General features: G+C 44.1%; 3 protein-coding genes and 1 long non-coding RNA gene across 10 annotated transcripts; 1 reads left to right on the top strand and 3 right to left on the bottom strand.

The window, feature by feature from the left end:
- Positions 1–46,739: 46,739 nt before the first annotated feature.
- LHX2 (LIM homeobox 2) lies at positions 46,740–77,384 on the bottom strand. Of its 3 annotated transcripts, XM_031506307.2 has the most exons (6): positions 66,627–66,982; positions 65,995–66,100; positions 63,042–63,244; positions 62,029–62,411; positions 53,420–53,625; positions 46,740–47,091 (listed from the first exon to the last, which is right to left on the bottom strand). In XM_031506307.2, the coding sequence occupies exons 2-6, from the start codon at positions 66,082–66,084 to the stop codon at positions 46,804–46,806; spliced, it is 1,170 nt and encodes a 389-aa protein (XP_031362167.1). In that variant the 5' UTR covers positions 66,085–66,100; positions 66,627–66,982; the 3' UTR covers positions 46,740–46,803. The 3 variants fall into 3 exon arrangements, with proteins under 3 accessions (XP_031362167.1, XP_021399368.1, XP_021399367.1); XM_021543693.3 differs by lacking the exons at positions 65,995–66,100; positions 66,627–66,982 and adding an exon at positions 77,279–77,384 and having other exon boundaries at positions 63,042–63,247; XM_021543692.3 differs by lacking the exon at positions 66,627–66,982 and having other exon boundaries at positions 65,995–66,582.
- LOC144247414 (uncharacterized) lies at positions 59,899–61,197 on the bottom strand. Its single transcript, XR_013341122.1, has 2 exons — positions 61,063–61,197; positions 59,899–60,313 (listed from the first exon to the last, which is right to left on the bottom strand). It is a non-coding gene; the product is annotated as an uncharacterized LOC144247414 (long non-coding RNA).
- Positions 77,385–93,857: 16,473 nt separating the features above from the next.
- Positions 93,858–245,774, top strand: DENND1A (DENN domain containing 1A). Of its 4 annotated transcripts, XM_077787931.1 has the most exons (24): positions 93,858–93,990; positions 99,725–99,795; positions 123,401–123,444; positions 138,085–138,134; positions 140,959–141,078; positions 158,938–159,007; positions 159,500–159,580; positions 161,702–161,755; positions 165,344–165,454; positions 169,220–169,320; positions 175,040–175,085; positions 183,628–183,729; positions 190,077–190,202; positions 212,193–212,294; positions 212,829–212,916; positions 213,428–213,468; positions 214,375–214,446; positions 215,503–215,559; positions 220,454–220,585; positions 231,409–231,468; positions 235,749–235,837; positions 239,414–239,542; positions 241,827–242,076; positions 242,926–245,774. In XM_077787931.1, the coding sequence occupies exons 1-24, from the start codon at positions 93,974–93,976 to the stop codon at positions 244,228–244,230; spliced, it is 3,318 nt and encodes a 1,105-aa protein (XP_077644057.1). In that variant the 5' UTR covers positions 93,858–93,973; the 3' UTR covers positions 244,231–245,774. The 4 variants fall into 4 exon arrangements, with proteins under 4 accessions (XP_077644057.1, XP_021399365.2, XP_077644058.1 ...); XM_021543690.2 differs by lacking the exon at positions 231,409–231,468; XM_077787932.1 differs by lacking the exon at positions 239,414–239,542.
- A 1,955-nt stretch (positions 245,775–247,729) lies between these two features.
- Positions 247,730–279,578, bottom strand: CRB2 (crumbs cell polarity complex component 2). 2 transcript variants are annotated; one of them, XM_021543780.3, is made up of 13 exons: positions 279,434–279,578; positions 269,752–270,447; positions 267,873–268,068; positions 267,322–267,461; positions 266,706–266,888; positions 265,721–265,834; positions 256,444–257,382; positions 255,114–255,670; positions 254,147–254,312; positions 252,867–253,734; positions 251,978–252,094; positions 251,435–251,561; positions 249,271–249,597 (listed from the first exon to the last, which is right to left on the bottom strand). In XM_021543780.3, exons 1-13 carry the CDS (start codon positions 279,504–279,506, stop codon positions 249,370–249,372), a joined length of 4,404 nt encoding a protein of 1,467 aa, XP_021399455.2. In that variant the 5' UTR covers positions 279,507–279,578; the 3' UTR covers positions 249,271–249,369. The 2 variants fall into 2 exon arrangements, with proteins under 2 accessions (XP_077644056.1, XP_021399455.2); XM_077787930.1 differs by lacking the exons at positions 249,271–249,597; positions 269,752–270,447; positions 279,434–279,578 and adding an exon at positions 247,730–248,505 and having other exon boundaries at positions 267,873–268,322.
- Between the last annotated feature and the right edge of the window lie 8,780 nt (positions 279,579–288,358).

Below are 288,358 nucleotides of genomic sequence, written 5' to 3'. Positions count from 1 at the left end.
CCCAATATGTGGCTGTAAAATGTCTTGCTCTGTCTAGGTCTGTGTTTGTCATCATATCAAAGCCTAGAAGTGGTCTCCACTTTGCCTGTATTGGAATTCTTCATTATTCACTACTCCTCCCAAATCTGGTGTGATCTGCAAACTAGGAAATCTTGCTTTCTATGTCCTCAGCCAAGTCTTTCATACACTGTAACTATCAGAAAGACCAGGATCTGCCAGTGCAGTCTCCTACAGTACACGCTCCTTTATTAACTTGTCTTTCATCTTGAAAGGCTTCTATTTATGCCTCCTTTCCCCACTCTGCTCCTGTCCTCTGGCCAATTTTCAATCAGTGAGCCAATTCTTCCCCTTTCCAACTCCCCACCTTTAGACATTAACCTCCGACGCGGGACCCTGTCAAACACCGTCTGAAGATCCAAGCCTCGCCTGACTCCTGCTTAGCCTCTTGTCTATGCCGACAGGAGTGTATGTTCTAAAAAAAGAAATTTCCAAAAGTTAGCGAGGCAGAAAAGGTCCTTTCCGGAAACCATACTGGCTATCTTTGGTCAAGCTGTGCGTTTCTCAACAGGCCACCTTTCATCTATTAAAACATTTTCTAAGACTTGTCTTCACCTGAAGGGAAACGAACTTCCCTGCAAGACCCTGGTGCACATCTGGGTCGTTCCTTAAATAATGGTGGGAGGCTGTCCGCCTTCCACCTTTGAGGAATCTCCTGCAAAACACTTCAGCTCTGTGAAGTGCCTGTGAAAACCTTTCCAATTTAGACCCACAGTTCCTTTAACCTCTTTAATAAGAGAGCCATGGAGTAGGGGGTTTGGTACCAACCATCCACTTCACACCCTCCAGCTCCCTGAAAGCTCCATTTTCTGTGCTCTCTTAGCCTTTGAGGAATAAAGTCTGGTTTCCACCTTTCTACTTACAACTTTGGTCCAGGCAGCTTCTCTCTGACTCAGGTGTATTCTCTCTGCCAGTAGCCAAGCCTGATATTTCTACTTGCCTTTTCTCTACTCTACAACCAATAGATGAGAGCAAAATTAGTTTCTGTCTTTGCAGCCAGCCCTTTTCCTCCTGCTGATGAGCAGACTCTGGCAGCTTGTTCTCACCTGCTCAGCTCCAATGCCAAAATGTCCCCAATTACCAAAGAATCCCATATATCCTGCTCTATGTGTGATCATTCCTACACCATTACCTGCCACTGAATTCATAGCCTCTCCCAGAAGCAGCAGTAAACCTGTCTCAGTGTGCCACTTTACACCCACATTGAGTCTCCCTGGCCTCCAAGGAGTGTCTCAACTCACAGCCACCTTTCCACCATGCCGCTTACTGAGATACCTGTGTGCACAAGCAACTTCCTCACATGCCACACGAGGAGATGAAGATCCTATGTTGCTTACAGAGCTACATAAAAAGACTTTTTCCCAGGCCAGTAGGTTGTTCTGCATGATTAGAAAGAGCTGATTTAAACACATTCCCACAGTTTCATGGGCTTGTTACAGTCCATCATTGGGAGTGGCTGCAGTTTGTTTTCTCTGCATGTTCTCATTGCCCTGGACAAAGACGCTACATTGGTAAAATGGAAAGGAGCAGCATCAACACTTAATGTGGGCAGTTGCTTTTGAGTCATTGTTGGTGCTTAGTGTGACACAATAGAAGGACCAGCTGTAAATCATTTCTAAGTCCAGCAAGGACCAAACTCTTCCCAGTTCATCCACAATGTACTGGTGTAGGGAGAAGTAAAAATGGTTCTGCTCTATCTGCCTGACTTCCATATTCTTCCCAGCAAGGCAAGGCAAGGCAACTCTTCCCTTCAGCTTCTCTTTCACTGCGTTTAGGTCATCCAAGGCAGAGATGGTTTCTTACCAGAAACCCTTCCAATCTCCAGGCAAAACAAAGCAGCAATTCTTCTGGCAGCTGGTGAAGCAGAGGACTGAGAACCAAGCTTGTCACTCTTCATGGAATTGTTCCAGGCAGACAACCTGGCTTACAAAGCTTTACAATGTGGGCTACTCTGAGCAGCAGCCATGTGAAGAGGAAAAACAGCTGCTCCTCTGGATTTTCCTGAATTCTTCTGCATCCAAGGGGTCCCAAGCCCCAGCTGCACCCACCTGGCCAGGCATGGCCTAGGGATGGTTCATTCTGTAGGGGAGAAGGTAAGTCAGGTCTCTCACAGGTGCTTTCCAGGCCACCTCTTAGGGCCACTACGAGATCTTAAACCATCAGTTCAGCAGAGGTAGCAGGAAAGGCTGGAAAGGGGAACTGGCCCTCCCCAGCACAGCCAGGGCTGCAGCAAGGCCAGGACAAGGCATCTCCCCTGCTCTGGTGTCCTGGCTGTGAGGTCATCTGCCACTTCAGCTCCAAGTCATGACTGCAGCAGACTCTCCCTGTCCTCTGGACTGAGCCTCCCTCCCCTTGGCCCAAAAGATAGCCAAGGTCACATTTGCTGAGCTCCAGGCTCCACAGAATCTTTGTTTGTTTCAGACAAGCCAGGGGGAGCAGACGAGAGAGAGTCAGTTAGTGTTATCACAACTAATGCAGCTCATTAGAATTGTTTTAAGCTCTGAGAGCAAATGAATATCTAATGAGATTTCCCCCCAGGTGTAATTAGCAATAAGCTTTACATTGCTCTAAAAATACCCTCCAATTTTTTGAAAAACTAAATGCAGATAACTGGAAGCTCTAGTTACACTTAATGAACTGAACAAAGCACATTGAAAACTAAGAATATTTTAATTGTGTTTATTTAGCCTTCAGCAAAGGATCCAAGACATTTTCATAATCATCAAATTAATTTCAAAATGCTCCTTTGTAAGTTGTCCAGCCAGCAGTGTCGATGTTGATCATATTCAGAGGACTATTTCCTGATCGGACAGTCCATTTACTAAACAATGCATTATTCAAGAAACTGGAGCCATCTCTTCACCAATTCTTCCTCCCACAGGCAGTTTAGAATATGAAAAGAATTTATTGATGCAAGAAGAAACACTGCAGTTCTGGTTAGTGAAAATAATTATGATTACATATCTTCTTTCTCCATATCTGTCCCAAAAAGAACGGTGAGGAAAATATTCACTTTCTTTAAAATTCCCAAGTATTACTAAAGTAGGTATTACCTTTCACATTCACTTCAGAAAGAAGTTGACTTCACATCACTGAGTATCCCAAATGACCAATTAATTTTGACAACTATCAACCAGAGCTGTCTAAAACTCTGACCTTTGAAAGAAAAGAAGCTACAACTTAATACATGCATCATCTTTCCCTAGAAGTGTTTAGGACTCAATCCTGGCTTTGATTAAACCAGGAAAATACCAGTAAGAGTTTGTGTCATGGTTTCTCTACCTCTAGTGGCTGCTGCCAGGCTTATAACATGGAGTGTGAAGTGGCCGCTTGCCATCAGATACCTCCAACCTCAACCTGCAAGCAGAGCTGGAGCCAAAGAAGCAAATTCACAGAATGGGAGCAGGGATGAGACCTTTTCTAGGAACTGTCAGTACCATTCTACTAGAAAATTCAAAATCCCACTCAGTCCCTCAGACTCCCCTGCACTTCCAGCACAAATGACAGGATGGCTGCTTCACAGCTTCATCCACACATCCCTGAGCAAGCACAGAAGAGCAGGACACAGCAAGGGACCATGGCAACTCTCCGCCTGCTTCTGCTGATTGTGCTCCACGAGCGGCCGCTGGAGCCCGGCTGGGGCCAGCCCGGCTGGGGCCAGCTCGTCGCGCTGCCGCAGCCGGCCCAGGTAGTCACATCCCATCCATGTCCTCTGTCTCCATGCTCACTGGCCTCCTCTGAAGCATCGCAAAGGAGAGTTAATTAATTCTGATCACTCCTAATAGTCTTCTAGGTCACAAATTGGTGATTCAGCTTCATTAATTTGATTTCTAACATTTCATTCTTTGCACTCTCTGCCCGATTAGCTTCTTGAAATTTAGTTTCAGTAAATGGGATGAGCAAGGCAGAAACTTCCAAAGAGATTTTCCTCACTGGCATTTGGAGGGCACGCCACAGCACAGAACCCCCGGATCTGCAGCCAGGGTGTGGTCACTTCCATTTTGCAAACTTCCTGATGACGGGGTGCTGTGGCCAGGCTGCAGCCCGAGTCACTTTGCAAAGGAAGCACTGATTATCCTTTCACTCAGACAGGCCTAAACCAGGAAAAGCACCAGTGCAAATTGCACTACAGCAAGACTAGCACAGGAGAAAACCTCCAAATGTCTGAAAAGAAGAAAGAACAATTTTTCTGATAGTGTTCTTAAATAAAAGCTGACATTGATTTGTAGGAATATGCAAGCAGAGATTCTATATACTGAAAAATTCTCCAGTCCCTCAGGCATCTACATAGGCAATGTTGGGAAACAAAGCCCCTCATGTCAGCCATACTTTGGAGGAGTAAGGACACTGTGAGTCACCAAACGCTGTTCCTAGTCTTAAGGCATTCTTAGACAGGTCATTGCTATATGACCCCTAAAAAGAAATACTGCAGGTAGAGTAAGTGAATATACTCTACTATATTTGGGATCTTGGTGGGGTTTTAAAACTCAAAGACATTTCTTAATGACCCAAAGATGATTATGACTATATTTCTGATTTTCAGATAAGAAATCCGCATTGTAACATGATATGTTTATATTTGTCTCCCTGTGATAAGTTTTTATTGTATTCCATTATACAGCATAACTCTTCCAAGGGAAGACCAAACCAATTTCTTCCTTGGGTAAGACCTAGTCCTCCTTCCCAATAAATAAAAGCTTCAGAATACTAAAGCATTCTTGCAAATCAATGCTGCATACACAAAAATCATTATTTCAGCTGCAGCAGGGGGAAAGAGGGCAGGAGTAACATCAGTTGTGTAGAAAAGCAGCGTGTAATTCCGTGACACTGAAAGTTTCATGAGAAGGTCAGAGGCAAACTGGAAAAAGTTCCATGGTCCAGGCAGAAAATTGTACCTTCGTCTCCATACAGATTCCTGAGAAGCAATGTCTTCTGGCCCTGAAGTTCATTGTGAAGCCCAAGCCACAGCTTTTCAGCCAGGTTTGAATCAGAGAGGTAACTGTGGTTTTGCCGCAAAACCACAAGGCAATACAAATTTGGGGATATTCTACCAAACCTAAGCTAAAGTTTCTCAGAGCAGAGCCATGTGAACTCAGCTCCCACCTGCCTGGTGGATCTCACTACAAACTCATCCCAGAGCTCCAGCTGCAAAAGGAAACAGATTTCTGAGGCCAGTGTAAATCTTGGGGAGAAAATATTTTCTAGGAAATTAGTTGAAACGCGCAGATGTACACCCAGAGCAGCACAACCTGAAGAGAAAACAAACCACAGCTGTGGCTGGAAAACCCCCTGCCCTGTCAGCAGCACAGCTTTTCACATCACAGGAGCCAATGAACAAGTGCTGGAGTGTTCTCACTGCTCAGACATGTGCAACCTGGACCCTTCGCTGGGCTTATTGTTCCCTTGCAAAAGGCCCATTTAGAGCAAGCCCAGCAAGCCTGAGAGGGGAAGGAGGACAATGGCAATCTCTCCCATTCAGCAGCACAGGCCTAGGAAATATTTGCTACTCCAGGAGAGCAGCAGAGGCGCCTTTTCAAAGCTCCCTTTGCTGGGAGGTGAGTGACAGCTGAATCACAGTGCTGCTTTCCAAGAGCCAGACCTCAGTAGCACTGCCAAGAGTGGCCCGCTGTATTCAGAGCCCCGACACAGCTGCAGTTACTGGGAGGTCCTGCCATTGTCCTCCCCCAGCAGAAAGATGTTTCTGTCCCCCCTTCACAGACCTCCATCGCTGCCCAGTACAGGCAGGCTGAATGAAAATGTCAGCAGCAAGCAGGGAGCAGATGTGAAGGGACCATGCTCTCTGACCTGGATTCACCCATCACGTGGGCTAACGCTGTTCGATTGAGAACCGCTTTGTGAGACAAGTTCAGGGGGATGGGACGGTGCCACCCCCAGCAGCCCGAGCACAGGGCACAGACCTGACCAGCTCAGGAATGGGCCTTCAGGGAGACTGAGAGAAATTCTGCCAGGGAGTCATCCAGGGAGACATCAGCACCATAAGAGCTTTGCAGGATTTGTGCACTCAGAGTATACTGAAACCCCCCCTCTTCTAATCCTACCCTTAAATTCTGCACAGTACACATGGGTCACAGCTAATACCCCTCATCTGAACAGTGACTGTAGCTTCAAGTCCAAGTTTTAGTAGAAATAAAACCAATAAAACCCAAAAGTTTTAGAAAGCATTAATAATATAATGTCTCTGGAAGTATGGCAAACAGTTTGTGATACCATTCTGCCTCCAGAATAGTAAAAGAAAGTTTATTCAAAACAAACAAAAAATAAAACTTAAAATAACTAGTGTAGCTTCACAGTCCAAAGTAAATAAGATGCAGAAAAAGCAGAGCTGAATAAACTAAGAGAAAAATGCCACAGATGTTCAAAACAAATTTTAATCAAATTTTGTCCCCGTTATGTTTGTGACACTTCTCCAGTAAATGCTAGAACTGCAATTCATTAGCCCAGTGCTCACGGTGAGATCTTAAATATTCATCAGGAGCACATCCAAGTGCCTGCCTACACAAAGACTCGTACCTGGCCTGTCCTCATGCCCCAGCAGAGCACTCACCGCCTGGGACCTGCCACGGCTGCAGCCAAACATATGGGCACAGAGCTACAGCCACTGAGGAGAGCACCAAACAGCACGACCGGGGCTGCGTAACAGAAGGAAAGGGAAGGGAAGGGAAAAGACTTGGGAGGTCTGTCAACAGGGCAAGCAGTGTGGTCCAAGGGGGATTTCACTTCATTTGGGAAACAACAGGACACTTACGGAAAGGCCTGTGTTCCTGGGGATAGCACAGGAGAGCAGCTGCTTTGCACTGTCAGCCAGATCAGAGAGAAGTCTGCATCCAAGGGCTGGATGTGAGCCAGGTGTACTAAATGACTACAGAGATACCTAAGATACAGGGATGGTAATCTCTCACCAGGTTTGAAATGCAGATGAGGGTCTGCAGAAAGGGCAGCAACACAAATATCTTGGAGCTGAGAAACGCCAACTTTGAAGGGAAATGAGACAAAGCTGACGGAAATTGGCTGGGATTCAATACAGCCTGAGAAATGCACAATGGAAAGAGTTTAATGCAGTCAGAAATTACATTAGAACAATTCTGCTTTACAGCATTTTTTGCCTCATCAGAATTATTTTGTTGTCTCTCGATCAGTGGCAGAAGCTAAAATTTCACAAGCAAAAAGTCTCATTGCCAAAGCACTAAATCATGGGATCCATGGGATCCCTGACTCCTGTCAGTCGAAGGACCAGAGCAGGGCAAACCCTGCGCCGAGCGCGGGCACGGGTGTCGGCGGGGCTGCAGGAAAGCCTCGGCAGCTCTACCTGCCCTGAAGGGCTCTCAGGTGTGCAGCAGGAATGGCCGCTCTGGCTAACAGCTCCCGGCAGGAAGGTCAGTGCCGCGAGTGACAGAATAAAACTGGAGGGAAGGAGCAACTTCTTACCCACACTTCAAAGCGAGCAAAGTGCCAGTACAGACAGCACAATGGGGCCATTGAAACCGGAGAGTGATAATGGGAGAGGAGGCAGCACCATACAGCTTAAAACCAAAGCAGATTCTTCCCAGAACTCACTCCCAGAGGCATTACAAACTGAAGGGAAAAACAAGAGAGTAAAAATAGATTAAACTCTGATCCACAGTAATTGCACAGCAGGGATAATAGGGATCTCAGAGGTGGAGATCATGAAGTGGCAAGATTTAGAAATTAAAACTGGTAGCACCAAGAATTAAAGCAGAACTTGATGAATCTGGAAACTACAACCAAAAATGCTGCTTCAGCTCTGGGCTGGCTGTGACCTTTCTCTAAGTTCAAGAAAAGGGCCTTCAAGGATTCCTTCTGCCTTGACAAGCAGCCCCTTACCAGAAAAGCGGGGCATGTGCAGTTTATACAGCCACTAAATCCCAGGAGAGGGAAAAGCATTCCACCCCCGCCGCTGGCTGGAAACAGAGCAGACACGAAGCCTCCACCTCTATCTTCTCCCCAGCTCCGTAGTTATTCTGATGAACTACTGTTTTCCAGCCCAGCAGGATTCTTCCAGCTCTCAGTTCCAGGGGGAGCTCACACTGAACAAACTACATGTGCTCTAACTTTAAAAGCTTGCTCTTTCCATGTATCTTTGTCCTGATTTTATCCGCCTCAAAAGGCAAGATAATTTTGACTAACAGAAAGCAATTAAAATGAGAGCCTACACAACATTTGAATTTCTTCCAATTTACTGACTGCTAAGTAGGTTAGACACGGTGAGCAGGAGGCCCGGGCCAGCTCGGGCACAGGAGGGGCGCAGAGTGTCAGCGCTGCTGCACACCTGGGGAGTGGCTGTCAGACCCCAGCCCAGGACAGCACCACAGCCAGCAGCTCCTGAGCACGTTCTCTTCGTCTCAGGCCAAGGAATTGCCAGTGTCCCCACCTCCCAGGGGAGGGCAGAGCAGTTCCACAGAGCCTGGACAAGTGCTGAGTGCAGCTTCTTTTTTCTGTGTATAACAGCAGGTTTGGAACGGGGTAATCACAGTGCTGCTTTTATTTGCTAAAAAATAGTGACTCATTCTTCCTCCCCAAACCAACCACGTGATGGAGAGATGAGATATACTTTGTTTTCTCTTTCTTTGCCTTCTGGTTTGTGGTCCATTCGTTGAATTCATTTCATGTTTTAAAACATTCTCACAAAACCACAAAGATTAGAAATATCTTTCATAATGTAAGAGCTCAAATTGCACAAAAAGCCATTTCTTTCAGCAACTGGAAGAAAAAAAATCCCATGAAATATTGCAGAACTTAGTCACACTATCAACAGGATGCAGTGAGCCCTCTTCTAGCAATCCCAGCATGATCTGAGCACCTTGTTCCCAATAACAGTTCTGCCTCAGGAATAGCTAGGCAAAGTCAGAGAGAAAATCTGCTCTCACTGCTGCCTCTACCCAAGACCCTGAGGAACAGAAGCATGGCTTTTCTTGATTGACAGTTCTCTCACACCTGTAAGAAAATATTTCCAATATTACATGTACTGCTATTTAAAGAGAATCTCCAATCTTCCTGCATTTACAGCAGGAGCACAAACCTGAAGAAGAATGGAGCACTGGGTCTCTCTCAATGTCACACTAAATTTATACAGACCTCAGAGTAGAGGCATATGTCATTTTCCTCTGATTAACACATTTCAAATGGGATCCAGACAAGTCTGATGGAGAGACAGGGTTTGGAGGTAAATGAGGTGGTTTTGATTCAAACCCTGGCTTCCATCAAAATGCTGTGGTCTGCTTAGAATGTCTGTGGACATCATTTTACAAGGCACATTTACACAAAATCCCTGGGGGTTTTAAACACTAACTTGCAGCAGGACCCAAACTAGAAACTTGTGCATCCAGATTGCCTGGAGCAGTCTGCCTGCATCCCCAGAAGATGCCGAGGTGCAGTGGCTGCACCACACCATGCAGGTTGCTGGCACTGGCTCTGTCCTCTCACCATAGAACCTGTGCTGCCTCACTCAGACATAGGGATTCATTCTTTCAGGCTATTCTACAAGTGCCTTAGGACTAGATTTCTGAAAGCAAACCCTTGGCATTGTTGCTGGCTTTAGGCTCCACTGCAGCTACCCTGGAGGAAATGTTTCCTTCATCCTGGCTCCTGGAGCAATGCCCAATGCACGAGGCAGCATCTCCTGTATTTTAACTGTCTACTAAATCCTTCAAATGCTTCTGGCTCACAGTTCAAGCGTTCAAACTAGCCTTGTCCCAGGGTAACAAGTTACCCTAGTGTATAAAGAGCAATGGTTTTTGCCTTTCTATCTGAGCACACAAGAGAACAGTAGCAGAATGTCACTATTCTTAGCTAATTTGGCACTTCAAGCAAGAACGGCCTTTTATCTCTTAGTTTTCATTACAACATGGTGAGACAAACATTTGATATCAGTAAGTAACTAAGCTGGCTGCAGAGGACAAACAAATAGCTGCAGATGGTTATTTGGTAAGTGATGAGCCTTTTTGGGTTCGATCACCACCTGTAGGCAAGCTTTGATTCAGACATGAGATCATGGAGGAGAAAGTCAGGCATAAAGCAGACATGCATGAGAGGAGCACCTTATCTCTTCTGGTACCTGGGACAGCAAACAAGTGCAATTTCTGTAAATGCCAGTGGGGGAAGGGGCAGAGGACGTTTCTCCAATGCAGCTCTTTTTTCTACCCAAATTAATGTGTATTCTTTGTATAGGTGCTCCTCCCTGTTCCCACCCAAGCACACAGACTGCACTGTGTGAAGATACCAGCGGTGCAAAGGCTGCTCCAAATAAACAATTTCATGTCACTAGAGAGAGTGTCTTTCTCACCTGTGTATGCACATAAGCACACACCAGATCACCAGCCTGAAAAGCCTTTCCTTGGCGCAGGAGACTTAGTGGCAGCAACACAACAGCTTTGCTCTCATTCACAAAGCCAGGAGGAAAATTACTTGAACCATAAGCTGTTGAATCTGTACAGTGGGGAGAATTTGGTTCTGCTTTAGGGAAGTGAAGCCAGGCTGAGATGCTGCTGAGGCCAGGAAGGAACCTCAGCGCGTCAGCCTGGCACAGCAGGACTGTGTATGGAGCTGGCTCCTGGCCCTGGAGGGCTGAACCTGACACAAATGTTTCCAAATTCCGGCTCCAGTCCGGGACTTCTTTGGCCTGACAGCATGTTTCACCTTTAAGCGAAGCTCAGATGTCACACAGCCGCTAAGGCCAAGGGGAGCGGAGCCGTGAAGAGCGCCAGCACGGCAGCGGGTGAAGGGCGGAGCGGCTGGCGGCTCTCGCTGCGCTGCCGCCAGTGCAGCGGGAGCGGCAGCAGCGCCTGAACCAGGCGGGTTTAACCGGGCTGCTTGGACTCCACCAGCAAACCCCGTAGCCACTAGATGGCAAACTCACAGCCCGAACTGCGCACACTGACCGCCAGACTCCTGCAGGGCTCTGAAATCAAGGGTGCCAAAGGCAGCGGGAGGGCGGGGACGCGCGGCTGACACACCAGACACGACTGGCTCCTTCACCAGGTTCAGTGGCTCCGCGGGTTTCTGTCCTACCCCCAAACTGCACAAAGATGAGCCATAAACGTGCTGCCAACTGTGCAAACCAGCTCCCGGTGTTAATGTGGAGGTCCAAACATCCCAGGCACAGCTATGGCAGAAGGGGCAAAACAAGATTCCAACACATCCACTAAAAACATATTGCTTAAGCCAGAAAAAAAACCCCTGCAGCCTGCAAATAACATGGCTAAAGAAGCCCAGATTGCAGATGATGTATTATTCATTGCTAACATCTCTGTAAGCCTCCAGCCAATCTCGTTTTCTCAGTGCTGGCTGCAGGAGACGTGGGGGCACTATGTAAATCAGCAATACCTTGCAAATGACTGTTACATATTAGCTGCATGGCTCTGAAAAGAAATTAATTGCATGGTAGCCAAAGCTCTACACAAGCAATTGTCTTTGTCTAGCAAAGTGGCCATTTGTATTTTATCTCAGCCTGTTATTATCCTAGCAAAGATCTAAACCAGACTGGGTAAAGCACTCCTCACTCATTACATGCCAATAATTTTTCTAAGTAGAAGTCCTTTCCAGGAGCTGGAGTCACAGCAATGGGCACTGCAATGTGCAGGGGGTCTGCAAAACGTCTGGGTCACACTGAGCCAAAATTCCACCCAAGATGCTGAAGGCAGCTGCCCACCCCACACCTAAAGAGCTGGATGGTCAAAATTGCTGCACATCTGCAGGAATATAAAGGCAGCAATGCGATTGTAATTTTACAGAAAGCTCTGGACTTGTCCTTTTGCTGCAAGGGGAAATGTCCCTTGCTTCAAGAATAATAGAAAACAGATACATTTTTATTTCGTGTCCAAAAACCTGTTATTTTACCACGCTGCTGTACAGGGCACAACAAACTGAGGCAGTTCATTTCCCTTGTATGCTGTAGCACAGTAGTTACAGACTATAACACAGAGCTGATCACAACAAATTTCATTTTCATGCCAATTCAAGTTAATGCTCCTCAATGGTAGGGTTGTTTGTGTATTTAAAGTAGCAGCAATGCTGTGTACCCAGACCCAAAAACTCTTTTCATCCATAATTACTTTTGGAATGTCAGGAAAGAATAAATCCTGCAAACATTACTGAAAATATTTTTCTCACCTGATGATACTATTTCATGCCCCTTTGCAAATTCAGCCGAAATATAGTGGATCCTACTGACCCCTGGTTTTGAGAGAGCAAAGTCTGTCACCAGAAGAATTCATTTCCAAGATTACACTTTCATAGAACTTATCAATACATTTTGCACCATCAGTGCTCAATTACAGAAACTCCAGTAGATTGGGGGATCACCACAGGCAAGGTGTGCTTTGGTTATGACACTGACAATAACCTTCTGTTCCTTGTGACTGTGAATTGCAGCTCCAGAAAAAGATATTTTCATTGATCCACTTTCCAAGAATCCAAACTGAGGTACTCTGAGGTCCATTCATATGGTTCATCCATATATACCCTCTATGCTTTGCCTTTTTCAATTACATTATTTACATTGGAAATTTTCTCCTGAAAGTGTGCTAACCAACAACACATTGCTCCCTTTTGCTGTCCTGATTCTGCTGTTTCACTCATTTCCATTTGCTCCTTTAAACTGTTGACCCATGTCATGACATGTCTGTTATGACCAACATATTTGATCAGTATGTTGCAAACCTGAGCACTGCACTTGCCCATTTAATGAGCAATATTTTAGACTTTTCCCAAACTTCCTGTCACCAGCATTAGCTAACACACGAGCGATCCAGACAGACTCTTTTGTTCTGAGCAGCTGTGCTGTAAAACAAGCTGAGTATCTCTGTGGCCACAAACTGCTCTCCAAGGTCTCCCCATCCCCAGTCTGCCATATGTTGCCCCTATAGCTTGCACAAACTCTTTCATTTCCTCTCTATCCTGTTGCATTTCATCATATTTCCCTAAAGCACACCCCAGCATCCAAAAGCCTGGCTGTACATGGTGCTCTGTGCTCTGCTCTGTTTTGCAAATGGCACACAGCTTTTTGCATGATCCTTACATGCCCTCTCTCTCAGCTTCTCTGGTTTTTAGGGGTTTCAGACCCTTCTGGGAGCCTTGCAGCCCACTCCACTGAAGCACTGTGAGCACTGCAGGTGCCACATCCAAAGCTTCCAAGAGTGCTGGGTGGTTGCACTGCAGTGGGGCTATCCCAGGTCAAAACCAGGAAATCAAAGATACTTAGGTAAGGAAAACCACACCGTTTAGCTACCAAACAAACACAATATCCAGCTCATCCATAACTGTGCAGAGAAAGGCTTGTGCCAAGAGCAGATTTTGAGAAAAGCAGGGAGAACCTAAGGCTGAAAGCAGCCATTTGGAAAGGCAGAGGCTGTGCTGTATAGACATCATTTGCCCTTCTCAAGGGTTCCTGGAGTGGTTGCACTAACACGACATAGCAGCAACACTGAGATGGAAGAAACGTTTACAATCTCTTGAGCTCTGAACACAAAAAGGAGCTGCTTTAGCTCTTGGTTTCCACTTTGGAGGCCAGTGAGACAAGAAGATGTGTCAAGCGTCACGTTGGAAGGATGCTAGTGTGTATGTATAACCAGCCTGACGGGCAGCCCCGACCCCCGCAGGCTTGCCCAGCTCCGAAGGGGCTCCTCCCCCGGCAGCCCGGCCCCAGCAGCTGCCGGAGTTCGCTCACTGCGCAGGGCCAGCATCTGAGTGGCTGCACTCCTGCACCTGCAGCCCATGCACGTGTATTTCTGTCTGGAGGGGGCCGTGTGAGGGCCGATCCCCGGCCGTGACCCCGCGGGCTGCACTCTGCACTCGGCAGAACTTAGGAAGCATCGTCCCTGCTCCAGGAGACACTCCCGAAGTCAGCAGAGCTTAGCCAAAATGTCGCTTCCCCTGCTTCCCCTGCATCCCGCTGGGGAACAGCCCATTCTCCATTTGCCTGAACAATCTTACTGAGCTGCAAGCATCAGCAGCACTAAATTCTGCTCTATTTTGGGAAGGAGCCAAGACTGCCAATGTAAAGCACAGGATGTGATTTCCTGCCCCTCCTGGAAAAGGAAGCTACAGTCCAAAAGGTAGAGAAAGAACTATTAATCCAAGAACAACCATTTTAATGTGGATGATCACATGATGCAGCTGCAGAAATACCAGTTCAATTCAAACAGAACTTGCAATGTACTAAACATGCAGGACTCGTGATATAGAAAAGGCGATACCAGATCCGGGTGCCAAGAAGAGGAACTACTGTTCACAGTCTCTTGAGGAAAGATGCCCCCAGGACCACTGCTCTTCTGACAGAACTCTTTAATCAAGAAAATACTAAAAAAACACACTAAAAACTAGTGGAGATTCTCTACAGAACCTCCTACAGTTCTACTTTATACTGTGCATATGAGCCGATTAGCAGCAAGGTGCTAGGCTCCTTGGGAAAGGAAAAGCTTATGGAGTGAAAAGAAAACCAATGAACAGCCCCAGCAGGTTTACTTTTGCACAGGCTTTAAAAGAGATGGAGAAATAAGCAGTGCTATTGAGTTGGTGCAGAGATGGCCTGTACAATTCCAGTAGCTACTGCCTACTTAAGCACAATGAAATAGGATGAATAGAAGCCCTAATGTGGCTGACTCACCCTCATTACCCAACAGCCTAAAATGGGGGGGGTGGTCTTCTGAGGAGATCAGAAAGTGTATTTTCAGATATCTGAAAGTGTGAGTGCATATGGATTATGCAGCCCAAACCACGAGTGCCCATTATTTTCCATCTGTATGGCGTACGAACTCTCCTCTGAACAACTACTTTTGTTTTCAGTGTCTGCAACCATTTGCAAAAGACTGACAGACATGTGTATGCAGACACACGCCCTGTGCTGTCATGGGGACTTGCCTTCTGTTCTTTCTCACTACAGTTTTCCTCAGCCTAAAATAAAAGCATGTTATGTGCAAAAAAACATAACACAAGAGTGTTTCTTTGCCTATGAACACTATATTCATAGATCGATATTAAAACCCTTCACCCTTATTTTCACTGCCTACTTCAATTGAACTTAGCAGTTCCAGTGTATCTTGCAAGAGTGCTGAACAGCTGCAAACTAACCAATGGATCACATTCCCACAGATGGTGTTAGAGGCCAAAGCTCTTCACGTTTGACTGCGGGATATGAACAGGTCAAATAAGAAGTTTCTCTGTCTGGGATCAAGGTTTCACAATCCTTGCAGACTGTTACTTGTTTTTACACTTCTTTGATTTTATGCTGTTCACTTGCAAACTGTGACATTACAGGGGTTTCTGTAGAAGTAGCTCAAGGCCAATCAGCTTCACCAGAGCCCATTGTCTGTGCAAGTTCAGGTATGTCCCAACTTTGTAGCCTCTCTGCTGATTGCTTAAAGGTAAGGTCTGAAGTGATGTTTCCAGTGCTAATCTGACAGGTGTCCAGAGAAATGCATCAGGCTACACTGTGATCAAAGGACAGGATTAGGAGCTCGGGCCCATGAACTCCAGATCTGCTCAGTACTGCTCACTGTGCTTCGCCAGACTCCCTACCCTCTTTACAATGTCAGAGACACACGGTGCATTTCCTGGGTTGGGAAGGAGGAGGATGTACCTGCCTGGCTCTGGCAGGCATTGTCTGCTGTGGCCATGCTCAGTGTCATGTGGAAGGTAAGGCTGTCAGCCCTACAACCAGCACCCCTGCAGCTGCCTCCAGCTCGTAGTGTGAGTGGCCAGTCCAAGGACAGCCAGTGACAAAGAGATCACTCAGGAGAAGGCAAAGGGATGATGACAAACACAACAACTCACTCTTGCTTGTGATTAGTAGCACCAGAAAGGATTTTACTATGGCCAGGAAGACCAAAAAGCAGGGCATCATTTTGGAGACGAAATGACTGCCTGCATGTATGTATGAGAGTAAGAGAGAAAATGTGAAGCAAAGGGAGAAGAACTGGTGGAAGCACCAGGCGATTTTTCCAAAACCCTGCCTCCCACAGAGGAGTGGGTGACCCCCTCCACAAACTGCTCAAGCAGTTGTGGCCTTCAATTAAAAGTTTCACCTTCCAAACTGAAGGAAAGAGGTAAGCACAGATGCAGAACAAGATCTGGTGCTGGCTGAGTCCTACCCCAATGCCTGCAACTCACCCATCCCATCTTGAGTTGGTCTGCTCTGGACACCTACAGCCCAGAGCTCACATAAGTGGATTCAGGGCTCTCCCCAAGATACAGAAAGACAAGGATTATCAAATCACATCTGTATAGAATATATCTGCATTGCAGCAGAATGGGCAATCTCAGTGCTTTCCAATGGTATTCAGAGAGTCTTTCTTCATGTGAGCTCCCAGAATTAATCACCAGTGTATGAATTTGGCTTCCCATCCCTTTCCGCAGCTGACAGGAATTGATGGCACCAACTGCCGTCACCATGAGAAATAAGTGATTCCTTCACTAGCATGGCAGACATATGCCAGCTAGGAAGAGAAGATCTGATCATCAGACTTGCTTGTTTTGGCTTTTCAATGCACAAAAGGCTGTTTTTCTCAGAATTAGGGTGACTGCGACAATCTGTTTTTAGACAGAGTAAGAACCACAAGATAAAAGAGGCAGAAATCTTCTCATCTGCATATTTATCATCAAAATGCAGCAACTGCATAATTTAAGCTTAGTGTTAAAAATATTGTATGTATATTTTAAGGTTTTCCTACTCAGGTGAAAAGGAGACATGCTTTCACTAAGGAGGTTAATTATTTTCTAATGGTGTGAAAACAACAGAAAAAAAAGGAATCAAAAGGAATTTTTTTACCCTTCCCCCTACCCTGAGGCATGATAGAGAGGTATCTCTGTCCATATCCTTCACAAACACACACAGTGAACTGACTCAGAACAATAGAGCAGAGAATGAGCTGGTAACCAGGGTGCCACTGAGCCCCACGAGGGTCTGGCCACTGGCACAAAGGTCACAAAGGTGACAGGACACTTGTAGAAAGAGCAGGAACATCCTCTCAGCTCATTAGACCTTTCAGATCAGAACAGACACACTCCCACAGCAGGGAATGGGCACAAAGTACCTGGAGGGCTCTGCCAGAGGACATGAGGGTCCAAAGGTGCCACCCAGCTGGGTGAGCAGTGCATCCACTGCCTCCTGTGCAGAGGCAGAGCACAGCTGAGCTCAGGCTGCCCTGGATCACCCTCTCCATCCCATGCCATGCACCCTCAGGGAGAGGGCAGGGGTGTTCTTTACTAGGCCAAACCCTGCAGGAATGAATGAACCAAACACAAACTGCCTGTGTGGTACTCAGTAGTATGGTGGCAGTTTCCTTGTGGCTCCTCCCTATCTCTGTGTACACATGGAGTCTGTATTCCCTGTGGACCTGAGGTGACTGCCCTAGCTGTGCATTAGAGCCCTCTTCTTAGCAGGAGGACTTCTTGATCCAGAGGTGCCATGGTTTATTAGCTTTCCCACTGTCTGCCTCCTTAATAGATACAGTTCTTACGTGACCTCTGCTGCTGTCCATGCAGACATGTGACACTCCAGACAGGACCTCACTTTCCCACTAGGAAGCATCCTGTCCTCTCCAGCACTGCCCAGGAACCCCACAGCACAATCAGTCACTGCTCTGAAATGTCTCTGGGAGCTTGGCAGCCCCTCCAGCGCGGCGGAGCGGGCTGGCCAGCCGGCCATCTGCTGCTCCCACAGCTGACACAGCTTTCCCATGCTCTCTGCTGGCTGCCTTTGCGTCCTCACCATCCCCTCTGCTCTGACAGGCCCATCCCTCAGATCCCCATCCCTGTAAGTACCTGATATGCACATGTGCTTCTGTTTAAAGAGACACGTTGGAAGGGCAGTGCATGACAACACACCGCAATCTGAAGACAGCCTATCAAACCAATAAATCCCCCCTCGCTCCCCAACAGCTGTAGCCCAATTAAACTCAACAGTTCACAGGTGTTCATGTAATGACTTTAACACAAAAAAAGCACCGCTCCCTTTAGGGGCCTTTAAAAAAATTTAGAGCTCTTTAAATTTTATATACCAACAACATCAAACCAAAGTAGGAAATAATAAAGAAGGAAAGGAGATAGAGCAAAGAAAATACACAGTGTCAGCATAAGCAACAGCCTAATTAAACAATAGCCATCAGGAAAATGCACGTTCTGCTCACCCAGGCATGGTCCTTCTGGAGTTGTGCTGGATGCAAAAGCAGTTTCCCTATATTCCTTTCAGCATGGCTGCACCAGGCCTCTCCATTCATGCAGTCCCTCAGCCTCCCCAGAACAGAGCTGTGAATGAGCTCTCACTAGCAGAGCCAGGGCCTGCAGCTATCACTTCTCTCCAACACTTTGCCTCCCTCCCTACCACGAGGTCGAGCCTGGGTTGGTCTCCTGGAATGCAGGGGAGGCAGAGCTGTTCACCTCTGGAAGTGACTAATGACCTCACCATGTCCCATGGCCTTGCAGCACACGTTGGCTGACCCAGGGAGCCCAGGGGAAGCTGACACCATGGCTGGTCATGTTGTCAGCACCATCTGTTTGCTGTGTGCCAGCAGCAGGCTCTTGCTAGGTGCCTCCTTGTTCCTGGGTTTCCTTGCACCTGGCTGCCAGTTCTGGCCACAGCATCGTTACTTGCTTTTGTAGTTTTCCCACTGCTAGCAGGTGTTCTCTCTCCTCCCTCACCTTCATCCCCCTCATTCCCACAGACCTGCAGGCATGAGCCCCCAGCAACGTCAGGGTCACAGCTAGGAGCTGCCACCTCTGCTCACTGCAGGAGGGACAAGGAAACAGGAAACACAATTCCCATAAACCCAGGGAAGGCTGGAAAAGAACCAATTCTTGTGGGACCCTGCAAGGGTCTGAAGAGGCAAAGAGTTTGCAATGCCTCAGCTTTGGGGGAAACCCAGTTCAGGCTTGTTGTTGCCCCCGTTTTGATTATGTGTTTGTTTCCTGTAGTGAAATACTGAAGCCAAAGTGAATCTGATGCTTCTGCTTTGAAGCGATCCTGGTTTCAGCTCTTTCATTCTTATACAAAAACATTAAGTCCTCTTATAAAGGAACGTTGGTGTCCAAAAGATATTTTTAAGAGGGGCAGTGAAAAGATACTGTTCTATTATAAGCCAGAAGGTTCTGGGAGGGGAAATCAGTTTCTTTCCATCTTAGGGAAACCCGAGACCCTAAGAAAGTGAAATATTTTGAGGCTTCAAAAATCAAGTTACAATGCCAGAAGAGTGCAGAAGAAACCTTTTCCAGTCTCTAAACAGGGAAAAGGCTATAGTGGCAGGCCTGTGAAGCCAGGAATTTGGACAGGAGCAAAGGGGAAGCCATCATCCATCCTCTCTGCTTAGTGGGACTGCAAAATGTGATCTCCCTACACAAAGGAGATTCATAGAACAGTATGGAAGTCTGTGCTGCCCACATATCTCATTCATGCACTTACAGCACCTAGCACATAGGGCCCAACCTGGGAGATTCCTTTGGGAATTACTGTAATATAAATAGTAAATAAGTATGAATAATTATGTGAGGCTGATAACCAGTGATTTAACTATGAAAAGGCCCCAGGATGTAAGTGCTAATCTCCTGAGATACTTAGCCATCCTTTCAAGATGCATGAAGACATATAAGTAGGCTAATTACAAAGGAAAATGTCTCTTGTATATAAAACTCATCTAAATTCAGAAGCGATGCAAAAAACAAACTGAGAAGATACCCAAGAAAAGTTCAATAATGTTGCTGGGAAAGGTTAATTTTTAGAGATTTTTTTTAAGACAACCCAGAAGATCCTTAAATACAAAAATAGTTAAACCTTATATAGCAACTGTAAGTATCACACCAGAAAGGCACTCTAAAATGAATAGAACTATTGAACCATGGAAGCATCATGGCAAAAAAACACCATTTCATTTTCTTAGTTTAGTTTCAATTTATAATTCACACAAGTAGCTTAAACACGTCGATTTGAGATCAAAACAGAACTTCAGGTTACATAGCATCTGTTCTATAGGAGGGTGCTGTGTGCACTGAGATAATTTTAGATGAATGTGTTATAAACAAGATCTGTGGAACACTGCAGAGTAGCAAGTTTTGAGAGAGAAAAACATACAGTTTAAATGCATAAATTGTTTAGAATGTTTAGCATGTGGTTGTAAAGCGATCAACCAAGTGATCTGTTTTCCAGAGTAGGACAGCTTGCACAGATGAAACAGCCGCTTCCTCGGTACTTAATGTAAGACTCCCTGAACACTCAGAGGAGCAGCTTCTTGCTCTGCAAACATGGTGATCCTAAAGCCAGAGGTTTTAGCCACTGCTTTTGCTCTTTCCCAACATCTCCCCAAGCTGTGTATCTAGAAATGTAAATTAGATTAACATCGTATATTTCTTTATAGTTCTTTTTTCTGCTATGGGAAAAAGAACCCATGTATGTGCAACACAGGAATTTCTGACATACTGTGCATCATTTCATGGATACAAAAGTACTCTACATTCCAGCTCCTCCTTTAGTCAAAACTAGAAGCAAGTTCATCATAATGGTGTAGTTTTGGTCAGAAAAAGCATTTCATATCATTTCATATGTTAATGCAAATAATGATGTATGAAAATATTTCTTATTTTAGAAAAAAAATACCTGAGATTTTTAAAAATGGTGTGAAACAACCTACAAAGCAGAAGACAAAATCCATTCAGTTGGTAATGATAATCCTCTACAGGCTGCAGTGGAACATTTCCCTGAAACGTCTCCTCCTGTACTCAGTTATTTATGGTTTGCTTTCCAGCCTGGCTGCAGCAACTGGCACTCTGCACAGAATCGGCATCAGAAGGAAAGCAGCTCCTCCAGAGACAGCCACACCTTCAGGCATCCCTTGCCAAGGCATCTCCAGGCACTACAGGAGCCCCATCCCGCTCTGGTGCTCCTGATGAGCACAGGTCACACGGGACTCAGGGGCTGTGGGGAGCAGCTCACAGGGTGGCCTTGCTCAGCTCAACACCTGGATCAGGTGGCTCTGGAGATCTGCTCAGGTGTGAGACACTGGACAAGTTCTCACTTGAGTGAGACCTGTGCTGAACTGTCACATCACCTTGAGCAGGTGTTTGCAGGTATCGCTGGCTCAGAGATCAGGCTGTGGTGAGGGTAAGTTGCCCATCTGCTGTTTGCACTGGCTGCTCACATGCATGCTGTGACCTCCTCCCACTCTTCTCCAGACACCAGCCGCTTCCATACATCCATCTTCTTGCATATTGAGCCAGTGCGCTGTCACTCCCAAAGTTTATATTTAAATATGCCCTTCTGTTGAACTCGAATTAAATATAGCCCTGTTGAATCTGATACCATGAGAGAACCAAGGTTGGAGGCGAGAGAGAGAATGAGAAGGAGATCACAACTAAATAAATACATTTAAAGCTGCAAAGTTAACACCCGGCTGCACATCTGACTCCGATGCACACTTGGGGCTGTTTCTTTTCAGTTTAGCTATAGCATTAGTTGCAGTGAGGTCACCCTCACATGTCCTTCTGCTTTATGTCTCTTACTAGGCAGACACACACAAATCTTCAAATTTTACAAATAGAATGAAAATTCAGACCAACATTTGTCTCCCTGACCTGTCAGCACTTACAGTGGTGTCTGACTGACTGAGGTACAAGAAGGCAAGTCAGAACCTCTGAAAAGGCAGGTGTCTCAGGACTAATTTTGGAGCCTACTGACAACAATAACAATCAGCTCTCAGTTAATGTCAGAAAGCAACAACAAAGCCTGTGGCAGCCCTTGCTGCAATTCCAGCCAAGGGCTCATTCTGGGCTCTCTCCTGGTGTGGATGGCCCTGCCAGCCAGTTTTCAAACAATGATTAAAATGTGGTCTGGGGAGAGTGGCCTGGGTGGCTGGACCTGAGAAAGGATCAGAACTCAGTGTGTGCATATTAGCAAAAATGTAATTAAGGAGCCTAGGCATAAAAAAAATGACTAGTAAATGTGCTCATAGGAGTAAAGGAGGCAACTTGTACCATTGTGGTAAGAAAGTTCACAAGAAAGTAATACAAGAAAGATAAAAACTAGATCTCCAGGCCTGTGAGACTCAGCTGTTCAAATCCAGTAGGTTGTGTCCTTAATGCCTAAAACTTTTCATTAGGCTTCAGCATGAACAGCTTCTAGCAGCAGAAGAGATTTCATCCAGGTCAGTCAGTCACAAAAAGACTCATCAGTCATCATATGATAACCCTGACTGAACCATCTATATATATTTAAGATACCAGTCCCATTAGTTGCACTGTAAGGAACCAAGCCAAGTTGTTCCTATTTCTGTCCCAGTATCTTAAAAGCTAATCCTAAAAACTAGTCCAGGTCTCCTTTGCTGTGGCTGACTGACTTCCCTTACAGCTACTCGTTGTCTTTGACAGCGATGAAATCCACTACGCCCAGTTCCGAACTGGGCTGGGGTGAGGAGCAGTGGAGGGAAAAGCATGTGGAGTGAACCAGCTGGGCTAGCAAGAGTTAAAGCTGCTGTGAGTCCTGGTGCCTATGGACTGTCTGCAGCATGGATAAAACACTGTGTGGAAACATAGGATAGGCAAGCCCTGCTTTGTCTGCATGCAATCTCTTCAATTATTTTTTGTGTTGTGTATTTTACAAAGGATAAATCAGGGAACATTTCAAGAAATGTTTTCTCATTCTAAAACTTATCAAAATATTGCTGACACTGATCCATGGCTGGGAATGTCATTCCTGAATAAACATGATGTCATTCTCATTCCATTCATATTTCTCCCGGACAGCTGCTGTCAGCCTCAGTGAAGAAAAATGCCACCTCACCGGTGACAGCTGCCACTTGAGGTACTTTGTATATCAGCCTCCATAGGAGTAAAAAAAAAAAAAGAGTCAGTCATGCACATGCTATTTAAAGTCTGTTGCATCTTGATGAGAAATGCAAAAGTTAATATGGGGCAGGTTGCTCTGTGTCAAAAGTCTGGACAATGAAGAATAAGAAACTTTTCTGGTCTCACTTTTCTAAGAAGCAAAGCTCATGCAAGGCCCTCGCACCTGTGCTGTATTTGCTTTAAAATAATTTTATATTCTTATAAATTGTATCACAACAAAACTAATGAAACAATCATAGCAATCCCAGAATGGTTTGGGTTGGAAAACACCTGAAAAATCATCTTATTCACTGTCCAAGCCATGGTCAGGGACCAGGTCACTCCAAGGCCCATCCAGCCTGGACTTGAGCACCTGCAGGGATGGGGAATCAACAATTTCAGCTCCAGCACTGGAACTTCCCCAATCACATTTGCAATTTGTTGGCACCCAGCTCTCCTGCAATTGCTGTAGGAATTGTTCTGGGCTGGGGTAGCTCTCCGGTTGCTTTCCAAGTATGGAGACAGACAATCCCTGCCCCAAAGAACAGCCCAGACTAAATCTGTTTTCTGTTCCTTCTGGCCTCCAACTTGCACTGCTGCTTCAGTGTCAAAGGGGCAGATGTATAATCTGGGAAGCTTTCCAGATGCATCTTGAGCAAAGCAAAGCATTGTGAATCACTGGTACTAAGCAGGATTTTTCCATCTGTCACAGTACCCCTGGCAGCACTCACCATGCACTCACAGTACACATAGGATGACAAACACCTCATGGAGGGGACACCAGCATCTACCAGCGCCAGATTCCCAGAGAACAAATAAATAAGTGCTCTTGTCTTGCTTGCTGTGGTTTTCATCACACAGACTGTGCCCCAGCAGCACTACTCTGCTCCTCAAAAGAATGGCAGCAAACCCAATGCAGGGCAGGAGTACCTTTGTAGCCATAAATGTTGCATTAATCAGTTTCTTTCTAGTACCGGGCCATCACTTTAACTTTTATTACTTCTCCTGTCCCATAAATGCTCTCAGGTGCTCTTCCAAGGAATCTGAGCAGATTGCCAAACAGAGAAGAATGACAATGACATGGCCTCTGGCTCTCCCCTGAAACAGCAGCTTTTCTGTCATCCCCTGGAAATGCTCCAGTTTCTTTACAGCTCTGGAAACGTGGCTCAAGCAAGGTTGCCAACACATGTTCCTCTGTGTCAGACATGACTCTGATTCTGGAGCTGTGAGGAGCCTGTCAGCTATCATTCTGCCAGAATACCACAGCCCTGGCTCCTCTGCTTTCAAATTCAGTCTGCGTTAGGTTGAGTAAGAAGAGCTGACAGGTATCTGAAAAAACAATAGCAGCTCTTGCTTTAATTTGCATGCCCAGCCTTGAAATCCTTTGTCACTAACTCAAGTGGGCAGTGGATAAAAACTAAGTGAAATATAATGATGCAATTCACATAACTTCACAAAGAGAACATCTCTGCGCCTAACCTCACACTTTGCAATGCGCTGGTGCAGATTTGTTGTGTGAAAGCATCAGGAAGTAAGTGGATATCCAGCATGCTGGAGTCACCTGGTCAAAATGAGGCTTTTACTGAGTCTCCTGACAGGCTGTCCTGCTCTCTGGATTTCAGAGTGACTTGTCACCAGTCCTTTCTTTAACCTGATCAACCCCAACTCCTAAGCACCCCTGACCCAGCTGGGCCTGGCTCCAGAACGGTCCCACACCAGGCTGCTCAGCATCGAAAAGACAGAAAGAAAACCTCTGTGCAGGCTTTTTTTGCGTGCTGTCTCTTACCTGGACATAGAGGTCCTCTGCTTCTTGCCCAGCTCTTCCTGACAGTTGGTATGCAGGTACCTGCCCTGCTCCTGTTCTGCTCCTGGCCTGTGCCCTGGCACGGCCGGGCAGCACCCGCACACCTCGGGCAGCACCCACACAACTCACACAGCACCCACACACCTCGGGCAGCACCCACACACCTCGGGCAGCACCCGCACACCTCACACAGCACCCACACACCTCACACAGCACCCACACACCTCACACAGCACCCGCACACCTCGGGCAGCACCCACACACCTCACACAGCACCCACACACCTCGGGCAGCACCCACACACCTCACACAGCACCCACACACCTCACACAGCACCCACACACCTCACACAGCACCCACACACCTCACACAGCACCCACACACCTCGGGCAGCACCCACACACCTCACACAGCACCCACACACCTCACACAGCACCCGCACACCTCACACAGCATCCACACACCTCGGGCAGCACCCACACACCTCGGGCAGCACCCACACACCTCACACAGCACCCACACACCTCGGGCAGCACCCACACACCTCACACAGCACCCACACACCTCACACAGCACCCACACACCTCACACAGCACCCACACACCTCGGGCAGCACCCACACACCTCACACAGCACCCACACACCTCACACAGCACCCGCACACCTCGGGCAGCACCCACACACCTCACACAGCACCCACACACCTCGGGCAGCACCCACACACCTCACACAGCACCCACACACCTCGGGCAGCACCCACACACCTCACACAGCACCCACACACCTCACACAGCACCCACACACCTCGGGCAGCACCCACACACCTCGGGCAGCACCCACACACCTCACACAGCACCCACACACCTCACACAGCACCCACACACCTCGGGCAGCACCCACACACCTCGGGCAGCACCCACACATCTCGGGCAGCACCCACACACCTCACATAGCACCCACACACCTCACACAGCACCCACACACCTCGGGCAGCACCCACACACCTCGGGCAGCACCCGCACACCTCACACAGCACCCACACACCTCGGGCAGCACCCACACACCTCACACAGCACCCACACACCTCGGGCAGCACCCACACACCTCACATAGCACCCACACACCTCACACAGCACCCACACACCTCGGGCAGCACCCACACACCTCACACAGCACCCACACACCTCGGGCAGCACCCACACACCTCACACAGCACCCACACACCTCGGGCAGCCGAACCCGGCCCCTGCCAGCACTGCCGGCCCCTCACACCTTGAGGCGGGAGGGAAACGAGGAGCGCCAGCACCTCCGCATGAAACACAGCCAAAGTGCAGAGCCGGTACAGGACTTACACAAACGCTTGTTTTAAATCAGCCCTGAAGTACAGCTGAACTCTGCTCCACAGCAAACCCCTCCATGCCCACAGCTCTGCTCCCACTGTCCTCTCCCGACCTGGCAGCCGCCAATCCCCACGGGGCTCAGGTGTGCCACACACCGAACCCCACATCCCTCGTAATAAAGGTCCGTGAGCCTGCCAGCCCAAGGTCCAGGCGCCTGGGCATCCCCAGCCAGGCCTCCATGGCCTCCGCCTGCCCCGCGCAGGGCCGAGCCCGCCTTGGGGAGCCACTGCGCATCCACCCACATACACCTCCAGCCGCTTTTCCCTCCAGCCTTACCTGGGGTCGGCTTCTGGGCGCTGTTTCCCCACACGGTGCCCAGCGTAGGCCGCCTGCTGCTCCTGGGTGCCCGCGGCGGCACGGCCGCGCGCCCAGGGCGCGGCGCCTCACGGAGCTGCCGCCGCCGCGCCGGCGGCCCCTGCGCTCAGGCGCGATCGGGGATTTCCCCCCCGTGACGATAAATTACTCCCTTCGCAGAGGCCACAGCCTCACCCTAAGGCCCTTGCACCCGAGGAACGCCGCGGATCCTCTCGGCAGCCCCTCAGCCCCCGAACTCTGTGGGCCGCCTCTTGCCGGAGCTCACCAGCCCGGCGTCCCCTCAGGAACGGCACCCACGGGCCCTCTGCAGCCGCCGTGGGCACCCTGCGCTGGGCAGGGCAGCCGGCCACCCTCACACCGTCACACCGTCACACCGTCACACCGTCACACCGTCACACCCGCACAGCCTCACACCCTCACACCGTCACACCCTCACAGCCTCACAGCCTCACACCCTCACGCTCCTCACACTCCTCACACTCCTCACACCCTCACACTCCTCACACTCCTCACACCCTCACACTCCTCACACTCCTCACACCCTCACGCTCCTCACACTCCTCACATCCCGCGGTGCCGCAGCCCTCCGGCACCTTCCGCGGGGCAGCGCTGGAGCCCTGCGGGGCGGCGGGACGCTGCCCTCCCGGGCCCGGCAGTCGGGCAGCCCGGCAGTCGGGCAGCCCGGCAGTCGGGCAGCCCGGCAGTCGGGCAGTCGGGCAGTCCGGCAGTCCGGCAGTCCGGCAGCCCGGCAGTCCGGCAGTCCGGCAGTCCGGCAGCCCGGCAGTCCGGCAGCCCGGCAGCCCGGCAGTCCGGCAGTCGGGCAGTTGGGCAGTCAGGCAGTCGGGCAGCCCGGCAGCCCGGCAGTCGGGCAGCCCGGCAGTCCGGCAGTCGGGCAGTTGGGCAGTCCGGCAGCCCGGCAGTCAGGCAGCCCGGCAGCCCGGCAGCCCGGCGGCCCGGCAGTCGGGCAGCCCGGCAGTCGGGCAGTTGGGCAGCCCGGCAGTCGGGCGGTCCGGCAGCCCGGCGGCCGCCGGGGCTGTGGGAGCGGAGCGGAGCGGGCCCGCCGCCCCGGCCCGCACCGGCTCTGCCCCCGCCGCCCGGCGCCGAGCCCTGAGGGACGGGCAGGGCTCCCTCCATCCGCGAGCAACACAGGCCTGCGAACCTCCACAAAGGAAAGCTCCAGAAAGGAGTTAATTAAAGAGTTCCAGTTCCCTTCGACGCAGCCCCGGGTCCTTTGTGAGCACAAAACGAAGCCCGGGCATTCCCACTGCTAATTATGAATAAGTTGAAGAGTTCTTTGATATTACTGCTGTGGTTCAGGCTGGTGCCATATAGTGCAAATAACACCCACATAAAACCTCCGGTGTGTTGGCTGCAGCCTCTTCCCCGTTCTGGTCATTTATATTGTGTTTTGTTTATTTATATAGTGTTATGTTCATTGACTTCGTTTTCTGTTCAGTTACACATGTTCTGTTCATATCAGTTGCTTGCGAGTTTCAGCATCAGTCTGTGTATTTCTGGAACTAAAGCTGTAACTAAAGCTGTTTTCTCCAGAAAATTCTTAAAATTGCTCCAGGTGAAGTTAGCCCTGTACTGGCAACAGGGAAATTACAAAGATTTCTTCTTGTAAAAGGTTCCTGTATTTTTCCCTTAACCAAGTGATTCTGCAGGTGGCATGCGTGCAAACCCATGTAAGGCCATGGCAGCAGCACGTGTTCTGTCTCTGCCAAGGCTCACCAGAGGCTCTCACAGCTCTGGCTGTTCCAGCACGGAGCCAAGTGCTGTGAGCGGCTTCCCGGGGATGTGTGACCATGGGGAAAGTGGCTGCAGAGCTCAGGAACACGGACTGCTCTTCCAGAGCTGCCTCTGCTCCAGGGCTTACTGAGACACGCTCTGAGTGCTGAAATATGCGGCCACCTGCCAGAAAGGGTGGGCAGGTGTTGGCAGGTCACACTAACGCTGCCCCTCGCCACTCGGTGCCAGGGCATCCAGCACTGCTGGCTAATGTCCCGTGTGCGATGTGCAATTACACACAGTGCCAGTGGCCTGAGCTGGAGGGCAGCTCAGTACATGGCCAGTGTCACAAAAAAAAAAAAAACCAGCATTCTGGGCTTTAGTTGCACTAAATGTTGCAAACACATGATAACTGTCAGCTCTCTGCAGGCTGTGTGGAATAGCAGTGAGAAAACCATGTCACAAAGAGGAGAACCTGGAGCTGTTTTCTCAGTGCCATCACCCTCAGGACTCGTCCCTTGCAGCCAGACTTGTCAGTTTGCTACCGACCTACCCTCACCCCTTCTGGTGAGGCTGACCAAGGGCATGGCTCGTGCTGGACATTGATTTCCCCCAAAATTCCTCATGAGAACACCAGGAGCAGCTGTAAGATGTTCCTCAGGTCTGCTCCAGAGAGGTAACACTGTCCAGCTGTCCACAGGCCACTCTGGGCCTGACCTTCCCAGCTCTGCTAATCAGGGCCAGCTGCCACCAGCCCCCAGCATGAGGATCCCACTGGAGCAGTAAGGGAAGCACAGAGCGCTATCTGTGCAGGGGAACGACTGCTTCAAACGGGGACAGAATCAGAAAGCAGAAAATTAGAGCTTCAACCATAAAGTTCAAAGAACACAGGGAAAAAAGCATGAAAAATAATTTTGACACTTTGAAGTAGAACTCAATTGTTCCATTAAACTGTATTTTTAATAAAAAATAACAATAACAGCATTCCAAATATCTATTTTATAAGCTTTACTAATGTATATTTTTTTAATACGTGTCAGAAATTCTTACTTGAGGCAAATGCAATATTTATAGAAAGCAAGAGACTTCAAAACAGCTCCAGAGACTTTAAGCTCTCGATTTATTCACAGATTTAGAATAACTCAGGAATACAAAATGACAAAATGTACATTTTTTATATTGTTTACTAATGTATTGTCTCTTGTCCCTGATCCGTCATTTTCCTGACTGGAGGAAATACATTCAGCTTCTTCACTCCCTTTAATGCTACACATTTCTGGAGGGAAATATTCCCATTTGGTGAAAATCTATCACAATTCTGTCTTGCAGAACATCACTCCCAGAGAATTATGTGAAGATCATTAATAAATACATTTTTGCAATGACAATCATTTCTTCTTTGGTCATGATTTGTATCTATTATTCTCTTCAGCCTCTCCAGTTCCCAGAGAAAGTGCTGGTGAGATGAGGAATGGCAGAGGCAGCAGAGCCTCTGTATCCTTGTATCTGTACACCTCCTCCTGTATCCTTGAGACATTCTCCATCCTGGAGGCACCTCTGAAGTGCAGAATTTCTGCTGGTTCCTTCTGCCCTTGCAGTCAGAGGTGACAGTGTTAGGAAAATAACAACAGGGGACAGTTTCACTCTGCTGCCAGTGCTGTACCCAGGAGTGGCACTGTCCCTTCTCATCTGTTTTTTCATGATGTGACACTGCACCTACATTTTTCCAGCCAAACCTGAACACTGCTGGAATGGAGCAGAGAGAAATTTCGGAGCAGCCAGTCTCACACCCCACCTGTGCACAGCACAATGTCACTCCAAGGAGGATGAAGGGAAAAGCCTCCAGGAGCCTTGCAGCACAAGCTGAACTCTGCTGTCCTGAGCTCCAGTGGAACAAAGTTGTGATGTTCAGTAGCAAATACCTCATCAGTGAAATTTCCTAGCCAACACTATCTTTTGCTCAAAACACATAAATTCTTTCTACTCACTTATTTTTATTTCCACACCATGTAAGTTTCAGAATGAAAATTGTCTGATGTTCTTCAAAAAAGTAACCTGGCTTCTGATTTTGGGGTGTAAATTTATTCTGCATTCTTTACTGTGTGCCTACCAGAGAACACTGGGAAGCAAAGGAATTTGACCCACATACAAAAATAACTATATATGCAGCACAATACAGATCTGGGCAGACACAAGGTTATTTTTCTTTTCCAGGAAAATCCTGGATCAGAATTAGTCACAAAGACACACTACCCTGGCAAAAGATGAGTCCAGAGCTCTCCCAAGTGTGTTGCTGCTGAATCAACAGTGAGAGCACTCGGGCAGCTCTGGGCTGTGCTGGACACACCGCAATAAACGCTGCATGTTTGCTCCACACGCCACGGCAGCACGATGTGCTGTGAAAGGTGCAACTGCTGCAAGATGAGCAGCACACACTGCAGAGGGTTTCTAGTCCCATTAGGCTTTCCCTAATGTTTCTAACTTCTACCTATATGTAAGATTTTTTTACTGTTAGAAATAAGTGCTTTTAAAACTGATGCATTTGCATTCACATGCCCACAAAAGACTAACTCAAAGCACTAAATAGCAACAACAACTATTGCTGGGATTTTTTTTCTCTGCTGTCTCAACTGCGATTCCTCCAACAGTGCCTTGAGTCCAGCAGCTGGGCTTTAAGGAAAACCAGAAATTGTCCAACGGCATGTGACAAAATCATGAGAGTTTTTAGAAGCAGAGCCAGAAGGGTGGAAGAGACTGGTGAGTCAGCTTGTCAGAGAAACATGTCTAGAGTTTAACTGGCTGTAAAACCCAACAAGGGCTGTGTGTTCTGGGGCACCAGGAAAACATGCCCAAGAGCCTCCTGCTCTGGATGACAGAAGCTCTATCACACAAATAAACTGGGGCAGTTTCACTACTAGCACCTTTCACTCTTTGACCTGAGTTATTTGATTTTATTTGTGCCAATGTATACAAACCCTCTGTTTTTCAGGAGACCCAAGGACAAAGCCTTGCTGACACCAAAAACGCCCCCCATGTTCCAGCTGCTGCAGGAGCAGTGCTGTCGTCAGGTCTCAGTGCAGGAACTGGATGGGGGAGTGGGGGAAGGCTGCTTGTGTTTGGATGTGCTGGATGAGCAGGACCCACCAGCTCCTGGGCCACAGGAACTCCTTTCCCCCCTGCAAGTTTGTCTGAGCAGGATCTCCCATTCTCGCATCTTGCTCCAGCGCTCATTCACAAGGCTGACACGTATGGCTGTACCCTGTGTGGCCCCTGCTAATTCATGACAACACTAGTGACTGACAAGAGCTGGCACCTTCCCCATCAACACACGCTCTGGGCCAGCATGAGCAGCAAATCTGGTGGAGGAGTCTCTTAAAGAAAACGCTGGAGTGAGTGCTTGTGGCTGCATCGTGCAAGCACTGTTCAAGAGCCTTGGCTCCTGGGGTTGGAGTATGTGGTCTGATGTTAATACTAAAGTACAAATATTAATGCTGCAGCTAACACAGCCAGCTGCTGCACGAGGCCAAGGGGAGAGTTTAGAGCAGAGAAGTCCCGGCAGCCTGTTAGTTCTGTGGGAGGCAGCAGCCTGGTCCTTGCAGATGTGTGTCCTGGCTCAGCTCCACACATGTGAGCACCAGGGGCTGGCAGCTCCTCACACGCCAGATGTGCTGGGAACATCTGTGCTGCCCACCCTGCCCTGCCCCGTGCTGGCATGGCAGATCAGCCAGGTGCCACAGAGGCACAGCCAGCAATGCCCTGGAACTGCTCGTGGGGAAAAGAGGTCAAGCAAGTGATATTTTTACATTTTTGTGTGTACAGATTATCAATAATTAGACCTCTTGGTGTGTTACATTTTATCCTCTCTGGTGTCACTGTCTGCCCCTAAAAGACCAATGTTTCCTGCTCTTCCTCTCTTTCCACAGAAGGCTGTGACATCTACGCAGGTGGGGAACAAATTTTGTTCCACCAACTTCTGACACATCAAACCTGACAAATATACAAGAGATGCAAGAGTAGCTAATGCTGTGTGCTCATTGCCTTTGTGCTACATCACCACTAAGGAGCGTATAGAGGGGGCCAGTCCGGAGCAAAACTATTGTTTGCAATTGCCTTTTCCTTTTGACATTTTCATTGTATGTTCTTTCAGGATTGTAAATCTCCTGCGATGTCTTTACAACACAGCTGTGAGGAGGCAATATCTAAAAAGCTGAGGAAGAAAATGTCCTGCCACCTGGGAGCAGCACTCTTCATCTCCCCAGTAACATTCAGGAGTCTTGGGCCGCTCTGGCTCTCTTCTCTTCCACTCTGATATTTTTCAGTCAATGCATGCCTGATTCTTTTTTTGTTCTTTCCTGAATTGCAGGTAGCTTTGAAAAAACACGCATGAACCAGCCCTGCCAGGTGAAAAATAAAGGCTCCTGATTGCTATCATTATTATTATACCACTAGACATTTTATTAACACTAAAGTGTGACATTTCCCTCCAAAGAAAGGCTTTCTCCTGCCCTTCTGCATGGCTACTTTATTGAATCCAAACTCCGTTTCCGAGGATCCTCACCTGTTTAAACGCTGCTGTATTTCTAAAAGCAATTTAACCTTTCATCTTTTATGGATGGATCCTTTTTTAACAAAAATCCTATAGGGCCATTTTTCTCCTCATCTCCTTGTGATCTCAGCGATATTACGTGATGTAGCTTTTGAAGAAGAAATGCCGAAACAGCAGCTTCACCACCTGCAGCTAATGCAGCAGGAAGACCGAAAAGGCAACCTGGAAAAATCCCTTTTCAACATTTCTCTCACAAGCTCCTGGTAAGAATCCCCCAAACCGAGAATGTCTCTTGCATAGAAATGAAGGGCAAGAGCTCAGGAAGGCGAGAACAGCCTGGAGATTTGCCACTTTGTAAAACCCATCGGTTTGTTTTCCAGCCTTGCATTCTCTCAATACATGGATGACTCAGACACCACCCAGATTTAATTATTTATTTTTGGCAATGGTTGTGTGTTGTCCAAGGTAACAGGAACTCCTGGGATGAAGAACACAACCAGTGCCCAAGAGGTGCAGTGTTCAGAGACAGAACAGTTTTCAAGGCATTGTTGGATGATTTTATTGCTTGCTTACTGCATGGCTCACATGGGACCCGTGGTTCAATAAAACACCAGACAAACTACAGACACCAGTACGTATCCTCCTCTGCTAAATCCTCTAATCCCGGTTCAGTCCAGAGCACTCGGAGAGATTCAGTCTCTCTCCAAGCCAGTACATGTTTCTCCTTCTCCCTGCTCAGGTCTGTGCTCCCTGCCAGCCCAGCCGTCCCTGAGCCCATCCCCGGGCAGGAATACACCCCGGGGCCATGGAGCCACGGGCAGGTCCCTTTGTCCTGCCCTCACCCGCCTCAGCACCGGCACTGAGCGTGGCCAGAGCCCACGGGGCTTTGGAAAGATCCCCAGCAGATGCCAAGCCCTCCCTGGGCTGCTGCCTCGCCGCCCTCCTGGGGCTGCCAGCACAGCCTGGCAGGTTGTCCTGCCCCTTCCCTGTCCCTCTGCACAGCAGGTGCCAGTTTGTAGTTTTGGAGCTTTTGCTTCAGTGAAGCTTCTCTCAGTCACACCTGGGAACATCCTCTCGCTATGGAAGGCGTTACTGTGCCTTTCACCCCCAAATGAAAGCCTGTGCAGCCTCACAGATGTGCCACCTCTAAGCCGCAGTTAAAATCTACCTTTATCTGTAATTTACTTTATAAAACACATTAATAAAAGTAATTAAAGCCACATAGCCAGAGCATCCACCAGCCAAAGAGACATCATTAAGATTCCCCACACCTGAATAACAAGCAAGGAAAAACAACACGGGGATTTAGAGTTCAACTTGCAAAAGATAACACCATGCATTAGAAGCGAATGAGCCTCCCAATGGGAGCAGCACTAGAGAATGGAAAGAAAATAAAGTAGGGCAGTGTGCCAAATTCAGGAGGTTTTAAAAAAATAAGCAGCACAGCCATGACAAAAGAATCCCCATTTCAGCCCAGCATGGGAGGAAGTATGAACTGAAACCCAACGAGGATTTCCATGTTACTGTCTTAATTTGTAAAGGCTTTGAAAAATAACACAATGCTGAGCTGGTCTTTCTTTTTTGGGAAGAGGGGAGAGGGTCAAAGGGAACTGTATTGGTTATCAAATAATGACAGAAAAAGCTATTCTCTCTGGCTCTCCTGAACTCCCAAGTGACTCGAAGGGACACAAAACACATCCAAAGAAACCCTGGCGTGGGAAGGCAAAGCAAAGGCTGCCCCTTTCCCCAGCGCCGCCGTGCCGGGCTCCGCGCTGCGCCGGCACACAGCGGCTGCCCCGGAGCGGAGCCGCCCGCCCGTCCTGCGCACAGCGCGGCTCCGGCCGCTGCGGACAGCGGGCCACGGACCGCACGAGCGGCCTTGTGCCTTCAGAGCCGCTTCTGGCCGCTCCCCGCCACCGAGGGCTCCCACTGAGCATTGCTGCTGCGAGCCGGAGGCAGCTTTTGCTCCTCGCACCCACAGGGACTGCGCATGGAATCTTTTTGTCCATATTGTTGGGGGATGCCACATTCATCTCTAACTTTTTCTTTGCCTCCTGTTTTCAAACCCGTTCAGGATCTTTGCTTTTCCCCATTCTTACTCTGACAATTTTAATTGTACAAACCTAGCTTTTCACCTTTTGTTGCTCCGCAGATATAGGAGAAGGCGAAATGCAGGTAGAGCACCACAAAAGCAAAAGGCAGGTGAGCTTTGAAGGAAAAGGGATCTAGGAAAGGGACAAAAAGGAGCATAGAAATGGAGGGTTGATCTCTGTTGTACTCACAGCATGGAGTAAGCCAAGCAACAGCTACTGTACCTTAACTAGGCAACCGGTATAAAATCAAACCTTCCCTGTGATCAATAGGATAATGGTGAGAGTTTGATTAGCCTTGGAAAAATTACAATAAGGATAGAATTTTTTCTCTCCATGGGTTGGGTGATTTCCCTGTGAAAGTTTTTACAAGAATGAGGCTGCATATAATGCGTCTTGTTAACCCAAATTACATGCACTCGAATTCCCTCTCTTTCCCCAAAGAAATCAGAGAAGAAATCAGGCGTGAAATGGCATGTGGGTGGGGCTGTGCCGAGCCAGCGCCACTCTCATAATTAAATGAGACTCGCTGAGCCCCCACTTCTCAGAGCCTTTCAGTTCTTCTGCTGGGCGCTGCCCAGTGCCCACAAACACGGGGCTGTACTACTCGTGTACAGGTTTTACACACTCCATGCAGGCTCAAGCAGGCTGTGAGAAAGGGGGAGCCTCTGGCCTTTCTCCAGGTCAGGGAACCCTCAGAGCAGCCCTTCGGGGGGTTAAAGTCTGCAGGAGTTTTGCAGAGCCCTGGCCAGCCCTGGCCAAGCACACAGAGGTGTCACCCTGGGTGGGTGTGACACGGGAGCCTCCCGGAGCCTCCCTCTTGCAGTGCCACGCTCAGAACTTCCCTTCCTGATTTTCCTTGTGCAGTGAGGCTGCAAAAGCCGCTGTTTGGAGGGAGGCAACCCCAGCCTCACTTTCCAGAGGGACGGGGGCATTTTCACCCACAGGAGGTTCTTGCAGAGCAGACAGGGGCTGCATCCCATAGTCAAAACTCCCTGGGGAGAAGGAATGGCGATCAGCAGTGAGGCTGTGCTATTCCTGTACCCCACAGCTCCCTGGGGGCTGTGCACTGAGCACTCATGTGGGCTCGGTGTCAGGTGTGGTTTTAGCTGCAGAGGCTCCATGCTGGCCCAGCACACCCGTGTGACCCCTGCTGCAATTCACTGGTGAGGTGTCTGTGAGAACTTGGAGGTCCCTTCCAACCCAAACCATTCTGTGATTCTGTGATTATAGTTTGAACTGCAGTTGGATGTGTTTGGGAACTGTAATTCCCAATCCCTGGTATAAAACCCTAGGAATGGAATCCCTGTTTCCCAGACAGCACAGAAAACAGTGCATCAGGTTGCTACTTTTACTAACAACAGTAATGGAACCCCTTGTGATGTAAATATGACTGACCTGCACGGTGGTGGTGCCAGCAGGAACGGGTGTCTCACGGTGGGGGACACCCGGGCCAGGGGCCCGAGCACACACAGCACAGAAACCTTCACAGGCCAAGGACACTCCCAAATGCAGGTGGAAGGAGCACTTCAGCCCCACTCCTGCAGCTGACAACCGAGCTGCCAGTAGAATTTAATGGCAAGATGGATGTTTGGTTATGAAATAAGGATGTTGTGACTCTTTGGCTTTGCCATATGTTTCCACGTGTAGGTGCAGAGAGCTGCCATGCCTTCAGGCCTGCGCCGCTGCGACTCCCTGGCCCTGCTGGTCCCTGGAGCCCGGTGAGTCCTGAGGGCTCGTGTGGCTGTTTGGCACTGCTGTGCTGGCACCCTGCCTGCTGGGGCTCCTGCCTCCCCCGCTGCCTCCGCTCCGGCTTTGTCTGTGCCGCGGTGCCCTGGTGATGCAAGGCGAGGCTGCGCTTGCAGTAAGGAGCGAGTAAGAAAAGCCCTGGGGGAGCAACGTGGGACAATGCAGCCCCGGTGTGCCTTCCTCGGGAGCAGGGAGCAGGGACCGAACAAAGGAGCCGAAGGCAGAGAGGCAAGCAGGTGGCACTGGGGAGGAGGCAGGTGGAAGCGACACAGCGGCACACAAAAGATGAAAAGAGGAAAGTAAGGAGAATATGAAGCTCGAAGAGATGCTCTATCTGGGCCAAGGGAATGCTGGAGAAGGAGCCACGTTTTAGGCCTTTGCAACAATAGGTTGTGAGGAGGTCTGCTTGAGAGAGGATCAGCTCGCCTCCTTGACTGGCAGCTGCTAAATGTGTCAGTAGCTCAAAAGGAGATGTTTTCAGCACATGCACCTCAGGCTGCCCCTGCTGATCCGCTGCCTCAGGTCAGGTATATTTTATACACTATAAAACAGCAGAATTTCCAACAGTTCCTGAGAATCTCCCCTCCTCAGCACTCATCAAAATGCACTCCTCATTCACAGTCTTCTTCTGACACTGGGAATATCTCAACCCTTAGCAACAGGTGATGACAGGGCATGACATGTTGTATCGGTGTTTCACGCTCTAGAAGATTAAGATTGGATTTTTCCCACTTTTGCATTAATGTCCTGTGAGATGCACAAAGCTCAGCTTGCAAGCAAAGTATCGTGTTCCCTACACATGGATCCGTGGCTGAGCTCTGCAACAACACAAACTGATCTGCTGGTATTCCTTTTATGCCATAATTCAGACCTTTACTTGGGGTCGACAACGCAATGCTTTGACAATCCAGATGCCGTGCCACGAACACATAAACTCATTTCACATTCATGCCCCCTTAAAACAGCAGAAATGGTCTGGAGGAAAGCACAGGCACGGCTGCTTTTTTAAAGAGATGTTTAGTACAATGCAGTAGTCACGAGGTGACACAGGGGTTCCCCAGCCAGCTCCACCTGCCTGGCTGGGGGTCCCACCGAGCCTGGGGCTGGGGCTGCTGGGGCAGCCAGCACCTGGCAACGTGGCCCGATAAACCCCCACAATTATGTGCTGCAGACTGCTGCTTTTAGTCTTGAGCTGTGTCCAAAAGCAGTAAGGGGAATAAAGGAGTTGTTATTTTGATATTTACTTCTTGTTCTTCATTCATCCTAAATGTTCCCAGAAACTGTCAGGAAGCCTGAACACCAGCTTGGTTCCTGGTGCTGTGCCTCTGTGTAGAGAACTGTAAACCCAAAGCAGGAGCTCTGGGAAGGACTATGTTCAGTAGCAGGAGAATCTGGACATTTAGTGTTAATCCAAAGAAATTGCTGCAGCTGGGCCCCATCAGCCCACTTTTGGAAATTAATGGAGCGGTGGGGACGGACAGGTTTGGCACACGGGACCCAGACAGGAGGGGTTTGTGTGTGTCCCAGCACAGGAACTTTCCCAGAGAGGTGACAGCTCTGCACACCCTCTGCACTCCCCAGCCCATCCTGCAGCCTCCCTAAGGAATCCGTTAGCTGGATCATTAGCAGTGATCAGCCATGCAAATGGCAAAAGAGTAACCAGTTATTAACAGAGGGCTCTTTTATTGTTTCTAAAAATAGGCCTGTGAAGTGAGGTGTGTTCTTGTTCTCTGTGCACACATAAAGAGAAACTGAAGAGCAATAAACGTTAGTATTTAAAAACACCCAACTTAAGAAGGGCACTTTCACTATAACTTTCCTCTTTATGGAGGAATAACAAAGGATCCCTAAGCTGCTATGGTTCTACAGAGACTATAAAACGATTGTGAGTTTAACTGAATCTTTCCTGGGTTTGAAGGTATAAGATTAGTGTCTGTTAAGGGAATTGGCTTTGTTAATACTTGAGGTTCAGTCCAGCTGCATTTTCCCTGCATTTTATGACATCTGGTTTTGTCACTTTCAACAGTTTGGTAACGCACCAAGATAAGAAACATACCCAAAATTAAACTCTGTAAAAGGTGAAATTGGGTTTAGAGCTTCCTGTTCCAGGCTTTGTAGTGTTGGAAACTCAGCAGCCAGAATCGTGCAGCACCTGTGCAGTAAGTGACATTTTCCTAGTCAATTATTCATCTGTAACAACAGATCTGCTGCTAAGTAAATACATTTAATGAAGAGAGCCAGCTTACAGCAGCAAGGAGCAGTTTGGGATACAAAGGCAGCATGTGCAGTCACTTTGTGAAGGGTTGTCTCCTTCACATTTCTGACAGAGCCCTTGGCAGTGTGAAAGAGAGCACGAGGCTCTCTGACACTCCCACACCTCTTCCCTTCCCAGAGCCCAGGGAAGGGTGGGATGGTCAGGCATGGTCACACACACCAGAGCCAGCTTCCTCCCTGACCTGTGCAGCAGGAGTCCAAAATTGTTCTTCAGACCAAAAGCCTTCCTGGAGCCAAGGTGGCATCACCTCCAACACAGTGACTTCTCCTTATCCTGGGAATGCTGCACTCCTGACCTCCAGGTCTACTCTTCTCCCCAAATCTTGCTCTGTGGCTTTTTACAGAAATGAGTATTTGCCTTCTTTCAGTTGTAAAGCTCCTTGGACTCTACCTGTCTCTCAGGGAAGGGAGAGGACAGACTGCTCATTCTCTCTCATACCTGTGCTGGCTGTGTTCAGTTTCCCACAGCCCTGCATCACAGGTCCCTGCTTTCTCATCTAGTGCCTCGTTCCCAGAAAACAGAGATCCCCTTCAGTACCTTCCAATCCGATTCTTCTGAGTCTGTTGTGTGGGATTGATTTGTGCCTTCTCACACATTTTGCAAATCCCAAAAGGGAGGTGCAACAGTTTCTGGTTTCTGTTCTCCAGAGTAACCCAGGCCCCCCTGTCGTCAGCAGGGCCGGGGCAGCAGCAATCAGGACTCAGAGGTGAGACTGGAGGTGCACTCGTGTGGTCACACTCATCTGCTGCAGTGCCACTTTCTCATGGCCTCCCTTGGGAAGTGTAATGACTTCCACTTTGCCTTTCGCTCCAGTTTGGCACTCTTCACTCAAGGACTTCAAAGCACTTTCTCAAAGTACCAGTAAGTAACCTCTGGCCAGCCTCCCTGTGCTGGCCACAGAGCGTCTGCTGTGGAAGCAGGAGGCAGGAGTGCTGCCCTGGCCTCTGCTCCAGCCAACAGGCAGAAAAAGAAAGAACAGAAATACCTGGAGTCCTGCCAGAAACACATTCTTCCCTCTAATGCCTGGCATCAGCTCTAGCATAATTCTAGAATTAAAATGGATTATATTTTTATGCAGATCTTTGAAAAGCAGCCCAGCTTTTGGTCTGCTCCAAGGCAGCTGATAATGAAGGTACCTGCATGTAAGTGGCTGCAACACACCGTGTGCTCCCAACATAGATCCCCAGGAGCTGGAGCTGTTTTGTGAGGAGAAAGTAGTTCTACAAATAGCTGCCAATGTCTTTTCTGAGACTCCTCTTTTGTGCTGGAATAGCCAGAAGGGACTCTGGAGAATCCTGTCAGTGCCATTGAGTGTTGATGTGCACAATCTATAATCCCTGGGATAAAATGGGAGTGATAGAAAAAAGTATGGACACAAAACATGAGTAGGAACTGTCTGCACTCAGGGAGCTGAAGAGTAGAGAATAACAGAAAATAGCATTGTACAGCTTTTAGATTAATCTGACAAGGATTCCATACTCAGAATAGAGGCAGAACTGGAAAAGACATACAGAGAAATGAAGCCACAAATGGCCCTTGTTACGTTAAAATCCTCTCGGAGTGTGGGTGGTTGGGCTTATTTCTGTAGCACGAGTGGCACTGGCTGTGTGTAACTCCTGCTGTCATTCAGCCTGTTGGGAGGAGTCAGCACCAACGGGCATGAAATGGAGAAAGTCTGGGTCTACATTAACTAGAGGTGACTGAACGAGGTGGTAGGAACAGCCATGACTGATTTTTTAAAGCACAACATGAGCTCCAAAATGCATCAGCAGCTGGCAATGCCCATGCCAAGGACTCTCCTATAAGCCTGGCCAGATAAAGGTGAGCACTGCAGCCAGTGCTGGGGGGAAGAGCCTCCTTTAAAGAGAAGCACAAGCTCCTGGCTATGAAACCTCTGCCCTCCCCAGTCCATGGCAGCTCACACTTGTCTGCCAGCCTCTCAGAAATGGTCAGATCATACAAGAACAAAAGTGGATTCAAAAGCTTTTGAGCTACTTCTAAGGGATCCGTGCATGTGAACTAACAAAGGCAAGTCTGTGGTCAGCAAGGTTAAATCCACCAGACACAGGCTGTGCTCCAGCAGAAAGTGGGAATGAGCTGAAACTGCCTGTCTGGGATAATCATACAAGCAATGGTAAATAAAGTGTTCTTCTGTCTCAAAATTTTTCAAAGGACCATTAACAAATTCTCAGAAGGTCTGGGTTTAAGAGATATCTTGGAAGATTTGGTCCAAGCAGTGATGTCTCTTTACCCTCGTATGTGTCTGTGGATGACAGAATGGCCTCTCAGAAATTGCTCTTCCCCACATTCCCAGAATCTCTGCCCAGCCTTGGGCAAGACTTGGCATCAGCTTCTTGCTCAATCACAGCCTGCAAAGCCATATTACAGAGTATCTCTTTTGTTAGTCTGCATTTCCAGAGGAAGGACAGCAAAAATGACAGATGAAATACAAGGAAATTGTGTGGGAAGGCAAAAGAAGTAGTTGGTGAAAATGCAGTTTCTGTGGGCTGGAGGTTGAACTCAGAAAAGGATACTTGGAACCTGTGCACTCTGATAAGAACATGAATATGTCTCTTGGACCCATTCCTTCCTTCAGTCACTGAGGAGAGCTGGTATGATCTGTGCCTGGAGAGCCACTGGAGAATTTGGGGGTTAGCTCTGTCTAGAGAAGGATTCATCTCTGGCTCTCTGCTACAGGCTTCAGCCAACAGAAATAGTCCATGGATTAGAGCTCCTTATCACTGATGCTCCGTGTTGGACCAATATGCCCACGGAAAATCAATCCCCTTTTCTAGGAACACTAAATTACCAAAGCCCGAGGACCTTCTCACTGGTTTTGAGTACAACTAAGGAATGTCCTGCTGACAGTGATTACTGTGCCATGGACAGGTAACAGCCTCGGCAGGTTTCCTGCAGGAAGGCCTGTGTGTGTCAGGGTTTGCAGTGCTGCAGATCCAGGGTGGCTTTCCAGCCCCAAGCACCCAGGACGTGGGTGCACTGAGAGAGGCACCACTCAGAGTTACCAATTAAAACAGGTCAGCACAGAGGGAAGTCACGCTTCCCAAATATTGGTGTCCCTCTTGTTTTGGTTGCTTTTTTCCCCACCATAGCTGCTGGGAGGGGAAAGAACAGATTTCTTTCTTTAACAAAAAGCTTAATTATTTCCTTTTTTCTAGATGTTGTCGCAAAAGTGTAAGTTCCTGTTAAGTGCTGAATTTTACAATGTAATAAATTGATATAGTGGCATGTAAACAAGCTGTGTAAATATATGTGCAGAGCCATGCCTTTTACAGGGCAAAGAAGAACTTGCACAGAAGTGGTTTTCTGCAGAAATAATAATTTGCACAGTGTTACCCATTAGTACAATAAATGATATTGCAAGGTCTGAATTTACTGACAGCAGGTTTTGTATTTTGAGTACTATGTTTTGCTCAAATTAAAATCCCAAAAATATTTACTGGCCTTAGTAGTTACAAAAATCCAGTTATTAGGCAGAAAGAGCTGCTAACATCATACTAATCTGAGAAGAAATCCCAGTGTATCTTTTTACCCAGTCCTTGAGAAAGGAAATTGTTGAATTGATAATTGCCACTCACAGCCCTGGTCCAGCTCAGGTCTGGTTTTTCCAGGTGGAATGGTGGTGTGGAGCACTTGTTTAAGGAGTCAGAAAGGTTGGGGGGAAAGTACAATTGCAGCAGAAATGGCACTAATATAAATTTCTATCTATTAGACCTGTCAGTATTTGCTGCTTCAGTGGAAGTAATTTTTGGGCTGGGCTCTGTCTCCCTGACATGGACAGGTCTGATGCTGACAGGAATTTGTTTGGGGTGTGCTCCCCACTGTGTGCAGCAGTGTTTCACCTGCAGCCTGTGCAAAAGCAGGTGAGAGGGAGCTCAGAGAGGCAGAGACCCCCTCCATTTACAGACTGATTTCAGCTAGGCATGGATTAGTTGCTGTCAGGGATGCTGTAAATCCTCCTTACTCAGAAGGGGGAAATCCCTGTGGGAGCAGGAGAAACTCCACCTGATGTGGAGGTGACTGAGGGGTGGCAGTGCTGGAGCTGTGGCAGTGCCACCCGTGTCAGGGTGGCAGCTGGGGCAGGAGCAGGGCACAGACCCATCAGGAACACCAGCTCAGCTACTGCCAGCAGCTCGTCATGCAGCCTGCAGAAGAACCAGGGTAAAAGACGTGGCAAGTAGAGAAAAGAGAAAGAAGTCTTCCTTCCAAACTCTGGGCTTACCTCTTCCCACTGATGTTATGACCCTTCTCAACGGTAATTTATGTCCAATTGCATTTTAAAACCAGTGACAGATTGATGTAATTAGCTCTGGCTTGCTGAGGTTAGAAACAAAAAAAAAAAAAAATCATAAATCACCTACTTTCAATTAAAATCCCTCCTTGCAAGCATTATTAAGTCCCTGAAGACCATAAGCATACACACACACAAGTTCTTTCAGTCACCTGGGCGTCTTTGCCATCATCACACCTAAGTAGGAAGCCTGGTTCTTGGTTTGATTTGTGTCTTTTTCTCCTTTTCCTTCAGATGAATATTGTCCTTACAGGTGCCTAAGCTTCCTTCCAACAGACAAAAAAGAGCAAACACTTATAGGAAAGCAGCCTAATTATGTGGAGATTTTAAACAGCCAGGAGGAAAAGGTAGCTTGAAAACCAAAATATCTTGGAGGCCCCTTCTGCATCCATAGTATATTTGATAAATTGACTTTTGCTTCCAGGGCACACATTCAACTTCTTCATTAGTATAATGATCCTTGGTCTTCTCTTCCCAAACTTAGATAATTTGAATAAAAAAATATGTTTTATGAAATGTAACCATTAATAGAGTCAATACATTTAAAGCTGTGATTACATATGACTTGCAGCCATACCATCCCTCTCTGCTGTAGATCAGAATATATTCAGCATTCTTAAAATACATTGTCCAATTTCTGTGCTGGTGAGTACCAAGGTGACCTGAAAGTTTTCCTAGTACATAATCCTCTCTTATATTCTGTATTATGTATGAACTCAGAGACAGAATATCTGCATTATCTTAAATAAACTAGGTAAAATGTATTTCAAAAAGCTTCTTGAGTCAAAAAGTAGCAAATCATTGTATGTATTTCCATATTTGTATAGTTTCATTATATTCTTCTTCTAAGTTACTTTTAAGTCTCTTTCATATTTAAAAAATGAACTACACACCTATCATGCAAAATGTAAAGAAGTATGTTCAACTAGTTCAAATTAGATATACAGTAAAAATACACTTCCAAAGAAATATCATTTCCATTTTTGTTCATGTTTTTAACAGAATTTCAGACTAATACATCAAATGTGGAACTGTACAAGAATGTGAAGAAACATTAGGATTGCAGTAGTAAAAAAATGTACAGCATTCAAAACCAACAAGCTCTAAACAACCAAACAATACCACAGGATTGAAACAGTCATGGGAACAACATAGGTCATTGGAGCCAGAGTGAATCCTAATGCACCTACATAAAGACACTACATAGAATATTGTCTCTTATTTATATGCAAAATCCCTGATTTGATTAAACCAGACAATTTCTCTAATTGTCTCGTATAGGTTTCAGATAAGATTAACATGAGAGTATTCCCCTTCATGAAGGTCAGGTGTTTGAAAAGGCAATATTGGGAATTGATTTGAAAGGTATTTCCATCCACATGGATTCAGGTAGTTAAGATACAAGATCACAAATAATAGCAGTACAATTTTAAAGAACCATTGGAATTGTTCTCTGCTACATTTGCTGTAACGCTTCAGATTTCAGGATTCAGAATCTTTAAACTGTTCACAGGTAAATACACAGGGTTTTAATTATGGGCTGTAACCATTTAACAGTGGACCAAAATTGCCTTTTAAATCAAGAAAAGATCCAGCTTACCATGTTAAAAAAAAAGAAATTTCCAAGGTGATTGACAATGAACAAAATGTTACAAACAGCAGATTCTCTGTGTCAGAACAGCTTTGAAAGGCAGATATGTACCTGTTACAGTCCACCAACCAGCACAACATCCTTATCAGACATTTGGATTACGAGGAAAAATGTCCTGGATAAACCTGTAACATTTATAAATTCAACACAAATCATCTTTTTAATGTCTCATCACTGTGCATAAACTCAACAGACCCTGCCACCCGTGGGTTTGGTGACCAGACCCCAATCCCTGTCACAGATCTCAGCTCGTTCCCATCTTTGAGGACTGTCTTGCTTTGCCCATAGCTCACCTCTGGGGATTTTTAAGATGAAGTGGTAAAAAGGTTAATAAATGACCCAATTATGCCAGCTTTTCTATCCCACAGTCCTCATGCTCTGAAATCTCTCCCTGGTCTTGATAGGAATTTGGCTTGCACAAGCAAATTTGCAGCTCAGAAAGGTGAATAAATGTAGCACTTTTAAAACCTCAACACTGTTAGAAAAAAGTCCAGCCTACAAAATCATCTTCAATGCCTTGAGAAGGGCAAAGAACACAAATCTTGGCCTCTATCTTGCTGTTTATTTGGAATAATCTTTTAGTAATTCTGATCCAATGGGAATGAGGGATTCGTTTCAGAGAGCTGGCCAGTACAACCCAACATCTGACTGAAAGAACTGATTGGAACAGGTTTGAAAAGGAACAACCATCTGTATCTTGTGTACCACTTCAAACCTCTAAACCTACTGGGCAAACAGCATAGTGTAGACTCACTCTTATACATATTTAAACTTTGCTGAGGTATTTCTTTCATTACAGAAAAGCAATTTTAAGAACAATAGGAAAAAACCTCAAAATATGAGTTATATTTGAGATATAATATGAGATATTTGGGGAGAAGGAATTCCATTGTGTTGAAAGGTCCATAATCATTAAAGGAATAACCACTTTTAGTGTCAATAATATAGTCTTCCTTGGCTTTTTATTCCTTCAAAACATTACAAAAAACGTAAGGCTGTAACTTTATAAAACATAATTTTGCCTCAACTTCGCCCACCGGTGTTGTAAAATAACCTGAAATACTTCTGCCTTTTTCCTAGGGCAAACCTTTCCCAGTGTCTACCTCTGTGATGGACCAGCTGTGGCCACACAGCTGTGGGACCCCGCTGGCCTCCTCCAGGACATGGGACAAGCCACACCTTGCACAAAAGCAAGATCCATGCATGATCAGGTTTCCTTCACATGGCAAAATGAAACATAGTTCTTCTAGTTGAGTTTTAACAATATCTGATAACTTCTACCTGCAACTAACATTATTTCTCTACAATGAAGATACCTAAACTGTCGTACAAGCTGGATTTCTCACCCATAAATACTTTGGGATGGAACCAGGGGGATGTGTACATCAGAGGGACGTGTACATCATATTTAGGGTTTTTCCTAGGCAGACACTGTGTTTGAAGTGTGTTTTTCTAACCCTTTTAGATCCAGTCAGCCTACCTCAATTGTGACACTAACGTTAAATGTAACTGCAGCCATTACCAAGTAGTTTCCATAAGTGGTTTTATTACTGGTTAGATTTTACAAATTCTGGTATTCGAACAGACTTCGACCTTAAAACTCTAAAACAACAAAGCAACCAATGAAAGGCTTAGGACTATTCAAAGTAACAAACTCTTTAACATTTTTGCCCTGGTCATAAATATACAGAGAGAAAAAGAGAGTAGTGGACATGGAATCCAAAGAATGTAGATAAAACAGTATATAAGGCACATGGCAGTCTTTGAAAATACAGAAGCTTTAGCCAACTTAAATTAATTGCTGTTTCCCTTGCTCAGTCCACAAAACTGTACAGTTACACAAATGTTGTGTTGCAATAGATCTTCCAAGTTATTCTTCAGTCCATACTCCATAATACCAGAACACTACATTTCCTTCTGTTTTTTAGGAGAGATCCTAATTGTGGTTAGTCAGTTGCTCAAAGCCTCTATTAAAATACACTTGGAATTTCAGCTAAGAATAATTTCTTTTTTAAAGAAATTATTAAGAAAGAGTCATCAGAAAAGATTTGTAAGAGTTGTCTGTGAAGGACTTCGAGATTCATGAACCTCAAGACTTCCGGGCACTGATGTCAGGACGGACGTCACAGTTGGCATAGTGGGATTAGTCAAGTCTGTTAAAGTAGTGGGAGTGCTGGACGGACTCATGGAGGCATTGGATATTTCTGAGGCAGGACCTGATGGGGTCCCTGCTTGGAGTGTTGAGTCTGAAGTCTTATCCACCCCTGTGTTTTCTTGACGTAAGAGGTTCCGTCTGAATTTGGCTCGAGCATTTTGAAACCAAACCTGAAACAGTTTAATATAACAGGGTAGCGTTTAAAGACCTGCAGTGTTTAAAAACACAAAAGTATATTCACAAATTCATCAATGCTGGAATTGGAAAGACATTTTTACTGGTAACAGATCAGAAAAGTAGTTCTAGCCATGAGAAAGGGCCTCTGCCTGCAGAATATTCCTTCGATCCCTGCAAAGTCTGCCTGGGTCAGAGTGGGCTAAGGACAGAGGCTGGCAGGCTGAGTGCACAGGTGTGAGGAAGGATGCTCAGAAATCTGGCAGCGTGCAGAATCCTTGAGAGCCCTCGGTCCCAGCAGCATTGGTCTGGGTGAGGCAAACACCACGCACCTGATGAACACAAAATCAGGAGTTTCCCCCCTTGTGTCTCACGTCCATCTCCCAGCAAAGCGCTGCCGGCACAGCCCAGGGCACCCTGCCTTCCCACGGGCTCCTGCTGCCCCGGAGCTCCCTCAATCCCTGCAGCACTCCCCTCTTTGGAAAGGGCTGTCCTTTCTTGCTCTTCTCTTACTCTTTCTCAAATGCTCCAGCTTCCTTCGCCTATGCTTGTTTCCTCTATCAGATGTTTTCAGCACTGTTATAACGTTGGGAAAAGGGGCTGGAAAGGTATTAAAGACCTACATTACACCAAAAACTGTGATTTCAGTAGGAATGGCAGCCGCACAGAATTTTTTCCCCCAAAGTTTCTACTTCTTGCATTCTCTGCTTATCCGAGTGAAGGCCAGGGAAAGTGAGTGTGTGGGACTGCTGAGGACGCAGCAGAGATTCTGCTCCTGGCCCTGGGGCTGCCTGGCCCTGCGGCGGGCCAGGCTCCGAGCCGAGCGCCGGGACGGAGGGAGCGAGCCCCGCGGGAAGGCGGGCGGCGCTGGCGGCGCTCCCGCGGCAGTCCCGCTGACGGACCCGCCCGGCCGCTTCACCTCCCTCCGCCTTTCTTCACGTCTAGAGATGCTCCAGCTCCCAGTTCCCCCTGTCGAGCGCTCTTCCTTCCTTGGAAAGCTTCCTCCCGCGGCCAAAGGTCTTTAATGTGCATACCCTGTCTCTCACACTCTCTCTAGGGAATGCCACAAGGAAATAATCCTCAGGCACAAATTCAATGGCCACGCATAAATCACATCCCTACAGGTCCTTCTTTCTGAAAGCTCAGTATTTTAGACCAGTTTATGTTGGAATTTGCTTTGTTAAAATACCTAAAGGCTGTTTATCAGTTTCATAAGCAAAAGTTCTCTTAAACCAGCACAAGTAAAAATATTCCCATTATTTTATTACGGTCCAGTATAGCAGTGACCCTGCGACAGACCAGCAATGTGGCTGAAAAGGGGCAAAGCCCAAAGTGATGGTTCTGCCTGACACATTCCCAAGCAGACCTCTCGTGGGACCGCTCAGAGCCCTGGCATGCAGGGGCTGTGGGTGAAGCCAATCACTTTGTTCTGGTCACTTAAACCACAAAGGCTCAAGCACCAACTGCTCAGGAATGGCAAAAACAGCAATTGAAACTTTCATAGGACTTTCTACCTTTCAGGTAGAGATCATTTCTATTTGTTCCACAAAGTAATTGAGTGGTTGGTTTCTTTCTTCTGGCAGCTGCATAAAGAATAACAGCTGTGAAATGGAGTTTGGAGCTGGCCGCTGTCGCTATGTGTGTCCATGTAGCCATGGCATAATTAAAATAGAAGAGACAAACCAGTTGGCCAGCTGTAGATACACCTACTTCTGCATCATTTCACATTTATGTTCATTTAAATACCCATGTTTTTATATTCAGTAATCCTAAATATGAGAAATATGACACTCTTCTAAATGTCCAACTGCTCCTTAACCTTACCAGGGCAAGAGGCTCTATGGTACTCTTTGGAAACTTGTAGTATGTAAAGTGAGAAAGATTCCTGGTGTTTATGGATTTCCACGCATCTTCCACTAATATAAAAACCTGAGCTCAGCTGCCCTTACTAATGACCACCCACACTGCTTTCAGAAGCTGCACATATAACATGGTTCATTGTCTCTTTATTAGTGGCAATTCATGTTAGACATTGAAAATATCATATAATACTGTAAGTATTATCTGAAAATAGAGATTGTATGACTGCTTTTACTTCTTTCCCCACTGGAATATTATCAAGGTTAATCAGTTAATGGTTACAAGGCTCTTTAAAATTGCATAATAATAAATATTTGTATTAATACTGAAAATACATCTAATTATTTGAATTCTGAAAACACTTTGCCTTATGATAGAAGGGATAACATTATTTCCACCATAGTGACATCCTGGCATGTCCTTTAAATCTGACAGCTTCAGCAAAGCCTTCGTGTTAGAGAGTGGTGAAAGAGGAGCAGGGTTGTTCCTGGGACTGTTCCCTGCCCGTGGGGCTGTTCCCTGCCCGTGGGGCTGTTCCTGGGGCTGTTCCCCTGCCCGTGGGGCTGTTCCCTGCCCGTGGGGCTGTTCCTGGGGCTGTTCCCCTGCCCGTGGGGCTGTTCCCAGGACTGTTCCCTGCCCGTGGAGCTGTTTCCCTGCCCGTGGGGCTGTTCCTGGGGCTGTTCCCCTGCCCGTGGGGCTGTTCCCCTACCCGTGGGACTGTTCCCAGGACTGTTCCCTGCCCGTGGGGCTGTTCCCCTGCCCGTGGGGCTGTTCCCTGCCCGTGGGGCTGTTCCCAGGACTGTTCCCTGCCCGTGGAGCTGTTCCCTGCCCGTGGGGCTGTTCCCTGCCCGTGGAGCTGTTCCTGGAGCTGTTCCCCTGCCCGTGGGGCTGTTCCCAGGACTGTTCCCTGCCCGTGGAGCTGTTCCCCTGCCCGTGGGGCTGTTCCCAGGACTGTTCCCTGCCCGTGGAGCTGTTCCCAGGACTGTTCCCCTGCCCGTGGGGCTGTTCCCAGGACTGTTCCCTGCCCGTGGAGCTGTTCCCTGCCCGTGGGGCTGTTCCTGGGGCTGTTCCCTGCCCGTGGGGCTGTTCCTGGGGCTGTTCCCTGCCCGTGGGGCTGTTCCCTGCCCGAGGCCCTGGCCCTTAGCCCCGCAGGGACAGCAGCGTGCAGGGCTGGAGCCGGGGCTGCCCTGCCACTCCCGTGGGCAGCTCAGGCCGTGCACCTGGAAGGGCATAGCAGAAATAACCACCCAGACACACAGAACTGGAAGAATCCTTCCAGAAGGATTTATCTCACATCAATTACACAATTCCTTCAGGACTGAGGAATAAACAAAATCATTGGGAAGTATTTAGTGGGTTTCTGTCCAACTGTATCAGTACAAGGCTGAGCTATTTCAAATCAAGGGGGAAAATACAGACCAAAACTGCCAGTGAAAAATGAAAAGCAGCTGCAAGACCCACCACTGCTGCTCCCACACTCCGGCGAGCGGGGCTGGGTGCGTGGAGCTGGGCACTCAGCAGTTAGGCAGAATAATATTTACTGAGATGAAAAGATTGCACTCCCTCTTCAGTGATCTGTGGAACAAATTCTTTGTCTCCACCAAGTCAAACAGAAATTAAATAACATCTCCATACAATAAGGGAGTGTTGAAAATAAACACACTACGTGAGGGATTTGGATACTGAAGTTAATGGGATCATCACCTTAGATAACTTTATTCTCTGGTTTTTAACACCTCCATTGCTGCATCTGTTACATATTAGCTGTGTGAACATCTTCTGCTAAAAACAAATTTTCCACCACTTTTGCTCATTCACACAGCTACCTGGAGACTTTTGGGTTCTCTGAATTTCACTAAGTAGTAAGTGGAGAAACAAAACATAGAGGATGCAACACCACAAAGCAGACTATGTTCACTCACTGCACCACATTGTGATGACTCTGCTGTAATTAATAACTGTTCAGTCACAGAGATGTTTAATGAATGGGGGCTCAGGAAGAGCCTGCAGCCTAAAGCAAACCTTCACTAAAGGGCAGCATAGGCACATGGGATGGAAATATTTTAGGCTTATTTACTAATGGAAACTGGACCAGCAGAGTCCAAATGCATGCAGTGATTTCTGTAGAGTTCTGGGGACTCTGTCTCTACAGCAAGGGAACCAGTGCTGTTCCCCAAATCACCAGGAGCTCAGCTCGGTGTGTTTAGGAAGTACACCTTTCTCCTGATGTGCTCCCTGCATTTCCTCTTAAAGTACAGTCCATGAAAAGTGTTCACAGAGCCAGGATCCCTCACCAGCTGAATGGAGATCTGAGCACCCAGAAAATCCCACAGCTCACAAACACCTATCAGGGAGTGTGGCAGAGTTCTGGCTCCTGGCAAGTGTGCCTGTACACCTGCAAACACCTCTGGGGTGTGGGACAGGCTGGTGCTAATGATGATTTCACTAATGATTTCCATCAGTAGTGTCAGTGAATCACTTTGTGTTCAATAAGTGACACAGATGGAATGCCAGCCTTTCTGGCTCCAGAGAATTAACAAGTGACACTGTCTCAGTAACCAACATCATGATGAGTCTTCCCAGCAAAGAACAACCCTAAAACTCATATATGTGAACTTGATTGTCACTCACAGCTAGAGATAAACCAACTGGGCAGAAAGGTTCTATAACATACAAAATACGAGTTTGTGTTCTCATGGCCCAAATTAATTTTCAAACAAAACATCCATGACTAGAGAGTGTTCATAAGAGGCGAGAAAACTCAAGTGGTATCACAGGAAGTATCACTCCCTTTTCTAGAATTGCCTCCAACAGCATCATCCTCAGGGAACAATCTTCACCACCAACTATGTATCTTCTACCACTGCAGCTAAAGGAGTCTGGACATAAAGGAGTATTTAACTCTGACAGTAAAAGAAGTGAAACACCAAATACCAAAATGATAACAAAACTTTGATGGAATTGTAAATTTATGCAACAAACAAAAGAACACTAAGCACCTTAAAACTGCAAATTGTGACGTGTAAGGTGAAATTAAGAAGCTGTGAAGCAAGGAAGAAACTGAAAGAGGAACAGAAGAGTAATGGGGTGAAGTCCAGTTTTGGAGACAAGGAAATATGTTCCGAGTAGTAAGAAACAGAGACAATAACTTGGAAAAAAAAGACTCAAGGAAAGACCCATTCAGTGAAAAGAGAAGAGAGAGATGGAAATCCAAGTTAGTGTGGAGTGACAAGAGAGAACAGAAAGATGACACAAAGACACTTCCTAGACACTGATGTGCCATTTCTCAGGTAATTCAGGTGTGAATGGGCACACCTAAATTCTGAGGGTAAAATAGAGGAGGAGGGTCAGTCTATGGATAGACCAATGCAGTAAATTACTTCAGCCATGTGTGTGGTTTAAGGGCAGTTGCTGTGAGACACCACCTCAGGTGCTGGGATGTTCCCTCTGCCAGAGGAGTCTGAATCAGCCTCAGAAGAACAAACCCAATCCAGCTATGACGAGAAGTCATTACATAGAGTTTGTCATTTTACTGGGAAGCCTACAAAACCTTTGTTCCTTCTTCTGGTAGGTGTCAGCTCTGAAAGCTGCAGGGTCCCTCCAGTGAATTCAGTTTTCCTCAGCAGTTGTCTCCTGCCCTCCACTTGCCTGTGACTTGTGAGCTGTCCACGATGTTTCCCCGGATGGGGCTCGCAGCCCTACCTGTCTCTAGGAAGGTCACAAATCCTTTTTCTACAATTAAGACCCATTTAAAACTTTCAGCAATAAATCCTGGAATGCCATGGCTCCTATGTGCCCAAATTTATCTCTAGGTATAGGCGTTTGGGTAAGTGCTCATTAAAATTGACTTCTTGAGTCAGAACTATAAATTAAAATGCAGCTGAATCAACTAATACTGTTCCCTTTCCTTCCCACAATAGCACAAATGGAGCGTGCTCCCATGCACAAGTAAAAGTAATTTTAAAATGTAGTTTTGTTTCATTCTAAGTTACTAAACTATGACTAAAAGTTTTTGAAAAATTTAATTTATGTCCACTTCAGTTATGAACAAAAAGCCCTCCTCCTTGTCCTGATAAAATGAATTCAAACTGTTGATTAATTTCTTACAAAGCTAAGCATTGACATGTTTTCTGAATTTCTAAACTAAAAGCTCTCTATTTACAATGCATACACTAACTAAGTCACTTTTTTGGTACAGCAGTCTGGAAGCTAAAACATGCACCAGAATTAAAGAACTCCAGGAAAACGAGCAGGGCCCCAAACCTTCACAATTCTCATAAAATTTAGAACCCAAGTGATCTGCTTGAGAGAAACTGAAAAGAAGTAACTCTTCTCATACTTTCTGAAATTAACTTAGAGAAGGTACAGATTATTAAGAATATCTTGAAAACCAGCAAAAGCCATGGCTTTTTAAATAGAAAATCAATATTTTGATTACTTTTCAAGGCAAAAGACAGCTCTTACCTGAAGAACTCTTTTGGTGAGGCCAGTTTTCTGAGCTAGCTGTTTCAAGTCCTTGGCATCAGGATTGTGGTTAATAGCAAAGTATGACTTCATTGTCCGCAGCTGGTGGTGTTTGAAGGACGTCCTCATGCGCTTCGTTTTCTGGTTGCTGGGGTATTGCTGGTCTCTGTCCAGGTGGTCACCATCGTTTTCATTGCAACTTAAAGCTTAAGGCAACAAGAGGAAAAGGCCTGTAAATCTCCTGCTCCACAACCAATATTGTTTGCAATTTCCCTGAGTGCAGCAATTAAAATGACACACCACAGCATGCGCTGGCACAAGCCCTACCTGCCTTTGCTCCGTTTCATGGATTTGTAGAGCAGTTTCGTTTGGAAAAGCCCTCTGAGGTCATTGTGTCCTACCATTAACACGGCGCTGCCACAGCCACCACTAACCCGTGTCCCCAAGTGCCACAGTGCTTTGAAATCTCTCCAAGGAGAGGGGCTTCACCTCTGCTTTTGGGGAAGTTTCCTACTATCCAACATGACCCTCCCCTTGCACAACTGGAGGCCGTTTCCCCTTGTCCTGTTCCCTGGAGCAGAGCCCGACCCCCTGGTTGTCCCCTCCTGGCAGGAGCTGTGCAGAGCCACAGGGTCCCCCCTGAGCCTCCTTTGCTCCAGGCTGAGCCCCTTCCCAGCTCCCTGAGAGGGGCTCCATTCCCTCCCCAGCTCCATTCCCTGCCCTGGACACTCTCCAGCCCCTCAGGGTCTCTCCTGCCATGAGTGGCCCAGAGCTGCCCCAGTGCTGGAGGTGCCCCAGCAGTGCCAGTGCTGGGGCGAGCACAGCCCGGGGCCATTGGCCTCCTGCCCACCTGGGCACAGCTGGATCATATTTCTGCACCTTCCAGGCAATCCCTCACAATAACCAGCCTGCAAGGACCCTGGCCTTCCCCTCTGTGGCTTTTAAAATGTCAGTTCTGTTTCCTTTCCCCTCTGCTCCACCTCCACAGAACTTTTCCTCAGCTTTCTGTGGGAGGACAGTAGCTGTCCTCAACTCTGTAAAGGGTTTTACTGTACTTGGTATCACCATAAATTGCACTGTAACACACAAAGAGAGCTGCACAATACACTCCAGTTAAATCTCAATGGAACAGACTAGTTAAAATCATAATTATTTCCTCCATCAAACTAAACCCTGTAGAGTACAAGGGAGACCATTAAATGAAACACTATAAAAGAAATAAAGTTTGTGGCTACCAGACAGCAAATTATAACTATAATCTGACTAGCTAAAGAAATAAAGCTGTTAATACAACATATTCACTAGCATGCCAAATGAGAAATCATTTTAATTATTTATGTTTATATTTCAATTTTTTAAAAAAAGGTGTTTGCAAATACTAGTTTGAATGATCACTTCTGCCATATCCTTTTGAAATCACGGAATGATACTATTTGAAACACTTGCAGAAATCAAGCACAAGAAGAAGGTCTTCAGGAAAAGAACACAGTACAAATTATCAAGTAGTATTAAATATTGAATGCCAAGCAAAATAATCTTGTAGACCAAAAGTAGTTTTTCATTTATTTGTGTATATAGTAAACCATAGAAACCCTCTTTAAATAACATTAAGGACCGAGCTTAAATCCAATAAAAAATTAGAAATACAGCTGAAAATTAGCCCTGACAAACTGTTGTTCATTAGCTTTTTGTGTCCAAACACCTACAAGTCCCTCTTAATTTCCTACAAGTTTTATGCTAAAAGTAATGAAAAATTGCTATCATCTCTGTTCTACATGGCATGCAAAAAATGACCAAAATATTTTTTTGAATGGGAATTGTTGTTAAGTTTCTTAAAAACATGAACAGGCTTGTTTTCAATTGTCCACTATTGCTGTTTAATTAAAACTGAGTACATCTCATGCACCTAGCTGTATAGTGTTACTTGAATTCATTGTCCATCAATGGGTCTCAGCCCTAGTGAAAACACACATTCTGACAGGCATGTGTTAAAATCAGATTTTAAAAATGCACAGATAGATTCCTAAATGAAGATGCATGCAGGTTCCCTAAGCAGGTTTGCAGCAGCTACGGTAGCTGCTTTACAAACCTCAGCCTTTCAAAACCTGCTAAAAAGCTGTGGCACAATACAGAGCAAGGCCTGCAGAAATTCAGCTCTAAGCCCAAAAGCTTGTTTGTTTAACAGATGATGCCCAAAGTGTCCAAAGCCTCGAAGTTTTCTGTGTTTTTCTGCACTCCTATAATTTAAAAAGCAGCTAAAAAATGGTACTGTATATAGAAATGTGTCTGTGTGCGTGTGTGCGTGTATGTGCATACATTTGTATAAATCCTTTCCAGACCTCTGGATCTTGTGCCAAATTTTGGCCATAAGAAGCATTTCTGCTTCTTTTCCTGCAGCATGGAAAACTGCAAGCACCTGAATTGAAAAGGTGTAAGATACTTAGAGGCAGAGGGTAACAATGGAGTAGTAATGGAGCTCTTTGGGAGGTAGCCAGATCTTTTTGGGTTTAAGATCTGAGACCTAGTTGCCCATCTGGAATCATGGCATGTGCTCCAGTCTCCTTCATAGCCACAATTTCTGATATAAAGAGCACAGGGATAAATAACATAATAATGTTTATAGAAAATTATGTTATGGAAATGTAAAACCACATCATGCTTGTTTTTAAAATGTACCCAAAGAATTTTAGATATTAGTAATGGAAAAGAGCATTGTGCATCATCTTAGAGACTTTTGAACCCTCCAAGAAACAAGAAGACAGACATAGGAGGAAATGCATCAAAATATCTGTCTGCAGGACTGAGGTCTGGTTCCTGTTAATATGCAACAAAACAAAGCCTAGGGCTGCAAGGAGCTGGATTTTAATGTGTCCCATAGAGAAGGAAATACATTCAGAATCCAAGGATATAAAACTGATTCTAAACCCTCCCAGAATGGAATGAGGGTGTCAGCTTTTCATCAAGCCCTGATAGGAAAAGGAGCAACTTACTCCTGGAATTTCTCGTAATTTTGCCTCAATATCTACAAAGTAAAAATAATATTAAAATGACAGTAAACATGTACCATTTGAGAGTGGCAAAATGTCCTTGTCTACAATGGAAATTGCAGAACAGATTTTGGAAGTGCATGAGGGCGTGTGCTGTTCATTGGCTTGTGCAAGTGGTTTGGCTACTCCCAGGCATCACCCAATATGACATAAATAGTCCTGGCTGGTGCCAATTCCCCTCTTGTATTTGGTTGTGGTGCCTGGCACCATCCCCAACAGGCTATTTTATTCAGTCTAATATTATCTGCATCTCTCACAGAATCTGCAATGTCCATGGGTGTTGCAGGCACAGACACACAGAACGGGCCAAGGGTGTAAGTGGAGATTTTAAGAGCTGAGGAGCTTCTGCAAAAGGCATCAGGGTGTAAAACTAACACTGTACATGCTCCTCACGCAACCCTCTGTTTTTCAGGCACTGTCTTCCCTGTTCTTTTGTGGTGTCCTGTGTATCTCCCAAAGGAATTGCTGAACTATCCATATGTAACATTTCCATTCCATTGCAGTATCTCAGGCTCCTGCTGGGATTTCAGAAATACAATTGGTAGAATTCCAGTCAAATAGAGGAGCCTTAAATTAATGAGTGTTTCGCTTCTATTTTTTGATAAAACAAATTCTGAATCAGTGCCAAGTCTCTTTTTGACCCTAGAACATTTCTAAGGCCCTGTGCCTTTCCCCAGACCCACACCCAAGCCACTGTCCTCCCGACTCCGCTGGTGCAACAGTGGCAGCACACACACCCTCAGCCCCACCCTGGCCACAGGATCGTGATGGCCACAGGCAGCATCACTGCATCCCTACAGATAAAGAGGGAAACAGCCTTGATATTGGTACCCAAAATACCCTTTGCAGATTAATGCAAAACATCTCCCTAAACCCAGCAACAGGAGCATAAAGTAGGCTGTGCTGGTGCTTTTGAAACAAAGTCTGCTAGAGGAGAACTTGGGAACATTGCTTCACCCTCAGATCACCAGAGCCCCCCATGGCTTGGGACTCGGGGCAAAGTGTGTGCTTAGCAGCTAGTAGGTTGCTAAGGATATGGCACATGAAGATGAGAAAGAGAAATTTCCTTTGAGGGAAATTTTGTTCTTAGTAGCTTGTGCTTGACATGTTAGATTATGCCAAAAGAAAGAAAACTAATCCTGATTCTGAAAGAGTGATGAAACAAGAGACATGTGATGTGTGCATTATCTCTCAATAGTGGCTCAGGAACGTACACCCCTCTCCTTCTGTAAGCAGAGTCAAGGGGGTGTTTTAACCTCCTGCTGCCTGGAGAGGGAACTTGTGATTAACTAGACCAGGCAGGGGTGCAGCCGCATTTGCTGTTTGGTCGGAGCGTGGAGAGGACTTTGCAGTACCCTTATCCTCAAAGGGGACAGAAGTGAGACAGAGCCCAAGAGTGGTACTTGGGACAGGAACAGACATAGTCTTCCTCTTTGGAGGAAGGAGAAGACATAGAGAAGGCAGATTCTTGAAATTCTCACCACAGGCATTAAAAGGGGTGAAGCTGTGGCACTGGGCTCAAGCAAGGCACCCCTGGCTGCTTCTGAGGTGCCTGGCAGCACTAAAAGGAGCATGTCTCTGCCAAGCCATGGAGCAGCAGACACAACAGCGCTGCCTCAACCTTGACATTTCAAGAAGTGTTTCTGAGGAGATAAAGCCAGTGAGTCTTAAGGAGCCCAGGCCGAGCATCCCAAGGCCGGGACGGAGGAGAGCAGGATTAGGAGCCCTTTTCCTCCGGCCTTCCCCGGGCGCCTCGGACAAAGGGGCTGCGCGTCCCGCTGCCCCCCGGGGCTGCCTAAGGCCCGGGGCCCCGCGGCCGCGGTGGCCCCCGGGGGGAGCGCGGCCGGGCCGGGGCTGCGGGGCGGGAGAACAAAGGGGCCGGGAGGGGCGGCCGGGCCCGGGCCCCGCGGGAGGAACCGCCGCCAGGGTTTTTCCCCTCAATTAAGCCAGTTGAATGGCGCTGAATGGCCGGTGCGAGTGCGCGGTCAGTCCCTGGGCGCCGCGATTAACCCGGGCAGCCCCGGCCGAGCCGGGCTCCTCGCTGCCCGCCCCGCCGGGGGAAGCGGCGGCAGCGGGCTCCGCTCCCCGGCCCTGCCCGAGGGACCCCGGCCCCGCAGCCGCTCCCGGGGCCCCGCTCGCCCTCCGGGGCGGGAGCGATGCCGGAGCCCTGCCCCGGCCCCGACCCCAGCCCCAGCCCCCCGGGGAGGGGCCAGATGCGCCCGGGGACCCGAAAGGTGGCCACAGCCCGGGAGGAGGGAGAGAAGGGGGAGAAGCAAGAAGAGGGTGGTAAAGGGGTAAACCCTAATTTTTCCTAGGAAATCTCTGCAAGACATCCGATTTTAAGCCGCGATTCCCGTCTGCTCGCTCTGTCGCAGTAGTCACAGGGAAGCTTCTTGTGAGCTTTTAGTCCCAAGGGAAACGAGGAGGAAAGAGGGATTCGCTCTTCCAAACTTTCCAGGCTTTTCGCATTTTTGTCAGAAAAAACCCCAAAGCCCTTTTGACACAGCCGCTTGAGAGGGTCAGCTCCAGGCGTCCCGGCGCTGCCCCGAGCCCTGCCGGGAGCTGGGTCGGCGCCTCCGCAGCCTCCCCCCCGGCAAAAAGCCGCCCCCGGCCCAGTCCCCACCGCCGAGGACGTGCACCCAGCCTGGATATTCCGTCACCCTCTCAGCGAAGCACGAGGCATCTTCCTGCTAGCAAAGGAAGGAAATGTTTCTTACTATCTTGGCTGTTTGTACAGATTATGGGTATTTTATCAGCTCGTCGTGCCCCAAGTTTGCTCAATACATCTGTCATTTTCCAGGATATTTTAGTGTCTTAAAGCCAGACTAGATACAAATGAATAAAACATAGCAGACTGTGGGAGGTTTGGGGTCTAATTCACAAAGGGAGTATTCAGAATTCTTTACAGGTGCTTCTGTGTTCAGCAAGCTTTCAGCCATTGATTTACTGACCTAAAAAACCCATCAAACTCCATTCCAACAAGTGAAGGAGGAAATTATGATCACAGGAACACACTTAAAAAAAAAAAAAAAAGAAAGAAAAAGAAAAAAAAAAGAAAGAGAAAAGAAAGAAAAAGAAATCTTTTTGAAGTTTCAGCATCCTTCTAAGCTATTTTCCACTTGTCAGGCTCTATCCACATCTAAACCCATCACCCCCCTGAAAACGGAGTCTCGTTTAAGTAGGAAAAAAAAAAAGCAATCTAATTCGTGTTGCAGATGAATATTTGCTCCAATTTACAAAATTATTTCAGTCTCGACTCTGCCAAGTTTATGGGTCCCTCTTTTCCCACCACCTCTGGGTGTAGATTTATTTACACAAAGTATTCTACACAAATCACCAGGAACAGATCCCCTCAGTGGACAACACTGTGCATTTCTAGTGCATTTCTGAGAAGGAAACGACAAGTTCCACTAAAAATAAAAAGAGAAACTATTACATTTTTAGATAGTTTATCTTTTAAAGGCACAGTATCCAAGGCTTTGCAATAATTTACCCGCTTGTGGAATTTTACATCAACGAGCAACCCAGTCTGATTTCCAAGATCAATGGCACTTATTACCGCATAAATTAGTCGATTATAGGTCTAGTAAATAGTTAAGTAGATAAATAGCTTAAGCGAAGAAGCCAAAGGTTACTCAAAGAAGATCTCTATAAAGTTTCAGTTGCACGGGCTAACCAACGATTAAAAGTCGGACGGCAATTATTTTGTAAACGAATTTTTTAAATTGCAGTTAAAGGCGGTTTATTTAGGAAGTCAGGGAGCAGTGAGACTTTCTCAGGCTGTGCTCCCATCCAGGACAGATGCCGTTGATTCGGTTTACAGGTCCTTTGAATCTGAACATCTGCCCTGCACAGGAAGACAGCGGAAGGACAATTAAAAGCTAATCCCTCCGAAAAGGAGACGTTTTTTAACGGGAAGAAATGCAGATTTGATGCATGTTTTGAAGCTGAACTGTTACTCGCGAGAACACTACATCCACCTTTCAACAACCTACACCACTGGGACCACTACTGCTTTTTGCACTACTTCCAAATTATTCAGCAATTAGTTCAACCAATAATAGCTGGCAAATTTGTTCCCGAGGTGCGTTTGCCGGTTAGGGTTGCGCCTTTGCTCCCTGCCGTTTTCAGTGCAAACCACCCCATTTCGTCGCTATTGTTACTCCCTTCAGGCGCAAATCTCCCGTTAGCCTCCCGTTCCCTGCTGCCTCCCCTGGCCCGAAGCCCGAGCTCCCCGCCGCCCCTGCACTTGTGGGTGTCCCTCCCGCGCCTTCCTCCCCCCGTTCCTCCTCCTCCTCCCCGCGCAGGCGGAGCGGCAGCCGCCCGGCGCAGCCCGCAGCTGGCGGGGCGCGCAGAGACGAGGCTCGAAACAAACCGCAGCAAACTTGGCCTTTACCGAAAGAAGAACATGTTAAAGGCAAATCTATGCCCTACGGGACACGTCCGAAGCAGGTAGGTTAAAAGAGAAAGCAGGCTGGGACAAGCACAGAGGGCACCGAGGCACAGAACGACGCAGGGAAACGAGTTCGGTGCCCAGAGTCTGGCGGGACGGCCCGAGCGCCCGGCTCGGGAAACGCTGGACTGGGGGAAGCCCACCTCCGCCTCCATGTCCTCGAATAAAACCAACATCTAAGAATTTTGTTTTGTCCGAGAGTTTCTTTTTCCCGTTGCATGCGAGCAGCAGCGCAGGAAGCTGCCGGGATGGCAGCCGTTCTGGTGGCAGCTCCACGGAGAAGTGGAGCGAGGGGCAGAGGGGAGCGGGGATGGGGGGGCGGGGAGGGGGGCAGGAGCTTGCGCGAATTCCTTTGCCTGTAAAATTACAGTGACGGTGGGGAGGTTAAACGAGGGAACACGTCGGAAAGCTTGCTGCTGAATCCGGAGAGCCCCGGCTGCTGCCAGGTTCGCTGCCGCTCCTCCTGCTGCTGGGCTCGGCTCAGGGGCAGGGGCTGTGCGGCGGGGCAGCGATGGGCTGCAGAGGGGATGCTGCTTTCCCAACTCTTCTCCGAGTCACCTCTCATGAACAAAACTCCAGCAGAACTTGCCCCCGTGTGAGCAGGCTCTGTGCTGCCCGCAAACACCTGCTGCCCACGGCCCCTGGCCGGGCACAGCCAGCCCTGCACCCCTGTCCGCCCCCCACTCCAGCCCTTGGGAAACGGCCACTTCCTCTCTCTCTTTCCTCCCAAAGCTTTGGGGTGCAAGAGCTCAGGACAGGGCTGGACAAATTCACCCGCCAGCAGCTTTAGAGTGTAGCTACTAAAGAAAATTCACGGGCCTCTGAAGTGCTAACTAAAAATCTCTGGTTTCCAGATTTTATTTCAGGCTGCACTCCCCCTTCTTCCCCCCCTTAACCAGATGACCTTGCTTCAAAACATTTTATTTCCAGCTGAAGTGAAAAATGCTAACATATTAGCTTCTGTAATTGCAGTTTGACAGCACTTGATCTCAATAATTATGCTGCAGCTAAACTATTATTAACAGTTTAAGCTAAAATAAACGGAAATCCCCCTTTGGAAGTGAACAGAAACAGACCATTTGAGCTGTTCTGGGGGAAGGGTCTCTTACCTGCATTGTAGGCTGCTAGATCTGCTCCAGGCCCCGGGCTTTTTCTTTTCCTGGGTCTCCCCTTCTGGACAGTCCCCACGCCATTGTAATAAGGCAGTCCCAAAGTGTTGGCAGAGCCCGCTCCCAAAGCCGGGCCCTTCCCAGCGGCTACATCCGAGTGATTGAAATGCACCTGGTACTCCCCCTGGATGAGAGTCTCGAAATGGAGGCGGCAGTACACCAGATTGTCCTTCATGCCAAAGTGATCGCCAGTGGTCAGCATCTTGTTGCAAGTGGTGCAAGTGAAGCAATTTAAGTGATATACCAAATCCCTGGCCCTCATGACCATCTCGGAGGCAGAAATCCCCAGGTGACATCTCGCGCATCTCTGCACCGAAAACCTCCTGCAAGACAGAAAGGCCAGAGGAGACGGTGAGAGGCGCATTCCCCCCCACCCCGTCCTTCGTGGGTTCTGCCCGGAGGGCGGCAAAGGGCTGCGAGCCCCGGGGCGGCCACCACGGCCGGGGCAGCGGCACAAAGTCGGGACTTTTGCGGAGGCCAGCCGGGCGGGCATCCCGGGACGGGAGCGCGGGGAGTCTCCGTCCCGTTTCCCAGCTCGCAGCGCAGCTCCCGCCCCGACAGACCCCACCAGAAAAGGACACCGACCCCCGGGCCGCGAATGTCCCCGCGCCCCCGGGCCGCACGAGGCAGCGCCGGCGGGCGGGGAGCGGCCCCGCTGCGGGCCCCGGCCCCGCACCCAGCACAGGAGGCCGAGCAGGGCACGCCTGGTGAAGGCCCCAGTAGCCAAAGCAGGCTGGGGGGAAGCTGTGCCCGGGCCGTGCCCCGCTCTCGGCAACACGGGACCCATCCTCACCACGAGTCTCAGTCCCCAGGGGGAGGTTTTGGGAGCTCACAGCCTGCCCCACGCGTGCCCACGGATCCCCTCGGCAGTCTCATCAGGACGGGGTCTGCTCAGCGCGGGGAGCGGCGGGCAGTGTCCCCGTCCCCGGCTGGCGGCCGAGGGCAGGCTGTACCTGTAATAGTCCTCCTTGCAGTAGATGCTGCCGTCCTTGCTGAAGCAGGTGAGCTCGGACTCCAGGTTGAGTTTACATTCACAGCACTTCAGGCAGCGCATGTGCCACTGTTTGTCCACAGCCAGGAGGTAATAACGGTCGGAGATTTTACCCCCGCAGCCGGCGCACAGGGCAGCCCTGTCACTGCTGATGGAAGGCATGGTCTGCTGGGGGAAAACAATTACAGACCGTTAGCGAGAGGGAGAAACTCTTGAGCACGGCTGGGCTCTCCCCTCCCCCTGCCCGGCCGGGGCCGAGCTGCTGCTCCCCTGGCAGAGGAGCGGGGGCCGCGAGCCGGCCACCCCGACCGGCCCCCGCGCCCGGTCCCCAGGGTCCCGCCGCATCCCACCTTCCCGGGAGGAGGCGGGGAAGCGGGCGAGACGAACAGAAAACCACCCTGGCTTTTAGAGGAGGCGTCCAGACCAGACCCAGAACTTTTTTTTTTTTTTTCTGGTGGATTTTCCAGTCTCAAACCAAGAAAAGACGCTGTTCAATAAACAGGCGCAATAATAACAGGGTAGGGCAAATCACAGATAGTTCATTTTAAAATTTAGAATTATGGATATACTGAGAGTGTCTGCATAGTTAATGCCCTGTGAGTGCGTGTATGTGGAGCGTGTCTGTGTGTGTATTTTCTTAGCTATAAAATTCCGAATGAATTACGATCAAACCCCCAGTAGTCACAGTGCTGCAGACACAGCTCTCTGCAAGCTGGTTCCAAACAACACGGATCGCGATCTGCTGTGACCCAAAGCGCTAAAGGGATCAGTAAATAAAGCTGCGGAGGAGAGGAGCGTTACTAAATCCGAGGTGCAGAATGTTTCATCAGGAAAACGAAATAGTGGGAAACGTGTGGGAATGAGAGCGGGTTAAAACTAACAGAGCACATTAGATTATGCTGGGATAAACTTGGAAGCAATAAAACTAAATATAAGCCCTATATAATTTAATAGTTTAGTGTCAAATCGCAATCCAATCGAAACCCTCAAAAAACCCCAAATTCATACATATCCTGTCGACTTCTACCGAACGAGAAAGAGGGAGAAATATCGGAACCGTTTAAGCATGCTTATTTATTTCAGCAGGCACCTTAAAACAGCATTCTGAGAGGAGGCTCGGGTGGAGCAGCGGCTGGGGCAGACCTTGCAATATGCTGCTTTCCACTTCGGTCCCAACTCACTCTTACCCGCTTTGCACAAAGCCCACGGCAGATCTGTTCTTGTGCACGGGAACCCGAAACATTTCCTTACAGCTGTGCCCAACACGCAGTTTGTTTTGGTTCGGGGCGGGGGAGAAGTTGTTTGTTTGCTTTTACCTCCTCTAGAGCCTTAAATCCTCGCGCAAAGCAAAAGCAAAGACAGCTAATCGGAGGAAATCGAAAGGAACCGAGGCTGATTTTCCAGCACATGCCAAACCCATTGCTTTCATCCTGTGCTTGCGGGGATCGCAAAATCCCATCTCTGTGAGCACTCCCGTTTGCACCGCATCATTCCCACTAGGAGAACTCCACACAAATAAAACCCTGGCACTCCACTGGTGTTAGTCACAGGAACCCACCGGTAGCTTGTTTCTTTAAGGCATTAACTGAACTCCGAGTAGGGATCGTTTTATAACCAAAGTAGTTTCTTGTAAATCCACTTTAAATGAAATAACGATTTTTTCTACTTTGCTCTTCCAGTAACAAAAATATTCTGCCGTCTAGAAATGGTATTCAAGGATCCAGTATTCCAACCCACTATTTTGTTACATACACACGTGTATCCATATAGATTATACACAGTTATATGAAACTATCATGGCACAATATTTATTCCAGCAAAGACCATTGGATGTTGTTTAATTGTACGGAGAAATAGTAACTTTTAAAAAGAAAACCAAAACCGTTTAGACTAGAAATCGCATCCCACCCTTCTATTACAAAGGCCGTTTTCCAGGCGGTGTTTCAAGATTAAATAGTCTCACTGTCACCTTTAAGCAAATTTCACATAACATTACAAGAAAGAACACATACTGATGAAGTTTGAAAACCTGAGAACGGATCTTCCTTGCATATGCCTGTATCAGTTTACAAGACATCATTTAACCAACGTGCGAGATAATTTCACTTCAGAATTGCAATTTCTTAACAAAAAAAAAAAAAAAAAAAAAAAAGTGTACATAAATTGTTAATTCACTTAAGTCACTTGGAAAATTTCTTCCAATTTGCCAGCTTAAGACTAGTTAGATGCATCTTTTTATTATCTAAATGTATTAATATACAAGGTCTACGCATCAGCAGACAAGATGAAATGTGGTAAAGTTATAAAAATTCCCATCCATCCTCCCTAAGACATATCTTCTAGTTCTGTTTGCCATGTTTACAAACCCACATATTAAAATTATTTTTTAAAACCCATAACGTAAAGATACTCGTGTTTGGTTTTTTCTTCTTAAATAAATGCTATAAAGATTATCTCCATGAAGGCATCCTACCTGAAAAATAACACAGAATTGGATTCTTTGGTGTTTGTGTTCCCATTCTGCAGACAAAAAATTTGCTGTGCCAAAATGTTATTGGTATAAAACCACACTTTGCCTCTTCCTAAAAACTTTGGAAGGCCGGACAGGCTGGGGGAAGGGAAGGAGTTCTTGGACGCTACCAAAAGGCTGGTCTATCTGTTTTCTCACAAGAGCAGTACCGTTCATTTCACCCAAGCGTTACTATTACTATGCATATTATTAATAATTAACAATTTCATGCCTATCCCCGTGGTTTCATTTAATCTTTTGGGGTGCCTTTATGCTTATTTTTCTTCTGATTTCGTATTTTGCTTACGCTTCCCCCCGATCTGTTCTTTTAGGGGAAAAGCTCTATCTGTGAGGGGTTTGGTATATTTAGGGGGGTGTATGACTCTCCCATTCCTTCGGCTCCTACCGTTTCCGTCTCTCCCCTGTCTATAGCCGAGCTGATGGCCGGTGCTTCGCTTTTGGTTCTCCGATCCATCTCGTCGATGACCCCGTGCATCTCCGAGCCGGAAAGACTGTGGAAAAGCATCGCTGAGGAAGCAGAGGAGGAGGGCCCGAGTTGCTGTTGCTGCTGACAGTTGTCGGGGTCCCTGCAGGAGCCCAGAACTTGCATTAACCGGAGCCCTCCCCCATGCATCTAGCACGGCCGCCCCGTCTCTCCTTGGGCACCGGGTTTTTCCCCCGGCAGAGCTGTCCGGAGCGCGGCGCAGGCACTGATCCGAGCTTTCAAGGGATGGGGTGCAGAAAAGGCGGGCGAAGGGGATGAGGGAGAGGGGATAACTGGTGGTGTAAGCTTCGGGGCTTGGATCTAGTCTGTTGCGCGGCCCCGGCACATCTCTCTAGGAGGCTTCTTCAGTGCAGGGCTCATTGCCCCAGGTGCAGTCCCAGGCTTTATGCTCTGGCCCAGCTGGCAGAAGGCTGGGCACGCTTACGGTTGGGAGGGATTAATAAATAGTAGAAATTAAAAAAAAAAAATTAAACCATCTTCTGTGAGAAATAAATAAGTATTAGGAAAAAAAAAAATTACGACAAGCCCCTTACATCGTACTGTGCGAAATTTGGAGCAGGAAAGCAAGGGAGAGGGAGGCTGCAGCAGGCGGAGAGCAGGCTGGTGCTGCAGGGAGGCTGGGGCGGATGCCCACCGTACGCACTCACAGTCCAGAGGGCTGGCAGCGGCGGCAGCTCGGGGGCAAAGTTTGCTCCTTCCCCCGCTCCTCCCCCAGCCCGCTGGAGCTCATTGGGAAAAGAAAAAGCCAAGGGGAAGGAGGAAGAGTTGGACGGGCACCAGATGGGACGGGCACTCGCGGCCCCCCTGTGTCCTTCAAGCGGCGCGGCCCGCGGGGCCCGGGGCGGGAGCGCAGCCGGAGCCGGAGCCGGCGCGGAGCTGCGAGCGGCGCGTCTGCAGCGCGGGGACCGCGCGGGGCTCCGCGCCTTTTCTACAGCCCCTCTGACATCATGTCCTGCCCCGCCGCCATTGGCTGCGCCGCGCCCGGGCCGCCGGCATGTGCTCGGGGCCGGGCGCTGGCCCCGCGCGGGCCCGGCCGCCCGGGCATCGCCGGCGCTGCCGTCCCCTCGCTCCGCGGCCTCGGCAGCGGCCCGGCCCCGCGCGGAGCTCGGCGTCTGTCGCCCGGTGACCGTCGGCAGAAGAGGCTGTGGGGCACAACTCCTCCTGCGCGCGAGAAGGAGGCGTTCAAGAGTTTCTTTCACGATACCTCAAACATTCGTGACCAGTTGAACGCACCCAATAAGTCTCGTTATGAAAAATATTCACTGTTGGAATATAATAACTTGAGCCACTCCGGTTTGTGGAGCCTTCCACAAACCAAGGCCTCTTGCATCTCTCGTCTCCAAGTAGACTGTAAGAAAACCAGGCCAGGAAGGTCTCTGAACTTGAGAAAAAGCTTCAGAAACTCTCCAGGAAAAACAAAGAGTGCACAGAGAGACTGTTCATGATACCTAAATATTTATCCAGGAGGTGGGTAGTAAGGAAGGACTAATTAGTATTAAAGATGTCAAATATCGCACTTCTAATTATGTTAGCAAAGGTAGCACAACGGAAGGCAAATCTGAATGCACATCTGAGATCATGAGACTCGCTGCCTCATCCGTGACTATGAATTATTACATCATTCTGCTCATTCCCATCAGGTGTTGTTTTCTGACAGGGTGATTTGCCTCTTACAGGTGTAGTGCAGTTAAGATTATCCTTGCTAAAACTGGAATTCTTCTGTTTATAGCCCAACTTTGCTGGGTTTATACATTCCATTCTTACAATAATTGACACCTCTTATCATCTTTCTGTTGGGATTGCTCTGAGTAGTTAAAGCCATTTGCATGTCACAGAGGAGAACAAAGTGTCTCTTGTAGAAATGCATATGAAATAGCCACAAGACCCCTCAAGAAACCATACAGAATGCAAGCTAATTTGGCATCTGAGGGAACTATCCAAAGTCTGTCCTAAAATCAAACCTTGGAAACAATGGAAATTCATATTTGAATTCAGATTAGAATCCTGCAGCACCATTAGTGGCTCTGTATGGTATTTATCTTGACAAAATCATCTTTCCCTTCCTCCGTACAGTTGCGAGAGGTTTTCAAGCCCCGTCTGTGCCGGGAGCTTTGGCTCCAGGAGCAGCTGTGGATCACTGCTCACCGGACACCACGGACCCTGTGGTGGGACAGCACTGGCCCACCTTTGCTCGAGCAATGCTGCGGATATCCTTCTCACAGCTGTGTACCGTGCTATCCTCAGCCGTTCTAATACCAGATTAATTCCCTATCACCGAATTGATGATGTACGTTTTGCAGTCAAGAAAGGTCATGGATTTGTACACTCTGACATTGCTAATTATCAAAAAGATTTTAGGAATTTAACAGAATTAAAGTACAGTATTTTATGTTACAGAATTGCCTCAGTGAATGGAACCAATAACACCAAGAGCGTGCTGAAAAAGTATGGCACGGCCTCCAGTTCACAGGGTATCTCTGATTATCTTTTAATGGATATACAAACACAAGAAGACATCCAACCCTTGCTACCAAAACACAAGGAGAGAAACAGAATGTAAACATAAAGCTGCTAATGTACACACTGACACATGAATGGCATTTACATTGTTCAGAATAAAATCAAGGATACTTTCAAATAATGAGCCACAGAAAAATTGCTGGAGCAAAATTGTCTTCAGAATGAAATGCAGGCTCATTTGGAATGAGAGTTTTTTCATTAAAAAATGGTGCAGCTAATAATAAAGTCTTTTAACCTGTATTTTGTTATAGGTGACAGGTGAACAAATCACAGGTCTTGAGTTTCTCTACCCTGCCTCTCTTGGTAACGTCATCTCCAGTACCATCTGCTACCTACCAGACAAACAGACCAACCACATAATGAGGTACCAGCTTCCACCCAGCTACCGTGACTAAATCAGAACAAAAGATTCAACGCCTCCTTCAACAAAGGAACACAAGTCTAAGCTGTCTTTGCTAATTGCTGGGTTTCAGGTTGTCTGTTACAGATTTTAAGTGAGCCACAAACTTCTATCAAATACTTATAGCTGTTGGATAAAGATACTAAGAATAAAAGATAAATGGAAGCAAAAGGTAAGAGAGAAGAGAAGAAAGCTTAGAAAATAAGCAACTACTTATGGTAATTTAAAGACTGCGCACTAATATAAACATGAAAGACCAGGGGGCAGAGTGATTGATATCTCATATGTTTTTGATGCCCCTACGGTTATTAGACTGCAATATATGGGAACATACAATAAACTATGAATTAAAATGTAATTGTAGCTTCGGGCATCTTCTTCATTGTCTGCTGTGGTGTTATGTCTTCATGCACCGTGATTGACAAGGTGTAATTAATCATCTTACTCAGTTGTAAATATGGGCACCCTTCACAGTAGGCATCAGGAAGTGTGTACCAGCAAAGGAAGCAATAGTTGACGCTGAGATACCATTAAATCAAAATCAGAATGCGTATATGTTCAGAAACGTGTGTTTGGTGTGATGCTGCTATCGTTTATTTCTCAAATACTGTACCAACAGATTTACTTGATTTGCAAGTTAACTACAACATTAACCCGTTTTATATATTTTGTCTCTTCTTCATTTTTATAGCAATGATGTTGTTCTCCTAAAATGTGAGCCAGTTTGCTTCCTGTCAGCAAGTGGAGCGCAGCTCTTCCTCTCCCCAAGTTGCTGCAGACAGACCAGCAGCTCCATGGTCTCACTTGAAATGGTTTGGGCAAATTATTACTCCATTCATGGATCACCTTCTGCACTTATATACTGAGTCAGATACTTTGGGTCATTTTAAAGTGAAAGAGAGTAATGAAATTATCCTAACAAGGAACACCGTTCCATTTAAAAATAGCACATTTCTTGCCACCAATACTGTCCCCAGATTGTAAATTAATGTCTTTTAAAAGATTTTTTTTTTTTTCAGTATTCCAGGGTAGGAAACATGTTATATCTGTTTATTTTTGTAAACAATTGCTATCCTTATCTAGTTAGTACAGAAATGGTGTCTGAGTCATGGGAAATTAAGTGGTTTGTCTCAGGAAAATTTGGTGGTATGCATGTTTTTGATGCACGTAGAGCTGCTGAATGAATAATTGGCCCCTATTTAATGTCCTCTGCTTTAAAGCTGTCTAGTACATTTGCTGTTTAAAAAAATGTCTTTCAAAGCTGTTAAATATGTAACAAAAAGAGGTTGCTCTCCCCGTTCTGACATGAACAAAGCCATACAGTGAGCTGCCCGAGGTACTTCCAGCATGGGATTAATTACAAACACAATCATAAATGGAAATTTTCAAAGTTTTCAGATTCTTTTTCTTTGCAATACCAGCTGATGAGTTTTTGATAAAAACAAGCAGTGAAAATATCAGTTCAGGAATTAGCTACTAAATATTAAGCCAAGCATCTTTCAGAGAGTATGGGATCTGTTGGATCTATAATGCCACCATTTACCCCTGATGGAGTGAGATCTCTGTCTGTCTTCAGAAGCAAACCGAGCTTAAAACAGGAGTGCACTCTCAGGAAGATGATCGACTAAGAATGTGTTTTATTTTGATTTGAAAAACTGTCAATCACAGATAAAAAAGACCAAATACTATTATTATATATACTATCTAACTGTATTTGTCTGGTAAACCAGGCATATGCAGGAAAGAGAAACAATACAGTTTAAAAGGAAAATATTCCGAAGGTTTTGCCCAGATGTTGTGATGAAATTGTTGTTCCCTGGTACAAGCAATTGGTTTCAGAGGAAGATACAAGCACGTATCTATAGAAGTGAGAGAGAAATAAGATGTCCAATGTCTCACATATTTCAGTTTATATAGCCACAGCTATTTAAACAATTCCAAAACTGCCTCTACGGGTGTCAAAGAGGGAGGGAAATCTTCAACCACATGATCTTCTCTCCAGAGTCCTGTTAAATCCACTGAACTTAAAACAGAACAAGAAGTGTGAAATATGGGTTTGAACATGTTATGTCAGAAATGTAAAGGTTGGAAGCCTTTTTAGTAACCGATATTAATATTGTATTAAATGTTATGAAAAGGTAGGTGTTGGAGAGAAGGGCTGGGCTCATGTGCAATTTTGTCAAGGTTTTTATCTGTGATTATGATTCCAGATGTATCTATTCCCTGAGGACAAAAATGAAGTAAAGTTGGCATGTGACATGTGTTTTAAGGTGTTTGGCACAGTTTCCCAAAGTGATGACAAAATGTTCATTTTTATTACAGTGAATTGGTAAAGAAAACACGATTTTGAAGGTCAGTAGCTGTATATTTACCATAGCTTTGGAGATTTATTTTGGGGACTGTACGTTTTTGGTGATGTGCTTAGATCTGATTGCCTGACAAGCATCTACCATAACAAATAATGTAAATAGAATAACTTTTACAAAATATGAAGTTGTAATTACTAGAAATTGAGTAAATTCATGCGCAGAACATGGCAAAGATCGCAAAAATGTCTCTTTTTTGCATCTAGTAGCGTAGCTGCTTCTTATTAGTTTTTTTAATCTGTTTACTGCACACTAATCTTATTGCTCTACAGTCAGAGCTCAAATTATTGTAGCAAGGTCCTTTTTTAATGTAAACGGCCAGATTTTTATAATTTTAACGAACTGGGGAAGGCTTTTCTTCGGGTGAAGTCTGGGTGGGAGGTGCGGTAGGGTTCCCGCGGCTGCCCCGCGGCTCCCGCTGGCCGCGGGGCAGCCGCAGCGGAGCAGGCAGACACTCCCTAGAAACCTCGCCCAAGTTCAGCAGCCAACCCGCGGGGCTGGGAGCCTGCCCCCATCGGGTGTACCGGCCATCCGGGAAACACGGCTGCACAACAAAAACAAGGTCGGGAGAGAAAACACTCCAGTAGTATTGCCTCCTTTGAATATTCAGAGCCTAAGCATATGATTAATTCCATACTTCGTAAGTAAACTTCCCCAGCTCTGGATCCATCTGCAAATATTCAGAGTGATGTGCTCAATACATTCCTTTCTGTTCTACAACCACATTTCTTTGTGAATTTAACCACATCAGAAAGCACTTCAGATTTCTAACACAAATATTCAATGCATGTAATGTAAGGAAGCTTCCTTTATTGGAGGTGATTTGGAACATTTTGTATTTTATAGGTATATTTAAGAGGTTAGCAGTAGGGGGGAATCGTCTGTGGAAAATCTGTCTACAGCTGAAATTCTTAGATGCAGAAGTGTTGCTGAAATGCCTAATACATTTACATTCTTTTGTTAAGTAGCTTACAGGACTATCCTCTTAGCTACCAGATACCCAGTTCCCTTTTTTTTTTTTTTAAGTCAAATAACATTTCTCCTCTTTCTTCTTATTTGTTATTTTTAGGAGTATATACTTGGTTTGGGGGTTTGTGTGTTATTAGAAGACTTTCATTTTTGCTGGCTTTTTTACTTTTTTAATCTACAATTTTGTTGTTCTTTTAAAAAAAACTTCTGTAACTTTATTTCATCTTTAGTGCATGCAAAGAAGCCCCTCATTGGCTAGTACATTACTGATAATGATTTACAAGTTTTCCCAGATTAATATTCCATGGGGTAATTTTTTCCCCAACATAACCTAGCTCCAATTAAAAAAAAAAAAAAAGTCACAGGTTAAGGCATTTTATAATACAATTTGGAAATTAATTTTTGAAGTTGTCGTGTTTGTATTTTGAATTTAGAATCTATTTCTACTTCAGCATCAGAAAAACAATGTGGAGAGTTTAAAAATCAGCAGTCTGGTATCTCCAGATATTGAAATGTGCCTGCCTAATGAAGGCAGAATACTTGCTCACCAGATTCATTTTAAAGCAGTGCTTTTAGATAGTCATAAATTAAAATGGCAGTTTTCAACTGAATACTTATTACTATTTTATTTGATATTTGCAAGATACCTGACCATTTAATATTTATCCTTTATTTCTCTGAGCTGATCTAATTGCACCTCTCTATTTTGCATTTATTTCTCTTTGCAAACACTACATTATTCACTCTCTCCTGTGCTTATTAAACAGTGCCACCTGCACCAAATGAAACAAAGCTTCTCCATCAATCTATCCCAGCTAAAGAACCCTGACTATATATTATAATTAATTGAAGCTCAATTGAACACTTGAGTCTGAACTAGATACAGTAACCTGAAAAAACATTAAAAAATTAGGATGTACTTTAAAGAAATCTTTTAAATGAAAATGTTCACTCAAAACCGAGAACCTAACCTTGCACCAAGCACTCTTCATCAGCTCTGCACAGTACCTCAAGTAGCAATTAGCAGGTCCTTTAATTAATTAACTATTCCCTGTACATCACAGGGATTTTTGTGGCACTAACGTCATCCTTCCTAAGTGAATACCAAATCCAGTCAATATTTTGTCACTCCAAAGCCTTCTCTGGACTACCTGAATGCCACCGCCTGGCTCTGCAGACCCATTCCCAGCCCAGGAGCAGGTACGGACAGAGCGAACTTTGTGCTGCAGCCGGGGCGCGGGGACAGACGCAGCTGGCACGGCCGGGGACTCACGGGGCACCTCGTGTGCGAATAGTGGCAGCAAGGAGAAGCTAGAAAGGTGCAAATTGAAACAGTGGCAGTGAGATCTTATACATGGACTCGAGCAAGATGATTTCTTGAAAAGCTGAATGCACTGGGAACTTGGCGAGTGCTGGAGCTCTGCTGCTGTGCTGCCCCTCGCTCCCACTCCCGCTCCCAGACAAGAGCACATTCATTAAGTGGCAGGTCAGACACGAGAAGGTGAGAGGGCATTTCCCACCAATCCGGGACATTTTGCCCATTTTATACTTTGCAAACTTTTTATAAAAGCGTGCCTGATTCTTTTCAATGCAATTCTCATTTGGGAAATATTAAGTAATTTTAAGGGAATTTCCACCTGAAAATGAGGCATAAAATACGTATTGCTGGTTTTAAGATTTCCAAAGATGCAGTATGTAAATTTGTTTATATAAATATGTATAAGATATATCACAGTATGAGGCTGTGTGTGTGTGAATGAACATATGTGTGTGTAACCATCTATCTATTTGCAGATTCAGACACAGACATATGTTATAATTACTTAGAGGCAAATATCTGCAGAAATACTTCTTTGTGTTCAGTAGTTTTCTTTAGTGTGCAGTAAGTTTTTTTTCAGAGATTTCTGTGTTCAGGAAAGATGTTATGAATTTATGTAATGTATAGTATTATGAAATCAAATAAAGTATGCCTTGTATGATTTTGCAAGAATTATACATTAGCATTCTCTTTCAACATGTGTAATATTTTGAATTATGTAACCAACTTAATAGATATTTTAAAAATAAACAATACATATGATGAACTTGTAGAAATATATACTGTAGAAATCTCAAGGAAGATGAATTATTATTCAAATATTTTGAGATGTTCGCCAAATGGCATTATAATTTAAAAACCCACCACATTTAATTTGAACTCTTCATGAGGAGTAATATGTATTAAATTACTAAAAGATAGTAAAGGTAGTAACTTACTGATCCCAGTAAGATTTGCTATTTTCTAAGAGTAACAGAAATTTCCATTTTCACTTTATGGATTCTCCTACATCACTGTTATTGCAACTTCAGTTAAAAAAAAATTGGCATGAGCAAAATATAAAGTAAAATGTAAAGGTCAACTGATAAGCTATGATTGTATCTCTGTTTTTGCTGTGTAAATCTGCTCTTATCAATAATTCACTATTCATGTTCTACAAAGGCTCTGTCCTTACATTTTTAATTAGCAGTTAAAATTATACAAAAATAATTTTAAAAAGGGAAATACTCTGTGCTTGGAGTCTTTATGTCATAATTTAGTACACATTTTTTCCAATAGATTTGGCAAATGAATACTCTGTTTTGATACATCAATCTCAAACAAAGGTGGACTCTGATGCAATTTTTCACTGTTCATTTCCCCGAACCTTTTGGGATATAAAGAATCATGAACAAATACTTAACAGCCTGATCAATAGCCATTGACCATTTGGAGCCCCTCGCACCCTAACAAGCACAGCTTGATCATGTATATTTGATCATGTAAAATTTCAAAGCACCTTGATACAGCAGAGCAAGGATTTCTATGGCATCTCTGTGTTATTTCCTAAAGCACTATTTCCCATGATTTAGCTTTATCATTAATGGAAACTTATTGCACATCTATTTGATGAAGCTCAAGAACATGAATTTCAGTGTTATATATCCACAGTATCTCATATGAATGGCAAATATAAAACACTATCCTAACATTTTAGGATAGGGAACTCTGGATGTGCCTATGGATTCAATGGACCCCAGAGTGCAAATCTAAAAAGCCCCATCGTTATAAATCTTGCATTCCTGTTAAGTGCTGGCATGCACATTACACTGAGGTGTGTTAAGTTTATTTTAGTGGAAAAATTGCAGCAAAAATATTTCCCTTGATATCCTTTTAAATATACGTTCACATATGTATAAAATAAAAAATATTCACATTCACAGCTGTGTTAGCCCTCAGCCTTATTAATATCATGGAAAGAGATAAAGGTCTACGCAAAAAATATTTACAGTAAAAAATTTCTTTGCAGAACTTTATTATTGTTCATAATTCCACATCCAGTGTTTTTCACACAGGAATTTTTAGTTTATCATTAAAATATAACACTGATGCTACATTTGTATAGCTGCCTTTTCTGCTTATAATCATAATGTTTATTCTAACTTTCTGGGCTTATTATTTTAGACAGATATCAGTTTAATTAGCTTAAGCTGTCATACTCTAATAAATACAGACGGGTTGCCTGGTTCGGGAGGAGGAAGGTGGCTGCAGATTTCAGAAGCAAAGACAGTTAATGCCTTGTACATTATCATGTAAACAGCAAAAGGACAAAAATAATTACCTGATAAACTTTCCATTTCTGACTCTCCCCTATATGCTTTCTGACCAATTTTTCTATAGAAAATCCATTCAAATTAGGCAAGTCCTCTAAATATCTGCAGCATCTGCTGGTTCAGACACCTTCCTTTATGCAGAGTACCATTTTCATATGATAATACATGTAATATGATATAGAATGACAGAATGCATGACAGTTGCCCATAATACATAGAAAGTCACTCAAAGGACAGAAGCGACATTTGGATAATTAGCATCCATTGGGCAGTCAATCATGCGAATAGAAAAAACTGAACAAAACCCACAATGGAGTTAGAAAACAAAAGGGACCCTAGCCAGTCTCAGGATTAACTGCTCTAAAGCGATCTAAATGCTTTTGTATCTAAAGAACTGAGGCTCCCAGGGCTGCCCTGTTCCCCTCTAGATACCCAGGGAACTAATTGTGGCGATCAAAGTTAAAGCATTCTCTCTTCTTTATAGACTGCTAAATACACAGAAAAATTATTTCTCCATTCGTGTTCATTAAACTATTTTAAAGTTAAAAAACTGATGCCACGTTCTTTTGCCAAGTGAAATGAGCTAGAGTATTGAGATTGTTCTGCTTTTATGAGCACACAACAGACCTTTTAATTTAAACTCTGCCTTTGTTTGATTAATATTATTTTGCTGTTGTCCAGTCTCCTATCTCTTTCTTTTTGGATAATGAAGGCAATTGTCATTAGAAACTCCTGTGTGAGAAAAACCTGAACACAGGAATAGGACTAATAATAATAATACAAAGCCCATTAACAAAATTAAGCAGGAAAGGTTCCACAATTTCTTAGTAGCTTCCACTTCATAAAATAAATAAAATATTTTGTCACTCAATATATGCAGCTCAAAATATTTCCTTTCCCCAGATTAGGTGGAAGATAAGGGCAGCCTCCTTTAAAGCTCCATCTAACAGAAGAGAAAGAGAAAGAGAAGAGATACAGAGAGAGCCCCAGGATGTGGAAAGTCATGAAAATACCTACCCTGGAGACAGTATTCCCATAGGATCCTTTTCATACAAATTCCAACTTGCCTAATGCCCTTAATGAATGAAATAAAAAGAGAATTCAGAAAGGCCCATGCTGATGGCTCCTGCTGGAAAGTGTGTGGTTTAAGGCATAGCTGCAGCAGTTCTGGGAGGGAATCAGCTCCGGTCCCCATCAGCCAAGCAGACAGGAATCACTGGGGCGAAATCTTCCCCCTCACACATTTGCAATTGACTTGAAATAACATCACGACACCTTTGGATAATTGACGCCTTCTTACCTTTCGTTGTCCTTTGTAATTAATATTTGTAGATCTAGAGGTTTCTGCCAGCCACAGATAACAGGAAGGTGGAAGGGGTGGGGAGACAGAGTGTGTGTGTGCGCGTGAGTGTGTGAGTGTGTGCGAGAGAGACAGAGGCAGAGGGAAGGAGAGAGGCAGAGAGAGGCTTTGGTTGTGTCTCTGCTTGGGGAATGGAGTGCTGGTGTATTTGTGTGGATGTGGACTGCGGGCTTTGCAAACCTCTGGAGTTCTAAAGGCAAGACAGAAAGTGAGAAGTAGGATGAGCTGGATGTCCCCTGTCAATCCTTACAGAGTTTCAGCAGCTGTACCTTAACCCTTTTGCTGTGTGCAGCCCCAGCTGCAGCCCCCTTGCCCAGCTGCTGTGCCAGCCTCCCAACGAGGAGAAGGGAGAGGGGACAGCAGAGGTAAGGAGGCAGAGAGAGATTGAGATCAGAAGGGCTTTTCGCCCAGTCAAATGGGCCTCTGGTGACAAATCAATCACGGCCCTTTCAAACCAATGGTGCTGCCAGTCTCCAGCTCACCAAGCCCTCCCAGCCTCCCCCGGCTCCTCGGGCTCTCCTACATGACACTCAGCTGATGACGGGGGCTCCAGTCAGAGCAGGGCTGCTTTTTAGGTTGATTTGGTCATTAGCATCATTTCTTCTCTATCTCCCCCTCTTGTTCTGTCTTTACCTACCATCTATTTATTTATTAAATATTGAAAACTAATATTAGAAGAGGGATTGAGATAACCAGAAACATTTGCAAATAAGTTTGTATACTGCCTTGCTAAAGGTATCCAGATGTAGCTTTTTATTTGATTTTGTACTCTTAGGAAGAGTACAAAAAAGAGTACAAAAAGAGTATTACATTATTTTAATGTAATGAGTTGATCTGATCAGTACAATCAGGGACAAAGAAAGGAGGACTTACAAGATGCTCATTTCACCTCCTCCTCCCCTTTATTTATTTTACACCAATAAAAACTGGCTCTGCTGATTTTTCCTGCTACACCCTTAGGAGAGGAATTATTTTTCAATTTTCTTTTTTTGCAGCCATTTGTTAAAATATGATATTAGGTCCCTTTTAAAGCTATGAGGAAGTTCCTTATCTGAAAAAAAAAAACTGCATTGCCACTGAAATTCTTGTATTTCAAGGAGTGTACACTAATAAAGCTCTAAATGAGATAGGAAAAATCCCTCAAAAATTGCTACTAAATCCTAGCAAGTTCTTTCAATGCTGGCTTTCTTCTGAATATCTGGAAAAGTGTTTTAAAGTGTTTTAAAATAATAGAAGAAGAGGGTTTAAAAGTTTAGGAAGAACAAAGTAGTCTTTTACAGATTGTGTGATCGTAGGAATTGCATTCTCTGTTTCCTCCTCTCTTCTCTCCTTGCCACTCTCCTCCCCCCAATTCCTAATACATAGGGGAAAAAAAAAATCAAAACAAGGTCTTAACAGAGTATATCTTGCTCTGTTTAAGTCTTCTTTAACTTTAATCCCTGGAATAAAATCCTCCTACACCCCCCAAAAAAAGAATATTGCATGTTAAGGAAAAGGGAGCAATCCCTTCTCATCCTCAAGTCCAGTGCCAGCCTCTTGGGCTGCAGCCAGGCATGGCAGTGCATGTCTCAGCTCACAAATGTACATGCTGGCTATCTGAGAGCAACTGGCCAGCGTGGAGTGGGGTGGGAAAGAGGGATGATGGAAATGTGCAGAATGGAGCCCAGCTTGTCCAGGCTCTGCAAAGTAAGCCTGGGCCAGACACAGTGGCATCAAGAAATAGCACAATATACTCAAAAATGTCTCCCTTGTCTCCTTTCTACCATGAGTGAACTGTGCGAAACTGAAGTGCATTGCAGACAGCAGTGTGGGGTGCTGAACAGCCTCTAGCTGGAGAGTGCTTCAGTCTTTATCTTCAAAGCTGTCCTGTCAAATACAAGGTCTTTTAAACATCAGAGGGATAAAGTTTCTGATTCTGAAGAGTTCGTTTTCCTCTTGCTTTTCCTCAATCAGAAGTTAAGCCCATGCGACCCCCACAGTAAGCTGGCTCTGCGATTGCTGCCCTGCTACTTGCCCCATGATTTGGGGATGCTTGGATAGAGCAATCTTGGTTTGTTCACTGTTTGTTGAGTTCAGTTTTCTTCATGTTAGTTCTTTCTTCCATCTTACGTGTCTTGAGGCTGTTGCTGTGTGGCAGTGATTTGAATCTTATGAACTTTAAAGAAAATTGTGGCTGGGACCTGGAGAATATTAATCTGTTGCAGAAAATGCTGAAGTCTGAACATGTGAGAATTGAACTAATGAGTTTACCCCTCATTTCAATCCATCAGTCTCTTTTTTTACCATACCTTAATTGCAGTGTTTTCTGACAAAATAATCCTAGCTCCTCAAAAAATTTAAACATGCATCTTCATCTCATTGCTTGTACATCCTTCTACCAATATAATAAAAGAAATCAAGATGATTTACAAAATAATGTGCCTTCCTGTCATCTTACTGTCAATACATTAGTACTACACCGAAATCTAGTTGATTTCCAAAATGAAAATTCATTACATTTCTGGAAACTTGAACAATCAGCTCTGTGCATTTTAATTAGATTGCCTGTTTTTTCATTTATTACTAATACAGTCCTCTTAACTATGATTTATTTGTTAAACAAAGTGCCATAATCCGTCACTTATTCATCTTAATTTCAGCAAAATTAAAGTAGTCGCTGTTATATTACACCTAATTGCACTTGCAATGAAAAGAACGGAGATGTTAATCAAAATAAATTGAAGATAAACAATAAAATCATTAAATCTTTGCTGCAGTAAGTGTAACTAATCAGTTTTGACTTGAAGCGACCGAACACAAATAATGAATCTGTCAGTGGAGACGCGCTCATTAAACCCAGCCTGGTCCGCCCGGGTCCTGCGGGCAGCCGGCACCCCCGGCCCCGCAGCCTGCGCCGCTCCGAGGGGAGCGCCAGGCCCGGGGACAGCGAGCCCCCGCGGGCCAGGCTGCCCGCAGACCGCCCTGGGATCAGGCCAGCATGCCAACGCCACAGGTACGCAGGAACTCCTGCAAGCACCGCGCCAGCAACAGGGAAACCTTCTTTGTTTCATTCGCCACCAGCAGGGCAGAGATTAGAAAAAGGGGGGAAAGGAAATGAAACCCAGAAACTCAGAGGTAGGAAGCACTTGGTTTTAAAAGTTATTAGAAGTATTAGTTTCATAGCAGATCAATGTAGTTGGCATTGTGTTAAACAATATATGTTAAATAACATGTTTTGCAGTAGTACGAAATACTGATTATAGCCCTCTGCTATCCCCATGGAGTAGGGACAATGCCTGGATTAGCAACAGAAGCTGTTCATGTCCTCATTGTCTTTCCACCAGTTACCACTTCTGGCCTCAGCACCTCATTACAAGGGGGCAAAATGGGCATTCCAGTTATTTCCAAATACGTTGTTACACTAGCAAGGAGTCCTGTATCTGAGCAGCCTGGTGAGCTGAGCCAGAGCAATCAGCACTTTCTACTTCAGCTTTTAAATGGTTTACTTAATGATTTCAGTTTCCCCAATGGAGTATTTGTGAGTAATCACTGGTTAGAAGGAATTTACGTGGCAAGGAGCAATTTCTCTTAAAATAGTTTTGCGTGATATGCCTTTGTCTGATCTGAGCCAGCAACTCAGTGCAGATATAAAATACAGGCAGTGGTCCTTGCCTTTACTCACACTAGGAAAACAGTTATCATTTCCTAAACAGAACATACTCTTTTGTATTTTATGTTTTCCCTCCTTGTATTTTATCAAGCATTTTACTTATTTACAAATCTTACTGTGCTTTTTTCTTATAATTTACTTAGGCAATATAATTCAGCTTTAAGTGTTGATCAGCACAAAGGATGTCTGCCTGGCTCCTGGGATCAACATAACCAATTAACATTTTACAATGCTAATGCTTTCTCCTGTATTTTAAACAGAGGTCAGTACAAATAAGTGATAGTTTAACAGTTAATATGCTCTAGCTCAAGTATATTTGAGAATTACACATATTTTTAAGCTTATTTTTTACTGTCCCTGGATAAGAAATGGACAAGTTAACCTACTGCCCTCTGAGGAGGATGCTAATTTCAGCCAGTTTTTCTTTTCTTTTCTTTTCTTTTCTTTTCTTTTCTTTTCTTTTCTTTTCTTTTCTTTTCTTTTCTTTTCTTTTCTTTTCTTTTCTTTTCTTTTCTTTTCTTTTCTTTTCTTTTCTTTTCTTTTCTTTTCTTTTCTTTTCTTTTCTTTTCTTTTCTTTTCTTTTCTTTTCTTTTCTCTTTCTCTTTCTCTTTCTCTTTCTCTTTCTCTTTCTCTTTCTCTTTCTCTTTCTCTTTCTCTTTCTCTTTCTCTTTCTCTTTCTCTTTCTCTTTCTCTTTCTCTTTCTCTTTCTCTTTCTCTTTCTTTCTCTTTCTCTTTCTCTCTCTATCTCTATCTCTATCTCTATCTCTATCTCTATCTCTATCTCTATCTCTATCTCTATCTCTATCTCTAGTTCATATTTGAGTCATATCAAAAGACAATAATCATGGGACAACAATCCCCCACATTCAGAGTTGGATGACTACAAAGCAAATTTTCCCCTCTGTTTTTCTCATACTAGTGTGATTTGATATCTGTGAATAATTACCCTTTATTTTTTTAATAAAAAGTCTAGCTGATGGACCTTTTAGTTTCTGTTCTGCATTTTTCCAACATTTATAATGTTTAACTTGGGACTTGACATCTCTCAAGGTGCTCATTTGGAATGATTTATATGGGATTTGTTAGTTCAGTGGCAGGTGGGTAATTCTAGAAATTAAATATTACCTGTTCTTTATTGATATAACTATAAGCACTTAACTGAAGTAGTAAACATTACTAGTCCTAATTTCTAGGAAAGGTAATAAAAATATAAACTGAAAAGTGGCTAGCAGGATAGGAACCAGGTAAGGATAAAATTACCGAAAGGATGGACCTGATCCTTCATTAACCAAAAACTCCTAGTGACTGCAGTCAAAATCTGCCTTGAATGAAAATGATCAAGGGCTTTGGAGCTGTGGCCTGTGTAAAGTTAATCTGAGAATCTTATTCCAGTTGCTTTCAGCAGGTCTGTAAAAAATATTCCCCAATACAAGTGGCACTAATTGGACCCCATGTTGGGAGGCTTTGCAGAGGAGCTGACGATTGAATGGGCCCTGGCAAGTGAACTCCCTCTCCTGTCTGGATGTGGCTCCTCCAGGTCACACTCGCAGCCCCTGTGGCGATGCACAAGGTCGCTTTTCCTTCACTGGGGCTCTACTTTTACTGCCATATTCAGGCTTCTCAATGTATTACCTTCTGCTGGCTCGGTAGTTCAACTACCCTTTGTAGGCTTTTTTCTTTTGTTTTTGTTACTGTACAGTGTTTTGGACTTTCTTCAAGTTAAATACATTTTCAAACCAGAAACATTGACCATACCTGGTGAGAAGCTGAATGACATGCAGTACGGATATGGTGATTAAGGAAAGAGTGGGGGAAGACTGTGGAGCAGGAAAGAGGGCAGGAATTCTGTTTAGTCCCATTCTGAGCAGCAGATGATGGTGAGGTATCTACGAAGACATTTGAAGAAGACAAAGTGAGATTTCACTTTCACAAACAGGAGAAGACAGGTTCAGAATAAATAAGTGGATCTGACAATTGAGAACATAGGGATGATAGCTGAATCTGTCTGACCATGAGATTACACTGAAATAAGACTGGATTGGAAGGGAGACAAGGCAGCAAAAAATATAATTCCACTGAATATCTTCAGAGAGTTTGAGATGTGATGTCAGGATGAAGGATAAGTGTAGAAATTATTACAGAGGCAACTGAAGAACCATGAAAAGACAAGGTCAGGGAAATCAAGAAAGACAAGATGTCAAAATCTAGAATTCTTTGAAAAATTCTGACTGACGAAATGTAAAGGCGGACAAAATTGGAATAGTATTGCTCAGCTTGAACAGAGAAGTCTGTGCTGTACACAGACCAGCCTATCTTGGGTATTCACCTCTTAGAGAGAAGGTTTGTGTGCATGTAACACAATTCTTATTCTAGATCTCTAACCCCTGTCCCACAGCCAGACATGCGTGCCTTCTCATTCTACTACTGGCTTCCCATGAGACCATTTTTAGTTGGAAATGAGTACATTTTAAAATACTGAAACAGCTTTGTACGTTTGGAGGTCACTACATTGGAGGGCTCGCAAAGCATGTTCTTTCAGAACAGGACTCTGAATTCTGATCACATCATTCTAACTTAGGGGATGGGCAATTTTGTTTTAATGAGTTTATATTTCTTATGTATATGGATCTCGGTGTTGACATTTCCAGATTACCCTTCACACCTTTTACAGGATAAATGCTTTCTACTTTACTATGTGTACTGATTTTAATCAGATTGTCTATTCTTGTTGGTAGTTCAGAAATTTCTGTTTGAAATCCCCTTAGAATTTATTTTTTTACTTTCCAGTCTTAGGAGCCTGTTTTTAATTAATTTATGAATTTGCTCCAGCACATCTTTTAATTCCTGTGTTTGACAAAACCTCTTCTATATTACATAACAGGAGAAAATTAGTATGTCTATTTTACCCCTAAATTCTGTGTGGAAATGCTAATGCAAACAAGTCATTTACCTTCATGTCAGTGTCACTGTATTCTCATTAGTTTTCTCACTTTTCTACCAAATAGCCCACTGGACTTATAAAATGTCGTGCAGGCTTGCTGGTTCTTAATACTTGAAAAAATCTTATTTTCATGTCAGGCTATCTGCTCCTCAAATCCTCTGTCATCCTTCTAATCTCCACTGGGTATCTTAGCCACTGTATTTTATCCCTATTGACTTCACAAGTTATAATTTTACCTTCAGAAAAATACATGTTTGACTATAGAGTCTTGGTGAACCTTCCTGCAGCCCTATGGCTTGTTTTTGCTTGTCAGCGTCCGTGTTTGTTTGGGATTATGCGTGCCTTCTGCTACCCTGTTATGGTTGCTCAAGTAGCCTCCATGCTGAGTCGAAGGATTTTAATTTCCTCACTTCTGACTTTAGGGTCTTTTTAACTAGCTTCCTCATTTTTTGTACAATCTCTCCCCTGAGGATGTTGAAGTTAATTATATTGTGGTCACTATTACTTAGTGGTTCAGCTTTACTTACTTTATAAACTAACTCCTGTGTATTACTTGAGAGGCTTTTCTTGACTTAGTTCTTTATAGCTCTACGATTAAAACAACGAACATATGTATCAAAACATTTTTTAACATCCTACAGGACTAGCTGGAAAGTCTAGAAAAAGGTGAGTACTTACAGGGGAATTAATAACAAGGACCAAGAGCATTAACCCTGGTGAAATACCACCCAGTCTTCATTACCTGTAAGAACAGGACAAATCAAACCACATTTAATGATGGCTCCATTTAGAGGCAGCAGGACAGGAGCATACTGGTATCCCCACCTTATAATTTTAAATTATACCACAGAAGTGTCAGAACTAGACTCAAAAGAGCATTTCCAGCAGGATGTTATCCCCATTTTAGAGAAAGAAAGCATATTTGCTGGCTTGCAGTACTGCCTATTTAAAGTTCCTCTGTTGAGTTCAGAGGAGGTTGGTATTTGCTAGCTCATGGTATCACCTCGTTATATCTTGATCATGTATAGTTGCAGTAATTACACAAATAAAATTTACTTTTTGTGAAGTATAAAGTAAGTGCCAGTGTCTAGGTAAGTGCACTTTGGGTTGTGTTTGGTTTTTATCCCCCAAAATGTAATGGGATCATTAGCATCAAAGAACTAATTAAAGTAACATTTAGAAATAAAGCACCACTCTTTTTTTCTTAAACAATGCCTACAGGTTCAGAAGAAAGCAATCCTGTACTGTGATACAGAAGAATAATGCTACACTTTTAAAAAAATTAAGTAAACTACAGACACCAACAATGACAATATAAGGACAATCTCTAAGTTAGTCAAGAATCCCTGAATTCTTAATATGACCAGGCATCTTTCCCTACCAGGTACAGGACATTAGACACATCTTATTTGAACTTCTTGGACAAAATGGAAGTACAAACAAGAATGGACAGATCTGGAACTTACTTACCCAGTATTAATCAGGGGTAGCATTACTGATGTCTTCTGAACATCAAAGCAGGAAAATCAGTAAAATAAATTTGTAGGCCATCAACTCAATTTTATATATTGAAGTTCAGAAGTTACTTCCTGCCTAGCACTAGCTGTTGCCAGAAAGGTAAGTTGGAATGTCATGCTTAAGCAATCACATGGAATTACACTTGTATAAAATGAGTATAAATTACATGAGACTCAGACCCTTACTATTCAATTACTGTCATGCTTTTGAAGATTGCAGAAATTTAAATATTTGATCAATTTTCTACATACCAACATGAACTAAATCTTGATTTTTAACATTACACAGTTGAATTTTGATACCAACACATACCTTCCCATTGTTCAAACAACAAGCTTACATTACAGAAGTGCCACTTGATGTTTTCTTAATAACAGTTTAAAAATAATAGCTTATGACAACATGTTGTCTGATGACAACTTAATAAGTAGTGAGCCATCAATAGTTATCATGTTCCCCCCATCCTGTGGCAGAAAGGATAAGTGATTCCTCCTTAGAAGGGCAATGAAGCTGACACCGCTAATGGTCTTTTGATTTATGGTGATTGTAGAGATTACATTTGAAGCCTGGCTCAAAATTTGCTTTAATTTTATATTAAAAAGTTCTTTTAGTTGCTACTAGAAACTCTGAAATTAGGATCCCATCAATTTTGTGAGATGGGGAAAACACAAAGAAAATAACACTGCCTACACCAATGCTTCATACCAAGATTTTATTATTCTTATTTCTAGAATGAGTGCCAAAAATATAGTATCATGCTTCAAATAATAAACATCATCAGGTTAGAAACACTGCATTTTATAAATTCCTTGTTCTTTTGTTCATTCATTCATTTGTTCACACATTCCTTTCTTACTTCTTCTTTTATCTCTTTCTTTTTCCTTCCCTCCCTTTCATGCTCCTACCAGCTTAAGCCGGGCACTACTGTACAAGAGTTTAGTATCATCTGAAGTAAGTACTTCCCTCTGCTCCAACAACTTACGTCTTGCTGTTCTGGATTTCTCCTAAGAATCCTTGTTCTCCCAGGCTCATTAGTAACTTAGAGTGACTTGAATGTAGCAGTCTGATTTACATCAGTGATCTTATTCCTTTCAGCTCAGGAGGGTTATCTTTTCTGTGACAAAGGCTATCACAGGTATGAATAACTATTTTCATACTGGGCTTTTTTTCGTCTAGCTGGAATCACACCATCATAGATTTTGCCTCATAAATCTGACTTCACTTTATAGAGCAATAACAGTACAGTCAGCACTCTGCCATCACAGCAAGGTGAACAGAGAAGAGTAACTTAGGTCAGTTGCTTCTTTATTATTGGCAGATGAAATAGTGTCTTCAACAGCTTCAGAGCAAGAACCAGGCAGGCAGTGTTTGTGCTGGGGAGGCAGAGCTGTTCCAAGAAGCCAGAGCCAGAGCCAGAGGATTTTTGCAACATGCAAGGATGGGTCTATAAGCCCCGGAGTAAAGCAAACCACTGAGTAGGCAACACACTGTTACTACCTACCTAGTGTTAATTTAAAGCTGCTTGGGTGAAAATTTGGAGAATTAATTATGTGTGAGAGAGTACCAGGTAGCAGAAACACAGGAGTTCTGCTAACTCTGGTAGACTGCAGGAAGAGGAGGACAAACACTGTAAAACCTAGTCCATCTAGTTAGAACTGCATTAAAAAAAAATTTGGGACCAATGCTGAAGAGCTTTGTCTGTCCATTCGAAAGATGGGCATTTCCTGCTTTTCAAATGATTTGAGTATTTCATCATACTTTTCTTTACCTTTCCTATGTTTTTTCTTTAGTTCACCTCCTGGTGTCTTTGGTAACACACACAGGTATGTTCATGGTGAGCTGGATATTTTGGGTGCAAAACTGCTGTTATTGGCTGGAGAGTGCTCTGAGGTGAAGGCAAAGGAAAAGCTTAACACATTTATAACAGGAAGAATTTCTAAAATTAGAGAAGAGCTATATTAGATGATACAGGCAAACAGATCCATCAGGTGAGAATGAAAGTGATTATGGGGAAGATGCTAGCAGGAGACAGTGTAAAAATGGTCTCTGCACACACCAAATGTGAAACAACCAACAAAAAATGGACATTATTTTACCATAATACTTTTCTAAGCATTGACTTCCTGATGCCAAATGGGCTACTACTCTCTTATGCAAACAATGGAATCATTAAAGGGAAAAAAAAATTTTGTCAGAAAAATCACTGCACAGTTAAAGACAAAACCCAGATAGTTCTTACAGACTTTTTGCTAGTTTCCCCCTAAAATTAAATAACCAATTCTGTTAATCGTAAGAGATTCTGATGAGGAAGATGTCTGTTAAGAGACAGTAGCACAGGGAAATGTTTGCCATATTTAGATCTCCTTTCATTAAAAATGAAGAGGCCATTTCAGGTCAATCATCTTGAGCTCTTTTCTTTAGGGGAATGACTCTCCAGCATGGCTCATTACATTAAAGGATTTCACGGGCCTGAGTTATAGCTATTGGTATAATCACAGGTATCAGAAATAAGAATAGTTATTTCTTATTTCTTTGTGAATGGAAAATGAAAAGGTCATTCAGTGTATGGTACTTCAAACACTTGAAAGGGAAAGTATTTTACTGCTTGCTTAGCTTTTAAGAGGAAGCCTACAGAGGGTAGAAGCAACGACAGGTATACTGAGAGGAATTCTGAGAAATTGTCTTAACAGCCAGCTATCAGGTTAGGAAAGCTAAACCCTGATAGAATTAGCTCTGGCCAGGGATGTCAGGGGCATCAAGAAAAGCATCTCCAGGTACAATGATAATAAGAAGAACAGGGAAAAGTGGGTCCTTTCAGGAAGGGAATGGGAGACCTGGTTACTCAAGACATGGAGAAAGCTGAGGTACTCAGTGATGGTTTTGCCTTGATCTTCACTTGCACATGTTCTGGCCACACTGCCCACACTGCAGAGGCAGAGGCAGGGACTGGCAGGATGAAGAACCACCAGCTGTGGGATGAGATCAGTTTTGAGACCATCTAAAGAACCTATGCACAAGCTCATGGGAACTGAGATACATCCATAGGTCCCTGAGAGAACTGGTGGATGATGTCGCTGAGCCACTACCCATCGTATTTCAGGAGTTAGGGCAATCCAGTGATGTTCTCACTGATGGGAAGGCAGGATGATCAGTCTCACCTCTGTTCTGGGCAGTATCATGGAGCAGACCTCTTGGAAACTATGCTGGGGCACGTGGAAAAGAAAAGCAACAATTGGTGACAGTCAACACGGAGCTGTGGTCAATGGCTCAGCTCGATATCCAAGTGCAGCCCAGTGCCTGATCCCACAAAAGCTATTAGTTTGAAGCAGCATTTGTGGCTGAGAAAACGCACTAATTTATTGGAGGCTGTGAGAGACCTCTACATATTTTCACGTTCTTACACTCTTCCTTAAACATCTCCTAGTGTCCAGTTTTGGAGACAGAATGCTTTTGATTTAACTTGTTAGTTATGTTCTTGTAACTGAATTTTGGTGGGGATTTTCCCTTTTTGTTTGGTTCTTATGTTTTCTTCTGCATTTTCCAAAGATCCATTTTACTCTGTGCAGTTACAGATTATTGTTTCTGAACTTGTAATGGAAAACTAGTCAATGTAATCTATTTCCATCCATACAAATAGGTCCATAGGCTGATTCAAACATCTCTCGTTTCAGGTATAAGTGAATGTCTCTGAGGGTAACCAGCTATCCTAACAATGCCTGATGAATCGCAGTCTGGGAGCATTAAGAACAGGCTTTTTTTCTCAAGTAACATATGTGAATGCTTCTGGAGGCTGTTTGCACTGACCTGATCCATAACTCATGAGGCTCATTGTTTGATAACAAGAAGAATTACCAAATTTAAGGTTGATGAAATAACTTCTGCCTCACATCTAAAAAATATCTTTAATAAGGTATCATTGGTTTCTAAATATGGGTAGAGATTTTCCTAATATTCACCCACTGAGAAATTAGGGAAAACATACATGAACATTATAATCAATATTAGTCAGATAGCAGGATATTCTCTTCCAAGGCATAACCTTTCAGATGAAGCTTTACTATTGATCTCTAAAGTCAGCATTTTCCCCCTTGCCATTCTCATTGGCTGAAATGTAGCAGGGAGAATGTCCCCAGTAGATTTGGGTTACACTGTGCTTCAGCAGGGTTGTCACGGCGGAGCAGGAACAGTGTGTTCTCATGCACATTTGTTGTTGTGGGTGTGTTATATATTAAAATACAGGCTCAGCCACATCCACCAAATCCATCCTAGAGTATCAGACCTCTATTTCTATGGCATTGAACTTAGATGCTCAGGTCAATCTGGAAGCATCCTAAGGCTTTCACCAAGCTTTTAATTCCTGGATTATTTTCTTCTGCCTGAAGTTTCCCTTCTGCTTCCCTTTTGTTTGCTACTAATGCTTCATCTCTTCTGGGAGGGTGATTCGCAGTTAATCAGCTCATCTATTCTGAGCCCCTCACACCCAGGGCTTGGTGGCCAGGCCAGCAGGCACTGCTGGAACCCCTCGCTCTCCTCGGGGGCTTTGCCGTCCCTGCTGGCCTGTTACTGGGACACAATTACATCAACCATTGGGCCAGCTGCAAACGGGGAGGCCATCGACAATTGCAGAAAATGGGATTTGGGGTATCTAATGAGCAGCTCATTTACATGAATACACCAGGTAAAGCAGGGGAAAAAAAGTTTTACAGCTTGGAACATAAATTATTATGAGGCAGATAGAAAAATTTCCTGCACTTGAACAGGAACATTTGCATATGTTTAACATTTTTTTCCTACTTTCTTCTCTACAGAAAATATGGTTTTCACAATTTGAACAAATATTTAAATATTCAGTGTTTATTCAATTGAGATTTTGAATGAATTCTCCTATTTTATTATCAACATTTGGGGAGCACAAGCATGTTCTGTATTGTGAATTCTGGAATATACTTGATTTTGCTTGCTTCATATATACAAAATACAGTTAGAAAGCAGAGTACAAATTCCATATTAGCATCTGTTTTATCTTTTAAGTAGAAGAAATTCTGCACATTCATCCTGTCCTCACCTTTCTGGTTTCCTCTGACTTAGCATTACCAGATTTACAAGCTCACACCTGTTTTATTAGGCAGTCTTTTAAACAGAGTTTCCATAGACTGAATTTGCATGCTGCCAGACCCATTAAGTGTGGTTTTTTTTAGCAAGGACAGAACCTCACAATTTTCCATACACAAGCCTATTTATTTTTATTAACTAAACTCATCTTTATTGACTGTGAATTTGATGTAGGTAATCCTCTTGTTGAAATACACTATAATATTGTTTTTCAAATCTATTATCTCATGCTTATCACATGATCCTTATCTCCTGCCCAAAAGTTCAGGCATACACCTGCACGAGATCCTGGTTGAGAAATTGTTGATGAACAGATATCAACATGAGGTTGCCGTTATAATTCTTCCCTGGGGTAGGAAAATATGCTAATTACAAATCAGTCACCTACAAAACAGATATTTCACCAAGACGTATCTAAATGAAGTTGCCAAACTATTTTTCTTGACATTTGATAGTTACCAGCCACTATCAGTTCATTCACCACCTCAGTTATCCAGTCCAGTTCACGGAATCCACCTTTTATATCTTGTTTTCCCCAAACTGGGCTGATTGCATACTTCCCAACCAGACACTTTCTCTGAGAGAGGGTTTAAATTGCTCATTTGAATCACCCAGTCTTTTATTCCTTAGTATATCCAGTTTAAAAACTCTGAAATATAAACAAGTCTACTACTCTTGAATACACGTCCTCATTAAATATTTACTACATCTGTTCATATTAATAAGTTTACCTTTAAATCTTTAAAAAGCTCACTACACAAAACAGACCAAAACTAAAATTGTGAGTCTGTAGATCTACCTCTTAAATTTAATGGCAATCCATGTTCCAAAAAAGGAGCTTGTGATGAAATGCAACAGTGATGAAATGTAAGAAATTTTGTTAGTCACTCCCAAAATGCTGGGGGTTTTCCACATTGTTATTTTACACTGCATCAGCATTGTATTTACCAGCTTCCTTATTCTTTAACTCATTACTGACCATAGGGTTTTTTTGCTTTTGCAACCAATTTTAACAATATTTTTTTTAACTCACCAGCATTTGGTGGTTATATGTGCAACCCTTAGTGCATGGATTAGGTTAGAATATCCCTGTCCGAGCACAGTAATTTTGGTTACAAAGCTACTTTACATGGATATGGGAATGACTGAATGAGACAGGGAACAGCACTATAAATTAAGCAATGACTGGGGGCTGGGGACAGGTATATCCACAGCACAGACCAAGCCAGGGCTCAGCACTGAGGTCTGAGCTTACACGTGGCTGCTGTGGCAGAGGCTGTGGGTGGAACCTGTGGTGGAAGCACCTCATCTCAAGTACTCAAATTAGTACTAGAAACACTCCTCCTCATCTCCCCAAACATGTCTTTGACTTACTATAACTGTGAATAAATCTTCCAGGACTTTTTGCATAGTGTTTAACACGTTTTAAATTTATTACTTGAATGAGGGTGGTATGATTTTTCCTACCCAGGCTCTCTGGGGAGCAAATGGGATATTAAAGGATCTTGGATGGAATATACTCTCTCCCATTTTTCTAGCTGACTATATTCTTCAGCGAAGCACTTGGTGTCCACAATGATTTGCACTTTGGAGGCCTTTTAAAGACAAATTTTCAATTCTTTACTTCCTACTTTACTGTAGATCATCCTCAACTCTAAATAAAGTTTAAAATTGCTACATTATACTAGAAATGCTCCAAACCTTCCTGAAAATCCTGTAAATCGTGTTTAATGAAATAGTTGGGTACCTGTTTGTTCCTGGTTGCCAACTCCAATGCGGCGTGTTTCAAAAGCTATCTGTGATTTTTGAGTCAATGTAAGACATGTTTTCAGCAGACTGCATTCAATTTCTGAGAAATCTCCAGGCCCCTTTATGACCTTGCTTGGCCTTGAGATACCCTCTAGACATGTTTTACTAGTTTTTCAGCCACTTTGGTCTCTGTGCCCACAGCGCACAATGTTCTGTCACAGCTCTGCCAGGCCCTCCCTCAGCCTCTTTCCTTTGACTCCTGCAGTCCCTGGACATCGAATACCTGTTCCTGCCTGAGACTCCGGCCTGTGCCCATGGGGACGGCTCCCCTCTGCACGCGGTTTTCCGAGATGGGCAGTCCTGCTCCTCATCTGGCCTGGATATCAGTGGGTGGGTATTCAGGGCTCGGGATGAAGCTGGTGAAGCGGTTTGGCCCAGTCAGTCCCAGCCTGGCCCTGCTGTTCGGTGTCACTCCAGGCCGCCTTTCAGCTGCTAAACGCGGCGGGCAGCTGAGGAGGCCTGAAAGGAGCGCGGCTGGTCCTGTCTGAATCTCCCTGAGGGGAGCAGGGCCCCCGCTGGAATCTCCCTGAGGGGAGCGGGCCCGTCCCGCCGCGGGGCTCCCGCTGGAATCTCCCTGAGGGGAGCGGGCTCGTCCCGCCGCGGGGCTCCCGCCTCAATCTCCCTGAGGGGAGCAGGGCCTCCGCTGGAATCTCCCTGAGGGGAGCGGGCCCGTCCCGCCGTGGGGCTCCCGCCTCAATCTCCCTGAGGGGAGCAGGGCCTCCGCTGGAATCTCCCTGAGGGGAGCGGGCCCGTCCCGCCGCGGGGCTCCCGCTCGAATCTCCCTGAGGGGAGCCGGGCTCGTCCCGCCGTGGGGCTCCCGCCTCAATCTCCCTGAGGGGAGCGGGCCCGTCCCGCCGCGGGGCTCCCGCCTCAATCTCCCTGAGGGGAGCAGGGCCCCCGCTGGAATCTCCCTGAGGGGAGCGGGCCCGTCCCGCCGCGGGGCTCCCGCTCGAATCTCCCTGAGGGGAGCGGGCCCGTCCCGCCGCGGGATTCCCGCTCGAATCTCCCTGAGGGGAGCGGGCTCGTCCCGCCGCGGGGCTCCCGCTCGAATCTCCCTGAGGGGAGCCGGGCCACTCCGCATTGCCACTGCCAACCCCCGGCGCTCCCGGCCGCAGTCAGAGACACAGGATAGGTCGAGTTGGAAGGGACTTTTTGGGCCATCTGGTCCAACCTCCCTGTCCAGACAGTCATGAGAACACATGGTACAGGATTGAGTCCTGATGGCTCTGGAATATTCCCCGTGAGGGAGACTCCACATCCTCTCGGGACAATCTGTTTAGTGCTCGGGCACTCGCGCAGTGACGAAATTCTGGCTCATGTTCGGGTGGAAGTTGCTGTGCGCCAGTTTCTGCCCGCTGCCCGTACTGCTGTGGCTCGGCACGACGAGCAGTGCCCGCTCCTTTCCCTGCCGGCTGCCCCAGACGGGGACGCGCCGCCCGCCCGGCCCCGCCGCACTACAGCTCCCGGCAGGCCCCGCGCAGTGACTCGGCCGGGGCGCGCGGCGCGGGCCGGGATGGAGTGAGGGGCGAGCGGCGGACAGAGCGCGGCCCTGCGGCCCCCGCCCGTGTCTCGCTCCGTCCCGGGTCTATGCGGCCCCCCGGAGACCATGGGATCCAGGATCAAGTGAGTGTCCTCCGCAGCTCTCCAGCCCCGCTTCAGCCCTCGGGAGAGCGAGAAGGGGACTGACTTCCCCGCCCTCCCTCCGCTCCGTGTGAGGCCGCGCGGGCGGGACCCCGGCCGAGCCCGCGGGCCTCGGGTTGGGCGAGAAGGAGACGGAGAAGGAAGGGGAGAGAGCGCTCCCTGCCCCGCCGGCCGGAGGGACGGGCGGGACGGGCCGTCCGAGCCGCGTCCGGGCGAGACCCCGGCGGGACCCTCCGGCCCTGCCCCAGGAGAGGGGCGAGAGCCGAGCCCGCCTCACACCCAGCCCGCTGCCCCTCAGGGCCAGCCGGGGAGGGCAGCGCAATGCTACCGGTGCAGGCCTGAGGGAGGGCGTGCTGTGTTGGGAACGTCTTCATTGCCTGTTCGGGGGTGTGGAGGGGTCGAGGGAGTGCAGATTTCTTTGCCCAGGTTAGAATGTGCTGACGGAAGGATTACAGTCTGCCTAGGAGACAACCAAAGGGCATTAGCAGAGGGGTTTGGGGGAAGGAGAGAAGTGATGCAAGTGATTGATATGCTGGGCCTGCAGATCCATGCCCTCAATTTTTTTTTTTATTTAATTTTCATAAAATTTGTCGTTGATCTATCGGTAAGTCTTGTTGGTATGTTTGGTATAGTCACTTTAAAAGTCTCAGTTTCTTCATATACCATTCCAGGAAAATTCAGTTCCTTGGACACAGGTAGAGGTGTAATAAAGATATTACAAAGCGGGGTGTGCTGACATCTCTGTGTGTGAAAGTGTTATAGAGTGGAGAAACCCAGGTAAATCCTCTTTTATTAAGCAGGTGCTGTTGAGCACTTGCTTTTCCTTCTTGAACCCTGTTCTTCAGGATTACATTGGCCTTTAACTTTTCACTTGTTTTGTTTAACTTGAATAAAAGACTGGAGGGGACATAGTTTGTGTGCTGACACATCTTCATGTTCCCAAGCCCACAGGCTGGATAGATGAAAATGTGTCTTTTCAGCCAGGTGTCTTAGGAAAGTGTAAGCAGATGATGATCGTGTAATGATAGCACTGTGGCAATTGGTTGGTTCCAGAAAAGAAATGAACTTTCTTCCTTCCTTAAGCATACTGTGGGCATGAGTTTTGCACTTTTTGGAGTATGTGTTCTCAACTGTTGCAGCAGAGAAATGAAAGCCTGGGAAACTGGTTAAACTCTTACAGTCAAATTCAGGTAGAATTGACTACCGTACCAACCGTATGTATTTTGGCAGCAGAGCAGACTGTGTCTCTTAACTTGCACCTTCAGAGCCTGCAGCAGTTACCCTTGGTTGGATCACTTCAAGATTATGATCCAAAATGACTTATTACGATGACTTTACCTTAAATCTATTAAGAGGTTGATGCTTACTTTAAATGCAGTTTGTTTTGCGGTGCACACTGAATCCACAGGCTGTGTTTGCCAAGTTTGGATTTGCGGGTGCTGATTGGACTTCAGTTGCTTTGAATAGACTTTGCTAAATGAGAATGTCATCAGGCAGGTGAGATGCTCCAACTAGAAAATGCTGTCAGGGAGATGTTGCTGTTAGAAATAGTGGAGCCAGTGGAGTTAAGGCCTTTTTATGTGCTAAGTCTTTCAGTGTGAACTTGTCTTTTAAGACTGCAGATAAAACCCTCCTCTTTCCCAATCACCAGAGTGGCAGAGGTAATAAACTCAGGTAAACATTGCTTTTCATTCTTCTTGGACTTTGTGAGAAAGCATTTTGTCCACTGGGTTATTAAGCAACTTTGCCTTGAGCAACACTTAATAAACTGCTTTTTTCCACTTTGGACAGAACACTGTGCCTGAGTAGTGTAAGGACAAAATTTCAAAACAGTCTTAAAATATATAGAGTGAGAGAGCCTGTCTGAGTAAGAGGCTTTTCTGGTCTGCCTTTCTGAGCTGGATGTTTAATCCAGCAAGGACTTTAATGTTGGTAACTTCCTTATTGGGACAAGCTGGAACTGTGAATGGGAGAACTGTTACCTGGGTAGGGTGAGGCACATGTCCTTTAGGGGTGTCACCAGTATGTGCTGGAGCCCCAGTAAACATCCAGCACTCAGAACCCTTGCTTCTTGTGGTAGCTTGATAACTGTGAGGGATATTCAACTGCTTGGCACAGGATCCCTTGCATGTACTGTGATAGACTCTGCATGAAACCTGGGCATATCTGTCAGCTAGATTTCTGATGGGTGTATAATCATGAGTCATTTGAGTGAAAGATTGCTTAGAGAAAAGTATCAGTAGCTGCATCAGACTGAAGTGAAAGAAATCAGGGAATTGCCAGCAATTCTGTAAGCTTTTGGCTTCTGTATAGCTGCGAGCAAAAAAAAAGCTAAATGGAGTGTTGGTTACAGTGCTGGGTTAATCCTCTGTCGGGCATGTCTCAGGGAACGTGCCAGGCACTCTGTGCCAGCCAGGTGAGGTAGCACAGGAGCCTTGTTACCTGCTGCTGTCACTGCTCCCGAGCCTTTGCACTCCATGTTACAAGACAGAAAGGGTTTCTTATTTATTTAAGTAATGTATCAATATCAATCTGTCCAGCAGAATGGTATTGCACTGTAAAAGCAGTTGGCATGTCCCTTTCCAGAGGTGGTTGTATTTCACTGGTGACACAATAGATGCCAAGTGTACATCTGGGAAAGGTTTCAGAGATTAAACAGAATGTTTTTATATGCTAAGATGAAATATTATCTACCTAGGGAATACCAGGCAAAAAAGTTAAATATGTAGAAATTAATCAAGCCTTCAGTTATAGTTTCTGAATTGAATTAGTGATTACAGTTTTCTGCTAATAATTTACTTTCTGCAAGAATTGAGCAACTAAGACTTGTTACAGGACAACTAATTATCAGTCAATGTCAGACTCCTCTCTTATGCCTCAGTTTTTAAGCAGAATGATACTTTCTGTCATAAGTGTATTTTCCCATGTGTACAAAAAATGCTCCTGGCAGAATTGAAATAGGCTGTAGATATGTAAAGCATGTACTTCCAGCCATCCAGCTTTGCAGAAGGGCTTGATTTAATTTTATTCTGAATAAATCTCTTACAGTTTGGTAAAAACTACATTTTTTGATCATAAAAGGTGCATAAATATCTTATTTGAAGTATCTTATTTCAGTGTAAAATTGAATTTCATATTGATTGCTTTGAAATGGATGTTATTTCTAGATCAGAAATTTGAAATAATTCACACAAATAGCGTTTATCACAAAAGTATTATTTTTGCATACAGCCCCTTCCTAAGTTAGTATTTACAAAGAAGTATTGCATTTCCTTCTGAAATGACTTAATTCTCAAATAAGTGACGTACTATGTCTTTTTGTACCTCTGTCCTATGTATTTTTAAAATTGCATCTTATTGTTCACTTGGTAAGTGACCATGGGTCTGTAAGTGATTTTTGGGAGGAGGGAAAACTTGGTGTGTCTGTTCAAGGTTCTTGTGCTGTGGAGGGTTGCTGGGGCTGGGGTTTCTGTGCAGTTCTCAGGTGACACTGGGCTACAGAATGCACATTTCTGATCATGTTCATGCTGTATTTGCAAATTGTATGAAGTCTCATAGTGACTTGTTTCCTTAATGCCTCTGAAAAGTTATAAAATATCCACAATCCAACAATGACCTCATTCTCATACTGAGGTGTTGGTTGTTGAATGCAGCCTTTAATACTAAGTTTCTTGCTTGGGAAGGCTACTTTAATTTCACTGTTCATAGAAATTAATGGACATTTGTCATGGAAAATGAAAATACAAAATGTGATGTCTTTTTGTCTGAAAGTTTTGGAATATAGTCTGTGCTCCTGCCAGCTGTGTTACCTGGTGCTTTCACTTAAGAATTTGAACATGGGTTCTAACACAATACTAAAAAGGTGTTTGTTGTTTTAACCATTAGCTGTAAAAATATAAAGTTCATAAACTTTTAATTAAGGAAACAGAGTGCTAAAAGTAAAGACACAGACAAGAAGGGTATGGTAAGGCTGCCCAGCAATGTGTATAAAAGGAAAAATACATTTCTGGGGCTCTGTGGGAATCTTTCCATCCTCACCCCGTAGTGAGGCTGTCGGATGGAGCTAAACCCTGGTATTTGCAGGTTATTGCTGCAACTTCAGGAGCACAGCGATAATTATGCAAGATTGCTCTTACATTGCACAATAACAGCTGACTTTGGATTTCTCATAACTTATGAGTGTAGTTTTCTGAAAAAAACAGCTACTTAAGACAAATCAGTTGGGAACTGGTGGCAAATTAAATTACCATTAATTGAGTTGTGAACCATTGTTGCTCCTGAGAGGTGCTCTGTAAAACTGAGGAGTCTGATCCTGTGCTACTGAAAGCAGTGGTAGCTTTTCTGTCAGTTTAAATAGGTGTGGGGTTTGGCTTAGAGCCACTTGAGTTAGGCTAAGTGGGCCTGTGGCATGGTTAGAAATGTTTTCCTTAATCCTTTTGGTGTTAAAGGAGGATTAAAAATAATAGAAATTCTCTGAAGAGTTAAGATGAACTCCTTGACATGCTTATATGTTTGGTTTGAAATGTTGGGTAAGATGAGTTTAATTTTTTAAATTATCATTCAGTTAGGAATTCTAGCATATATATTTATGGGTTTTGTCATTATTTTTGTCCTTAGCTGTAAGGAAGTTACAAAATTCACAAGTAAATTATAGCACAGCAGTGTTCTAAAGTTAGTTTGCATTAGCACATAGGAGACAATATTATCACTATACGAGCAGCTGTAAATTTGGAACAGTAATTAAGCAATTTTGATTCTTGATTTTAACCAGCAAGTCTAAGAATAAAGTGTCATACTTTCAGACCTGCAAAATCTGTATTTCAGGACTACAGTCTCTTTAATCTCATAAAAAAAGTCTGGTAGCTAAAATTGTTAGTCAGGAATTAAGTCAGAATATTCTTTCTTATATAATCACCTGCTGCCTTTGCATGCTCATTATGAGATGTAATTCCAGAGCATCACTTAGGAGTTAAATGAGTAAGAGCTGAAAATATACACTAAATTGTTTGTTTGTTTTGAAGTAATATCATTAACTTTTTACTTTTACTACTGGTATATTTATAACTCTTGAGCAAAGTAAATTTCTTTCCTCAAGCATAATTTGCATCTTCTAGCTCAATTTGGTATGGTTTTTGACTGTCACACTTATTTCCATGCATCTGGCAATTTTCTGGATTTAAGACTCTGGAGTCTCATGAGACCAAACCTCGTGCATTTGTAATATTCTCCAGCATGGCCTTTTTTTGGCAAAGAGGTAGAAATATTTTGACAGGTATTAAAAAGGGGCTCTGTCTTCATCCTAAATACAGCCTCTTAAGTTTTTCAGTAGTGTGTGCAGAAAGTGATTTTGCCTCCTCTTGACTGCATCTCCTTTTTTATTTTTTCCGCTTTTCCTGGGCAAATAGATGTCATGAAGTTGAACTCAAGGGCCACAGTAATGAAAATATGAATCTGGGTGTGTTTGTTCAGTGTTGGACAATGTGACTTTTCAGTTTGGTGAAAAGTTCCCAATACTTTTTTTTTTCCCTGGAAAAATCCCTGTATTCAGCACCTTACAAAGGTCTGATGAGAAATCATTCAAGGCTGTAAATGAAGAAATTAGGATTCTCTGGTTGTTATTGTACTGTGTGCATGCTGAGAACCCTTTCTGACTGCCTCAGTGCAAGTGCACTTAAACCAAATTCTCAGTGTGCTAAATACCTTCCTTTTGTTTCAGACAAAATCCAGAAACTACCTTTGAGGTGTATGCAGAGGTGACCCACTCAGGAATCAGTTGCATCGGGAAAGGTACTGTTTTGCACTGTTTCTACCTATTTATTGGCTAAAACTATTCTTAAGAATCATATATTGTGAGATAATCAAGTATATTTAACATCATACTGTTCTAACTTTTAAAAATATCTTAATTACTGGTTCTGTGGAATCTTTTACAGTTAGGACTAAGAAATTTATATTTCTGTATCTGATTGTGGACAGACCTTGTTTGACTGTTTTGGAACGGTACTGTTATGAGGGTGCAGTCTCTAGAATGGTACAAAAAGGAAGTTTGTCAAAATTAAATAATTACGATTAGTCAGCATGTACTGAAGTACTATTTATTTTGTCTTTTATTAAACAATCACGTGTGTGTGTGGTAGATACGGTGTAATGAATAAATAGAAAGTATTTTTCTATTTTACTGACTGGAAAGCCACTTGCCTCCTTTTATATCTCTATTTGTTACAGTCTGCAAAAGTCAAATAGCTGCAGCTCCTTCCTTGCCTGCCAAAGCCTCCATAGGAGTTGTAGCTGGAATACAGTTTTGGCTTGTCCTACTGCTCTGTGCCATCACAACTATTTGATGTAACTGCAGGAGCCCTTTTAATAACTGGTCTTTGTTTCTGCACATCTGACCTGGATTCTAGTGCCAGAAAATCTGAACAAATTTGACCATAAACATTACATTGTACAGTACTAGTGTCTGGGTATAATCTTCTCTTTGAAGTTTGTTTGCATCCCCCTGGAGGGATTAATTCCCTGCTGTGGGAAGGTGGGTTAAAAAGCACGGAAACTACTTTACAGGTTTTTAATTGGAGAATTTAGTATACATTTTGTTCTATAAACCAACTGATTCTGTGGGAGTTTCACTTAGTTGTGTTTTTAGGTTTGTTGTATGCACTTGTAGGTGCAAAATCTTCAGAAATTCTTCTTAGGGAGTAAAAAAAGAGTTTTAATAATTGTTTTTACTAGCCATATATTTTGAAGTTACTCTTTCTGAAGAATCTTTTAAAAGATTTTTTTCAACCAATTGTTTTATGCTTAAGAGGTATACTTTATTCTCAGAAGCCTCAGATTTGTGTATACCCAAATATTTTGTCCTTCTGTTCTGAATGAAAATTGTCTTGTTGTCTGTAGTGTCAGCGGTATTTAACAGTTGTACTGTATCACAGGCAAATCAGCATTCCAGAAATACACACCTAGAAACTTCCGTGTAGTCTGTGTCCACTTTCTGGTTGTCTCTTCTATGCCAAAACCCTAAGAATATAGATCAACTTTTGTTTTTTTGCAGCTGGGGAATGTATTTTGCATGTCAAGGAGCAGCTACTGTTGAGAAAACTAAAATGCATAAAAGTTGTGTGAGAAGCAAGTTATCAGGCAGGTTTGAAGCTATTTGTCCCCATTTAATTGGTCCCAAAATTAATGAAGGCAGCTGTTTTTGAAGTTTGTGTCTAGTATAATAGTGCTGTTGATACTTAAAATGTTCTCAATTCTGGTATCAATCTTCTGACTTGGTCTTGAGGAGAAAGAATTGCTCCAAAGCTGTAACTGTCCTAGTGTGGGGGTTTGTCTGGCTTGTGGGATGGTAAAACTTGGCTCCATTTTGTTATTCAAAAATTTGTGTAGCTGTCATGGATTAACCCCAGCTGGCAGCTCGGCCCCATGCAGCCACCCGCTCCCCCAGCCATGGTGGGATGGGAGAGCAAACTGGAAGAGGAAAAGTGATAAAGTAGCAAAGGAAGCTTCCATGTGACTGTCAAGTATCAACTGAAATTTTAAGCTTTAATGTATTTCAAAGTTCACAGTCAACTGCAGAAGGGAAAAATCTGTTCTGGATTCCACGAAAGACACCAATAAACCAGACCAAGTTCAATGGAGGGCTGCAAAGGTGGTGAGTGAGCTGAAGCACTGCAGTGTGAGGAGCCAAGAGTGCTGGGCTGGTGCAGCCTGGAGGAGGCTGCAGGGAGCTGGAGCAGCAGCCTTCCTCACCTGGGGGCTCATCGGGATGGGGATCTGGGCTCGCCAAGTGATGCGTGGCAGCAGGACAAGGAGCAGTGACAGCTGGATCAAGAGACATTCTGAGTGACTGTGGGGAACCTGTCCACCATGAGGACTCAAGTATTAGACCAGGTCACTCAAGAGATGTTGTGCATCTCCATCCATGGAGGTTTTCAAGACCGAACTGCTTCAAAACCATGAGGAGCCTGGTCTGACCTCACACCTGGCCTGTGCTGGAGCGGGAGGTTGGACTAGAGACCACCCAGGGTTCCTTCCTGCCTCAATTATCCTGTGATCCTAAGATTTGATTTGTAGAAGTGTAAGCTTCAGGATCAGCTGGGGAATATTTTGTATGCTTAATAAGGTGCAAAGAGAAAAATGTCGTTGAAACCAAAGAAGTTGGAAAAGAAAACATTGTTTTATTCCAGTCCAGGTAGAACTTTGCTCAACCACAATGAAATATGTGAACTGAGAATGGAAATGATCACTGGATCAGCTTCCTGTGCTTTCACTGTCCTTTCCCCTCATGATTGCTTAGAAGTAATTATCATCTGTGCTCAGCATTGTATACTTTTGGCACATGAAATCTTTGGTAGATTATACAATTCCAGCATTCAGTTGTATTTAAAGGTGTTTTTTGTGCTTTTCTTTGTTGAATTCACAGGTCTTGCTTTGAAACTTACAGATTTTTCTTACTTAAGTAAATGTGATGTCTTTTTTTTGAGAACTATGAAGCAGGATAGCTTCAACTCTGGCTACATGAAGATGAGTGTTTTTTATGAAAGATACATTTCCTTAGGAGAAGACAGCATCAAGCCATTTTTTGCCTAATTATTGGTATTTCAATGGAAGCTGGTAATTCCCCTTTCTGAGAGGACATGTATTTGTCCTGTTCTTTCTTTTATTACCAATATACCTATAAAAGCTTTTCCTGTTGTCCTTGGTGACCAGATCTACTTTTGGCAGGGCTTTAGCTGTCCTAACCTGATGCCTGGCTGTTCAGGCAGTTCCTCTACATTCCTTCCAGGCCATGTTTCCCTGCTTCCACCCTCTGGAAGTTGCCTGTTTGTGTATAGTTCGTCCAGGTGCTCCTTGTTCATCCTTAGAGGCCTCCTCTCCCCTGATTTCCTCTTTGTAGGGATGCATTGCTCCAGAGCCTGGAGCCTCCTCACCAAAAGTGAGAAGCTGCAAAATAGAACAGAGCTTGTGTTTTTACAGTGACAGTACATGGAATTTACCTAGTGAGAAATCTGTGTTGTCTGTGTCAGGTATAAGTATGTCAAGCATAGGAACTTTGCAATTCTAATGCTTCTCACCAGCTCCCACACATTTACTTTCAGAAAAAGAGGGGAAAATAGCCATGGTTTTATTGTAAAAATTAAATATTTTAGGGAAAAATTGGCTCAAAGTAGAACTAATACGTTTTGTGTCTCTTGTGCATGATCTTTTCTCATGCATTGGAATTGTTACATGATGTGGATAATTAAAAGCTTTTTATGAAATACTGTTGTTTTACTGGATTTTTTTTTCCTATTTTTAATCTTTGTGTAAAGGAAGGAAAAAAGCATTTTATAAGTTTGTGATTTTTTTATTTGTCGTGGCATTTCATGATACTGAAACTTCACAGAAGGTGAGGCAGTAAATTACAAAGGACTTTTATTGTTTCTTTTACAGGAGATAACTGCTTAAGCTTACTTAAGCACTCCTATATATGCTATTGACACATTGTAGAGAAGTGCATTGCAACTGTTTCCTATGTGTTTAATCTCAGCAAGAAGATTGTTTTGTGCAAGTTTTTTGAGACGCAGAAGTAAAAAGGATCTCCTAGCAAATTTAGTTTAAATACCTTTATAAAGAAAGTGAAAGCTTACTACTTGTGAAATTTTTCTTTCAACTTTCAAAGCACTTTATGATCTTAAAACTGCTGCAGATCATTCATCAAAAATAGGATGTGACAAATTTAAGGCTGTTGCTGGACTTCAGCCAAAGATTCTCTCTTGTTAGAAAGGCCTGTGAGGAGAATTGTAGTCTGACTGTCAAACTGTTCCTATAGCAAAAGAGAATTTGTTAGTCTAAAGTAACTGATCAAAATAGTCTCTGAAGTAAGAGCATTTGAAAGTAAATGCTCACAAGAGTAAAACACCCCCTACACCCCTGTCTGGGAGGACGTACCATGCTTTTGTGTGGGGTTTTTTGTGTTCTTGCCAAAGCAGACATTATAAAAGTATGTCAAATCTGTAGCTTTACCATGTAGTGTGCCAAAAGGCCTTTCTCTCCAAGGACCTCATTTTTCATCTTTTTGTGAGTGTAGCATAAATTCTTGCTGTGTGTTCAAGGAAAAAGCTGAAATGGTTTAGTACAGCTAAAGGATTTCTTTCTGAGTGTTTTTTAAAAAAACCATGGTAAGTTAGAAGCCTAAATGCGACCGCATGGACAAAGTGTAAGTATGTTAGAGTTTAACAAATGTTCACTGGATTAGGAAAGGAAATGTAGTTTATGCTACTTCTTTTATGATAGAATTTAAAAGATCTTGCTGTAAGACTCTCCATGTGCTTTTTTCTTTTCTGGAAAACATACTGCTAAGTTGAAAAGGGAGATGAATCTTAGAAGGAAACTATTAACTCTGAGGTAGTTTATCATTGTTTGAGTGAAAGGATGGAATTTGCATTTGAATTGGCTCCTAGAGTAGCATGTACTACTAATCTTGTTCCTACTAGAAGCTTGTGAGTAGTTTAAGTACTTCCTTCTTTACTTTTCATGTTCTAGCCTTGGGTTGTAATAGCTCTTTCCCTCCCTTCCCCCTTCCCAGTAGATCACAAATGTATAACTTAAACTAATCGAAGTCCTTAACTCTACTGGGAGAAGTCACGATGTACTTGGGCCTTAAAATTATTCTACAGTTGTCACAGTGGTTTCTGTGGTTGGACTTTCACAGGTAGAGAGAACTTGCAGCTTTCTGTCTCTTGTCAGACACACTGCTGCTCCCTACCATTATCTTTTGTCATAGATTATAATGTTACATAGCAGAACAGTGCCTCCTATACTGATGAAGGATTTTCTTGAACATAAGCAATGTTACTGGACTAGGATTAAGTTAAGAGTTGGTCATTCAAAGGTTGTAAACCTTACCTGTGCACCTCTCAGAGCAGCCTTTATTTTTTTCAGATTAAAGCATTTTATTGGTTCCAATATGCCCATTCTGTATTGAGAAATAGATAAAATGTTGAAGGTTTAGAAATATCAAAGGAAGTACAGAATGCAGGTCTTTTTCCATTAAATAACGGCTTTCTTTTGAAGAGGCTGGAATTCCCATATCAGAAGTTTTCCTATCCCATCTTTACAGTGTTGTGTTGCTACATCGAACTTCCTAAAGCAGGATTGGAAAAGTAACCAAAGCTAAGTAGGTAGGTGGTATTTGGGAATTCTAATTCTCCTAAGCTGCTGCTTTGTTTTTCTGTTTCCATTTGATTGCTTTGCTTCTAAGTACAAACAAGGTGGAAGATTTTAACAAAGAGCTTGCTGGGACTGCAGTGTCAGGGTAAGTCAATAGCACAGTTTGAGCTGTTTTCTGTGAAGACAGTTTACAGTTTGTTTTTTACAGTATAAATGATATATAGAACTCAATTTGAAAGAAACTCACCTTAGGAAAAAAATACTAGAATCTGTCATTTTGCAAGTCATCATATATTTTATCTAACACATTTTTAGGCGTATTCTTATCTGATAGTACTAGATTTAATAAATCCCCAAACCAGTAATATCAAATCTATCTGAGTGTTTCTCTGAGCTACTTTGTGGGAAGAGAGCTCTTTGGCCTTTTTTGCTTCATGCTTTAACTACTTCTGTCTACAATCTTTCCTATTTCACAGGTGTTTACTAATCTGCAGTATATTGCTATGCTGGCACTGTTTAACTAGACAGAAAAATTCAGCACAGAAAGTCTCACTCACAAGACTTTAAACTCTTTTGTTGATTTATATTTTTTTAAGGGAGCTTGACATCTTCATCAAGTTCACAGTGGGCCTGCTTTGTTTGCTTTCTGTTGAATGCTTGATAAGATTTTTCTTCTATTGTTTTGTGCAGCAAGGACAGAACTTGCCATGGCTGAGGTGGTTTTTTTGTAAATCCACAATATGGTCATTGTCTGCTGCTGAATAATTGTGACTGCTTTTTGTACAACCAGAACTAAGGCTTTGGCTGTGAACAGATTCCTTCTTAGCGTGAAAAGAGACTAATCCATGTAAATACAGCCCCAAAATAAAGCTTTACAGAAAAAGGGAAAGGCTGCTAAGCAGGAGGGCAGAGGTCAGCAATTTAACCTTTAACCTAACAAATAAGAAGCATGAAAGTTCCCGAATTGGTTTACAAAGGCAAGCTCCTGTGATCTGTCAGTTTTTCTTTTCATGATAGAGTTGGGTGAGAAAACTGACTGACAGCTAGTGCCTTTTTAACTGCAGGTTGGAATTAACTGCTAAACTGAAACTTTCTTAGGGAGGGTTTTTCTAGTGATTCTAACAAATTATTTTCTTTCACTAGCAATACTTTTTCTTGAATTTATAGATTAATTGGAGTGATTGTTCCTTTTAAAACATTCTTGAGGGACTTGATTTAGATACCAAATATTACTGAAACATTAAAGATTTCAGCATTTGAAGCATTTAAGAATTTGGTGAAGCACTTGTTGCAATTAACTCTCTCTTACTGTGCTGTTTTAAGAATAGGGCTGCCATGCCAGTAACTGCACAGAGATTGTACTTTGAGCAGAGTCCAGACGTTGATGTTAAAAGGGTGTGTGTGTGTGAAACTTTATTTAAGGGAGTAGTTTAAACTTTAGTTCATTCTCAGTCATAAGCATTCCCAAGGGGGTTTGTTTTTTGGTTGTTCTCAATCACAACAGGTAATCTTGTTAATGAGTGTTAACTTCTGCTCAAAGCTTAGTGCATCTGTAGTTAACCTGGATACAGACATTGCTGTAAAGGACTTTCAGTTCGAGTGTCATTCAGGTGAAAAAGAAACAAAGTAGTAATGACTTTAAAGGAGACTCCCTGTGGATTTAAGAACAGGAACTTTGGGTGGTTCCTTTCCCTGAAGTTAACACGGTCCCCTAAGTGTCTCTGACTGGTCCGTCCATAGTGGGATGATGCTTCCTATGAATGTTTTCAATAGAAATACTGGAATTTAGAATTTGTCTGTCTTTAGTCTGCTGTTGTGTAGGTTGGTAGCTGTAGCAGAGCACTGCTTCAAGGGCAGCACTCAGGCAAAGCAAGCGTGAGGAAGTCAAAGATGAACTAGATCCATTTGTTTTGCTGGTTCTTTTTGTTATGGGGAGTTCCTTGCAAGAAGAGAATGTAAACTGGAATTCAAAAAGAGGCCTGTTAGAGTGCCCAAGGCATGGGCTGCCTGCCATTGGTGTGGTATTTTTTGTCATGAACAAAAAGTGACATTGTTAGGTTTTCCTGTGGTTTTTTGTTGGTTTTGTTTTGTGTTGATGTTTTCTGTTTGCGGTTTGGGTGTTAGATTTTTTTATGAATTGAAATGGAGTTTAAAAGAGATATTTTGAGGTTAGATTATTATCAAATAAGTGTAAAATTAATGCAAGACTATTGTTTTACTTCAGCAGTTGTCAAAACCCAAGATCAAATCTAAACAAATCCTAAACTCCACTTTCTGTGCTACCAGAGGCAATTTGCTTTTTGGTCCTTCTTGGACTAGCAAGTTTTGGTAAACAATTTGTCAAAATTCCGGATGCTGACAGATTTTTGGCTTCTGGGAAGATGATTTTTATGTCATTTTTTAAGATGGAAACAACTTTTTATATACTCTTTAATATTACTTACTGCATGGAAGTGTTAAATAGAAACCAAGGAAATTGGGCTTCCATATTGAGAATGACAACCTTGGGTAGAAGGATAGGAAGAGACAACTGATACTGGTAATCTGTTGTCTGGAATGGATTATAGTCTAGAATGTTTTTTCTGAACGCTTTCCTGACTGGAATATCTACCATTAGAATTTGTGCTGGGATTTTAAGTGGTGGTGAAGGGAATTAGACTCACAACTCCCATTGCATTCTACAGGTGTTAACTCAATCCCATATTTGGTTCCTTTGAAGAATCATTTACTTTGTAACTATGTAGTTCAGAATATAAATAGTGGTTAACATGACGTCTTCATGAACGAATTCTTACATTGTTGCACACCTTCAGAAAATTACTTTATTTCTGTGTGTAAAATACTTTGGAGATCCTTGAGATCTTTCCAGAGGTTCTAAAACCAGGTTATCACTCTGTGGAGAAACACCTATCAAACATACTTAATGCAGACTCAAGCCAAGTGTGAAGGTGTGAAGACAGAATGGCTGGTTGAGCACCACGGTGGGGCGGAGGCAGAGTCAGGTGTTTGCTGTTGGTAAGCTGTGTGTTTGACTCGGTGATATTTCAGTGCTGTGCTTGGTGTTTGTGTGAGTCTGGCACTGGGAGAGTGCAGACGAGCAGGGAAAGGGTCCCAGAGGGGAGGAGCAGCTCCAGTGGAGCAGAGGCTGGCGCATGCTGTAGGACGGGTCTGTAGGACAGAGCTGCTCCATGGGCAAGGGCGGAGCAAATGCTAATAAAACACGGCAGAGGAGAGGTAAAATGCAAAAACCCCAACCCCAAAATCAAACCCCAAGCCCCAAAACTTTCCTTGAAATAAAGATGAAATTTTCTTCTTGAGATGTGCTTCAGTTGCACCTAAAGTAGTTTCTGGTTTTATCTGATACTTGTCTCTTGGTCACTGACTCAGCTTAATTTGAAGAGTTTATCAAACATGTAGAAAAGATTCATTAGGGTAAATAACACTCTCTTAAAGCTATAACTTCTGTCCACAAATGTATTAACATTCATATATTTTTTTTATGTTTGCCACAAAATAATTTATTGATCTCATCTTACTCCATTTTATCTAGAGGCGATCCTGGCATGCAGAAAAGTGTTATAAATATGATTATTTTGCTTCATTGTGATTAAATTCTTTCTACACTAAATATCAGATTATATTTGCCCTGTGTATTTGTTAAGACCTGTTTGTGATGATCCATCATCTTCTTTTGTGCTCAGTAGTGGTAAAAATTGTTTTTAGTTTGTGTTTGGGAAAATTTACTTGTAAAATATTTGCTAGAAAGATCTACCACTACAGTATATCACAGTGCATCAATATTGTGTAATTAAAGAGACCTCTTTAAGGTATGTTCTGCTGGAAAGAATTAGCATGTTAAAACAGAAGTGTGCAGCTCTCTGTGTACGTGGCAGTGTTCATAAACAAGAATAGATTTAGTGAGTAAATAGAATTATTTAACTTATTCAGTATTTTATTCCTTAATGAACCGTGGAGGTATAGAGTAGTGAAATCTCACAATTTGCCATCTCTCTTGCACGGATGGCAAAAGCGTGTTTTGTTGCACTTAGAAATACTAAATGTGGCATCCAGCAATACAGTAATTACAGCTTATCATTTTGATGTATTTCTTGATTGCTTTGCTCTACCCCGGCCATGGGATTCTGTCCTTCACTAAATCATCTTGAAACAATTCTGTATCTGCACTAAATCCTTAGAATACAGTGGGTATCAATCACATGGACAATTAAAATTAAGTATTGACATGTTTTTAAAATAGTCATACATCTCAATTTTGTTTATCTCAAAGTTTTAAAAACCTAATGACCTCGTTGCATCTCGACTATAATTACCATGTTTAAACTTCTATGCATTTTTTACTTTAAACAGCCTTTGTGTTTTTTTTAAACCAAAAGAAAATTAATGAGAAGAGACAAAGAGACATCAAAGAGGTTTTCCCTCTGATTGCAGTGTTAGAAGTTTTGCCTGAAAATAGGTTACATTTCTTCTGTTTTCAACTGAATCCTCATTAACTTTACATTTTAATGATGTCCAGAGCAAATTATACGATTATGGGAGATGCCTTAAAGGGAAGCTTAAAGGACACCTTTTTAATGTTTGTTTCTTTACTGGTAGCAGTATTTGCACCAGTATTATAAACAGCATTAGACTGCTGAAAGTAATTCCAAAACATATCAAAAATATATTCCATTTTTGCCATATGTGTAGTATGAGTGTCTTAATTTAATATTTAACACAAATAGAGCATGTTATGGGGAGATCTTCGTCTTTGTAGAACAAAAATGTAAATCAGATCCTTTGAAAGACTTTACAAATTACTTGTGCATCTTCTATTCAGTTTTGTTTATAATGATCAAGTAAAATGGAGACAGACGATTTAAAAAAGTCTTGGAATTGTTTTGTTTTCTTGAACCTTCCATGAGACAATGGTTGAAGTGTTAATAAAGTGCTAGTTTGTATTTTTACCATGACAAAAAGCATTACTGGGGGAGCGTGGTAGAATTTCAATTTATACTGTTTAGAGGAGCTCTAATAAAAGCAGTTCTGTGTTCTAATGTAGTTCTACTAAAAATTAAGATTGCATAATTAACTTTCTAGATGAAGAATTGTGCTATATCAACAAAACCTTGTATTCAGTGCACCTTAAACAAGGCTACCTGGAATTGGCAATAGCTGGAATGGAATTTGGACAGTTTGGAATGAAATACATAATTTCTGACTGTAGCTCAATGTAAAGTTAGAAAAACACATCCAGCTTGGTGGACTTTATGTGATATTGTGTTAGAAAATGGATTTGAGTCTTTCAAAGGTTTGGCTCTCTGCAAGTGTGAAAGCAGCTGTTGAAAGCCATGGTTTAAGTTCCTAGTTAGTCTTAAGTCTTTTAGCTTTGATGCCTGCTAATGTAACTTTAGCTTGAAGATGGTGTTGCTAAAGGAAATAAAGGTTCAGTGCAATTTTCTGCTTTTTCTCATCTTTATTTTATAATTATCAGAGAATTGACAATCTTTAGTTGAGATGCAGAGTAAAAATACTGATGAATAAACTCAGGAAGATACAGATTACTAACTTCTAGCTGACGGAAAGATGTGCATGTTATTTTTATTTCCTTGGCAAGAAGAATTTTGTATAGAATCATATTAGCACTGAAAACATGGAATGTTCTTCCTGGTAGCTTGTTCTCCAAGTATTTGCAGTGTGGCTGTTTCCAGCCAGTTATGTGTTAATGATACTGCAAGGCTGAAGCATTCCAATCATTCATATGCCTGTCCTCCCTTTCTCATAAGGGTTTCTTTGCTCAGGGATTTTGCCTTATTTCTTTAGCTTTGTTGTGGTCAATTCAGTTAGTATAATAGCAGAGATACTGGCTTTTTTCCCCTCTTTTTTTTCTTTAATAGAGAGTTATGTTAGAGATATACTATAACAGAGATAAGAGCTATTTATGTCCTAAGCTATTGATTTTTAATTAATGTTGCCTGGGCTCATACATGTTGGCAGAATTGCTAACAGCTTGTGGCATTTTTTAATTCACATCTTCTTTTTTGGTATTTTGACAGTGTCATTCATATCTCATGAAAAAGTACCTCGTCAGGTTAAATGTGTTAAAACACCGAGCAAAAAAAAAAGGAGAGAATGGAACATAGGGCTGCCTAGAAACCTTGATCCATTGCCAAAGTATTTAAACAATTTAGTGTTTTGGTTTTCTAGCTCCAAGCTGCTTCTCAAATCCCTTGCTAATTAATCCAGTTAATTCTTTGTAGACTAACTGTATGCAGGGCTTTTTCTTGGGCCTCTATCGCTGAGAACCCTGTTTTGTTTGAAGCAAACCTAAGCTTGGTTATAAAGGTTGTAGTAACAACGTGAGTACTTGCAGATGTAAATACAGTGCCTTTTAAAAAGGAGTTGTGTTTGTGTGGGTGACTTCTAATTTAATCTTTCATGTTTAAAAATTAAACATACATACTTGTATAAAAAGATGGAGAGAATTTCATCATTAGTTTGTTACTTAAGAAAAGGCTGTGGAGACTGTGGAGCAATTACGGCATCGAGCACTGACGATGTGGTACTAGAGTTAGTGATATATGTTTATTTTTCAATGAGTAAACTGTGGTAAATAGCATTAATTTCTGTTCTCAAAACGCACATTTGGGTGTAGCCCTAGCAAGAGTTTAGCAAAAAGGTGAGTTTTTAGAAATGACTTGTTGGTGCTTGAAATTCTTCTGGTGAGAGTACAACAGCAGTATGAATTCAGACCTGGAAAAAGCAGCTGGGGAGCAGAGAACTTAGAAACCCAATTAGACATGGAATGAAATAATGAGAACAGAATAGGTACTGCTCAAGGTGTGCTGGTGTGTGATAAGAGCTGCCCAGCTCTTGAGCTTCCTTCTCGTTTGTCTGATTTGTGAGAACTGTTTCCTGCAGCATCCCACTCCCAGAGTCGACGGCCAGCTGCACTTCAGCACAGCCTGGATCATCAGCCTGTGGAGAGAGTTTGTACAGGTGGATTCAAGTTACAGTTTTAGATTACCTGTGGAGTAGGTAGTGAAGGAAAAAGATTGTTTTCAACAAATCTGCTGCTAAGGGTGACCAGATTGAAACAAATCTGCAGAGCTTTGAAAAGGGCTGAAAGTTTAGTTGGGAGTTTGTGGTTTCTTAAAGCTGGGCAAGGGAAAGAGATAGTAAATTAGTGAAATTGCTGGGTTTATATTTACCTGACTTCCGGGCTCTGACGTGATCATGAAACGTTCCTGCTCAGAACTGGACTACTCCACTCTCCCAGGAGCATTTTGGTAGCTGGATGTATGCTCTCATACATCTTGGAAGTATCAAGTGTTTGAAAACATTTTTTGTGCTTAAAAATCCTTTTGATACCCTTGCCTTTTTTACAGTAGCAGAAATGTTTTAAATTTTTTTAGCAAGATGATAGATTTCCTGTCTAGCTGCACTAAATATCAGCGAACTCCTCTTTATCTAAACCAAATTTCTCTTCAAGCTGACAGCACTGCTTTAAATGTGCTAAACTTGTTTTCACAGAGACCTTCCTTTTGTTTCAGCACTGCACACAGCATAGTGAGCTTTGCTAATGGTAACTGAAAGCATTGCAGCCATGAACTAGGTCAGTCCTGCAAGTGTCGATATATCCATGGCTCTGTTGTGCTGCCTGATGCTGTCCTGTTAATGAACTTTCCTCCAAAAGAGAGAAGTCATTCTGAGCAGCTGAACATGAAGTGATTTTGGTTTTCTTTCAGCTCACAGTCATTAGCTCCATGAGATGTATTTTTCCATGTTAGGACCTCCTTCCCCTCACTCCCACTAAGTTTTGAATGATATTCAAGAAGTTCAGCTTCTGTCATCAACATTTCTGACTCCACAGAAATGTTTTGCTGGGGTGCATGTTGGACGCTTTTTGTGTTCTTACAAACTTTCCTCCCATTTAATACTTTGGTTGAAAGCTTTCATGGGACCTCAGTGATGCTGTAGCCTTAGGTGAGCCTCACTGTGACCAATCTCTGATTTTTGTTTTTTTTTTTAAATTGGATTCCAGCTTACCTGTTCTTACAGATTTTTACTGTTTTACCATTTTGAAAGAATGGGCAGCACCAATAGGAGTGGTGAATTGAGATGGCGTATTGCATGGCTCAAGCTGAAACAGAAAGGTGAGACTGAATACTGAAGAGTACAAGGCCAAGTTCTGAAGTGTCCCAATAAAATAATTAGTGCTCTCTCTTATGTATGATCTTTTAATATATGAACTTGCACACCTCAAGGCTCAGGAATATGTTGGTGACTGTAGAAACCCTTGGTCAGTTCTGTTTCTTAGGCCAGGTTTCTGGGGTTATCAGTGCAGTGAGTGTGAAGCTCCAAGTGTGGCTAAACTAGAAAAGCTACAAGCAGAGCACCACTGTGAAATCAGCTCCCCAGAAATGCTCGTGAGGTTTGGCTGTCCTTTGTTGGCAAGGACATGGATGAATCAGATTGATGGTATGACAGATAAGCTGTATCCTACTGCATGTGCCCAAAAGCATTTGTGGTGGTATCTCCACTGCAGGGACCAATGGAATGGAGAAGGAGGTTTTCAGCGTTTCATCTTTGATGAGTTGTTGGTTTTGTTTCAGTGCCATAGGGATCACTAAAGCATCTTTAACTAAGCACAGGCGCATGAAGAGAAGCCATCAAGCCCCAGCTGCTGGTGCAGCTCTGCTCTCTCTGAACTGTGCAGTTGCTGTGCTGGAGGGCCTTCTCAGAGGGAATTTGTGCAGTTGGTGACAGAGCAGTGTCTGGGAGTAGTGCTGCTCCACTGCAGTAGCACACGGGCACTTGGAGCCTGGGAACAGTTGGAGACCATCAATATTGAGAGTATGAACGTGGGGTCAGAGTTTGAATTAGAAAGTTACATAGCTTGAGGCTTAGAAATCAGTATTCACTGTTGCATGTGTAACAAAGAAGGTTTCTCTCTGTAGGTCAGGCAATTATCCAGTTGCTCAAGAGAAGGGTTGTTGTTTTTCCTTTCTTAGTACAACACTTCAAGAACTTATGGTTGGCTACAACTCTTCTGTTCCACGTCCTTTTTCAGTCAGTTCAGATTAAACCTGATGTGTGGTAATCCATATTGCCATGGATGTATTTCTGCAGAGCTTTATGTATTTCTCTGACAATATGTCTATCTGAAGTTATTGTGGTTGGTGAAGTTTGGAAAGAAATTTAAAAAAAGTCAAACAATTGTAAAATGTTCTCTAAGATACAGAAAATATGAATTATTACCAAATTTAAATTGTCAGACTATCACTAAAGCTAAACATAAAAATGACAAAAGAAACCACCTTGGAAAGTGTTTATAAAACTTAAAGTATTTTCTAGTAGTGAAAAGCCTGGCAGTGTGTTGGAAAATACTGTTTGCTTTCGTTAGCAATTCCTTTAGGTTTTGTAATGCAGTTGATTGATTTCCATGGCCACATTATGGTTTTACACTATTGCTAAAAAGCAATATGAAATTAAAATATTAATTCTGGTTTTCTTCAGAGCAGCAACTAAGTTAAGAGTTATTTGGTTGACACAGGAAAGTATAAAATGTATCATGACATAAAAATTTCTTGTAAAATGAATTGAATAAGGATTTTTAAAATGAAGGTGGTTAGTATGCTAATTAATACAGTTGGGTATTAATTCAGTTGGCTATAAGCTCTGTCAAACATAACTTTTATTTCTGCCGCTGTACAAAGTGAGCTTAGAGAAGTTGTTTTGGGTGCATGTGCTTGGCCCTTCAGCAGAAGAAGTGATCTTGGGCCAGCAGACAGGCATTCAGAAGCCATCTGAAATACATGTCCTGTAAATATTAAAGAGGTGACTGTTTATGGTAAAGCTGTCAAAGCTCTGGTTGCTTTGGTCTTAGCCTGAGAATTTGCATTCTGAGAATCTAAATTAACAGATTTAGACAATTACTGCTTGTGTCTGGTATTGTTAAACTCTAGATGATGCACTAATTTGGATTAATTAATTAATCAGGATTAATTTTTGCTGCATGTTAGCTAGATGTGATAAAAGTCTTCTTAGTTTTCTTTCTTTATTGCTTCTGAGACTTCTGGAGAAATCTTAGCTTGTAAATCCTGCTCTGCATGGTATTGGCACTTCCAGACTGTCACATTTAAATCAGAGTCTGAAATATTAGTTAACTGATTCTTTCATATCCCCAGGACAAGCAGGGCTTGCCAGCTGCTGTGGAAGTGGGGAGACTGTCACCAGGCAACTCTGCTGTCTCGGAATAGAAATACAAAGAGGCAGGAGAGAAACAAATTCAGTATTCATGGCCTGAGCACTTAAAACACATCTCTATTAAATTTATAGAGTGTCAAAAAGGTTATGAGAAAAAATACTTTGATCAAACACAATTAAATAAAAAAATTATTAAACCCCAAAAAAAGCCTGCTTAAAGTAGGTGTTCCCATTCAACTTTGCATTTAAACTCTTTTGTATAATTATTACAGGCAGCCTGTAAAAAGTTTCAAAACACTTCGTATTTAATTTTGTAAGCCAGGCTTTGTGGATTCCTTGACCATTGGAGTACGATTTTACCTAATTATATTTTTTGCAAGTTTTAGCTGCTGTATAATTTGCTGACTAAAATTACAGGGGGAAAAAAAGAATTTAATATATAATCCATTCAAAATTTGCAGTTTGCAGGACTCCTGGAGTTTGGCTTCGATTTGCAGGAATACTACATTTCTGAACAGATGGTTATCAAGAGAAATATCCCCTTAAGTGCACAGTAAAGCAAACTCAAAAGATTCATCAACCGTGCTTTAATGTGGGCTCGAGGTATCACCAACGTCATTAACCAGGGCAGAGAAAAGATCTGAAGACCTCAAATGAAGATGGGAGATGTAACAAACAGGCCTGGAAATAAGTACTTATTTTGTCTTCTGGTTCTGATCACTGTTTTTTTAGTTTTAACTCTATCCTGTGCATCCTCTTCTTACAGTTCTAGCTTTAGTTCTGTCAGTATCAGCAGTTTAAAAATTAATCTGGACTGAAAGCTTCCTGCTCTTCTTTGTAAACAAATAATTCTGAGTTTACTGATCACTTAAGACATCTTATGCTTTCCAATGTCTCCCTACTCTTAGCAGTTCAGAATGGTAGCAATAGACATTCATCTGTACCATTATACAGCTGGGTTTTGTGAAACCTATAGTGTGGTATGATGAAACAAAAGAACTTAAGGATTTAATAGAGAGATATTTCCCCAGTTGTATTTAATATTTTGAGAACACTGCTTGCACCACAACTGTTTCCAAACTTCCATTAAAAGAATTAGTAAAGTTTTGATTAAACCTGGCCCCGTTCCCTGTAAGAGTCTGAGGGAGTAAATAACAGCAGTTAAGATGGAACATGTTGCCTTATAAGAGGGTCTGACTAAACGCTCTGCACGTGGCAAGCTGGGCAGTTCAGCAGCTTGACATGACACCGAATAATTGATGAGGAAACCAATGGAGCCTCTTCTGTTTGTAAAAGGCAGTGAGTGTTTTTCCTGTCTTCTTATCCAAGAAGTGAGTGTTGCTTTTGTTTATGTAACAGGACTGTAAGGTGAACCAAGACCCCTTTAGATGGAAAGTTGGTTTGTCTGCTGGAAACAGTGAAAGTCTCATATATTATCATTTACTCTGAATGACTTATAAAGCTGCTGCTGTTCTCATGTCTGCACTGGAAACCTGGTGTAAGGGGATCAGAAACCTGGTGTGAGGGGATCAGAAACCTGGTGTGAGGGGATCAGAAACCTGGTGTGCACCCCACATGTATGGACATAACTCTGACAGCCTGTGCCGGTTCTTGAGTTGTTAGAGCTGTTACCTCTCTCCATCTCTTCATTCTGGAGAGCTGTATATTACCTCAAGTAAAAATCTGCAAGGTAATCTGTAACTTAACCTGCTTTTCTTTGGAAGGATATTTTAAAAAACACATACAAGATGTGGCTGAACACTGCTGAGGAAAGTTTTGTTCCTCACTGCCCCTCTGGCTCCTGATGTGTTAATAATATAAAAACAATTATGGAAATCATAGTGATTTGCTTAATCTGTTCTAGTTTTCTCCCTTCCCTCCTGTTTTCTATGATGTATATTTTATACTGCCTTTGCTCTCAGTCTTTGCTGCTTTTGCATCACTTTACTGAAGTCTGAACAGCATTTTGTGTCTGAGTTACAAACCTTATATTATGTTTCCAGATTAACTGTTTTCATGTTACCAATGATGTTTTTGGCACTTGCAGGGCAGACTTCCAAATGTTCTGCTGAAGAGAGAGAGAGGCAAGCTTAGGAGTCTGTTTTTTGTGGCATGACTGTCCGTGGCCTCGTGCACAGCAGCTGATGCACCAGTCCTGGCTGGTTCTCTCACTGCAGGGCCGTGTCCACCAACCCAGGCCCAGCCTGGCACAGGGACACAGCCTGGATCCTGGGGCTGGGATGGTTCTTTGCTCTGTGGTCTGCTAGGTGAACAGGTTGATTACAAACTCACGTGGGTTGTGTGTTTGAGTGTGGAACCTGCTGTGGGTGCTTGCTGTGCTCAGTGGCACCTTGGGGTGACATAGTCTCCCACACTGTGGTGCTAGCAGTGGACTTGTGTGATGGGATGTGAGACTTGCAGAATTTTCTTCTGCATCTTGGTTGTTTTCTGACTTGCACACTTCTAGAATAAAGTGCACTTCAAAGAGAAAGGAATGAATGCTTAAAGCTGCATATTAAATAAAAATGGAAATTTTTATTCCATATGTATTTTATGTCAGAATTCGTTCTGAGGTTTCATGTCTGTCTTGTGTGTGTGTAGGTTTTTTCTTTCCCACATTTTCTCCTCCCATCCCCGCCTTTTTCCCTCCTCCCCTGCTTCCTGCTCTCCGAGATGGTATCTGCAGGCTCAGCTGCAGCAGGTTAGGGGCAAGCAGGAGTGTTCGGCTGTGCTGAGTGCAGGACACCAAGGAGTTTGCAGAGGTTTGGAAAGAAGTTTGCATTGCTTTTTAGTTGTGCTGCATAAGGATGAGAATGTGTAGTGGATATTGAAATGAAAAGTTACTCTGAATGGAATTCCTGTTCATTTTAGAGGGATTGCACCTATAAGGACCTTAAAGGAGTGAATGAGGTAAACAATTAGTTAGGAGAAAAAAATGAAGGAATTTTCACTATATTTTTTAATTTGGGATTGAAATTATTTATTTGTAGCCAATATGGATTAAATTGCCTGGCTTTTATCAGTAAAAGCAAGTTTGTTATTGAGTTTGCATGGTTTACTCCGGGAAATATTTTCTGATAATTTTCTGAAAACTTCTCTGGTCTTGTAATTTCCATACAATTCAAATACAGAGCAGTTTGAGCTGTGCTATTTGTAGAAGTAATTAAGCATGTGTCTTTTAAAGCAAAACTCCTCACTTTATGACGTAAGAAAAGTTGTGAGTAAAAGAGCAGCATAGTTACACTAATATGCCATTGTAGCACGTTCCCATCCTGTCATCTGGAAAATTAAATCAGGTTCCAGCATGGATTAACATCCAGACTTGTGTGGAGGGGAAGGTACTGTCTTAAATGCCATGAAATTGAACAATGGGATTATACAGTTCACAGCTAATTTCAATATTCTGCTGTATTTGGCTTTTTGTTAAACAAGATCCTGTATGGAGAGGCAGGGATAGCTTTTAGAACTTGGAAACATTCACGTATGTAATGAAATAATAACAATAATAGCAGGGATATGTTTGAGTAATGAATGCAGTGCTCTGCGTAGTGTGCACAGATATGAAATGGAATCTCCACTTCCAGAGGGAAAATCCGGATGTGTTAGCCATGAGAACTGCACTCACCCAGTGTGGAGTCTGTGCTGTGTGTTACCCTTCTGGTGAGTCTGGAAATGCTGCAGAAAAGCCTTGCTCTCTGTCCCCAAGAACGAGTGCTGGCTTTGCTCACCTCTTTCCAAAATAACCCCCACATTGTTCCAGTGGGAAGTGATTCCATCAGTTCCCTCAGAAGCACCTCTTAAAATAGTTGTAAGGGACACTGCTGCAGAAGTAGCCACACAGCCTATTTCATACGAGGTTTTCCAGCCCGTTCCTCCCTGGGACACACTGTCCCTGGTGAGTAACAAGGGCTGCTGGAGCTCCAGGACTTTGGCCAGCTGAGATTTTGTGGCAGCAGCTGCTTTGTATGGAGCTGTATCCTCTGGGCAGAGAGCTTCCCATGGTGCATGTCAGGTTGGTGAGTGAGCCCACACTGGCTTCACTGAAGTCACTCATGGATCTTAGGAAATTGCTACAACGTGCCATTGGTTAACAAGCTTTTTAAACCTGAGTATAAGCATTAGGAATAAAATAGACTTTTTCTTGGTACCAGCAGTTTAAGTTCGTGACATATGTGTATTTCGTTGCATTTGTGCCCCTACAAGAAGGGGAGATTGCAGATGGGATGGTGTATTTTAGCTTTATTTTTGAATGTTGTTGCTTGTATTCTTTCTGTTTTACACTTGCAACTTACAGTTTCCAGTGCTGTATTTCAGCATGTATTTATATTCATGGATGGCTGTTTTCCAGGGAAGTTTGTGAGCACTTGCTTTAGGCATAAACTGTGTGGCTCTTGTCATCTTTGTGAACTGAAACTACAAAACCAGTTCTAATGGAAGATAAAGAGGAGATACTAGGTTACCAACAACAGAAAAGTTCAGCGTGTAGCACAACCTGAATTCTTGTTTTGGGATTTGGACAAGTTTAGTTTGAGAAGCATCTCCATAATTCCTGTGACTTTTTCCTTTTGGGGACTAACCTGCACTGCATTTGTTCCTGGTTTGCAAGGTCTCCTCCTGCTCTCAGCTGAGCTTTCAGAGCTCGGGTGAGTTATAGGTGACTGCAAGGCTTCAGCTCAGTGCTTTGCTGTAGCTGGGCAAGAGCTTGGTTGGGATTTCAGTCTGGCTCTTCCCTTGTTCTGATGTCAGCAAGTAGATTCCACTCTCCTGAACTTGAAAAAAGTATTTTACATGTGTTTACTTTGCATCATTTCACTCGAAAGCCTGTTAAGTACCTGGAATAACAGCGTTCCCTATGCTTTGAGTTGCAAAGGGCTTTCTTACTGTCTATAACTACAATGGAGCTACATCTAACTGTTTGCATGCGCTGTGCAAAACAAATTACTGCGAGTAAAAGTGTTTGAAGTTCCCAAGTTACTTTAGTTTTACAGGCAGAGTTGACAGTCAGTTCTGTTCATGTGTTTGCCAAATATTTCACACGAGTGCTGAAACAGTTTTCATTGATACTCCGGGTGCTGATTAAAGCTGAATCCTGGGTGCTGGCTTGGCCTGTATCTGTTTGTTTGACTGTTTTCTCTTGTTCAGAATAATTTGGATATCATGTCTGTTGTGATTTTTGGGTGACTTGTGCTTATTCCTTCAGGGGAGAGCCTGCCCTACTGAATAATATAATAGCAATGTTTGATTTTGAGATATTTATATTTCATGCAGTTAGGTATCTTGGGGGCCACTATTGTATGTATTTATGTCAGTCCTCTTGGTGTAGTGAGGGTAGTCTGGCTTCCTGAAATTCATGGCATGACCATGTAGAATTTAAATATACTTCTATTGTGTATAGGTTGGTGAGTATAGTTGAAAACACCTTTCAAATTCACACTGGGTTAACAGTGAAGAATGGATGCAGTGATGAAAGCTGTAAGATGTGAAGTAGTTTCTTTTTCACTGTGACCAGATAGTGCAAGTTTAGTAAATATTCCCAGACCATTTAAAAGGTGAGGTGATGGAGCTGACCCAATCTTAAATAGAAAGGACTTGTGAAAACATGAGGACCCGTGGCTGCCAGGCAAAGCATTACCTGTAGTGTTCCAGTTTCTCTGGATTAGCCATCCTGATGCTGTTGTGAGTTGTGTCATCCCAAGTGGCCTGTGGACAAGCTGTGTCCCTGTGTCACACGGGCATGTGACACACAGGGCAGTTCCTTCAGGTGGGACCATAGAGGCAGGAGCAGGGATGTGTTTGCTCAGGGTGAGTTCAGCTGCTGTGAATGCTGGAATCTCACCAAGCCCCCCACAGACCTCTGCCTCTGGGCCAGGAGCTGAGATGGGGCTCAGGCTTCATTTAAATAACTCCGTAGGCTTGTCTGGGCTGTCCTTCATGGCAGGGAGTTCCAGGAACACAGAAGGGCTTTCAAGATGCTAAGAAAACAGGAAAAATACATGTTTACACACACACACACACACACAATTACTTTGTATGCCTAATCTGTTTTGTTAGATTTTTCAAGAATGGTTTGCCATCTATGGACGAATGTGTTTAGAGCAAACACACTTTGGATTTATGTCAAACTGAGTTCCTCATTTCCCTAAGAAAATGGTAAATGATACAATGTTTTGTGTGGCAGTATGTGTATATATATTTATATTAAGTTAGAGAGCAATGCATCTTCTGGGGGCAGGGGGGTGCAATGTAAGTTTCATGTTCAGACACCATTGCAGATGTCTGCAGTAATACAAATTTGTTTCTTCCATTCATTTGGGTTTTTTCCCTCCTGTGGAATTCTGAAATCTTGCGCTCCTTTAATTAAGTTTAAAATTATTTAAAAATCTGCATCTTACTAGGTGTGGCATAGTTTCCTTTTAGCACTGATGCTGTACTTGCTGTGCTGAAGTGTGAAGCTGTACTGTCCTGTTAATTGCTAACTATGTGCATGTGCAGAGGGGGCCCATGCCAGCACACTTGGTCACATCTTTTGTGTGTTTGGACACTTTGCTCACTTACCTGCGTGTAGGCTGAAGACTTTTCAAAGGAAGGCTTTCAAAGGAAATCCCTTGCTCTCTGTTTCTGATTTGCTGCGGTAATGTAGATGGGTTTGCTGATATGTGCATGTACAGTCTGATATGTTGTATGTGTATCACATGAAATGTTAAGACTAAGCATCTGATTGTCTGGAAAATGTAAAGCTGGAAAGTTTGGAAAGGCCCAGGCTGTTGGACTTCTCACGTGCACAGAGTACACCATGGACAGGAGCTTGCACCACCATGGCCCAGCTCCTGACTCTGCAAACGCTGCTCTGGGGACTCTGGGCTGGCACCCACGGCAGCGGAGGTGCCCGTGCCACCCCTGGCTCCTGAGCTGGCATGGCCCAGCCTGGGGCCGTGTCTGCAGCACCAAACCTGGCCTGGCACTGAAGGGCAGTGCTGCCACTGTACTGTTTGTTTGTTCATGCATTGAACTTGATTATGAACTCTTCCTGATAGTTACATGGTTTGGTGTTTGCAATTAAAAAATTATCTTTGTAGAATGGAATGTGGCCTTCTCCAATGTATTCCTTTGAAAAATGGATGGCTTTGAAGAGATCTCTTTTAAATAGGTTGTCGTATAAATAATTTCCATCATGATATTCTGTTGTTTTATGAACACCTCTAATTAAATTTAAGATAACTTCTCAGGGAATACTACCATATTATTTATTCTGACAGCCAAAGAGTACGGACGTTGCATCAGTCTTGAATGCTTGGTACTCTGAAATGTTTCACACTTGTTTTCCTGATGAGAGAGGTTCCAGAACTGCATTAATTGCCTCTTTACAATTCTGAATAAATATTTTTGGGTTTTTAGGGACCGTACCTTAACATAATTATAACGTAATTTTGAGGGATTTGTAAACTGGTATCACTGAAAACTGTCAATGGAGGTAAATTAACACAGTGCCTGGAGGTGGCAAAACTGATTGTCTGATTTTAACCAAAATGAGGTGCATTGGGTAACCATTTCCTGGTGACAAGCCCAGGTGGCAAATTACAGCCAGAAAGATGTAGCCCAAGTACCAGCCTGAAGTTCAGTCTAGCACCAGGGCTTCTCTTTAAAATTAATTAATATATTTATATTTATATTTATATTTATATTTATATTTATATTTATATTTATATTTATATTTATATTTATATTTATATTTATATTTATATTTATATTTATATTTATATTTTTGTATATTTGTATATGTCTGTGTATGTGTACACACAGACATTTTTTGTTTCATTTGTTTTGTGTGTGTTTTATGTACAGTTTTTTTCTGTCTGGAGGAGGGTAAAGGGAGAGCCTTGAAAAGTCCTTCCCTGCTCTTATCAGCACAGCAGCCTCAGCTGCCCTCCTTGGATCCCCTGCCAGGGTTGCTATCATCTTCTGATCAAATATTAATGTGTGATTCTCTGCTTGCTCACTAATCCAAAGCCAATTAATATTATCTGTCAATTATTTACAGATCCTGAGGTGCGGAGGCAATTCCCAGAGGGCTACAGTGACCAGGTTTGGAATGCGTAATTAATTTTTTACATGACAAAATTTATTTCAGGGTTGTTCAACATATTATTGCTGCTCTTTTTACTGAAAGAGATAAATGCATTCTTAGAAAGAAAAGGAAGCTGTAATTAGAAGCAGAAGGATAAAAACATTTTTACACATAAAGCAGAAAACGGAAGAATTTGGATCTCATAAGATTGGTTTACAATCTCGTTTTTACAAGCGAACATGAGAGCGAGAAGGAAAATTGATTAATAAATTTCACTTTTTGCCTTTAGGTGCCAGAGCTGCAGTTCATTTGGCAGAGCTCTCTGCATTGTCTGAGGTTTATAGCTGTGTTTAACTGGGCACCTGGCACTACAGCACATTTTTAAAATTCTTGCCTGATCATGCAGTCTCTAGTCTGCTTCAAAAAGATGGCATAAGAGCCCAAATGTGTGGGTAGAGCACACAGGCATTTATCATTTGGTTTAAACACAGATTGAATGAGGAATTCTTCACAGGATCTCTGGCTGACTTGGGAACGAACACCTCCAAACTGCCTTGTCCTTGCCCGCGGCATCGGGAGTGGCCCGGGCTGGAGCTCGGGCGGGCACCGTTGGGTGTCAGGGGGAGCTCTGCGTGTCCAGTGCTGCTGCCAGGCTCAGCCCTGGGCTGCTGCTGCCCTGAGCTCCTGCACCTCCAGGCCTGGGTAGTGCTGAAGCTGTGGCATGGTGAGGCTGTTTAATAGAACAAGAAATTTGGTCCCAGTGAATCTCTGATATTGGGTGATATCAGGTTAGGTCAGCACAGCTATATTAGCTCAGATACTTTCCCTCTAATTGTGTTTTCACACAACATGAAATTTTGTGGCATTTAGACTAAAGCATTTAACAAATTGTTAGCTGTGACAGCTCACCACAGCCAAGAAGAATGGTTTCATATTTGGCTGTAATCACTGTGTGCAGTGGGACCTTGACCAGGCCTTCTGGGTGGTTTTGTAGTAATAGTATTTTTTTCAAAACACCTATTGAACTACCTGACTGCTTTTCACTGTAGTTCATTGTTAGGATTTGCTGTTCACATGGAGTGTAGCATGGAGCGAAACCTTTTGGAGGACTGCATCCTTATTGCCACTGTAGGTCTGTAAGTTGTTAATAAACAGCTCTCTGAGTTTGGATTTCCATGAGGACTAGCTGCTTTTCAGCAGTGCTGTGTCTCAGTTTAATCATGAGTGAACGGATGGTCCTTCAGAGCTGGGATAGACAATTGTGTCCAGGATCAGAGTGTTACAGGAGAGTCTTGTAATATAATTGACTTTATAAAATTCCTAATGATCCCCTTTCTTCTGCTGGAAATGGTTAGACTTGTATTATATTGCTATGAATATGCAAGACTGAATGAAACTCAGAGGAGCCAGAAGCTCATAAAAATTCGTAAGATGTTCACCCAGTTCTAGTCAGAATTTCCAATCGCTGATGTCAGACCCCCTAAAAACACAGAGCTGTGTTTGTGTGGTTTTGGGGTGGGGTTTTACTTTGTCAGATATTTTGCACATGTGAACTTACAGGGAAAGCAAAAGAAACGAGGCTGAACTTCTCAGATTTGAGTTGATTTCAAAGATGTTTTTCCTGTTGATGCACAGAAGGAATATTTTCTGATCCTGGTAGTTCGATGTTCTTAAAGAGGAGAACATGTCCAGACCTGACAGATTTAGATTTGAAAAATCTAAACATTTAAGTAAGCCAGAGAGGAAAAGCTACATCCATGTTTGTCCTTATTGATTTAGAGCTCTGAAAATACAGAAGTTGCAAATCAGTCAAGTTAGCTTTATTTCTTAAAACTTCTGGTTTATTATTCTTTGGAAGAATAAAAAAATGTAGAAGTGCCAAGTCACTGCAGAGGAAGATCCATGGTAAAAACCCCTTGATTTTTCTGTGTGTATTCTGAATGCAAAGGAGAGAGATGATCTGCATGTTAGTGCAGGCAAAAATTGTTTCTAGCAATCAAACATTTATGATTTAATCCAGAAGGAATATTTGAGTTAAATCAACACAAGGTAAAGCACTTATTAGTAAGGAAAAAAAAAAAGGAAAAACACCTCAAGTTTTTTTTATTCATCTAAACTCTCAGTGCTTGTTTTTACATACACTGTATTTCCCATGTACCAGCACATCTGATCAGAGACCCTCGCTGCTGCTAGATGTTTTATTCTGTGTGTTCTTTGTACCTTACAGTAAAAGAATCTGTCACAAATTATTGTGCCTCACTGCTTTAGAAACTGAGAAAAAAGGGAGGTTAGATTGACATCTGTGACTGAATAATGATGACCAGCCTTTTGGCTCCCCTTGAGCCACAAAGCCAGCATTGCCTTTAGAGAGGAAAAAGGAGTAAGAAGAAAGGGGAGGGATAAAAGAGAGTTACAAATCTGTGGTCCCGGAGATGTATTACTGTTGGGCCAGTTGTCTGCGTGGTATGATAATCCATTTTGATCTTCTGTCTTAATTGTCTGCTAAAGACAAATGGGCAGTAAAAGTTCATCAGTTTCATCTTTTGCTTCTCATTTAGAGACAGAATAAATGATCCATGGCTACAGAAGAAACCTTTCTTTCTGACACGGAAGTAATGCAGACCCAACACGTTTTATTAAAATATTTCTCCCTCATTATTTCAGTCCTCTCAGCTCTGATAGATCTTACTGTTTCATGAAGAATGTAATCTGAAATGTAAATAAGGGATTTGATACAAAGTCAGGAAGTAATGAGCAGGCTAGCCACATTGCAGGAATTTTGATTGTAATTACTGACAAAGTGAATTCTGCGTGTCCTGATTTTTTCCCTCAAGTTGTCTTTGACATGTTCAGACCACAATGACATCTACGGTTTAAATCTGTTAAATAACTGTATAAGGGAATATTTTATAGAAAATGTCATAGACAAGGTAACTGAGGAGCCTTACCAAGGGGAGAAAATGCTAATGATTGCTCCAGGCCTCTTGAAATGGGTAAAATGAGACTTTTTTGAATGGCAGGAGAGACACTGGAGTAGTCTTGAGATACATTTTCAAATATGAGACTGCTTTAACTTGTTGGGTTGTTTTATAATAGTTTTTAAGAACAAAATGTATATGTATGTGTTTGTGGTTTTACCTAGAATGAAATCAGTAATTGTTGGTATTATAAGCAACAGTTTCCCAGTGCTGGATTTTCAGAATGACCTCAGAATTTAAACCAGATGAGAACTCTTAGTTTTTCTTTAGAAAATGCAGTCACTGTAGATAGAAGTACCCTTTCAAAAACTGGAAAAGTCCTTCTGTATCACTGTATTTTCTGATTTGGGTTCCTAATAAAAAGTTAGTAATTAAGTTAATGTCTTTTAGGTGGAATCCTGTGCTGTTGGGATATTGTAAATACCATCCATGGCAGGTCACCACGTGAATTTTGGCTGTCCATTGTTTTGAAGATTAATCGCAAGATTAACAGCTCTTCTGGGTTAAAGACAAGGAAGTTTGCAGCAAAGATACAAACTTCTATCAGAAACAATACAGCAAACAGTTGTATAAATATATAGAAACAGGAAGTAGTAAAACAATCAATGGAAGGTATAGGAGGAATTACACAACCTTGGAAAATGCAGTAAATTTAAAAATACTTCTTTATTTCAAGTAGTGCATCATTTGGTTCCTGACTGTTTTAATCTTTATAGCTCATCTGAAAAGGGAAGGAGAAGTGCTGTTTGTGAGCTGCTCTCAGTGGTATGATGGCTTGTCTGTAATTTGATGAACTATTGTATGTTCAGTTAATTACTCCAGGAATGACTGAGGTATGCGTGCTTGCAAGCTGGTACTTATGCAGATTGCTACTTCTATTCTGCTGGTAATTTTTCTTTCCACTGGCATTGAAACAGAGTTTATAACGAAACCAACAATCTTTATACATTTATAGATAAACTATAAAACTTTATGGCAGTCTTTATATAGAAACTAATGGCCTTTCTTGTACAGAGTCTGTGAGCATTGTGCAAACATTGCACACAGGGAAAAATGAAAAGCACTTTCTTTGTGTCATTGAGAGTTGTGTGATTGGAGAGTTGTTACACAGTGCTGGCCACTAATGGAGCATAAACTCCCTGTCTTGGAAAGTCTGTGTGCACTAAGGGACTGAGCTGCTTGAACAGGGATGATTGGGATGATTATGATCCAGTTAAATATTTCTGAATTGCACATAATCTGAGGATAAACTTTTTACCTTACAGGTTGCGTACACATTATGATAAAACCTATCTTAAGAGTAATTTAAATTAAGAGCTGTCCTTTTGGGAGCAGATGAAGTTGGGTGGGGAAGGCTGAGGAGTTAGTAATTTAGAAAATGTAGAAAAATGGTTCTGATGTTTTTTGTCTTTGAGCTTCTGGTTGAAGTAGCTGCGGCACATGATCCTATCTGGGAAAGAGCTGAGGTGGAAATGTTTGTTTTCCTGTTTGTGCATCATTGATAGCATTAATTGACTATCTTTTCACTTACGATATCTGTGTCTCATGGTGCAGGGCAGGGTGGTAAAAGTGCAGAAAACAAATAGTAATTAACTGGCAATTAATGTTTTGAAGGAGCTCAGGAGGTTACTTATTTTGGCATGAGAGTACCTGAGGTAGTATTGGACTCTGGAGTCTGTCTGTGAAAACCACACCAAAAGCCAGTGTCCAGAAGTCAGAAGAATTTTAAATAGAAATAGAGGAATAGTTGGGTTCAACTATGAGGAAGTATGTCCAAGCCACTTTCTAAACCATCTCAGTTCTCTTTCATGAAAAATTTGAATAGATATTGGAAGTTTGCTAAACACAATTTGATTTTACTACAGACGATTCAGCGAGTGCAAACATTACTGGCTACAATCGTATGGCCTTTGTTATACAAGAGGTCAGACTAGATGATCATAATGGTCCCTTCTGGTCTTAAAAATCTGTGAATATATGAATAATTTAAAATCTGTCCTGCAAACAGGAGGTGGTGATATTAAAATCCTGTGGGACTGCTTGTGTGAGTAGAGGTTGTGGGATCAAGCCTAGAGTGAGTAATCATTATCACTTTTGTTTAAATTTATTGATAAAGGTATAAAATATTCACTGCAGGTAAAGTTTGGTTTCTTTAAAATGGGAGATGCTTTTGGAAGTTGTCTTGTACCAGACTCCTGGACCATTCAGTTTTATACTGGTGCTATTGATTGATTCATAAACTATTTCAAAATTATTGTTTAGAGACTTGTGACATGTAGAAAGCATCTTTGTTTTGTTTAAGAAGAATATGAAATAACATTCAAGGTCCTGCCAGTGGGGGTTTGGGCATATTAAAGTACAGCCAGCTCATCTCCCTGCATGTAAAGCTCTTCCTTTCTCCTTCTGGTGGTGGTGTTTGCATGGGCAGGAGCTGGGAAGTGCTGTCCCTTGCAAAGAAGAGTTTTTGGTGATGATGGATGACACTCGTTGGTATTCACACACTCAGTCCTTCACGTGTGTCTGGACAGCAGCATGGAACTGGTGGCATGTCACAGGGACAAGCTGGACATGACCTTTGTTAAACCAAGGAAGTCCAAAGTTCTTTGCTTTGCACTTGGAAAATTTCAGATTCTGAGTTTGGTCATCTTTGATCATATCAGCTCTCCTTTCTTCAACAACCGCTTTCCAGGACTAATGAATGTTTTTATAGCTCTCAGGTTTTGACCACAATTCTCCCTAACATATTCTCGTATTTGAAAATCTGAAAGTTGTAGAAATGCTGATCTATTTAAAAAGCTTTATCCTCTTACAACCTTCAGTTTTCTGAAGTGATCACTCACTCCTTCTCATCTCTGCAAAATATGTTGGAGAAGTTCTTCTTGCCCTGTGGGCAAGAGTGTCCTTATCATACTCACCATTTAAATCTTTGTTCTTTAGGGAATTCTCAAACCGGTGTGACGGGAACACGAGCCTGAGAAACAGGGCCTTGGGAAGTTTCAAAGTTGGTCAGCTGTTGCCCCCTTTGGGATGATTGTTCAGTTGTGTTACACTTCTCCCTGCAGCAGGCAGATACTGCCTGGGTGAGGGAGGTGTTAAACAACTTTGTTAGTGGCAACTTCAACACGTTCCTCAGCAGAGAGGAGCATCTTGGGCACAGCTATTGGACACCTGTGAGAAGGCAAATCCAGGGGCTCTACCAGCTGCTGGTACTTGATAGTGCTGTGACAGCTGCATCCTTAGCAGTGAGATTTCCTTTTCAGGTAACAACTTTTGAAGTGTTACTCTGTTTTCTTCTAAGTCCACCGGCACTGATGGGACAGGTTTCCTCAGTACTCGTCAGCAATTAGCTGTTTGCTCGGTTGTTGGTTTGGATTCCCAGTCCGTAGCTTATTTCTGCTGAGGCTGTCACTGATGGGGATTTTTGGTATGAAATGACAAAGGGGATTCAGGATTCCCTTTGGTAACCATGCAGGAAGAAATTGAAGTCCAGTGTTCATCTCTCACAGTTTTTAATGCTTGACCATATAAGACCTTTTCAATGAAATTACTAAGTTTTGCAGTGGGAGATGGTAGAATTTCTCTAATACGGAAATGGCAGAAATGTGATTTCAGAGACCTCCTGTGCACAGAGGCAGAGGTTGGTGGCCAATCTTCACCTTGTCCTCTTAGACACAAAATTCTGCTCTTGGCTTTAAAGTGTTTGAACATTGCAAGTTTCTGCACATCCTTTTTCTTGAGCAAGAGATGGGAGTTGATTTTTAATGATATTTACTATTTGTTGAACTAAATGGTTTGCTTGTTTTTCTCTCTTTTTTTTCCTTTTTTTTCTGGCTGTTTGTTGATAACATCTTAGGGATTAATTTTTCCTTTAATTCTGTTTACCATATGTTGTGCCTGGATGTGGCAGAAGTGTATATGAAAATTTGCACCCAGCTAGAATAGATTATAATCTTTAAAAAAGTCGTAACTGTGGGTTTTTTCCTACCTTATGAAAAATGAATCTCCTGTTGGGACTGAACTAAGTGCAGATTTCTAAAGGTGTAACATAGTTACATGGGTGGGTTTTGATTGTAGGTTTTAATTTCTGTTTGGAGCTCTGGCTCTTCTCTTTTAACATATTATATTTGTGAGAATGAATTCCTGTGGCTTGCTTTATCTGAGTATAGCAAAGACCAAATCTGGTTGTGTATATGACTGAAAATCTAATTGGAACAGTGCTGCCACAGTAGTCTCCTGTGATGATAAAGTTTGTATTTGACAAACAGAGCTCTTTTTCGGGTGCTGTAGCAGACAGTGCTTCCAAGTATTTCCTTGCCTTGTATTTTGGGGAGGCTGCACAGTGGATGGGGCAGTGGTGATTAGCAAAGCCTGATCCTGCCCAGTTATGTAAACAGAGCATTTCTTTCACACACATCTTGTTAACTCTCTGCTGCAGACCTTTATTGGTGCTTCTTCAATAATTTGTTTAAACTATGCAGTACAGATTCCTTATTTTAGCACTAAGACGTACAAAGGCTTCTTTTAGCAGCCTTTAATTTTGTACTTATGTATGTGACATAGCCTGTGGCTGTGATCTCTGCTGTGAATCTGCAGTTGTTTTGGGATGAAAGCAGAAGGCAGCTGGAAACTCAGTAGCTACATCTAGCTGTCTACCTAGAGAAGGCCTTGATTTCAAGTTTATCTAAACAAGCTCGACTAATCCCAACTATCTGGGGGGATCCACTGTCAAAACAAGCAGCATGGCCCTAAGGCAAACACAACCATACAGAAATGAAGGCTGGGACTTCCAATACTCCAATGACTGCATACTGGAGGCTTTTTTTCCTGAAAAGAGAGTAAGAGAGGTACAATTTGCATAATGCCTTTTCATCAGGAACTTTTGGAAAGCTGACAGAGGTCCAGCTTATAGCGCTGTAGCCACAATACAGAGTCTATAGGAGAATCCTTGAATGACCTGACCATATTGAAAGAAAAAATGAAAGCATCGAAGTATAGCCAAGTGAGTGTGGAAAAGAGGGCTGGTGCATTGTCTAACATCTGCTCTACTTCTCGTTAGTTTTGTTCTTCGGTATTCTATGTGGACTTTGGAGAAACCTAAGACAGCCTAACATGAATCCTATAATCTTCCTTCTGAATATTTATGTAGTGTGCCAGCCTCTAAGCTGTCCTTTGCATCTTCCTACTTCCCCCTCATTTTCATGCTCTCAAATGAGGCCAACATTTCAAAAGCTAAATAAATGTTTGTGAATGTTTATAAAAGATTTGCATAAATTTGTCCTTGTTTGACAAAGATCACTTTTTTCTTATGCCAGTTCTGAAATATTTTAAAGGTTTCAGTGCTTGTCTTGACAACAAAGTCCTGCCTCAGAGAACAATGATTGCTGATTAAGTGGGTATGTGCTCGGAGCTGAATAGACCAATGGAGACCACGGCTGAAAAGGCCACTCATCTTAAGCCAGAATTATAATATTTAACAAATGCTAACCCAAGGATAGATTTAAAGCTTTGGTTTCAGTGCAGTGTACCTGGGCAACTTTCTTAGGGGGCTGAGCAGGATGTGATTATCTTTTCACAGCTAATAGTTCTCACCTCATTTCTGCTAAATCTGCAAGTGAAAATACTCCTCGGTTTTAGTAATTAAATGTTTAAAATACATTTAATTGACTCAGTGTTCCAGCTCTCTGCTATTGGCACTTCTTACCTTTACCAATTGATCACTGTTTATGCACATAATTGGACCTGATTTTTTTTATGCCTGTTAGTATAATTTTTCAGTTATTTTTGATTTAAGGCTGGAACAATTATTCAACAGTACAACAATACCTGTAGATTTTTTTGTAGCTAAAAATCTATTTCTCTTAAAATGAAACTAAATCTCTGCTTTTACTGAAGGAGTTTTAAAGAAATTTGTTGAGGAGATCTCTTTGAAAAACCGCTTAAATATTTAGCTCAGTTTTACTTTCAGATTTTTTTTCTACTGGAGAAAAGTAATAGTCGTTCCTGTTCTTTTGTTCCATGAGTTGAGAGGTTGAAGTTGTCATTAAGGCAAAAACTAGAGCTACTTCTCTGACACAGTTTTTATCACATCTGCTAGGCCTGTGTCCCAGGAGGAGCTGAGCAGAGCCCGGAATTCAGCATAGGCCCATTATCTGCTGGTTTTGCGTGTGTTGTAAAAGGAGTGAGACCTCAGGGAGGCTTGGAGCCTCCTCCCGTGTAATGTCCAAATCAGATTTGAAGGACTGGTGGCAGGAAAGCTTTGGCCTTGGGGTGTGAATTCTAAGAAACAGAGTCACAATTAGGTTTAAAAAATTCAGGGATTTTGAGCTTTATCTTGAAATATGTTTTTAGTAATGCAAGGAGAAAAGTTGCCCATCTGTGCACATATTTTGTACGTTTAAAATATTTAAATGCTAGCAGGCCTCAATATGCTTAGGAAATGTTATTTATCTCCTGCTCTTCCTATTTCCAGGATTGTGGATATGCATGCTGGGGTTTTTTGTTTGTTTGTTTGTTTAAAACAGTGTTTTCCTGAGAGCAATCAGTTACCTTCAATGAAATGCTGTTATTTTGTATGGCCCTTCAATGAAATGCTGTTATTTTGTATGGCCCTGTTCCCCTGCTGTCTCTCAGATAGGGACGGGCGGCTTTGGGAGAAAAACCCTCACCTAATTCAAGCTTTAGAATTGCTCAGAAAGAGCTGGTGGGTTTCTGGAACATAGAACAAATGGATAATCTCATGCTATACTGGTGTTGGAATACCAGTAGAATTAGAAAAGTAGGCATAAAACTAAATTCAGGCAATTTAAAGTAATTTTATTAAGCACATTATGTCCAGATTTTTTGGGTGTAGAACAGTCTTTAAAAGAACTGATGAAAATAATTGCATAAAACATTTAGTACTTTACAAAATTCAGTAATGTTCAGTAAGGATATAAGGCATAAAAAGATTTTATTGCAAAATCAATGCAATATGAAATTGACATAAATATTTTAAACAAGCAATGATTTTTCAAAAAGAATCTGTGTTGTACCAGTTTTCTCAAAACTAGAAAAACCTTTAGAACTTAGAGAAATTTTGGGTTTAAGGTAATTGTTTGCTTTTTTGAATTCTTAAACCTGTTACTCCCTTGCAGTGGATCATTTAATTAATCGTTAGCTTAAAATTATCCAAATAGATGAATTAAATATAAGAGCAGTTTACAATTCTGTGGGTATAGGAGAGATTAACGGACAACCCAAGTTTAATTGGATAATATTTTGCTTCAGTTAAGCTCTTAGCACTTTTTAATGCTAAGTTAACATTTCTGTAATGTTTAAATTCGATGCCTATTACTTCTGAGGAGTAATAAAGTCACCAGTAGTTGCCCACTGGCCTATGGAGATGCTGTTCCCTGTGCTCACACACCCTGAGCCCATCAGGCTGGATGCATTTCTCTTCTGGGCCCTCCCTGTTCTCCAGTTCCTCCTCCATCCTTCCTCAGTCTGTTGTTCTTGGAAGTCTCTTGGTGGCCCTCCATGGCAGAGGGAGCATTTCATGCTGCTTTGCTGGGTTCAGGTGGCCTTTCAGGCTGGGTAAGGTGAAAAGGGTTTTCCACCCTCTCTGTGTGGAGTTTCATTTGCAGCAGCCTCAGCTGTACTTTGCCTCAGGTGTAAGGGCAAGGAAATGAAACAGCAATCCACCTTTTTCATCATCTCTTCTCCATGGAAAACTCCTCTCACTGGCCATGCTCTGTTCTCTTGTAACATGTACTTGTGGGGTTTTGGGTTCCCTCCTTTCCACCTCCCCTCCAGGATCCTCAGCTGAAGGTCCAGTCTCTACTCTGGGTGGTCCTTCCAATTTCATCTAGATTTTCCTCAGTTTATCCATTACAGGTTCCCAGCCTGTTGGTTTGTGTGGTGTGTTGTTACCCTGCTCTGACTCCCATTCCTATCTGAGTATCATACCTTAACCATTCAGCATTTTCCACAGATCTCCTGGTATTTTAATTTCTTTTCTGTCCCACTTCTCCCTACATTTCTTGTTCCCCTTTGCATCTCTGGTGTCTCGTGCATCTTTCTAGGAGCAGCTACTTTGCAGCAGACCCTTCTCTAGCCCAGCCATTTGCACATCATTTATCAGTGCAGTTTTATTTAATTGCAGCCGCACGTGGGATATTTGTTAGTGATGTTCATTTGAGCAGAAGTGAAGCAACCCACTGTATTTAAGAGAATCTGAAGTTGTTCTGTTGATTTGGAAGTGGGAGCATACGGTGAAGGGTTTAAAAATAAAAAAGACTTCAGCTACAGCTTGCATATTAAATTCACAAGTGAATGTGCACATTTTTTCAGCATTGTTGAGCTTTCTTTACTGTTTGGTTGCAATAGAGAGATGGTTTGGGACACGAGCCCGGTGTGTATTGTGTGCATTTCCCAGCCTGCTTTCCGAGTCTGTCCTGCCTGTGTAGGAAAGCCTTGCAGAGCCTGCCTCACCTTCAGAGTGGCTGTGACACAAAAGGGCCGAGCGCGGTGTTCCTGCCTCATTTATTTTGAAAACTTTGCTACTGAAACCAAACTTAATCAATGAGCTCTGTGTTGTCTCCGATAAGTTATGTACTGGCTTTATTGATTGGGAAGGATTTTAGAAAACCCATGTGGGGTTTATAATGTCAGCAGTGTTTTGATTATGAAAAGAGTTGGAACCTTGGGACGGGGAGCCAGGTGGTGCCTGTGCCGCAGCCCCCGGTGCCGCGGCTGCGCCGCATCCCCCGGGACACGGTTCATGCCCTGCACTTCAGCTCTGCTGCCTGGCTGCTGGGGATGCACTTTTTGCTCATTAAAATGTTAAAAATCAAACTGCATGTAAAAAGATTTGTGAAAATATAAACTTGGGGATTGATCCAGAAAACTGGCGTGTGGTCCCCTGGAGACCCCGGCAGCAGCTCCTGGGTAATTTCCGTTGATCAGCTGCCTGTCCTGGATTGCTGGGGGGTTCTGCTCCTCTTTTTAGGGGCTTTTGCTTTACAGGCGTTTATGCAGGTTTTTCTTTAGGAAAATAGCCGTAAGGGAATAAAACAAGAAAACAGACTATTGAAACTTCCTCTGTGCTTCATGTTGGGTTTAAAAAATAAAAAGCTTATAAGATATTGACATGGAACAATTGTAGGTTTTGTTTTGTTTGAAATCATAAAAAAATGAAGAATTTTCTAGGTCATAAGCAATAACCTATAGAGGTTGGATAGAATGTTGCATATGAATGATGTAGGTATTGCTTATCTTTCAAACTGAAGAGTATTTAAAGACTTTTAAAAAAAGCAGCATTATATTTAGAGTAATGAGCTTGCAACTTGAGCAAAAAATGGGATAGCTCTCCAGCAACTGTTTTTCTTACATGCAAAGGATCAGCAGTTTTCCTAATTAAAAACTAATTCTACATATGGTATTTATATTATTTTATTAGTTACCATTGAAAAATAAGTCTGCAGTTAACCTGTGCTAGTCTCAGCTTTTTTGGTTGTGAATTGAGGCAGATAAGAATTGGTGCATAATGAATGGCAAATTATGTGCAATGACACTGCAAAATATCACTGTAAAATCCTTCTTTAAAAGAGAAGGCAGTTTAGAGCAGTACAGTACCAATGTATGCCCTGTTTACATGAACATTTCCTTTGCTGTGTTTAGGAAGCTGTAAATATCAAGGAACAAGTGCAGACTAAGTTCTTAGTAATGCACTTCTCCAGTGACACAAAGCTGATGAGATGCTGAATGTTTTATTATGGGAATGGTTTTACTTGCAGTTACAGGAATTATTCAAGTCATCAAAATAATGGAGAGAATATATTCTGCCATTTTGAAGAGACTGATGGCTTTGTCTTCTAATATGATTTTGTTTCTGAAAAAATAGCTAAAGTCACTGTTTTGAGGACAGTGTGTATTGATAAAGCAAATAAAGATACAGGCACTTTGTTTTGCTGATATAATAATTTCACAGTTTTAGAATTCTTTTGTGGGTTTTGTTTGTTTGTTTGTTTGCTGACATTTTGCACTGTAAGATTTCAGTTGTGGCAAAGGACCACTGTGTAGTAGTTAAAATTTGTCCAGATGCAGTTTGTGTGCCTGAGCAATTGGAGTTGTTCAGCTTGTGAAAGTCAGTGAGATTTTGCTCAGGGGCAACCCGATCATATTAATGAGACCTTTACTATCAAGGCATTATTTTGTATCAAGATAGAGATTTCTGCAGAGTTTACTCTGCAATCTACATAGCTCCTTTCCAAGTTTCCTGCTGCAATTCAAAGGAGGAGACGTCTTTGCTCTACATGGCATTCTTCAGTAGATCCTTTCTTGTTCTCTAAAAACAGGAGGATGTTAAATAATCTATCAGTAAACTGTCAAGAAGTCAAAGTTTCCATATCTGTTTTTGCCTGAAATCCTCAGAACTTGCCACATTTTAGTTGTCAAGAAACCTCCAAAGAAGAGTGTGAGCAGTTGAGCCTGAAACCACGGCTCAGGATGGGCTGTGCTTGTTTGAATTATGCAGGAGGAGCATGTTCCTGCAAGGGAGTCAATATGTTTTGTGCTTCACTGGAGAGGTTATTAGATTGATGGAGTTTATTTGGGAATGATGGCATTTGGCTTAGAAATAAATGAAGCAAGAAGCATCTCTTTAGTTATTGATGATAATTTATTGCTATTGGTCAGAAAAGTGTTGATTTTATCAGAGGGTTTGTTGTTTGTTCAGGGTTCTGAAAACAGAAATAGAATTTGCACTTCAGGACCTGAAATATTGAAGTGTGAAGGAGAATGAGCAATGAATTGGCTGTAGGAAAGATCTGTAAACTGAGAGAACTTTCTGGTGTCTTGTGGGTTACAGAATTCAAATTTTGAAGGTCTAATGGTTTGCTTTTGTCTGTGAACACAACTGTTTTGGGACTAACATGTTTCTGGTTTTGCCTCTTTAGTGACTGTACTTGTTTAATGTTGAAAATTATTAATTTATCTGCTGATCATGTTTTCACTTTTCATATTCATCCTTTTCTTTGCTCCCATGCTTAAACGCTTTTGTGTTTGTGGTGCTGTTTTGCAACTTCTAGAAAATGGTTGGTAGGTTAAACAATCCATATCAGTTTTAATACACATTATTTTAATCAGTCTTTTAACTCTGAGATTTCCTTTCTCATAGCAGTAGGCAACATTAAACATTCCTGCTATGAGACCTATTGGCTTCATCTTTTGTTGTTTATCTTGCTGATGTTAGGAAGTATTCTCTAATCCCCCAGACCTCTGTTCCTAGGTAACAGTCAAAAGCTGTGCCAGCAGAATGGTCCTGCCAGGCCAGGCCCATGTGGTTTGGTGTTATTCACTCCGATCCATATGGTCAGGGAAGGGACTGTCCCCAGAGAGGTGTTAACACTCAACAACCCAACCTCCTCCTCCTCTTTGGAGAATTGCTGGATGGCTCCTGCTGCCTGCCCATGTGTGAATCTTGATTAATTTTTCATTTTTAATGAAGTTTGATCATGTTTATTATTTCACATGATTGACTGCCTGGTACTACTTCCATGTAATTGATAAAACCCATATTTCTTCATCTGTCTTTTATTTCTTCAGGGCAAACTTGTGAAATTGTGTGATGTGGTTAATATTAGATTTATTGGTCCCCATAGATGTATAAATTATCTTTTTTTTCTCTCTCTCTCTCTACAGGAAGTTCTACAGACTCTGACCAAGTTTTGTTTCCCCTTCTATGTGGACAGGTATTGTTAGCTTTTCAAACTTTACAAGAAAATAAGCTTGTCAATAAAACCCCTGTAGAAAATAAAAGCCATACCATTCATAGTGTTCTGTCTGTGTGACTGGGACTTACAGCACCTGAGTGCAAATTATAGTCTCAGAATCACTTTTTCCTGGGGTTTTTACAGGCACCATGAAACAAAAAGAAGTTTTAAAAGTTGGAGTTGTTCGGTGGGAGTACTCTGAGGGTGTTTTGTTTTACTTCTGCACAATGCTTGGATGGAAAATGCTTGGGTAGGAATTGTCAAATATGCATATTAATATCAAAGCTTTGTCTGCTTGTGCATTTTATTTCTTAAGTGCCAAAATTTGGGTGGAACAATTAATGAAATGCTCTCCATTTGAAGGCCTCTTGATGTTGCTGGAATGCTGCTGCTTTACTTGACAGCTACTTAAGGTTTACATCTGATTTTGGGGGAGAAATTGTGAAGTGAATGTGAGAAGATGTGAGAACATATACTTCCTGTAATTTAGGAAGCTGTAGAACTTCTTTAGTTTTGCATTTACTGTGAGTTGTTCTTTATGGTTTTGTGAAAAGAACAACCATTGAAATTTTGAAAGGCTGCACCAGTGCTCATCTCATCTCTGAGCATCACTTAACTGATCAGAATGACTTGTCTTCATCAGCTGAGACACAGAATGGTTTGGGTTGAGGGAATTGACCTTTACTGTGATTTAACTGCTGCAAGTCTTTTTCTCATTTTAGAATTTGGAATCCCTGTTTTACTGCTCATCCTTTTAATTTGCTAAGGGGTGGAAGCAGGGAAATAGTCATACATTTTTTTCATGTATTTGTTTCTACTAGAAATAGTTATGCTTTCTCTGTGTGGATTTATTGTACCTAGGGGTTTTGTTTGTTTTGTTGTTTTTGGTTTTCCTCAGCAATATAACATTTTGAAAGCTAGAACACTGAAAACCCATATGGGGTGCAAATGAGAACATAATGAAAAGTGATTCCCATTTCTGGATCCACTTGTTTGTCTGACTATCACAGACTGTCACTGAAAGACTGCAAGCCAGCCAGTTTGAGTGAAAAGGAGACATTGTCACCCAGAACACACCTAATAGTTCAGATGGAGAGTGGACTTCCCACACTGCAGGAGGCAGAGCACAGCCCAGGCTCTGTGGCAGCTGAAGGAGATGCTTGTGCTCCTTCTCTTCTGGGTGTAAAAAGAGGCAGTGGTGGCTCTGAAGGTCCTGGCTCTCAGTGGCACAGGCACTCCATTCCTTTTACACTGATTCTCCTGATGTGCTGTGGCCCTGGTCAGAACCCCAGGGATGGTTGGCCATTCCTTCAGGCAGTGGCCCAGGAGTTGGCTGCTGTAGTGGGGGTGGAATGAGGCAGAGGCTCTTCTCCAGCTGCAGGGGTGCAGAGCTGCTCCTTGGTCCTGCTCCCTGCCAGGACTCTGCTAGGCAGGTGTAGGTGCTGGGGGGGATTTTATGGAAGTCATTCCTCTTCTCTCCCCTTCCTCCAGCCATAACTTGTGTCTGCCCCGTTAGAGATGAGGTTTATGCTGCTTCCATCCTGTGAGCCTCTAAATAGACCTTCTACCCATTTGAAAGCAGAGCAGTGAATCTGAAGGGTTAATACTAAAATTTTAGGAAGAACACTTTTTATGTGAGGAAGTTTATCCTTCCTTGTGAAAAATTGGCACTGAACTTGAGCAGGACCTGTCAGCAAGGTTTGGTTTCTCTAGGTCACAAGACCCTCTAGGTTTCCTCTGGAGGAACTCACCAGCTTGTCCGAGTTGTTTAATAAACAAGCTTCTCCCTGCTGCTCATGAAACGTGTTTTTTCCCCCTGTTCCATAATTTTAATTGTCAGTTCTAATGCTATTTCTCACACACGCTCTGCTCTCAACCTTGTTAAAATTAAGCATATAATCCCCTTTTAAAACACCATACTAAAATCACCATAGTAACATTACATCCAAGCTTTACAGATAAAACACACCACCAGTGAGGGACTTTTGGGTATCCCCAGCAGCTCAGTGTGGTTTGTGGAAGTAGTTGCTCTGCTGACATTTAGATTTCAGGAGGATGATAGTACTCACACTGGCTAATTCTCAGACTATTGGAATGCTTTAAATATCTGTCTTTTTGTTCATCTTCATCGCAGCATGTTTTCCCTTCCCTGTTTAGAATCCACTGAAGGATTCTTCTTTCTAAGCTGGACAGTGCCATCTTCCCCATTTGGATTCAGCTTTTACTTCTGCAAGTCTGTTTTTCCTTTGTTTCCTCTAGGCACTAAGTGTGTACTGTCCCACAAAAATTTCTTTTTTGCATGTGGCATCATAGAAGAGAATATTTTAAAGCCTGTGACCGTTAGTTAAATGGCTTTGAATTTACCAGGGTATTTGTTGCAATAGGTAGGAGTGATTTGTAAAGCTACATGTCAGTGCAAGTCAGATTTCTCAGTTTTCAGAAAACCTAAAAAAACCCTTGAACGTGACCTGAAATAAGTCTTAATTTCCTATAATTAGAAATATTTGGGTTATATGAGAGAACATGGGGTTGGTTGCTGGTTGATAATCAGAACCATTTTCTTTTAGAGATAAACTCATTATTAATATCCTCCCACACTTAAAAAAATGAGAAAAATAAACCACGAACCCCCCACTCCTCCCTCATCAAGCGTATTTATGGTTCTGGAGGGTGCATACTTTTTAGTTAATTTCTCAAAAAACTCTGCTGAAAGAGGAAATGTTATAGGTTCAATGACTTGGATGTGATACTTGACACAGAGTTAGCTCAGCAGTAATTTTTCTCTCTTGCTCTCTGTTTCCAGCCATGCCATTAACCAAGTTGGGCAGAACTTCACGTTTGTGCTCACAGACATTGACAGCAAGCAGAGGTTTGGCTTCTGCCGCTTATCTTCGGGGGCCAAGAGCTGCTTCTGCATCTTAAGGTAGGTCTGTGGTTTGGCAGTGTTTGACTTCGCAGCTACACTGCAGTTACCATTTCCAGCTGGTCAGGATGATTTCCCTATCTGGTCCTCAAAGTCACTGTTCTTCTGCACAAGTGGTGCAAAATCCCCTGCACTTGGAGTTCCTCTGTAGATAACTGTATTTGTTTGTAGTCAACGTTCTGGAGTTAACAACATGGAAAAAAAGTCTCTTTGCAGTAATTTGATATGACATAGCATGATGGCAGCTGTTATCTTTAGCTGTCACAACTGATCTTGTTAAGACATTTTGTGGACGTTTGTACATGCAAGTTTTATTAACAAAACATCTGTTGGTAACTGAGAGGATGTCACTGATGCTCTCCACAGCCCCAAAGTTTATATGTGTGAGCTTTCCTCTGTCCTGTTGAGGATTTTGTGAAGTTTGGCATAATAAAGACTGTCAGTGGAAGCTGGAACTATGCATTTCACAGAAAATGGGCCGAGAGGCTCTATCAGAGTAGTTTTTGATAACCTCCACACCCATGTTGGAATACAGTTCAGAATTTTTATTTATATTTGCTGCAGGAAATGGTGCCAGTAAAATAAATTTTGATGTGTTCAAATGTTTTAGTTCCATTAAGAACTTCCATGAATTGAAGATTTTCGTATGGTAAATGGTCTGTCTTGTTTAAACACATTTAAGAATTGCCTGTCTTCTACTTTCTGCTTTTTGTGTGTCTATGAGGAATTGGAAGTTCAGGAACAGTAGCCCAGGTAAAGCCAGCACAGAGGTGACTGAGGACAGCCAGGGAGGTGACAGCACAGCTGGGGCTGAAGCCTCCCAAATGAGGACACTACTCTGTGAGCAGCTGGACACATCTGTCAGGGCCATCCCTGGCTGGCTTTGCACAGGACACAACCAGGGTGTGGACAGAGGAACTTCTCTTTGTCTCATGTGGGGCACCTGAGTGGGACCCTGGGTGTGTCTGCATGTGCCCCTCTGAAGCATTCTGGGGGGACATTGAAAATACAAGGTCATCTCTCCTTGCAGGGGGCTGCACACAGCAATGCTTAATGGGAGCTTAATATTCAGAGAAATTGTGAAATCCACCCAAATTCCTAATTAATTGAGTGGGAGGCAGAGTGACAGGTGTTTGCTCAGTATCTTTTTCCATTCTGTCTGTGCTGTAGCAGACACTTCAGCTATTATTAGCTCTGGCAGTCCAGCAGCAGGGACTGTATCCTGCAGGCAGGAAGGTGTTTCCCAGCTCTTCCCCCAGTGCTGCTCCCCTGTGCAGCTGGGTGCTGATTCCCTCAGTCTCATGTGGGCAGTGCCTGCTTACAGAGGGTAACTTTGCCTGATCAGTGTCAAATTAAAGGAGAAACACAGTTCTGAAAAGAAAATCTGAATGAGGAATAGTCTGGGTCCCTTCTTGATCCCTCCTGGATAACAGTTCTTTGCTGTCAGCCCCCTTATGTTGAGTGAATGCCAAGAAGAAATGGAGGAGTTCTGTTGTAGTTAAATGCCTTTTGCTTCAACTCATAACCAAAAAAAACAAACAAACAAACAAAAAAAAAAAAAAAAAAAAAAAAAAAACCAAAAAACCAACAAACAACCACAATGGATGAACTGGGACTCTTCACTTCCTTCCTGTTGCTTCTTCTGTGCACTGATGAGAAAAAGAAAGTTCATTATTAATACAAGTTCATGCAAGTTTTAGAGGATAAAGAGTGTAAAACAACAATACATGAAATCACTTCCTCTCTTCCCAGGACTGCAGCTTCCATTATTGTTGTGAATCTTCTCAGTGTCCTTTATGTACTAAAGGATGGTGCATGGTAAATGGGTGGGGGAAAACATGCTGAAAAATGTGAGAACAATAAGTAAAAGCAAATGGGGATGAAAAGAATGTTTGTTTAAATGTTTTTAAATTACAGATTGGATGGCAGCAAGCTTCAAGTATTCCTTGCTATGTTCAGCAACAGTGTAAGAACTAAGTGATGGTGTTTATTACTAGAGATGATATTCACAGGCTTAGCAGGGATTTTATGGGTCTGGCTGTGGTAAAATGGTTTGGAGGTGGAAAATCATCATATGTTTAGATTAAAGAGAAACAGCAGAAATAGGATTTCTTTTCACTCAGAGAGTGCTTGAAAAAATTTCTGCAATGTTCTGGAAGCAAAGTACTCCAGGGCCAGAAGTCAGGGTCTGGACTTGAGCTTTGAAGTGACCCAGAGGCTTTTCCCTGTGGATGCAGAGCACAGCGAGGCGCCTCTTGGAGTTCAGTAGCAGTGGGGTTATCCTGTGGCCAGCAGAGAGGCAATTCCATCTGGCAGGGAACTGCTTTGACTGTTTTAACCAATACTGCTTAGAAACCTGCTTTTGAGGTAGTTACCACAGCGTTTTTCCTAGTGTAGTAGCTCCCACAGATCGATGAACTCTCTGATAACTGTGAAAGCTGCTTTTCCGGGTGTTCTTTGGTGTTTCCAGTGTGCAGCCACTCGGTTCAGTGCCGAGCCTGCCTCTCTTCGGTTCCTCTTCCCTGCCCCGGCTTTGTCGCTCAGGGGAAGCCGCGGGGCCCGGCGGGTGACCCGGGCGGCTGCGCTGCGGGGCGGCGCCAGCAGAGGGCGCGCGGGGGCGCAGGTACGGCCCAGGTGAGGGACAGACCCTGTCCCGGAGGGTTTGGGGTGACCCAGGTGAGGGACAGACCCTGTCCCGGAGGGTTTGGGGTGACCCAGGTGAGGGACAGACCCTGTCCCGGAGGGTTTGGGGTGACCCAGGTGAGGGACAGACCCTGTCCCGGAGGGTTTGGGGTGACCCAGGTGAGGGACAGACCCCGCCGGGGTTGGGGTGACCCAGGTGAGGCACAGACCCTGTCCCGGAGGGTTTGGGGTGACCCAGGTGAGGGACAGACCCCGCCGGGGTTGGGGTGACCCAGGTGAGGCACAGACCCTGTCCCGGAGGGTTTGGGGTGACCCAGGTGAGGGACAGACCCCGCCGGGGTTGGGGTGACCCAGGTGAGGGACAGACCCTCTCCCGCCGGGCTTGGGGTGACCCAGGTGAGGCACAGACCCTGTCCCGGAGGGTTTGGGGTGAGGGACAGACCCCGCCGGGCTTGGGGTGACCCAGGTGAGGCACAGACCCTGTCCCGGAGGGTTTGGGGTGAGGGACAGACCCCGCCGGGCTTGGGGTGACCCAGGTGAGGGACAGACCCTGTCCCGGAGGGTTTGGGGTGACCCAGGTGAGGCACAGACCCTGTCCCGGAGGGTTTGGGGTGAGGGACAGACCCCGCCGGGCTTGGGGTGACCCAGGTGAGGCACAGACCCGCCGGGCTTGGGGTGACCCAGGTGAGGGACAGACCCTGTCCCGGAGGGTTTGGGGTGACCCAGGTGAGGCACAGACCCTGTCCCGCCGGGCTTGGGGTGACCCAGGTGAGGCACAGACCCCGCCGGGGTTGGGGTGACCCAGGTGAGGCACAGACCCCGCCAGGGTTGGGGTGACCCAGGTGAGGCACAGACCCCGCCGGGGTTGGGGTGACCCAGGTGAGGCACAGACCCCGCCGGGGTTGGGGTGACCCAGGTGAGGGACAGACCCTGTCCCGGAGGGTTTGGGGTGACCCAGGTGAGGGACAGACCCCGCCGGGGTTGGGGTGACCCAGGTGAGGCACAGACCCTGTCCCGGAGGGTTTGGGGTCTGAGCCCAGGTGAGTTGTTGTGGTACAAACCCACATATCCCAGGGAAATTGGAATTCCGACTACCTTTTTCAATAAAACATGTGCTTTTGAATTATGTTCTATACAGTAGAGTAAAAGCTGATATCCAGTCATCAAATTCTGTGTTCTAATTTGGGAATTTCACACCAGAATATCTTTTCTTTTTAAGACTTTATTTAAGGATTTAAGTATTTCATCTGCAATAGGATGTCCTAATAGCTATACACTAAGAGGCTGAATTTTTATTGTTTCACTCTAATTTCGCATCAGATTTCACATGGGCTTTTGAGGGAGAACAGTATATACCTGGATTTAGTGAAGAGATCTGGTCTTTTATTCAAAAAGAAAACAAAAGCAAATCCAAGTTTGTCTAATTTTGCTTTGGTTCACAAACTTTCTGGGCAAAGTTACTGGTTTGCAAAGGTCCTACGCTAACTGTGATTTCAGTTTTACTGAATTTGAAGTTTTTGTTGGGTTATTCAGGTTTTGTACGCAAACTGAAATCATTCTTTTGAAGTGAAATGCAGAAACATTTGTGTGGAAATCCCTCTCGGCCAAAATAGCTGAGCTCTGCACCACTCTTTTTCTAAGATAAAAAGAAATGAATCCATAATAGTTTGTGACAGATGGCAGAAAATGTAACTAACTGAATGTGATTCTGTATGGAGTTATTTGAGGTTTTTGGTGTGATTTGTTGTGAGTTCCTCTCCTCCCCCCTTTCCTTCCCTTTGATTGCAGTCTTTGTCCATTTATTCTTAGGACAGAATAAGATTTCTGAGCAGGGGCCTCTCTTGTGGTGCAAAGTGAGAATTGTTTTTAATTGAGCAGAAACATGTGGAAGGATCAGGAATATCTCAAGGGATTACAGAAAAATTCCAAATTTGTACTACTTACAGCTTGTGTTTAGAGCGAGGTCTGCTGGGAATAAATGTTAGTTAGTGTGACCTGTGACCTTAAAAACTGTTGACATGGATTTCAGCCAGAAACTGGCCACAGAACTCCTTTGTTAGGCTCATTCATAGCTCCTTGAAAACTCCAGTCAGTGAAAGTTGCCAGCTCAAATCTAAGGAAAGCAGAGCCTTTTTTTTCCCTTTTTTTCTTTCTTTCTTTCTTTCTTTCTCTCTTTCTTTCTTTCTTTTTTTTTTTATTTTTTTTTTTCTTCCCATGCTTTGGAAACAGTGGCCGCCCCTTAACCAGCAAGACTTCTTTAATAGGGCTGCAGGGCCGGGCCCTGATTGGAACTGACAGCTTCCTGGCCCGGGTGTGCCAACTGGCAGGGCCCTGAGCCATGGGACAGACAGACAGACGGACGGACAGACAGCGCCGGGGGCTGCCCTGCCCTGCCCAGAGTCCCGGGCAGTGCCCACAGCCCCCGGACCTGCTGGGACAGTGCAGCCCCTGGACCTGCTGGGACAGTGCAGCCCCTGGGCCCTGCTGGGACAGTGCAGCCCCTGGACCTGCTGGGACAGTGCAGCCCCACAGCCCTGCTGGGACAGTGCAGCCCCTGGACCTGCTGGGACAGTGCAGCCCCTGGGCCCTGCTGGGACAGTGCAGCCCCTGGGCCCTGCTGGGACAGTGCAGCCCCACAGCCCTGCTGGGACAGTGCAGCCCCTGGGCCCTGCTGGGACAGTGCAGCCCCTGGGCCCTGCTGGGACAGTGCAGCCCCACAGCCCTGCTGGGACAGTGCAGCCCCACAGCCCCGCTGGGACAGTGCAGCCCCTGGACCTGCTGGGACAGTGCAGCCCCACAGCCCTGCTGGGACAGTGCAGCCCCAGGACCTGCTGGGACAGTGCAGCCCCACAGCCCTGCTGGGACAGTGCAGCCCCACAGCCCCGCTGGGACAGTGCAGCCCCTGGACCTGCTGGGACAGTGCAGCCCCTGGACCTGCTGGGACAGTGCAGCCCCACAGCCCTGCTGGGACAGTGCAGCCCCACAGCCCTGCTGGGACAGTGCAGCCCCTGGACCTGCTGGGACAGTGCAGCCCCTGGACCTGCTGGGACAGTGCAGCCCCTGGACCTGCTGGGACAGTGCAGCCCCACAGCCCTGCTGGGACAGTGCAGCCCCACAGCCCTGCTGGGACAGTGCAGCCCCACAGCCCTGCTGGGGTAGAGTGCTCAGCCCACAGTCCTGCTGGGGAGGGAAAAAACCCAGCCCCACAGCCCTGCTACTCTGGGGGAGGAGATTCGAGTGTTTGTGGTGAGCTTGTTTTGTAGTAATTGTCCTGTTGTGTTCTAGAATTTTCCCTTTTCATTGATTTGGCCAAAATCAATGTGTTGCTTCCATATCTATATGATTCTTTGAAGCCCTGCAGAAGATGTTTGGTAATGGCTGGAAATGCTTGGAACACTTTTTGGACAGTCTGTTTGGTCCTTGAGGTGTATCGACCCTGGAATCCCTGTTCTACTTAAAATGCTTGGGAGATGAAAGCAAATAGCAAACTGCTTCTGTTAGACATGGCAAAGGCCACAAAATACATGTATAAATCATGGGCAGTTGGATCTCTGATTCAAAACTGCAACAGAATTGTACCTAATGAAAACATTGCCGTTGAGCCTCTGATGCCTTCATAGATTTTTTTTCATTATTATTTTTTATCAGTGGCTTCAGCGCTTGCACTGACTGTCAGTGAGAGCTGGAGAGCAGAGATTCCTCAGTTCCTTTGCATGGGCCTTACAGAGAGAAGGGAAGAGGGCAGGCAGGACTCGGAGCTGCGGCCTGACCTTCTGTCTCAGAAACTGGAGTTTCTTACAAGCTGTAACCGTAGCAAACCGGGGCAACTTTGTGTGCTGGGTGACAGGAAATTGAGCTGAAGTGGCTCAGAAAATGTGCGAACGCCCCGAGGGCGTGTGCAGGGCCGGAGGGGCTCCGGGTGCTGCAGGCATTCTGCCTTAACTTGACATGTTTATAAAACAGTTTACATCTCAAAAGTTTAGGGGTTTTACCCCTGTTGATTTGCTTAAATAGACACTGGCTCTTATTTTCAGTTGCTTGTCAGAATATATATGGAAAAGTGATGAACCTAGTGAAGAGGGAGCTTGACATCAATTAAATTTAGCTATCTGCTTTGTGTTTCTTCTTCCTGATACGTGCTGTCTTCAGTATAGCTTTTCCAAACTTCCTGTGGTTTTTCCATTATTGTCCTTACAAGTTTTACAAGATAGAGATGAGCTGTTTGAAACTAATGTTCCAGGAAAAGAAGAATAGAATTTTGTATTACATCTAATCATTTGTTGTCCTCCATTTTCATCTCTGCCATTAACCATTTTGTAGATGCTAGAAACTTCTTCCAGAAAGCCTGTAAGGCCTAGTATCTTCTCTTGCTTAGGTACCTTTAAATAAGATCATGGTAATTTAAATAAGCTAATAACGCCTTATAGCTGGAGTAGGGGATTTGTAGTCTTTGCTGCAGAAGCTTTGCTCTGTGTGATCAGCTGGTGATGAAGTTTGAACCAGAAGCTCCCCTCTGTTTCTATAATTTTTTTCTCTTACTGTCCACTAGAAACAGAAATTATTTATGTCCATCTAGTTTTGCAGTTTTATCTGAAGGCATGGCTGGCTGCACTCAGATGCTGAGTTTGTAAGAGGTTATTTGGGTGATATAAGGAAGATGGTTTTTCCTGCCGAACATCTAGATAAACAAGACTGCTCATTGGTAAGTGCAGCCATGAGCTGTACAAAAAAATGGTATGTCCTGGCAAGTACTGATATTGGAAATATATATTAAAAGTCAAATTTTCAATAGTCAAACTTTAGTCTCTCCCTGCTTGTAAATCATGGGTTGCAAAGAAAGCCCATACAGTGCTTGTCATTGGACTAAAGATGCTGATTTTGTGTTTCATTATGTATGTGCATATACACATCATTATTCTTAGTTGAAAATTGAAGTGTTGTCCTTTAACACTGGTGCATATTTATTTCCATGTTGATTCTGGTACCAAGGCTGAGCTGCATTGATGTTGTAGTGGGATGAAGTTATCCCACTTGTGAGTTAGTAGCAGCCAGAAGTACAGGGAGTTGTTTACAGGGAGCCCATGGATTCTGCCTTTCTGTGGAAGCATTCAAGCAGCAAGGCCTGCACAGTCTGTTTGGCACAGTAGCTGCTCTCAGCTGGCCCCGTGCCCTCCTGCTGTTAGGCAGGGCAGAGGATGTGCCAGATCCCGCCTTGTGCCGGAGCAGAGCCTGCCTGCAAATCTGCTTGTAGTTAGCCTGGGGCCTTTTGGCAGCACTCTACAGCCCATTGATTTAGTTGCAATGCTTTTTCCTTAATATTTTCCATCTGGCCAACAATGACCTATAACGACAGACACAAAACAGAGTTTGAATTATGAGCAGCGTAATTGTGCAAGCGCTTCCAAATCTCACTCTAGAACCTGCACCGATGGGCGCCGCCGCCGCGTGGCCGCAGGGGCTCGTTCCACAAGACTGGTGCAGAGGAGAAGCCTTGGAGATCTGGAGTTCCAGCTCTGTCCCAGAGAAATGTGCAATCAGATAAACTGGGAGTGTGCTCCATTCTTGCTTTTCCTTGCTGTCTGTTGGTCCTGAGCCGGCGGTGCAGCTCCCACAGCCTCAGCTTCCTCACGCTCCCCTGCACACACTGCCAGGGCCAAACCCTGCTGTGGGGCCTTGAGCCAGCAGGAGAGAGGGACCCTGAAGCAGGGCAAGAACATGAGCATGCAAACGCTCCAGGACATGCAGCAACAGGTTTGGGCCTTGCACTGTCAGGGATGTTCTGAGCTCTCACCTGCAGCCATGCTTTCCAGAGGGAGCTGCTTCCAGAGCTGGGCTGTTTGTCAGCTCTCCCAGTTCTGGACAAGCAGAATTATTGCTTCTGTTACAGTGATCGTGAGCACTTCTAGTCTGCTGTGTCTTTAAAGTCTGTATCCTTGAAGATCTGTGAACTTACTTACGCAGTTCCACACATTCCAGCAGTCCTGCAAGCTTCTCCTCTTCCCTCTACATTGCCAATCCAGGGAATACTAACTTAACTGACTTTCAGTAAATGTGAAGGACGGTGAAGCTGTCATAGAAAGTTTTTTGCAGATTTTACTGAAGCTTTAATCTTGACTGCAAGTCAAAACACTTTTATAAAATATCAGTGAGAAAGATCACAACAAAAATGCCAAGTGTTAGTAATGCATCACTAGTGGTGGAATTGGATAAAGCTGATAGTACTGCATTCAGTCCAGCTACTTCACTGGTCTTGCCTTCTGACCAGAAACCAATTTTATGTAATTAATTAGGCCTTCATGTCACGCCTTCTTTCGTTGCTGAACAACTGTAACAGAAGTAATTAAATCATGTCACTTTTTATTACCTTTGGCCCTGGCTGACTGGCTTGGAAACTTCATCTTAGAGCTAATACAAACTGAATTAGTGCATCACCTTGGGGAAAACCCCCTCCCTGGTATCAAAAAGGCAGGGAGGAAGCAGTTAAAGTACAAGATGGATAGAGCCTCTCTTCCACAAATGGATCACTTTTGGGTTGCTATCTGAAGGCTTACAAATGCATCTGTCAGGAGTGAGAGCATCCTGTCCCTGCTGACAGATGTGTACAACATTCCCAAAGAGATTACATGGCAACTTCCTCCTTCAAAACTGGAGCTGTGGCAGAGTCCTCGGGTTATGCAGAGGTAATTGGAGACGCTGGGGCTGATCAAGAGGTGGAACTGCCAGAAAAGCTGCTTGAGTAACTTGTGCATGTTGTTCCAGTAGGAGCCCTGATCCAGGCACTGCAATCATGGGAGAGAGGCTTTGTGTGGCTTCCTAGAGGCAGAGTTCCCTGGGCTGTGCAGGGAGCCCAAAAAAAACCCCTCATTTGTAACCCTGGCTGTTTATGAACATGCTTGATAAGGGACAGACCTTCCTCCACACTGAGCATTACCTGCACTAACGGTCCTCAGTGTGTTTTAGAATTTATTAGTGTTTGAATATTCAGAGAATAAAATTATTGTGGGCAGTTTCCTGGTTTAATCATTTGCGTAAGCTGATGGTTAGATTAGAAGTCTCATAAATAAAAATTGGGCTTGCTGGCCAGGAAACAGGCCAGAAAGACTTTTCTGTTAATTAATGTGTCATACATTTTCAGGAATTTTGTGGATAGGTACATCAGTGGTATTTTTGCAGGTGAAGATCAAGTATTATCATTTTATGTGCTTATTTTTAGATCTGAATGTTTGCTTTGAATCTAAACCACCATACAGGGTGGTCATAAGCAATCTGCACTCAAATATCAGACTCTGACTTGAACTTTGTAGCCTTCCTATTGACATCTTGCTCTGCAAGTGCGTGTTTGCTGTAAGTAAGGTGATTTTTACATGTCTAGCCCAGTTCCTTGCATTCTCAAATTATCAGTTGCAAGTACCACAGCTCTGACATAATCATGAATTTTTCACTTTGCTCTTTCAGCTCTGCTTGTGGTTTAACTTTTATGACTTCCTACCAACTTTGCTTATTATTAGGAGCTGAGTGTACTCCCTTTGAGCATGTGAATGTTTCTTCCCTATGATGAAGCTCCCTCCTTGTGAAGGGAACTGAAAAACCTCTTGCTTCACTTAACTTTGTTGCTTGCCAGTAGGGGAACACAAGTGGTTTGGGGAATGCAGAAGAGAGGTACATGTAATTGATTTCTCCTCAGTTACTGAAATGCCCTCATTCCCTACCCCAATGTCCTCTGTAGCTAATCTCAGAACTCACACCCAGGTATCTGTAGCTAATCTCAGAACTCACACACAGGTATCACGAGTACACGCCTGATGCTCAGCTTTGACTTTCAATATGTGGCAAATCCCTTTAGCAGCTGAGCACAGCTGGCTGCTGTGCAGTGGGGCTCTTGAACACAGAGGTGTGTGAAATTTTTCTGTATGAGGCAAAGTGATGCAGAGTCCCCAGTTAGGTGCAAAACCCAGGCCTTTTTAAGCAGTTAAGCCTTTATCAATTGCATAGCTTTAAATCATAACAAACCACCATACACCACTATATGAACACATAATGGTTATAGAACTTGTTTTTCTGCCTCTAATTCAGCTGAGTCACTTTTCTATAGTCCTCTTCTACCTAGCTGAAGTGGCCTGAGCCATGGTTTTAGAAGGGTAACAAGGCCCTTATTTTATAAGGCGCTACCTATATGCAACATTTTTCTTCCCTTCAGGAATTTATCTGGGTTACAGATGGTGCCACGAACTCTGTCCCAGAGTGGCTTTGGAGCTCACTGCAGCACGTGCCAGAGCACAGGGCTTGGTGACTGGGAGGGAGCACTTTTGATTTATAATAAAAAGTTCATAATGCTACTGAAATTTCAGCTGAAACTTAGTACTAGAGGGCATAGCTTGACAAGCACATATGATTGGAGTCAGTAATGAAAAGGAGCTGTTTCTCTGGTCAAGGAAAAAGGGTTAATTTGCATTGGGATGAAAAGGCTGTTCAGGATCTACTATTTCAACCTGTGATAGACTTAACAGCAGGCTTTGATCCCCAAATGAAATGTGATGGATTTCAACTGATGCCAGATGTCTCAAACCTAGTGGGATCTCTGATTGTCTGCCACATCTAGAATTCTCTCTTCCAGCACTTTCATGTGTGCTTTTAAACGTGGTTTGAGAAGAGAGATTCCTTGACAAGCTAAGCCTTTGGAATCCTCTCTCTGTATTGTCACTTTGGTGGGGATCTTGAGGCTCTCATGCTGTCTAGTGCATCTTGCTTTTTAAAATCAAGCTTCATGTACCAAACTGCTCTAACTCCTTCATAATCAATGTTTTTAAGTCCAAATGATTTAGAGCCAGTATAATCTGTAACTCTTCTTAGTTTAAGGCTGTTCTCTACCCTCTTCATATTTTTTACTTAGAGCATTTTTTCCTGGCTGAGTAAAAGCCACTGGTCAATATGTTTCTGTGGGTGTTGAAGGGAACAAGGGAAGGTAAGTGTTGACTTTTTTTCTCCAAGGATATCATGTTGCATTTCATATCTCTCATTATAAAGTGCCAAGGCCTTCAGCATGCCCATCTTCTCACCCAGTGGGCTTTCTGGGGTATCCTTTGCCCTTGGGTTTAAGAAAAGCATACAAACATAATTGTCAGTGTGTAAATACAAACAAATGTTTTTCTTGTTTTTCTTATGTAACTTTATTTCCTCTCGCTCTTTCAGTCCTTTGCTCTCAAACATGCTTGAAGTTTCTGTGTTGGTCTTAAACTAAAAAACTCCAAGGGTCTACAGGTTTCTTTTCTGAAAAGAAATGAGGCACCTTATGATTGTGAGTGAGCTACCTGAGGGAAAACAGACCTGACACCAAACCAGGCCTCAAAGATACTTCTGAAATAACTTGAACACAAAATAGTCTATCATATAATTCAGTAAGATTTCTAAAATTTTAGAGTGATTAGTAATTCACAAGCAGAAAGCTTGACTATTGAGAATGTACTTCAAATTTTGCACATTCTAAGCCGTGTTGTGTTTGTGAACATCCAGTCTCTTTATGGAGTGGAGGGTGGTGATCCTGGCCCTGGGAGCCAGAAGGTGTGGGATTCACTGTAGTGCTCCAGGCTCCTAAAACCCATTGGTTTCAGGTGAAACATTCTGCAAGGAAAGCTGAAGGCATGTTTTTAATGAAAAAACTGTGTATTTTTCATACTGTAAAATGAAGTTGTTTTGTCCCTTGCTCTGTGAGAGGCCAGGAGGTGGCTGTGGATGCTGCACAGTGCCACACACTCATGCTAAACTCCTCTGAATTCCTTCTGTTTGCAGCAGTTCCACAGTGCAGCTGCACTGGACTCTGTTTCTCTCCAAGGTTTCAGAGTGGCCACAAAGAGCCCAGGGAATGGTGGCAGCTTTGTCCCACTCAGCCTGCAGTTCCCAATTACCATGGCCCAGTTAGATGGCAGTGCATGAACAGGAGCCTCTCCAAATGGGCATCTCGAGCTGCCCTGGCCCTTCTGAGCCCGACTAAAATGTAAAATTGTTACATCATAAATCTCTTTGTTGCAGTTTTCTGGTTCGTGTTGTTCTGGGGGCATTCAGCTGCCTTGAGCTCCGTTGTGAGCTGCAGCTCCAGGGCCACGGGAGCTCCTTGGGAAGGGCTGGGCTCAGCGCTGGCATTTAGGGAACTCGGAGTCTTTGTGCCAGGGAGGCTTGCTGGAACTGCTCACACATGGTCACACTGTGCAGAAAAACACGAAAAGGAATGTTTTGATTGACTTTTATTGTTAATACACAATGGCAAGTCAGCAAAGTAAGCACTTGCTGTTGACAATTATTTATTAAGATGCTCCATGAGATCCAGTTCTGTGGGGTTTAGTGCTTCTAAAATATGTACATGAGTCATGCTTAAGCTGCATAATTTTAAACTGAATCATGGAATGATCGCTCATGGACAATAATCAAAGGGAAGTTTGTTACAAAACTCGGGGAAATGCAGGAAGAAAAGACATCCTGTGGAAGCAAGGAGAGGCAAGGATGTAGGTGGCTTTATGCACTGGCAGGGGCATTTACCGTGGGGCAGGTCTGAGGCACGGCAAACCTGAAATAAATAAAGAAATTAAAAGCTGATGTTCAAAGGAGGCTGTTGGCTGCTCCCGTGGAAGGCAAGGCTGCATCTCATCCACATGCACAGGGGTTGCTATGGAGATTTGGGGTGTCTGTGCTTAAGCTCCTGAGTGTGAGAAGGTGTCAATAGACTGAGTCTAGATTAGAGAATAACGAGGCACTGAGGTCCACGAGGTGTTGGGAAGACACTGGAACACAGAAACAGCTGAACTGAGAATTTAGCCTACAGAAATTCCCAAATGAGCTGAGAGATGCCTTGGTTCTTTCAAGTGCATTTTGTAAAGATGCTGGAAACACTGGGTGATGGAAGGAAAAGAAGCTGGGGAAAAGAATTTAATAGTGTATTCCTGCAAGGAAAATAATAGCATGTGGAGAACCATCCCTCTCTTGAGCAGAGAAATGGGATTAGTTTTAAAAATCTGTAGTTTAATGTCATTTTTCTTCATCTTAAATGTAAAAAAGTAAGGTGAAATTTAGAAAGAATTAAAAAGGGAGATTAATACTTTCAGTGAAGGGAAGGAAAAGGTGTTTTGATAATGTGTTTTTGCTATTTAAAATAGAAGCTCTGAAGAGCATTGTGTCTTAGCAAACATAACTTAGTTCATCGTTAGAACCTTTACTAACCTAAAATAGAATGTGATTCCATGATTAGGAATAATGTGGGCTGGGGGGAGAATCATTAGTTGCCAGGTACAGGAGGATGGAAAGAAGCAATATTGGGTTTAAGTTTAAATTGCATAGTTCTATCTTTCAATGCAATAAGTCCTAAGATAACAAGTCACCAGGAGACTGGAGTACTTTTTGATATGTTTTCCATCCTTGCATTTTTTCAAACACAGTGTTGGGATTATCCACAAAGATCCTTCTCAGTTCCTGCTGAGGATCTGTCGTTTATCCTGCAGGAATTGATGGACACTGAATCAGAAAATGTGTTCTGCTTCACCAGGAACCTTCACTGGGTTAATGTATTGAAATGAAAAATGGTAATAACAACAACAATAATAATAATTCCATCTCTTTTTTCAAGCTGCTGAATCTTCCTTGGGATTTTCAGCTCCCTCCTTACTGTGCTGGACTTTTGCAGTTGGTTGCAGTGATGGTGTGGAGGGGACACAGGGAGGGGAGCAGCTGCCCATGTGGCACAGGTCACTCCTGTTGCAGTGTCACCCTGCTGGGCTCCGTGGTGGCATCACTGCCACAGCACAAGGCAGGGAGTTATTATTTGTTGTAATCTGTTCTTCAGAGTCCATGAACTGAGGCACTGGATGTTTCAGTGGCACATGCAGGAGTAGTGCTGGCAGAAGATGCATTTGGCCTGAGTTTACTCTTCCTTACACTTTTGTCAGTGAAGTTAGTGATGATGTGTCTGTAGTTCATGCAATAACTGAGATCATGATTGTATGCTGGGTTCTAGGTAACTGTAGATTATTGTGCTGAGCAAAAAGGTCAAGATTTGGGAACTCCGTGAAACCAATCCTGGCTAATACAGACAGATTTTGTAAGCCTGTCACCACAGAGAAGTGTGCCCATCTGCAAAATGGAAATGACTGTTCTGTTTTGCAAGGGAGATGGCAGTTGGTTATGCTGTTATCAAAATATATATAGTATGTGTTATAAATAAATACGTGTTAAAAATTCCACTTCTGATCTGTGTGAATGGAAGGAGTAAAAGTTATGTGTGCTTGCAACTCAGTCTAGGAGAGGATGCTGCAGATATGTGTTGATGTCAGACTAGTTACTGAGTCACAGTAATTACAAATGAGAGTTGTGCCTGAGTGCAGCTCAGCCTGCACACGGCCCAGGAGCTGCTCTGCTGCTCCAGGAGTTGTGAACCAAGGTAGGACTTCACAAGTCCAGAGGAAGCCAGAGGTGCCACAGGTACCCATCCACAAGTGCTGGCTTTGCTTTTTCATGGGCAGCACACCAGTAAATGGAATGTTGGAGCTGGCAATGTTAAACATTAGTTTTATAAACAGTTGCTATGGTAATTGGCAAATCTTCATAAATCATTTGAAAAGACCCCCCTTGCCACTAGAGTTTGCTGCTGCTGCACTGGAACAAATGGAGTGTTTTTGCTGACAAGGTTCCCAAACCCTGGAATGCTCCCGGGAAGTTGGGTGTGACGAGTTCAGCATTCACAGGTTGGGTGTCCTGCTATTGCATCCTCCTTCCTGGCTGCCTGCTACAAATAACACTGCAAAGGCTCTCCTTTTTTAAGCTGCCCTCACTGGAGATTTACCTTTCTGAGAGTAAGCAAAAAGCTAAGAAAGAGCTGAAATCTGGGCTTGCCCCTTGCTGCTGTTGACTCTTCAGCCCGTGTGCTGTCTGCTCTGCAGTGCAGCCCTGCTGGGCTGAGCCAGGTTGGTGCTGTGGGAGGCAGGGGCTGCTGCTGGCCTGGCCAGTCTCACTGCAGAGCACTTCCCTGCTTTGCTTAACCTCTGACCTGGGAAAACGAGGCTGCACCAAAACTTCTGAGGTAGCTAAGAGGAAGGGGAAGTGTTTGGTTACAAATTAAATATGAGCAAGTCATAAGCCATAAATCTTCAGGAGTGCTACCAGTTCTGTATTTCTTGGGGAATTTTTTAAGTTTTTTTCAACTTTAACTAGTCACAGTTTGGTCTAATAAAAGCAGAATTTTTTTCTTGAGTAGTTAACACTTAAGATTAAGTGATGAAGTAAGAGTGTTGAAGATGGCAGGGTAAGTTTCTAATGTATCTGGAAATTTTGGGATGAGGGAGATCCTGAATTGTGCTGTGACAATGCAGGGGGTGAAAACTGAAGTGAGATTGTCTGCATAATTTGCACAATTTTGTGGCAGGTTTGTCTTTGTTTATCTTGCCCCTCTCCTGAGCAAGAGCCACACAGATCCCCATGTGTTGTGGAGGGATGAGTTCTGCTTCAAATACCAGCTCATTCCCTCAGATTCCAAACTGTGACACTGTCCTGAAAATGGAACCTTACTCTCAAAATAGAAAAAAGAAGCAGTTATGATGAGATGCTAACCCATCATTTGGAAAACAAAGAGGAGTGAATGTTAAAAAATGGTTCATCAGAGGATACTGGGGAAGAGCAGGGAAAGCCAGGGATTCCCAAGGGTAACAGAAATGGGGCTGTGTCTGCTTCTGTGTGGGGGGTTTGACATTGTGTGAACATGAGGTATCTGGGCTGTTTTTATTGGAATCATAGAGGCTCTTTCCTAGGTGCCCAGAAAAGAATTGAAAGTTGCTTTGGGCTGGAGTGTCGTGTTGGGTGTGTGCTGGTAATGCAGAACCCCCGGGAGCTGCAGCGAGGCTCAGCCCTGGCAGGGCAGGTGAGAGAAGCTCTGAGGGCACCCAGCACCTGCCCCTGCTCTGGGGGCTCAGCGTTGCCCCCTCGGGTCCCTGCTCCAGCTTCCCTGGGCCCTGAGGAGCTGGAGGCCTGGGGGAACCTGCTTTTCTTTTCCTCTTTTACCAGACGCAATACATAGAGATCAGAAGCACAGTAATGGTTTTAAGGACTCTCATTTCAACTCAATAAATGTATTTTTCTGGCCCAGGCCCTTAGTGATTAGGTAGAACTGCTAATGGTGCCTCTGTGGAAGCAGCTTTGGTTTCCCACTGCCAGGGAGCTTTCTGCCTTCCTGCTTTTCTGTCTTCTCAAACTCCTTTGATAGATGCCTTGCACGGATTTGTTTACTAGGTTCTTAATCTCTACTTAGCAGATATGTTTGGAGAGGATTTCTTGTTACTCTTGTAATGGCTTTTAACTCTGCAGAAGTTTATTTAACTAAACAGAAAGAAAGAAACTTATCTTCTACCTAATCCTTCTGGATTGTTTACAATATAATGTCAAACTTAAATGCTGTTTAAAGTGGTAATTGTCCGTCTTTCTGCTCTATTCGAATACACACTTTGTAAAGATGTTTAGAGCGTATTAATTTAAACGATAATACTGTCACATAACATGAAAAGTTAAGTTGCTTATCAGTATATTTTGATAAGCTACTTACATTTTACAGTAGCGTTTGCAGGCTTCAAACAAACGCTAATGATGGAGTGCCAGTCACTTTGTCTGTCTCATAGAGAGCTTCTCACCTCATTTATCACCAGAGCTGCACAGGCAGGGACCGCAGGGCACTCCATTCCTTACAGCTGTCAGGATGTAGCCATATTTTATAAAAACTTTAAATCCTGTCTAACTATATCAAAATAGAATCCATTTGCTTCAGAAAGCAGCTGTGATTAAAGAGAGCCAGGGAGTGCATCTCTGGCTGGCTTTGCATTACTGGTGTTGGGAAAGGCATTGAAATACAGAACTGTGCCATGAAAACAGGGCACAGAATCCCACCAAAGCTGCAGGGGAAAGGAACATACGGAATGGAGATGTAAAGTAAATGAAAAAGATGTGATTTTTCTGCATGTTTCCCTTTAAATTTTGTTTCTTCCTCTCTTTTGCAAGTTGTGTGCATGTACCTAAGGTGAAGTTTCTGTTTGACTGAAGCAAGGGCCTGGCTAGATACAGTGATGGAATGAGATTTTAGAACAGTTAAAACTGAGATACTGATTATTCCATTTTAAAAGTCCACTTGTATTAGGATTCAAACCAAAATAACTGTATTTTCTTTTCTTTCTTTTTTTCTTTTTTTTTTTCCAGTTACCTCCCATGGTTTGAAGTCTTTTATAAACTGCTCAATGTCTTGGCAGATTATTCAGCAAAAGGACAGGTATTATTCTAAAATACTGACCCTCCTTTTCCTATCCCAATATCAAATGAATGAGGGTGAGAGGATGAAAGAAGCTGTTTGAAGAAGTGCTTCTATCAGAGATGACCGTGTGAATTATTAATCTGTATGATGCAGTGATACAGAAGATCATATTTGGCTTGGCAAGTGCCCCTGAAAAATAAATACACATTTAATTTTCTTTTTGAAAAAGATAAAGAGCAAGACTGTGGCTGTGGATCCAGCCCAAGTCCCTGCAGGCAGCCATGCTGGCTCTCCTGACTCTCTGAGCTGTGTTCAGCACAGTTCCTGTAATTCTGCAGTTCCCATCTTGCAGAGCCCCATCAGTCTCTGCCAGGTGTCTGATCCAAGTTTGTCATGGGCAGTAAAAGTAGAACTGATCTTACAAATGCAAAATGTTTACCCACCCCTCTGGCCTGCCCTGCCCTTCTGCCTCAGAGTTTGCTCAGTATTCCTGGTTTATTCTCATTTCAGGATAGTCAGAGGAGTGAGCTCCTAGAAACATTTCATAAACTCACCATCCCTGAGCCTGGAACCTCTGTTCATCTTGGAGTGGTAAGTGTGGGGGGTGGGAGATGTAAACTAAAGTGTTTAATATTCATTCCATGTCCCAGTAGAGCAATGTCAAAAGCAATCCTCTCTCCTGGAGCCTGTACACAGGTGTTGTTTTCCTGTGAGGAGCTGTGAAATTCCCTTTTCACAACTGGGGCCCTCTGCTTCCCTCTCCCTAACCTCGGATGTCTTTGAAATGCAGTTGATTGGAGGAAGGCTGTGTGTATTCCCCTGGGAATGTCTCACCATATCCTCGGTGACCTGCAGGAGGTCAGGAGCACCAACAGGACATTCATTGCCCACACTTCTGCACAGCTCCTGGCCCTGGGAGTCTGGGGGGGAGCAGACTGGGAAGCAAACAGGCACTTACCTGTCACAGCAGCCTTGGGAATATTAACTGCTCATCACATTTTCTGGTTCCTTCTCCTTTTCCTTCCCCCTGCCTCAAAAAACCTCACACAAAAAATAGTTTATTTAATTTTTATATTTTGTGAGAAAATTAAGCAAAGCACACTGACAGTATAGATGTGGGGTTTTATTGATAGGATTGTATTTTTAATTTAATCTTTTGGGGATTTTGTCTTCATTTTAGCAGCACAGCCTTGTGCTCCAGGCTGTGGTGAGCGCTGCAGATGCTCCTTGCTGCTGCTGCCAGCTGAGAGTTCATGAGGACCCTCATGGGAAGTCTCCCTTGCATTTCTTTTACTCCTCTTAAAGCACTTTTTGGCAGGAAGCAGCTGATGGCCCTTGCTCCCCCAAAGGCTGGCAGTGCCAGGGAGCAGCTGTGTGGCCTGCTGGTCCCAGTGGCCCTGGACACGTCCCCAGCCCCTGGAAGATCCCTCCTGAGGAGCAGCATTTCTGTGTGGGGATGAGCTGTCTGCCAAGGCCAGGGGCGTGGGGATATTCCAGTTTGTTCATACCAGTGGTTCCAAGGAATGCTGCCTGTCTCCCCTCGTCTCAGACATTTCATGGGCAATGGAGCAAGAAAGGATAGAAAAAAGCAGCCCAGGGACCGTGTCTTACTGATTTTATTTTGGCTGTTTCTGAGCCCATTGCGGGGTCAGAGTGAGGTTCCTCTGTGTGGTACAGCTCTGAGAGCTGCTCCTCTGCCTTGGCATTGCATCTTTGCAACTAAACCAAGCCAACCCAGTGAAGCATCAGAAAGCCAAACTTGTGTTTCTCACGGAGTGTCTCCATTCAGTGGAGCTGTGGTCCCCGCCTGCTATTTCAGGTTACAGCCTGATCAGGAAGCACTGAGATGGCTGAGATTTGTTTGCAAGAGAATTGTGCCAACTGTGGAGCTGTGCCAAGGATGGAACAGCCTTTAAGGCTTCAGCCAGTAATTAATAAGTAACCCTAAGACAAAATGTGAAAATCTTAAAAATTATATGAATTGTATACAAGTCCCATTCTCTCCTTTCCCAGCCCTGACCAAGGATCATGCAAGTTATCCATGGTGAGACTGGGAGCTGCAGTGAGTCTGGGCTCCTGGAATGCAGACAATTTAAAATATTTGAACAATATAATAGATTATGAAAATATGAGAGCAATATGGTCTTTCAAAATGTGCTTTTAGGGTGTATAAAAGTGACCTATAGCATTTCAGTATTTCTCAGATAAGCAGGCATTGACCCTTAGGAAGCATTTCCCAGTACATTTCCATAACTTCCTCCTTGGCTGCAATGAACCTCTCTGGTGCTGTGAGTCAGAGAAGACCCTGCCTGCTGCTGCTTCCTGAAGTCCATCCTGCCGTGGGCTGGGGAAAGAGAGCTTGAATTACAGCCTGAATTATTGCATTTTAAATTGAATTACAGCCTGCCTTGGAGTTTCCTTGGCATCTGTCACAGCCACTGTGAGTCTGTCTGTGGCAGCAGCTCTGAGGAACAAAAGCATGGAATAGAACTTTCCAGGAGATCTGATACTTTCTATCTTGCTGCATTTCCTATGGCCCCTGTGATCTGGGAGCCCAGCCTGGACAGAGAACTCAGGCTGGTAGCTGGTCACTAATGTCCTGCCATTTCTACTTAGCTGAGCAACTGCTGTTACTGCTGATACCAATACCAAGCAATGAATTTCGATTGCTTTTGACATTATTGAAATAATCAATATTTGCTCTTTTTGTAGCACTCTTACTTTACTGTGCCTGACACCAGAGAGCTTCCCAGTATACCTGAAAATGTGAGTATCTGGAAGGACCCTACACTTCGTTGTTTCCATTAAATGTCAGCATAGATGACAAATATTGCTCTGTTTGGGATAGGTTTTATTCTGTAAAATACTGAGCTGACAATCTGCATGTGTGATTAAAAGCTGAACTGTGTGAAGGACAAGGTACTGAAGGGCAGATGGAGTGGGTAAAACTGCAGCTCTGCTAACCCTTCCCTTCCACCCCTCTGGAAGAATGACCTGGCAGAGCAGGGGAAGTGCTTTGCTTGCTAGATGGCTCCTGAGAATGCCAAGCACACCTGGGCTCTTCGGAGCCACTTTTTGGGAGACTTTTTAAGCCTCACACAGTCGTGTGTGTTCCAGCCTGGCTCAGCTTTCCAGCCAGATGATAAGTCTTTGGGGAGACAATGCTGGCATTTGCTTCTCTTAAATACTCTTTAATGTGCTCCTGCTCTGTCTCAGCCAAACTCCTGTGCCTGACATCTCAGTTTTCTTCCCTGAGCATTTTGCAGTCGGTCTCACCATCATATTCTTCAGCTGATGGCATGAAAGGAAAAAGGGAATCATCAAGACTTTCCATCTCATTTGTGGGTGATTTGTATAGCAGATAGCATTCGGGGCTTTTTGTTTGCCTTTCAAAACACTGTTGCTGATTTTTCTGTGTTGCAGACTCTTCATACTGACACATATTCTGACAGGAAATTTAATAGATATGCTCTTTCTTCTGAGGTGCTTTATTTTTGTGCAAATATGATAAGCTGGGTGTAATTCAGGAATCGATTCCCGAGTCTAAACCAGCCATCAAATCTTGTCCTAATTCATAGAATCATAAAATCCCAGAATGGTTTGGTTGGAAGGGATCTTAAAGCCCATCCAGTGCCACCCCCTGCCATGGGCAGCGACACCTTCCACTATCCCAGGGTTCTGTAATTTCTTAGGAAGTTTTTATCTACCTGTTAAAGCCACTTTCCTGTGGAAGTGGAGCATATTAGGGAATAATACAAGGAGATTAAATGGGTGTACGTCTGCTGTATTTTAATCAATTGATCTGATTTATTAAAAATTCCACATAACTTACCAGGAATTGCATGTAAAACCCACATTAGCAAAAGTTTTAGTGGTGCCAACCTTTGGAGTTGGATGTGATGATGAGTGGAGAGCTGCAGAGAACTCTGTTTGGAATGTTAACAAACTTGTTGGAATTACCTGATTTTGTGTCAGATCAATGTGTTTAATGAGTCACAGAGCCATTTAGCTTGGGCACTTTTCTGTAACAGCAACTCGTTCCCTGCTTCAGGAAGTGTGAGTTGTGTGATGGATGTGAAAATGCAGAGTGACTTCAGAAATAAATGGGGTTGGTTGCAGGAAATACAGTGCAAGACTGAAATTCCTGGTGCTAGCTGTTGTGTTTCAGAAGTAGCAGGTAAGTTAACAGGCTGATGATGGCATTTTCTTGGGGATGATGTCCTGTGTATTTTTGTATCACTCAGTCCATCTTCCTCTTCAGATGGTGATAGAAGAGAAATGATTTTTCATCTCAAAATCAGTGTGTGCTTATTGATATTAGATAGCAAATGATCAGATGGGTGATTGATCTGGGAATGAACTTTCAAAGGAGCATGAGGGAGTTTTGTAGCGCTCTTGGTGAATTTTGAGAGCAGTGGGGATACCTGTTCTGAAAAGCCCCCTTTTTACTGCCCCAAGAAAGGTTTAAATCCTAGGAAGCAAAATACATAACAATTACCCTGCAAACTGGAACGCTTTCATTTGTATTTATTTAACTCATTCATGGTTTTGTCACTTACGAGACATGTCTTTCAAAATACATGTGTAAGTCCCAATTTCAGCTTCAGAGCTGACAGCTTTCTTATAAATACAACTCCGAGGGAACACGTGAATCTCCTCAGTACCAATACATTTCCATGCAGCCCACATGGTTCCCAGGTGTCCTTGGCAAATCTCAGAGAGCAGACAAGACTGAAACCTTATAAATCTTTCCATCTGAAGGTACATTTGTGTGTCATGTCATCACAATAAACTTGATGAAAGAACAATTGCAAATCATGTCCCCACGTCTATTTTCTTCTTGCAGTGGAGGCTGTTGCCTCACAAACAGATCCGTGTGGAGGAGGGCTGCATCCTCAGGCTGGATGCAGGGATTGTGTGCTGCTTTTGCTGTGCCCCTGAGTTGGGTGGCATCAAAGGCAGTTCAGGGCTCCTTAAAAATTCTTTTAATCCCCACTATTAGCAGGAATTGTGTCGTCATGTGCTGTGTTTTGGTGTGGTGGAAGGGTGGGTGAGAGGGGGAAGAAGAGCCGTAGAGAAGACAGCTTATGTTTAGACAAAAATATCATGTTAATCAGCACAGATGGGATGAGAAATACAGAAAAAGTACATGATAGTTTAATAGGTTTTTGGCAAAATGTGTTGGTTTTTTTTTCCTCCTTTGACTGTACCTGTCTGTGGTTCCAGCTCTGCTGTAACAAAGACCTGAATGATTGTTTTATTTTACATGTTTGAAGCCAACCATAATGAGCTCAGTTTTTATCCCTCTACATACTGGTACCAAAGTCTCCCAAATACAATGCTTAATTTTCCTTCAGCTCTTTGTGTTTGGATGGCAAGCTGGGGAACATATTTTTGCACAGTATGAAGCATCTTGGCAGACTTCTCAGGCCAAGTATCTTGGATCTGTCAAAAGTGCTAATAGGCTTTGTTGAGCTTCTTTAAGTTTCTAAATCATATTTGCTTTTTGCTTTTCTGCACTTTTTTATTTAAGGATGATTAAGATTGCACTTGAATTCATGACTAATCTAATTTTTCTCTCACATGTGCTTTTTGTATAAGGCTGTCTTTATCCTATAGCAACCCTTTCATGTCTGTAAGAAGCTATTTGGAAACAAATCCCCTAATTCAGCATTTTTGGGTGTTACCTTTTCCTCCACCTCTCCCCTTTTCTTTAATTTCTCTGTTTGAAGAAGTGAAGTGCTCAGAGAGACAATTCCCTTTCTCCTTCCTCAGCCTCCCCAGAGAAGCGCTCCTGTCTCCCGCCCAGCAATGTCCGAGTGCGAAGCGAGGGGTTCAGTTCAGACAGCTGGGTTTGTGTGTGTGAAATGACCTGATGTGTTCTTCCCAATACTCAGAATTGTTTTAGCACAGGCTGAGCTCACAACTAAATTTACCGTATTGGAGTTGTCCTCTGAGAGCTGCTTTTAGTTTTGGGGTGTGGGTTATTGGCACTTTATCAGGTAGCTTTGAAGTCTCCAGAAAAGTGACAGAACATTTTTTTTTCTCAGAGAAGTATCTTGTATTCAAAAAGCTGTGTGTGAAACATCATCACTTTTATTACTCCAAGGCCCAGCTTCCCAAAACTTAGGGGAGAGATACTGCAATTAGAAAGGCTTCTGCCACAAGATGCTTTCTTTTGTTAAAGCCATGTACTGGATGTAGCACAATAGAAGGATGAAATGTCTTTGTTGTTTTTTTCTTTTTTTCTTTCTTTCTTTTTTTTTTTTTTTTTGGTTTGGTTATTGGGTTTTTTGTTAAGGACACTTGGTTTTGTAATATCATGCATCAAAAATGATTTTTCTCTCTCCCCAGAGAAATCTGACAGAGTATTTTGTAGCAGTTGATGTCAACAACATGCTGCATCTCTATGCCAGTATGCTGTATGAGCGCCGCATCCTCATTTGCTGTAGTAAGCTGAGCACTGTAAGTAAAATGCACAAGAATTTCCTCTATTCACAGTATTTAATTTTTTTTTTTAATTACAGTCATATGTAGGAAATTACCTGATTATCTCCAGGTCTATCTTTCAACTTCAGTTATGCAGCCCCAGCTTAGTTCTGTGCCTTATTGTAAGGAGTTTGTGGAACTTCTGTTGGCCCCCGATGTTCAAAAGGATTTTTTGGATACAGGCATTTTTGTGGCTGTTTGGTGCACGAATGTTCAAAGACTTTTGCTGTAGTGAAATCCTTTATTCAGAATTTACTTGACAGGGGGAAAAAAAAAGATAAATGACACTGTCAAATGGATGTTCCAGTGACCTCTTCTGGATGGACCAGAGGAGTGGGCTAAAGTACACTGACAATGCACAGTTTTGCAGTTGTGTTTGATAAGGTTTAGTCTTAATGCTCCTTAGGCTCCGTCAAGTGTCTGAGAGATGAAAGCTGCTGAATATTCTAGAGTACTCTCTTCTAAAAATGGCTGGAGATCAAAACAAGCACAGGGCTTGATTCAGTTCAAAGTTTTGTGTTATGCATTTCAAGGTTTAGCAGTCAATAAGATTGTGATTTTCCTTATGAAAGCAAATGCGCCGTGGTCGTGTTTGCTCTGTAAATGGCTATTGATTGCTTTCCTTTGTGAGCGCTGAAGATGATTTAACTAATTTTGGTTTCTAGTGCTGTGGGCTGAGCACTCAAGCAGTCCTGGCTGAAGTACAGCTGCCATTTCCATTTCCCAGGGCTGTAACTGGTGTCTGCCTGTGTGATCAGACCCACTTGGTGCTTGAGATTCCAACTGCTCCATGGCATTGGAGTGCTCTGCAAGGCTGGGGTGATGTCCAGCACAGGGCAGACAAGGGAGAGGAGTGAGACCTAGACTTAATCCCAGAATAACTATTACAGTATCATTTTGAAAGTAAGCAAAAGGAGAATTATAATAGCCTCTGGCACCTAATAACAATTATTAATAATGTTTACAATCAATCCCACATTTAACTGAAAGCATTTAAGTAGTATAAAGTTTAATACCATAGAAAACTTGTAAAATCTTAACTTCTCTATCTGCCACATGTTCTGTGTCCTCACTACTAAAATAAGGAAAATTCCATCCAGGTCTAGTAATGGAATAAAATGAAGGAGAGGTGTTTATTTCAGCAACCTACAGAATGAAAAGAACAGTAAATGATCAGAGAGGAGGGAAGAAGAGAAGGGCTGCCCAAAGCATTTCAGAGGTTGTGTGGTTGGTTGGTTTAATCTCTCCCTTTGTGACAGAGCCTGGGAAGAGGAATTACTTACCTGTCACTGTGCCTTCCTTAATGAGCCAGTTCACAAGTGGGGCTGGGTTTTTTTCCTCTCTTTCTGCTATTTCTCTTCCTTTTGCCTCTGTCCAAGATAAAAGCACGTCTGGTTCTTGGGAGGGAGGGGTATTCATAGTGTGTGTTCTTAGCCTACAAGTTTCTCTATAAACTGCAGGCAGATTGGAGTGACAGTGTAAGGCAGGTTTGAGGAGCTGGGCCGGAGCCAGCAGTTGCCGCTCGCCGTTCCAGCCCAGGAACATTCCCTGCTCCCAGCCTGTGCTTGGCAGTGCCAAGACCTTGTCCCTGGAAAGGAACCAGCCCCCCCTGTCCCCGAGTGCAGCCAGCCTGGGGGGCTGCTCAGGCTGCTGCCTTTGTTTGCAGCTTTTAGCTTTTTAACGCAAAAGTGGAAGGGACCTGTTTGCAGTTCATTTCTGTTAGCCTTGGGAGACACACTTCAGACTTAGGGCTTGAGTTTAATACCAGGTAAGAGAGAGGAAATGAAACCACCCTGGGTAGAAAGGCTTTTATGGTGAAATGAATTCTGTGCTACAATACATGATCTCAAATTCACATTTTGATTTTAAATATCCTTATATCCTTAAGCTGAATAAGATTTAGAGGTAACTGAAGAAAGGTGTGTTTGTTAGCTATTTTATAAACCATGTGTACTGAACCTGTGGAGAAATTATAGCTGTTTGATTGGATTTTGTTCTTCTCTGCCAATAGAAATGCAGATAATTTCTCAAAATGTTAAAACAGTTATTTCTGTTAAATTTCATTACATATTCTGTGATCTAACTCCTGAAGGAAAGCCAGATACGAACCAAAATGATAAGTCCCCTGTGCCTGGCAGAAGCTCACCTGCTGGTAGGAGCATGCTGCTGCAGCAGTGAAACCAGAGTTCTCCTTGCATCCAGAGTTCTCCTTCAGGACCTGCAGTGTGGCCACCCCAAGGTGTTTCCTGGCTGGAGCAGGGCAGCAGCATGCTGGCTCTCATTAGAAGGTGTCATTCATGAAGCTCTGAAATGACTTAAACTTGGGGATTTTGGTGATGTTTCTGTCTGGCTCCATCATACTGAGATGTATTGCTTTCCTTGGTTTTACTGTGGTTTTTGGAGTTCTAGCACAAAGGGAAAAATCCCATTGTGACACGGATACTGCTTTGATCCTGGAGCAGAGCTTCCTGTGCCACTTCTGCTGTGGCACAGGGAGCTCTGACACAGCCTCTTACTCCTTGGCTGGGGTCTGACTGGCCTCAGGGCTCTGAGGGTGAGGAGTTAGAGCAACACATGAGCACTTGGATACCCCACCTGTGCTAGAATTAACGTCATGATTTGTCTTTGCTTGGTTTGATCTTGGACGCCTTCAGGGCACACAGGGACCTCAGTCACACAGAGTTTGTCTCCTCAGGACTTGTGAGCAGTGCTCTCCCTCCTTCCCCCTGCCCTGCCCAATTTCCTCCTGCCTTCCCAGAGCTGGGAGGGTTTGCTGAGAGTTGTGTTCAGAGCATCTCTCACAAGTGCAGCTTGGTGTAGTGCTCAAGCTGAGTGTCCCTGGAGATTAAAGGGCACTGACCTGGGAATGTGGGCAGGGTGGATGTGACTCTTCCCTGTCACCTCCGAGTCTGCCTTGGATGTGTCTGTGTGTGAGTGCTTGGATTTATTTGTTTCCCTGAGTGTGTGTGCTCATATTCTTTTTTCAGTATTTTTCAGTATTTTGCCTATAGCTTTTGCTGAGATTGGCTTATTGAGCATTACCACCTGCTCCATATTAATATCCGTAGTGAATGTGACAAATATCTTGCTCATCTTCTTCTCCAAATAAATAATTATTGTTTGAAATAGGATTTAGAGCAGTAATTTCCTCTGTGAGGATTCTCCCCATGATTTCACTGGCACTTGCCTTTGCTATTTCAGTACCTGTCACACCAAAACTCTTCTGCACGAGTTTTTAACAATATAACTGAGCAATTCAATGGATCAAATGATGAGGTGAAAGGCAATTAGATAAAATTCCCTTTTAATGCATCAAGATTTAATCACTTAATTTAGTGTACTGTGGTTTTAAGAAATGCATGCCATGTTTTTTTTCAGTTGGTGTTATAATTTCAGAGCAATTTAATGATATTTAATGGATGGTAATTTCCAGGTTTGGGACATTTGCCATTACTATTTCTCTTTCCCTTTGTGTTTTCATTTCCATGTTTCTGTTGCTTTATACAATGCTGGGTGTTCTTTGCAGGTTGGGTTTGTTGAGTGAATCATGTTCTCAGCTGTTCTCAAAGGCAGATGGCAGTCACTCCTGCTCCCCCTGAGACCCTTGTTTTTGTCAGCAGTATTTTATAATAAAGCATTGATAGGAAAGCAGAATTGATTCTTTACTTTCTTGCCTCCAAGTTTACCATTTGAAGCTTGGGGTTTGTCTCACATACACTGCGGTTTCTCTGTGTTTTTCAGTTAACTGCCTGCATCCATGGGTCTGCAGCCATGCTCTACCCCATGTTCTGGCAGCACGTTTACATCCCTGTCCTGCCCCCACATCTCCTGGACTACTGCTGGTAAGGCCATGTCTGTGTGTGCAGCCCTGTGTGTGTTCTGGGGGGGAGAATCTGTCCTCACTCCACAGCACTGGGCACGTGTTTTAGCGTGGGGCTGAGCCCTCTCCTGGTGCAGCTGCTCCTGGGCATCCAGCTGTGCAACCAGCACTGAGTGAGGCCTGGAAACCAGACTGTGCAGCTTTAGAGGAAGTTTGCTCCTGTGCAGCTGATTTAAGTCTCGTGTGTGCCTGTGTCAGGAACGGGGGGCGGAATCCAAGGAGTTATCTCCTGTGGAAATGAGCTTTCCCTGGCTCCCTGCGCAGGAAGGGCAGGTCCCAGTCATTTGCAGGGCCAGCAGGTGCCTTTCCCTGGATAATGGGCTTCTCACGTGTAATTAACACTTGGAGAGGCTGCCCCAGCTCCCCTCAGGTACCTGCTGCTCAGCACAGGCTTTGCCTTCAGAGATCACTTATTCATGGACTTCCTGACAAAGGCAGGGCCAGGAGCCCGCCCAGAGGGTGAAAAAGCAAACCCTGGGGCAGGAGAGAAAGCCAGGAGTCACTGAGCATCACTGAGGGGATTCTTTGGTGGCCAACACCCAGCCATGGCAGGAGGGAGCCAGGCTGTGTGCAAAGAATGATTTCAAGATGTAAGACTGCTAGGCAGCTCACAAAGGCAACAACCAATTTCCTTACCCAGCCAGGAACTTTAATTGCAGAGGTAGCTGCACACTCGTCCACTGTTTGAGTAAGTCAATTTTGCAACAATTTATGAGCCATAAAATATTTCCCAAAATAGAGTCCACTGTCTATTTTGTAACCGTGTGAACTTGGAGATGTCATTTTTGCCTGGGAGGACAAAGCAATCAGCTCCCTGCTTCCTGCTTTAAGGCAGTATTTCTGCTTCCTGGTGTCTGCCTCTAAAGGAAAATGACCTGAGATTATTTAAAATAGAAGAGTTCCATTTAATTTTAATTATTGCCTGGTTATTTCTTTTGCAAATATGACATAAGAATTTTAGAGAACTGAAATGGGAACAGAACTTGAAGCAATGAGAATTCTTCAGTTCTTATGAATACAGAGTATCTTGTTCATTCAGTTGGCTGTGCTCATTTACTGACTTTGCTGTGATGTTTTGAATCTTCTCTTGCTCTTTTGAGACTCACAGAAAGATGGATAGAGTGTGTCACTCGAGATCTTTGGAAGTTTTTTGAAAAAAGTATATTCTACCTGTGATTATTTGCCTTTTGCTTCCCATTTCCCTCTTGAAAGGGTTTTCTTAAACTTAATATTTCTATTCCCTTGCATTCCTCACTGATGTACCTTCCCTCAGAACTGAAAATGCTGAAAGGCTGTGTCTCCCAAATGTTTGCTCTCAATGCACTTGCTCTGTAGTGGGGGTGCTGACTCAGTGCTGCTGGTGGATCCTCCATGGAGCTGGAATGACTTCAGTCACCTCGTCCTGTCATCTAGATTGTTGGGACAAGGGGCAGGAGAGGAAGCAAGTGGAAGAGTGCTATCCTTTATTTTTATTTTTTAATTAGGCACCACTCTTTAATGTATTTTCAGCCCAGGGAAGCATTTTTGGTGCAGGAGACTAAAATACTCTCACTAGAGACCATACTTCAATGCACAATTGCTTGTTCCTTTGACAACAGAGCCAGAGAGGAAGTGCAGAAGCACAGCTGCACTGCTGCTGGCTGGTTTGGGGTTGTTTGGTTGGGTTTTGTTTGCTTAGAGCACATGCCAGCAGGTGCCACAAGTCCTGGTTAGTGAAGTGCTGCCACCAAGCATCGACAATCAGGCACATACAACTATTTGAATTTGGCCAGATCTTCTCCATCTATTTTATTGGGAATTTAAGCATTTTGTGATGTGAAGGAAGCAGTGTATCAATTTTCCTCACTACTTTTCCCACTTTGTTTTCTGTATAAAACCACTCCCACTGTGTCTGTTTGCTTCCTTCTTGCTCTCAGTGTTTGTATTTAAAATGAGCCCTTAGAAAAGCCTGGCTTTGCTGAGCTGGGACACAGCTGAGTGTGTGCTGAGCCCCAGAGCTTTGTCACCAGAAGAAACAGTGCATTTTGTAGGGTGATTAAAACAGTCTTTTCTATCAGACAGACAGCTTAGCAGTCAACATAAATAAATTCTGAGAGCACCCTGGCACAGCTGCTGAAGAAACACTTCTGTTGGGGCAGTTTGCCCTTTCTCCAGGAGTTTTTTTAACCCCCTTTCTCCTGTTTTCTAAATCTGCATATAGTCTATGTGCTCCTTGAGTAGGTGGAGGTGGAGCTGGAGTCCTCCTGCTGCTGGGAAACAAAAATTCCTGCTGGGGAGCTCTCTGTGGGCATTACATTGAGCCTGGCACTCCTGGGCACTCACTGGAGCCTCTTGTAGCTGCTCTCCTGGTGTCGGGGCTGTGCGTCCCCTGCATCGTTCCAATTTATGCAGTCAGATCTCTAATTTGCATCAATTACCCCCATAAATTTCGGTGGAATTCTGTTGCATTTCTTTGAGAAATGTGAAGAGAAATCAAGAGACTGCCCTGGAGAGAGAAGTACCAAGTTGTGGGAAACAGCCACCCGTTAAGTCAATGTTTGTAGAGCAAGATGTGAATGTGCTCTCATCCATTTCCCTGGAACAATGAAGCAAAATGGTGAAATCTCTGTGTAGCTGTAAATAGGAACCTTTTGGAGATCCTTGGGCTTTTACATTACTTTCCTGGTGAATTGCAGTATTTTTTAAGGCTGGGCTTTTTTCACTTAAGAAGAAATGTCCCTCTATTTCACCTGCTTCTCTTCCAATTAGTAGTTGCCCACCTCTTGGGAGCATAATTAAGAGGTCTCTAGTTTGCCTAAGGAAACGAATTAAAGAAATTGTAAAAATGCAACTGTAATAAATGGGCAATATATAGCCATTATGTCCCCAAAATCCATATTCATGCTTATGCATTGCTACTTTAATGATTTGATATTTACCTATATAACTCATTTGATTATAAATAAGGCTGATTGCCTTGGGAGCCAACATAGCACAAGAGGAGTAATGACCCCTCTCTTTGTTCCAAAGGGCTCACGCAGGCACTTTGTTTGAGCAGTAAATACATGTGGTAGAAACTGATACTTCTTAATTTTGCACTTAATGGCTATTGGCTGCCAGCAAACAACTTTGAGTAATTAGTAGTTGTGGCTGTAAGAAGCCCCAGGACTGATGAAGTGTCAAGCAGTGGGGAAGGCCTGCTCTGAAGGGCAGTCTTTAATCTGCCAGGGCTCCCAGAAGGATTAAAGGTTGTGCCGAGTGTTTCTGCCCTTTATACACGGGATGCGTCTTGCTGAACTTCCCTTGGAAGTCTTGCAAGTACAAATCTACCCTGATAAAATATTAAAAACTGCTGGAGTGTTCACGTCTCAGGACCTGAATGGCAGTGAGGAAGGATGGTTTCAGTGTGCCCTGGGTGGGGAAGGGGGGACACACCACATTCCCCTGCACAGGATGCTAAAGGTCTACTTAAATAATGGCCTATGATTAACTCATGGTCAAGAGAAGTGGTGATAAAAGCAATTTATGAAGCCTGACGTGAACTTGGGGCATTTACTTCTAGGTGTGTTTCCTATTCGGTCATATTGATGAGTGATGATGGAAGAATAGAATCTCTCTGGTGGATTTTATTGGAAATATTTATTCTCTTTGCCAGAATTACATTTTATTGAGGTTATTTATGCAGTCCCTGTAATTATTTTATGTGCCGTATTGCCGTTACACGTAATGTTTGTCACTTCAAAATTGAAAAGATGAGCCTGTGCATCCAAAGCTGATCCATGTATCTTGAGCCATATCATTTCTTGCCACGTTTGGAGATGTTAATAAATGGCTGGTTTTCAGGAATACTGCACTCTTCCTGCTTCCTCTCATTACATGAGCTGAGCTTCCACTAGATGAGACATTTGCAGGCTTAAGACTTCCTGCCGCGGTTCCGACTTTGTTCGGGGGGATTGACGCTGGGGCCTTGCTGGAAGTCCTTAATTGGAAGCACATTGGTGGCGGTGGCACCGGAGGGGCCGGGGCAGCCCAGCCCGGCTCGGGGCCGTTGTGCAGCCAGAGCCAGAGCAGTGCTTCATCCTCTCAGGGCAAAATTCCTGCCTGCTCCCTGCTCCCGAGCTGTGGCCCTGGAGCTGGAGGTGGCATTTGCCACAAGTCAGAGTCTGTGACAAGGCAGAGCTCAGCTGAGCAGCCCTGGTGTGTCACAGGCAGCCCTTCTGCCCCGGGACGGGTGCGTGTTCCACTTCCGCTGTGGGGTTCCCAGGGAGCAGAACATTCGGGATAATTCTGTGCTCTAGCAGCCCCTCTGGGCTCTGGGGGTGCACTCATTGCAGTGACGTGGGACTAGGTGCCAGAACGGGGAAGGGGTTGTGGAAGTTGCATGTGTTTAATGTCTCAGAAAAGAAAAAAAAATGGTTTCACATGGAATTTCTACTGCAGGGGCTGTTTCCACCTCGGTAGAGCATCCTACAGAGTGGCAGTTTGAGGGGGCGTATTAATAAACAACATAAATATTAATATGCATATCAGTAAATATATTTTCTAAGGTATTTCTCAGGAAAAGGAGAAGCAGGGATTTTTGCTGGCCTGGTGTCTCAGGAGCTTTTTCAGTACTGTACTGCTCTTACTGAGCAGTAGGCACCAGCTTAGAGCAGCAATATGGGAGATATTTTAATCCAAGGCAGTACAGTGACATTTCTCTCATTTTTTCATCTGAAATTGAAAATGAGCTCTTTGAGCTTCTGTATCCAAAGCGAGCCGAGGCTCTATTTTAGAAGTTGTGTCTGTCTGTGTGTGCTGCGTTTCGCAGGCAGGATGTGCCATATTTGCAATTAGCAGCTCTGGCAGCCTCGCTGATGGCTCTGATTGCGAGGGGGAGGCTGCGAGCAGCTCAGTGCTGGAAATCCTGGACACGAGAGGCAGCTCCCGTCGGGGCTCTGCTGCTCCTCGGGGTCTGCTCACGTCAGGGAAGGGACATGAGATCAGTGTCCCCTTAACCACTGGGCTAACAAAGGTGCCATGCCTGTGTCTGAGGCTAAAACCTGGCCTAAGAGCCCTTGGGGTATTTCAGTTTTCTGTCCTGAGGGGAATATTGGTGTCAGTGGATGTCCCAGGAACTCTGGAGTTCATCAGGATCTTCTAAAGTATTTTTTATGTTTTCTTTTACAAATGAAAACATGTCAAGATTTATACTTAGATTTATACTTAAATGACTTAAAATGTGTTTGGACTCATTTAAAGGATTCAAAACTTGTATTACTGGGTGATGGGTATATGTTAAATTAACCACTTGACACTACAACAGGGTCCAGTTTTTGAAAGAATACTTTTGGAAAAGTCTGCGTATGTTTTTAAAATTGCAATAACATGTTTTGTTTGGTTTCTAACAAAAGACCCCAGTGTTAGGTCTATGTTTAATAGCTGTCCTTAGGTACCTGCCTAAACTCAGTCACTTAGAAATTCTGATGTCAAGTAAAAGTGAAGTCTTACAGGAGTGGGAGACTGTTGCATGCTAAAATACATCTTTCAAATATAGGCTAGCACTTTGTTCACATGTGATTTGTTTATATATATGTTATCTATTATTTTTTAAGCAAAACCTCATCCAGTATCCCAGTGTTTTCCTGTAGCTGATTTTATAAGTCATGTGTGTTATTCAGGGTTACGAGGATGTAAAGCTGTGTTTCTTTTCCTCTCCACAGTGCCCCCATGCCCTACCTCATTGGAATACACTTAAGTTTGATGGAGGTAAGTCTCACAATTTCTGAAACTATAAATAGTGGGATGATTTAGAGCCAGATTCTGCAAGCAATTACACATTCATTCATATGCTTAAAAATGCACTAATGCTGTTAATTTGGGAGTGCTGGGGGATTGAGTGAGGCACACATGATAACTGAACGTTGAGGAGCCGTGTTTGCTCCGCGGTGCTCCTCGGGCACACTTCAGCTCGGCCGTGACAAGCTCACGTCGTGCTCCCCTCCCCAGCCTGGGGCTTCTTTAATCACTTCAGTGCCTTGCTTGGACTCCAGCACAAAGGCAGAGTCGATATTAAACCACAATGTTGACAGTTACAGTTCTCTTTTAGGCTTTTGCAGACAGATTGTAATTTTTTAAATGTTCAAAAGATCTGAAAAGAAGGAACTTGCAGTTAATGTTAACACAAAGCTGGCAGAGCACCAGCCCTCACAGAAAGCTTCTCCTATAAACAATTCCCAGTAATTCATGTGACTTTTTTTTAAAAACTCTAAAAGTGGAAATAGCACATTTGCTTTTGCTTCCAGTACTGGTGAAACAGTGGATGACTTTCCTCAAAAGTATCTGAGGGACAAGAAAAGATAGTGGCTTAAGGTGCCTGTGCAGTGCTCATCCTTCCTGGCTGTGCCCCTTCCCCAGGAGTGCTGTGGTGGAACAGGCATTCCTGCCCAGGAGCTCGGCCTCCCTGGGGCAGAGAGCTGGGTCTGCACGTGCCCCTGGTCATGAGTGGACCCGTGTCCCTGCTTTAGATCCTGTCTGTGGAAATGGAGCCTTCCTGTTCAGGGTACAGAACAGTTCAGAGAGCTGGGCTTTACATCACATAAAGGAATTGCTCTTGTATTGTCCATGAAAAAATGTGGAATTTCTGGGAATACTGATAAATACTCTTTCACTAGGGCAAATGTGTGTAATAATGATGCCCTGTGTGTTTATGTGTCCTGTGTAACATCCCCCCTTTTTCCAGCATTAATGGGAGGTAATTTTAGAAGGCAGTTTTTTCATGAAAAGATAGCTTAAATGTACAGGATGTCTTTTTTCTTTTTACCATCCTGGGCACAGATGATTTTTTTTATTCCCTTTATACTGCTAGACCAAGTAAAAAATTGCAGTACAATGTGTTTGTGAATAACCAATTAGTTTAAAAGTCAACACGTACATTTGTTTGCACATCATATGCTTCTGTTCAAGGGGCTACTCATAATCACCCTTGGATACTGCACAGGCAGGAATGAGGGAGTATCTAGGAAGAAAGGTATTTTTCATATAGATCAAGAAAGTTTCTGCCCTATATCCATCCCAGGCAATCATTGGTGTGATTATTGTGGTGTCTGTAAAAGGTGGAAGAGAAGCTTGTAGAGGATGGCAGAATATCTCCATACACACACTTGGCAGCTTTCACAGATATTTGTGCTCACAGTGAGCTCTGTGGTTGGCCTGGGAATGGATATAGAAAAGAAGTTTAATAATTACACCTTGGAGTTGCTTTGTGTGATGTCTCGCTCCTGCCTTGCTCCATAAATCCATTGCCTCTTCCTTTGTCTCCATGTTTCAGACTGCAGGGCTCTGTGGGCCTTCCAAACTCCATCTGTAAAAACTCAAAAAAAGGAGTTGTTCTTGGAGAAGCCAATTTTCATCCATTTTAGTAACTTGTGAAAAAATCTGTTTAGTACTAAATCCAGTCTGGCTTTTGAATAGCCAGAGATTCTGGAACACAGACACACTTTGGCAAAGTACAGTTATTCAAAGTGCCTTATCAAATAAATTAAATAAATAAACCAAACTGTTTTCTCTGCTCTTATGGATAAATTCAGTTACAGACAGAACTGCATCTTGCAGCTAACTCTGCTTTTTCCATTGCAAAATAACATAAAATTCCACAGTGGCTGCTGGATCTGTCTGGTGCAGAATTTTTGTGTTCTGGGCAAGGGAAGGTGATGTTTGTCACATGAGCTGGACACTAGGTTGCCTCTAGTTTGTGGTGCTGAATGCTCACTCTATTTGTCCCTTCTTTCATATGTAAAGTCGTGTGGTTTTTTGTCTAGAATAACATGCTAGTTGCAACAGCAATGTTTTTTCTCGTGACCTGACAGTTGTGTTTGTTTGAAAATATATTATCTTTTCCATATCAAAATAATTTTATAAACTAGAACTACAAACTACTGCCATTATTCAGTATCCCTTCTTCTCTAAACGCTGCAGTGTCACGAACAGGACTTCAGAAGTGTTCTGTTGCACACACATCTGAGTGGCAGGATAAGGGGTTCATTCCCAGACTCGCACTGGGGCTGAGGTGGGACCTTGCCCTGGTGTGGAGCCCAGGCAGTGCTGCAGGTAGGTCTGGGCTCAGGCTCTGCCCCAGCAGCTCCCATGCTTGGATTTGTCCTCCTTGTGCCAGCATTAATGGCAGCCTCATCTTGCCAGGGAACCAAGATGGGATTTGGGATATAGGAAACAATTATTTTCTACCTCTAGGCTTGTTTCTGTGGGTTTTGCTATCCCAGTGTTGGAATGTGGCCTCTGGAAGAAGCAGAAGTATTGGTGATTTTAAACAAAATCCAGCCTCTCTCAGTCGACAGATCTTTCCTGAACTGTTTGGTTCCTTAAAGTTAGTTTGCAGTTTCCCGTGTTCCAGGGGGGCTCTGTAGAAGGAACCGTTATTTTAATGGAAAATGACAAATTTTTCTTATGATTAAAATATCAAGCCTATCCATTGACTGTTAAATCTAATTTGCTGTGACTGAAATGTTCTCCAGTGAGATAAGATAATCTCCTGTTGTAGGTCAGAGGGCTCCAACTGATTTATGGGGGAAAACCTTGATAGAAAATACAGAGCTGTGTTTTGTGCTCTTATTTTTCAGCTTTTCTATCATCACCTAGTTAGTCATTCTTTATAAGATTTCCATTTAGCAATCCATAAAGTGACTTCAAAGCAGGCTAAAAGTTTATAAGCTGTTGGATAAGCAAGGCTGGAGCTATCACATGAATAATGGAACATGCTTATGGAACTAATTGAATTCATATTAGATGAAGATAAGTACTTAGTAGTGATAAATAATGAGATAGGAAAATGAAACTCTATCAAAAGAACACACCCCTTTCAATATCTTATTTTCTGCCTGTGCACTCTAGGCTGTTTTAGTCTTGGGATTCTATAAAATTGCCCTTGTGTCGGAAGCTGTGTCAAACTTAGTTGCAGCCTTTTACGTTTCGTTAGAGAAAATGATTGTTTCTGCAACTGCTTGTGTAGGAAGGTTATCAGTGTGATGGTGCTGATGGAGGGGGAGTGCCCTTGACCTAGGAGCTCCCTGCTGGAATTCGGGCACATGTGGTTTTGATTGACTGCTGGGGATGGCTGTGCTGGGTTCTGAGATGTGGAGCTCTGGCAGCCGACTCCAGCGTGCCGGGATCCACTCAGGAGAACATCCACCCTTTCCTGCTCTGTTTGGGCCACAGACCCAGCATTTAGAGTTAGAATTAGTCATTGGAAAAGTATTCAGTATCTTCTTAAAATTAATATTCCAGTTATTCAAGGATCTTTTCTGGGACTTCAGAACTGTAATTCTTGCAAGATTATCCAGGATGAATTTGTGTGTGAAATTGCACATTGCATTTCAGAATGTTCTTCTGACCTTTTTCCTAAGGAAAGAGGACACTGGTGTATATCATAAAAACTATATGAGTAGATTTTTGTTTTACTTCAACCTGATACTAGTAAAAATGTTCATGTGAGGAAAGAAATGCTCAGTGAAATTCCTGGTGTGTGACTCATGGTAGGCTGATCTCACCTGGTGTTGATAATGTCTCCTGTTCAGCCAGGGGAGTGGAGCTGGGGCTCTCAGAGCCCTCCCCATGCATTTGGGGAGCACTTTTGGGCACATTCCCCTGCTCCTGCTCGGGGTGAGCACGCCCTGCTCGGCATCCAGTGTGACCATAGCCCAATTAGCATGCACTGAGTTAACGAGCCCTGAGCACGGGTTCTGTGAGCTTGGGCTCAGGCCTGACCCTGCCATGGGGGTCCCCTTCCCAGAACACACCCTGAGAATTCATCGACCACTGGCATCTGCCACTGGTAGTGTTAATTGTTAATTATATTTTCGATTGGGCTGAGAAGCGTTAATTAGCTTTTCCCACCCATTTATACTTAGTAAATCAATGCTTTTTCTACCTGTAACTGAGGAAGTACATCTTTTCCATAGGATTTTAATGAAGGGTTATAGATTAACTTAAATCCAGGCCTTAAACCCCTAAATGCAGTTTAGCCACTCACAAATATTCCCAATATGGCTGTGCGTGGTTTCAGGAGTATTGATAAAAATGCATTTGAAATATGGCAGATTACTTATGGAATTGTCTTTTATCTAGTTATTGGTGAAATGGAAGTAAGAACCATGGTGTGAGGGTGAGTTTTCAGAAGGTAAGCCCTGCAGTCCCAAGCAGCTTCCCCAGAAGCAGCGAGGTTTTTCTCGCGTGTCACAGCGCCGGGGCAGCACGGGTGCTGTTTGTCACTCAGCTGGCAACAGCTGCTTGTGATAAGGATCTGGGGAATCACCTGTAGAGGCTCGGGGTGCCGGGCGGAAGGCTGGGAGATGGGCTGGGGGGGCAGCCCACCTGCTGTGCCCGGATCAAAGGGCCCCGGGGTCAGGGGGCACATCCCGCTTAAGCAGAGCTGTCTGCTGAATAGCCATTTCAGATTGTAAATCTGGCCGTGATTTCATTAAGTCCTTCTGGCTGCTCTTGGGGCATGAAATAATAAAATTTTATATCCGCTGCCTTTCCTGCTTCTGGCAGCCAGATTGACACATTGTTGTCTGCAGCGTTGTGGTGTTTTCCTTAAGAAAATAAATGGAAACTATTAATTCAGTAGAGACAAGTCATTAAGCAAATGGATTTTAGACTTGTTGTGAATCATATTTTCTTAACAATTTCAAACCTAGTGCAGAGGTTCGCTAGAGTGTTAGTTTTTGTTTGGAGTTCTGCCTTTCCAAAAGAATCAGTAGAAGGTATCACCCTTTTACTGTTACAACATTTTTAAAGATGCTGATCACGTTTGTATCTGGTTATAAAACCTCATGATCAGCTTGGTTTATGTTTTGGCAGCAATTTAGCCGTGAAGTTACGCAAACCTGGTTTGTGAGAGGAAAGGCAGGGGGTGCTGGTGTTTGATGGTTATGGAGGTTTTTTTTCTTTTGTTTTAAATTAAACTGTTCAATAAAATTGTTCACCTGAAAGAAGTTTAACTTGGGATTCCTTTATGGCAGAAAATGAGGAACCTGCCAAGTGTAGCCAGTGCTGATAAAATAGCATTTAGTGTAAACGGTGTTATTGTTACGGATGAATACTGCTTCCAGAGTGGGATGGAGGAGCACCCCTTAATTCTTCTATTAGAATATGGTTTCTGTGTTTTTGTGAACTTCCACATAAAAGATTTAAATGACTCAAGTGTTTGGCTGCCTGTGAGCAGGGCAGGCACCCGGACTGCGCTTATTTACGGACCTGGTGTTTAAGGCCCCCCGGAGTTTGTTTGAAAAGTTAAGAGATTTTCACAGTAAAGGTGCCATTTCTGAAATTTAAAGTGCTCTTTTCACCAGGAGATAAGTTCTCTCTGATTAAGTCAGTAATTCTTACTAAGCCATGTTTATAGAGGCCATAAACAATGGGTTCAGTATGCTTGTTAAACCAGCTTTCCATACCTCTCCACTCTTTTAAAAAGAGACATTTAAAATAAAAGGCAGGTGTAGATGTTAGTTTGATTTAGATGGATTTTAGGTGATTAATTATGGCTACAAGTAATTGGGCAAGGATGGTTAAGAAAGGTTTGCAGGAGTGAGATGTGATGCACATTTTCACTGAGTCTCTCCTTTTGACTCAGTACATCCCTGACCTGTGGGAAAATGAGATAAGGAATCGGTAATGTTCATATTTCCTCTTGGTCCTTGCTTATCCACATTTCTTTTCAGCAAAATATGAACTACTGAATACAGTCCAGTCTGTTGCACAGGTATCACTTGTAAAATTTTGTTTAGCTCTCCAGGAAGTTGTGAAATACGGACTGGGCCGTGTGTGGCTTGTGGCTGTCCCTTCCCATTTCCGAAAATTATGACAACACACAAACTGTACTGGGGAAAATGATCTGCATGTTTTAGTGATTCACAGAATCCAGTGGGGTTTAATGTGAGTATCACAGTTGAATGATGAGAGTTTTTACTTACTTCCAACAAGAGAGTAAATACTGTGATTTCCATGTTGGTTGGGCTGATTAGGTACCAGGTTTAGTGAAAGAAGCGTGTGATGATTTAACAAAAGTCCTTATAACTGCCTGATACTAGCTTTATCAAAGGTGGTGGTGACAGGAGAAATAACAAAACCAGCTGAGGATTAAGATGAGCAGGTCAGTCTGCATTTCTGTAGAATGAGCCACAATCGGACCATCAAAAATTATATGTTTTTGAATGCATTGCAAGACAGATGCTATTAATCAAGTCAGTCTCCAGTGTTTTATTAAATTTGAGTGCTGGTCTCAAGGGAAATCCACTGCCTTTGTACAAATATTGCAAATCTTTACAGTGAGGTTAAGCTCTTGGTGGTGCGGAGCTCCCTTTGGATACAAGGATTTCTGGGCCAGGTGTGGGGTGATCCCACTGGGCAGCATTTAGAGTCCCTGTACCATGAGGGCATCCTTCTGGGTTATCCCCCCTGGCTGAGCCCTGCTCGGCACAAGCCTGTTCTGTGCTCACAGAAGCCCACATTTTGCTGAAGGGGAGGTGCAGATTCAGCACCAGAGGTACAGAAACACCCCAGGCTCGTTCCCCACGCATGTGCTGCTTCTTCAGCAGCAAGCAGAAGGCTTTCCTTCCTTCTGTCTTGTCCTGCCAGCACTGAGGCTGACAAGCTTCTGGCTTTGGTTAAGTACTTTGCAAGACCTTTTTGTTGGAGGTTTTTCGACTCCTCTGAGTATAAGTGAGATTTTTAATTTTCTGAAACAGGAAGGAGCAAATCAGTTTGTCTGGTGCTTCCGGACTCCTAGAAGGAGCGAGGCTCCTGGATTGCTTTAGAGTTTATCAGATGCAGCCAACGGGGTGACCTTTGGTTCCTGCAAGCAAAGTACCTGGTTTGGCAGGCAGTGCTGGGGCTCTTTATATGGAAAGCATTAAATGTAATATTCTTCCATTTAAGTTAAAGAAATGTCTCATGAAGACCTGAACTTAAATGTCTACAAAGTGAGTTTTATTGTTGTTGGGGTTTTTTTCAGCCCTAAGTACACAGCAGTTTGCTTTATAGACAGAGGACTGAGCCTTGAAAACTGAGGGTAATTATTTAGCTGCCTAAGGCTCAACTTTGCCATTGTTTTAGGACTTGAGTTCCTTTCTTTTAAAGGAAACAATTCCCTTCACCCCACAAAACCTTAATTAAAAATTGAGTATGTTTTTGTTCATTTTCCTGCTCAGTAACTTCCATTTCGTCCTGCATGTAGGTAGGTAGGTACTTAAACATTTTTTACAGTGTCACTGGGAAATTTCCTCAATTACCATCTTCTATAATTCCAGTTTTTCTGATTTTGAATTTTCAAGCTTTATTTAAGGAGATTAAACCTGTGTGATTAGTCAGTCAGAAAAAAAAAATAAAAAAATTCAAGCCTCCTGGGAGTGGAAGAAGTGTTAAGTGTTTAAATGCTGCTCTCGGTATGTTTGGTATCAGTGACTCATTTGTTGATTAAGCAGGGAAATCAAGTTTGGCAATATTTAAATTTGCTTAGATCACAGATACCTTTAAACACTCAGAGTCACAGGTATTGATGATCATTCTTTTGAGAAAGAGGTTCTTCTTTTCTCTTTAATTTTTAATGTTACAGAAGATGTGAACTTCAGACTAGATCAGAACCCTTCCCTCAATTCATGGAACCAGGAGAGAAACTTCAGACTTGCTAACCAGGATATGGTGGAATTAAATTTCTCTTAGCTTTGTTTTTTCCTCTCCATTTTAATTATTTACTGATTAGGCTCTTATAGCATCCAGTTTACTTAAATGCAGTTGTAAATTTATCTTTATTAGACTTCCAGAATTCAACCTGGAATTTAGAAACCAGTTCCCATCCCTGACTTAATGCAACTCTCAGCTCCTGGAAAATCCACTCTTTATTGTTATTTAAATGAATTTCCAGCTATAAAAAGATTTGCTTGAAATCCTGACTTGACTAGAAACTGTTAAATGTGCAAACAGGACACCAAGACAAACATTGATAGAGGTGCTTGAAATAAATCTTTGCTTGAATAATCACAGACCCTCTGGTTTGACAAATTTCAATGTGCATGTTGTTAAGAACTTCCATCTGCCAACTGAAGGTTAATTTTTTTAGCATTGTAAAATGAGTAAATAAAACAAATGATGACAGGAAGTCAGGAATATTGATTGTTTTTAAAATGGTGGAGGTTCTGTAGTGCTATGTTGTTCTGCTATCACTTGTGTCCTTTATGCATGTCCTTTAATCTCCCATATTTACATTTCCCTTTCCCTTTTCCTGAATTTGCTCCCATAGAAAGTAAGAAGCATGGCCCTGGAAGATGTGGTGATCCTTAACGTAGACACCAACACACTGGAAACTCCTTTTGATGACCTCCAGAGCCTCCCCAATGATGTGGTATGTATGGAGTGACTTATCCAAGGGGTCTGTTCTGCCAGCAATTCCTGCTGCCTGTCACTGAGGGCTCTTGCTGGGAGCTCTCCTGGTAGCACTGAACTGCTTTCCCTCAGTTCTTGCTGTCCCAAAGTCCTGGGGAATGTTTGCTTCAACATTTGCAGACGTGCATTGAAGCCTCACAGTGAAAATCAGCTCATGCTCGCGTGAGCTGGAAATCCTGCATCTTTAGTTAACTGCTGTTTACGAATGAAATTGTGTGAGTTTTTTTCCTGTGACTGTTTCCAGGTGAGCTTTAAGGAATTTTGTGCATTTTATATCCTCAGATATGAAATGGATGCCTTTACATTCACTTCAATTACTGCTAGAATTTCTTTCTCATTCACCATTTTTATTGTTAAATTATTTCATGTTTTTAATAACTTGATAGTAATAGTGTATAAATACTTGACATTTAATGGGATGCTGCAGTCATCCCCACTGAAGGAGCTGAGAGGGGAGAGCAGAGGAGTGACAGTGTCAGGAGTTGTTTTCAAGACAGACGATGGATGTTTAGGAGAACGTGGCAGGGAGAAATCTGGATTTCCTTTGCTAGTTGGGAATATTGTGCTGACAGTCAGTTTTGAACATTTTTATGTGCAGTTGAGAAACAGAATTGATGTGCAGGGAGCTCAGCGTAAGCTGGTGTGTGAGTAGAAGCTGCAGTGACAGTGAGTGCCCAGTACCTCCTGCTGTGACACCCTGGCATTCCAACGGGATTCCTTCTTCAAAAACAGGGAGCTCGGGAGGAAAGGGCCATCTTGATTGTGAACATTTTGGCTTTAGTCAAACATGTAGTCTGTAAAAGTTGATTCCATTATTTTTTCTGGCATTATATAGTTTTTCATTTTGATTTCACTCCCAGCATCCAAATCTGCCAGCTGGTCACTGCTCGTGCCATTATCCACAACCCGGGAATGACAGACCTGTAAATTTCATGGAATTATGTAAGAAATGTCTGGATACAGTGAGCATGGGGCCTCAAACATGTATATGATTTGTCAACAATCAAGTATTATATTAGATTTTATGAGACTTCATTAAAGGAGCTGTTGTGGGCATACTGTAGAACATCAGAAGAGACTTCTCCAATAAACACAGAACTTCAAGCTTTGGAATGTAATAAATTTTAAGAGACTTCCTTCCTTTCATTATTTACTTTTACTTCACTTTTATAACAGTAGAGAGTTGTGTTTTATTAGTTCAAATTTCTTGATTCAGTTTTCCACAGGTCTGTTTAAGAGCTCCATTTTATCTCAGAGGATGTTGAGAGCAGAGCAGAGGAAGTGCTGCCAGCAAATTCAATTAACTGGCAGGGCTCACCAGTAGCATATATGGGGTATTTTTTTTTCACAACTGCTATATAAATACAGCTGGGATTAATATTTTTCACAACAAAGCTTTAAGTTGAGTCGTGTTGTGTTGTGTAATTAATGTTTGGGCTGGGGGTTTATGTGGGATTTAGCTGTGGCGCATTGTTGCAGTTACCTGGATGCAGCAGTTCCTCCTCCAGGTCTCTCCCTTCACACGGTTCCACAGTTGGCTTTGACCACTAGAGAGCAGCTGCTCTGCTGTGCAAAAATTGAATTTCTGTCAGTTCTTTCATGCATCATGTGTTTGGAACTGTAAGTGGATCAAGTTGTTCATCTCAGCAGGGAGATGCTAAAGCCAATCCATTATACTTTTTTTCCTCTTCTTTTTTTTTTTTTCCTTTTTGCTTCCCTGGGAGATTTTGGGAGTGTGTCTCCCCACTGGTCTTAGTCTAAGTAGATGCATTTATGATCTGAGAAACTAAAAATGCCTTCAAGAGTTTCCTGATCATAAATGCCTGTTATGTCAAACTACTCTGCCAGTTATGCTACTTAATGTGAGCAGTGAGCAATTCATGCACTGCTGAATAGACAAAATTTATTTTGCTAAATTAAATCTATCTATATTCATCAGTAAGCAAAAACATCTTCTCTGCAGTGCGTTCACCATCAGGTAATTAATCCAGTGGAAAATTTCTAAAAGCTGTTTTCCCTCTCTTCTTGAACTGCTTTTTAAATCAAGTGAAAGAAGTCTTATGATTATTTCAGAGCCTTGGGTAGTGAGTTGTTCTTGAGTTTCATTATAGCGATGTTGCTACCTAAACTGGTTCTTGGAAATCAAGAATAAACTTTCTTTATTCTTTAATTCTTAGGATCCAAACAAATACAGGACCCAGTGAAAGGTCTTTCCAGCTAGAATTTGTGGCAGAGGAGCTGGACAGAATTGAGGCAGTTCCAGCAGAGTCAGCTCAAGTTCTTCCTTTGCCCCCGTTTACCTCAGCAGTACCTGCTGCCTGTCAGGCTTCTGAAGTCGTCAGGTCATGTCCCTGGAAAATCAAGATTTGTACTACTGTGTTACTGATTAACTATTTGAAATGTGAAAACCTGCCCCTTCTTCACCTTCTGCTTCTGATGTATTGCTGGAAATCTGGCAGCATGAGAGCACCCTGGGAAGTAACTTTCCTTTTAAAATAATCAATATTAAAAAAAGAGATTTATTAAGGACTGTCATTACAATAAGTGCATCTGCTGCTGACAAGTCTCCTACACCACCGTCTGTGTTGCAACGAATAGCAAAGAGGGGGTAGTAATTTTTTTTTTATGCAACCCGTATGGATTTTTCATGTATTTCCAAATAAGTGTCATCTTCTAGTTATAGTTGTAGTCAGAGCCCCACGTTACAAGGAATGAAGTATAAGCTTGCTCTGTCAGCTCGTGGCTGTTGCTGAATGAAGGGCTGGGGGTGGCTGGGGCCTCTGCGTGCCCCGGGCTCCGCTGTGGGCTCAGCTGCCGCTCTGCAGCGAGCCACCACGCCGAGGAACCAGGGCTGCTGCTTTTCTCACAGGCTAGGAGCTGCTTCCAGGGCAGCCAGGAGTGCCAAACTGCACTTCCGTACCAAACCATTTTCCTGAAGGTGAATCCAGTTTTATTTCTTATGCTGTGTTTGCAGGAGAATGTTTCTTGCTTTATTCATGTTGACAACTGAAAAGTCTTGGACCTAATTAAAAGAATTTCCACTAGCACCTTTACTGAACCATTTCATTCTGCTGCATTGCACAGATTGCATTCTGAAACATGGTGAGAGTTGAAATTGGACCTTTAAACTTCAACTGCCAGAAGTATAAAAATCTTCTTTAAAAACACGCTCAGGGTAGACTACATATATATGTGCTTGTTTGGCTAGGCATAATCCTCATTTTCAGTGGTCACAATTTGAGGTTTTTTTAAAGTACCACTGTCTCTGTAGGCGGAAACAAGACTAATTCTGCTTGTATAGTTTACTTTGTATTACATACTAATTCTTTCCAAAGGGTACACATGAGGGTGTTTTGGGGTAGATTTTTTTTGCTACTTGTTAGTATATTTAATATTGTATTTTAGACTTGCTACTTGTTAGTATGTTGTTATTAACTTTTTTTTTTTTTTTTGGTTAAAATATTGACATGCCTACTGCAGTAATCCCACATATATAAAATATGGACAGCCTACAATGTTCAAGAAAGTAGCAAAACACCAGTCAATATTGTGCTTCTGTCCCAGCCAGGGGAGCTGAAGCACAGAAAGGCTGTGACCAGCCATCTGAACTCTTGGTTTATTTAAAACAAAGCATGGAGCTTTTTCCTTCTATACAGATGGAAGGTTCTGTACCTTCACATGAGTGTTTACAGAAAACGCCTTATAGCAGTGTTGGAGGTGGATTTGAAAGCTTCTCAGAGCTCTGGACATTTTATTATACTTTTAAGAACTACCTTTAAATGGTTAATAGAAGTTAATATAGAAAATAAAAGCATATTTCAACATTACAAGTCTAGACCCCTTCAAACATGAAGTATGCTGTTTGGGTTTGAAAATCTGGTGAAGCTTTTATATTTAGAGGATTACAGAACTCCTTGAGGAACGTTATTTCACTGAAAAGGAGTGAGCTTATTTTACGGGCTTCAGACTAAATCTGGTATCATGTGTTATGTTAATATGGGTTTGTGGGCTCATTAATGCGTGGATCATTGGCATAAGCATTCAGATTTATAAACAGTGCTGGACACGCTCTTGGTTATTTCTGTTACGCTAAATAATGAAACGCCTTTTACAGCAGAATCAGCAGAAGATTTAAAAGGAAGTGGCTTTGCAACTGTTTTAGTAAACACAAGCACAAAGATAACGTCTAAAAGAAAAGCGAGTAGTGCCCAGCATGGATTCTATATTTAACACCTGTGGAGCACGACTAGGAGTCGTGGTGCCCTCCCCAAAGCCAAGGCTGCTGCAGGAGGAAGCTAAGCTAGGGATGTGCTACGGGAGGAATGAACTGAGGCACTCGGCCAGGAAAATCAGGCTGCTCGGGGCAACTGAGGCAGGCTGGTGCAGCACCCCCAGGCTGAGAAAATTGAACTCATCTGCTAGGATTTTGGAGATACGGATGAGGCACAGCAAGCTTTCGCTGGGAGCTGGAGGATGGGAAGGTGGTCTTGAAAGTTAATTTGAATATTTGAACAATTGGCTTATATTTTATGAGGTGTAATTCATACTCTTTGAAAACAGTTAGTTACGGTCACTACTAGAGGACCTGCTCACTGTCAATAATATTCCTCCAGCATTTCTTGCATAGTGTGAAGTACACAGAGCTACCCCATGGATATTTTCAGTATGGCATTTGGAAAAGGAAGGTTTCCTAGTTATTGGTTCTTTCTGTTAAATTCATCCTATGGATATTTATGGAGTCAGTCATATTCTCCTGCAAATCGGGTTAACTAGGGATTTCCTGCTGTTCTGCTTTCCCCCTGAAATGGTGGCTCCTGCATGTTTTCTGTGTCATGTATCTCACTAAACTCGGGCTTTGGTGTGGCATGGCCTCAGCCTCTAAAAGCACCACCCGAATTCCTTTCAAGAACCAGTGACCTGGGAATTCGGGTTTGTCTTGGTCTGTTTTGTGAGATCTGTGTCAGAACCTCAGCTTGTCCCGATTCTGTCTGGGCACCAAAGGCCGTGAGGGAATCCTGAGGGGCCGTGAGGGAGCCATGAGGGGCCGTGAGGGAACCGTGAGGGAGCCATGAGGGAATCATGAGAGGCCGTGAAGGAGTCCTGAGGGAGCTGTGAGGGAATCCTGAGGGGCCATGAGGGAATCATGAGGGGCCGTGAGGGAGCCATGAGGGAACCGTGAGGGAGCCATGAGGGAATCATGAGAGGCCGTGAAGGAGTCCTGAGGGAGCTGTGAGGGAATCATGAGGGAGCCATGAGGGGCCGAGAGGGAATCCTGAGGGAGCTGTGAGGGAATCATGAGGGAGCCATGAGGGGCCGAGAGGGAATCCTGAGGGAGCTGTGAGGGAGTCATGAGGGGCCGAGAGGGGCCGTGGAGGAGTCCTGAGGGGCGGCCGGGAGAGGACACTGCGGATCCCGGGCACGGCCGAGCCCCCGGCAAACAACTCCAAAAATGTGTGAGAACAGGCAAAAAATCCCAGAACAGAAAGGAAGAGTGTTAGGAGTAACGAAGGGCGGGAGGAGTTGTCGGGCCTGACATCAGAGGAGGAGAGGCGGGGCTAGGGCGGGGAGTTGGGCCGGTAAAAGGCGGCGGCAGGGGAAGGCGTTTAAGTTTCTGTCTTTGTTTCTCACTATCTGACTGTATTTTAACTGCCAATACATTAATTAATTTTCCGCACTGGAGCCTGTGGCTCAGGGGTACACAGCTCCTTGAGGCCCCGAGCCTGGTGTATGGTTTGCCCCGAGTGCTGCGGGAGCCTGCTGGGGCACCCGCGCAGCCACAAGCACAGCCCTCGCGGGGTCACTGCTCCTTCAGACTCTGAAATGCGAGGGAATGGAACCTTCAAAAACCTTCGCTTGTGGCGAATAGATCTTTCAGACTTTCAGGATTTGTTCCTAGCCTTGGTGGTGATGGATGGCTTGGTTGTGTGGAGCAGTTTCTCTTACTAATCTGATGTTTGAATTAATTTAGCTGCAATTCTTTCATGGATTCTAGTCAAGAGTGACACAGTTTCATGGACTACCTTTAAAAGAGTACTCTGCAGCATGTTAGCAATGGATTTTAAGTAGGAGGGAAGGTTCAGTGAAGCTGTTAGTATCCTATTGGCTTCTAAATAGAATCCAAACATATCTTAGAGAAGCAAAACAGCTTGAAAAGTAATGCTCTTAGAACTGAAAAGTTAATCTCTGAATTCACAATGACTTTTTGTCATAACTGCTGCTGTGGTTAGTACATTTTTTATTTAGTTGTGCCCCAATGTGTTGCACTTTGTGATATGAGAGTGATCTAGACCTGCTGTGTGATTTCAGGTTTCTGCACTGAAGAACAGATTGAAGAAAGTCTCTACAACCACTGGAGATGGTGTTGCAAGAGCGTTTCTAAAAGCACAAGCATCTTTCTTTGGGAGCTACAGAAATGCCCTGAAAATTGAACCTGTAAGTAGGCAATTAGTTGGCATAAAATGTAAATGTGCAACTGTGATGAAGAAAAAAGCTAACAATTCAAAGTGTAGCATAACCTACTCTTCCTAAGGTCAGCATGGTGGCTCTTTGGCTGACTTGTACTGAAAACAGTGTTCAAGTCTCCAAAATGAAAGAGGTACAAGCATGACCCATCACACAGGGAAAAACCTTCACATGGAAAGGTATGTTGGTTGGTTTTGAAGGCAGTTGAATTAGAGGAGAGATGGTAAGAAAGAGTAAATGAATGATCATAAGAGGTTAGTGCAGAACTGACTATTCCCTCCTCTGCAAAACCCATTTCTTCATTGTGTTTTTGTGTTAAAAGGTGGTGTACTTGGCTTTCTCCTGCTCTTTGAAGATTAATGAAAAGTTCTGGCCTGCAGATGTGTGATAAATTTAATTTTAACCATGATATTAAATGGTTACATGGCCAAAAGTTGGACTATGGGTATAGTGCTTCTTGAGGATTTCAGTAGCTAGAGTCTCTCCAGTACTATAATTTGTCTTGTTATTTTTAAAGCCAGGAGGAAAACATAGCTCAACCTGACTTCTAAACAGCCCAGTTATTACCATCAAAGAAGTATCATTTCAATGGTTCATATTCAGGTTTCAAAAATTACTTTTCAGGTCAGCACAAGTCCTTCCACATCTTACTGAGGGAATCTATGTGTGTGTAAAAAATAAATTGTATTGACTTGTGTGTGTATGTCTGGGTGTAAGAACTGGGTTTTTGAAACATCTCAGGTGGAATCATGAAGGTATTTAAAATGGGGACCATAGAAATGACAAAGATGGAAGCAGCGAGGCGCTCTGGCTGTGAGCCTCCTTTATCCCTGCTGGGGAGACACTGACTCCCCTCCATCCCTGCAGGCTTCCTTGTTCTCCAGTGCTCCTCCCTGTAGTTGCCAGGCAACTCTGGGAATATTGGTGTATGCTTTGCCTAGATGTGTGTGTGAGATTAACTAGTTAAGGGATTTATGAAGAAAAATAAAAATTTAAATTGCTGTTCTGGAAATACCATCTGGTATTTTGAAGGCTGAATGTTAAAGATGAACATTTGAAATGAGTTGACAATGGCACGCTCCTAGAAACTTTGAGGGACAGCTAACCTGAAAAAGTAGCAGAAATGGTTTAGTTTACCTCTCATTCCATCAAAGAAAACTAGTAAATATAGCTACACAAATATACCATAAAATTCACTTTAATAATCAGAAAGTGGAAAAATTCAGGGCTTTCTTTCCTAAGGCTTTTTGTAAATCAACAGTTTGATTTGTGATTATACCTTTCAGTGTTAAGATTTAGATAAAGCAAATTTGCAGGTGTTTTGTGTTCATGTATCACCTTCACATGGAGTAAGTACAGGGCATAAGCAATACCAAACATGAGATGGTTCTTTGGATTTCATGTACTGTAACTCCAGAAACCTGAGTGTTCTTTTAAAATCATCGATAATTAGAACATACATTCAAGGAAGTACGTACAGAATACATTTTCCTCCTTTCTGTCTCATAAGACAATTTAATTCCATAGACTATCTCATTGGTATGAGCTGACTTTCCGGGTTAAATGGTGTGAATCTATTTTTCATTATTCTGTGTAGGCCCAGAATGTGTCACCGAGCAGGCTCTACATTCACATTATTATACTTCAGCATAGTAAGAGCTCATATTTTGTTCAGAGGCTTTTACTTTAGAGATGCAAGGTTGTGTAATGTACATAGAACACTAGCAATGAGTTTCTGTTGCCATGAACTTTCTGAGGCCTTTGGTAACTAGAAATTGCATGAAAAAACATATCCAGGTATACAGTTGGCAAGCATAGTAATATTTACTTGACAAAGTAACTGCTGCAGTGCTGTTTCCTATGGTGTTTCCTGTAGCTGCACCAGGGCAGTTTTAAATGCAGAGGAGTATCTGCTGGGTGTGAGGTACTTACAGCCCCACAAAGCTCTGTTGCTATTAAGTCCAGTCAAACTCAGCAGCAGCTGGGTGTTCACTGGGCTGTACTGAGGCAGATTATCCTGATGCATATGGCTTAAATGTCTACCAGTGACACCAGTGTGAGCATTTTGTTCACTTGAATGACCTTTTTCAAATTGCCAATTTTTTTATTGTTTGCAGAGGGAATGTTTTTATCTCTTCTAAATATTTAATTCACACAAGTAGGTGATCTTCAGCAGAACAATCTGTGTGAATCCAAGGTGTGTGTAAAGGTGTTTGGTAGGACTGAGCAGTTGGGAGATGTTGGGAAGCAGGCTCAGATTTCGGGATGGGAGCCGTGGCCGTGCATTTTCTTCTGCTGACACCTAGTGGTTCCAGGCATCGCACTCGGACTCTGCCGGTGTTTGTGAAGAACCCCCCACCTGTGGGTCGAGGTAAGCTCCGGGTGGGCTTACCCAGAGCAGTGGGCTGTGGGTGTGCCCCAGCAGGATGTGGGGGCTGCGGGGCGGTGCTGCTGCTGCAGCCTCAGCCCTGTGGCATTGTCCTCATCGCGCGTGGGAGCTGCACTCCAGGCTCTGCTGGGACGTGCAGTCTTCCCAAATGGCAAGAGTCTGTTCTGCCTGTTCTCTGGCACTGCAGCGATTCTGACAGGGCTGGTACTTGTAGGAAATCATGGGGTTACCTCCTGTTACCGTGTTGTAAATACTCCTCCATGTAACACCTTTCACATGGAGCTGGGACCATGACTGCTGATACCTCCTTACATGCAGTGGGAACTCCTGAGGAACTACTGTATCTCTGCAGTGAAGCATCAATTAATTCTCTTTGTCTTCATCGTTGATTATTCAGTCTTACTCTTATTTATTTGCCTGAATGACCATTAGTTGTAATGGATGATTTCTGGTTATTTGCATTGTTTTGAATTGATTTGGGTTAAATTTAACCTAAATACTCCTTGGATACATCCACTTCAGAGTAAGCAGGAAATCTGAGGTGGAGTCAATGTGCTTTTCTATTTCCAGGTTTTTCCTGTGCTTCCATTGCTGAAGTTACTTTTTAATTTGTGAACTACTGATATTAATATGAGACTACTTATTGAAACTCACAGATGTTTTGTATACTCCAGTTTTCACACTGCTTTAGATGAACATTCCTCCTGGTGGAGGAATGTGTGTTATATGCACATTGCTGCCTGAGTTCTGTTGTCTGTCAAAGCCTGATAATTTTATTTGGGTTTTAGCTAGAGAAGACAACGTACTACCAATTTTCATAATTGTAACTTTGATATGAATTTTCTCATAATACGATGCAATTTGAGCAATGGTGGGAAAAGAAACCATTATTAATCAGAGAAGTTTTTTTTCTTTTTCAACATAACACTCAATTCAACTTCAGGAGATAATTAAGGCATTAATTATTTTACAGGAATCTGTGGAACAGACACAAATAAATGCTTTCAACAGTTCCAGATTCATGAGATCAGAGTCAGAGAAGTATATGATATTTGGTGCAGAGTAAAAAAGCAAATGCCAGATGAGTCAAAAAGGAATTTTTGTTGGAATGTGTATACAGTAATATAAAGCAAGTGCATGCTACGTACTGGTGCATAATTCATTTTGCAAAGGCTTTGTAGCATTCAGTGCTTTATCTACTATGAAGTATGATTGTTGCCATGGTGAATTATTTTTTTAAGTTATTCAGTGGAAGAGTAAATAGTCATTTCCAACTCCCAGTAATTGCCACATCCTAGTTCCTTCCTCTCCATGGCCATCTTCTGCTTAGCTTCTTTTCCTTGCATGTATATTTTAAAGGCACACACTGCATGCAGAGTAAATACTTCCCTGTCACCAGAGCTCTCTCCGCAGTTCAGAGCTTTAGGAGTGTTTGTCCATCTGTAGAAAATATGAAGAAGGATGATCCCTAATGCTTATATAACTTGTGCACAGACCTGTTAAAATGAACCCCAAGCTGCAGGGAAAAGTGAGCAGAAGCTAGTTAAATAGAACTTTTTGTTTTACTTGCAGTTTTGTTGTGTTCTGTTTGAAGTTAGTGCTGATGTATAGCATTAGGAATTTTCTCCCACCCATCTTTACACTTCTCCTATTCAAATGGTTGAGCTCTCAAATCCATCCCTGTAGAGACAATCTAGGAATACCTCAATGACAGTAATTTCTGAATGTCATCCTGGTGACTTTGCTGACAGGTGAGAGTAGACAATGAGAATGGTACTGACAGTGTGTAAAATCAGATTTTTAATGATAAAAACGGGCATAAATTGAGTTTCTGTATATCCTGGAACTGAAATTTAAGGCTTTTTTTCTTCCTACTCTGAAGATTCTGTGTTTTGTGACATTTTAAAGACCCATGGTTTCAGCAGCTTCCCTTAGAAGCCACTTGTAACTATTGCTGTATTTTACCATCTATGAGAAGTGCTGAATTCACAGTCATTGACTGGAAAAGATTTAGTGGGGAAACACAGTTTTGTTTGTTTTCTGTGTGATGTTTGTTTTCATTTCAATTCTGTTGCTGTTTCCTCTCTGAGTCTTACTGTTGCTATAGACAAATTTCTGCTTTTGCTGTTTTAAAACTTAAAAATGGCTCTTTTTCTAACAAACAGTTACTGTTCTTCAGAATGGCATTTATTATTCTACATCTAAGTCTGTTGAGATATACATATGTTAATGAACCTGAAAAGACATTTTCTTTAATCTCTTCCAGCAGTCTGTTATGTAGTAAATAGAATTGTTTTGTAATTTCCAAACTGTTATAAGATCCTGTGTTATCTATTTCCGTATGCCACACTAAGGGGAGGCGGAAGCCAGGATTCTGAGGGGAAAGTAATACAAAGTAATATTTGAGAAAGTTAATATGACCCTCTGCTGATTGTGGTGTTTCTGCCTGGAAAGGTGCATACAAACTTCCCTGTCCTTCATAGATGTTAAAGTAAAACTCCAGCAAAACTCAAATCAAAGAAAAAAAAAAAAAAAAAAACCCAAAAAATAAGGCAAAAAGAAAACCATCGTGGGCATCGTGGGAATGGTTTTGGGTGCAGGGAGTTTGCCCAAAGGGATGGGGTGCTCTGCATCTCGCTGTGCAATAACAGCAGAAATGTGAATTTCCTTTGAGTGTGGTTCTGGAATGCTGATGTGCATAGATCTGCTTTGAGATGATTAATGTCTGCCTGCTTCATGCTGATGTTTAGCTGTTTTGTGGTCACTTAGTTTGTGGGACCTTTGAGCATTTGAGAACTACCTGTGGCTGTGTTGTGAGTAACTTTGCAGCCCCCATACAAGTTGCGTGTTCAGCCGTCAGCCTGGATCAGTCACTGCGTCTTCTGTGGTGGTGCTGCAGAAATAAAAGGAGCTTTGTTCCAAAGCCTCTCAATCTCCCTGTTACAGGGCAGGCTGTGCAGGGAGCAGCAGTCTGTGCTCTGTCAGCTTTGCTGTGCGAGGATTTGGGTATTCACTTGCTTGGTTGTGCCTCTCACACCTGATTCTGGGTTTGTGCTATTTGATGCACTTGTTTTTGCTTCTTCTCAATTTGTTTCAAGCCTTTGGTTGTTTGTTTTAGGCTGGCTCTTGCCTGTGTTTTCGCTGCGTTGTCTCCTGATACTTTAGTTCTAATTGTGAGTGCACAGCCTCGTGCAAATGCCTCCATGCAGGAGAACTTGGAGATATTTCCTGAACTAATAAAGCGCAGGGGACTTGGAGGGGAACAAGGAGGCACATAAACAAACACCAAGCAGAAAATAACATCACCCTTGAATTCAGCTTCTGTGTGAGGCACTCAGTGACTATGTGTTTTTTCAAATGAGCTCTTGTATCTGGTATTAGGAAAATCCACCAACACACACAAACTCATGAAAAACCCCACCCCAAGGACCTTTTAGGCAGGTGGCAAGGAGTGAACATTCTCAGTAGTGTGAGCAGCTGTACAACTGAAGAGAAAGTATCACTTCTGTTGACAGAAGATGGTGGAAGAGATTTTGGGATTTGGATTTGTAAAGTAACCTTCAGTGGCAGATAAAGTTGATGAAATTATGATAAAAATTAAAATATTGAATCAAGCTAGAAACAGAACAGAGAAGCCATGCTGCTCTGGGCTTTCACGGTGTATATTGTGTATGAATGGCAGTGTACAGTTTGTACTGGTGTGGTACCAGTGGAGGCAGGGCAAAGGCAGTAAATCCCAGTTCGTTGTAAGGATTTGCATAGCTGAATGATAGAGCTCCTGCAGTGACACCTGGAGTGCAGTGGGACTAGAGGCAGAAGGAGCCCTTTGCTCATGAGCCAGGACTGATAGTGGAGTGTGGGAGACTCTGACACTGCCCTGGGGCTCAGGGAACGCCATGTGTGCACTGGGAAACAGAGAGAGGACCAAGGTCCCTTTCTGGCTCTTGCATGGCATCAGAGAGCCGGGCAGCTGCTCTTCACATGGAGCCTTGATTTGCTATGGGAAGGCATTAGGGACAGGCAGATTCTGGCTCATGCCCAAAATGCTTTATAGACAAAACTTCGTCTTACACTGAGGACCAGTTTTTTTCTTCCTTATTCTATTTTGGGGAATACAAAAATGTAAACTCTGTAGAGGGCTGATAAGTACGCTGTTCTTTAAAACACACGCTACTGCAGTCTGGTAAAACATCAAATGAAAACATTCTGTCCTTTCCTATCTTTTTCTAATTTAATTCATTGTTTTCTGAGACTTTCATTCAGTGAGTAGAAGCTCTGGCAATGACAGATATTCTATTGTGACTGAAATATGCATTTTGTAAGTCATAACTTTACTTGGTATTTAAATAAACTGTGTATGTACAGCGTGCAAGATTTATGCAGAGCACAGCTGGAGGTATTCTGCTCAGAATTCCTATGGTTTAAAATGTCTCTTTCAAGTTTGAAAATGTGTTGTGAAGTAGATACCATTATGATAATTGGAAGTTCAGCTTCTCTGTCTTGCTCTATTATTTTTTTGAATACAATTAACACATCACACACATTTCACCTGGTCTCTCCTCATTTACCTCTGACACTTCCTTGATATTTATTTAGACACATGTGGTGTCTTTGCTTTGAACTCAATAGTTGGTAGATTCACTAGAATTTTTTTTTTAATAAACATTTTTCTCATTTAGAGATATACAATTAGTTTGCACTGTTAGAGAAGGGTATACATATTGATGTCAATTTAAATCTTTTACTTATTTGTTAGATGATCAGGACGTAAATTGTATAAAGATTGTAGAGAAAACTGTGATTACTCTCAAATCAAAATACCTGCTGTGAAGTTGCAGAAGCAGCTCATTTATTATAGTTCTCATGAGAAAACAGTACAGAGGAGATATGCACAAAGCTGTCTAGAGAAGAAATTAAAAATATATATGAATAATACATTCAATTTAGAATTGCTATATTTTCTTTCAGGTAGCGTAAAGGTGAAGCACATATCTCAATGTTTAGTTTGAAATAAGCTTTATTCTTCCACAGTCAGTAGCGATGTTTTTATTTCTGATGACAAAACAAAGACTAAGTTTTGGTTTTAAATTATAATCAAATTCTTAAACTACATAACGTTGGCATAGTTTTTAACTAAAATAATGTATGTGGTGTACTGTGTTATGTGATATGTATAAAACTGTCAGCAACATAATGGCAGTGGCCTCCAGAAGAAAATTGCAAATTGTATCAGGTTTATAATTTTGAAGGGGGAAAAAGGGATCTGACTCATCACATTTTAGTGATCCAGGAGAAAATAATATGAAAATATCATTAGATGTATTTAATTTGTGGAAATTTGGCTTGGAGTTTTTTTTTATTTCTTCTCTTTTTAATTTCATTTTGGTTTTAGAAACGCTTCTAAGGCTTGGAGTTTTAATAAGGAATAAGCTTGTTCCTCACAATAACACAGGAAATTTCTCTGGATAATTTAAAAAATTTTGGCTGCACTTTGGAGCGAACTGGGGCTGCAATTTTGCAGAGTTCCTGTTCACTGTCCCTTCCTTTGATAGCTGTTTCCGTAGGACTTTCAGTAACTGTATTACTGGAGATGTCTGATATTTGTAAATTAGTTTATTATAGTAAAAAGGTATCACCTACCAAGAATTCATTTGCTTTGTCTTAAAATTGAAGTGATCAACTAAGCTTTTCAGGTCCAAGGTATGAAAGTTGAGAAGATCCTCCCCAGAGGGAGTTTTTTGTTGGCTTGGTCAGGGCAGGCAGGGGCCTGCTCAGCCCTCGCTGTGCAGCTGCCTCTGCTGGGAGGCTGGGCTGCAGAACCCATCAGAGCAGGCGTTTGCACAGGAGATCCACATGCAGGAGTGCTAAAGGAAATCAGGGGCTTGCACTTGGACTTCCAGTTTTCAAAATGCACATTTCAAATTATCTCTATAAAATATTCCTTGGAAAAGTGTGTGTGTGTGTATGTATATATATATATATACATATATATATATATATATATATTTTTTTTTTTTTTTTTTTTTAATGAAATCATTCTGTAGTAAAATATTTCAAGTCCTGGCTAAGCTGTAAAGCTTAGGGCTGATAAACAAAGCATCTGAAGCCAAATGGCCCCTTAGCTAACCCCAATTAAAATAAAGATTTCATTGCGCTCTGTCCTGACAGAGAGGGAACATATTGTTGCCTTTAAGGGAGTTTGGTTTAGTTAATGAAAGAATTTATTTCATTTTTTCAAATACAGAACCTAATTAAATAAGTTTCAACTTGACTTGTAGTTGAGGACATTTTAACTCCTTAAAGGTTACTCTTTTGTCCAAGTATAGCTGTCTTTTGAGTAATTTCTGATGCTGTATTTAGGTTAGTGATTTATATAATAAGAAATTTTATAGTAGAGCTCATATAACTGTCTGCCTGTTAAATGTATATCATAAATATATGTTGTTGATTCCTAAAGTATTAAAGTTGTTATCGACATTACATTATCTTGATGTATTACATTAATTTGGCATCAAGTGTTACTCCAAGCTAGCAACTAATACAGGATTCTTAGAAGTACTGTGGAAATGAAGGTGCCAAGAGTTTGCTTTGAGTGCCTTTTAAAGCTGTAGATTATATATGTACTTTGCTTACTCCTGGTGCTCAATGAAAAGAAAAATACATCAAAGAATTATTTAGGTGAAGCTCTCCAAGCAGTAGTTAAAGTCTGTATGTCCAGAACATTTTTTTCTTCAAGAGGATTAATGGTGAAAATGAAAGCAATTTGTGAGGATTATATGTGTGATTAGTTTGCCTTTCCTTAGAATCTGTCTGTACTTGTATGGAAAAAGCTCATTCCCCATTTGGCAACCAATGATTTATTACATATTCTCAACGTAGTCTCAAGAATATACAAAAAGTAAAGAACACTTCTATCTAAAGATGCTTTCTTATTACCCATAAGAATATTTTACTTGAAAGCAGTCAAGAATGGAAACTCTGATGCTTACCTGAATTTCCTGCCTAAAACTGGAGGAGTGTTGAGTGGTTGCTGTGTGTCTGGCAGTAAAACCAGAGGAGGTCCAGGCTGTGCTGTAGGACAGGGGTGGTGCTGCTTGGCTCTGCTGTTTAAACTTGGTCACAGGAGTACCTGGAATTAACAGCACCTAGCCAGCATTTACACAAAGGGAGGGGTCTTGTAAATTATTTGTTACTGAAACTGAGGCTAACCGAGGGAGTTCATGCTTAAGGGAACATTTTTAGTTGGAACAAGTATGTCAATATTTTTCCCAAATGCATCTATCAAACTCTAAATACGTTTTGTTCTGGAGCAGCGGCCTCCACTGCGCAGGGAGGACTGCTTGATTTAAGGACATCCATATGTGCCCCTTCATTTGGGGATACATTGGAGTGTGTGTTCTGTTCCAAATGTCACTCAGTCACGTGCCCTCCTTTACATGTTCAATGAATGCAGTTCAGCTCTCTTACAGAGAGTTTTCAGGGTGAGCAATGGAGCTGTCTCCAGTAAAGGACGATTCATTTCCCTGACTCGGGGTCATTCCCAAAGCTCTTGACAGTTTCTGCTTCAGGTCTGCATGATTGTTGCCTTCAACTATGAAGGTAAAGGATATGCAAAGAATTCCTGCCTCTGAGAGGAAATTAATAGTTTTATTTATGGATAAGTAACAAAATATTAAATGGTTTAGGAGGGGCTTGCAGGGGCTTTTTAGTTGAAAAAGAGTGTTCTTTGGTGTGGGTGTGAACATGAATGAAATTAGGGGTTAGGTGGTACTGGGGTCCTAAAAATCTCTGATTTATTTGACATATGTTACAGATCCTGAGGTAGCTGAAATGCAGTGCTGTTCTTTTCTCTTCTGTGAATTTCTTTAGATCATTATAATTACATTGTGTTTCAGAAATCTCAATAGTTGCCAAATGTAACCAAAAATAAAGCATCACATCCAGCCGGAGTTCCAGATAGCCTCACTCTGCCCTAAAGCCATGTTTCCAGCCATTATCTTGTCATAGCTTATTGAGCTCAATTTTAATTAAATGTTAATAGCGATTTTGCAGTCAGAACTGACATGAAAGTTTTCCAAAGATTATTATACCCACAGGATATCTTTATTGTGTTTTTCTTGTTTTTTTTATCTTGTCCAAGCCCTGTTCTTTGGGAAAGTCTTTGGTGATGGAGAACATGAAACAGAAAATGGTGCAATGTACAGAAAATGGTGCAATGTCTTGACTGACAAGGATCAGTTTACACAGGCTTATCAACTGAATTTTGTATTCTTCAAGAACATCAGAAATGTACATGTTTGATAAGGATCTTGGGCTTTATTTGCTTTTTCTTAGTGTTGTGTATACACTGTGTTCTACATTTAGGTTTCAACATACAGATGCTGAATCTTTAAATACAAAAAGGGCTTTTGCAATGCTGCAACCTGTAGTTCTTGTGTCTCTGCCTTTAAGGATATTGTGTTCACAAATGGTAGGCACAGCTTATACTGTTGGATGTTGGATCACTGGTTCTTACTGCTGTATAGGAAGCCCTGTAGTATTAATTGGTTGTCAAATCCCTAAGAAATAACAGATTAATGTGCTTGATCACAGTGCCCTGTTTAGAAGCTGCAGTTTGCCCCCGTCCCCAGCCTCTCCATGTAACACAATTACAGATGTGCATCCAGGACATTTAGTGGATTGCGTTTCATTAATACAATTTGAGCAGACAATACCAAGTTGCTGTCGGGCTGTGCTGACAGCTAATTACTGAAATGAAGGGTGTGCATGGCTAAGGAACAGTGGAGCATGTCTCAGGAATAGGAAAGCAGCACAGAAATAGTGCCACATCTTGGAATCACTCCTCTGGACAGTTTGCTGTCTCTGCAGACCAGCTTTGTCACATATCTGATCATGGTGGGGAGTTAGACTTCAGGGAAACAAAGGTTGTTACTGTTGATGAAAATGCAATGTAGTTCTGGTTTGCCCTTGCCTCTGGTTAATTCAGACACTTGTACGTACTTACCCGTCTGCTGACCACACTTACCTCTTGCTTACAGACATCACTGCACGTTTTCCCCACAGAATGTCCACGCTGCTTATAGGAATACCAGGGATACCGTGAATGTCAGTCGATTTTGTAGCATTATAGGAAAAGCTCTCGCTGACAGTTTGAAGGAGGAAGATCAGGAGAGACTCCTCATTGTTTCTTTCCATATAAGAAACCACAGGCAGTCAAGTGGGGTTTGTAACAGCAAAGTTTTAAAAGAAAGAAGGAGTGTTCTATGTAGGATAGGCAATAATCCTGCTAAGCACTTGGTCAAGTGATACTGAGGAAGTGTTGGTTTGGAGAGATACTCGGAAGAAGCCTTGGTTCAAATTTGTTGATATGCAAACACCACCTTCACCAAGTGCTTCTGGACCTGTCCAGAAACTCTTTGGTTGTTTTTCTAGAGCAGTGGGAGCTGAAGCACAAAGTGTTTACTACTGGGCAAGGGGCTTAGCTCAGGACATTTGTAAAAAACGATATTGCCTAATGGAGTTTGGTCTTTACAGTATATCTGCAGAATTATTAAATATAATGGGATGCTGGCTACAAAGAAATTTTATCATCCAATTCATTCATCTGACATCTGTATTGGAAGATGAGGTGCTAGTTATTGTTGGAGATATTTTTTCTGTTGATGCTCGGAGAACTCTTAGGTTACCAGTGTGGCTTATCCTTATCCTGATGGTAACAAGAGCCAGTGGTGCTTCTGAGCAATTGATGTTATTTATCCTGTGCATCTCCAAGTCTACAGGCAACATGGACATAACAAATTATCTATTTCTTGTTGAAATGAAATTGAGTCTTAAAATTTTTTGATTGTAATCTGGTGCTTAGTTGGAGGAAAAAAGTACAGTAGCAGATTGCCAGTTAAGGGTCTATTCTGCCTGATGAACACAAAAATCATGTTGAGGCACTGTAATAGTTTGCTATTTTTGCAATTCATTTTATGAAACAATTTCCAGATTGAGCTCTGCTTACATGTATTCTCTCTCCCTGGAAATGATGTCCTTTTTCTCATTTCAGATTAGGTGAGTACAATGAAATCCTTATTTTACATATTTATTAACAAGACTTTCATCCCTGTGGTATTGTAACTACCCTCAGTACTCTATGCAAAGAAATTACACAGAGAACTCACCTTCAGGAGATATATGTGGTCACTCTTTTTCAAGCATTACTACTTGAAAAATTACAGTTACAGCTGTGTTATTCTTACATGTTGCTCTATGAGCCTTTTTTTTGTGACTTTCCTTTCTAGAATCTGTCAGTGGCATTGATTTTTTTTTGGTTTTTTAAATTCTGAAATAAATCACATTAAAGGCCTCATACCAAATCTGAATGTCATTGGATATTCATTGTTAGAAAATTGATGAGTGAAGAAATGGTATCAACTGTGCTGTCTGGCACATAGAGGGTTAAGGGAATTTCTTGTCTCACCAAAAAGTATTTGGTCAGGTACTCAGGTGCTGGAAATTTTCTTAGCAACATCAGTCACCTAGGAACATGATCATCTGCTGTTCTGTGGTAGAGATTACAGAGCTTAATGATTAGCTTCTATAAGCTGCAGCTGATGCCAGACTATACCCCCTTTACACCTAATTAGCCTCATTAATGAGCTCTTCTGCTCTCCACAGAGAGGGCTTCCTCCTCAGAATAGGAGGTAAAAAATACTTCACCCAGGTAGATGTGCTGAAACCTTTAATTATTGCCCACACCTGCAAAGCGTTGTGTGTCTGACAGCAATATTGCTTACCTGAAACTGCTTATTTACAGTGACCACAGCACCAAGCATTAACTCTTTAGCACCAGCAGAACTGTTTTGAGCCTTTGCCAGTATTTATAGCTGGCAGTTGCAAATGTAATGCTTAATCAAGTTGGATGTGATCTGGGGGGGAGGTACTTTGTATGTGATGAAAATGTTTCTAAAAGTTTCTGAAAAATGAGCTGAAATTGCTGTTGCATGTAAAATGTAGCAATAGCAGGACTAAGAGCACCGCTAGGCAAGTTCCGGTCTTTAAATGAGCAATTTCTGTGTTTGAAGCAATGTAATTTAGTACTGCTAAAATGGAAACATGGAAAAATACACTTGTAGTGATCAATGGAGCAGGCAGTAACTGTGCTAATGAAGTGTTCAGGGTGATTCTGAGCCGTAGCAATTCCTGGTCAATATCTAGTGTAGACTTTGGGAAGTGTAGAACACTGTACAGTATTGGTTATTAGCTGTGTGCTGAGGCATCTCTAACGCTTTGCGTGTGCGTTTGGGTCCCAGCACTGTCCCCATGTCCACAGTCGGAGTTGGCTGCTTCGTTAGGAGCTCTTTCCTCAGTAGCCAGCATTCCTGAAGCTTCCACAGGCAACGAGCCTTCCCAGCAGCCATGGTGCAGGTTCTCTCTGGCACTGGCAAGAATTGCCTGCAGGTTGGTTCCGTGGAGTGCTCTGCCTTGTGGAATATGAAGATTGGGCTGCAGGATTCTCCGAGGCTGCAGGCAGCTGCACTCACAAGCTTGGCATCTTTCTGTGGGAGTTTGAGGCAAGGAAAAATGTTTTCCTGGAAAATTAATCTTCTAAAATGTGTAGATGATGTGCTGCCTGCAAGGCATGCATAGGGCCTGTGTGAATGAATGGGCTTTCCAGGCAAAGTGATGAGTTTTCATGCATTTTAGTCGACTCTGTTTCCCTTGAAGATGCTCTTAGCAGGCTGCTGAGCTAATGTGAACAGGAACCTTTGAGTTAAAAAAGGAATTTGGAACATAAAACATGTATTCAAATAACTGAAAATAGGGTCTCCATGCTGTGAGGTCACTGCAATAGGAGATACCATTATTAACAATTCTTTTGCATATGTAGGGGAACATTTGTTTTACTTTATTAATAATGAATACAGCATCAAACTTCCCCAGCCAAGATGGAATCATGCACTATGTGAATCACAGAAATTCCTACATTTTTCCAAGAATGCAGTTTTAACTGAATGCCAAAATAAAGCATGAAAATGAATGATTTTTAAAATATTTGCATCATGTTTTGTCAGTTGTTGCAGCTTCACATCATCATTACATAAATGGGATGGATGCAGTGCATGTGGATCTTCTGGTGGAAACATTAGCATGTTCAGTTCCCTTTCCTTGGAGGAAGGCGGAGGTCCCAGGGCAGATGAGAAGACTGGTACAAGCTCCAGCTGATCTCTGAGGGCGCGTGGGTCTGCAGGGGAGCAGAGCGCGGCAGTCCCTGCCCATCTGCTCCCTGTCAGAGCACGCAGCCGTGCTGCTGGCCCCGCGCCCCGGCCAGCCAGCTCCGGGCGCTCCCGCCTGGTCTCCACGACAACTCCGGGAGCCGCCGAACCGCTGCTCCCAGCCAGATGCTTCCCGGCACATGGGCTCTAATTAGATGGCGTTTTCCCCTCACAAAGGAGTTGGGAATTTTGCATGGTTTCCATGTCAGAAATGGGTTGCGATAGGATGGGAGTTGGGAGGAGCCATGCGGCCCAACCGGACGTGATTGCGCTTGCTGCAGACGCCGTGGGTTTGCAGGAATTAAGGACGATTCATGGACAGAGCAAAACGAGTGGGGAGTGGGGAGAAAGGAAAAGTCTGCTTCCTTTTTTGTCCTCACATTGCATGCAGCTTCCTGTTTGTGAATGTACCAGAGTGGAACTGGGGGACTGAGGCAGATTACAGATCTGGCACTAACTGCTTGGAAGACCTGGCATTCCCATGCTCTCAGAGGCGAGATGTCTATTTTTTTATTCTTGTTTCTTACTTCTTAAAGTATTTAAATAAGAACTACAAGCTGTGAGATGTTGTACAGGAGAGCCTGGGAAAATGAAATCAAACCTAACCTATAAAAATGATACTTTCTAATATATCTGGATCCTCAGCCTATTGTGGGATGAAAGTGGTAGAAGATCAGCAGCTTTCATGATTATGCAGATGTGGTGTTTTCTGTGTCTTGGTTTCTCATGAGGTAAAATCTGTGCCTCTTTCTGACAATGGGTGAAAAAATGGTAAAAGGACAGAGAGAGGTTCTCATTTATTTTAAAAGGGAAATGCTTTCCTTTGCTCTCCTTCATCCCTGAGGAAAGGCATCTTGGATGGTTATATCCTGATGGCTCAGTTCTCTTTCTGGAGTGCCTTGGCAGACACAGAACAGACTGATGCTCTGGGACAAGCAGTACAAATGCAAGTGGCTTTGGAGTGGCGCGTTCCAGCTGTTCCCAGGAGTGGATGCTGTGGTGTCACTAAGAGGACCAAAGTTACTGAGTTGCAGTGTCACCTCTGTGATAAATAACAGTGAGCACACACATGTGTGCATATACGTATTCATCATTGACCACTTAAGTTTCCCCAGAGACCTGGACGTGACTCAGGCAGGAGGGAATGGAACCTTTTCCAGTGTTTTAATCCAGGGCCCCTGGTGAGCTCTCTCAGGGGACAGGATCTGCTCTAAGATGAGCCTCTTCTGGCTGTATTTTTCCATGGCAGTAGCTGAGGCTTCCTCACCAGGTTATGAGTGGCGTAACACGAGGACAGATCCTCCCTCAGTGAGTTCTGCTGTAGCATTTCCTTTGCCAGTTACTCTGTGAAGGAGGGAGCACTGCAGGCCATGTTCTTACATTGTGTACATCCGTGGATCTACCAGAGATTGGGTGTGTCTAACTCAGTGCAGAATTTAAGTTTCATTCCATTAAATCCATTTTATTTATAGAGTCAGGGGGTTTGTTACTCAGCTAAGAGAGTGGGATTTTATGACCTCTCTTTTATGACTAAGGCTTCGCTCATGTTGCTTTAGTGAAGTTAAAAACAGTTTGTTCTCCTTCTGCATCTATATCAGCATCTAAATCTTATAGTAAAATACTTTTCTCTTCAAAATAGCTGTTTATTGAATATGGTTTTGGGGTCTCGAGACAAAAAAGTAATTTACATCATGCACAAAAACATATTTTCAACATATTTTTCTGGAAACCTCATTGATTTGGATGAGTTTGGGCATTTTACATGTATCTAAAAAAAATCAAAGGAAGCAAAATATTAACATTTGTGATCTTGAGGCATGTTGGTCATTTGTAAATCTCGGCCAATGATTTGTTATTTCTGCAGAGATTTTCTTCCCTATTTTAACATAAAATACTTTGTATTCTATTGAGTTTTAATAGGTGAAGCAAAAATAGCTCATGGTTTATTCTGATAGGCAATACTTTGTGTAGATTGTTTTTCCAAGCACACTTTTATATTTTGTCATAGTATAAAATAACTCATTTAAAGAATTGCACTGCAATTTTTCTCCTCCTCTGTATTGTCACTAATATTCCACAATAGTTAAAATAGAAAAAGGCCTTTTCATTGCAGGGCCCCTGAATTGGCAGCTGCTTTGCATGCCGAACGTCCCAGCTTCAATGGGAGCATTGCTCATGGAATGATTGCAGAACCAGGCCCTGAAATTACCTTGCCAGCTAATGATAAAATCGCATGCAGGCCACAGGGGTTTTTGTGGAATAAATATAAGAGTGGAACAATATCCAGTACACATTATACCAGTAATTTAAAGCATATTCAGGACAAAGAGAGAGTTCCCAGTGCAGGCAGCATCATAGAGATTTGCTGTATCTGATAAAGATTAGGTTTCTCAGCTCATAATACCATACTATTACTTTCCTTTTGTTAGTCTTTCAACACCTACACTCCTGCATTGACACAATATCAAGTAGGAAGAGGAAGAATAGCCTTGTATTTAAGGGACTGAGCAGGGATTAAAGAAATTTCGGTTCTTTTCCCTGGCTCTGCCAGAGACTTTTGTGACCGTGTACAAGTTACTTATTATTTTCATGCCTCTATTCTTGATCTGTGAAATGGTGATTTTTTTTTCCCATTTCTTTTTTCCTCCTAGCCCTAAAAGCTTTCTTGCTGGCTTCTTTGCACTTCATGTGCTAGGCTTGTTGCTTGAGTTCCATCTAGGAAGCTGTAGCAGTTGCGTAGGGACAGGAAGTGTCTGGCTGCTGTGCGTGATGAAATCAGGGCAGGCAATGGCTGGAATTAGCCATATAAACACTTGGAAAGCTGGCTGGCTCCATTACACTGATGTACTTTCATTAGCTGTGGTTATAAGTGTGTGTCGTTTTACTTGGTCCCACATGAAAATGTCAGGTATCCTGATGAACTAACAGAGTTTGAAAGAAGAGGCAAATCCATTGCTCTGCCATGGAAGTTTTCTCTGGTCACACATTTTTTGACAGTTTCATCTTTTATTTGAAGTTGGTTTTGTGCCCTATTGCTGTGTCTCTACCAGAGACTGTATTCTGTAGTAAGGAACTGAAAAAAAGTCAGAAATTGGGCTGTTGATGGAGCTGAGCTCTTACGTGAGAACACTGCGTGTTTGGGCAGTGCAGTCTGCATTCATAATACATGGCTTTAAAACGCTTTTCAAGATTGCACTTGGCAGTAATAATTTATCAGAACTGGTAGTCTCTTATTGAACAGAGCCTGAATGTACTTTTCTTTAGAAGGCGTGTGGTCAAATCTCTGAACATGTGATTTCTTTGTTCCTGAGCTGCATCTTGAGATGCTAATAAAGCTCCGGTGTCGTTCACTTAATGCGGAGAGTTTGATCTCTGCTTTCTGGATCCCATTATGACTGAGGTGGATGCAAAGAGCTCTCTTGTGCTGAATGTGTGGACTGGTTATGGGAGGTTATTTGTCAGTGCAATTGCAAGCTGAATGAGCTAATGTCCTATCAGATGTCTGTCACCAATTTCAGGTTTTCTGTATGGAATCCCGCTGCCTGGCTGATGATCCTCCTTCAGCTGTGATGAGCTAATCTTTTCCTGACATTGCAATCACAGTTCTGGAAAGGTCTGCAGAGCAGTTCCTTCCTTTGGTTGCTGCTGTACTTGACATAGACACATATATATCCAGATCAGTTTCGCTTTATCATTCTGGATGGAATTAAGGCTGATGAGTCCTAGAATATCCCTACTGCCTGTACTTTGCCATTTGCAGCATAACCATTGTCAGTACAGGATGTGGTTATTTGCACCAGGTGGTAATAAACAGGTGATACATGAGTGGCTGGCATGCCCTTGGTTTGCTGTGTACTGGGGGTGCTGCGGTGGCACTGGGCTCGCAGCCTGTCCTCTGTCAGGTGGGCATCTCGCTGTGTGCCTCGAGCCCCTGCGCAGGGCAGCTCTCGGGCTGCTGTAGTGAGGCTGTGCCCGGCACCCGCAGCACAGAGCTCATCTCCTGCCCCACGCACAGCATCCTGCCTCCCGTGCCTCCACTCTGAGAGCTGTCTAAACAGTCTTCAGATGTGACTTCTTGGCCTTGGTGATCTTAGAATCGAGTCTTGTGAAATCTTTGCTTGTATGAAGGGTTCTCACTGTTGACCTAATTTGACCCCTGCCTTTGACCCCTGTCTTTATTACCTTGCTGTTCTGTCCAGCACCCACGTGCTGCCTTCAAAGCACACTCCTGCAGGAGTAGGAGTAGTTGGATTTCCATGGCTTCTCTGAGCTCCTGTGTCTTTCCAGAAACATCCTTTATGTTTTCCTCTGTCCCTTCCTCCATGTCCTTCTCCATCTGAGCTGTCTTCTGTCCCACATATTTTAATCCTTTATACTCACTCCGAAAGTTCCTGCCATAACCAGTGAGCTGAGGAAAAGTGATTTCCTTAAAATATAAGGGATCTTGGTGAAATTTTTTACAGTGTAACTAAACAAAATTGGGCTTTATCTTTTAATTTGTATTATGGCTTCTTAAAATAAAACAGCAGGTTTCCTGAAACTCTAGAACAGTCTGAAATAAGTCGTAGACTCCTGTTATTTTTCAGTTGCTGCCTTAAGTACTTTTAAGCATTATTTTAGAATGTAACAGAATTCCAATATAAAAATAGGTCTGGCAGCAGATCAGATGTGAGCTGAAACTTTTCAGCTTTCTCAGGGGTCATGAGTTGCAGCACTGCCCTGATGAACTTCATTATGCCAGATGAATATAAAATAGTCATATAAAGGGACATTTGCAAAGACATAAAGAAAAGGCACCTATTTTTTCAGTGTATCTGGGAATCTTAATCTTATATTTAAGTTTTTTCTACCGTGTTAAGATTGGAGATTAAATGTGTACATTCTTGTAATAAAAATAATTCTGTGATTCAATCTTGAAATAGATGTGAATTATCTGTAACATTACGGATCAAGTCAGATTTCTCATCGAGTCACATTGTACGCACATTTAGAGTATTTGCAGTGCAACACTTCAGCCTCTGTTAGGCATTTACAGTTGAAAAGGAGATTAATGGATATTTAAGGTGTTGATGAATCAAGGCTTAAATTTTAATTGTTGGAACCAGTGAGTTTAGGAGTTGATGAGTTTTTCAGGACAAGTTATTTTACTTGTTTCACATGCAAACAAGACCATTCATTTCACACCAGATCTGCAGTTCTGCGGGTGTCCCCCCTGTATAATGTCATTTGTCAGTAAAAGCAGAGCTGATTAGCTTTGTAATTTACAGTTAACCAGATCTGTCAGGAAAATGGTCTTATTGTCCAGCTTGTCTTTTTGTCCTGAAGCTGTGGCTGGGGGCGGAACAGTGTGTGCACCTTGGGGAGGTCAGCGAGGGTGGAAAGCACTAATGCATTCTGAGCTGCAAAGCTCACGCTTGACCTCAATGATTAAAGTTTTTTTCTGTCATCCAGCAGCCGTTGAGCCTGAAATGTCTCTTAAGAAGTCAAAAGGTCTAATCAAGCTAATGAACAAACTCAATCATTAGTACTTTGGGAAGGAAGTGTGCTAGCACTGCTGGTGCCCCAGCTGCAGGGTGTGCGTTGCTGGGGGCACAGGAGGAGCTGCTGGAGGTGCAGCAGGGCACAGCTGCCTCCCCTTGGCAGGGCTGAGCTCATCCCACGGTGTCCACGCTCTGCTCTGGCCATGGGGGAAATCTCACATTCTTGTAGGTGATAGGAAGGGATGCTTGTTTTCTTTGACGGGTTTTTTAAGTGAGGATTAAACAAAAGCTAAATCTTCCTTGGGTGAATGTCTGTGATAGTGAACTAATCTCCATTTCTCTTTACCCATTCCTTCCAGCTCTTTTCACTCAGATTTCTGTGACATGGATAAAATATTTTTCAGCGATCCTTTGTTACGTTCCAGTATCTGAAGTTAATGGGAAAGCCTTTTTCACACTGGTCAAGTAGATGACAGCTGTTAGTCATTTAAATGCAGTCAAACCTTTCAGAAAGTGCACACCTTAGCTTGGGAACCAGAACCTTTGTCATGTGTGTCCTGGAAACTGGCACCAGTGTCTTAAATACATGCACATACCAGCCAGACCTGTTTTTCCAAACATTTTATCTTTGTTTATTTTATAATGTAGTGTCTTTTAATTCTTTATTCTGATGAGAACAAAGCCACAGCAAAGAAGAAAAAAGTAGTTTTTTCACACTTGAGCTTCTTGCCTGGAAAGCATGTAGTGATTTTGGTTTTCCCTGTAAAAAGAGTAAATCAAAACCAGGTTATTATTTTTAAAATAAATCACCTTGAAACTGTAACTATCACGTAAGAAACCTCCTTTTTTTCCTAAATCTATGGAAATTCACTGGTTCAAGCAAGGGGTGAGAGAAACTCTTCTAAGAAAGTAACTTCTCTCTGTCAAGAAGACCCATCCTGTGCTTAAATAGACACTTGCAATTGATCCTTTCTTCAGTCATTTTAGCTGTTCTGTTGTCTTGATTTTACACAGCCAGTGGTAAATATGAGATTACTGATTTAAAGCTTTCAGAAATAGAATGATATCATCCTTTTAAAGGGGATGCTTTAAGACTTTTTGCTATCTAATGTTAATTTTGAATACTCAACAAATGAAGAGTTCAAATACATTTTGGGTTAATATGAGCATCCATAAGCATATATATGGGTTAGTATGAGCATCCATAATAATTATACATCAGTTTAATTTAGTCCTTCTTTGTTACTTGTTTTTAATTCAGTAAATATATTTGCTCACTAATGTTGTGTTATTTGTAGAAGTGTGGAAGAAATTGGTGCCCTTATGGCAGATACAGAGCAGACTTCAGCATTACCATAACTCATTAAAATAAGATGAAAGTAGAGCTGCAAAACAAATTCTGTCTTTTGGTGACAAAATTGTGAAAAAGGGAAATTCCACTCCTCCAATATGACTTTTTCAGACATGTGGAAAGAACAGAGTGGATATTCCTGACCTGTTTGTGCTGGCTCTGCTGAGACAAATAAGCAGAGTATACAGAATTCACATGACTCTGTGTCATATTTTGGGGGAGAGTAAGTAATATTAGCTTTTTGAATGATCAAGGTTCTTCAGCTTTAGCAAAATGGTTTATTTTGATGATCTGCAATTTTCTGGCCTGTTTTTCTATCCTGTGTTTGGGACCTACAAATAAAGTGCAGTTTACTTAGTACTAGGTAAGGCCTGTGTTCCTTACCTGTTTACTTTGGGAGGGAAGAAGGTCAAGTGCAGGCAGTGGATTCCCAGGGACTCAGTCAAAGCTGTAAGAGTGTTTAATGCTCTGAACCTCCAGGGTGAGCCCATCACTTTCTGTGAAGAAGCGTTCGTGTCCCACCGTTCGTCTGTGATGAGGCAGTTCCTGCAGAATGCCATCCAGCTCCAGCTCTTCAAGCAGGTACTGCCTCCAGTGATCCATGGAGAAGCAGATTCTTCAGTTATTTTATAAATGAGTTATTTTAACAAGGTGGGGTCTGGGGGACTGTTTCTAAATCTCTTGATCCTGTAGTGCAGCCCCTCACTTCCTGCTTGCTGGCTTCTCTCAGAATCAAGTGCTGAGGCTTTCTGTAGAGGTGGATGGGTTTTCCCACTGATGGTCTCTGAGCTCAAGGGTTTTTCTTACCTGAGCATACCTAGACCAAAGATATCTCCTGTAGACTTTGTCCAGGAAGCATATTACTGTTGAACATAGAACTACTGCTTTAGGGCAGCTGGAAACATGTATGTGTAGCCAAACATGAATGCTAGTTTTTAGCAAAGCCACACACCTTAGGGCAGTTGTCAACACTGTGTCAGTTTTGGTAGTATTTTCATTCTGAGGCCCTACCCAATACATACCTTGAGGTTATTCCAGCTAATGAAGGATAAAGTCTTTCTGAAAAGATGAAGAATGGGATGGTTGATGTGTTTCTGTCTTCTAATGCTGATGCAGTTCATTGATGGGCGTCTGGATCTGCTGAACTCTGGGGAGGGCTTCAGTGACGTGTTTGAAGAGGAGATAAATATGGGAGAATATGCAGGTAAGAAATATTGTAAGGTAATTTCAGACACTTTTGTTGGCTTACCATTTGTGGGTTATCATGATGGAATTGGTCATTGCTGCTAGGTAAATAAATAACTGAGGCTTTGTGATCTTGGCAGCCTGAAATGTCTTAAATTTTTGTTCTTTCCTTTGTCAAGAGCTTTGAATAATGTATTGTAGTCTGAGCAATGCTTGTTCAGTCTTCAAAAACCTCAGCATTACCACTTTAATAAAATACAAATAAAAGAGTTCTTGGATTGGAGGAAAAAATCTTGGCTTTACCCAGACCCACCTCAGATTTCTTTTAGTGAACTTAAAAACATCTGTCTTCTCACATGTCTGAGACAACATAGAGAAAACAGGAAAATATAAATCTCTCATCAATGTTATGTTTTCTACTGAAAGAAAAGGCTGGCTGTCCTGTTCTGTCCATGCTCCAGAACCACTAAGTGTTGTTTTCTGTTCAGCAGAGGGTAACAGTTTGTTTGTTTGTGTTTGGTTCTCTGTAGGTAGCGACAAACTGTACCACCAGTGGCTGTCCACAGTGAGGGTAAGCACATGAGATCCTGCCAGACACCCTGAACTGGGGTTGGCCCCTTGAAGATTTTCATGTAGTGACAGAGACAGTAAATCTTAAAGCTTTTTACATCTGGTTGCATATAATCAAATTTGATTTCTGGAAATGTTATTTTGCACCGAAAGTAGGAAATAAATTAGCCAGGGTTTAATTCCTTGGATTTTGCCCTTCTGTGTTTCTCAGTAAGGTGCTGTATAGCAATAGTCCATGGGGTGTGGCATGGGTGTAGAACAGCAACCAGGTGAACAGATTGTTGCAGCTGATGTATCACTGGCTCATCACTTTGATTATATTTATCACATGAAATTCAACTGTTCTAGAATTAATGTTTGTGACTGGAATTAGATTTCATTTTCCCTCAGTTTATCCCTTTATCAACTACTTATGTCTTAAAAAGGCACCATGTGTGTGATAATCAGGACTGTGGGAAGAGGGAAAGGAAAAGAGCAAAGTAAAACCAGATCTCCTCTTGTCAGACTGAACGTACAGACTGTCCTGAGGCAGTCTCTGGCTCAGACTGTGTTGCTCAGGATACTTGTGTCTTAAACTTGGGTAGGATTTTGGTGGAATGTACAGAACAGCCCTGGGGTGAGTGGAAGCACAGGACACAGCTTGTGAGGCGTGTAAGGCAAGGGCTCTTGGGAGGCCCCCATATTGTCCCTTGGACAAGGGCTGTATTAAACAGAACTGGGCAAAACCAGAGCCACATTCAGAGTGGGTTTCCTTGGGTCTTTTTATTTAAATCTGACCTTTTCATACTCAGCTCTGCTAATAAGGCTAGTTAATGCTGTTATTTTAAGTTAAGAACGGTAGATTTTAGATGGCTGTTTGCTTTAAAGAGCTTTGATAACATTTCTTCCCTTGTTACTATAATTACAGAAAGGAAGTGGAGCCATTTTAAACACAGTAAAGACCAAGGCTAACCCCGCCATGAAGACTGTCTATAAGTTTGTAAGTATTGAGTACTGGCTTACTACCGAGATAAGAGTCTAATTACAGTTCTGTTTTAACCTTTCAAATGAGACTCAAGACTTACATCCATTTTTATTTGACTCACAAAATTACTCAAAATATACATTCATTCAAATTTCAAATTTAAATGAAAAAGTAATTTTGAAATTTAAACTCAATTGAAATGCAAAGTACAATGGGAACTTGTGATTTCTTTTGAAAGTACAGATGATAAATTCCATTTATTACACAGAACTCTTTCTGAGAAATAGTGCCTGTGTTCTCTGCTAGGCAGCTCTACCATCTCATCATTACTCTGTTGGAAATCATTGTTACCTCAGCTTTCCCTGCTTGCAGCTTCATCGAAAGAAGAGAATCCTCTCATTTTCCAAATTGTTTCCATCTTTTCTAAATGTCAATTAATTTTCCCTAGAGATTTCTTATACCTGCTTATTTAGAGCCCAACTTACTGAGTTATTCTTTAAATGGAAGTGTTTTCAGTGCTGTTAACAAACAGCTGGTGTGTTGCTGTGCTGTGGTGTGTGGCTGCCAGCTCCACTCTGCCAGATCAAACAGCACAGAAACAAGTGAGCATTTCCTATATGCTCAGTTCTGGGAAAAAATGCTATGAAAACCATTGAGATAACCATTCAAACTTTGTTTTCTTCCTGCCTTCCTCCAGCCTGAGAGGAGTAGGATGAGATTGGCTCTGCTAAATGGAACTGGCATCCAGAGCACTGTGAGGAGAGTTTGCAGGCTCACTGCCAGTATGGAAGAATAGAAGTTTATAGCAAAGATAAATACTGGGGAACACTGAGGGTGTGGAATGCAAAAAGATGAAAGATGTCTGTGGCTTCAAAACAGGGCAAACAAAATTTTTGCAACAAAGATGGGGTGGTGTTTTTTGTTTATCTGGGGTCTTTTCAGCTTTCTGTTTGTTTTAATGTGTTTTTAGTATCCTGTTACATTTTTTCTTGCCATTTTTGTTAACTGAAAATAAACTTAGTCACTGCTGGAAATAGAAGGGAATTTTAACTTAAATTATTTTTCATGCAGGCAAAAGATCATGCAAAAATGGGAATAAAAGAAGTGAAAAACCGCTTGAAGCAAAAGGTACTTGAAGTTCTTATTCAAAATGTATAAGCACCATGTCTGAAATCCTTAGCCACTGAAAGCATGATGTGATCAATAGGAAGCTGTTTGATACAGTGCTGTTAGCACACTTCAAAATGCATTACCAGCTGTCCTGGATTTTTCACACTTATAAATATTCACAGACAAAAAAAAAATTGTCTTCAAATACATGAAAGCTCTGACTTAAACCCACAAAAGCCAGAAAATTGAGTGTTCTGCTTGGAGTGGTCCTGCTTCTGTCTTTCGTGCTGGGGCACTGTGTGAGGGGGCTGCATGTGGATTGGGAGCACTTCCCTACAGTTCTGGCAGTGAACTTTTTGCAAATGGCAAATTGTTGTTATTTTTGCAGTAATCAGTCAGGAAAAGTGGCATGAAATTTGTCTGCCTTTGGGAAGGGGATTTCTGCATTTCTTGAATGTCTGCTGCAAAGTTCAGACAGGAAGGAATTTATTAGAGTTGGTGTCCATTGCCAGTTGGAATTTTGCAGGAAAAAATACTTACTGTTTGTTTTTTCCCAAATCTGTGTGTGTATGTTTGTAAACAGCACAATTCCCAGCTGCTCCGCTGTGTTGGAGGGATGTGTTATCCAATCCCAGCTGCTCCTTTTAAACCACAGGTACAGGCACACTGGCACACACCTCATGAGTACCTGGGTAACTCTGCCCTGGGTTATTGCAGATACTCTCTTTATTCTGTGCATCAGAGCTCTCAGAGTCATGGAGAGAGCCAGGCAGCTGACCTGCTGAGAGAGCTGAAGTTCTTATTCAGAAATTTGTATTCAATTTGTTGCATAGGAGTTTGGGTGGGTTTTTTTTAATCTGTGCTCTCTCTGTAAATTTATTTTCTAAATTTCTAGACCATCCTCTTAAGTTAGGGCTACAAATGTTGGTGGGCAGAGAGAAGTGCTCCTGAGCCTGTCCTCAGGCTGTTCCTCCAAAGGGGTTTCTGTGCAGCCGGGCTGTGAAGCGAGGATTTGCCTGTGTACATTCCAGCTGCTGCTCCCTCTCTGCACGCTCCAGGCATTGCTGCAGAATCTTGGGAAGATAAAGTTGCTTCAGATGCTTTTATGTTATTTTATTACTCTACATTATATATGACCACTGTAGGTATAATTTGAAAACAACAGAAACACGAAGCAGTTTTCTTGTACATGGATTTCTTTATGACATTCTGTGTGTTTCACTTCTGGACGTAATGTTCTGCCTTCTCATGTGTGTTTCTAAAGCAGTTGGAGCTGTGTAACATGCCCAGGTTTTTTCCTGCTGTTTAAATGCTAATAGAATTGTGTGCTGTTGTGTGACATTTGTATATGAGGCTGAGAAAAGCCTCATTCAGTCATTGCTTTATTTTATTATTATTATTATTGTTGTCTTCCTGGTCTGTCAAGCGGCAAGCTTCTCTTTAAAAAACACACATAACATTTACAACTAAATGGCCCAGTTTTGTTTCACTTTCTTTATGTGGTGTATTTATAAGGGAGATGCTTAAACATGATTGTTCAACATAGGCTTTCACAGGAACTTAAAAGATAGTTGTGAGTTGACACACACTGCTCAACCTCTCCTTCCTTTATTATTCTGTCCTTTTCTATCCCATCCTCTTCTCCATGTGAAGGCAGGTAGGAAGGTAACTAAAATTAGGGATTGCTCTGTTAAAAGTGATAAAAATAGCAAACATTGCTTTGGTCACCCTCCTTTTTAATCTAAATGTCTGTGCTGCTCCATTATGGGTCTGTTATGCACAGGTCTATTAATGCATCCTCCCCAGCTTTTATGTAAGAGCATTGTATTTGTCCTGTTTCCTCACTAGCATGTGTGTTAACTGACTGACATTCTGGTATCATTAAATACTTACTTTTTGCCAAATTTGGGATGCTAGTCTTTCATCTTCTAAGAGTAACCTAAGGTTATTTTTAAGCTGAACTTACTGTCCACTGCATTTTAACATACTATTTTCCATTATTAATATAGAAAGTATGCAGGCCTCTGGTAAGGAAAAGTCAAATATAAACATCCCTTTTCCAGTTTTTGCTGCCAAATCTGAGCAGCTTCTGTACAAGATACAATTTAAAAATGCAATAAAGTGGAGGTTCTGCTTCTTCCAACTCTGCATAGCAATGGTGACCTCTTAAATATAATCAAGAGCCCATTTTGCCCTTGGTCTGCTCCAGTCTTGGGTTTGAATTGCAAATGAGAAATGCAGGATTGACCTGTTGAGAGGTCACTGTGGTGTGTGTAAGGTCCTTCTTTAATATGATAGTGGAGATTGAATGGTGCTCCATTTCCATCCCTTGTTCATTTGTGGTGCAGTATTTCAAAGCAACAGAAATAGTTTTCAGAGGATTCTTATGAGTGAGAGCAAATAATTGTTAATAGATACAGCCTAGTAGCTTTATTTTATATCTGATACAGTTATTTTTTTCTTCTTTTTTTCCTCTTTTTTTCTTTTTCATTTCCCTTTTTTTTTTTCTTTTTTTGCAAAGGCTGCTTTTTTCCATCTCACGGACGGACCATGGTGGTCAAGTCCCTCTGTTAGTGGCTCATTTGAAGCTTAACTACATAGAATTAGGAAGAGGGAGGAATATGAATGGTACCGTCCTCAACTTTCAGTCAGGAGAATAGAACTTACTGAAAGCTCTGGCTAAGACAATTTATATAAATGGTTGGGTACTTGGCATTAATATATTCAACATTATTTTAGTTACTAGAGCCCTGTGTGGCTCTAGTTAATGCTGGTATTCTAGAAACAACTCATTTAGAGCTTTATAACACAACCTGCACAACGTTCAAGGCACTCAGTATGTGTTTTGCTCCTCTCTAACCACTGTTTGCAGTCCATCACAAAATTTAAGATCAGATTTCACTGTTTTTTTAACTCCAATGTGTTTTCATTGAAGACAGAAAACAAACTTTTGTGAAGCAGATTTTGCTTTGATGAGTGAAGCTGTTTTGATGATTTGTTTGCCTTTTGGGGATGTTGAAAAAATAGTGAGGAATCAAATAATTTAATTCTCATATTTTATTAAGCAGTTTTAAAAAATATATATTGTGGTTTCATTGGAAGTCTGTGCACCAAACACAGTGGAAGTAGGCTTTAGGAACAGGTTATCTTTTATATGCAATTATATCATCAGAGAAGTAGAGGCAATCTATAGCAATAAAAGCTCAAGGATTTGCAGTGATCGTTACACATCTGAGGGGATTTTGCTTAATGGCTTAATCTCTCTTATCTTTCATCTCCTTCCATTCCCCTCATGTCCAAACTTTTGTGTCCTTTTTCTGGTTTTTGGGGGTTTGCCTGGGAAGGTGCTTGGCTCTCCATTGCCTCCCAGCTGTGTGCTGCCTTGATTGGAGCCACAGCCCCAGGCAGGGCTCTGCAGGGCCGGGAGCAGCCCCTGCTCAGCTCAGCTTGGGTGGCCCTGGGGGTGCTGGAGCTTTGGCACCTCCGGGCACCTTCAGTGAGGCTCCACCCCACAGAAATCTGTACAATGGGTTTGTGTTTAGTCTCATTGCAAGGAATGGTGCTGCCACAGGCTGTGTGAGCCTAGATGAGGAGATCCCGTGGTGGCTCAGTGCTCTCTGGAGCTGGAGTAGGAGTTTGACAGACACTCAGGTTTTTTGTCAATGCCTTGCTTTGGGGTTCTTTGTTACTAATTCGGAGGACTTTGTTGTACGTTTTCAAGACAAGGTGTCATTGTGCAGCTGAAGGGCGGGGGGAAGAAAAAGTTTTTCTCTCTAGTTTGACCTTAACAAGTTGTTAATTCCCCATGATCCTTATGCCCGTATTGGGGAACCACTGCTCTACCAGCTGGATCTAAAGAGGGGTCTCAGCTTCTCTGTGGAGCAGACAAAGCCCCTTAGAAAGTCCATCCAGCTTTTTGTTTCATTTGACCTAAACACATTAGGTCAGTGTGTGTCCAAAGGAACCATTTCTAATTGGCCATCAGCTTACACGGCTCATTATTGTACCTGAGCGAGCCGGGGGCTCACGGGGCCGTGTCAGAGGTCAGGGAATCAAAGCCCTGCTGGTGGCAGCAGCCACCCTTAGGTCAGCCTTGCAGAGCTCCAGCCTGTGCAGCCTTCTCTCCATATTTACCCAGCTTTATTTCCTTGGCATTGTTGCAGAGATGTAAGGTTTGGGGCCCACTGCGTTACAGACTGTTTCTCAACTCACTTTCAAACTCTTTGCTCCTTCTCTGATTCCTGGTGTCTGCAGGCCTTTGTCCTTTTTCAAAATCTGTGTTACACACCCTGCACTTGCCAAGTCCTCTAACCTGGCCTGGTGGGTCACTTCTGGAGATGAGAACTAATGTCAGAGTAAGCAAAAAGTGTTCTGCCAGGCAGCCCTTGGTGTCGTACATCTCCTGGAGGCATATTCAGTGCACACAGACTCCCAAGATGAAATGCAAAGCTAACTAAGCTCTGAGTTCCATCTCTCCTTGCCACTTCCACCAGTAATTGTTCTGCTATGGGTAATTCTGTGCAGTACGTTAATGGAATTACTGTGTTCATTTAGGTTTACAATAAGCAGAATGCCCTGTCCCTGCGCTTCTGTTGAGTTCATTTCTAAAATAGAAAATCTGAGCTATGTTTTTTTTCTCCACATACATTTCCTGGCTTTTGCGTGTTCAAGTCAGACATTTTATTGAATGTCCTGTTTGCACCACTGGTACTGGGAGGAGAGAGGGGTTGTGTACAAGCTCTGATGGATGAAATGTTTTGTTCTAATGATGTTTTCTTTTCTGTGCTTTGGTGTTTTTTTCCCCTAACATCCAAATTGTTAGTCAGCATTATCCTCTAGTGTCTTCTTTGTGCGCCTTCCCCTCACTCAGGAGTGTTCCTGGCCATGCTATTCACCTTTTCCTACCACACAGGACATTGCTGAGAACGGCTGCTCGGCCACGCCCGAGGAGCCCCTGCCCAGGACAGCACCATCGCCACTGGCTGAGAAGAAGGACCCGAAACTAAGAGAGGACAGAAGACCAATCACAGTACATTTTGGTCAGGTAGGTCTTAGTGTAAGTTGTTCTCAATCGTGGGACTCAGCAAGAATAGTTCTGAGAAAAGTCATGATAACAAATATGCCAAACGCTTCATTATCTTCAATCACTGAACTCTGCTATTTTAGTTTTATTTCTGTTCTGTCTGTTTAAAGGGGATTCTAAAACCTGATTTCTTGGGCTTTGCAGATTCCCATCGTTCAGATGATGATTTTGAGGAAAATAAACGATGAGTGAATCAGGGGGAAGCATAAATATTGTTGCAATTTTATAAACTATTTTGTGGCTGTTTTAGCATGCAAGGTGCTACAGCCCTCAGGACTGAGGGTGTAGAATTTAAAACATCCCCTATTATCTAGCCAGATCATTAGTGTCAATATGGAATGTCCAACTATTAAAGCATTTGAACATTCTCTGAAAATTAAATGCGATGAACTAAGATGGAAAAATCAATTAATAGCTTGTTAGTGTGCTCTGTATTCAGTATTGACAGCTGAGCTGTTCACGTTAGTTACTCGTGTAATGCTTCTTTTGATATGTCTGCAAAACAGAGAGTTTGGGGGGTGGGGTTTGAAGAGCTAGCTATTTAGAAAATGTTGTAGTTGCTGTGATTTTCATGGGAAAACATCCAGTGTTTATTATCAGTTTGCCAGTTTCCCCTATTAAGTATAGACTGACTCAAAATATGACATTATTTGCGTTCACAGTTCTCTTTTCTTTTGCTGTCTATTCTTTACACTGTTCTGACCAAAAAACAGGACGGAATATCTGATTTCTTCTAAGGAAGCAAAGTGTACATTTAAAGCAATTGTAAAACATTACAAAATGTGAAGCAAACCAGTTTTAGAGAAGTGTCTGTGAATAGAAACCAGTTGGTGTGGCCGCATTGACTGTTCAGGTATTAGATGGGGCTACCCGAGGTCTGATCAGTGCTCAGAGCAATGTTGTCTGCATAATTTCAGAAGTAGATTTATTTTTTCAGTAGTTTCACCAGTGTACTAAAAGTAAGTTCTTGGAGACTTTTAAAAAATCATTCTCTTCCAATTAAGTATTTTCTGTAGACATCTGTTTTTCAGTTACTATCAGTGCCACTACAGTTGAGAGGAACTGGGGCTACTGGAGGAATGCAGCCATCTAGCTCCAGCAGGGACAAGTTACATTTCATTTGAAGCAGTCAGAAATCAGATAATATTACAATTTATTTTCAGTTTTTCCTTTAGAGTTTTGTGAACAATGGGTGGTTCAAGCATTATAGTAGATTAATGAAATATATATTTGAGTGGTAAGTGCAAATTTAAATTCATGAGGTTTTTTAACAGTCACTTTCAAATTTTTTAATGATCACTTTTCTGTGTTGAAAGAAACACACATCAGCTTTCCTGACCCCTGGCTGTGGGGAGAGGCTCGCTGGCTAAATGCTTATTGCTGTCATCACGTTACAAATGTTGGTTTCCAAAAACCGATCTGACTTAGCAGTTGTAGGGCTGTCTGACTCAGCCTTCGTCCTGGCACAGGTCTGCTTTTCCTGATAGCCCAATGCCAAAACAAAAATGAAATCGTACGTTCATTCAAAAGGAAAAGATGTTCAGGTTTATGAAATATAGATTAAGGCTTTGGGGAGGAAAAAAGCAGCAACATTTTGTGTATAAATGGGAGATGGCTTCTAACTCGTGATTAAAGGCAGAGATTTTAATGTCACTTTTAACTCTGTCTAGAATACAGAAGGTGGGAACAATTAAAAAGGCACAAGAACTCTGAAATAAGGGCTGTTTGTGCATTCACAGCTCTTCTAAACTGAAGAGGATGAAAGAGGCTTTTTTCTCATTGTCAGGGGCTCTCTCGGAGCGCAGCATTGTGCGGCTGGCAGCGAGGTTTAAAATGCATGCATGCGCTGGGGTCAGGGCCCGGCTCGGGGCGGGCGGTGCAGGGAGCCCGGCCGCAGCGCTGCAGCGGCGCTCCGCCGCCGCGCGGGCCTTTAATTGAGACGTGCTGTCAAAGTGACAAACACATTTGCATACAGTCTATTTATTTTCCTCGGAAAGGTCTGCAGTCTGCTGTTGGTTGAACATTCTTAATCAGCTCGCTGTAAGTGAGCCGGCAGCGAGCTGTCCTGTGCTGGTGCTTCTCTTCATTACATGACAGATTAGCTAAAGGGGGATGGGCTAGCGAGCCAGCAACAACCTTTAATTTTAACTCATTATCTCTCACCCTAGAGTGAGGGAGTTGCTGTTTTTTCCAAACACAGTTATGTATCTGCAGTTGTTAGGCTACAAAAAATATCAGTAAGATATCTTGATGTACCTGTAAAAGCACAGCCTCTGAGTTGATGGCTCACCAAAATTTGGCAGTAATTGGCTGACTGGTGGGAAATTCTGTATGTCCTGGCTCATCTTGGTGAGTGGTGATCAGGCATCATTGGGAGAGCCTTGTTTATTATGGAATTGTTTCAATGATGCTTTCTGTAATACTAAGACATTGTGGGGAAACTCCCCTTGATGGTAAAAGGAAGGATTTTAGCCAGATAGCCTGGGGCAGCGAAATTAAGATCTAAACAATGTTCTTAGTAAGACACCACTGTGAGAGGGTGGGATCACTGCTCTTCTGGGTTGGGACATTGCATACTTTACCCAGAGTGTACCTTTCTTATTGATCCCTGCATCAACCAAATGCAGGAGCTATCACCATGGGCTCTGGGACAACACAACTGTACTCAACAAGTAGCAGGAGCAGTACAGGCAGTTCAGGGTTTAATGAGTGGGGAGAAGAGGGAACAATTTTCAAGCCAGGGCCAAGATTCAAATTGAAGGTTTGTAGTACTGAGGAGTGCTCTAAGAGTAAGGTTAATTATTAGAAAAGATCAGTGCTACAGAGAACATCTCTTGTGGTTCTGGGCTGATGGTTGGACTTGATGATCTTTCCAGTCTTTTTCAACCTTAATGATTCTATGAATGTCCTATTACTTCTTTCTTCTGGTTTGTTGTCTTAGAAACCGACCAAAATGTCCTTAAAGCATCAAGCACATACTGCATATTCAGCTGTCAGAGCTGTCCTCAGGATCCTTCCCAGTGTGCCAGGCAGGGCAGCACTGGGAGCCCAGTAAGCCCCGACCAGGGCAGAGTGGGACACTAATGCAGGTGATTTGTGACTCGGGGGTTTGGGCTCTTGTTTCCATGCCCACACCTGTACCTTTTAGGTAGAACGCATGTGTCTGTGTTGTCTTTGAGCTGTTTGGAGAATAAACACTACACAGTGTCATGGTGACTGTTTTGAACAGGTTCCTTGTCCAAGAAAACAGCTGTTGGGGCTACTTTGGCAGGACCCTCAGAGTTCATACAGGATTGGTACCTGTGCCCAGTTTTCCACCTAGTCTGGGAGAGGTGGTGTGAGCACGCAGGATGAGCCCAAGGGCTTCAAAATCAAACCTAAACTTGGAACATTCCTCCTTAGGAACTTTCCCACAGTCAGTAGCACCCCTGATTTAGTACAATTAAACCAGCAAATGATAAGTTGATGGAAACATCACTTGTTGGGAAAGGGAATAATTTCATTAGAACAAAGTGATCCTGGCAGTTGTGTACAGCTCTCTAATTGTGTCTGTTACAATTAGAATATATTTTGTCAGCTTAGCTGGGTTTATGTTTTCTATGACTTGTTTTTATTTATCAGCAAATGGGATATTTAATTCCATTTATGCACCAAAAGGTGTAAAGCTTAAGACAATACAAAAGACTCTTACACATATCTTTCGTAGAGGGATTCAGTCATGTTCCACTCTTGATGCAAACTACAGAGAATCAGTGCTCTTGGAGACTAATGTAAATAGATATGAAACAAATAGAAAATGCACTAATGTACTGAAGCAGCTTGTCTGACTTTGGAAAAGCTTCTCTGGGTTCTCTCCCTGGCTCATTCTGACTGCTTTTAAACTCTTGCAGGCCACAACATGGAAATTGCCATCTTTTTTGCTGTTTTGAACACTTTTGCTGTAAATGAACATGTTCATTTTTCCTAGTCACAGTCTGCACTTGGACACACAGAACAAACAACACTGTCAGGGCAGTGCTCTTCTTCCAGGAGATTAAACGGCATTAAGAGGTCAGGGGAAAGATGGGGAGAACACCAGCCAGCTACATTCCAGGAATGCAGAACAGGATCACTGAGGCCAGAGGCAGCAGAGGAGGGATTATCTCCAGGGTAAAAGGGATGAAGTAGGGAAGAGAGGAAGGCTCCTTTGCCAGACCCTGTGACTCCCTTCACACCCAGGTGCATCGGAACAATAGCAGATTCCCCTGGATCACAGCAGGCATTGTGTGGCACTGAGGTAGAAACCAAAGGGGAAAGGGGAAAACAAGTTCATTTGCTAATATTCGTGTAACTGTATGCTCTGCTTAAGCAAATGAGCCTCCCTTCCACTCTTCCCCACGGATGAGCAATGTGGGTCCCCATTTCCTTTCTCTGGAGCCACATGGGGCTTTCTCCCTGTCTCTATTTGATTCTTTATGGATTTAGCAAAAGTGTAAGTTCTTTAAAATGATTTTGTCTTCAGAAAGCGTATCTTCTACTCCTTTCTTTGCCCGTGCCTTTCAAGAAGGAATTTAATGTTACTCAGTAAAAGTCGCCTCACAAGAAAGACACATGTCTTGGCCCAGAAGCACTTGTCCATCTAATGTCTGCTTGAGACCACTCAAATGTCCCATCAAGTTCTCAGGGGACGGTGTTCTTAGAGTAGTAAAACCAATGTCAATGGACAAGACAATGATGCATTGGATTGCAGTTGCACTTTGTGGTGTGCAGGATTAGCAGAGATGGCAATCCATGTGGTGGGAGTTAGGGAATGCCTGCACTGGCCATGTGTGCTAATGTGGGACAAGAGTGAGCAGCACCTGCAGAGTGTGCCCAGGGTCTCTGCCCCTCCTGCATCTGCTCCCCAGGGCTTCCCAAGGAGCAGGCACAGCTGGATTCTCTCAAGCCACTGCAGCAGGGGGCCTGGTGCCATGCCATGCAAGAATTCATGCTTTGCATTGAGATTGTGGCCCCAGACTGCATCCAGCACATGTGTTCAGCCATGAAAAAGCACCTTGCAGAGCATGGCTTTCAGTATTTTCCAGCTGTCTTGGAATGTGAAGCACTCCTTACACAGGGATGCTGGGAATTTCTGCTGCCCTGAGTAGAGCCTGTCAGGTGCTGCAGTGCCTGGATGTGTGAAGGAAAGGCTGGCAGAGCCGACCTCCCAGGGCTTGTGACAAGCGACAGCAGCTGTAATGTGTCTGCAGTCTCCTTGTTAGACCTGTTCTGCTGAGGAACCCATAAATATCTTGTAGGGAGATCTTGGTCCATCACTGCTGGCATGTGGAAGGAGAGTGGTGCTTTATAAATAATACATACATCGAAAATAAATACATCAGTACATGCAAGGCTACCCAAATCATCTAGATTGACAACTTGGGGAGAGCTCCCAGTGTCTTATGGGTGACTTGCTTCTCTATCAATGTAGATCAGCATCCAGAGGCTTCTTATGTATTACTTATGAAGTTGATATGTACAGTTAGGCCAAACTGTGTGAATTGATTTCTGGGCCACTGGATTAAACCAGGAGATTAAAGACAAAAAGTATGTGAAACGTATAATTCTTCTAAATGCTGACCCCGCTGTGAGTGCTTGTTTGGCCAGGCATTTTTAGGTTTGCCCTTCAGAGCTGGGCTGATGAATACCACATAAAACAGTTGTGAGTGCCAGGCTGCAGATAGAGGGTCCATGTCCTTCTGTGGGTGTGTGGGGGACAGTGTCCCCCCAGTTATGCAGCCTGACTTGGTGAATGATGAAGGGGAGTGAAGCAGAGAGTCATTGCTGTTTAAAGAACCCCTTAAATGAGAGAGCATGTCTTTTTTCTTTTTCTTTTTTTTTTTTCTGTGCACATATTCCACTTGCTAGAGAGAAATAGCTGTTAAGAGATAATAAGGGATATGTCCATTTTCCAGCATTTTAAATCACGTAGGTTACATGATCTCTTTGATTTGAATTCCAGCATCAGGACCACAGAAAGCCAACGTAAAGCTGGCAAAATGACCAGTTAAAAAACACACACAAACCACTGTGGCTTTTTCCTTTAAATTTGATATTGCATTGCTGGATTTTCTAGTATTTTAAGTGAAAAATATATGTAGTTAGTTCCATGTTGATAATGTCCTTGAGGATTTGACAGTGAGATTTTCCAGCAGTTGCTCTTCGTTAGAATCCTGGTGGTGTTTAATAAGGCAGCCAAACTGCTGGCACCTCGGGCTCGTGTTTGTTCTCCGAGGGCTCGGGGCTGCTGCAGTAAGCACATCGACCAGGGCTGATCATTACAAGGGCGTACGCCACCATGAATAAAAATGTCACACGTTCTCCCATCTCACAGTGGTACAAAATGTCAGTCCTGTCAAACAGACATTGCAAGTAGCACTGAGCAGTCAGTACAAATTGGGAAGCTGAATATTCCCCCAGCTTTCTGATATTCTTCATCTGAAGCAGAAGAAAAGCAGTTGTTAACCTATTAGCTGTGATTTTAAACTCTGCTGAGGTAGTAGATGGATAGGCTTTAACACATGGGGATAAATATATTCCTGGGGTCTGGGATTTTTTGCAACATGTCTCTCCATCCATGTATGTTGAGGAATAGATAGAATGAAAACAAACTACAGCAAAATGAACCTCATTTTGGAAGAAGTCCTCTGGAAAAATGATTATCTCTGTGAGATTCTCTTTCAACCTCTGGCCAGTTTTACCTCTGTGAATAGTTATACAAAAGCCCTCCTTGCTGGCTTGCTGCAATCCACAAAGAGCCTGCTTTGATGAGTTAAGGGAGTTTTCCTTCATGGTCCTGTCATTATGCAGCAACATCACAGAAAGCTGGAATTTTATTCTCGTCCTGGACAAATGACGTTGTGCTGCGTCAGGGCAAGGCCCACCATGCGGTGCAGAGTCCATAGGATGTGTTCCTTCCTGGCTTAGTGTAGTACCAAGAGCATCCCTGTGTGTTCACAGAGTTACCCATCTAGGATTGAGGAGTGGGTATTGTCCGTGCAAGATTCTGCTGTTACTGCTGGGTCCAGAAAAAAAATCTGGTGCAAAAAGTGAAGTACAAAGTGGTGCCAAAATATCAAAGAAATAACAAGGAATTATACAAAGTCAGCAGTGGTTGCCCAAGAGGACAAGGAGAACAGTTCTGTGTCACAGTGAGTATTTCAAAGAAACGGACTCAAAGTCCATTCTTTGTGTAGAAATGTCTTTGTTTTTTCTGACACCTTCTCAGAACAAAAAGCTGGTGTGTGTTTAGAGTAGTGAATCATGATAAATGAATCCCCTGCCCAAACAGTGGTGAGTGCTGGAGCAAATTGCCAAGGAAGGCCCAATGAGGATCAGGGTTGGGAAAGCTCTGCAGGACCAGAGCAGAGCAGGTGGAAAAGGGATCAGTAAAACCCATGCCTGATCCTGCCTTGGGTAGTTACTGTCTGCAGCATGATCCTTTGTTATCCAGGGCCTCACTGCATGGGAACAAAATGGAAACAACATGTGTGAGGCTTCTTTGAACCAGAGTGACTCTAATTGAATTAAATGTTTTGTGCTCTGTAGGCACCTGTTTGCTGCGGGAAGAGGTACCTACTGCACATTGCTCAGTGTGCAGTGGCTTTCAGGCTGTGGTCTGCAGCAGATGGGCTCTGTGCCAGGTAAATAAGATGCTGTTGACAGGCATCTCCTTTGCAAAATGTCAGGAGTCCTCAAACTGCAAAGTGTCAGATAATATCAGTTTAATGGTTCAGGGGTTGTTTCCGTTTTTTCAGAAGAACTGAGTGCATGTACAGATGGGAGGAGGTCAGCGTTGATACTCAGCAGACAGAAAGTGAGAGTGGAGCACTAAGTGGTCACTGATACCACCTTCTGTGGGTTTCACTGCTGGTTTGCATGGGACAGGGATTTTCCTGTTACTGGAGCTGGGGAGTCATCAGAAGCCTTGACAGGTCTTTAAGCACAGGTACCATTGCACATGCTACTTTGGGCATGGCCTGTCTAAGGCTCCTGAACACACACTAAAAATAGATCTATATAATTCTCTTTTTTTTTTTTTTTTTTAAATTACATACAAAAGAAATAAAATACCATTCAGTTCTCTAGCCCAGGAGTTTATTGTTTAAGGCATGCGTTTTTAGAATAGCATCAGTTATCAACCATAATAATCCACAGTGGTGTTCTCATGGTTTTGGGATTTTGGCTTCAGGCATTGCTGCATTTTTGCCAGATTTGTTCTACCTTCCCAATCTACAAATGTGGCTTGAAGAATGAGGCATCCCTTAAAACATGGAGATTATTTTTATCACAGGACCCAGCAGATTTCCATTGATGTATATCAGAGTGTAAATTAAAAATGTATGCTGTAAAGTATACACTGTTCCTGTCATCCCAGTTTGTGAGCTGTACATATGGGAGCATGTAAAAAGCAGAGTGTGCTGTGCAGGGATCTGGCAGGATAATAAAACAGCTGCCTCGTAGATTCCGTCTGCTTTCTCTACTGAATCTTTTTAGGTACCAGCCATTTCTCAGTGTTGTTATTTTCTCCCCTTTTTTTTATGGACTGAGTGTTCAGTTGAGTCCAGCATGTTCTCCCAAAGTCAGCACATCCTGTAGCCTGGTGTGTGTGAGCCTGGCTTCATCCAGGTATCTCTCTCCCTTGGCTGATTGACGTTGAAGTGCTTTCAAACCAGTCCTCAATTTAGGAAGGAAATAAGATATTCATCTAGAAGAGTGTTGCTTTGGAAGTTATTGGAAACACACTCACTGCTAATTGAGAAACACTTCTTTCTCCACATATTAACAAACCAGTTCTCATCTGGTTGTTTTTCCTTTAAGCATTTCCTTCCAATTGCACTTGTTGCTGCACATGAACTAGCACCCCTGATTTACTCACAAGGCTGTTTTGAATGCCTCTTTAAAGAAAACCTCAAAAGACATCCACAGTTATTTTGAGATAATATTCTGCTCCAAGCCGTTACATCACAGACCAAAAATTATCCTTTTGTAATGCTTTCTCTGGTACAGAACTCTAAATAGCTGTATTGTGAAAGTTCCTTGGGTATATAATAGCTATTTTATGAGCTGTGGTATCTATCATACTTAAATAATATTTTGATAGTGTAAAAGTGAATGTAAGATTTTTCTTGCTCCAGCATCTCATAGCTTAAAGTCACTTGTCTGATAATTAGGAAAGCAGTGCCAGATCCGCAGTCATAAAAATGGCTTTCTGCAAATTTCCTGTCTGGTTGCTTCAGAAGTATTTAGAACAAGACGATTAAGCAAATATCCAGAGGAAAAAGGTATGCTGGTAAACAGCTATTGGTGAGAAAGTGCTAATTTAGACACTTCTCCCCTTCACAGAAAAAGCTATAGTACATATATTTAGGACCATACCTGGAATAGCAATTTAGCAGCTTTTAGCACTGCAGCCATGTGTTGGTGGGTGCCCATTCCTCCTTACAGCCCATGTAATTAAGTTGATATTCCAACACAGCTTCACCTGCTGACCTTTAGAAACAATGTGTTTTGCTGCATTAACAAATTAACTTCAAGTCAGTGGCTCTCCGGCAAACAGAGAGGTTGAACATTGCTTATCCCGCTGTGGTGGCAGGCAGGAGCTCCAGCGCTGGCAGTGCAGCTCCCTGCAGGTGCCTCCCCTGCACCCTGGGCCTGCTCCCGCCTGTGTTCACAGCCCTGCTTTAAGCCAGGCCTGTCCCTGCTCGGTGCAGGGGGTGCTGCTGGCCCCGGCCGTTCTCCTGCCCTGCTCCGAGACCTGCTGAGGCTCAGCAGTGCGCTGTGTGGTGCAGCACACAAACTCCACTGCTGGGAGCACCCCAGTGCAATCAGAGTGCTGGGTTTGCCTGTTGTTACAAGCACTGAGCTCACAGTTCTGAGAGTTAACACGAAGCCTGGTTAGAAGTCCGAGAATTTCTACACCTTTAATCTTTTCCCAAAGCAGCACTTGTATATGTCTTTATTGTGGAAACACATAGAACTATTTTTTGATCAGAGATGAAAGCTTAATCATATGTGATATTTAAATCTCAGCTGGAAAAAATAATCCAGTGACAGGATAAGGATATGAAAGTATTGGCTCCTGCAAAGGAGTACTTTATTGTAATATAAATATGTAGAATATTTTTATAATGTTCATTTTCACTTACACAGAATTAAAATGACATTTGCACAAGTAGTTTTGGGTTCTAGGCCACCATGATGCCTTAAGGCCTGATTTGTTATTGTCAATTGTAATTGTTGATCACTTAGGAGTAAAATCCAGGACAGGATCTGAGCATAAGTTCACCTTCAAGTGCATGAAAAGTTTAACTGAATCGGGGGGTTTTCCATGCTCTTACAGTCTGGTTTGAGGCCTTCTCCATAAGTGTTCACAAGCACTAAAATCACTTGAGATTTTAGTGAAAGTGTTTCTGAGTATTTTTCCATTTGCAAAAATGTAACCTAATACACTTGGACTTCGAGGTCCAAGAATGCACCCTGAACATCTCTGTTGCGTCAATCCATTTTGGCTGTCTGGTGTTGTCCCTGCTGCTCGTGCTGTGGCAGGAGCTGAGTTCAGCCTGGCATGGGTATCTGTGCTGCCAGGGCACATCGTAGGCCGTGGGGTTTATCACTGCTTTGGAAAAACAAAGTAAGAAAAATGGCATTTTGTGAGGTGAGTATGAAGGTAAATCACGTGCTGTCACATGCTCATGCTGCTTTTGCCAGGACATCAGAGGTGTTTCCATGCAGGTGACTTTAATTTAGTCTCCACTTTGCTGCAGCAGCACAGACTCCGCCCGCCGCGGCCGCCGCCCCCAAAGATCCAGCGCTCCTCCAGGCCCGTGAGTAGCTGGGGATTGTTTCACTGCCACAGCTTAACACTGCCTGAGTTACGCTCTTTGTAGCACTACTAAACCCTGGTAGTTTGGATTGTGGAACTCTGCACAGAAGCCATGTGTGAATTTTGCCATGTCCTAAACTGCCTTCTCTCTGCTGCGGCACAGCCCTGGGACCCGCGGTTCTGCTTTTCTCTGGCGAGCCCTGCAGCTCTCGGGCAGCTCTGCAGGTAACTGGGGCTGCTCTGGCCACGTCTGGTTTGACTTTTGCGGTGGTTTCTTACACACAAAGCCCTGCTAGACTGGCTGGTGGAAGTTTTTAGCCAGTGAGCTTTTGAAGACTTGCACTGAACTCAAATTTGAAAGGAAGCAGAAGTCTGAAGACATAATATTTATTCTCTGCAAGTTATGATTTTAATTAATTTGGGATGCCTAATTCTTCTCCATGTGTGAATAGACTTGAAGAAAGCGAGGTTGATCTTTGGTGGTAGAATATTTGTGGCGTGTTATGGATGACATACACTGGGTAACTCCATGGTGTAAAAGAAGGTCCAGCAGGTTGGCCAGAGGAAGGGACTCTTCCATGGAAGAACTGCACAGAAATTACTGGCAGTGCAGTTCCTGTATGTGTTAGGTAGGGAAACCTTATCTCAGCAGTTTTTCCTCAAAAACACTCACTATAGGACAGTTTTTACCTATGGACTATGCAGGATGGCATTAAAACTGGACACCCTGCTGGGTCTGCATCAGATGTTTATTTTTTTTAAAGGCACAGGCAAGAGTATCAGTTTAGGAGGGCTGTTGGTTTTTGGCACAGCATTGGAAGATATTTTTGTGTATTCAGGATTATATTCAGCTTTATGGATATAGTTCCCCCCAGATCATCTTACTTCTTGCTTCCTTACCCATACACATACATGCATAAGAACGATGCAAGTTTTCAAATCTGATCTTGCTAAAACTTGTTAAAATGTGTTTTGGATGAGCAGGTAACTGGTTAACAAGTGCAACTGAGTGTGTGTTTTAACTTTTGATCTCTGGTGCATGTTCCTGTGTGACATTTCAGCAGCATGTGTTTCTTCTCTTGCGTCTTTTTAACTCTGGGTGTTGAGCTTAATAGAGTCATTTTTATGGATTTTTCCTCTGAGGATTTCTGTTTTCTGTGTTTAAAAAATACCATTGACTATGATTATGTGTGTTGTCTTAAATACAAGGGACATGGGTGACCCTCCAAGATGTGTTTCACTAGGATTAGACTTTCCATGTACTGGGGTTCCCATAGTGCTGCCATGCCCTCGTGTTCCACATTTGGCAGGTGTAAGGGGGCATGTTGTGATTCCTCTGTACCAAAGTTGCTGAACTGTATTGTTCAAATTGAGTAATTTATTATGTGGAGGTCTTGCTAAGACTGTTTAATCTCCCAGCTGTAGGGTATTAATAGTCCTCACTATAACATGGTTGGTTCAACTGTCTTTGCTCCCAATGTGATTGAAAAAAGGTTGGAAATGTAATAATGAAAGCTCCTGTTGCATTCCTCTGGCTGTGTCAGTAAGTGGAACAGAAAGGCTTCATTCATCAAGGGGAAATTCAAGATAAATGTAAATTATTATAATCAATCCCAAAAATATGCTTGTATCAAATATACATAAATTTGTTGTTATTCAGAACTGTTATTTGGCTTTTAGTGGTTGCAACACATTTCTGTATGTGTAAATAATCCTTTTTGCAGGCTGCTTTTTCCTTCTCAGGCTTGGCAGCTCCTACAGAGGTGGGTATCAGCAAGTGGTTTATCCTGGCCTTGTACGCAAGCACTAAAGGGAGTGACCAGGTCCCTCTGCTCTTCCAGCCAGGGCCACATAATACCAGAATTCCTGAGAAATATTTTGTGCTGCAAGGAGGAATACATGGGCACTAGTGCTTGCAATATGAATAATTGCTGATGATAAAGCTAAAAACACAGACCAAAGAAAGGTTAAGGAAGCAGATCAGAGATGTGGTTTGCATTCTGCTGCTTTGGAAATAAGTGGTGGTGGTATTATGAAGGAGAGAGGGTTGTTGCTTTTAATTAATGGAGGTCTGTTTGGATTAATAGCGGTTGTTTGGAAACTTTATTCAATTAGAAAAAGTTAAAATATAATAATCATTAAGTTAATGGGGGCAGTAATAAGCACATTCAACCCTTCTGTCCTCGAAGTTTACCTTTTTTCTTTTGGCTGTGTGCTCACGTAATTGGATTTTTTTGATATTTTGCATTTGATAAGCATTTAACCTTGCCTCTGCGGCTATGTGAGACTCAAAATCCAGCAAGGAATTGATTTGATTCCTGGCTTTTCCCTGCAGTTCCCTGGGAACAATGCTCTAAATCCTGTTCAGCTTTGTCACTTTGCATCGCACTGGGCTGGGGGCCCCTGGAGCCACCCCAAACTCTCACCTCTCTCCCTCCTCGGCAGCACACCCACCCGAAAGGTGAAAGTGTTCCCAGCACGCTGACAGGCCAGCTTTACACATCAGCTCCCAGCTCCCATTTAATTAAGCAGCTTTGCTTTCTTCCTCTCTTTCCCTCTCTCCTTCGCGCTCTCCTCTGCCGTTCCTGCTGCCTGTCGCCCCCCTCTCCCGCACTCCTCTCTGCGGTCTCTCCCTGTTTTATCAGCCCTAATGAAGCAGTATTCTTCATCGATCCTGCTGATTGCCAGCCCATTCCTTTTGTTTGTTGGCACCGAGCCATTCTGCTGCGCTCTGACAGCTCAGCTCCTCTAATTAGCTCTGTTGTTCTTTTCCCCATGTTTCACCACGTTGCAAGTTCAGTTGAAGTTGCCACAAACTTAATCCTTCCATTCCTGCCATAAATTCACATTCTTAAGCTGTCTTTATTGTAGAGAGGAGCAGCCTTGTGTGGGGACTGATCTCCAAGACCTTAACATCTGACCTTTTCATAAGCCCTTTTTCCTAAGAAATAGTGGCAATACAAGTCTGGATTTCTTCATCATATCTGCTGTGCACCATTTCCTTTGAAATGAAAATTCAATGCAATAATGCTGCTGCTATATACTGGTGTATAGGGTACAAGCACTACACGCAATTTGGTGGCTTTCTCTTGGCAGGAAAATTTGAGGTTTATGTACCTGAGGAGAAAAATATAAAAAACAAAACCAAAGCAAACCTGGAAAGCCCCCCTCCCCCAACAAATTATATTTTTTTAAAACTTACGTAGTCACTCCAGAGCACTCAGGCCGTAGACCATGAACAGCTCCTTTCTCTTGTGCCTCTTAAGGGAGCACAAGCTCTGGGAGGTTAGGAACTGAACTGTATTCCCAACTTTATTTGGGTGTTTGGGCATTTCTGTTGAGATTAGCATTGAGCTGAGCCAACAGATCCAACTCTTTTTCAGGCAGAGTTGTACTTTCTTAACAAATCACAGGAAGCTGGTGTGTACAGTCTGCCCTGATGCTGCAAATTCCCTCATTTGACTCGCAGGGACAAGTACAGCACAGGATTCCTCAGCAGTGTAAGCTGGCATATACACAAATTTTGAGCACAAGTGCTTATTCCTTGCCTTGAAATAAGGCTTGTTTGCTTGTGGAGATCCTGGTCAGAAATCAAGCTGAATTTCCATACATTAGAAGGTGATGGATATGTATGTGAGACTGGATTGGCGGCAGCAGCATCTTCCACAGAAAAGCTTTGGATTTTACTTACAGACAACAGAAGTCTGCCTTAATGCCAGGAGTGATAATGATAATATGGCTGGCAAGGGTTTGTATTCAGCTGCTGGAAGGAAGCAAATTTTTAAAGAAGAATGAGCTGAGTTTTTAATGTTAAAATTTATCCTAAGTACACATTTTCCAGCACAGAGGTCCTCACTGAGAGGTTGGGTTCCTGGGAGGGAGTGGCCAGAAGGGTGATGGTATCAGAGCTGAGCCCCACTGCCAGTGCAATGTTCAGAGCACACGGACATTCCCAGCTTCTCTCTCACCACTGACTGCTTGGGAAGCTCACTCTCAGGGAATCTTTCTCTGAAATTGAGCTGTACCAAACAGGACAGGGCAAATAACAACCAGTGACAAGCCTGTAGGTTTCATCTGCAAGTCGTGGGGCCGGGTGGTTTATATTCGTCCTTCAGATTCACTGATGTATCCACACCCATGTGTAACGTTGTTGTGGCACAAAAACCTAAGCCAGGCCCAGTGGAAGATCCCTGTAGGATACTGGTGGCTCTCCATGTGTTGTCTGTGCCTGCTGCTGGATCAGGGGCAGTGTTTGATGAGATGTCTGTGTGCATGTCACAGGTTCGCCCCCCAAGACCTCATGTGGTTAAGAGGCCCAAGAGCAACATTGGTGTGGAGGGCCGGAGGACCTCAGTTCCCAGCCCAGAACAGTAAGTACTGTGCTGCTCTGCTTCTCTCTGCTTGCATCAGTGTGTTCAGAACTGGGACTCACCAAAGGGGACATTAAAAAATACTAGAGATCAAAGTTGGCTTTTAACTAAGAAAAGATTTTTTTCTTTTTAAATTTTGGAACATTGTAGGGGAAGCGTGAAAAATCAAGTTACCAAAGTTTGCTTATGGAGAAATTGTGGTTTGCCAAGTTACACATACTGTGGTCAGCCTCTTCAGTAAAAGTTTTCAGGTTGTGGAGATTTGTTAATTTTTTTGTTGTTCTGTTTTGCACTTTTCTTTTGAGGAAGTTGTCAGTTCCAGCCCTGCAGATGCAGTGTTTTTGGCAGGCTGTAGCTGGAGGGTGCAGAACTGTTTATTTGACAGTGATGGCAGAAGGGGCTGTGTCTGACTCTAGGGTGCATTAACAGGATGGTGATGTCTGTGTGAGCTGTGTGGTGAGGGCTTGCAGGGCTTCACTTTGCAGAGTATGAGCAAACTTATCCCTCCTTTAGCTGTGCCAGTGAAGGGGGAATGTTCTAAATCATCTGTGCTGCTGCAGCCCCCTGCTCCTGCACAAAAGGTGTTGGTGTCCAGTGTCTCACTTGTGCATACCAGTACAGGCATCTTCTATTGCCTCAGGGAGGCTTTTTCAGGCACTAATGTCACTTTTCCAGGGATTTTTGCAAAGACAACAAGGGGTGTGTGTTACAGATTCCTGACAGTGCCAGAGTGGAGTTAGCAATGGCCCCTCGGGGTGACCCTGACTAGGGAATGGATGTTCTGAGCTGTAGGTGTATTGAACTCTGGATGTTCTGAACTTGCCAGCACAGCCCAAACATGGAGGGACATCAGTGGGCATCGGTGCATGGATACCTCCTTCCAGCCACACCAGGGTAGGGGCATACTCTGGCTTTGGCCTAAACTGAACGGTGATTTCTCCCTTGTACAGAAGTATTTGTCCATTTTATAGTGGAATTTGGTTGCCCTCTTGTGGAGCAGATGCAGTTCCTGCAAAGGGCCATGCTGGCCCTGCACAGAGGTTGTGGGGATTTTTAAACTAAAAGCATTTTCTTAATATTTAATCTGATGAATCACTGCATTTAGGTGGAGAATAATTGAATCAATTTAACATTTATGTGTGTTCTGTGGAGGATTCTGCATGTTTGGGTTCAAAAGCTGTTGACATCCCAATATTGCTCTCTGCTAAGGTATATCTTCAATTCCTGCCACTATCAGTCAGCAGATAAACATGAATGGTAAACATTGTATGAATGCTGGAAATATATTGTATTTTAATTATTTTATTTGGGTCTAATTTATTTCTGCTAGTTTTAGTGAGTCTTTACAGCTCAGCTGCTTTCACAAAATACAGAATTTTTATGTTTCCCACAAACTTTCTTTTTTATGTCCCAGTAAGAAGTAATCTTTGTATGAGTGTTCTGAAATGGAAACGAGAGAAGTGTTATCTCTAAAAAACTCACACTCTTTTCTCTCTCTTGGATGACACTAGAATCAGTGAAAACACCATAAAATGTATTTTCCCTTGTTTTACCTGATAGCACTGATGGTTAGGGAATTTATGTCTTTAGTTACATGAGTTAATTCTCTTTATGTGTGCAAAAGAAACACATTGATTTGGGGATGTCTGTGCTCAGTTTTTAATCGGTTAAAGTGCAGGGGATCAGGAGCAGTGACTGCAGATGATGGCTCCTGTTAAAGCAGTGTGCTCACAGGAGCTGGGGCAGCAGAGGAGCCCAGCCCTGCATGCCTGGCACTGGGAGAGCCCCAGCAGGCACTGCCCGGCTTTGGGATGGGCTCGGTGGGGCAGTGTGGGATGGCACCGGCTGGTGGGCAGTGCCAGGGGAGCCGGGCTCTCAGGGCCCCGCACGGCGCCTGGCGCTGGTGAAGGGTTTCCAGGGAGCTCTGGCACGAGCTGCAGGAAGGAGTTCAGCGTGCCCCTGTGCTGTGCTCACAGTTGCCAGGTAATGCCCTCAGTCCCAAGGCTCCTATCTCAGAATGGCAAGAAAAAGGCCCTGCATCCAAATCCCTCATTCTCTGCATTTCACTGGCTAAGAGGGAAAAATTCTTTAATTCCCTAGAGCTCTTGTGTAGCTGTTCTTTAAAAAACTATGTCAATAAAAAATATTTTTTCCTCAAATCTGCAGAGCCCTTTTTAGGAGAATAATGACAATTCCACACCCCTTTGTACCATAATCTCAATATTCAGGAAAAAGCAATACCATAATCAAGTAAACAAAATTAATTTTCTTATAAGCAGAACATCCTTTAAAATTATTACAGATTTCTCCTTACTAATTCCCATATCCTGCACTCACATTTTCTATATATTTTTTTTTCTATCTCAAGTACATTTAGGTGTCAATTAAATTTGAAATATCTACATTTGTCAGCATTTCATTTTTGGCCAGCGTGATGTGCTGCTGATTTGTCCATGCATCCTGACACATGAAAAAAGCTCCCGAGATGCAGATCTTCCTCATTAAAACGGAGCCCCCGCTCCGTGCTGCTGCCAGCGCCGTGGAGCGCGTCCCGTCCGCGCGGCACCGGGGCTGGCACGGGATTTACCGGAGCGGCTGGCAGTGCCGGCAGCCCCGGGGCTGGCACGGGCACAGGCTCGGGGCAGCACCAGGGCTGGCACGGGATTTACCGGAGCGGCTGGCAGCGCTGGCAGCCCCGGGGCTGGCCCCGGCACGGGCTCGGGGCAGCACCAGGGCTGACACGGGATTTACCGGAGCGGCTGGCAGCCCCGGGGGCTGCAGTGGCCCCACCTGTCTCCCCATGATACCTGTTACAGAAGGAGAGGGGAAAGAAAGCAGAGCACTGGCTTTAACTGGAATCATGCAGACTGTGATTTACCACCACTGGCCAGAGCCCTGCCACCTGTTAGAGACTTTTTTTTAATTACTTCTAACTTGACTGTGAGTAAAAATTCATTGGCAGTGGCAGGTTGGGCCCTCTTGGGCTGTTAGTTGCAGCATCCAACTTCTCTTTTCCTGCCCTAATGTTTAAGAACTGATTCTCAGTTAACTGCTGAGGAAAGGAACATATACACTTTATGTGACAAACTGCATTTCATACCAGTCTTTGTTCAGCTTAGGTTTTATTCTAGACTGAAGCAGTTTTAAATGTGAAAAATAGATACAAGTAGGAACGGGTGCCCTGGAGTCAGCTCCTCTTGTGCATCAGACTAAATGTCTGTAAAGCAGAGAGGGAGATCTGATGTTTGTCAGAGCTCAGAGGGCCTGAGGAGCAGAGCTGTCTGCAGAACAGAGAGGTGCCCAGCTCTCTAGGGAATGTGGTGGGGAAAGGGGGTTTCTGTATTGTCCTCTGCACTGTGGGGTGGCCGTGGTCCCTTCCCTTGGGCACCCCACGGTGCCCTGCCCCTGAGGGGCTGTGTTCTGTGCCTGGGCAGCAGAGCTCAGCATTCCCAGCCGAGCTCCCTGCTGTGCAGTCACTCAGGGTCAGGATGATCTGGGTCTCTGGAGCCCCTGGTTTCTCCCCTCAGGAGCTGTCACTGTGACTCGGTAACTTCCTTTTCTCTTCCTGTTCCCCAGCCTCGTAAAGCCCATGCGACACTATACAGTCTTCCTCTCTGAGGACTCCTCTGATGATGAATTTCAGCAGGAAGAGGATCCTGTCTCTGGCTTCTCTGAAAACTTTTTCTTCTCTGCTCCTTTCGAATGGTCTATCCTTTACTCTGTGTTCATGCCAGTTTCAAAGAGTGGGGTTTGCGTTGCTCAGGGCATGTGCTCCTGGACTGGGATTTTGGAAATGCTCCTGGGGTCTCTGTACAGTGCTTGATGAATGACCAACATTTCTCCTGCTTGTTTGTCTTGATGTTGAGCAGCATGAAAAAGCATCCTCCTGCATGAAACACTGCAGCACCACACAGCTTATGGACTTCCATCGACTGGAGCTCTGTGGGATGTCACCCTTCCATTTGTCCTTTGTTCCAACATGCTGCTTGTTCTCCTGTCCAATGTCCTTTCACCATTCATTCTTGTGTGGTGTTACTGTGCTTTTGGGTTGTCCTGTGAGCCTTGTTCTAGTGCACTTAGCAGCCTTTTGCTGTGTCACCTGTTTGATCCCAGCCTGTCTGGTCTGTCAGGGAGTACATCCCTGCAGGTGTCCTGTGAGGGCATTGAGTACAATCTGACAATTATACAAGAAGCAGGAAGTTTGTTTGGTCTATTTGTATCCAGCTTTTGAATTTGTAACTTGTACCTTCCGGAGCCTCTGGAACTCTGTCTTGAAAGATGGGGTGTTGGGCAGCTGGGCCAGAACTGCTCATTGGTGCTGTGGCTGGAGGGCTGTGTCCCTGCCCTCGGTGCCTGTGGTAAGGGAAGGAGCACAGCCTGCCCAGGGTGCCCGTGTGAGGTGAGGGGAGCCCTGCAGCTGTGGGCTCAGCTACACTGAATCCCTCTTCCTGCCTATTTGAATATCCCAATCCCAGCAGGCAGCTCTGAGCTGAGCCCTCACTGAATGTCAGCAGAGGATTTGTTATTTCCTAACCTCGCCTGCCTGAGGATTTCTAGAGGATGAAAGGTAGATAAATTGCATGGAGTTGCACTCATTCTTTTAACAATGCAGCCACTGATTTGAGCAGAACCTGTAGGAAGAGGGGCCAGGGTACCGTGAGCTGCTGCTTCAGAAATCCACATGATGCCACATCCAGGCAGTTCAGGGCTGGGAGATGGATGATGCCCAGTCACAACTGAGCAGCTGAAGCCTGGCAGCCACAGCTGGGTAAGACCAGGCTGGAGAAGGAGGCTGCCAGTGGGACAGAGAAGTCTGCAGTTGCTAAAATCCGTTGTGCACTGCAGACACAGGTTCAGAGGCTGACAGGGAAGAGATCTGACTATAGCAGGTGGGATGGGAAGGATCAGTAGGAAAGGGCCAGAAAATGTTCCCATGCTCATGTTTAGGGTGGAGGAGACCAGTTTAGTTTTCAGATATCCCTTGGGGGATTGCAGTGTGACCCACAGTGATGTGAGACTGAAGCCACGGAGGTTTGAGCTCCCTGCCCTGAGGCCATGTGCTGTCACTGTCTGCCCTGTACCTGCAGTGTCCCTGTCCTGCTGTGGGCTCAGTGCCTGCTCTGTGTGTGCTGGGGAGGGAAGCAAGCTGGGCTCTCTGAATTTGCATGATATAGATGTATTATGATAAAATATGGAAAGGGGAGAAGGGTTCTTCCATAGGATGTGTTTTTGCAGGTCTCACAAATATTTTCTTTTAATTGAAAGCTTGTTTAAATGCCACAATACAACTGGCTGCCAGTCAAGTGCCAATCCCCACAGCCATGTCTGGCACTTGTTATTAATTGGATGCACATCATGCTGCTGTTCTCTGTACACACACCAAAATGCAAATGTGCTGGTTCCATTTTCTGCTGAGGTATGTGCAAGAGAAGCATCCTGCTAACTCAGCCTTGGCTGGTAATGTAAAGGAGGTGTCTCCATAATGGATTGTGGTGTTTCTTGATAAGATGACACCAATGAAATCATTGGAACCTGCACAGTGTTCCCAATTATTGCAGGAAAACACTGAGTTATGTTGTGTGCTGAGTTAGCTCGAAGCCTGAGGATGTCAGAGCCTGCAAACACAGGGTGCAGAGGCTGTGCCCAGCCTGAGGGGAGCCCAGACAGTCAGCATGGGGAGCTGGTATCCTATTATCCCTGCTCCAAGAGCTCCCTCCTCAGCCTGGCTGTGTCTGCATGACCACAGCTTTCCTCTGAGCACTTCCCACTTGGCTCTTGCCCTTCTGAGCACCCTCGGATGCCAGGTCCCCTTCTGCATGTGCCCCTGCCCTCAGGCTCTGCTCACAGCCTGCTCTGCATGGAGGACTCTCTGAGTTACGTTTGCCACTGGGGAGCTCTTTGTAACTCATCCAGCTCCTTAGGAAACTGCGTTCAAAACAAAGAATTAGAAATGCAGTCATTTGCAATGTGATTTTTGGTTCTGTGCCAGGCCTCAGCCGTACCGGGCGCTGAAGGAGTCGGACAGTGCCGATGGGGAGGACGTGGGCAGCCCGGAGAAAACGAGAGAGCCGCTGCCCCCGGGCCCTCTGCTCCCCAGCAAGGCCTCAGAAGTCAACCTCCTGGAAGACATCTTCCCCAGCTTGGAAGTAGGAACCCAGCCCCTCAGCCAGGCCAAGAGCCTGGAGGACCTGCGGACACCCAAGGAGGAGGCAGAGCAGCGCTGCTCCTTTGAATACCAGGTCAGGGGCTTCCTGTGCCCTGGGGGTGGCACAGAGCTCATTCTGAGGAACTTTTTCATATTTCTGGGTAAATCCTAATAATAATCATCATCATCATCTGTTTTCCAGAGATTTACTTACATGTTTCAAAATTAATTTCTGAATTAAGAAATGGCTTAAATGGGACTCAGTGATAAGTAACTGTTTCCTCTGAAGCCTTTGCTGCTGAAGGAGGGGATATTTGCCCTGTTCCTCAGAATCTGTTTGTCCAGTGGCCGTCACACATAGCTATCTTTGAAGTTGATGGTCGGCAGTGAGAATGAATAGTTGGTAATTTTCAGGTCCCCTCCAAACTTTTTTTTCGTTTAACCTGGCTATTTTGATCTAAGCATCATTTGAGTAATCCACTTCTGAAGAAACGAGATTGTCTATGAAGGAACATAGCTCAGAAAGTGTTAAATGAAAGCAGACTCCAAGATCTTTAGCTGACATTAAAGAAGCAAATGTCATTTCTACCTTAAAATAATATTGATTTTAGTGTTACATTCAGATATTTCATTTGTCAGCTTATTCCATGCAGCAGTTAAGGCTTACCAGCTTTGTGCCTTGGACACAGGTGTGTGCTCCTCACTGGGATGTGACAAATGCACAACATGTCCCAGCGGAGCAACCCCATGGTGGCAGAGCTGGAATTGGAGCTGCAGAGTCCTGGCTGGATCCTGTCTGTCCTTCCCGGCCACATGCTGTTGTCCCTCTGCACTGCTGGCAGCCTGGGGACGATCCTCTTCCCCCACAGCAGCCCAGACTCACTTCCTGCTTCGTGTTGTGAGGACATTAGTTAGAGTTAATGTTTGTTCCGCTCTCTTACAGAGAATGGATCTTGGTGTGTCTGAGAGGAACAGGATTGTGCCAAGCATGAAACTGTCCCACCCTTACAACAAGCTGTGGAGTATGGGCCATGATGATATGGCTATTCCCACCAAATATTCCCAAAGCTCACCTGAAAGACCCTTGGCTGCCCTGAGCAACATGCCCTCCATCACCAGGAGACCCCAGAGCAGAGACAGTGGTCTGGCTCCTGCAGAAAAGGATGAATCCAGTCCTGCCATTCAAGGGAACATCACCATTCCTAGGCCACAGGGAAGAAAGACTCCAGAACTGGGCATCGTGCCACCACCACCACCAGCACCCAGGGCTTCCAAGCACCAGGCTCCAGCTGGTTCAGCGGAAATCCTCACCCCTCATGGGCGCAGTCACTTGGTTTCAGGTCTTGTCCCAGAGCCCTTTGGGGCTGGGAGTGTGTCCTTAGACCCCGAAGCGCAGCGCTCTGTCAGTTCCTCCTCCCGCCCGTCCCAGCTGCTGTGCGGTGCTGCCGGCAGCGCTGAGATGCTGCAGCCCGTGCGGGTGAAGGCGGAAGGTGCAGGTAACGAGAGCGAGCTCCTGCTGAGCCTGCTGGACCCGCTGAGAACCTCGGCCTGGCCGGGCAGGGCCCCCCAGGGCCCGGCCCCACAGGGCTCGGCCCCCGCTCCCGCCCTCGGCGCCCTGCCAAGTGACTTTGTGCCTCCTCCAGCTGCACCGTTTGCCCGGCCCCTTGGCTATCCTGCCCCAGCTCCACCACCTTTTCTACAGCCTTCCCCAAATCCCTTCACCCAGACACTGCCAGGAGCCCTTCCAGTGTCCCTGGTCAGACCCCCGAGGGGCTCCTTCACCCCCTCCTTAGGTCACGCGTACAGCTCCAGCTTCATAACCCCCACTGCTGGCTTCTACCCGCCACAGAGACCTCAGCCCCACATGGCCACGCTCTCCATGCCAAACCTGTTCAGCCAGGCTCCAGCTGTGCCAGCAGCTGGCTCCTTGCTCCTGCAGAGCCACAGCCCTTCTCCCACCAGCTCCCTCCAGCCAGCGTGTCTGGGTGGTCCCTCCAAACCCCAAACGTTACAGGTGGGGCAGCCCAGCACAAAGGTAGATCCCAAACAAGCCCTGGCTCTTCTGGCCAGTGAACCCCCTCTGGTCCCTGCCAGGCCAGCCAAGGGCTTGGAGTCAGTGTTACTGTCCTCAAAATCTGAGGAGACAAAAGATCCATTTGAAGATCTGTTAAAAAAGACCAAGCAGGACGTGTCACCCACACCAGGTAAGGTGGAGCAGCTCAGAAAGCGATGGGAAACCTTTGAGTGACGTGCCCCATGGCCTTGGTGTCCTTTTGGAAGTGACAGAGGGGTTTTTTGGTTTTTTTGAGCCAGCATAAAACCAAGCATTTCTTTTAAGGAAGGCTGAGCCGGGACCGCTGCAGGACCATCGCTGAGCTGCAACTCAACACGAGAGCTTTTTGCCCACAGGTCAGAGTCCCCCGTTGTCCCAGTCCCTGACACTGCTCTCTCACTCCCCGCCACTGAACCCTGGGATTCCTGCACTGACCAAAGCGTGAGGGGAGGTGGGTTGGGTTGGGTTGGATTGGGATTTCCACACACAGCTTTTCAGGCAGCACTACTGATGCACAAGTTCCTCCCTCCCTGTATTTTCAGTCCTTGGCACGGCTGGAGTGTGACACAGCCCACTCTGCTGGGGTTCATTGGGCCATGGGAATGGGCGTCAGTTTTTCTGGCATTACACAGAGATACAACGTTTTGTTCTCACATGCAAAGTGCAGCAAACCAGTCCACAAGTCACCGAACTCATCCGTTGGTTTCTGTTTGTGCTTATTGAACCCCAGCCACTCCTGGAGCTGTGCTGTCAAATGGACTTTGGTGGCACTTTTGACTCCCCCCCACCCCAAACACCAACAGCCAGGGCAGAGTTGTCACAGGCCTGCAAACCACAGCACAGAGCAGCTGCTCAGGGATTGGTCCTGCATCTCTGTTGGGAAACTGGAAACACCAGCAATTGTTTTCATTTTTTGACTTTGTTTTTGTTAAATGCATCAGAAAATAGAGGCCATAAAGAGTATCCTAGTTCTTATATATGTGTATCTTAATATTATCTATCAATATTATAAATTGCAGTATATGAATGGAATGTAACAATAGCTTACTTGATTATTACAAAGAAGAGATGTGGGGTATGGAGGTTCCCAGCTCCTGAGTGCAGGTGAAGGCCGGTGTGCTGAGGGGCTGAAGCAGGTGTGTCCAGGAGGGGGATCTGGGCTCTGTGGCCTCGCTGGAGCCTCGGGCTGGCCCGCGAGGCACCGAGGGCAGGGGATGCTCAGCTGGGTGTTCTGAGCCCCCCTCTGTGTTCTGCAGATATTTCACACGAGCCTCAGCATCCCCAGGAAAGCTGCTGTCTCTGGCCATTTCTGTTTCACTTTCGTGGTGCTTTTTTGGTTTGTTTTGTATCTGGGCACACTCTGGTGTAAAACCTGTCACTCTGGCAGAAGGAATTGCATCACCATTGAGCCTTTGATAAAGGAAATCATCTTGGACACATGGGGAAATTCTTGTAAAGCTTTATCTGATTTCCAATGTATCTATTTTATTCATGTTATCTTGGAAGTTTTCTTACTCTAGGGAATGGGAATGGCTGTCTCTGTGTTCGAGTCTGGGCAGTACAAAAGAAAAATAATATCTGAAATGCTGCCGGTTTTGGGAAGACCACAGTATTCCAGGAATATTCTGTTTCTGTACAGTGCTGTTCCTCTGACAAGCCATTCACTTGGATTTGTATTTTCTTTTTGTGTTGAAAGACAGATGGGTTTAGTATTGAATAGTAAAATATTTAAAGTCAAAGATACCAGTTCCATTTTATTTGATAGAGTTCAGAATCCTTTAACTGTGAAGAGCCATCAAAGTTTGCAGCTGTGCAGGGGGTGTGGCACAGACCATGATCAGCCATCCAGACAGCAAGGTGTTCTTCAGGAAAGAACAGTCACAAGTCAACAACCAGGTCTGTTTTTAACCAAATTTTATTGTAAATTTCTTTTGTAGGACATTCTAATTATTTACAAATTATAAAATTTACAATTAAAAAAAGAAATCAGGATCATAATAATTAACTACAGCAAGTCCAGTTTTGTGAAAAAATATATTCAAAAATTAAATATCAAAAGAAAGTTAAGTTCATTATTGAAAAAAAAAAACAAAAACACCTTCCATAAATTATTTTGCAGAAATGCTCAAGACACTGACAGAATATTTTAACACTTTGCTAATACTGGCTTTGGGTGCTTGGACTGCAGCCCTGAGGAGCTGCTGCCAGGGCACGGCCGGACCTGCCGGGGCTCCAGGGATTTGTACCTTGCAGGAACTGCAGGAGCTCGGGGAGCTCTGGGAACACGGCCGGGTGTTCAGCACCCACGGGCTGGAGGAACAGGGGCTCCAGATCCTGCTGCTGCCTCTTTCTGTGCAGAGCAAACACCAAATGGGGAGTGGAGCGAAAAAGCAGAAGCAGGACCTGCCCTGGGGTGCTGGGACAGAGGAGGCAGAGACCCCTGAGCCCCCCTGAGGTTATTGCACCCCTGGGCTGCAGGAAACCACAGCAGCTTTGCCTGGCAGCACAGGGCCCAGGGCTGTGCCCGCCCCTGCTCTGCCAGCCCGCATTGTCCTGGCACAGCTCTGCTGCCCTGCAGCCTCCTGTGCACAAAGCCACAGGAAAACCCCCCTCACCTGCTCCTAAAGCCCCCCTGCCCCAAGGGGACCGGGCAGTGCCACTGGCTCTGCTCCCAAAGTGTGCTGGACCTCCTGAAAGAGCAGCTGGAAAATGCCCAGAGCAAACCAGTGACAGGAACAGTGCCAGCAGGGTCACTGCTGCTGAACAGAGGAAAGCAGCCACAGGCTCCCACCTGCAGCCAGGGCATCCCTGTCACTGCCAGCTCCAGCTGCCTCCCAGACACAGCTGGGCTCACACCTTTGACTCTTCTCCAGTACCAGAGGGAAACTGATCTTACAAACAAAATACTGTCTGTCTCCCACTCCTGTTTTTTTGTATTTTCTAAAATTTTTCTTCTGTCAGCAGCTGCCTGTTGCAGAGACCTGTTCTTACACAGACACACCTGTTCTTAAACGAACAGATGTGAGCAGCAGTTCCATGCCCCTCCCTTTGCATGGAATTACAGAAACATTTACAGCTACAGTAGGAAAAAAAAAAAAAATCCAAAAGCAGACCAGAATAAACAGCATTTTCTTGTGGCAATGAGCTACAGTGGGCAGGTTCCCACCGTGATTTTTAATAGTATTTTGGAGATTAAAAAGCAGATAATGTTCTAAAATATTCCATATTGATAGTTCTTGTGATTATCCTGAAACACTAATGACTTTAGACCGTACCTGGCCTGCTCTGCTGCATTTCCTTCCACAGCCTCTGCCACATTATGCTAAAGAAGAAACAGCACATTCGACAGCTAAAACAGTAATGCAGGAGAAGTGAAGCCACAAAATCAAACCCCTTTTTAGTGCAGTGGAAATCAGATGCTGTGTCACTTACACCAACCCTCGTTTCGGTTAAAAGCTTGGTTAACTAAATTCCACTCTCCTGTACCAACAAGCCCAAACCTGTCAGTCCAGAGAGGTCACTTCTAGAATTCTTTGCTTCTCCCCTCCTCACCTCAGCAAGTACCTCCTGATGCTCAGCCCCTGGCTCTCACAAGGTCAGCTCCATGGCCCAGGCAGCTCAGGGAGTGGTGGAGCTGGATCAGACAAGGAAATGTTCTCCTTCCACAAAGGTTAAACTGTAACTGGCACCTCAGGATCAGAAAGGCACTTGAAATATTCCTGTGGTTTGGTCTAATCTCAGAGAAAGCTCCAGCAGCCATGTCCAGCACAGCCCAGTTGGACTTACTGCCATGCCAGCTCTGGCCCAGCTGGAAGGACAGCAGCAGCTCTAGGAAGGATTTCCCAGCACTCACTCACCTGGCTTAGCCTTGCAGAGGAGCCACAGGTATGTGTCTTTTTGAGAAAACCTGATTATTCACATTATTTCTGAAATTCTCCTTCACTGGACCTGCCTCAGGGTGGTTTTTCTGCTGCCTGCAGGAGCAGGAGCCCAGCTGGCTCTGGTGTGACACAGCCCTGTCTTCTGTCTGGTTCCCTGTCCCCCTGTGCCACAGCCACTGCTGCCTCCCCTGGCCCTCAGCAGTGGGGCTTTTGCCACCAGAGCAGTTTGCTAGGAATGCTTCATGGGATGAGCTGCGGTGAGCAGCCTGCTGGGGCAGTGCCAGTGGGCAGTGCCAGTGGCCTGCAGAGCTGTGCCCCCTGCCCACGGCCCCGGGCAGCGCCTGCAGCAGCTCCGTGCATGCGTGACCCCGGCTCAGATCAGGCGCTCGGTCGGGGGCATCTTGATCACGTTCCACATTTCCACTCGGGCCCCGTCCTTCTCCTGCCGGCTCGGGCTGTAGGTTCCCTGAGTCGCTCTCCTCCTCTTCATGGCAATGGCCGTGGCTATAACCAGTGCAAGGAGCAGGGCAGCGCCCGCAGCCCCGACTGCTCCCACCACGGAGGAGTGGCTGAGGTGTGCCCACACTCGCTGCTGTGGTAGAACAGGGAGTTACTCAGAGCTTCCAGCAGGACACTGCTGCATTTCACACCCCTCAGCCCCCGGTGCCTCCCTCAGCTGCGCTGTGCTGGCAGCGGTGTAGGACAGGAGCTCCCTCTTCCCTTGTCCCACAGAGCCCAGGGAATGCACAGGAGGCTGGTGTCCCCTTTCCTGCTCCCCTCTCCCCTCAGTGCACACCCAAAGTCCAGCATCTGTGTCCCAAAACCCCGGAATCCTGCCTGTCCCTTCCCTGCATGGTACCCATGGGAATGTCTAACAGCACCATGGCATTCAATGCTGATTAATACAAGGATTTTGATCATTCCTGACAATTCCCTGTAGCACAGGGCTGTCACAGGGAGGTCACAGCTGCTGTTGCTGTTGAAGACTCTGAAAACCTCACACACCTGAGCTGAGAGAGTCTGAATGTTTTTCAGCTGTTGGCAAAACCAGAGCAGAATACACAAACCAGCCTTGACCTTCCCAGCCTTGAGTGGGACTCCGGGAGCTGAACCTGCACAGGTGCCTCAGGTCACCCTGCCTTGGAAAGCAGATTTAATGTGCCTCTCCTGCCTGGGAGGGGACAGGCCAGAGCACTTCAGCTCCTGAGATGAGCCACAGGCAGCCTGGCAGGGCAGGAGGGAGGGCTCCACGGGAGCCACCGGTGTGCAACAGTGCCGGCCGGCTGGGGCCGTGCCCTGGCCCCACGTGTGACATCCGTTCTTCATGAGCAGCCTTAGGGGAACGGGATGGGCTGGGTCTGTGCTGGGTCTGTGCTGGGTCTGGGCTGGGTCTGTGCTGGAAGAGCTCCAGCTCCGGGCAGACCTTGCAGGTGCAGGTCCTGCACGGCAGGGCCTAGATTAGGCGCTCTTCGGGTGGCACCTTTAGGACACTGTCCATCTCCAGCCGAGCTCCTGCCACCTCCTGCTGGCTCGGGCTGTAGGTCCCCTCGGACTGGCGCCTCTTCCTTGCCGTGAGAACCATGAATATGAGACCAATACTGAGGAGCAGCACAGAGCCACAGGCTACAGGGACAGCTACTTCAATTAGTGGGGAGGGGAAGAGAGCACCTGGAGTCCCTTTCTGTAAAAGAAATTAATGGAGAAACAATGAAACCCCAGTGGTTACAATAACTGCAATAACTGACCAAAATGGTCAGAGGGAAAAAGGTTTTAAGAAAAGCAAAAAAAAGCACTTTTTCACAGCAAGACAGCCCCTTAAGATGTAAATGCCAGTTTACTCAGCATCTACAGTGGGAGCCTTTAAAGGTGACCTCTTATCAATATCAGACTAAAATACACAGGTGACACTGGCAAAGTTGTGACCAAAAAAAAAAAAGAAAAAGTTGCCAAAAAAAAAAACCCAAAACCCACAAAACCAAAAAAAAAAAAAAAAACCCACAAAAAACTTCAATGATGCCTGTAATGGCAAAGCAGAGAATTGATTAAGCTGTTAAACTGAAACAGAAATGCAGAACTTGCAGCAGGAAGGGGAAGATGTTGAAGAGGTCAGGACATGGATGGGAGATGGAGATGATATAAAACCCAAGTACTGAGGAGAGAAATGAGAATTCCCTAGATTCTGGTGGAATCAAGAAAGGAATGGAAGACAACAACATAACTAAAACAACTGTGTAATTTTTGTCATGAAACAAAGTTTTAAATTACAACAAGCTTAAAAATTAGATATTTCTTATTGCTAACAGTGGCATCGGCCAACTTACAGCTAAAACCAAAATAATTCAAGCTGCATTATTTACAGTTTTTAGATGCCATTCAGTCTGTGCTCATGTCACAGAGGAAAGAAGGAACATTCCCAGGGGATCTGGAAGCCCTTTGCCCTTTCAAATGCCTGAAGTCCAGGTGGATTCCCTGAGCCTGTCCAAACCTGAGCACTGTGCGGGGTTAGTTCTGGACCATGCGGGTCAGTCCTGCACCACGAGGGCCCAGCAGGGCAGCCCTGGAGCTGCTGCTGTGGGAGGAGAGAGCAAAGGGAGCTCAGCTGAGCTCCATCTGTCCCTGCTGGTGCTGAGCACCATCCCCAGCCCTCCCTGCCCCACCAGGGGCCTGGCTGTGCAGGAGGGAAAGGAAAGAGTGAAGAAAAGCAAGGGGAGGGTGATGGAAATGAATACAAGGAATCCACAGAAGTGTCCTGGGACAGAGGAGATAGAGATGCCTGAAGGAGTCTGTGCATGCAAGCTGGAAATGTCAGGGTGACCTTGGCACATGCATTAGAGCCCTGGATAACAGCAACAGCAGCAAACCCCACCTGGCACAGAGCCCTTTCCATGCAGGATGGGTTAGTACATTCCCAGGTTACCCAAAAAGCTGCCTGTCCATGCAACAGCTTCCCAGAGAAAGCAGGGGTATGGATCCCATCTCCCCCCAGGAAGGATCCCAGCCCCACCCCAAACACTTGGATTACGTACAAGGGGATGGCCCAGCTGGGCCGGGGCAGCAGCAGCTCAGGGACAGGACTCAGCTGTTTCACACACACCTGAACCACTCTTGGCCTGACTTAGTCCAACTTCCCTCTCCAAACATCCATTTCTATTCAGATGATCTTTGGAGAGGGAAAGTGTTTAGTAACTCTTATCCAAGATAAAACATCAAATTAAATTCCTCTCTCCAGGAACTTGGGTCAACTGCAGGAGTTGGATTTCTGTCCAAAGAGTTGTGAAATCTATGGAGATGTGCAGAGACAGCCCCAAAAGCCATATGGCAGCACATGCAGATACTGAGGAGCATTTACTGCAGTTCTTTATATGCTGGAGCCCAATAAGCAGCAGCACTGCAGAGAAAAAAAGCCATTCAGGATTCCCCAACTGTGCTTTAGGCAGGACAGGAGCAGGAAGAGCCCCAGCAGAGCCCGAGGCCCGCTCAGCGCGGGGCCAGGCAGAGGCGCGGCGGGCGGTGCTTACGTTGATGTCGCAGCGCTCGCCGGTGTAGCTGGCGCTGCACACGCACTCGTATCTGTTCTCGGAGTCCTGGCACGTGCCCCCGTTCTGGCACGGGTTGGGGTCACACTCGTTTATGTTGATTTGACAGCTGGAAAGGAAGAGTGGTTTAGAATTGTCATAGAACACAAGATCATCCAGTCTAAAAAAGCCTCTTTTGTTTGAAAAGGGCCCATTGCAGCTTCTCCAGGTGCTTTCTCTGGAGTCAACTTGAAATTCTCCCCTGTTCACACCAACCCGCCTGTTGTGGGTTCTATGGGACTGAGGCCAGCACAGGTCTCCAGCACAGGTAGTGTGCTTGAAAAAATCTTGGAAGCTGTTCTACTGCAAAAACTGGTTGGCAGCTGGATGATCTAAAGCCTCTCTCTGCTCCAAGCAACAGCTCGTGTTCCCATTAGGAGCAGCTGTTTGACTGGCATGACAACATGGAGGAGGGTGAAGCAGTGGCCCTGCTCTGGCACCCACTTAGATCAGGACTGCAGCACGGGATCCCAAAACAGCACTTACTTCCTTCCAGTGAAGCCAGGCCTGCAGGAGCAGTTGGCTCCCCAGCTCTCGGTGATGCACCTGCCACCGTTCAAACAGGTGAAGTTCTTGCCACACTGCTGAGGGGGAAATGGCCACCTGGGGAGAGCAAGAGACAGGTTTTATAGCACTCAGGTTTTGGGGAAGGACAGAGTGTTCTGGGGCTCAGGGGGAATGGGGCTGGCAAGGGTCATAAACAGAGTCCTTGGTACTTCTAGGAAGGAGTTTGACATAAGTGAGAAAGGGAATAGTCTCAGAAATAATCCATAACATCAGAGTATTCCTTGGATCATGCCCTGAACAGACAGGAGCTCTATCAGTACTCAGACAGGCCTGTTCTTGCTAATGAAAATACAGGCAGGGACAGGACATTGCTGGGACAGTACAGCCAGGCCCCAGGAAGGATAATGCCAGTACTGGGTAACTGTCTGTCCCAGCATGCAGCAGGAACAACAGGAAAATCATCCTGGATAGATCAGATAACTGAAATGCAGCCATGTCAGTATTTAACTCCATGCTCCATTTGAACTGGCACAAGATGTTTTGTTTTAAATCAGCACAGGAATATGGCAGAGGGGAATCAAGTCACAGAGAAGATGGATATCTTGGGGAGTGCTAGAGGAAAATGACAACAGGCCAGAGTATGTGCCCTTCAAACAGCTGTGAAAGGTAGAACAGGGATACCCACATCAAAAGGAACTGTACAAGGCTGAGCCCCTGTCAGTGAGAGTTTGGACCTGGACAGCACCTTCCAAGTCACAGCAGGTTCTTTACCTACGAGATGCTTGCAATGAAAAGTTTTCCCAAAGTAAAAGTCCAGTTTATCTGGAGGCTCCTCTGCCCCCTGTATCAGCACAGCCCCAGCACTTACTCGCAGCGAGGTCCGGAGAACTGCGGGGGGCACTTGCAGGAGTATCCGTAAACGCCATCGACGCAGGTGGCGCCGTTCAGGCACTGGTGCCGCACGCAGTCGTCCACGTTGATGTCGCACCTCTTGCCGATGAAGCCGCGGAAGCACTCGCACTGGAAGTCTGCCACGGCATCCACGCAGGCCCCGTGGACACAGGGGCTGGGCTGGCAGTCATCGATGTTGGCCTCGCAGCGCTGCCCCGCCCAGCCCGCGCCGCAGCCGCAGCGGAAGGCGTTGAACAGGTCCTCGCAGGTGCCGGCGTTGAGGCAGGGGCTGGAGGCGCACACGTCGGCCCCGGAGCAGCCCAGCTGCACGCTGCCCGGGCCGGCCCGCTGGAACTGCTCGGCCTGCGGGTACGGCCGCTGGGGCGGGAAGGGCAGGAAGATCCCCCCGATCTGCACCCGGCCCAGGCAGCCGGTGAAATTTTCAGCCAAAACGACCGACACGTTGTTCTTGAGGAAGTCCAAGCTGCCGGCGCTTCCCTGCAGAGTCACGTTCACTGCCCCATCCAAGCGGAGCAGCCACCGGGAAGAGAGCACGGCCGGCTCCTCCATGGACACGGAGACGCTGTGCCAGGCCCCATCTGCGACGGGCTGCGGGCTCAGGAAGCTGACACCCTCAATGCTGTTCCCAGTCCTGATGTCAACAAGCAGGGAGGAATTCTTAATGGCTACCTGGAGGGAATCCACCTCTTCCACAGCCTGAAGCAAAACAGCATCTTCATCTCTGGTTCTGAAATCCATGTGCAGGCTGCTCAGAGTTCTGGTCACTGATGTGCTGGTGGTAAATTCTACGGCAGCGTAACTATTAAATGTTGCATTAGCCAGACCTATAAATAAAGGGGGAGAGCACGAGGGATTTCAAAGACAGTTGGTATCCTGTTCGAGCCAGACCAGCAGCACACCCCTGGCAGGTTCTCTCCCTAAGAATCCCTAAGCTTAGTGTGAGCAGGATTACAGTCGAGCTGCTGGCAACCTTAAAGCTCTTCCTGTTTACAACTGCACCTCCTGTAATAATATCCAGCTCTCAGGCAGCAATTTCCACTCCTCAGCCGTGCTCTGTCACACCCAGGGCGAGCGCACGGAGCCCATGCTGCCTGCAGCAGGAGGTGCCTGGGCACCACTCCGTGCCCTCCTTGCAGTATGTGTTTGTATTGTTTTCAACAGCAGTCTGGGAACGTTGATTATAGACAGGGAATGGGGGGGATTTTACCAACACACAAGCAGGAGAACAGAACTTACACACATATCCTGCCACAACGTCTATGCAGGTGGTGGCTTCAGGACATGGGTCACTTTCACACCAGACTTTCTCTTCACAAAATTTCCCAGTGAAATTTGCTGGACAGCTGCAACGGAAATCATTCCAAGTGACAATGCATCTGCCACCATTCTGACATGGCTCAGACTGAAAAACAAAACAGGGGAATTTAGAGGCAGAGTAATTAATCTTGAGGTCTAAGAAAGTTTGGTAGAATTGTGATGATGAAGATGAGCACAAGCAGCATTTTAATCAAGAGAGGAGGGAAATGGAACAATGACTCAAGAGCAGTAAGGGAAGCACAAGGGTCTCTGTACAAGAAATTCCTGAGCCCTGCTCCCCCCTGTGCTGACCAGCAGGAATGCCAGCAATTTGGCAAAGAACAATGCACAAAAGCACAGGTGAGGAATGGATGAAACAAATTGTGGTGCTTCCAAGAAGCTCACAAAGTTCTGTCACCAGAAGGAACACCCCTAACACCACAGGTGTGACAACACTTCAGAGCACCATAAGCAAGAAGGGCAAGATTAGGGGTGTAGCCTCCCCATCACCAGGTGTGGCACAGAGGAGAGCCAGGCTCTGATCCTTGTTGTTGAAATGGCAGATTCTTGGGGAAGAGGTGGTTGTGCAATTGGAACAGGATGAAGGGAGGGGGCTGGCAAGATTACAGGTTAGGGAGGGGAGTCTGGAACCTATGTGGGCTCAGCAAAGTGGAGATGGGCAGCACAAAAGCCACCACTCAAGTTCTAAAACCACAAAAACTACAGGGTAGCTTGAGAAAACTCAGTGTTTAAATCATATGTAGCATACTGAGTGAGGTGAGAGCACAGAGAACCATGTCAGTACATCAATACATCAAAAACCTCCTCATTCTGGTATCAGCAACAGTCATAGACTTTTGTATAATAACCCCTGCACACACAGAGACAAACACAACACAGCACAAACCTTGCAGGTGTCATCAGAGACGCAGCCATTCACAAGATTTCCAGTTTGAGTCCTATTGAGTTCCTCTGGCAAACTGTCATTCTCCACCGGGAAAAACTGTATCTGGTGGTTGTTGAGTTGGATGTCCTGCAAACAGCCCTTGAAATAGCCCCCCCAGAGCTCAGCACTGCCGGGGCTCGGGTGCCCCCCAATGAACACTTCAGAGCCAGCTCCCAGGGCTTGTGCTGGCAGCTGCCCCAGCTCCACAAACGAGTCTGACTGCAGAGCACCAACAGAGCCTCCTTGGAAAGACAGGGCTATCAAATGTCTTCTCCCATCAACCACATTCCCTGGAAAGGTCACGGTGTCCGAAGGTGACATCTCTATGCTCAGCTGGCCATCCCTGAGGTACAGGGTGAGGCAGGGGCCTGTCCCATTGCACACCTGCAGTAACAAACCATCGGGCTTCCGGCTCCGCAGGAAAAAGGAGACATTGAAGTCTGCACCAAGGCTGTCAGAAAGGGTGAAAGAGGCAAAGCTGGTGGAATTCTCTAGGCCAAATGTTGCTGCTGGGCGCTCTGGAAGAGAAAAGAAACAAACTTCAGCCCGGAGATAAAGGGAATGCAGCTGGCACAGGGATGCAGCTCCTTAGGAACGGGGCAAAGGTCTCTTCTCAACGATTTTCACGTGTGTCAGGGTAATGATGCTCCTCCCCACAGGTCTGTGGCACTAAGAAGAGGTGACTGTGTCCTTGCTTCCTCTGGAGTGCACAAATTCAAGTATCTAAGTAGCATGAGAGTGAAATACAGCTCTAAGAGCCCTTGCCAATCCAGCAGATTTACTCAAGGTCTTTCGAGATACAGAGTTGCTTTTAAATTTTGTAAATTTGGTAACAGCAGTACATGCCATATTTAGGGCTCAGAAGAGTTGGAAAAAAACCCCAGTACTAATAGAAGCCTTACAGGAGCAAAGAATGCAAATAGATATGATTTTAACTCAAAATTGTCCAATAGCTTCCTTCAACAAAGCAATACATTCCTATCATCTTCAATTCAGAAGCCCAAGATCAAGTTTTCACAGTAAAACAATTTCCCTGCTCCCCTGCATTCATACAGATCTGTTAAAAGGTGAAGTCAGAGCCTCTGGCTCTACCAGGAATAACCTGCATCACAAAACTGACAGTCATTCCTGCAGGAGCAAACAACAGGAAAGGGATCAATTAGAATTTTATTCACAGAGGCTTTTGCTTTCTTTTTCCCCCATGTCAAATAGAAAGTCCTGTTTCCAGATCCAACATCCAAGCTTCTCCAGTACCCGTGGAGCTGGCAGGTGTCAATCCCGTGGCACTTACCATATGAGCAAGCTGGGCCTCCATAGGGCCTGGCACAGTCACACCTGAAGGTGGCCCAAAGGTCCACACAGAGCCCTCCGTGGAAGCAGGGCTGGGACAGGCACCACTCGGTGCGGTCGCAGCCCGGCCTCGCCGGGGACGGCTCCCCCAGCGGCAGATCCGCCGGCACAACGGCCTCGGCGTCCACCTGCAGGTCTTCCAGGCAGCCCACAAAGCCTTGCTGGCTCCGAGTGTTGTTGGCCATTGGATCCTCAGCACCTCCAATATACAGATTCAGGAAGGCTTGTGGGATCACAGCAGTGCCCGGTGGGACAGGAGAGCTCTGCAGGCAGACCCCGGCCTCACAAGAGCCGTGCCAGAGCTTCAGCTGCACCGTGCTGTGCACAACAACTTCCACTTTATGCCACTGGCCATCGTCCACTCTCAGCCCCTTCAGGAGCAGCGGGTACCCAACATCCTCCCTCTTCAGCTCTGCATGCAGGATGCCATCCAAGAGCTCCAGGAACAAGTACTCAGCTCCACGGCCTCGGTAAAAAAGGACAGCGCTGGGCAAAGTGGTTCGGAAGCGGAGGGACACGCTGGCTCCTCCTGCGCCCCTCCCGCTCGCACTGTTCTCGGGCAGCTCAATGAGGAGATACCCTCTGGAAGCAAAGGAGAACGTTGTTGGTGTCGAGCACGTGGCATCAGAAAAACCAGGCTGGCACTGGCACAGGTGGCCGTGGCTCTCAGCTTGGTAGGTTGGGATGCACAAGGCCTCGTTCTGGCAGCCGTGCGTCTGGCACCCAGTGAGCTGGACAGAGCAGTTCTTCCCTCCCCACATAATGCCATCCTGGCCAGGGGCACAGTGGCAGGAATAGTCAGCAATGCCATCCTCACAGACAGCTCCATTCTTGCAGGGACCCTCCTCACACTCATTGATGTTAACAGCACATTCCACACCTGTGAAAGAGATTTAGAGATGGGATCTCACCGTGGGACTGGGACACCCTCCCAGAGCCTGCCGGGCACAGCCCTCCCCAGTTCTCTCCAGGGAGCAGCTGCCAGCAGGAGCCCCACACTCACTCAGAGGGTCCTGCAATGATGCAAGAGCAAGAAAACCAAACTCCTGTGTCCTCCCAGGTGCTATTTATTGAGCTTTGGGCTGTCAGCCCAAATCCCCCCACCAACTTCTGTCCTGTCCCAAGCTCAAACCCCACAGGCAATCAACGTGAAGAAGCTATGAAAGGACCAAAACAGCACAGACAAGGAATTAATGCTTTTTTCTCAGTAGATTTGGTATGTTGAAAGACCAGGTAGGTCTGTAGATTTGGTATGTTGAAAGACCAGGTAGGTCTGTAGATCTGACTGGAGCATGTTCCAGGCACCAGTGTTGCAGACAGCAGCAAAATGGGAAGTTACTGGAAAGCCTCAGTTAAAAAAATCCAATTCCAACATGACCCATCAGTTGTAAAACTCACAAAACCCAATTCATTACCAAACAACAAACACAACATGCTTCACAGGCACTGTGCCATGCTGGCACTAAGCTGATTTCAGTTCTGCCCAGTCCTGCAGAAATGAACTGGGTGAGGTCCTGCACTGCCATTCTGTCTCCTGGCAGCACATGGATCCCAATGGGGCTCAAGTAAATTACCAGATCTGGCTAATGAAAATCTGCTGTCATTTTCCTGAGCATCCCAGACTGACAGAGGAGCCCTGAACCAGTTCACTTTATCTAGCCTATAACATCGGTTTTCACTAATCTTCAGAGACAGTCCCACAGATAAACCAAGCATGGATTATCCCAATCTAATAGCATTACACCCGATCCAGCCAGCAAGCACAACGAGGGCAGCAGGAAGAAAAAGAAGGAATTCACACACAAAGGAGGGGAATCAAAACACAAAGGACATTTGTAAAGAAAAGCCACTAGACAGAATGTGCATGTCAAAGAGATTAGAAAGCTGCCTGGAGCAGAGAGATGAGGGGAGATGGGGCACTAGGAGCACTGAAGCTGGACTTGATGTGTGATTAAAAATAAAAACTTAGCAAAGGTACAGGTTCTTGAATATTTGAATTGATGGTTTGTCCCCTGAGCTCTGCAGAGAGACGAGCACCAGCTTCCAGCTCCAAACTGTCAGATTGTGCCAGTGTAGGGACAGAGCTCTGGGGAGCACTGAAAGAGAAATGCAAAGCTCTAGTTCTCTACTTTCCAGATGTGCCAGAGCTGTTCTGTAAGCAACAGTGTCTTCAGCACAGCCCTCTTCCTCTTACTATTGGGCTTGCTCAGCAAAGGAACAGCAGGGACGGAATTGAGATTGCAGCACAAAGCTATGAAGGAAATGTGTTGGAATAAATAGAGTATAAGGGACATCACTGGGCCTGGAGAGTCCCAGTCTGGGAGAAGATGGGGGTGGGTTTTCTCAGACAGTTCTCCAAGCTGCAGGAGGCAAGTCTGCAGTCAGACTAAAGGGGAGAGGCTGAATAAGGAAAGACAGGTTTGCTTCAGTCCCGAATCCTAAGATGCTGCTGTTTCAGAGCAGAGCTGCTGATATTTACCAAGACAAGGAGGGGAAGATAACATTGGTTTGGATAACAAAAGGAGAGATGCCTTGAATTTTTGCATTTCTGAGAAGGCTGGGAGGCAGGAGAGGCCCATTCCACATTCCCAGCCTGAGCAGGTCAGGAGCACCTGCCCGGGCTGCTCCTGCCCCGCAGCCCCCAGAGCTCACACCAGGTGGGACCCGAGTCCCAGGGTGGGTGCACAGCCCCTGGTTGGTGGCTGAATAAACACCAGGCTTTCCCGAGGGATGCAGCTGGTTTGATTTCTTAGAGTATTTATTTAAGATGGGTGAAAAGCAGATTGCACAGGAGTTCTAAAAATCTGGCTAATGACAATTTTTTTTCCTGGAAGACTAACTAAGGATTTATCTGAAGCTACATCACTACAGTTTCCAAAAGTACAGATAATTTCCTGGATATATGTTATTCCAATCTTCTCCAAGACATGGACAGTTGTGTCTTCACAGACCCATTGGGAAGTAGATATTATGAAGTTGATCAAGACTAATTGTTTTTCCTAAGAGCAGCATAGGCAGGTTTTCAGGTTTATTTAAAAAAAATAAATTGGGGGACGTGACTGTTCAACAAAAACAAGTAACAAAACCAAGTTATTCTCCTTGTAAATAAGTAGTACTCTCTCTGTTCACTCTAAATTTCATAGCTGAAATGTTTCCTTTTATTTAAGCCATCAATAGTAAAAGCAACCAATTTGATTCATTACACCATTAGGAGAATTTCAAATGTTTAATGAGTTCCTTATCTAGTTAAAGACTAACAATAGCAAAGCAGTGGAACTTGTTATCTGAAAATCAGACAAGTGGTATCTAAAAGGCTGCTATCTGGAGTCAAGGATTTCAAACATTCTGTTAATTCAGCAGTGTCTGAGGTAACAGTCCCAAGCCACCAACCCACAGGGACTGGGTCAGAAACATTCAGAAGTGGCTGAGTTTTCACAGCCTTCAGTATATTCAAATATTCAAATACAAATCCTCCACCACGTTCAGAGTGCTACTGCTGTGGTGGGAACAGTCCTGTTTTGCAGATGCAAGTGTGATTAAATCCACACAGCTCACCACTGCCTGAATGGAGGGAATGATTTACTGGCTGCTATTAATAAGTAAAGATTTATTGTATACAGTGTAAGAACCATATACTTCAACAGATACATAAAATATTAAAATAATAAGCACAAATGAAGTGAAATATTCTAATTTAGCTGTCAGATATCAAAAAACCTTGAAGGACAAGGTCTATTCCTTGAAACACGGGAGTTCAGCAGGGCTGCCCAGCCAGCACCGCCTTGCCCTCTCCTAAAGGCAGCTGAATTCCTAACGACCTTTCCCTGCTGCATCCTAATTAGGGATTGTATTATGATTATCAAAAGGAAAAAGGAGAGGAGGGAGACGGGGTAGGCAGAGAATTAGCCGCTACAAATGGACCCCGACACAATTATATTTGCACAATTACTGCCATTTCCATGGCAACCCCTGCTCTGCTGCTCTCCCACCTCGCTGCTGCTCGGGGCGGGAGCGGGAGGAGCTGGGGAAGGCACTGACCACCAAAGGGTTTGTCCTGAGCTATAACCACAAAACCTACTTCTCAATAAGGCAGCTTTCAATCAGTAAAGGAAAATTGAAAACTGCAAAAACATCAGTAAAAAGCAAACCTAACGTTTCCCAGAAGTAGCCGGGAGGCACCTGTGTGCCTCAGAGCTCAGCTGGGCGCAGACCCGGTGCCTCGGAACAGCCGGCTCTGACACAAGGCAGAACTGCAGCACAGTGACTGTGCAGCTCTCAGCAGACCCGTGCAGCAAGGAAATTCCTTGCCTTAAAGTTTCCAAAACAAAACTTTAGGTCTCTTCAAAATAAAAACCTTCTTTTCTAATCAATTCTGGTTCCTTCTCATGCCTCCAGGCACCACTCATCACACACCCAGCCCCCTGCCCTGGGCAGGCACGACACACTGCACACATCTCATTACCTGCTAGCAGAAAAATTCCCTTCAGGATCACGCCAATCAGCACAGATTTCATGGCCGACTCCTTGTGGACATTGGTAACAGTAAAGGGAAAAAAAATGGGAGTGAAGGGGGGAGGGATGACTAAAAAGGCTGGGCTGACAGGGCACTGTGTGCCGGCGCTCGCCGGTGCCAGTGCCACGAGAAGGGATTGGAGCGGAAGAGCCGCGGGAGCAGAGCCCTGCCCTGCGCCAGGTCTAATCCAGCCCGGCTCTGACCCTCCCAGCTGGCCCCCGGCCCTGCTGACACCAGGAATGTGTGCTCCAGCATATTCCTGCTCCCTGCCTCCTGCAGGGCCCGGCAGTGCCCACAGCCTTGGCTCGGCAGGGCAAAGCCAGGACACATCTCCCGCCCTTGCTGTGGTCCAGGTGAATCTGCCAAATTCCGTGAATAATGCCAAAATGTTCTTTTCATAGGCTAAGCCAAAACGCTGCATTTCCACCATTGTGCAATATCTAAACCATAGGAACAAGGGGAGTTCCAAATGCAGAGTGAACCTGGGCCCTGCTGCACATTCACTGCTCAGGGAATTGGGGTCCATCAGGCATTTTCCTTCTCCCTGTGCCCTGTTCCAGTGGTCTGTCAGCACAGACATTTCCACTCTGCTGTATTCACTAAGAAAAGTCTCAGGTTGTGATGACCATGATCTGTTTCCTGAAGATGGATGGAAAGAAATTCCCTGCATTATGCTGAATGTACAGGTTCAAACATGGCAGTGCACAATCAAAACTCTCTCTTTCCTCATTAGCCACCTTACTAAATTAGCTGTTACAATGTCATTTTTCCTCTATGATTCTGGGGTTTGTTTTTACTTTGTTTTTTAATATAGTTGCTTTCACATTACAAAATTTCCGGAAGCAGAGTTGTATTTTTGTGCTGTAAGGACCCAGAGAAGTTTCTTATCTCTATGAAGAAATGTTATCTGAGAGCTTTCCCTCAAACTTCGAGTCTCTGTTTGTATCAATGTCAGGTCCAAGCAAACAAAACCTCCCACATGTCACTGTCTGGAATCTCAATTAACTGCATCACTAAGATATTTTCAAAAACGTTCCAACAACTCCACTAGCTATTTCACTTTTGTAATTTTACTCAAAACAAACATGCCAGTCACTTTTACAGATACTTGAAGTGGGAGGGATATGGTGAGTGTTTGCTTGGAGTCAAAACTTCTCAGAAAACCACAGACCTGTGCACACAGACCTATCCCAGCACAGATTTGGAACATTATCTCTGACCCTTCTGTTATTGTTCAGGAGAAAACAAACAGGCGGTTGTGCACATTCAGCCACTACTGCAACAATGAAGTGTAACAACTGTGAAGACTGCAGAAGATTCATTGTCTTCAAAGAAATGTCTATTTTGGTTTATGCAGCCACACATTTATCCCCACATACACACAGAGTCTACCTGGACACTACTGCCTGGAAATCCATCACACCCCAATGCACCCAGCACAGATTCTGCTCTCACCTGGCACCAGGCACAAGCAGGCTCTGGACTGCAGCACTCACAGCCTTCTGATCAGATGACAGGGAAGTCAAAAGGTCTGATTAACATGGAGCTGTGATCCAGCAGGGAGAAGAAACGTGGAGTGGAAGGGAAGGGGGGGAGCCTCACCAAATGCTGCCTAGCTCCCTTCAGCTATATTTACCAGAAGGGATTTGGTTGAAGGTGGAACAGGCCTCTAATCTCTTTACAATCTTAACCTTTTAGCTGCCCTTGCTCTAGAGGCTCCATCTCTAAAACAAATCTGACTTAAGAAATAGCTGCACAAAAAAATTAAATCTATTCAAAGGTGGTTAGAAGGAAGAAGCATCTCCCATTTATTTCCTGACCCATGACCCAGGAATTCAAGCCCATTTGATCTGGGCTGACACCCTTACAGAGTCACCATTTATAGCTGCTGCACAGAAGGTTTCTACTTTAAGGAGACAAAGACATTATGGCTGAACAAAGCGAGATGGTCAATAAGGCCTCCAATTATACTGGGACACATTCACACCACATCACCTGCTGATTTCTCATGAAAGTAGAGTGTTCCTCAGCCATGTGCAGAAGAGCTCAGAACGTTCCCATGATCACAAGGTGCCAGTGCCCGGGGCTGGGTGGCTGCGGTGGCAGTGCCCTGCTCAGCCCCCCTCATCCTCATCGGAGCTGCCCAGTGCCACCGTGCCCGCGGCAGGACACGGCCTCTTCTGCTGAGCACAGCTCTAGCTCCACTGCGAGCACTTAGGCCATCCTAAAGTTTTTAAAGAATGAACGATCCAAACTTCAGTGATAACATGTTTTCAGGTTAAAAATCAGTGTCCATGTCAAATGGAGGTACCTGTCTTTTTCTCATCCTGGCCTAACCTACTGCCGAATAAATACCTGATGGATTGAAACCATTTCTGAAAAAACAAATTCAGAATTCATTTTGTTGGATTTCTTTTCCCCATAAAAGACAGACCTTTCCTAATATGCTTTGGCTCTTGACCACAGTTGACATAATTTCCAAGAGCATGTAAGATTCCCTCTCCTTTGCACCTCATTTAGTACCCATGCAATCTTTTGATTTGTACTTCTTGTATCCTCTCAGGGTACCTATATCCTCTGCTAAAGCACAAACCATGTGCTGAACAGACTCTTCAGGACCTGTTATGTTGTTCTCTCAGGAATCAGGCACTACTTTATCAACAACTACATTTCAGAGAGAAGGTTCATCTGCCTGCACTGCACTGAGACAGCACTGAAGCAGTTAATTTGCAAAGAAAGAATTTCTCCTGACTTGCATTGTTATCCCAACACTCCCCAAATTCCTGAGGCTGAAGAAGCAAACACACAGAAGGAACCCCTGCTGCCCCAAGAAAGCATTCTTCATCAGAGTAGCAAGTTCACTTTAATCAGCGGAGGCAGCTTAAACCCAAGTTCATGGCAGATCTAAGCTGCCACAGAAATGTGTTTTGAAGAGAAACATTATGGGAAGCTTCAAAAAGTTGTCCTGTGATCCTAATATGAAGTAATAAGCTGTTTACCCAGCATGACTGTACTGGGATTAATTGACAAAGGAGTGGAGATTAATTGCTATTATTTCCCTGTCAGCTTCACTCCTCCACATGCACTCACTGATCTCACAGACTGCTCCCAGCCTTTCACTGTGTTGATGTGTCAGAACTATCTCAGCTGAGACAAAATCCTTTACCAAAAGTAATATCCAGAAGAGCAACCTGCTTCTAATCCCCTTCAAGTACTAATGAACCCAAATTTGATACAACAGAATGAACTCTAGCACTCCTTTGCCCATCAGCCCATGTTTCTATCAGCTTTTCTGCCCATGAGCACACTAAGAATTGGAAAGGATTAAACAGATCTGCAGTTTGGCAAAGTACAATGAAATTCTGAGCTCTGTGTGGGTGCTGGGACACTGCAGGAAGAAAAGAGAACAGGGCACAGATGTGAGTGGGAATTCTGACAAGAAGGATAAACTTTAGACCATCTCTTTGGACAAGATCTCAGTTCAGAGTACAGCATTGCAACTGCCCAAAAAAGCAGCGATAACGAGCTTAGATAAAAGCTGATTTTCAAAGGCCTCGTCTACAAACGCAATTTTTTCTTGATCTGGTCTAAATTAGCAAATAAGATAGGCCAGAAAACTACACAAATAATTCAGCCCACTTACAGAAGGTGATAACTAGAAGCTGGTTTTACATTCTGGGAATGAAACTAATAGGTCTTCCCAGGAAAGAGCTGGCCAGAATTAAACCAACACAGCTCAACCACTGCAACCACAGAAGGAAAAAAGAAAACTTTCCCATGCCATAAAGGCCTGAGAGAGTCTCAGGAATGTTGTTACCTGCAGTTGCAACTAAAGGGACAGGGTTTTCTTCTGGCTTCAAGTGTTTCTTTTTCCCACGAGATGGCAGCCTGGTAACACTGGAGAAGTTACCCTCATCTCAAATCCAGAAATCCAGGATTGTGCTGGAAAACCTTTCTTATAAACTACTCTGGTGTTAAATTGCCCAACACATGAGGAATTTAAAGATGAAGAAGACTGAGAATGAATATTTTAAAGAAAGATGAGGTTTAGTAGCAGTTAGCAGAGGACCTTCCCAACAGGGCTAACATTCACCATCTCCCAGATTCTCAACCAGCAAACCGAACCCTTAGGGTCAGGCAGGGCATTTGGGGAAGAATCCAGACTCCTCATTCCCTTGTAAACAGAGAAGGCTTCCTTTGCTCAGATCACAAAGACCTTTTGACCTCCTAACATAGCAGATCACTGCTTTCAGCCAAAAATGGCTGGCTCTTATCATCCCAGGGTGTTGGTGAATGGAGATGTTTTACAGATGCCTATGTGCTGGTGAGCCAATCTGTTACAGGCAGTACAATCTGTGACACTTAAACGTTAAACATCCCTTCTTTTATTTAAAGGCTGCTTTTCTATATATTTCCTGCTTGTATAGAACCCCCCAGAGTTCTCCCAGGTAACTTTCACTCCAGGATACAGATGCCCTGGATACTCTGATCTTAGACTCTATGCAGTTGATCTTATGTCTCCAAATCTAGCTCATGGCCTATCAACTTACTTGCCCACACTCACACAGCTTTGAGCCTGAGCTGCAGACATCCTGCTGCACACTCCCAGCCCAGCACCCTGGAATCCTGCAGGCAGGCAGCAATGCAGCAGTTCAGCATCAGCCAGCCAGGAGGCTCTGATTCCAGCCAGCCCTTCCCCAGGTACCTGAATAGCCAGCTGGGCACTGACAGAGGAAGCCATTCACCAGGTCCTGGCAGAGCCCCCCGTTCTGGCAGGGCTGGGACTCGCACTCGTCGATGTTGGTAAAGCAGGTGTCCCCTGGAAAGCGAAAACACAAACACACCTTGTGTGCACTTGTGCAGCAGTGAAACAAAAATGACAACTGCAGTCATAAGTTTTGCACTTCTTTTCTTTCACCTAAAAATGCAAAAGAATTCCTTGAAGTCTAGCGTGTCTCTGCAGGCACACAAACACCAGCACAGAACAATGGGGGCAAATGAAGTATGAAAGGATTTTGCAGTCTCAAGCACTGTGAAGATCAGAATTTCTGAACCATTCCCATCTGTGCGACAATGGGCCAAACACTCATATTTCTCTCATAAAATGATAAAGTATTATTGTTTATGCCTTCCCACTAGGGAATTTCCCTAGCTGTTAAATCCAGCATTTTACACATATCTCCAATCCATTGAAAGGTGGTATTTCAGTGGAACATCCACAGAGCTTTTAGCTCCAAGAGCTCCATACCAAGAAACTCCTCTTGTCCCACTTTGATTATACAGTTGCTGCCATGAGAGTAGTCTCACCAAGGAAACACCTAGAATAATAATCTGTGACTTCAGGGAATTTAGCTTCCTCTGATGAGGAATTTCAGAGATATCCCTAGGGAAATCCTGCCATATGCATGAGAGACTGACAAAGGGAAAACACCCTGGCACCTGCATAGCCAGAGGGCATTCATGGCAGCACAGGGAAGTGCACAGGCTGTTGCCTCAGCCTGGGGACAGTCTTGGACAGGGAATGACATTCAGCTGTCTGCAATGGGAGCAGAGGCACATTCCTGATGCATCAGACTGCCAGCCCTTTTGAGTACCAGTCCTTAAGAGATTTCTGTTGCACAGAGAAACCATCTCCTCAAAGAGCAGTACCACCCAGTGCAGACAGGATGAAGGTTTGCTGTGCAGCTCACCTGTAAAGCCTGGCTGGCACTGGCACAGGAAGCCAGCTGCTTGGCTGTAGCTGAAGTTGCTGGGGAAGTGAGGCTGTGTCCCGTAGTGGGCTGGGTTGGAGCGCTCCAGGCACAGGCCACCGTTGTGACAGGGCTCTGTCACACACTCATCCATGTCCTCCTCACACTCCTGCCCAGTGTAACCTGCCACGAGACACCATGCACAACTTCACTGCAGCTCAGCTCCCAAATGCTGGGGCTGACTCAAAGGAGGGAATAAGACTCTCTAGCAGAGTCCTTGGGCCCTTTAACTTCTCCACTATGTCAAATACAGGAACCAAAAGCATCAATTTACAAGAAATCATCACCTCATGATAGAGGAATTCATGATGGAAAATGTCAGAAAACAGAAAGAAAACTTTACGGTTGGGAATCAGGGTGATTTTTGCAGGTCAGCTGGATTTTGAGATGACCTGTAAAGAGCAGCAGTGTAGCCTCACAGTTCCAGACAATGAAAACTCACACGGGGCCATGCAGTATGATCATTAATTTTCTACTTCTCCAACACAGCAAGCAAGCACGTGCTGTCCATGGCCATGTGCCCACACAGCACTCGAGAGGAGAGGCCCCAGCCCACCTGGCCAGCAGGCACAGCTGTAGCCCTTGATTCCCTCCAGGCACGTGGCACTGTTGTGGCAGGGGTCAGAGGCACACTCCAGGATGTCCAGCTCGCAGTGGGTCCCCTCGAAGCCGGTGTCACTGCAGTCACAATGGTAGCTGTGGGGCACCAAACAGAGCAAGGCATCAGCTCAGCCTTGGACAGCAAAGCCCTGGGTGAGGAATGGGCAAAAGAGCTCAGCTGCCAATGCTCACACCACTTGTGTTCACACTTACCCATGGAAACGTAAATTCAGACACACAGGTATGTTCTCAGCAGTTGCCTGTGCTGTTCATGCTCTGCAAACCACTTCCCTATGTTTGTTCCTCCCTTCCTTTAAGCACTCCTGGAGTTCTGCTGCTGGGAGGGGGCTTCTCCCTTATTGCCACAAATCATTGTTACTGCCACTCAATGTACAAAACACTAAATCCAATTCCCCCCACAGCTTTCTACTCTGATTTTCATAGGCTGCACTGAGCAGACCTTTAGATCAGTCCTGGTGTCTAATTGCCCCCACCATGGTTTCTCACCTGTTAATGAGGTCGTGACATGTCCCATTGTTCTGGCATGGCTGGCTCTCACATTCATTGATGTCCACCTCACACTGGGCTCCTTGATAACCTGGTGCACAGGTGCAGGTGTAGAACCCAACATGATCATTGCACAGGGCCCCATTCTGGCAAGGCGCTGAAGCACATTCATCTATTTCAGTATCACAGTTCACACCTTTGTTAAAAAAGAGAAAGATACCTGTTATGAATCCACAGAAGTGTATATGTGCTGCCTGGAATTGTGAGATGAAATCACAAGAGTTATCTTGTTTTGTCATCAGTTATCAACCCCAGCTGGCTACCAGAGTGATCTCTACCTGCTTCTCTGAAAATAAATTCCATTTATTTCAATTGTTTGTAACTTGCTTTGTGATACCCAGAAAAAAGCACAAAGGAGTGCAAAACAGGGGCTACAGGGATACCTGATGTTAGGAAGTGATTTTATTGGGAAATGCTATTAAAAATACAATGCTAGCTCCTCTACTGGTCTCAGCAAGTAACACCTGTTTGGTACAAAGTCCCAACCTCCCTGACAGCACAAGACATCATGAAAGATTTCTGTGCAATTATCTTATCTATATTCCACCTCTTTGATCTGCCTGTGGCCTGGCATCACCTCCAAACCTTACTCAGTACAGTGCCACCTGCCAATCCATCTAATCTGCCCTCCTTGGCAAAGGCTCCCCGCAGAGTGGGCATGGCCATCCTAATCCTGGTGGAATGTGGGCCCCCTAATCTAGTTCAAACCCCTCAATACCCACACAAAACTTTCTTCACCCAAATTCCAGCTGCAAGCACCAGGAAACAACCTGGCCTTGCCAGCCAATGGTGCTCAAACCTCTGGATGAAAAACTAAATCCCACGGCTAAGCCTCATGACTGACATCAGAATAACTTGAAGCACAACAAACTCCTCCAGATGCCTGGATCACTTTGCTCCTTTGGCAGGGAATCCCACAATCCTGAATTGAGGATTCAGCATAAAGATAAAAAAGGAAACTGATTTGCAAAGACAGAATTATGCTTGATACTCAAAATCACCAGTAACCTCAGGGCCCACATAAAAAAATCTGTTCTGTTTCTCCTTCATCTCTCTTCATTTTTATCAGAGTGAGTCAGCATCAGGGACTACATTCCTAATGTTGTAACTTCTCCTCATTCCACTGGTAATCAGCAGCATTCCTTCACAGCAACTCAACTTAAACACTTCAGTCTGTGAACAGGAGGAAGGCTGAGAAAGTTCATGTGCGAGGTGGTACCAGGCAGGCACAGTCACATTCCGCCCCACTGCACTCCGATAAGCAGGGCTGGGGGAAGGAGAGCCCCCCACTGCCTCCCTCACAGATAACCCACAGGTGTGGATTCCTCTCTGACTCACCATTAGCACAGATGCACAAAAGAGAAACACTTAAATCGTATGCCAAATGAACATTCGCAAGGCATGAAAGAATTGGAAATCTCCAGCTAAAAGACACTTTTTTCCAAAAGACAAGTACTTCCCTTGGAAAAATCCTGCTGGACAGGACCAAGAACTACAGGCCAGGTCAGCAGAGCTAAGTTTTACCTGGAAACACTAAGTATCCACTTCCTGATGATAACTATCTTTTTACATTATCTCCCTTAATTTTATGCTGACAACTAATCCCAGCTACCCTGTGTCCAGTCTCGGTCCACTCTTGGATCCCTGTCTCAACAGCTACAGCACACAGGGAATTCAAAGCCTCAAGCACTGCCTGGAAGCTGCTGGCAGCAGCCTAAGCAGTGCTCAGACCCGTGGCCAGACGCCGCGGGGCCGCAGAGCCGCAGCGAGGCAGCGAGGCGCTGAGCAGCCCCGCGGAGGCGCGGCGGCCCGGCCCTACCTGCGTAGCCGGGCGCGCAGCGGCACTCGTAGCGGTCCATGTGGTTGAGGCAGGTGCCGTGGTTGCGGCAGGGCCGGGACGCGCACTCGTCGATGTCGATCTCGCAGTGGGAGCCCTGGAAGCCGGGCACGCAGAAGCAGCTGTACTCGCCCGCGCTGTCCCGGCAGATGGCCCCGTTCCGGCACGGCCCCGAGGCGCACTCGTCGATGTCGTCCCCGCAGGTGGCCCCGCTGAAGCCGGGCCGGCAGAGGCAGCGGTGCCCGCCCGCGGCCGCCACACACGTGCCGTTGTTCAGGCAGGGGCGGCTGGAGCACTCGGAGCTCTCTGCCGGGCAGCCTTCTCCAGCGGGGCCCGGCCGGCACCTGCAGCTGTATCCAGCTGGGCTATCCACACACTCCAATCGAGGGTCTGTGCAAGGGCTGCTCTTGCAATCAACACCATCACAGTCGGCACCTGCAGAGCCAGGTGTGCACACACATTCATAGTCCAGGAGTCCTGGAGTCCGGGTGCAGGTCATGTGGGCAGGACAGCCGTGCTCAATGCAAGCATCGTAGAGGAGTTCACAGTTTATGCCCATGTAGGCTACAGGCTCCACAGGGCAGGTGCACTGGTAACCCGCTTCCAAATCCTTACAGCTCCCCCCATTCTCACACGGGGACGAGGAACAGCCACTGTCATTTTCAGAGTATGAAGTTCCTGATGAGAAAAGAGACTTTCTGTTAGTCAGCATTTTTACCTCTAAAGAAAAAAATTCTGCCAGTGCCCACATACAGCATGGAGACTGCCCAACTAAATTCCATACAACAAAGGGCTGCGCTAGCCAGGAGATGAGGACGATACTGGAGAATCAAACATTTACTATAAAGAAGACAACAGCCCTTCATTTGGTGGCAATCAAAAATCTCTTGCCAAACCAACTATTTTACTTGTGCTTATTCATCCATGAGTCACTTTGAGAGCAGTGACACATATCACCTTAAATACATTCACAAGATTAACTTAGTGTAAAATTCCATGACCCCTTTCACTGGCAGGGCACAGCATTTGTGCCTGGAAATCCAGAGAGGCAGGATGAGTTCAGGTATCGGCTGCAGCTCTGTATGTCCCAGCTGCTCCTTCTGGGGATACAATTTTTTCTCAGCTAACCCAGACGTGACTTGAAGATGCTCCTATAAATAAGGCAAGGCAAACTCCAAATGGGCACATTTATAGAGTCTCTGATTCCTTCAGGCAGCTCAGGTTGATAACCACCGACCCTCACCCTCTCCTCATGTTTGACATGTAAATTTACACAGCAGGACAATTTTAGCAAGGAAGAGCAGAGATCACCATGCTGATGGCATTTTGGATCAGTACCTGCTGAGCCAAAACACAGTTTAACAACCAGATAACCAGGAACTAATGTTGAGACGAGATTCCCCTAAATCTGGGAGCATTTGGATGTGAAAAGTTAATTCACACTGAGCCACAATGCCTTGCTGTCCCCTCAAAGGCAGCGTTTAAAAGGCTCTTGCCCCATTAAGCAACTCCCCCCCTCCAGAAATGTGATGGGATGTGCCCACTAAACTGCAAATTTAGTTCATATAAATGAGATTAAGTAGAATACACCATATTAAAAATGTATTCAAAATAGATATTTCAAATGGAGCAGAATGGAACAATAGGAGGAATCCTCATTTCTTTTCCAAAAGGAATTTTAAATTTACTTTGTAAAACTAAGTAAAAGGAGCAGATTGGTCAAAGGGCAGGATAGCCCAGGGGACAGGAGATAATGGCCTTTATGTTAGAATTAGGATATCTATCCTGGATTCAATGCCACAATTAAGCACTTTCCAAAATACATAAACCAACAAAAAATTAAATAAAGGGACAAAGGCAGTGGAAACAGAGAACTTCGACTTCTACAAAGGCAAGTCATTAGCACCTCATCCCACTGTGGCCTTCTGAGATCAGAGCTTTTCATTCTGCTCAATTCCAAGATAAATAAGAGAGAAGCTATGTGGTAGAGATAGCCCAGCCTGATTCTTGTATAAGTGTTATGAAACATCCAAACTTGGAAGTAACTCTGCAAACAACTATATAGCAGATGTTTGGAAAATGTCTGTGAAAAATGGTCTCAAAGCACAGATAAAGCTCATGAGGGAGCAAATGCTTCTGAGAAATTGCTACTGGTGAGACAATCCAGACTCCCCTGGTGCTGGAAGTCAAGCCATCACTCCAAGCCTTTGGGCGAGCAGCTCTTCACCCTTTTTGCTGCCCTCTCTTTGTGGCCATGGCCCAGGCAGTGACAGGCCTCAGTCCCTGTGAACCCCACAAAGCTGCAGGTGGAGAGAGGGCAGGATCCCAAATGCCTGCAGCTCTCTCAGCCCCCCTGCTCCATGAGGAATGTTGCTTTACCCTGCCATGCTCCATGCTAAGGACTGGTCAGGATCACACACCTCAGCATTGCTCCCCAGCTGATCTCCACATCCTCTCACTGGTGCCAGCACTATCCCAGCCCAGTTTTAGGCAGTTTGCCCTGCTCCTTATCCACCCCCCGTAGTTAAATCTGTGGCAGTGGTGTTCTAGCAACTCTGCCCCATCAGCTTTGTACCTGAAGGTGGAGTCACCGACTTCAGGGCCTGAAAGGGATTTATAGGAGACTTCGGTTTACAAAAGCCTGCCCCTGCCCTGACCTCCCCCAGATTCCTCCCACCAACGACTGTAGTGTTTCTAAGTCTTCTTTTAAGAGGCAGTGCTGCTGGGGGAGGGAGGGCGCTCAGGGATTTAGGCAGCTCTTTCTCTTCCCAGCATCATCTCCATGGCCCACCCCTCCCTTCCCCTCTCTCATGTGATGCTGGGGAGAGCTGCTGAGCCCTGCACTGTCCAGCAATCCCATTATTCTGCCATCAACCCTTTTATTCTCAGATTCCCAGTCAGGCAGAAAACAAGGATGACGGAATCTGCCTGGAATCTCTGTGGCAATTAGAGTGGAAGCCCAGGAAACTATTCGCAGAAGAGCTTTACTAGGCAGCAGATATGAGCCTTTGTAGGCTTAATGAGTAACCGGCCCCTGCCTGCACTTTCCGGAGGCCAGGAGCACAGTTTGGGACAAAAAAAGGAGTCTGGTGCATGTTGGGAAGGAGCTGCAGCACACTCCATCAGCAAAGAAATTCCCATTTCCACAGAATCCCCAGGCACTGCTGGCATAGCCAGGCTGAGTCACTGCCAAAGCTCATGTGTGGCTTTCTGCTTCCATGAGAAGAACACAGGCAAAATGCGCTTTTGCAAATAAAGCTAAACATCAGAGCCCTTTGCTATTTCCTGCCTTTCCCAAAGTTCTTTCACAACAGACACACCTTTTTGTACCTTTTCTGGTTTGGTCCATCATATAGCTCAACCACAGACAGCACAAAGCTTCACTAATAAGTGCAAAGACAGCAGTGAAGGAACAGGGAGAGCTCTGGTCTGCTCAAAACTCACTGTGACCATGAACAATAGCACTGGTTAATAGATGTACTTCAGCAGAGCAGCATTTTGGAGGAAAATGTTAATTTTCTGGAACAGATGTCCTGAAGTAACATGGCAATACTCACAGGGCATGCATGGAGCAGGCTGAGGACAATGCAGTGTAAATCACAAGAAATACAACTTATCTAAATAACTGCAAATTATTCTGTGAACTGCAGCTGGCAGAAAATCCCCCACGTGTTTGACTGCCTCAGTGGAGGCTTCAGGCTCACTCACAGCACAAACCCCACACTGCATCACACAGTCCCCTGTACCCAGCACGCCTGTACTAATATGGAATATTTCCCAAGGACAAAACATGGCCCTGTGAGAATGTATTCCAACTCTAATACTCTTTCCATGGCAGTGCTGAACGTCTGGCTTGACAAAGAGCACATCTGATGATTTTATTCTTTTCAACCATCAGTCCTAGGGCATACACTTACTGTTCTCAGTTTTGGAATAGATTAATATATGAATGTGAATAGCACATTAATATGCACCAAATGCTAATAAGAAAAATGAATAAATTAGTTTTTCCGGCTGCACAATATTACAACCATGAAAACATGTAGTTCAGATCATGCTGTTTCATGAATACTGTGAAAATCAGGTCAAGGAAATCACTGAATGACAAGTTTCTAGTTTTTCACCAAAGTAGTTGTTGCTGGATTAACAGTGACATTTTGAAGTTTTCCTTTATGTTTCATAAGAAAAATACAAATTAGTGACATTTGTAAGGGAAAAAAAAATTAGAAGTGTATTATAATCATACCACCCTGCAAGCCTATGCTGAATTGAAACTGGAGGAGACCACAGCTCCTTTGAAGAACAGTTCCAGACATTTAGGGGTGGATTAGGAGGAACTTCAAAGGCTACCAGAGTCCCATATAAAGCATTCATTGAGCTCTGTCAGGACAGGGCTGGTTTTACACTTTAAAGGTAGCTGACAAAGATTTTCCCGAAGCCATGAGGTTTGTGACCTTTTGTAACACTTTAAGGCAAACAAGCCATATTACCAGGCTCTGTTTTAATAATTCACTTTAATAATCTATGTGAACTATGTGATCTTGTCAAAGTTAGACCGAGTATTTTGACCACAAAAAAATCAGAAATTAATGACAAGTTAGGCAATTATTTCTGTGATTGGAGATGCTGCTTTAGTATTACTCACAGGCTTCTATTTTGGGGGTTTGGTTTTCACAAGTTTGTTTTCTCAAAGTCTCGGGTGACTGATAGAGGATGGATGTAGTCAATCTGCAGACACTCCTGACCTTGTGGAAGCTGCTCAGTGCTGCACTGATAACTACCTTAAAGGTGTCTTACTGATCACTTAAAATTCCAGCAGGGAAGAGGCAGCACTGGGTTCTCAGCTCGCAGTTTCCTTTTGTACTGAAGGACAGAACAAAAACCAGAGCAGAGGCAGAGGTACCTACGGAAGATCCCCCTCCCTGAATCCTGCCATGCACATGGACATGGTGAAGTATGAATATGTACCATCACCTGTGCACAACAGTCACAACCACAGACACAGCTCCCAGAAAAGTCAGGCTGCCAGAATGTTATTTCCTGGTCTAGTAAATCTGAATATGAGCTTGGACAAGCCAGATCCACCTCAAGTGGAAAGAAGCTTCTTCAGATGTTTTTCACCTGCCCTATTCAGTATAATGAAAAAAATCCCAATTTACAACCAAGAGGTGAGAACAGCAGGATTCTCAGAGCACACAGGTCCCAGCTGCACCACAACAATCACAGAGCTTGAGGGATATCCAATTTCCAAAACCACTGGTCAAACCCCAGCCTGGGGCAATTCTCACCAGTCAGGCTGCGCTCCTGCTGCTCATCCCAGCACACCTCTCACTGGAGAATGATCCTAAGGCCAAGAGTAGAAAGGGAACCCTTCCACCAGAAGGAATTCAGAGCAACACAACTACTAAATAAACTCTGAATAAAGAGGAATAAAGGAATGGAGAGTTAGGTCTCCATGACAACAGGAAGGCATGTGCTTATATTAGTAAATCCCTGCTGACCTCTGCTGATCTTTCCCTGTCCTGGTCAGTGTAAAGGATTAGTGAAAGGGGACACACTTTGGCCTGTTCCCAGATCCACACAAGCAGAAAGGGAAATGAACAGGCTTGAAAAGGGGCTTTCATATCCACCCTCTCTTCCCCACCCCTGCTCACTTTGGAAGGACAGCTGTGGAAGAGAATGGCAGGATAAAAGCAAATACTTTTTCAGGAAGCACCTTCCATGTACCTGCTCAGGGTACAAGGCCCCTTCAGGTGGCTTCACACATCCCTAGGGCTTTATAAGCCCCATTTCTTTCTTGACACACAGAGATTAAAACTTTTCTATCCAGACCTTAGCTAAGCATCTGCTCTGAGTAATACCAGCACCAGAAAACACGACCGGGACTCTCTGAGACTGCTGACAAGCTCATGATGTGCTAATAATTGGCAGTGATATTTCACCTAGTCCAAAAGATTCCATAACCTGTATTCCCTGTCCTGTTTAACACAGTAGTGGCACTTGTGACATCTGCTTTAACAGCAGTCTTTTCTATTTAGCCTCAGAAAAGGAGATGTGGGAATGGGAAACCCTCCAAAATACCAATGTTCGATCACAATTGCTAAGCCCCTGGGCTGCAGCAGCTTCCCACCACCCAGCTCTGCTGCAGTACCTTGGTGACTCTGGGGCCCACAGTCAAGATCTTCCTCCTCATTTTTTAAATGGCAGAAAGGATTCTGAGATATATCTGCTGGTTGAAATGAAACATTATTGTTACTGTCTCCGGTTATCATCTTATTATCATCTGATAATTTATGTGAAGCAGGACATGGCACTATGACTATAAAATCACAAACCCTGAAAATAAAGATTAGCTAATCCAAAAGTAGCACTGGCAATCAGCAGGCAGGACTTCTAAGACAATACTGAATAAATGGCCTGACAAAATGCCAGGGATCCCAGCAATGCCAAGAGTGCCTTTTGGAAAAGTCACTTTTAAAAAGAGCCTCACTATTCATGACTTTGATGTCTCTTGGAGAGTTTTGGTGGGTTAAACACACAAGGCCAGTGTCTCAGCCAAATACCAACTTCAAGGCATCTCCTCACATCCCTGCACACAGGCCAGATTACAGTTTTACCCAGATATGGTGTGTCCATCACTTCTCAGACTGCTTCTGACATTGTTTCTCTTTGTTCTCTTTGTTACTTGAGACCAACAAATTCCACCTTACATTTGTACACGAGGTTTTTGTTGTGACAGAGTTCTTCATGCCAGATATATGTACACAGCCTACTGGTGTAAAGTATTTGTTTAGAATTTACAAAAGCCTAGACCCAGACTTTCATTTACTCAGGAACAGAGAAGTGTGGCTCAGCTTGTTTTGTGAAATATGCAGAATATTTACCCCCTCAAAGAAGGAGGACAGTGATTCCTGGCCCTCTGCCCCCCAGTTTGCCCAGTGAATTGCTAAAAGGTGCCAAACAGTGGGCACCAATCCACAGGGCCCAGCAGTGCCAACATCACGGCCCAAGGCATTAACAGCATTAGTGAGAAATACCACTTCAGGGAATTGGACTCATTCTTACTACAGAACAAGCCAGCTAGCTTGTGCTCATTATCTGCTCACAGTTTTACTGCAGATTTGAAGGTGTAACTCCTATTATCATTCTTCTAGAACTGGGAAGAAGACAGGAGCTATGAATGCCTGGTTTATGACAGCATTGAATATATTGCCACCATAACTCTTTGATCTTCTGTGCCCAGTATTTTCCCTTAATGAACACTCCTCCAAGCTGACCTTCATGTTTCACATATTCTCTGATCTTTCATCCATTTCCACAGATCAAACACTGGGACAGGGACTTTCCTGTGTATTCAGTTCACCAGAGTGAGTCACAGGCTTTAATTTCCAATTGTTATTTAAATATACTGAAAATGAACAAAACAGCTGGGAAGATTGGTTTTGTTTGTTCCCCAGTTTTGAAGTAAGCCTTAAACTGTCCCTGTGTCCGAGCTAATCTCAAGAGCTGGCATTAGAGCTGATAGCAGAAAAGGTTTGTCTTGCACATGCTCTCCCTCAGCAGGTGTCCAAAGCATCTTCCAGGCAAAAGGTATGTGAATTCCTGTGCCTGCAGACGGCTGGAGCTGTGGGAACAGAAGTGAGAAGACACTCCTTCTGCCCTCCAGAATCTCTTTTAAAGACAAGGAATTAGCTGGGAGCTATTCTATTGTGTTCCCATTACACAGGCAGCAGCAGTAAAAGGGGAGGTGCAGGCTCTGCCCCTCAGGGGTTTCTTTTAAACAACTGCAGATTGTGAGGATCTGCCTGCAGGATGCTCTGATGGGTACACATTGCACCAGGTCAACTGCATTCTCAGGATTTCCACAAAAGTTTTGAACAAGTAGCTTAGGCACTCTCTGCTTCAATGACATTTAGACCCAGTCAATTAGAAATAAAAGTAGTGATGGTTTATAAGGGCAAGAAAAGACATTTCTTTATGGCCTTAAAAACCTGCAAGTGCTACCTAAATAGCACCATTCACTCCAGTTAAAATCTGTCAGAATTCCCCTTGCAAAATAGGAGTAGGTGAAAAACTATGAAAATCAGCACTTCCCTCGAGCTCTGCTGGCTCCAGCAAGAAGAGTCACCCACCTGCACTCAAAAGAGCACCAAGTTCTCACTAAATCAGTGCTCCAGAGAAGAGCTTTCTCCAGGAGTGAAAAGCCACAAGTGCAGTGGGCAAAGAGCCCCAAGCCCCGAGCCACGGCCTGGCCTGGCAGCCCCATGCTGGAGATCCCTCCGTGCACCCAGCCTTGCCTCTGCCCAGCACAAAGCCACCGTAATTGCTTCACACTCCAAACCAGTAGCTATGGTTACTAGATACAAAAGACAGTCCTGCCGCTTCCCTGTGGCCAGAGGAATTCCAGGCACTTGGAGCAAACACACCAGACAAAGAAACTGGTACAAAGAAGAGAAAAAAAACAAAAAAAAGACAAAAATCACAACATATTTTGACTTTCACATTCATGGTCTGAGGTGGTCAGAGCAACAGAAACTTAGGAGGCTTCAGAAGGAAAAAGACTGTTGGAGAATCAGATGAAAAGCTGAAAACTTTCTCCAAATCTCAAAAATTACATAAACATCACCTATTAATGCAAGAAAATGCCAAGTGTCATGTTCAGCAGAAACAAGCAGAGAAAAGGCCCTGACTGTATTTTCTCAATGTTCTCCTATTTTACATCCATTTCTTCATGTCCTGGATCATACCTGTACTTGCTCAGTGGGAACCAAACCTGACTTGCAGCTACGGGTAACTGTCCTGGCCATGCTGAGGGCAGGATAAGGAGACCAGTCCAATCCAAATCATACTTTCCAGTAAAAGGCTGGACGTGTTCCTGATATGACCTTATAATCTCTAGATGACTAAAACAGATGTCTAGGCCCAGCAGATTTCTAGGCACCTATTCCAGAAGAAACAGAGATCTCTTTTTCAGGGAACATGAGATATTTTAAACAAGCGTGTCAATGGAACCCAAAGACAGGGTCTTGGGAAGTTTGAGAATCTCAGTGTACTCAAGCAGATTCTTTGGCTATAAAATAAGTCTTCAGTGTGGAAAAAAAACCCCACAAAACAAAACAACTCCCCATAGACTCTTTTGTTACCTCATTGCTTCTTGCACTTTGAGGATGGATCCAAATTCTAAGTGGAGACACTCCTGTCCTGTGATCTCCCTCCACATTTTGTACCAGATGTATCTGGCACTACACTCCCCTAGGTACCATCCTATTGTGCTCAGATGTATTTCTTGAGCATATAGGATGAAAATAAAGGTCTGTGTTTCTTCGGTGTGGGCACAACCAAAATATTCAGACCTTTCCAATGGAGAAAATGGTTTACTATAATAGGTAAATACTTATTTACATGAGTACTTAATTATTTAGTTCTTGTGAATAAATGCAAACATACATGTGAACAGTGAGACAGAGGAAAAGAGGCAAGAAATAAACAGAAGGAACAACACGTCTAGAATGAAATGCCTATTTATCTTCCTGACAAAAGTTTTCAGGCTACAAATCTAACTGTAAGATGCCAATTTGTTCAATATAAGGGCGGGTCACAGATTTGATCCGAAGTTACTGCATAGTAGCTGGGTAAGAATCAGGTACAGAAGACAAAAACTTACCCCAAAACAAGAGGAAAAGCGGCAGCAGGAGAGCAGCACTGTACGGCCGGGAGGTAGTTTTCTTTAATTCCATGACAAGCCTAAGAGTGGCCGTCCTAAAGCCCTCCGGGGAGAGACAGGAGCCGGAGGCCAGCAAGCCCCTCCTGCGGCACATCAGGGCGCGGGGCGGGCGCTGCGGGGCCGCGGCAGCACCGAGCCCGCGGACAGAGCCCGCAGCCGCGCCGGGAGCGCCCGCAAAGCCCGCCTGGATCGCGCGGAGCGGACTGCGGGGCTGCCCGGAGCGGCGGCGGTCCCAACGCCGGGAACACACCTGGGCCGGCCCGCGGCCGCGACACGCCTCGGAGCTGGCCCGAGGCTCTCTGGGGGTGCCGAGTTCTGGATCGCCTCACGCTGACAAACTCCGCAGTAGGATCGAACAGAGTTTTCTGAGAGAAGCTGCCTTCTTCAAAGAGAAATAAGACAAAAGCATTCTGTTAACCCCAAAAAGCAGAGTTAGTCCACACTAATCTTTACTACTGTCTCATCAAGGTGGGTGATACCACAGGTCAGGTGAACTCACAAAATGTACAGGAACCCTCTTCCCAATTGAGGAACAGTTACAGAAATCAACAGAGGTGTGAACCACAGGCGCCAAATCACACCACCTTTAGATACATGGGTTCAGTTTTAGAAGTGGAAAATGTTATCAGTGTGCATTGTTTAATGACAGTAACTGGAAAAAGACAGCCCACACTCAGCTGAGACCTACTAAGTCTCTCTAAATCCACATCACAATTGGATTAAACTAACTGTAATGAGAATTAAGTACATTGCCTCACCCTTCACTAACAACTAAAAATAGAACACAGGTAAGATTCCAGACAAATTCCTAGTTTAAACAAGAAATATGCAAGATAGCAATGAATTAGTGCAAACACACCTAGGCTGCACATGAAGAAAACAAGAACAAAATTACAGTGAGTAATCTGCATTATCCCAGCATCACTGCAGGGCAGCAGAGGCTGGTGGGATTTGTGCATGGAAATGGGATAGTTACTGCAGGGGTTTTACCTTCAGTGCAGAAGCAGAACAGCCACAGCAAGAGTCTTTCCACCACCCAGACTCTGCAGTTCAGGAACAAATGGTTCATCTCACTGTCCTGCCTTGGAATGCCCCAAAGATGATATATCATGTGTTATCAACCTTATCTGGACCACCCTGCCCCCTCTTTCATCTCTGGTGTCCTCAGTCTGTTTTCTCAAGATCAGCCTCAGTATTAGTTTCTTGCCAGTTACTACAACCATCTGGAACTCATTTCTGTCTCCTTAGACTCTGGTTTTGCTGTCAGGGAATGTAACCAAACACTGACGTGTGCAGAATCTTTCTGCTCAGAATATTTTTGCCTCACCTGTGTGAATTATGCTCTCAACGATCCACCTTTTCCAAATCCCAGCAAAAACATATGAATCATTGCACAATTAACATGGCAACAAAGCACCATTCTTAGCCAGGCACTGCTGTAAGTCAAGTAGTGCAATGCTTCACAACACCTAGAAAACACACCTAATCCATGGCAATTTATGACTTCTAGGACTACCTGAAGGACCTGCTCAGCTTTCATGAAACAGAATATGTATGACAAACCCCCACACAGAAAGTGGGGGTTGTCCCACAGAGGCTGAGGTCTGTGCAGCCCTGCTGTGCTGTGTGGCCTGTCACATCCCAAGCCCTGGACAGAGCCATGACAGAGTCTGTCACACTAGCCAGACTGAGGGAAGAGGAAAACAGTTACATACAACTTCCTCATAATAATCAAAACACCTTAATCCATTGTTTACCTGTGAGGACATTAGGATGTAATTTTATCACTGTTCATGGTTGCAATTTTATGAGATTCTGCCAGCATAAAGAGCAAACCATTCCTGTGCTGGACCCCAGGGCATATGAAAGCCAATGTGGGTATTAACGAGCTTAGTCCAATTAAAGGACCCTGATGCAACTCTGTTAAGGCCCTGATTTGTTAGGCTTGACTACATTTCCAAAAGAGCACAATTGGGTGGATTTGTTATCTAAAGCATAAGCTCCAAGTCCTTAGTCATCCTTGCTAAAGCCTTCCCCAAACTGGTCATGGTTTGTGCTACCTCCGCATCGCTGCCATCCAACGTCACCATAATCTGCTCTTTAACATAGCATTACAACTAGAGCCAAAGGACACAGCTGCTTTCCTTGGTGTAACACTCATTAGGAGAGATTTAAGGACAGCATAACAGCAAGGCTTCTATTCTCAGCCCGAAGCAGGAACCTTCGCAAGCCGGAAATGCATGCCATAGAAATGGGGCAGCAGTGGGCAAGATGGATTAGAGGAAAAAGGAGAAAGTAGGTTGGGGTACTCAGCAGAACCTTCCTGTCCACTTAATTCTATACTTTTCTGTACACTGGTCATAAAACAATCTTATACATCTTTCTACAAAGTATCAGAGAGAATCATATACCAAAGTACCTCAGAAAAAGTCTGCTTTTCACTCAAAGAACAATGTACACTCGCATGAGTTTCACAATCTTTCCTCACACAGGGCTTAAAATAATCCTAATACTGCAGATTGGATACTGGAGACGTGTGACAGGCCGGCAAATATCAGTGGTACAAATAAAGCCATTCCTCTCTCCTGTCACGTGCACACTGTAACTGCCACAGAGGACAGAGCCTCACCTTCCCTCCTCACGGTCCTGGAACCACTGGGCACAAATCTATTCTACTGAATTGAACAATGGAAGCTAACAGCACCAGTCATGATCTTTTCCCCAACTTTGTCCTCTAAGGGTCATTGGGCACAACATTATACAAAGCAGTCCATACTAACAGTGGCTGCAGCCTTGGGAAGTTGTGTCAGTAAAGAAAAAAACTTCCAGTTCCACTCAAAAATTGTGCCAGACTTGACTGCTTCCATATACTCTCCTGTTTTCTGACACTCCTGAAAAGCGTCAGGAATATTTTTTAAAACTCCATAATCTTTGGAATTTCAAGCCTTCAGACTCACAAGCCAATTCTGTACATGGAAATGTTTACATACAATTTGGTGCTTTAATGCTCGAGTTTTTAATTCCCCAGAGTCCAATCTCTAACTGGAAATCGGCTCTCTCCTGCTGCCCTGAACAGGCACTGTCCCCACTCTCCCATCAGCCCACTAGATGTCCCTTCTGCACTGCCAAAGTTGCCAAAGGCCCCCGAGGGAAAACAGGAGAGCTGGAAAGAAATGAACGTTCCAGCAGCACTGAGGAACCAGAGCAACTGGACACATCCCGAACTGCTGCAGAACTGTGCCAGCAGCACCCTGGACACTGCAAGACCTATTGCAACATCCCCACAGCGCAGCAGCCAAGGCACAGTTTGTGCTGTGAGCCAAAACTTTAAAGCTGCTATTAAAATCTGGCAAAATCACACAAAATGTCCAGTCTTGAGACATCCTAATTGCATTTTTTAGACACAATAAATTTTGTTTCCTATCACTGCTAATCAGAACTGCTGTCAAGCAAATCATGCTGCCTGGTAAATGCCAGAGTCCCGAGCCTGTGACATGGGTCAGTCTTGAGAAATGGCAGTGGAAATAGTGGGTTCACAAGGCAGAGCAAGAGGGTTGTTGTCTGGACACTGGCACGGGTGTGCAGAGCTCTGGCACAGCCTCACTTGCCTGGAGCGTGATCATCAGATAAAATTGCAGTGCTGAGGAAGAAGAGGAGGGCAGTCCAGAGGACAAAGGCAATATAAACATGCTTGCCTGAGGTCTGAAATCACCTCCTCAGCCTGGCAGCATGAGCTGCTTGTTCAGAGATCTTCACAACATGCTTCATTCCAAAAAAGAGCTGATTGTAAGGACCATAACAAAGATATCCAGCATGTGCACAGCACCCATGCCTTCCTCTCCAACAGATAAACCATTCAAACACACACAGACCAGGCTCTGGTTAAGACAGGGCCACACTCCTGCCAAGCTCTCTCTTGAGGAAGTCACGGAAGTCAGGCTCTGACATGGATGTACCCTTTGATCTATGTGAGACCCCGCTGGATGCTGCAGGTCAACTTCATGCCCTTTGATCCTCTTCCCTGCTTACAGCTGCCCGGTGGAGGTGATTCCCTTCCAAGGGGCCTCTCTGGCAGAGGGGGAGATGAGAATGTTGATCACCTAACAGAAGGCAGCCAAAAGAGTGTAAAAAAGGTCTCAGGCAAGATGTTCTGCAGTAAAATGTTACAGCAGGAAGGATGTGCCAGTGCATTGCCAGGATCTGAGGGTGTTTTGAAGGCGAGATGACTATCGAGAGGCCTTTTTGCTGCTGTTTTTGTCACAAACGATCCAAGGCGTTTATGAATAGCTGCTTCCCAGGGGGCTCAGGGAGGCTCTGGCGGGCGCCGCTGGAGGGCAGGTCTGTGCTCCCAGCCCCAAAGCAGCCTGCAGAGGTTGGATTAGCCGTGTTTGCTGCAGAGCTCCGCATTGCCAGAGCCCTGGAGCTAGGCTGGGCTTCAGGGGAAAACCAAAGGGACCGACACTGGGAGCCAGAGGGAGGGACGCTGCCCGGCAGCGCAGCCCGGCTGAAGGAACCTCCTACTGCTGAAGTTTGTATTCCAGGAAGGCCAAACAGGGGAGTGGGAGAATAGAAAATTTTGGACCTGAAAAACAAACACATCCAGCTGCACCGTGTGAGCTCTGAAGAGGAGTGTAGCCTCAAAATCCCGTCTGACATCTATCTCTGCCATGGAAATTACACCTTTGGATTCTGCATAAAATCAGCAAGCTCTGCCTCATTTTCCTTCCAGCTGCAATCTCTGTTTTTCCTCCACAGACTTCACACACAGTCTGCTCAGTAATAAGGCCTCTGGGAAAACTGGACCTTGTCACCACGGTAGGTGGCAGGAACTAAAATGGATGCAGATCACGAATGTGCCAGATGTTGAGGAATGAGTAATGTTCTCCAGCATTCCACAGATGTGGGGCTCACTCTTATGTATTTGCACCTCAGTGAACACTAAACACCTCTATTATCTCCAAATCTAATCTACTCAACTAAAGACAGATTTGTCAGTATGAAGGCAAGGAACAACTATACAGTCCCACATTCAGTTTCCTGACTCAAAGGTGGGGATATTGTCCAGTGCTTTCAGTATTCTGGGCTCCTGCCTTTCTAGGAAATACTAGAAATATTAGAAAAATACTGAAAGTATTGTTTTATACCAGTATTAGCATTATTACTTCACAGACTGAATCTCCCATGTGAATCAATTGTTTCTAGTTCAGAAAAGCCCCAGAACAATGGCCCTACCTAACGTGGGTATGCACAAGTTGCTGGATCTGCTCTTGCTTGGCTGAGAGGCTCTGGCAGGGATTACCACAGCACACACTGCCATTTTGCTGGGATGCTAAACCCTGGTGTTCCCATCACCAGCCATTAGTCAGACTGCTTAACAAACCTCTAAGAATGATCAATACAGATTTTCACATGAGTGTTAACAGCATCCAAGCCTACTCTCATGGTCTCCAAATGAGTATTTTTGTTTGCTTCTGCTTGCAGAACTGGACCAGAGATTAGGGCTTCAGTACTTCCCTCTGGCCTGAGGGAAGCTCCATGCCACCCCTCTTAGCCAGCATGGTTTTTGCACATTTTCTACTTCATGTCTCACAACAGCAGGCAAACCTTGCTCCTGCTGGGCTTCTGTCAGAGGAGATATTGATCTGCAGCACAAATGCTTGAAACTCTTGCTCTGCTAACTGGTGTGCTGAATGTGCACAGGAGCTCATCAATATGTCTGAAACAAAATCTGCTCAATGGTTTTGGGAAAAAAAAAAAAGGAAAATTGAGGTTCCTGATGAGGTATATACAAATATTCAAGTGGATGGATTGAGAAACTTTCCAAGAACTGTTAAAAGCACCATGAAGCAGCACTTCATCTGGTTTACAACCATTTCAGTATAAGCAAGAATAAGCACCTAAGCATCTCTCTGATGAGGCACACAGAAAGCTTCCTATGAGGCTGTATACCAAATATTGAAGTGGATGGATCTAGAATCCTCCCAAGAACTAAGGGGAAAAACATAAAAATAATTACAATACTTTAAATCAACTATTTAATGTCAATCCAGCCTTGCAATTCACCAATTACATGTATCATTTCTGGAAAGAAACATAATTGACAGCTTATTGGAACACTATCCATTTTATCCCCAAGAAACTTCACTGCATCTAAGCCAACTTTATATATACCCCAGTAAGAAGCAGAATCTTGTATATTTAAAGAAGTTTTCCATGCCAAGGCCAGTGTGTCAGCACCATTTATTATGCTTGAATGCTTTATGAGACAGAAGTCACAAACCTGACAATTTAACTCTCATTAGCTTTGGGAGTGACTCCATATGCCAGCCTAGCTACACTCTCTGGGCAAATTACGAATGTTTTTGCTTCCAGTTCAGCTTTAGGTCCCCATCTATTACATGACTTCAGTAAAATTTCCTCTCCTGTCTCTGGGAGCAGAAGGGAAGCCAAATACTGATGGCTGAGCTTCCCAGAATCACAGAGAGCAGCAGAAGCTGAGCTTTGTTCTGTCCAAATTGATCTGTGGCTCCTTGGCTCTGCTAACCCACCTCTTCAGTGAGTCACTGGAAGGTCATGAGGGCCCATCAGTGATTTTCAAAGAAAACCTTCGACTGGAGGTTTAAACTCCATTTGATCCAAACCCTTTTTTAGCACACGATTCTGAACCTTGCATATTTCTGCCAGTCTCCCTTCGCAGGAGGTCACTATGGCAAGCATGCTGGAAAAAATAGACTCCAAGAAGCAAGAAAATCTATTTGGGGTATTTGTGTGTGTGTCTGTGTGTGTTCTGAGAAAATGCCAAACCACTGCCACTTGCAATATATGAGACTAAATGAAGATTTCTTCAATTCTATTTCTGCCTCCTGTAAAGCACGTTAAAAACACAGGTTCCCTTGGCTTTTGCATTTCCTTTGATTCAGGCCAATGGAGATTAATCAGTACCCAGTATTTCTGGGCTTTTACAGCTTTCTTTCACTTAGGAATGTAAAAACTCCACTTGTATGGGCTGTTATAACATTTCCTCTTTTAACTTGGGGAATCAAATATTGGATGAGCAAATGATTACTTTTAATGTTATTTTGGCTGTCAGAGTTAACCCTAAGTAATCTTATGCACATTACAATCTGAACTAATCTCTTACTGTAACCAACTTTTGGGAGAACAGCAATGAGAAAACCAAAGCAACCAAAATGCAGGGAGGGAAGCCAGCAATGTCAACACATTGTGTTTCCTCTTGAAACAGTTTCTTCCCATTCATAAGACGTTACATCCTTCAGACAGGATTTTAAAACAGTGAGTCCCATTCCTGGCTATTAACTTCCACACTGAGACACACTTAGCTCCACTTTCCTTGTTTCTTTCCCCTCCTAACTTAACCCTATTGCCACAATCTGTTACAATCAGAAAGCTGACATTGTATTCCCACCACTCAATAGCCACAGAGTTATCACTGAAGTCAAAGCCACACACAGTTCATCCTCTTTCCATGACTTTAAAGCTCATAATCCTCTGTTACATCAGCCACAAAGACATTGATTTGTTGAATCTGCCCAGCAGACTCTTGTCTTTTCCTATTGCTTTGCAGAGATGGTGCTTCCATTACAGGCACATCCTCGAGGGCTGCTGGAATCTCACTGCTAGGTCAGAACTGGCCTCTACAATACAGGAACTAAATAACTTATTTGGGCAGTAACACAGAGGAATTGCCACAGCAGCAGTGGACACAATGCTTCCCAGTTCATTCATCCATCTCCGGCTGAAACGGAGCTTCCAGGGGTGAAATGAGGTCAAAACAAAGTAAAAGGGGAAGTGGAATCTGTCCAACAATAAACCAGGTATCAACATCTGTTGCACAGAGCCTGACCAAGGACAACACGGTCATTCTCTGTTAGCTGTGCTGGGATGTTGGGAATTTTGAGCAGATGTTAATAGGATGAATACATACCAGTCGTACAATCTCAGAATAATAATGCCTGTGAATGCCAAAAGCATATTGATCTCCTGAAGTGCATAGTCAGAGCATCTAATGGCTCTAGAGAGAGCAGGGAAACACTCAGAAGGGGAAGAGAAATTAAAAAGAAATAGAAGATGCTTCAGATTGGAGAGTTCTGTCATCTAAAAGAGCCTTGGGGCACACAGGGGTGTTAAACTGCTGCTGCACAGACACATTCTGAGGGACCCAAGAACACAGTTTCTGCACAGGAATGGAAGAATGAATTTACAGAACCTGTATAATTATAACAGGTCTAAACCACTTCTTCTAGAATATTAGAACCAGGAAGAACCTTAAGAGGAAAATAAGTCCTTACTGCACTGTCCTGATGGACCAGAACTGTGGGAAAAGAAAAGCTAACACCAGTGACACAGAGAATGCAGATACTGTTCAAAAGAAATTAAAAGGGAAATTCTTTCAATTTTAATACCTCAGCTGTTATTAGTGATGCAGATCAGGGCTTTGTTCTAAACGGAAATCTCGTAGCTAACCTGTGCTGTCTTTTTCAAGTGGGAGACATTGAAAGCTCCTTTTTACAGCAGGGCTGTGTAACTGGGAAATTCAATTCATTCTCTTTGCTTTGATATCTATTCCATTCAGCACTACACACACTGTCAGAAGCAAAATGTTATCCTTCACTGCACCTGAGGGCCAAGTGGTCCAGTGTCATATGCTCCGTGGAACTGATCCAGTGTTTTCACCCTCTCACAAAGACATGCAGCTCTTTGAGGAAGGACAAGACTCCAGGACAACGGCACTGCAAATTGCCAGCTTGGTCAGAGGGGATTTTCTTTTTTATGAGCTACAAACCAGACCAAAATACACTAACAGAGATATTCTTGTAAAGTTCACTCCCAGCAGTGCCACCATAG

The sequence above is a fragment of the Lonchura striata genome, chromosome 22 (genome assembly GCF_046129695.1).
Source record: "Lonchura striata isolate bLonStr1 chromosome 22, bLonStr1.mat, whole genome shotgun sequence".
Taxonomy (NCBI): Eukaryota; Metazoa; Chordata; class Aves; order Passeriformes; family Estrildidae; genus Lonchura; species Lonchura striata.
This window is presented reverse-complemented; position numbering and strand designations above follow the sequence as displayed.

Coding starts and splice junctions, on each gene's coding strand:
- LHX2 (XM_021543692.3), bottom strand. CDS start 66,222: ATGCATGGGGGAGGGCTCCGGTTAATGCAAGTTCTGGGCTCCTGCAGG. Junction 63,245..65,994: donor ACAGGGGAGAGACGGAAACG/GTAGGAGCCGAA, acceptor TTCCCCCAGCAG/ACCATGCCTTCCATCAGCAG. Junction 53,626..62,028: donor TCTAGCAGCCTACAATGCAG/GTAAGAGACCCT, acceptor TGTTGCCTTAAG/CTTTAAGTTGCAATGAAAAC.
- DENND1A (XM_077787931.1), top strand. Junction 161,756..165,343: donor TTCCCAGTATACCTGAAAAT/GTGAGTATCTGG, acceptor CTCTCTCCCCAG/AGAAATCTGACAGAGTATTT. Junction 190,203..212,192: donor ATGCCCTGAAAATTGAACCT/GTAAGTAGGCAA, acceptor CTGAACCTCCAG/GGTGAGCCCATCACTTTCTG.
- CRB2 (XM_021543780.3), bottom strand. CDS start 279,506: ATGGAATTAAAGAAAACTACCTCCCGGCCGTACAGTGCTGCTCTCCTG. Junction 252,095..252,866: donor TTCTCCGGACCTCGCTGCGA/GTAAGTGCTGGG, acceptor TGCTCTCCCCAG/GTGGCCATTTCCCCCTCAGC. Junction 249,598..251,434: donor GCGAGCGCTGCGACATCAAC/GTAAGCACCGCC, acceptor TTTCTTTTACAG/AAAGGGACTCCAGGTGCTCT.